This window comes from Battus philenor, unplaced genomic scaffold (genome assembly GCF_028537555.1).
Source record: "Battus philenor isolate CCGP_79_NKW_IND1 unplaced genomic scaffold, ilBatPhil1.0.hap1 SCAF_3, whole genome shotgun sequence".
Classification (NCBI taxonomy): Eukaryota; Metazoa; Arthropoda; class Insecta; order Lepidoptera; family Papilionidae; genus Battus; species Battus philenor.
In genome coordinates this window covers 14,943,679-15,232,036 of record NW_027181693.1, presented here as the reverse complement: position 1 = coordinate 15,232,036, position 288,358 = coordinate 14,943,679, and the positions used below count along the sequence as shown (strand labels likewise).

The window sequence follows — 288,358 nt, the reverse complement described above, 5'->3', positions numbered from 1 at the left end:
AAGTGCACCGCCCGCCAGCCCGCTGATAAATGCGTATGCGGCAAATAATGCGAATCACACAACCGCCAACGTCAAATCACTCAGTGTAACACTCAAAAGTGAAACATTCGGTGTTTGGCACTAATCGGTGTAACATAACCCCTGAAGATGCCCCGTGGAGAGGTGAAACACGTGTTGAGTGGTGATGACACTGCATGTGCGGAAGTAGCTAAATATTGGTCCTTTTTTTACACTTATGTAAGCACTGACCAGCGGTGTACTCGGATATTTAACTATATATGTGAGTTAAGAATTATGAAGTTATACTGTAATGTTTGATAAGGGCTTCTGTCTAACGTCATCAATAACAACATAATATCTGCTTACCAGAGAAGATATTGTACCTTTGTCCGTTGAGGAAGAAGTCAACTTTCTCTATCACTGATCGATGACGACCTAGTATCGAGTCTATTGACTTGAGTTACCCTTTTTCGTAAGATTGATTGTCATACGGACATTTCATTATGAATTCAATAACTTTTTACATATCTTACATTTAGTTAAGCAAAGATCAATACGTATCTTAATTTTTATTACTTGGACTAACTGTACTAAAGTTCCAACTGTAAAAAGTTTCTTATTCATTTGTAATAAACGGAATCAGATTTTATAATACATTTCCGAAAAAAATTACAAGACTACCTTTTATAAAATTCAAAACGGATTTCGAAAGAAAATTGACGGAAAGAAAAAGGTTTGTTATTCAATAAATGAATATTTATTTTAATGTCATTTAGGCCATATATGATAAAGTATGTAGGTATAAATTTTTATTGTTAAACCTTATTAAAACTATTAAATCCATTTGCAATCACCCCTAAAACTAAAGCTAAACTAAACCCTAAAGAATATATATATATATATATATATCGAATGATTTTTACATATGTCCAAACTGACTGTAAGTTTTGATTAAAATGACTTGAACAGATCATTCTTATTGTAATAGTTTTTCACTGTTCAAATACAAAGAAATATGTAAGATATTGGTATATTGAGATATCAGATATATAACATTACTTACCTATATTAAGAAAGTTTCAGTTTAAGAGATGTCCACTGATTATGACCATAGATTACTAAAGAGACCTGTTTAAAGTTTTATATATATATATATATATATATATATATATATATTCATTTATTTTTTCTCCTCAAATACCACAGGCCAATAAACTAACATACAAGAAAGCATACAAACATACAGGAAAGTGATAATAACAATAGTTGAATTTCATTACGTTATGTTACCTAAGACTTTGGACTTTTGGATAACGTGTACCACACATTAAATGACTGCAAATGAGATATATCCAACCTTTTAAAGTTACCTATAACCAACCATCCTGTATAAGTTGTAATCCTCGACTAATAGTTTACCACAATTCTCCCACGGTAAGCTGATCTAATTCAAGTCCCTCGACTCGTAATTAGCATAACAATTTACTGGCGCAACAGACAAATGGCTGCGGTTAAAACGGCCACTAAACAAAGGAATGAAAAATGTCCGAAACTTAACACAGTTGAGCTTTTTTCTACAGAGACAGTTATAAATAGATGATGGTATTACCATAGTAGTCGTAAAAACGTAGAAGTTTTAATTTAAAAAATTGTTTCATTAATTATGCTCATGTATGTCGCCTTCTACTGGATATAAGCCTCCATTATAATTTGTTTTATGGCTTACGTTTTTGAAAACCTCTTATTCACACCCACCGTTCGTAAAAGACATTAGACTTAAGAAGATGATGGAAGAAAGGCGAGGAAAGAAATAAGGTATAAGATAATATAAAGAGCAAAACGAAAGATATTGTGACGGACAAAAGTAAAGAATGAAAGATATTGTGACGCGTGAAAGAGTCCCTAATCCCAAAAAGTTGGGGGTATGAGAGGCCCCCAATAGCGGAGGTCATAAAAAAAGACGTTAGAATCATAAGTAATATATTTTTTAAATATGTCCTTTGTTTACAGTATTCTTCATTCTTTCTTCACAAGATCTTACATACTATTTCTTTATTTTCATTATCCAAAATATTTTTCATTGCTATTGTATTCATCTTTTCTTTTCACACAACGCCTATCAGTTCATATTTTTTATTTACCACAGTATGTTTTTTATTTACTAAATGTAACTATCTCTATCTCGCATTATTTATACTTCTACCTTTTCCATACAATGTTTGTCTGTAAGATATTTCCTCGTGTAATAAGACCGCCCGTTGTAATTTTTTGTTTATTACTATTAAACTATTTAAATATATCCTAGCTCGTACAACAAAGGATATTATATAACTATCACATTCCATCTCAATTGATGGATGGTATAATACCATACTGCGATCGCCAACCCGCCTACCAAACGTGGTGATTATGGTATATCCCATCATAGACATTTTTCAGGGAAACATTACTCAAAAACCAAGTCTCTGAAACAATAATACAGAAAGCATTACTACATACTATACTATATTACTATAGATATAGATAATCAAAATTAGAATTACTACATACTTAAATTAAATATTGTATATATCTTTTTTTTGGCAGAAGTTTTTGATCTGACGCATTCCAAGAATAATTAATTTACCACGCTTTAGAGTGATCTCTTTACACAAGGTATTAGAAAATACATATAAAAGATACATACATATATATATATATATATATATATACATCTATAGTAATATAGTATAGTATGTAGTAATGCTTTCTGTATTATTGTTTCAGAGACTTGGTTTTTGAGTAATGTTTCCCTGAAAAATGTCTATGATGGGATATACCATAATCACCACGTTTGGTAGGCGGGTTGGCGATCGCAGTATGGTATTATACCATCCATCAATTGAGATGGAATGTGATAGTTATATAATATCCTTTGTTGTACGAGCTAGGATATATTTAAATAGTTTAATAGTAATAAACAAAAAATTACAACGGGCGGTCTTATTACACGAGGAAATATCTTACAGACAAACATTGTATGGAAAAGGTAGAAGTATAAATAATGCGAGATAGAGATAGTTACATTTAGTAAATAAAAAACATACTGTGGTAAATAAAAAATATGAACTGATAGGCGTTGTGTGAAAAGAAAAGATGAATACAATAGCAATGAAAAATATTTTGGATAATGAAAATAAAGAAATAGTATGTAAGATCTTGTGAAGAAAGAATGAAGAATACTGTAAACAAAGGACATATTTAAAAAATATATTACTTATGATTCTAACGTCTTTTTTTATGACCTCCGCTATTGGGGGCCTCTCATACCCCCAACTTTTTGGGATTAGGGACTCTTTCACGCGTCACAATATCTTTCATTCTTTACTTTTGTCCGTCACAATATCTTTCGTTTTGCTCTTTATATTATCTTATACCTTATTTCTTTCCTCGCCTTTCTTCCATCATCTTCTTAAGTCTAATGTCTTTTACGAACGGTGGGTGTGAATAAGAGGTTTTCAAAAACGTAAGCCATAAAACAAATTATAATGGAGGCTTATATCCAGTAGAAGGCGACATACATGAGCATAATTAATGAAACAATTTTTTAAATTAAAACTTCTACGTTTTTACGACTACTATGGTAATACCATCATCTATTTATAACTGTCTCTGTAGAAAAAAGCTCAACTGTGTTAAGTTTCGGACATTTTTCATTCCTTTGTTTAGTGGCCGTTTTAACCGCAGCCATTTGTCTGTTGCGCCAGTAAATTGTTATGCTAATTACGAGTCGAGGGACTTGAATTAGATCAGCTTACCGTGGGAGAATTGTGGTAAACTATTAGTCGAGGATTACAACTTATACAGGATGGTTGGTTATAGGTAACTTTAAAAGGTTGGATATATCTCATTTGCAGTCATTTAATGTGTGGTACACGTTATCCAAAAGTCCAAAGTCTTAGGTAACATAACGTAATGAAATTCAACTATTGTTATTATCACTTTCCTGTATGTTTGTATGCTTTCTTGTATGTTAGTTTATTGGCCTGTGGTATTTGAGGAGAAAAAATAAATGAATATATATATATATATATATATATATATATATATAAAACTTTAAACAGGTCTCTTTAGTAATCTATGGTCATAATCAGTGGACATCTCTTAAACTGAAACTTTCTTAATATAGGTAAGTAATGTTATATATCTGATATCTCAATATACCAATATCTTACATATTTCTTTGTATTTGAACAGTGAAAAACTATTACAATAAGAATGATCTGTTCAAGTCATTTTAATCAAAACTTACAGTCAGTTTGGACATATGTAAAAATCATTCGATATATATATATATATATATATTCTTTAGGGTTTAGTTTAGCTTTAGTTTTAGGGGTGATTGCAAATGGATTTAATAGTTTTAATAAGGTTTAACAATAAAAATTTATACCTACATACTTTATCATATATGGCCTAAATGACATTAAAATAAATATTCATTTATTGAATAACAAACCTTTTTCTTTCCGTCAATTTTCTTTCGAAATCCGTTTTGAATTTTATAAAAGGTAGTCTTGTAATTTTTTTCGGAAATGTATTATAAAATCTGATTCCGTTTATTACAAATGAATAAGAAACTTTTTACAGTTGGAACTTTAGTACAGTTAGTCCAAGTAATAAAAATTAAGATACGTATTGATCTTTGCTTAACTAAATGTAAGATATGTAAAAAGTTATTGAATTCATAATGAAATGTCCGTATGACAATCAATCTTACGAAAAAGGGTAACTCAAGTCAATAGACTCGATACTAGGTCGTCATCGATCAGTGATAGAGAAAGTTGACTTCTTCCTCAACGGACAAAGGTACAATATCTTCTCTGGTAAGCAGATATTATGTTGTTATTGATGACGTTAGACAGAAGCCCTTATCAAACATTACAGTATAACTTCATAATTCTTAACTCACATATATAGTTAAATATCCGAGTACACCGCTGGTCAGTGCTTACATAAGTGTAAAAAAAGGACCAATATTTAGCTACTTCCGCACATGCAGTGTCATCACCACTCAACACGTGTTTCACCTCTCCACGGGGCATCTTCAGGGGTTATGTTACACCGATTAGTGCCAAACACCGAATGTTTCACTTTTGAGTGTTACACTGAGTGATTTGACGTTGGCGGTTGTGTGATTCGCATTATTTGCCGCATACGCATTTATCAGCGGGCTGGCGGGCGGTGCACTTTGTTGCACGACTACCACTGCATGTGCGGAAGTGGCTAAATATTGGTCCTTTTCTTACTTAACCCGATAGGCAGTATCAATAAGTTCTGCCAGTACAAAATCTACAGGAACATATAATAAACTTAGTTTTAATACATAGTAATGTGAATTAAAAAAAAAAAACACTTTTTAATATAATAATTACGCTATTTGTTATTTCTGGAATCATTGATTTTTGGATAGCGTGTACCATATATCAATTGATAGAAAATAATCTATACATTATACAGATTTCACAGTAATAACCAATCATGTATAGCTAACAGAAAATATTAATTAAGATTGTATTTGTGTTTTAATTGCAGCACTAATCGATAACATATTTATTTCTTTTCCTATTGTTTCACAAAAAGAGCAAACGTTTAGTTAATGAGAAAACGTCAACAAGGATGTACGGTGAATTGGAACCCGATGCCGGCAATGGTAGCTCAAGTCTCGTGGAGCGAACAAACATTCGTCTTTGTGTCGCTTTGTCTCGAACACCGGTGGTCTATTGACGAATAACTGCGCTCTAGAAATGCCTATTGTGAAAAAGAAATATTAATTACGCTATATATTTATGTTTATCTTCTACATAACAAAACGATCAAAAATTTTCAATTTTTTTTCGCAAGTTTTACACGTTCTTTCAAATTAAAATGTTCAGATAAATCGCATTTCTTCATAAGATTAATTAATTTTGAGAGAAATAAAAATAATTGTTAAATAAATCGCCATAAAATTTTACTAACTTGTTAATTTTTTAAATGTAACCTTTTTCATGTTAAAACCAGCAAGATACAAGTAGAACAACCAAAAAGATTTCATTATACATTTATATAAACTTTTTTAGGAAATATCTTTGATAAGATTTTATACGACCTGAATATAAAAATGAGAAATGCAAAAAGGAAATAAGAATTACGTTATATATTTACGTTTGCCTTCTATGTATCAAAACGATTAAGACTCTGCAAGAAATTTTTTGAATTTTTTGCACGTTGCATTGTTTCCTTGTTTTAAAATAAAATTTTCAAATGTGTCGCATTTCTTCATTACCATACCTAATTTTGAGAGAAATAAAAACTAATTTTAACCCTTAATAGCCTAGAGTTTCAATTTTGATACCAATCTTTTAAACCGAATGTTCACATTGCTATTAGTTTTTTTTATAGGTTGGCCGTACGTATCTTACTGTTGTATAATATTCTTTCCAAAAAAATTAAAAAAAAATCAATTTTCCCTTCATCTAGACACTCAAGCAAATACAGTAATATTAAAAAAAAACACTTTCGTAAATCAGGCTATTAAGGGTTAAATAAATCACAACAAAATTTAACTAACATGTTCCTTATTTGAAAATGTAACCTTTTTCATGTCAAAACCAGCCAGACGCAAATAGAACAACCAAAGAGATTTTATTACAAGTTGAAACAAACTTTTTTTTTCTAAAATAACTCTGAATATAAAAATGAGAAATACAAATACGAAATATGTATTTATGTTTACCTTTTATATTATGTCAAAATAATATAGACTCTTTAAAATTTTTGGAAACAAATAGATTAAAGATAGTATATAGTGCGGTTTTCCATTACGACAACTCTAGACTACGTATATCTTTTGCAATTCAAAAATTAAGGTTTCGCTGTAATGTGATACTTCGTCTGCCTTATTGGCCAAACCTTAAACCTTGAAATTTTCAATATTTAATGGAATCAGGCGTTACCTCGCGGAAGTCCATCCTAAGTAAGAAAAGGACCAATATTTAGTTACTCAGAGATCATTTGACTCTGTGTTTGGCACTAATCGGTGTAACATAACTCCTGAAGATGCCCCGTGGAGGGGTAAAACACGTGTTGAGTAATTTGGCGGTGGCGGTTGTGTGATTCACATTGTTTGCCGCATACGCATTTATCAGCGGGCTGACGGGCGGTGCACTTTATTGCACGACTACCACTGCATGTGCGGAAGTGGCTAAATATTGGTCCTTTTCTTACTTGACATTATCAGTAGTTTCAGTCCTATCTGAATTCTTTAGGCAATGTCAGGTTAATATCGAGAAGTATTGCCAAAGCTACGTATGACGACTTTTTCAATTGACAGAACGACGGCAAATAGTCCTCAAACAAAATCATCATAGTCACATCGGCCTTCCTCCCCCAATAATTTCCCGCGGCTTTATTTATGTCATCGACCCATCTAGTAGAGGTCGTACCCACATCGGCTTAGAAATAAATACGATCTATATAATATAGTTAAACGTAAATAAACTTTGAAAACATGTACTTAGCAAGAATTTTCAAATAAAACGCCAACAAAATTTTCTCACTACCTATTATAATATATCACTACACTTACACTTCTTATATCACTACAAGCTATATTTCATATATAGTAATAGCATAGCATAGAAGCTATATACAAGCACGGATTGCAACTTTCAAATCCATTAGTTTAACAAACACACGCCTCTTGTATCCAAATTGTGACCTGTTGCTGTATTGGATTCCAGCCAAAACATTTTGCACTTACATAGTTACGGAGATAATTATTCAAGTACCATACAAATTATTTATTTATTTTATTAAAAGATGTTTAAAAGAGTATTCTTAAGTAAGTTCTCAATTAATCGACACTTTTTAATGGTTCTATTCAAATATAATAATACTCGATAATAAAGCGACCCTAGTCATGGTATCTCCGACTAAGCCCCCTTCGCCTTGCTACCACAAACCCATGGAATCTTGGAAGATAACAGAAAGCACCAGGAATGTCTCTTCGACGAGAGAGGAGGAAAGCCGCATTTATATATATTTATATATATGCCGAAATAGTAAAGGAGGTCGTTCGAAAAACACAAAACATAGGAAGTAAGATCGGTACGAGGACACCGGATACGAAACATATTGTGATTAAAATTGTAATAAAATATTTTAAAATAGAGTTTCAGTTTTAAAGTTTTAAACATTTAATGGAATCAGGCGTTATTTTACGAAAGTTCATTCTAAGTAAGAAAAGGGCCAATATTTAGTCTCTTCCGCACATGCAGTGGTAGTCGTGTAACAAAGTGCATCGCCCGCCAGCCCGCTGGTAAATGACAATCTGCCAAACACAGAGGTCACTCTGTGTTTGGCACTAATCGGTGTAACATAACTCATTAAGATGCCCATTTATCAGCAGGCTACAGGGGTGCACTTTGTTGCACGACTACCTCTGCATGTGCGGTAGTGCCTAAATATTGGTCCATTTCTGACTATTTAAAAATTTGCTAAAGTGTCAAAAGATTGTAAAAATAAAGAAATAAAGATTAAACTGTGGCGAAAGATGTAAGGCGATGTATGGAAATAATGTATGACAATGCTACAACCTTGGAAGAAGGAGAGGAATGATAGAAATGGTGTGGAATGGGGTGAAAGGAGCATGAAAAAAAAAGAAGTGAACAAAATCATTGAAATAAAAGTCAAAATAAAAACACCCACGGAATCTCCAAGTTATATTTGGACAGCAGTGACAGTTCAAACCAAAAAAAAAAAAAATAACACAGAGAGACTTAAAAATATATAGACAGCATTGATTTACATCTTAGCCGTATTCAGTCGGCAGAATATTCGTGAATAATATGTAATAATCATTTTATGCCTTGTTACATTAATAATAATGGACTCCTTACATTTAACATATTATCGTTATCATCAGAATTTCAAACATAGATCGTCCACTGTTGGGGGTGAGCTTCCCTTATAAATACGTACATCGGAAATTATAGCATATAAAATTATTGATAAATATTACATTTTAACAATTTAATGGTTTAATCTATACTAATTGATTTTGGGTTACGTAATAAAGCCTTTTCTTAACAAAATTAGTGAGCATTATTCTCTTTTTAATGTCTTGATTTTCTTAAAGAGGAAAGCTGATTGCGAATTATTATGGGTGAATTTACAAACTCTATTTCATAGGAAGCTATTAAATAGAGCCCACGATGCCGAAGGCAATAAATTCCTGTACTTATGTCGTATTAAAAGACTGTAATCGAGCAGGATTTGGCAATGTTTTTAACGTCAAAGTTATCTATATGCCCCTTTTGACAGCTGACAACTATGACAGCCGTCAAAATATTGTAATCTGTCATAATCATTTAATGGCTTCAAAATCCACAGAAGTTGCGTTGCTTTACACCGAGCAAGGAGGTTTTATATAATTTTCTAAGCAAAACCGTGTCCTCATCACCGTGAGTGATGTACTTAGCAGTTATGAGAATTTTAAACGGTCGTTGACTTTTATAGAATAAATCACGTCATTGATATAAGCAATTAACAAGGTAACTTAACTTATAAATATTTATTGTATCCTTTCATACAATTGTTTCAAGATTAAAGTCTTTTCTCTGCGGGCTGGATTCGGTAATCAAGCGGTACTGCACTCATTTTGCGTCAGGTTTTTTTTTATTATTATTATGTTGCAGAGCTAATTAGCAAATGGGGAAAATCCTCCTGGACACCTGGGAATATTGCCCAAGTAGTGTCGGACTCTAACCGACGAAAAACCCCATTTGCCAATCTCCTCACTTTTCAAATTGATCCATCGACATGGTTTTTCTAGATCCTTCTGTGTCTCCTGGTCAAGGTGTCTTCTCAAATCTTTGCTTATTGGTTATATCTTACTTACTAGTATTAGTCGTGCTGGCCTTTTTTAAAATTAAGTTTTATGACTATGGTTATAATAGTCGTTTTCCTTGTCTTTTTTTATTATTTATCTTATACTTATTACATAGTTGCTTATCACTACTCTATTACCTGTATATATGTTAATATATACAATTTACATATCTTTCTTACTTAATTGGCGTCAGTATTAGCCTTATTTAAACCAACCCATCTCCTTAAGAAATCCCAACGGACTCTTGATGAGTCCTGCGATCTCGGAAAGGCACCTCGGTAATCCTAAATGGGTATCCTTGAAGAGTGCTACCTCCGTACACTGAAGTAGTACGCGGGAAGCAGTCTCTTCCTCGCTCAGGCATGTGCTTGTCAAAGGACTTTCCATAACAACTAAAGTAAATAGATGTTTGTATAAAAGAAATACTATGACTGGTTAAAATTCCTGCCACCAAGCACAGTCAGAGTCGCCACAGCGGGGGATAGATGATATAACAACCTACTTACTATGTTGCTACAAAAAAATCAATACTCCAAATTCTTCATACAACCAAAAAAAAAATGAAAGCAACGTAAATTTTGTAAAAACAAAATACTTTACGAGAAAGGGCTCGATCTAATTACTTCTCTTGAGAGATAAACAGTAACACAATCTCGGGCGAACTAATTAGCAATTTCTCGAGCAAACGAAATTTGTTGCTTAAAACGAGGGGATTTTTTTTTGGTATAATAACTTTTAACTTTTCATAAACAGTGTTGCCGCAGACATAAAGCTACAACAAAAAACGGTAAATGAGTATATCATTTGCGCATATACTCGTATATGTATTTACACAGATATAATATACGAGATAAATAATTTGAGTTATAGACATACATGTGCACTATACAGAATGGTTGGTTCAAGATGTACACTCTACGAGTATATTAAGCAATGGTAGATCAGCGTTAGAGGGTTGAGACTTGGTTTACTAGGTCGCGTGTTCGATTCATTGGATAGAATCTCTATGTAATTCACACTTTGAGAACTTATTATACGGAATTGACACTGCTCACGCACAAGTGTCCTCAGTGTACCACAATACCAGTGTGAAATTATGGTACACAGAAGACGCTACTGACCATGCTGCTATATAATTAATGCACAAAATGTAAACTATAAGATTGAATCCCGGAAAATGAACCCGCGGTCTAAAATCGCATGTCTTAATACTCTACCGCTGGGATACCACTGCTCTCTGTACACGTACTTTCTGTTTATACTATTTTGTATGTTCACTTTTAGGAGTAGAGAGCCTTAAAAGTTGAAAAAGATTCTTTAGGGGGAACCAATGTTATGAAGTGGGCGTCTAGCGACTGATACGATGATGGTATGATATGATGATGATAATGATGATGATTATGAAGACGATGATGATAATAATGATGATTATGAATACGATGATGATGACGATGATGATGACGATGATGATAATGATGAAGATTATGAAGACGATGATGATGACAATGATGATAATGCTGATGATTATGAAGACGATAATGATGACAATGATGTGTAAGATCAAATGCGGCAGCTACAGCATCAACAAGTCGTGCACAGTTTAAACGGTTATGACGTGACTGTGCTAAGGAACTTTTCCTAAACCTCTTTAAGAGACGAAGAAGTTGATACTCCATCGTAGCTTGTATCACGTCAGATGACCTTTTAGGAGAGATGTTCACTATCTTTACCGAAACGAAACACTGTTACGAAAATTAATGCGCATCAAATAGCTAATCGTTGAAAGTCAAAGTTTGTCAACGCAGTGTCCTGTTGGGTTACGTTCTTGTCAAACAAGACAGTTGTACAAAGGAAGTCGACTTCTTTAAAGCGTGCTATCAGTTTAGACTCGCAAGTGAACTGCTTTACAGTTGTATGAAAATACAGTATCTAAATCTACATCTTACCATGATTACCCGATCATACAAGATGAATGAACATCAATGTAAAAGGTTTTTAATGGTGAATGTATAGCTTATATTCTGTTAATTTCAATCAATGATTCCGTAAGTAATAAACAACGTAATGATAATATGGGAAGATAAAGCCTTTTCAAAATTCGAATTACCGTAAATTAAAATAATTTTTTGTTAATATCTATCTCTGTAGACTGTACTGCACAAAAATTATTGGCCTCTTTTATACCAATAAAAAATATTGTATAATATTTCAAAGCTGTAAAAATCAATAACTAATCTTCCTGTACAATGTATGACACATGTTTTGACTTGAGTTGAATCTCTAATTAGCTATGACCATAATTAGAATATTTTAAATATAAACAAAGTTGAAATCGTTAAAAAAGTAATTCAAAAATTCCATAACGTTGAATACAAAATTGACAGCCCATCTGGCGCTTTTATAAAAGGCAAATGACACGAATGAAGGACGCTATTAATTTTCGAAAGCAGATGCGACGTTGCTGTCAGTTCTGGGAGCTTGAATACCTTCAAAGCCTTAATAACAGATAATAACACTTTTAGTGCAGCACTTTTCACTTAACATCCATTAATTTGTATCATTTAACCCTCAATATGTATAAAAAAGACTATATATCGAATAATGGCTTCACTGAAGAAGAACTTAATAAGTTCATATTAGGTCTTTTTCGAAATTTCTGAATATTCTTTTTCTGAATTTCGTTATAAACTCAAGTGGTTGGTAATTCAACTTCACCGGAATGCCCGCATCATTTCTTTTTCTATGGTATCTTGATTTACCCGCTTACTCCCTCTTATATTATTTTCTTCTTGCTTCTTCGTTACAATTTTAACACCTTGCGAAGCAGAATAAAATCAAAATTTAAAAAATAAATATATAATAAGTTAATAATCAATGAGAAATATGTTAAAAGCTCCGATATTAAATAAACGAATTTTATGTCTTATCTTTATCTTTTAAACAATCAATACCCACCCTTGCAATTTATTTAAATACATTGCAAAACGCAAAACGAATTGTAATTTTTTCATAAAAACTTTTCGAAAAAGTGTTAGAAAAGTCATAAAAAAGATAAAAGAAATCGATAAAATGTTTTCCATATTGTATAGTGTCCAAAGGAAATAGAGATACAAGGTGATTCATAATAGGTGTAAATGCTTAAAAGATATGAATTTATAGGTCATTTATTAGTGACAAAAGGTGATTTCAAAATTCATAATGCTACATGCTAAAATTATTTTTTTTTTTTACTTTCTGTTCCTGCAAATTTTGTACCGCTAAAAATTATTGGTCTGTCGCACACCATTAGAGATAACTGATTAATGTTCCCTACTTCAGAGTGATCACTCTGAAACAGGGTGATTGGAAGTTGGTGATAAAGTTTTAAATCTTTACATTCACCCTTTAAATGTTTAAAACCTATATAATCGTGTAATATATATATATATATATAAGATAAAATCGTGTTACGAAATGTGATAAGATGGATGTTTAAATTTCGAAGCGAACGAAAATTGAATGTATTCGAGTTGTACCAGAGTATCACACTGTCGAGATCTACGCTCACATCAACCCCACCGCCTTTTGTTGAGGCTCCGCTTACACAAAACACAACAATAATGTCTCGCTTTTAATTTATTTTAAAAATTTAATATTACACAGACAGGGAGCGTTTCGCAGAAAATAAAAACAAAGGATGAAAGTCATTATTATTCAAATTACTTTTTGGGGATCTTTGATAAAAACTTTCACTTTGCTCCGTTTTATATTTTATTCAAATTAGTGAAGGCTTTACACTTTTAAATATATATTTCCAGTACTCGAAACTGTATCATCATCATTATTACTATCACATGATCACCCATAAATCCCTTCCTTAAAGGCTGCCATGATGAATATGTGTTATCGTACCACTTAGAGTGTGGCCATCCCACGCTGCGACTACCGGCTCCTGGTCTCCATTCTCTCGTCTCCAACTTTCATCCTCAACGATCTGAAGCAACAGAACTGATTATAGTGTCTGTTGTATTTTATGTTTTGTATTAATATCTAACACTTTTACATACTTGCCTATTTGCTAAATCTTCACCGATCACAGTTGACTTGCAGAAAATATCTATTTAAATTAGCATTTTCGACTACGTAATTTATAGATTAGTTTATTAGTGTTAAATTTTCATTTATTATTGATTTGTTAATCTTTAAAAAAAACATTACTGTTGACGTTTTGAATACGATCTTTCTTTATGAAAATCAAATTCCATTCACATTTCTAACTTAATTTTTTTAAATTTAAATATTTTGTTGCAATAAAAACCGATCGGGAGATGAAAAATCATCTTAATTAAAACATAAATTATTTTTATCTTCCATCCTGTCCGGCAAACAAATTAGTCATCTTTTGATGAATGGCTGCGTTTTACCAAGTTTTCTTTTGTAATTTCTCTTATTTTGTTTCATTTCAATAAAACGTTTAAAATGTAATACGCTGACAACAATCAATGGTTGATAACTGTGGCTTATGAATGTAAAAATAACTTTTTAGGTATTAAATCATATCTCTATAGCAACGCGTATCTTACGACTAGTCGAAACGGCTTCCCTTCCTTTCTGCGTACTAAGATTACCCAAAAACTTACTTCCAAGAAATTGTACACTTCTAACAATACAAAATTCGTTATGATTAATTTCCCGTAATTTTTATAATTACTAGAATTTTTATAACGCAAATTCATCCTCGTCATATCAACCGAAAAACTATTGTACTGTATTGTTTCTATGACGTTTTGTTGTTAGCCTTTTAAAGGCTTTTACAGCTTTAACGGGAATAACTTCACGGAACAAAAGGGTCTGTGAACTATAATAGAACTAGAGCATTCGGGTTTCCGCTCTTACATTAGACACTCATATGGAGGATAAGGCAGTAGAAGCGAGGCTTTCCTAGTCCAGTCAGTGTTGTTGTTTGTGTAATGAGTTTGGACGGCAGCGTGGACCACTCGGCCATATAAGGAAGGATATTGATCCTACCTCGGATCGCCCACGCTGTCCATGGCGACGGCGTTAGGAGTTCGACGCCATTTACATATCGGACGATGGATAGTATTATGTTTGGCTTTTGAGCATCGCACGCGTTTTTTGTGTGATGAGCAATCATCAGTGGAGTGGTTGATGTTGAGGGCTGATATACGCACATTTTAAAGCATTAACCTGGGCGCGGACCGAATGGACTTCCAATTTCGGTTGCATTATAGAATAGAGAAGGGAAACATTAATTCATTAACGGAATAAAAGAAAAGTCAACAGACATTCTGTTGATTTTGCTTTCCTGGAATATTGCAGAAAACTAATAGGTAAGCTAATTAAAGTTAACAAAACTAAACAATCTTTAGAATGGTAAAAGAAAACAAATACGTTTTATACAAAATAAAAGACACAAATTTGTGATACAGAAATAAGAAGTGAGAACAAAGGAAGAAAGCCTACCCACGCGGCATTAACTACCTCATAGTCGCCTCTAGAGAAGCCCAGACCAAAGTTACTTCAGACGAACAATTTTTATAGATACGTCAGAGATTTTCGAAGATATATTTCTAAATATTGTCATACTTTGTATAAAATAACTCTCACCTTATGATAGTTGAAATCCAAAAAGTTTCTAAAATCGGCTTGATTAGTTATTTTCTCTTCTCTTATCGAATATCTTTCTTTAATCGACGATTTCTTGGATACTTCCATAAGTCTCTCAAGCGCCTGTCTATCCACGTTAATAAAGCGCCCCTATAGAAGAATTTCCATGACATTTCCACCCAAGGAGAATAAACAGAAAAGTTCTTGATATGCACCGCCTAAACTACACCCCGTGATATATTCAATTGTTACTTTTATTGTAGACATTTGTTTATCTTTAACTTTAACAATCAAATCTTAAGTCATTTAAAGCTACTGTACAAGCATAAGGCTTCGTAATGCCAAGGCAATTGTTAAAATTTTTACTATCACTAAAATATAACTAAGCAATATGTGTAATTAATATCAGACATTATTTTTACTGTTGCGTATTGCGTGCCTTTGAATGAATATATAAATGACCTGTTATGTCATGCGATAATTTTGATTTCATTTAGGCTATATCTATTAAAATGTATATTAATATATCTGTAGTATTAAATTTTAATAAAGGGTGTGTTGTTATTGAATTTCTTTCTGCTTCTTCTCTACAACTTTAACACCTTGCGAAGCGAAGTAGAGTCAAAATTAAATAGGATTAAAAAAATAAAATGACAATAAATAAAAGTTCAGTTAAAAGTTGAATAAATCATTTTATTTTAGCTTTTTATATTTTGAACACCAACTCCCGTATGGGAAAGGGAAGATATGGTCGTGGATGATGAATGAGGGTCAGAACGTCTCACTTCAAAGTCAAAGTGAACAGGTACCTTCTTAGGAAATAATCCTCACAATGTTTTAAGCAAAAACGTAAAACGTTGTTTTGTTATTTAATTACTGTTAAGGTTTGTTACGGTTTGCACGGAAGTAACCGATATATCCCTGCGAAATAGAAAGTTGATGTGCACGACATGTCATGTCGGATAATTGATAGACGCCAGGGTCTAGACTGGAGACTGCGGTACACCGTGGTCTTATTGCAAATTTATAGGGAGGGTCCATATCTAGACCTAGATAAGTAAAACGTATTTTAAAGGAGATAAGTAAACGACGATGCAACAAATAATTCAAAGAAATTTTATTTTTGATAAACAAAAGCTGGTAGAAAAGATTTTTGTTTAGCAACATTCGTAGATATAACTCTTATTCGATCGAATATTCGATTATAGATATTCAGAATCGATTATTTATGTAACAAATATATGTAATTTTTTTTTTCTTATATTGTCTTTTTTCTTATATTGTTATCTTCTTATTTTCAGCCGATGGATCCTTACTGCAAGGCACAGGTTTTCCACCACGCCAAGATGACTGGTCCTATGCTGCCCACAAGCGACATCTCGTGACTGACTGACTATGTCATTAGTCCACCTCGTGGTCGCAAACAACCTTTGCATCTTCGTAAACCAAGAATAACAGCGATCTCTACACTAGTGAAATATTTCCACCATTTTCATTAGAACAAATCTCTGTGAGAAAATTCATTTCGAAATATTCGTTATTTCACTTAGAAAATTCTCAAAGACTTCAACTAACATAAATAAAGCATTTAACGGGACTAGAGTCGCAGGTGTGGCTGAGATTGCGTTTTACATTAAACGTTAAAAATATGTCACGATACATTTATTCTGTATCGAGTGTACTACATAGCCCAAGACACATTATAAAAATATTAAAAAATAAATAATTTACGGCGACTCTATATCTTTACAGAAAATTATGTATTGATAATATTATGAATTATTGAAAGCGTTCAAGAAAATAATAATAGCATTTAAATATCTTTTTAGGGACTAATAAAAACATAACGAATAGTTAAACATTTTATTCTAATATTATTCATATCGAGTAAATTGTTCATTTTATAGCTAATTAACGTTTTTTTTTATTATCTATATACAGACCTCAGCTCAATAATAAATAAATAAACTCAAAAATTTGAGATAAAATGTTACCGCGGTACATATACATCTGTATATATAATAATATATTCCAGTCCCCCAAGATGGGGCAGAGGGCGTCCACAGTATGTCGCCATCCCGAGCGGTCTTGAGCTTCGCGTTTTACTTCGCTCCACGTCATTCAAACTGCCTTCACTTCTACAGTGATCGTCCGCCGGCAGGTTTACCTTGGGCGGCCACATCTTCGCTTTCCTTGAAAATTCCATTCTAGGTCCAAACCAGTTTCACTTGCAGCGTTTGCTTATCGTAGCGTTTCCAGAAATCTACATTAAAGACTTTCTCAGGCCAGTATATACCGAGAATATGTATATATAAGACATCCCTATTTTCTTTGCTCACGCCACAACTCGAGAACTGCTTTACCGATTTTATTCACATCCCTTTATATGTTTTCTAATACTTTGTGAAAGTTCCTAACGAAATATATATGAAATTGTGTAGTTTTTGGGAAATATACTAAAATATAATGACTATTGAAACTTGGCATTTAACGGTTTGCTTTTAAAATCGATTATTTAACAGTTCAAGAGCTGGGAACTTTTATTTTTGTACAGCTGCATCGGTTACTTTTTATCGATCACATAATTAATACATATAATCATTATAAACAGAGTGATCACTCTGTAACGAAAATTCTTCTTCTGAAACACAATAACAATCGGGTAGCACAAAGTATAAAGTTTGATCGGTGTGTTGCCGGTGATAACTTAGGGATTTGAGATGTGGTGGCTTACGATAAAATTTATAAGAACGCTCAAGGTCACCCAAAAAGCGATCCTAAGAGGTATGCTTGTAATTTCGATGCGCTATCAATCATAAATGAGGAGTTCCGCAGAAAAAATAAGATAACCGACATAGTTCGAAGAATTGCACGTAAATTGGCAGTACAACCGATGGCCATTTGGACCGAAAGGTTCTCAAGTGGTGACCACGATCAGGTAAACGCGACATGAATAGGCGAGCCGACAACATAGTTAAGTTCGCAACAAGTTATCATGGCAATATTTGTGTGCAGCCTTGCAGCGTCTATAGGTTGAAAATAAGTAAAAGTACAAAGTCTATCGGAACGAAAAATATATATATATATATATATATATATATATATTGAAAGAATCAACGTAATAAGTCCGAGGACGTTTAATTCATTTAAAATATTTTCAATTTAGAAATTCTCAGAACACTTTTGTTGTCAAAGCGAATTCTCGTAAGAAAGACTTTTATCCCGGAGTTTAATATCGGGTGCCAGGTAACAAATAACGTCTCTAAGTTATTGCCAACGGCTCAAAATTTATACAGGGCTCTAACTTTCTTACAAATGTTAACTGCGTTTTGTCCAAAACAGCGTAGACACGGACAAGTTCGCGCCTTTGACTTCAGTCGCATTCATTTTTTTATTTATTTTAATTATTTTTTTTACATTCACATTTTGTTTTTGCTATCAAACTCTGTATAAATGTGTTGGTAAATTCAAATCCTTCACCGTACCGTCACTGTTTCTCAGTTTTACCATCCTACCATAGCTTCGTCTTCATTTTTGCTGCAATATGTCCACTACTGGACTTATTTCATAGATTTCTAATATTACAAATAAGAAGCAGTCTTTATCTATCATAGCTTAAATATAATATTTTATAATGCAGAAGCTAATGTATAATTAAATAAAACTCTTAAATTGTATTACTTATATGAATAAATTTTAGCCGTATTTACCTTTTAGAAATATTGTAAATAATAACAAAACGTTGTCGTGACTCGCAGCTGGGAGAAAAAAGATCCGTATCAAATAGCGCAAATGCTTCTCCCAGCTGTCTTCGCTCAGTAAACACATTCGCCATACATATTAGAATTAATAAAAATAGATATTTGAAGCTGCCAGTCTGCATGTCCTGACTAAAAACACAATTTAAGCAAAGATAAATCAATGGTATTGTTGGCAGGCCACGCACTTCGGATGACGCGTAAAGTGCAATAGTACACCGCGTTGAAATACGTCATTACGAGCGACTAAAACACAACGTTACTGAATAGGCCATTCATAAAAATTCTCGCACTTGTATAAATAGCTTTTGTATTCACACAGCAGTGGTTTGTTTAAATTAGGATGCCCACGTCCTGTTACCTTGACTTCATCGTCGGACTTTGTTACAATACCCGGCGATAAATATTGCACATCGACCTTTGGAAAGAGACAGTCGGCTAATTTTGGCTTCGTTGAGAGTTTTCTCTGTCGCACAACTGACAAAATATCGATATTTATCTTAATAAAATTAAAATTAAATAAATAATTTCGCGGCTATGTACAAAGCGCTACAGAGCTCGTATCTGGCAATACTATACATAATTTGAAAGGTCTTGACATAACCTACAAAACGACGCTATGCATGATTAGTTTGGATATTGCGTTCAACAGTTATAGACGTGTAAACATGGAGTTCACTAACGCCGAAATTCGCGCTATTTTAAAGTTTTCCTTCGTTAAAGGCAAATCCGCTAGAGAAACGTTCCGTGAGATTAATGGTGTTTTGGGGGATGGTACTCTATCACTTCGAACTGCAGAGGAATGGTTTCGACGATTCAGAGCCGGCGAAAACGACACCATGGATAAGCCAGCCGGCGGAAGACCTGTGACGACAAATACCGATCAAATCATGGACTACATCGAGTTAGACCGGCATGTGGCATCTCGTGACATCGCCCAGGAGATGGGAGTTAGTCACCAAACCATTTTAAACCATCTGCAGAAGGCTGGATACAAAAAAAAGCTTGATGTTTGGGTGCCGCATGATTTGACGCAAAAAACCTTCTGGACCGAATCAACGCCTGCGATATGCTGCTGAAACGGAACGAACTCGACCCATTCTTGAAGCGGATGGTGACTGGCGACGAAAAATGGATCACATACGACAATATCAAGCGAAAACGGTCGTGGTCGAAGGCCGGTGAATCGTCCCAAACAGTGGCCAAGCGGGGATTGACGGCCACGAAGGTTTTGCTGTGTGTTTGGTGGGATTGGAAGGGAATCATCCACTATGAGCTGCTCCCATATGGCCAGACGCTTAATTCTACCATCTACTTCGAACAACTGGACCGCTTGAAGCAGGCGATAGACCAGTAGCGTCCAGAATTTGCCAACAGGAAGGGTGTAGTGTTCCACCAGGACAACGCCAGACCACACACTTCGTTGATGACTCGTCAGAAGCTACGGGAGCTCGGATGGGAGGTTTTATAACTTCCACCATATAGCCCGGACATAGCGCCAAGTGATTACCACCTGTTCCTGTCCATGGCGAACGCCCTTGGTGGTGTAAAGTTGAACTCAAAAGAGGTTTGTGAAAAGTGGCTGTCCGAGTTCTTCGCAAATAAGGAGGGGGGCTTCTACGAGGGAGGTATTATGAAGTTGCCGTCTAGATGGAAACAGATTATCGAACAAAACGGCGCATATTTGAACTAAATCCGATCACTGTAACACTTTTTATAAAGCATTGAATAAAGAGCAAAAAAGCGGAAGGGAGATATTTGACAACCTTTTATAATAAAATAGACCTACGTAATAAAAATGATGATTTTTATAACGAAGATACTCATCAACTATCATATTATGAAGTAACTTCGTAACTATCTTTTGGAAACTCAAAGTGCATAATTAATTTTGGTCGATTTAACTAAAGAAAGTTAAAAGTATAAAGTTGGAGATCAAATGAACATGATCTTATTATTAATGAAAGTAGCCTTCGTTCGTTCTCATTTTTAATTTAACTTAAAAGTTAACAATTTTTCATCTGAATTAAAAACTTGAAATTTACATTAGCAAAAGTAAGATAATCACTTGATCATCTAAGGATCCCAGTCTATGATCACCATCATCTCTATTCTAGCTGTAAGACGTCCACTGTTCGATATTGGCCTATCTAGACTAGTTGATAGCGATCCACAACCACCACACAAATACTGGCATAAAACAAAAGGATAGCAATTTGGAGAGGAAAAATGATAAAGAGATGAGGAAGTGGTCGCACGAACCGTAATTTTAAAAAACTGGACATTCTTAGGAGGTAGTTAGAAGTAATCAAGACACAAATGATTACAAAAAAAGTAATTACTTGAATTCAACTCAATTTTAAATATTGTACGACTAGGTAAGCAAATAGTTTAAGAAGCTTTGTAGACACTAACATGCAAAAACTTGAACAACAAAAATACAATTTATTAAATTTAGTAGTAAAAACAAAGGCGCGGACGCTGATGTCTGCAGAATATCGATTCAACTTAAAAAGACCTGCATATAGCGTCTTCCAACATCCTCACCAAGATCATCTATCCCAATTGGTTTCACGTAATATTGCGCTTTCCGATGAGTGGTCATCACTTCCTGAATCTCAAAGCCATAGCTATCATCAGCTCTGGTTCAGCCACTGCCACTTCATCTCGTCAAACCGCTAAACTATCTCGGTTCCTTACGTTAAATTATAAGGTATATGTTTTTGAAACTTATCCAGAAAAACATTGGAGATCGTGTAATTAATTGCCAAATACTATTGCATACATTTTAATGGAAAGCCAAAATACTCATAGTACCAATGTTATTGTTTCTTGGCAGTTATTGCTTTAATCTACAGGTACACTGGAGCCTAACATTCCAATAAGGTATTATAGTATCTGATATACATTGCCTAGGACCGGTCCAGATAACGTAAAACATATGTCAACTTTCTAGAAAGAGTCGTGATCCTAGTGGGGAACAAGGAAGACGAACATCCTATCCACATTTTTCTCTCATTCTATTCCTAAAGTATAAGGTCTCATAAATTTTTCTCCGCAGTTATTTAATGAAGATTAATGTATCCAAAATTATGAATGCGAGGCGGAAGGCGCGGTAAATTAATTACAGCGTTTGATGTTACTGGACTAATAAGGCAAAAACCGCTTGTTGGCGCGGCTCTATCATAATATTAATGTGCAGATAACATAAAAAAATGTCAAGGACTGTTATAAATGTTAACTTAAAAAGACACTTTCACTATCACATAACATTAACACACTACTATTATTATCATTATCGTCGTCGTCGTCGTCGTCATCATCATCATCATCATTATTATTATTATTATTATTATTATCATCATCATCATCATCATCATCATCATCATCATCATCATCATCATTGTTGTTATTATTATTATCATTATTATTATGACTATCATCATTATCACCATCACCATCACCATCATTATTGTTGTTGTTGTTGTTGTTGTTGTTGTTGTTGTTGTTGTTGTTATTGTTGTTGTTGTTGTTATTGTTATTGCTGTTGGTGTTTTTGTTGTTGTTTTGCTGTTATAAATCTAGAATAAAATAAATATTTCAAAAGTTAAAAAATGTGTTAAAAATAGCATAAAAAGTTTAAAGAAAATAAGGTTTCAATAAACATTCTATTCGGAGAAATTGAAGCAGCCGTCAGCGACAACACTGCATCGTTGGAATAAACGGGCTTCGTCGAAACGTTGCCGATATTTTTCCTTCCATTTAAAAGCCGTCAAAGAGACGTCGATGTTGATTAATGAGGTAATACAAAGTAGCGAATGCAAAATTTTCGTTTTATTTATTGAAACTCCTTTGTTGTTTGCTAATACGATTTCGCTCGTCGACATTCGTTTACACAGGGTGTTTGTTAAAAATAAAAGCTTTGAAGGAGTGAATGTTTAGCTCATTTGACAGCGTGAAGCTTTAAAGTTTTTGTCAATTTCTAACTATCTTTTCTAAAGAAGTTACGTAAATGTGATACATTAACAGGTTAATTACATGTGTAAAAGTATTGAAATAGTTAGATAATTGTTTTTTTGTTTAACAAAAAAACTGACACTTACATGATTACTATGAAATATAAAAAAACATACCATAAATTTTTTTTTCTTTAGTAATGCGACATGCCTTTAACATCTGGCAGTACAGGGTATATACAGATTATAAATAATCATTTGTTTTAATATGAAAATATACGAATTTTTATTTTTTTTTATTACAATATTATCATTACTTTATTATTTCTGAAACTATTCATTTCTGTATAGAGTGTACTTTAGGTTAATTTTAATTATATTTCAGTTTATTAATTATTAAAAGCTTCCTGTGTAACAATAAAGTATATGCTTACGAATTGACGCAAATTGATTAAAATCACTAGAAATAAATTTAATACTGTTACACGTTGTAACATTAAATTTGTCAAAATTTATTAATAAAGCGCAATTCAGTGAAACCTTTTTAGAATATAAACTCATTGGTTATCCCAGCGTATCTGGTAATATTGAAGGATTAAAGCGGTTATTGATGCGTTCATTGAATTAGTTGTGGAAATTGGGGCAATTACATTACAGAGCTAACAATTTTACATGATGTTATCGTGTAGTTTATTGATGTATTAGTATCGCGTCTTGTTTTTATGTAAATGGATGAACGTGTACGTGTGCTCTCTTACCCTGCAGACATTGTAATGCCTGTAGTTAAAAGCCTATCGCATCCTATTAGAAAAAAAATAGTGTAACACATTTCAGTGATCAATTTGTACAGGGTGATTGCAAATACAGTATAAAAACTTAGTTCAGATAAATCGAACTATCAAAACGAACCATTACTTCTACATAAATTTGAATTACTTATTTATAAGTTTTCGAATATTGGTATTACTTGGTTTTTACACTATTCTACTTGAAAAAAGTGTTTCTATTTATATTTATGAAGGATTTATCATGTATTATTAAAATAATCTCTCGGCTTTTCTTAAAAGCAACTTTGATTCCCTACTGTGGGAACGACATGGTAATTTAAAAAAATATTTTGTCTGAATATAAAAATATTTCGAATAATGCAGCGAATATGTTCCAAAATTAAAAATGAAACAAATGAATTTTCCCTAAGGAATCTGACAGGGTTTTCCCGAGTTTTAAAACCTGATTAATAACTTCGGGGAACATTAGCTGAAAGCCTAATGTATGCTAATGTTTATTTAAACGGGTGAACTAATTACATCTGCAATTAGTTTTCATGTTTTTTTTATTTATTTTTTACTCAAATGAACCTATCATTGTGAAATCTTTTGCTTCCAATATTGTAGTTAAAGTATGGCTAATTTATGCTAACTTTTACAACATGAAGTTAATGATGCTATCATTAAAGTTCTTACCTAAAAATATCTATATTTAAATAGGTATTTACACGCAGTTTTGAATCATTATCATCGATTATTTTAATCTTATAAGTTCTAATCGCTCGGGAAGCTAATCTGTTCAGAAGATCCGAAAGAGCAAACAGTAAAACTCAACAGCTCTTTGGGATTAAAATTTACTATGTACATTATAAAATCATTCGTGTAAATAAATCGACAGACCAAGTTCCACATATATCGATGTAATAAAAATTCTTGAATACTTTAACAAAATTTATTCAATAATATAATTTTAATATTAGATTTATAAGAGGAATAACTATTATTATTAGCGCGTACATTCAGACACACAAAGAAAGTAATAAAAAAGTAAACGTCATTTGATTCTAACTTTATTGTCACCGGCAACAACAATTACTGCATTAACCAAATCGTCACCTTACCTTGATTGTCTTGTCTAAATGGTTTGACTTCAGGTGGTCACTGTGAACATGACTTTTTAATTAACAATTCGATAGGTACGTGAATAGGTTAGTAAATAGTAATGACTCACTGCATTGTCGCAAACGGACTGTTGTAAAAATTATAATAAATATCGATTCATCCCAGAGCACCGATAGTCCAACGGTTGAGGACTGAGACTTGTGAACGTAGGTCGCGGGTTCGATTCCTGGGATACAGAATAAATACTCAACACTGTACATTAATTCCAAAAAGTAACTTAACACGTTCACTGCGGGCCCAATTTTGAAGAACTTTCAGTTGGTGCGGCTGAGGTCGAATCAGCCTCAAGCTGAACTTCCTAGTAGTGCGGTTGAGGCCTTTTCTGCCTCATGTTATATTGAGTCAATGCTTCGCAGAGATAAAAAAGCTATATTTGTTTTTGTCATACCTCATACGGTTGAGTGTAAACAGCCGCCGCGAGTTTTACGCGCCGCACCAGTGCAAAGTTTACCATGAGGCTGAATCGACCTCAAGCCGCAGTGAACGTGTTAAGGATGGCTGCAGCGTTCTTTGCATACCATAATACTACACTGCGATCGCCAACCCGCCTGTCACGCGTGGCGATTATGGTATATCCCCCAATTGATAAGTTTCGTAGAGGACATTGCAGTGAGCGTCTGTGAACTGAAATGACGACGAAATATTGCATGTAAGACTTTTCCTTTTGTTGCATATTTATTAATAAATTTGAATAAATTTCACTACGCATTCTCAAGCACTATTCACTGTTCACCATCAATCAAACGGACTTATTACAGAGTCCTGCAATTGACACTTCTTGATTAAGGGTTCTGTAAGGACCTTTACAATTTAGGAGTTATTGACCTCGAATATCAATTGTGCTAGATCTTCAGCTGTGTTTGTGGAAGTTTTACTTGAATTATTTATTGTTTATAGACTCAAAAATTTGTTTCTCTTAAATATTCACATTGATAAGAATAAGTATTAAACACGATTATTCGTACAAATATATGCTGATGTTAAAGGCGCTGAATAAAAACATATTTATTTAAATATCATATGTTTACACTTGTATGATGATGATAATAAATACACCTCACATATAAAATTAAAAATTTATATATTTTGCTAGGTAAGACATAGAGTGCTTGATGTGGCGGAGTGCGCGTGCGCATAGCACGACGGTCACGCGACGTGATATCGGTTCTTTGTCACTGCCAGCAATCGCGGTCTCCATTGCATGAAATTAAATTTAGCCCCCATCAACCCCATTTTATAGAGAACGCCACCCACTCTCTAACGGAGTAGACAGACATTATCAAAACTGACACTAATAAGATAGGAAATTAATAATCTTACTCCGTCAAACACAGAGCTACATGTCAACGGTTAGTGAAAGCAGCAGGGTCACTAAAAACGACAGTGACATGACCACAATCACTCTGACAAGAGTACACAAATGGGCAAGAAAATCGTCAACATAATCATTTCACTGGTGGACAAGGGCCCCAAAGATCTTCCGTTTGGAAGTGGCTTTCACCTAGCATCTTCCGACAACCCTAAAAGGGTAGCCTATCCACCTTCTGGCAGGAAAATAAAATAACTCATTTAAAACAAATGACAGAAGAAGTACCAATGGCGGTTTTATCGCTAACGGCAATATATTTCAGACAGCTATTGGATGACTTGTAAACGAAGAAAAGGTGAATCGAGTGGTCTTCAAGGGATCAAAATATCAAATGTATAGTAATATTAAAATATATAGTTTATAATAATTCTTATAATACATAATAAATCACAGCTACTACATACATATTTTTTATCCTTTATAAGCTAAGCTAAAATGTATCCTTTAAAAGCTAAATGCAGTAGTAATCGTGCAATAAAGTGCACCGCCCGCCAGCCCGCTGATAAATGCGCATGCGGCAAACAATGCGAATTACCCAACTACCACCGTTAAATCGCTCAACACGTGTTTCACTCCTCCACGGGGCATCCTCAGGAGTAATGTTACACCGATTAGTACCTCTCTCAGTTACTCTGTGTTTGGCGCTAATATAATAAGAAAAAATATTTTGTAAACACTTTGTCTAAGTAAGGTAAAGTGACATAGGTAAAGGTTAAGCTAATGTATGTTAATTATTCTGATTTAAAATTAAAACCATTGTTCGTGGTTGTGAATATAAAAAAAAATACTTTTTTCTAAGACGTTGTCAAATTCATTTCTATGTATATATTGATATTAATGCTACTTGCTAGGAGACGCTTGTAGCTTTGTCGGAACTGAGTGCACGAGCTTAACTAAATGAAACTAGCTCTAATACGTTAGTTAAACAAAGAAGTTTTCACGAAAGTGGGTTGCACGCGTGTGGGTAAGTGTAGGTTGTGAGATAAAAGCGAGGGCTTCTTGGTAATCTAAAAGACGATACGAGTCCTGCCTCAGATCACTCACACTGTGAGCGGAAGCGGGGCGGGTGGCCATCTCCGAAAGCGAAGCGTTTTGCAAACTGTTTGCGGTTTGTCATGTGTCAAGGTTAAAGTTGTTGTTGTCGTTATATTAATAATTAAGAAAAGGACTAATTTTCAGCCACTTCCGCAGATGCAGTGGTAGTCGTGCAACAAAGTGCACCACCCGCCAGCCCGCTGATAAATGCGTATGCGGCAAACAATGCGAATCACACAACTGCTATCACCAAATCACTCAACACGTGTTTCACCCCTCCACGGGGCATCTTCAGGAGTTATGTTACACCGATTAGTGCCAAACACGGTCAAAAAAAAGTGATCCATGTGCGGAAGTGGCTAGATATCCTTTTCTTACTTAGGATGTACTTCCGCAAGGTAACGCCTGATTCCATTAAATAGTCATATTTATATTCGCAGTGTTCAGATACTCGACTTAGGAGGACTGAAAAGGTGTGATGAGTGGGTAGTTGGAACCCTGAGATAGTATAAGTAAGGATGTATCAGAATGCCTCTTTCTGATCTTAGAGAAGAAAGTACTCTTTGTATTGCATGGTGCATTCACTATTAAGGTAACATATTTGAGTGTGTCCAAGATTATTCATTGTATATATTGGTCTCTTTTTTAGTAAAAAAATACTTTTATTCTAACATTATTGCTTTTAGTTCTCGATTTGCCAGCGTTATATAAGAAGAGAAAATCTTTTTTGTTACTGTCACTTTATACTATTAATTATAAACGATCGTAAAGTAACCTAAAAAGAAGTACACTTAAGTGAGTTTGGGATTGTCTGTTTAATCTAAGTTTAACCGAAGTAACTTAAACAAGTGTCACTTTAATGAACAATTAATGACTTGATTAATGCTTGTTGATCTTCGGACTTCTTGTTTTTAGGTAATCACATCTCTCTACCGTTAAAAGGTAGCACATTATTAATTAAGTTGGTGTAATTACATTTTCGGGGATGCTTGACATCGACTTATTTGCCCGCAGTGGACTTTGAATCTTTTGTGTAATATTTTGGAGTTAAAATCTTTTGTATAAAATCAGACTCTTTTTTATGTACATTTTCGAAAATACGATCATTATAATATGATTCAATTCAATCTCAAAGTCATCTAAAAATCAATGAAGAGGGCTATGTACTGTGTCTATGTATTTGCTGTGAATTTTAATCATAAATGATTAAATCCTTAGGTCGTCGATATTTGTTTGTTATTATATTACTTAAATACTCGGTAATTTTCGTAACAATTTTAGTCGAAAAAATATTTTCGATTTGCTTAAAGATTTAATTAACGAAATTCGAAAAACCGTACTTTCACACATTTAAACTAGTTAAAAAGCCGACGTGCTCTGCGGTAGTCGGCAACCCAACCACAATTATTCTCTGAAGCCACTATGCGGGTACTTAGCGTTGACGGAACGCCCGTCGCCACCTGAGCTCCGAACAAACAGACAACAAAAACCATTACCCGCATGCAACAAGAAACTTTTGTAATTGTTCACAAGTTATTTACTCCTCTTGAAGGACGACATGCTCTTTATTTACTCAACAACATCACAACGTGCAAAAATAATTGAAAATGATAAAATTGTAAAACAGTAAAAGATGAAAGAAAGTAAATTTGTAAACAAAAGATTAGAAGAAATGAAATTAAATGCGATACCAACTATATAATATCTACAAATTTAATTATTAAAAATAACTTAAGCAGTTAATAAATTGTGACATAAATAGATAAGAAACCCAATACCAATGATATTTGAGAAGTGAGGTGAAGAATGAAAGGTAATGAAAAGGATGCAACCTAAAACGAATGACTATGTAAGATCATGTGAAGTATGTTACAAGACCGAATGAATGATCTTAATGAGACTGAAGCGATCGTTAACCCTTCTGCCGAGCGTGGCGATTATGGGATATCCCCCATTGATATATTTAGGGGAATCCTATGGAACAAGGGTAATAATTTTGTTAATATACATTAGTTTTGTGAATATAAATAAATACAAAATTAAATTAAATTAAATTAATGTCAATGTGACATATATTTTAAAATGTTTTTTATGTAAGATAGAATACAAAGTATATGTTGCAGTTAAAAGTTCGATCATTTTTTCGCGTCTCATTTTTAGTTTCAATAAAAATAATAAACGAAATGATATCTGATTATGTTATTTGTTAAGGTCGCAGAAAGACTTAGGATGCAGATGGCCTCTAAACGGTCTTATTAGACAACTATGGGGGAAGGCGTGTCTAGCTTGGACGTCTTACGGCTGAAATAATGGGAATTATGTTCTAATTTAATTAAAACTACGATATTAAGTTGTCAGGATAAGTCATATACAAGAGTAATGCTCATATGTACATTTATTACTCCCCATTGTACACGTTATTGGGGCCTATCAGTCTCCCTAGTTTTTGTATTTTTTTTTCATTCATTTTATTAATTTGTTGCCATACTCTACTTTTTATCTTCGCATTATCTCCCATTCTCATACATTTATTTACAACCTATCAAGATGGTCAAAACATCGCTTATATTCCTTCATATATTTGTATATTTCGCAATATTCCAATTCGCTTTAGTTACATTTTAATTCTTTTTTTTCTACTTTACCACATGCAAGTTTTATGTTATGATGATGATGGTGGTGGTGGTGATGATGATAGTACACGTAACATCACCTATACGTGTACGCTTGGTATACACACAGTTACTATACATTTCTAATTTCATTTTATTATCTACTAAAAATTAAACACAAGCCGTCAGCATAATTCACGACGTTTTCTCTGAGTTAATAATTTTATAAACTTAATGTATTATCTCTGCCGTTGTACGATGCTCTTTGTATGATTAACTTTGTCTAAGTTATGACTAAGTTACTTCATCACGTAACTTATTGTATCATGGGACTTAGAATACATTGGAAGCTACAATATTACTTCTCGCAAATGACAATTCGTAGACAGTAACAATTCGTCGTTTTAAGCACATAATCTTCGTACAAAAAAGAAATATTTTTTCACCAGAATTTTTCTGTAAGTATAATACAGTCAAATAAATATGATACATATCTAATACCTTTAAATGCTAATGTTCATCATCATTATCCTCGTTATATCAGCCGATGAACACCCAATACCGGACGTCGGCCTCCCCCAAAGATCATCACGAAAACAATATGGGTTCAGTAAATAAGAAAGAAATAAAATAGCTATGATTTTGTTGAAACAAAACTAGAAATAAAAATTACAACAAATAGATAAATGTAAATAAAATCCTGATTGTGTAATGAGTGATGGAATAAAGTGCATGGGAGATGATTTTAACGTGAATAAAGATATATATTATAAAGGATGAAAGGAGGAAGTGTAATAAATGAATAAAATGAAAAAATAGTTTACCCGAGTTGTAACCTACACATGGCACGTCACCAAAACGCGGGTCCATAAAAAAAAGTTTACTTTTTTTTTTTAATGTAAACTTTTTTTTAGATGCGGGCAGCATTCAGCTACTTTCCATGAGCTCAACTATGTCTTTAATCCACTTAGTGTGGGACCTGCCCACTTCGCGTCTGCTTCGTGGTCGCTTCTTCTATCGACCCCATCGACTGGGTTGCACGACCAATTTTCCTCGCCCACATTTCAGACAAGCAAGTACTCGATCTACGTTTTTTTTTTTTTTTTTTTTTTTTTTTTTTTTTTTTTTTTTTTTTTTTTTTTTTTTTTTTTTTTTTTTTTTTATGACCCCCGCTATTGGGGGCCTCTCGTACCCCTATTTATGTTGGGATAGGGACTTTACAAGCATTAAATTTATTCAATTCATTATTTTATTTTCATTCTCTTCTCTTTCATTCTTCACATAATCTTTCTTTCTGTTCTAATCTTTCATGCCACAATTCGTCTGTCTTTCTCTTTTGCTCTGATCATCTATCATTCTTCCCTTGCTTTTTACATTTTCAATAGCTTTTATTTTATTTTACATTTTTGTTTCTTATACAATAATTATTTTTCATCACAGATTTATATATTTTAATAGTTAATTATTATATTTTCTATTTTAATTTTTAATATATATTTATTTATTTATTTCCTATATTTACGTTTTGTTTCTTTTCATTGCACTTTCCGCTATTTCTCTGCAAAGGGATAGGAATGATTGTTTATATTCTCCGCCTATCAGGGAGGCTATTGTCTCCTCCCTGATTTGAACCCCAGACCGGCACTCGAAGCCGAACCGGAGTCCCCCGAATGCGGGACACCGGGCCACAAGGTGGATCACGGTCTGGTCCACGCCCGGTTCACAGAAGCACGAGGGGTCCTCCTTGAGCTTAAACCTATGAAGGTACTCAGAGAACCCCCCGTGCCCCGTGAAGAGCTGGGCCGAGACCGCGTCCACCTCGATGCTGCGGAGCACGCGGTAGGCTGAGACGGCGTCCGGGAAAAACATCCTCGTTACCGAAGCCGTCGTTCCTTCCACATACCTCCTGTTCCATTCGTCGAGCGACTCCAGTCTCAGTTGCCGCCTGACGAATGAAACAGGGCATCTCTCGTACTCTGGTCGTCTTTTACTCTTCAGGGCCGCTTCCTTGGCCAGCTGGTCCGCCCTCTCGTTCCCCTCCATCCCCACGTGCGCTTTCACCCAGAACAACCTTACATCCTTCCCTTTTTCTCTCGCTTTCATTACATTCTCCTTCACTCTTAACGCTAAGGGATGGAGGGTGTCCGATCTTGCGACAGTTTCGAGAGCGGACCGCGAGTCGCTCAGTACGGCGCAGACTTGCGCCGACTCGCCGGCCGCGTACCCTGTTGCCTCAGCTAGAGCCAGCAGCTCTGCCTGGTATACGGTGCAGAAGTTGCCCAACTTGAGTTTCTTTGTGTATGACTCTACGGCGCCCCGCTTGACGCAGAACGCCGCACCCACCTTATCCTCTATGCGGCTGCCGTCGGTATAAATTACCAGATCGGCAGCCGCGGTGGCAAGTCGGACTTCCTCCGCACTTTCCCCCAGACAGGAGAACTCCACACCAACTTGACCAGACGGGTGTGGTAGTCTCAGGTAGCTGACCGGTACCTCCAGGTCTCGGTCCTTTACCACCTGCCGGGAATGACCCTTTCTTATTTCAAATAAGCGGGCTGCTTCTTGGACCCGGAGGTCCAGGGGAAGCAACCCGGCAAGTATAAGGGCCGAGTGCAGGGACGCGGTCCTGTGGGTCCTCGCGATCTTCTGCACAAAGCCCCGCTGGACCGCGTCCAACTGCCTGCGGACCAGCAGCTTCCTAGCCGCCGGCGCCCATGCACTCGCTGCATACAAAATCGTCGGCTCCAGCACCGCCAGATACATCGCTCTGATCACCTCCGAGTTCAGACCCCAAGATACCTTCGCAGCCCTGCACAGCTGACGATAGAGGCCCTGTGCCTTCTTGCTCACGTTCTTCACGTGACTGTTGAACGTGAGCCTATCGTCAATTGTGAGGCCTAGTATCCGGACTTCCCCAGTCCGGCCAAGCGGCTCGCCCCCCATGCTCAGTAATGGGTAGTCGAACTTCTGCTTGTTGGTTAGCACCATCACCTTGGTTTTGTGTGGTGCGAACCTCAGCTTGTTCCTAACCCCCCATTCATGAACATGGGCGAGAACGGCATTGGCCCGACTCGAGATGTCCTGGGCCTTCTGCCCCGAGAAGACCAGCACGACGTCATCTGCGAACGCCTGGCAGTGTGTCCCGGTCTTTACCACCTCCTCCAAGAGAGGGTTGATGAGGAGGGTCCAGAAGGTTGGGCCGCCTACGGATCCCTACACGCACCCCTTGGTGGTCTCTCTGGCCCACTCTGCCCCCGCGTACCGTACGGACACCTTGCGATCGCTAAAATAGCTGTCGGCAAGGCGCCGCAGATTCACGGGGCAGCGAGTTTCTGCCAGTCTGCACCGTATAGCAGGCCACCAGGCGTTATCGAAGGCTCCCTCTATGTCCAATGATACCAGCACTGCGATCTCCTTCTCCTTCAACCGAGTTCGCAGATGCTGGATCAGGACATACAGGGAGACTCGATCTACGTTAGTGACCTTGGTACTTGCGGATTTCCTTATTTATAAACAAGACTGTAATATATTTCGATTTGAGAAACTAGGCGAAAGAAGGGAAACGATGAATGAACGGAAATTAGTATAGAAAAGAATGAAGGAAAATTGTAGAATGAAAGAAGAGGAAAGATAGATGTTGAGAGGAATGACAGAGCATAAAAAAGGATGCAAATAAATTCATAAAACAACCCTGTCAGAAAACAAGATACGAGTACAAAAGGTCCTCAATAACGTGGACCATTTAAAAATATATATTTCAAAGAAATACCTTTTTTTAAGAAATGCAGATATCACAAATCTATCCAGTATAACACAGTTTCAGAAAATCTTATGTTCGACTAGCAGATAAACGATGACTTTAACGGCCCGAACGCTCCGTTGGTTCTAGAGGCAATTGTTTGTCACGTAACTTTGGACTTGATTTAAACTACTGTGCTCTCTCAAACTACTACGCCTTTTTACAACACAGTTTACCCAACAGGTGTATCCTTAGTAAGAAAATGCGCATGCGGGTAACAATGCTCGCATTGCTGGCGGGCGGTGCACTTTGTTGCACGACTACCACTGCATAAGTGGCTAAATATTGGACCTTTTCTTATTTAAGATGGACTTCCGCAAGGTAACGCCTGATTCCATTAAATACAACAGGTATATCTTACAGTCTAATATACATATAATTTATATATTTTATTAAATGATTTTTCAATTAAAAAGATATCGTTTATGGTAGAGAAATGGTAAAGAAAAAATTATAAAATACTTCGTAACCACATACTTATCAGATCCAAAACTCCAAGTACATCTCACCCTCAACCTGCACCGTTACAAATGCAGACAAATCATTGTCCGCTGGCACGGAAGTGAAGTTGAACCCGGGCAATTTATACAACTCAGCGGTGTATCCCTGGGCGGATTGACTAATGACATGCGTTATTTCCACTCGTTTCTTGAAACTTTAAACATCTTAATATTTCTTATAATACTAATATTATATTTATGTATAACTTACAAGTTATACTGAAGTTAATTAATCTTTACAAATTTATTATTACGAATGGTAATTATACGTATTTCATCATCATCATTATTAGCCTGAACATGTCTCCTGGATGGACATAGGCCTATCTCTTTTTTATGGCCCCTGCTATTGGGAGCCTCTCGTACATATCTGGTGTGGGACAGGGACTTTTTTTACATATGTTTAATTTTTTCACAAGATTTTTTTATTTTCTCTCTCTTCATTTATGCATCTTATGATCTTCCATTCGGTAGTCATTCCACATTTCATCTTTCGTTCTCTTTCGCTCTATAACCTACCATTCCTCTCTCGTTACACATTAACATTTTCTTATTTTATGTGTGTTTATTTTACATTTACATAGGCCTATCTCAGTGGTTGTGGACTGAGACTTGAGACACACACTTTTTGCATAGTTATATAGGATTGCCGCAGCTTACAAAATAGTTTCTAGAAGTTGGGTGGCAGCGTCCTCTACGTATCATAATACCACACAGTGATGGCCAACCCGCCTGCCAAGCGTAGTGATTTTAGTACATCCCCCCATATATATCTTTGGAGAAAACCTTTGCCATGCTTAAGTAGTCACCATAATTAAATAAAACTTAAGTTTATGTCGTTGTATAAATCGAACTCGCGACCGATGATCGGAAGTCTCAGTCCTCTACCGCCGGGTTACCGCTGCTCATTCATATGAAATAAATTTTCTCACAAAATGACATATAACATAAAACAGGGAAAGACGATCATTTAAATGTTTGCTTACGCTATCATTTATTCGCACCACATACCGCACGCTTCAGACACTCACTACACTGCAAGCGATAACTCACCATCTACAGCAACCACTCCACAGGCGACCGCTCACCGAAAGAAAAAACGCGTGCAATACTGAAAGATCATTCACCACACTTCCTACCGTCCGTTACGTAAACGGCGTCTGCCTCCCGACGCCGCCGCCGCGAACAGCGTGGGCGATCCGAGGTAGGATCAGTATCCTTCCTTAGATTGCCGAGTGGTCCACGCTGCCCTTCACACTTAACTCCTCATTCAGTACACTTCAGTAACACTGACCAGACAGGCGCGCTAGCCGCGAGTTCTGCCGGCCGACTGGGTCGCGCTGGGTTTGTGTCCTCGAGGGCTGGCTGGGTGAGCCCCGCTGCTACTATCTCGCGGCCACTACCTTTAGTGACTTCCTCGTCTCCCCGCCGAGAACTGATACGGGTTCGGAAACTCGAATTCTGTAATTTTACATAATTCACGGACCCCTCCGTTCCGTGAACTCGTTTCCGATGAAGCTATAAAAGCCGCAAGGCTAAAAGCAAAAACTTCACATGAGACAATAGACAATAGACAAAAATCATTTGTTGAAGAAGTTTTCCGATAGAGGTCACTATTGTAAGCAAAGAGTATCTATTGCACGCCTTGTTCGAAAATTCTCATTACATTTCGAGATTGTTTATTGTATTAGGGAGCTTCCTTTAAAAACATCTTTCAAAGCTATAACATTGAAAGTATATTTAAAAAAAATAATTTCTTCGTACCTAAGTCGATTTATCTTACATTTTTTAATTTTTTGTTTATTTATTACTCTTATAAAAATAATAAAACGTTCATTTTGTTATGAAATTAATCCAAGTAATTCTAAGTTAGTATTTCTAGTCGGTAAGTATAGATGCAAAAACTTTAAAAAAGTGATTGTTTATCTCATTCGTTTTGAAATAATGTATGGTATACATTATCCGAAATTCAATTGTTTCAGAAATAATAAATACCGCAATGATAATATAATAAGAAAAAGCGAGTTCGAAATTTGAACTGCTTACCATCTGTCTCTGCAAATTTAGTACTGCCTGAAATAATTGGGTTGTCGTATTCTAAAAGAAAACAACACATATTTCAGAGTGATCAAATTGTACAAGGTGAGTGGAAATAGATGTACAATGTATAAAGCTTTTTGCTGATAAATCAGTTAAACAGGCGTTTAACAAATTACTTTATGAAATTTAAATCGAATTTAAAGGCATGCACCGATGTTGTTGGTGTTGGTGTTGGTCGATGGTATTGATGTTGATTGTACCGTTCTTGTTGCAAATCAATTGGAAATGCCAACGTCCAACAGTAGACATCTTACAACTGAAATAATGATGATATTTTTGACGCGGCTTTGTCAAATTCTGAGTGTCACGTATCGACGAATGATGACGAAGGGACCCGAAGTAATTAAAAAAGAAATAAAATGGTAGAAATAGAAAAATAGTGGAAGAAGCGTTGGGTAACTCAGCGCTATAAGCGGCCAAACGTAAGTGGTCCCTTTTTAAAGGTCCCAGCGCATCAGCGTAACTCAGAAACCTTCTTTTGGTGTTATTTGAAATTCAAGTATGTTTATATAAAACATGAAACCTTCTTTAATCCCAAACATTAACATTATAAATAATCTACTCAAAAGTTCCGTAAAAACAGAAAACGCCACAAAGGCTCCGTAATGTGCGTTATAAAACTGTTGTCAGAGTGTCGTTACGGGTTGAAACGCTTGAGGCAACTAAATGCGGAGACATATGCAGTGCTTACAAACTAAAAATCTTTGGTACGAAATTTAAATATGATTTTATTATTCGTTGTGAGGAATATGCCAGATGGCTCAAGTGATTGCCCATCATAACAGTGGTATATTTGTAGGCGTCATTCGTTCATCACACAAAAATTGCAAAAATATATGTAATTTCAACAAACTTCTTAGATGCTTTTTTTTCAAAGGCTTTCATTTTTATAAAAACATAAAAAATTGGGATTTATCTTGACTTAAAAGATAGAAGTCTCTTTGAAAAAAAAATATATTGTCAGACAGTGCAAAATGTGATTGGTGTCATTAGGTTAGGTGGTAATATACGCAGCAGATATCTTACTGGAAATCAATATGTAAACTAATTAGAAGATAATGACATTTTTTTTGGCCCCGTTATTTACCGGCTTCTTGTGTTCCTTATCGTGTTTGAGACAGAGATTGTAGCAATATTTTTTCATTGTTACTATTTTATTGTCATTCTCCTTTCACATCTTCACTACTCTTATTGCTACTTCCTCTCTCACTCATCACATTTTCTTTTGTTCCCTTTCTTTTATTCACACTCCGTACACGCATTGCCGTTTCACATTCTTTGATATCATTTAATTTACACGTTTCAATTTCCTTATACCGCTTTTTTTGTTTCTTTTAAAGATTTTCTGTCTTATTATATCCAAACTTATATTTTATAATCTAATTTTACGCCTTTTACTCCTTCACAACTTTCCTCCAATAATCTATGATGGTACCACTTTCAACCCGTTCCTTCAGCTTCACTTCACACTTATATCTTTCTATTGTGAATACGTGACAGCTCTTTATTGCGTGCACTACGGTCGGGTCGACCACTGGATCACAGTTGTACTAGGGACTCTCTCTGAGTTTGAACCTATATAGGCTCAGTGAATCCCTCGAGCTCTGTGAACATTTAAGCCAGAACTGTGTTCATCTCCACTGTACATAGTTCCCTAGACATTCGGTTTAACGAGTTTGCTGTCTTGAAAATTGTGTAAACATAAGTCATCTTCTTAGGATGGCAGTTTAAGAAGAAGGTGAAATAATTTTCGTTATAAATGATTCATGAAATTATTTAACCGATGTGTCGTACCCATTTCGTTATTTAAAAACTTTATTTGCCAGACTAAATTGTAAATAAAGGTAGACTTCATTCCCAGGGGCGATATCCTTTTGTCAACCTCGATACAGACGTCCTTAGAAAGAACATGTTTATAGTCGATATTTTGAGAATTGAATATATTTTTGTATATTATATATTACATAACTATCAGAATAGGCCGCTGGGACATTAAGGTTTGGAATCTTAGTCGCCGGCAGACAGGAATCAGACCGTATTCAACTAGTTTAATTGGATATTAGTAGATAGTGGAACGATGACGAAATGATGATGGTATTATTTGTGTAAAAAATTTTTACATGTTCCAATTTATTATTATATTATATAGTTACATCTATTACGCGACCGTAAAGTCGTTTCTGTCGACATATTTTATAGAAAAACCGACGGAATTTACCGCTCCGGTATTGAAAATTTATATACTAGCATATGTACTGCAAAATAGGTAGCAAATGGTTGTTGATAACGAAGGTGTATATATTGTTCATTAGAAATAAAAACTCGTTAAAAATGTAGTCGTGTGAATTTAAGGTAAATAATAGACATTACTTTTCGTTCCTCCGAATATTAAATCTGGCAATACAGCCCATGTAAAAATAAATATGTAAGAGTTTTAAAAACAATGTGAACGAATTTAATCAACGTTTTTATAAGATTTCTATATTGCACCTAAATTTTAAAAACATCAGAAAATATAGCGATTATTGAAACTGCTCGTTAGACAGTTCACGCGCTCCAGATTTATATTGTCGCTTAACAGCCGTTTCGTGAGTATTTATTACACACATTTAATCGATAAATAAAGTGATCTCTTTCAAATAGGTTTTCTTTTTTGTGTAGACCACGGACTGGCAAGTTTAGCGTATGATTTAGACAACAAGGTGAACAGATAAAGGCCTCGTTTAAGTTTAAGTTATCTGATAATACTAGATATATGCCGCGTCCAAACGGTCTGATATTAAATCTATGGAAGAGGCCCACGTCCAGCTGTGGACGTCTTACGGTTTAAATAATGATGCTAATGATGATTGTAGTGCGAAATGCCAATAAATTCTGGCAGCTTGTGAACAACTTTGTTCTCAGACAGGACGAACTCTGTGAGTCTAAAAAAGTAACTCTGGTGAACAGCGATTCTCCCGGAGCTTGATAGAGCTAAAAAATCATCACCAGATACCTCTCAAACTTTTCACTTTTTGTTCTCAAACGGGACGGCTGATGTTTACACAATTTTCAAGACAGCAAACTGGTTAAACCGAATGTCTAGGAAACTGCGTACAGTGAAGCTAGACAGCAGTTCTGGCTTAAATGTTCACGGGGCTCGAGGGATTCACTGAGCCTATATAAGTTCAAACTCAGAGAGAATCCCTAGTACAACTGTGATCCAGTGGTCGACCCGACCGTAGTGCACGCAATAAAGAGCTGTCACGTATTCACAATAGAAAGATATGAGTGTGAAGTGAAGCTGAAGGAACGTGTTGAAAATGACACCATCATAGATTATTGGAAAGTTTTGTAAGGAGGTTATAAAAAAACGACTTTGACTAACTACGACACAGGGTAATTATGAGTTTTTGTTTTATTTATTTAAATCCAACATTTTTGGGGATCTCTTGTTCTCTCATACATGTATCTTCTCCTGTATATGTTATTTGGGACGGGAAGTTTAATTTCACTTATTTTGTCAATTCAGTTTATATATTTTTTCTCATTCTTTCATCACAATATATGCCATTATATTTTCTTCTTTCCTTTACATTATCTCTCATTCTTATTGTGTTTACTTACATGCTTTTTATAGATCGCCTTCCATTCTTCGCCACATTTTTCACAATTTATTTTTTTTTTTGTTTATATCTTTTATTTTAAATCGTGCCATTTTCTTCCATCATTTGATTTTTCATTTATAAAATATTACAATTTTTGAAAAAATCTTCTTTTTACATATACCTGTTTATTTTTTGCCCCGCGTTAATTTTTATTTATTTTTATTAATTGCTTTATTATATTTTTTGCATATTGCAAGCAAGTGAGCCGGTATCCTTTGTCCCTCATCAGGGAGGCAATGCTGCCACTCTCTATTTTCACCTCCAATTCTATTTCCATATCTATTCTCAGGCCGCATCCACGGGAAAATTAATTATGAGCAATAACAATCTTATATATTTAATTCAAGAAGAAAGTGTAAATAATCTTAGATTTTATTAGGAATAGAACCCGCGACGTTAAATCGCAAGTCACGGTCCTCTACCGCTGGACTACAACTGCTTATAAACTATTTTACATTAATATAATATAACAAAAATTAAGCGATGTAGTGAATTGTATCAGCTTTCAAGCAAAGTTCTCTAGCGTATTACTCTCAATTTAACAAGGTAAGAATCGTTGTCGGGTGTGATATAATTCAACCGCCGCCTTGTGGATTATTTTACGCTCCAGATAAATCAGAAGCAACTCGGTTTTATTATAATTAACGTTCAAGAAAATGTTTAACGAAATCCTTGTTTCGTACATTTGAAGGAGTTAAATATTTTTAATTGCCTTGTACTTTATACGCGTAACAGTTATTTAATTTTATATTTTCACTTGGTTTTAAGTGAGATGTCAATGGACACCTTTAACTTTAACCTCAATACAATACCTGGTGGCTCTCAGAATCATCAACCCTAGCTGGTAGAAAGAATATGTTTATAGTCAATATTTATAGTATCGAATATATGTTTGTATATTATATATTACATAGCGATCAGAATAGGCCGCTGGGACATTAAGGTTTGGAATATTAGTCGCCGGTAGACAGAAATCAGACCGTATCCAAGTAGCTTAATTGGATATTAGTAGATATTGGAACGATGTCGAAATGATGATGGTATTGTTTATGTAAAAAAAATTGTATCTTCCAATTTATTATTATGTTATATAGTTACATCTATTACGCGACCGTAAAGTAAAGTCGTTCCTATCGACATATTTTAAAGAAAAACCGATGGATTTTTACCGCTCTGGTATTGAAACTTTATATACTAGTATATATACAGCAAAATACAGCTTTAACCTCAATAAAATACCCGGTGGCTCTTAGAAACATGAACCCTAGCTGGTACTATATCCTGTCACCAAATATACATTATAATTGGTTAAAGGTAAAGCTTTAAAATAGTGAACAAACTATAAAATATAACTTATGCGTTGCCATGTTTGGAACATCCTGTACAATGACACAAAATGTCGATGGTTCCGGAAATAATAAATAACGTATGTGATAAAGACAGGTTATAATTAATTATTGTTTACTTTATATAGCTGCAAGCTTGCTTACTATGAAATGGTCTGTCTTATATTAGAGATTATATCAGAGTTTCAAGTGATTACTTATACAGTGTGTTTGGAAATAGATGTAAATTCTTAATGGAATCAGGAGTTATTTTTTGGAAGTCCATCCTAATTTGGAAAGGACCAATATTTAACCACTTCCGCACATGCAGCGGTAGTCGTGCAACAAAGTGCACCGCCCGCTAGCCCGCTGATAATTGCGCATGCGGCAAATAATACTAATTACACAACTACTACCGTTAAATCACTCAACACGTGTTTCACCCCTCCACGAGGTATCTTCAGGAGTTATGTTACACCGATTAATGCCAAACACAGAGTGCCTCAGAGTACTTTGTTGCACGACTACCACTGCATGTACGGAAGTGGCTAAATATTGGTCTTTTCTTACTTAAATATAAATACTTCAAAACTTTTCGCTGGCGAATTAACTAAGCATTTACTTCATCCAATTTTTTACACTTACAATCAGTCCTTTATAGTACATGAAACGATAGTTTTCTTTTTAATTAAAAAACGATTTCTGTTATTTTTGGGATAAAGTTTAAATATCATTAATTTCTGATGCCGTATCTGTTGTCGTATTCTAATATCGATATAAAAACTATAACTATCAAAATACGATAATCTAAAAATGCTTTTATTGTAGCCTTACTAAAATTGTAAACCTTATCTAAACAATACAATCTTTGGGCTCTAATATTGCGTTTCAGGCCAATCTATTTGACTTAAATTTTACGTAAAATTTGAACCTCCTACAAAGGTTCACTTAATTGAATTGCTTTTTTATTATCATTTTATACATGAACATTTTAATACAAACAATTTAAATATAAATGAAACTGTATGATTTTTATTTTATTTTATTTTCTGTACTGCATTTAAATAATATTATAATCATGTATACAGGTTTGGAATAAAGTTCGTCCAGGAATTGAAGAGCCTGCAAGCGATTACGTGTTTTAAAATAACACTCGAAATCTATTAGCAAAAAAATACGTAAATTCTGTGTTATTACAAATAATAATGTATAAGCAAGAAAAGGACCAATATTTAGCCACTTCCGCAAATGCAGTGGTAGTCGTGCAACAAAGTGCACCGCTCGCCAATTTTGTTGCACGACTGCCACTGCATGTGCGGAAGTGGTGGTGGTAATATTCCATATTTAATTAAAGACTATCATTTACTAATTTTGAATCAATGTTTAATATGTACAAATGTGTTGTGAAAGTTTTATGTAAAAATTATTTCATCCTCATGACAGATAATTTATTACGGCGTTGGTGTGTCTGAAGTTGTAGGCGGATGACTTTTAAAATAAACTGTGGCTATTTTTGATCCAAGCGTTTTCCCTAACATTGCCTACCTGACCTGTTAAACTCCACCACGCATTCACTCGATTAGCTAAACAGACATAAGCTTTTTTTGATACTGCCTTTATATATTACTAAACTATCTCCGGCTTTTTAGTTTAGAAAATTCTAAAATTTTCCGTATCAAAAGTTTGATGAATTCAAAGCACGCAGTGCAGTGTTTCGTGGTCTGCGGCGTTCGGCACAGAGCCTGTATAATTAACCTCACAGCTGACGTCCTCGTGAAATTATACGCTAACCACGAGAATCTAAATTGTCTTTTCCCTTAACAAAATCATTTTAATTCGTTCGTGAATAATATTTTAGTTATTATTAAGTTGAATATTTATTACAAAATAACGAAACGGATTATATAATTTGAATTATATATTTGAAAACCAGTTATGGCTCAATTTTATGTTTGTAAATTACTAGTACGAGAGATTAATAAAAATATTTTTCGTACGTGAAAAATTACAACTCATACAAAAAAAAATTCAGAGAGAAATTTAAAAAAAAATTAAGGATTACCGGCAATTTGAATTATTATTGGGCCAAACACTACTCAAAGAACAGAAGCTAAGGTTTTAATATTCTGGAGAACCACGAACTTGCAGGTGCAGCGCAACAGACAATTTTGTTAACATATCCAGCTGGAATTGTTGATGGCAAAAAATCGACCTTACATTATTCTCTTCTTTATACTATTTGTCGGTATCTAAAACCCGATATCAACAGGACAAGGCTTTGAAATAGCTGTTTATAACTGTCTGGTTAAATTTTTCAGATTCCACTGCAATTATGTACATATAAACTTACAAAAAAAATATTTCTCTAGCAAAGAAATCAAATCTTAACGCAAGTTATTTTTTGTTACATCTGCTATATCTGGTTTACAGTTCGCTTAACATAATATATAATCAATTGTGTTACATTGGCCAATAAACGTCTATACCTGAAGAAACAAAACGGTCTTTGATCGGTGATACGGTAAAGAAAATATGGCCTTCACAAAAATATTGTCAGCACAAATATGTACTTTTATTAAAACTTTCTTTTCTTTACTTTTCGGCCTTCTGAGTTATTTACAGGATGTGATATGGTCCCAGGGTATTCTTTCTGCACTAAGAATCATGTTTTCAGGAAACGCGAGTCGCCACTATAAGATCGATATTTGTTACTTTGGCTTCTAAATCTCTTTTTTCTCTCTACGAGTCATTTAGAGTGAAACCCACTAGCTTCCTCCGTTTGTTGAAGGTGGCCTTCAGCTTATTTATAAATTCTTATATGATAACAAAACATTATTTTGGTATAGTACGAAAATAATGGTCAATCATTTCAGTTTGCTGTAAAGGTTTTAAAATTCATATTGAAGACGATGTCGATATTTAAGAATGCTACCCGATGTAGTCTTATTCTTTTACCGATTTCAATATTCCGGTTCGCTCTTCCTGATAATTTCAATTTTAATGCCTTTTTTTCTTTAGTTCTATATAATAATAATAATATATTATTTATTATACATGCTAGAAAATATATACATAATTGCAAAGTAGTATAGAAAAGAGTACAATTGGTCTTATCATAGAAGATAATTTCTTCCAGATAACCAGTATGAAAACATTAGAAATATAAATAACTGGAAGTTACCGTTTACATATAGGCAAAACATATATATACAAATATAAATACATATACATACATTTGTAAATAGCATATATGCTTATATGCTACGGTATAATACATAATTATAAATACAAAAATAAAGAAACACATCGTACGGCTTGTGTGGTTAAAGATTTGGCCATAAATTAGTATGTTCAGGCATTGAAAAAGATACGGTCAAACTAAATATTAAATACAAAATGGCTGTCCATCCAATATAGTTGATCTCTAGCGAGCGATCCAATTAAAAGTTTTATTTTAAATTTTATCAAAATAAAATTATAGTTCAGGTGATCTATTTAGTTTTATTGTATTTCTTTTAACTTAGTTTAATTTCATGTAATGTTTCTTTACACGCAACTGTGACAATAGATTACATTTTACGTTCAAATTCAGCACATTTTAAACAAATTACGCAACCTGAAAATGAGATACCGCATGCAATAGAGTTTACAACACTACTTAACGTATCTATGTGAAGTGGTACTAGCTTAATACTGATTTGTAAATAAATTTAAATTTAAACAAAGTGTTTTAAAAATATCGATAGTAAAATAGTGAAGAAAAATTTACAATGGCGTATAAAAAATGATAGACCACCATATTCTGGGATAGTTTTTTTTATTGTCAAAAGGTATCTGGCTTCAAGGATTAAAACATAGAAAACGATAAGCGTTCATTTTTCTACAGTGATTAAGTATGGAGACTTTCTAAGGAACCGCCACCACTAACTTGTGTTTACGTGAATTAAAAAAATACCAAATTTCACCATCATTTCAACCATAAGTCGACCATTGCTAGACATAGTCCTCTTCCATATATTTCAAAGAAGAAACGTTACAAGGATAACAATAAATAAAGGTATTTTCACATCACATGTTAAAGTTAATTTATGTTTCTCACGCCTAGTTTCTTATCTGACAGGCGTACAGTGAACACCTAACACGCGATGCTACTGCAGTAATTATGTTCGCGTTTAATTGACCCATTATCTACACTACCTTTTACTTATCTGTATTAATCGATGTAGAAAAAGATTACAATGTATGTACATCTAAATGGCATGCAGTTGATTTTTGTTTTTAAAACATTACGTGCTACTATTTTTAACAATTCTTCTAGATTTAAAAACTTTCAACAAAACGATGAACTATATTTACCAACTAAAGTAATAAAAAAGTAATTTTACGAATGAAAACGAGTCTAATTATTACCTTATTAAGAAAAGGACCAATAATTAGCCACTTTCGCACATGCAGTGGTAGTCGTGCAACAAAGTGCACCGACCGCTGATAATTGCGCATGCGGTAAACAATGCGAATTACACAACTACCACCGTTAAATCACTCAACACGTGTTTCACTCCTTCACAGTGCATCTTCAGGAGTTATGTTACACCGACTAGCGCCAAACACAGAGTGCTTGGCTCTAATCAGTGTAACCACATTTCGTTCTGCACGATCTCAAGACAAGGCTAAACAAGGCTAATTATGATCTACCAGTACGGATTTCTGCTTGTCATTATTTAGTCATATTGCTAAGAATGACAAAAACTTTGAACAACTAATAGTATCTATAAAAGTAGAATGGAAACATCAAAAAGTTCGTAGTACCATCATTTGGTATGACGAAATTTACCCAAGACCTGGCATCGACCTTCATTCCGCGACGCTGAATATAGTAACAGACAGCATAGAATAATAATGATGGAGAACTACTCCGTACATCGTATCAAGAGATCATGACCCTCAGCTATGAGGATAGCGTGGGGGTAAAATGATTTTAAATTATTATTAAAACCAAACAAATTAAGTACTTGTATGAAATTGTTGAAAATAAAGCTCTGGACAAAGAAAGTTAATACTGTATAAATGAAAACCTAACCGTCTTCCATAACTTTACATAATAAACGTATATTTTATACGTTACAATAAAATTTGATGTACGATGAAACTAGATTAGAATTTTTACTTTGTGTGACTTTGTAAAGAATATTTTTATCTAATTTAATACCTTTCAACTTAGTTTTACAATATCTTTAAGTTAAACTATAAGTACCTACGAGTCAAATTATGCTTAGACTATACCTTATTGAAAAGTAAACCAAAATTATACTGTTCAGGTTTTTTAAACATAAGATCGATCACTGTAGTACGGTTTTTAATCTAGAAATTATTATCATAATTAACAACAATAAAGATTAATTTCAAAATCAAGATTAAAAAAAAGTTATGTTTTCAAAGAATTTTTAGCAATACAGCATGTATCTATGTCTCTATGTAATGGCTTCATCATGCTTCATCATATCTGTTGAGAGACACTGCAATCCCCACGATGTCCGGTTTTATCCGGCCCGGATCCATCGAGGTTTCACGACCTTAACTACATCTTAGGTCCACATAGTGGGCGATCTATCCACGCTGAATCTACAAGTTCGTGGTCGCCGCTTCTAGAACCATTCAGCCCCAACGGCCATCTGTTTTATGAGAGAATGTTATAAATCCCACCCCAAACGCTTATATTTACTAGTTTATAGCTGGTAATACACCTCTGGGAGTAATAGCATAAAGGGTTCCGGTTATCGTGTGGATATATCAATAAAGCACGTTGTCCATTGCGGCGATGTTCCTTAAAGCGTTTCACATGACAAACAAGGCGCGACAATGGTTGTTCAAAAAGAATTGATTTCACTCAAGGAGCGTCGTTGGTAAGGGCCTGTGGTTTAACAGCTGCATATATATCAGATATATGTAAATGCTTTTAATCAATTGTGATTGATTATGACATAACATAGGCACTTAACAAAGGATTTATTAAAACATATATACAGTTACACCAAAAACTTTTAATTTTACAAGTTCATATCAAAAAGTATTAACTTTAAAAAATATTAAAACAGTCATTAATAAATTTTGTACTCTTTACAAAAGAAAATAATTTATAAAAGAGAATTTATCCGATCTCAACTAATAACCTTTTCTGAAAAATATTTAATGGAATCAGGCTTTACCTTGCGGAAGTCCATCCTAAGAGAAGGACCAATATTTAGCCACTTCCTCACATGCATGGTAGTCGTGCAACAAAGTGCACCGCCCGCCAGCTCGTTGATAAATGCGTATGCGGTTAACAATGCGAATTACACAACTGCCACCGTTAATTCACTCAACACGTGTTTCACCCCTCCATAGGGCATCTTCAGGAGTTATGTTACACCGATTAGTGCCACACCTGTGCTTGGCAACTCTGTGTTTGGCACTAATCGGTGAAAACTAATCATTGAAATATGTAGCTATGTTTAAATATGTGTCTCATAAATCAAGATCAGAACAAAAGAATAATAACAAATAATCACAGAGAATAAAATAAAAAAATGTGTCATACATTTTAATTTTTTTCATAATCGGATGTCGTTATAATTTTGTGTGTTTGCACGCGTTAATAAAAAGTGCTATTTCATTTCAAAATCCGGCCATTACAAGATTTTGTCTGTTACACGCAATTTATTTAAGATAATGTGTAATTAAATAAATACAAGAATCCCAAAATTCACAGATTACATAAAATTCAAATACTAAATTTACTATCAATTATATTAACATTCTGTGTAACAACAAACACACGTTTATATCTCTAATCATTATGATTATAGTTCTCAAAGCTTATACCAGTATATCCTTTATTAAATGGATAAATCCTCTTAAAGGTTACGTCAACGATTGCGCTAAAGACCGAGCTACATGGCGACGTTCAACGAGAGCAGCAGGGACACCAGAAACAACCGGAGCATGACCACAACCACACAGACAAGAATACACGAATAAGAAGGAAAAACGATGTTCGATTTTTAAAATCCATCTTAAGATCTTATCGGAAAATATGTCAGATTTAGAAAATATAAAGATATAAAAATGCGGCAACTAACGAATATAAATACATCCTTACAATATTATTTAAGGTTTTGAAATACAATATTCCGTTCGAAATCATGTATCATTAAACATGTCATTTAAATTGTAAATCTCATATTACCAGTTTTATAGCGGCTCCTACCTACCGAATCATAATAATAAAATTCAGTTTACATTCAAAAATATCACAGTATATACTATTTTGAAATAATCTTAAAAAATATAATAAAACCGTATCGGTTTAAGTTCAATGCAACAAATTTCTATTTCAATTTGAACGTAATTTTATTCGACGAAAATCTTTCCAGTCGTGTCACGTTCCTGCCCTGAAATAGTGTTTGCTTGAGGCTGAGCATGCTTTTACAAATCACGTGTGCGAGAAATTCCGATTTCAAATATTAGTGAATATTTCTTTTAATACTGATCGGTATATTCGTAGACAACAAAAATCGCTGCCAACGATAATTTTAAATTTAGAACCTTGATAATGATAAAGGAATTCTTTTATACACGAAAGTGAAAATTCAGAAAGGCGAGCTATACACGCCTCCAATCAATGACTAAAACTATTCTTCATTTCAGTGCTTTTATTACAGCCTCAGACTATTTCTTTCTCACTCTTTCGCATTATTATACCCTCAAATTCTATAAAATTTTGATAACGCTACGCAAAAGAAATACCATGCTAGTCCTAAAGACGTTGCGGAGACATTTGAATGGATCTCTGACAGAAAATGTTGAACTATCATGTTAAAAGCTGTTCTACTATGACCATACAACTTAAAACAAAGCTTATTACATGTATAAATTCCGGAGATGATTCCGTGGAAGATTTCCCTTCACAAAATGTCGTAGATATGTAAAGTATAAAGAAGAATAGAAATCTGGATGTAAAGAGGTTTGTACATCCTAAATGAAATGAAAGACTATCCTATTATGGAGGTTACTTGTGGTATGATTGTTCAATACCGAACCCTATTACGAAATTCTTACATTAGTCAAAACTATAAGGCTATTTATACACCTGCGAGAATACCATGAAGGTGATCCTTGACCATCATCTTTCAACAAGACGACCATTCTTGCAATATGACGTCAGCCTTTGTTGTATCGGTAACAATCATCTTCACCATGTCAGCTGATAGAAGCCCACTGTACAGCTTAGACCTCCCCAAGGATTGCCACTACAATCGATCTTACTACGCTGACGGTCCACCGATTGGAAGGCCTACCTGTGACGCATCAACCAACTCCTGCCACTCCAGGGAGGAGACAATAGTCTCCCTGATAGGCAAAAAGGAAACTAGGGCTCCTCTCATGCTGCAAGAAAATAATTAAAAAAATTCTACAAAAAAATAAAAATTTAAATAGACAATAAGAAAAAAAGGTGATATAATTTAACTCAAATGTGATATAAAGTGTGATAAAAATGTAAATGAAAGAAAAAAGATAAAATGTAACAAGTAATGAGGGAGTAATGAAAGGACACAGAACAAAAGTGAAAGAAAGCAGAATTGTGGCATAAAAGAATAGAATGAAAGATTATGTGAAGAATGAAAGTAGAGAATGAAAATAAAAAATTATGTGAAAAAAATTAAATTGCCAATAAAGACCCTGTCCCACCTAAGATAGGGGTACGAGAGGCCCCTAATAGCGGGGGCCATAAAAAAAAACTCTTGCCACTCGAGAAACTGTCAACCAAGGCGATGGCAATATAAATAAAGACTTTAAGCTTTATTTTAATTTTCATCAACTAAAATTGTTATTAAATAGGTTAGCATAAATGAACTTTAAAAACAAGCAAAGTTTGATAGCATCTAGTTGATCATATGGAATTTTCTAATGTTAAAGTGATTGTTTCGATAAAAAATAACATGTCAAATTTAACAATGAAGATACGCAATCTAAACAGCCATTTTAAAATTTTTACTGCTGTTAGCGACCTCTATAAATCGCATCGCTTTCGACAAAGTCGCCATTGGCAAAAATAAATGGTACACCCCCGACTTTTATTTTTCAAGCAATAAAAGAAACCACTTCGAGATATATTACTGTTTAGTATCTTGAATTGTTTGAAATCAATTTAAAAATTGAAGCATATGTTAAAGGTTTTTCTTCGACACTGTTCTTGCCGAAAGTGTTCAATGTTTGCTAAAATAATATTTTTTATTACAGTTCAAATCTTTATTAATTATATTCAATATATACGTTTGAGTTTGTAGCTGTTTCTTCGCGGATCAGGGCGCTTTTGTAATCTTCGTAACTTAAAGTCAAAGCTGCAGAACATAATTGTAAATACTATGCTCTTTGAAACAAGCTATGCTGCTAGCCGGCGAAGGCTTTGTGCAGCTTCATCGGAATTGAACTTGCGGAAAAAAAGATTATTACTAATCGTACTCCAGTTACAACGAAACCTTTTACACGAAGAGGGACTTTACCCGTGTAAGTGCATAGTGTCGCGAAGCGAGGACATACTCGGTAATCGGGAGCGATACGGGACGATCCTTAAGTAGATGATAATAGTCAAGGTCGCGAAATGCGGGATGCCCAAGACTTAATGGCAATCTGTGGCAGAGACCTTTACTTTTCAGAGCACCTATATCATCTGAGTTGTGATGATAAGACGACAACAATTTTGAAAGTAGCTTATAAATAGTATATCTTCTATTTTTGACATTGTACTTTAATTTCATTAACTTTATAAAAGGAAATTCTAATTAAATTATTTACTATAAAATACATTCTTACCTACATTGAAAATATAGAGCACAAAAGGTAAAGCCCTTTGAACTTGTTACAGCGAACTCAACTCGATCGGGGAAGTACAACTTCAAATTTCGAACGTGACCTGAATGGAAAATTCAAAATGGAATAGCGCCTGCAAATAGCATAGACAATTTAAAACCAACTTCAATCAACAGTGTGCACAGATTATAAAAGTTTATAATGTTTAGAAATTTTGAATCTATTTCAGTTTTGTCCTTGTAATACGAAAGGTTAGGTTGTTGTTCAAATGCTTAAGTCATAAATCGTTTCATGGTTTTTTTTTTAAAACTTTAAATTGTTTTTTAAACTACTTTATCATAGTAGCAGCTACATATATCATTACAATTAATATGCAAGGATTATTAGTTACGCATATATTTTTTCTTTATATATTCTTTTCCATTTATACAATCACTCCTTATATTTAAAATAAATTCTTACAGTAACATAAGTCTATGTTAAAATAAATGAAAAGAATCTTAATCTTACACTGTCTAGTAAATCCAGAGGTGGTCAATTCACTAAATGAAATCATTCTGTTACAGGCATTAAGGCGAAAATTGTGTCCAAAGTCTGGTCTAAAAGGTGACTAAGAGTAAAATACATATGAATATTTATAAACCGTGTTTTGGTTTCAGATGGTCACTATATTTTTTTCTACGAATTTATGTATTTCACACTCCCTCTTCGCTATTAAGTAATATCTATAACTTATGTAATTTACAGTAATTTTTCTCTTACTATTATACATTATTTAAAAACGCTGTCTATAAATATGATATCCAATCCACACTCCTTCCCCTTTGGGCAAAGTCTATGACATTATTTCATTTAAAGGTTTGACGGCTTCTGATCTAGACGAATAAAAATACTTTACCATTTAAAATATAGAGGGTGAATGGTCATAGATGTAAAATGTTTAAAGAGGAGAATGTATAGCTAACAAAGCTTTGCAAATATTTCCAATCAACTTGTATAAAGTGATCACTCTGATGTATGGTACATTAATTTATTTTTTCTATTAAAATAATAATGTACGATAAAGATAAAATACATTTATTCGACATAGAAATTTTCATCATAACTCTAATAAATCGTCAACTATTATTTTACATCACTCTACTCTGCTCCGCAAGATGGAGAGAAGTAGCAAGAAATAACTCCACAACAACACATCTTTTAATAGAGTTCGACACAGATTTACATTATACACTTTATCAGATATAGCCTAAATGAAATCAAAAGAATCAAGCGACATCATTGCCACTGGATTCTTGTCATTTAAATATTTGTTTATTTAATAATAACACTTTTTCTATCAATGTACTTTTAGACTGCGTTTTAAATTTTGTAAATGATAGACCAATGATTTTATGTAGCAATTAATAAAAAAATATAATTCCGTTTATTATAAATGAATTAGAGACTTTTTTCAGTCGAAACTTTGGTGCAGCCAATTTTTTATGGTGCTCTGTAAATACACTATGGACGTCTCCTATTTTTTTGAATCTATTATCATTATTGTTAACCTACGAAATATTATCCTAAACATTATTGTGAGGCCACTGTAAAAATATTTAGCTCTTTAAACCTTTTTCTTAAGATTTGCGACCCTAAGCCGAAAAAAACTTTCTACAGGCCTGTAATTTCAGGTAGTACAAAGTATACAGGGATAGATGATAATTAATAATTATCTTTGATTCCTAGAAATCCGAATTTATAAAGGCTTTTTTATAGAAGTTACTTATTATTTCTAAAACCATTGATTTTACACCAATTAACATATATAAATCGTACGAATATTGATGAAGTTACCAATTTTATATCTAATTCAATTCATATGTTAGCGATATTGATATATTCTCGTGCTCTCTCGTATCTTTTTTTAAAAAACAATTTCGTTCGAAATTATTGAGTACATACAATGCAATTTAAACCATAATATAAATATATAAACCATAGTCTTCGATCCCTGTTTAGTAATGTTTTTATTTTTATTTGTTTTTTCATTGTTTGACTATAAATCATTATATGTTCTCAGTGAGATAGTTATAAAGTAACAACTGTAACTAATTATATATTTGTAAGCTTCTAAGTTTGTACTTTCTTACTGCCTTTTGTTACTGTCTATCTGCAATAAAGTAAATAAATAAATTAGTAGATAACATAATGTTTATATCAATGTAGCCTTTTTAATTTTTAAAACATTTTACCATCATATGCATGTAATTGACACAACGGCCATTTATCAGCTGCAATGGACAGTCGTTGTGATTTATTTAAACATTTTAAAAGTGAATTGTAAAATTAACTTTTAATTTCAATTCAAATCTGTTTGTTTTATGGAATATGCCGTTTCATTTTCAAATTAACACAAAATTATATTGATTTAAAATGAAGAATTGCAGTTATTTATTTTAAAAAAAAGTGTTAAGAAAATATTTTTTATTTGTTTCGTTTCAATAGTGTTATCGGCTTCGCCATGTTCGTAGTTTTGAAGGCGTTTGCCCAACTAAACATCGGAACGTAAGTCCACTAAGCACTTTTGTTGCTTGAAACCATCTTGAAGTGTATATAAATAATAAGCGCAAGCAATCTCTGTATCTTTTAAGTTGGATTCTCCGATTCGACTTTTTTGTCGAAATTGTACCTTATTAGTTTGACTGTTCCATATAAACCACAGAGTAAATAGTTTTATTTACTGTTGGTTTCAACAACCACCCTTCAGACGTAACTTTGCGCATGTGACAGTTCGGATTGAACGAACGACACGAAAAATCATTCAATAGATGCATCGATCAGTATTCATTTCTCATAAAATTTATTTTTTTATTTCACATTTAATTGATTAAGGAACATCACATTAAGAAACATCATTCTGATATATCACATTTAAAAAAGAATGTGCGATTGAGACAAAGTGTAACTTCTGGAATAGCAAAGTCTTACGCGATAGCTAGTAAAATATATAAACAATTTAATAAAGGGTTGAGCAAATTCGTCATTTTGTCCAACTAAGAACAAGAGAGGCGAAATTGATAGAGGACCCGCTATTAGACCCGGCGTGTTACACATCTGAGCAATGTTTACTACCAATAAAAGCATCCCATTCCAGTTCTAACCCTTCTAATGTCTTCGTATCTGTATATACAAGATATATATCGTATTTACAAACATACACATTATATTGTACGTAATAAAATTTTAATTTTAATAGCATATTATTATTTTATTATTTTAATCAGCAGAATCATAATAATTGTCAAATTGATATATATAATAATAATGATAATAACAATAATAATTGCAATAATCAAAATAATAATGATAACAATAATAGACCTTTATTCAGATTTTGCCAAAGTAACATTTCTCGAGATTAATATCTGAAATATAAATCTGTTCTTACCTATGATTTCTTGTTTATTTATTATTTCTAGATGTATTCCCAAACACTATTTTAAGCCAATATATTACAGCTCACTCACAGCACTTGCTTAAAGTCTTTATCCTGCGATTTTAGTGGTCTACCTTTCTCCACTTCTTACCTTTTACCTTCCCTGAGGTACCATGTGGTAACTATTTTGTTTCATTTATAATTGCATATGATATGCCACGCCCATAACATGCAGAATAAGTCGAAAATTTAAAATATTTTTAAAATTACTAATAGCACCACCATTGTGTCCGAGGTACATTCGCAGACTACATTAGTTAAACAAATTCTTAATGATAGGTATGTCTATTATTAATTCAACTGTTTATTATACATAAAGACACTATAATAAATCATAGCAAAAGAAGAATTACAAACAGTTATTGCAAACGGTTATCTCTTTCAAATAATCCTTTTGAAATAAGATAACGATTTGGCCTTTCTTACCAACAGTGACCACTGCCTTGTTACTAAATCGCCAAATCTACAAAAGTGTTCATTTTACAAGCGTGCAGCACGAACAGTACATCCACAGTAAATACTGTAACGGAAATAGAAAACTTATTTTTAATTATTATGCATATACTGTTCAAACATACATGTTTCTTATCTAAAAGTCATTATTCACATCAGTGAAGCTATCTCAAATAAGCTTGTGTTTCTATTTCGTATACTATGCAAACATTTCCATCCCCTAATCCTAAATCTACCTAAGCAAATGAAAATCATCTCATTTAAAATAAATGAATCCATTTGTGCGATTGCGTAATATCTAACACACACGCCATCGCACTGATTGACCCTTAATTGAAACAATTCATTATTCAAAAGGCATTTATAGCCAATATGTATTTTACCATTCGCACTTTAACAATCATCGTGTTATTTACGAAATGTTTTTAAATAAATTTATTTAATCGGATTCGACGTTTCAAGAAATAGATGAATCTTTTTAAAACATCTGCTTTCGTCAGACTATATATGGTCGTTCACGTGATCTTTTACAGTCTATTACCCAATACAGATTAGTTTGTCAAGGTTTACGTACGCGAGCATGCGCTACTTGTCGTTCTTCTATTACATACTATAGTTGGTCTGGGTGAAATTGTCTCGTTTGATTAGACGCCAACTGTATTTCTTAACTATGTACATATTTTCTAACTTTTACGTCAAATTAAAGCAGGCTACGATAAAAGAGAAGGTATAAATCTTAGTGAGAAACTAATATAAACCCATCGTCTAAATTCAAGTAAATATTTTTACAGACCACAGAATAAAGATCCTTAACAAGTAAATAAACAAATTGTATATTATTAATGCATCTTTTCAGCCAATAGACGCCCACTGGAAGGCATATACCTCCTCCAAATAACAATTCAAACCTTGTATAAAGTAATATAACCAAAAATCAAATTAACTTGAATTTCACTGTGATATAATATACAGGTAAAATCTTTATGTATGTGTGTATGTGGAATAAAATGAAATAAAGTTAAAATTAAAATAACTTTATTACATAAAATCATTACAAACATCTATAATCTTCAGCATAAAATTAAGTTTACATTGGTTCGTAACGAGCCATTTACCAGGAAGAACTAACAATAAACTAAGTGAGGTTTGTAAAAGAAAACAACGTTGTATTTTTTAACATCTTTATCGTGAACATACTCTGAAATAGAGTAATATGCATTTTGGCAGAGATAGTCCTTAATTAATTTCTTGAATTTATTCAGAGACAAGTATATAAGTTAATAATTTACACTAGGAGCACTAGCGAGTACTGCAAATTTATTTCATAGATATAATATCACTTAGATTACATTGATGAAGATCATTGTTTGTTTTTTAAATATTACTAGAATTTCTATATAAAAAAATGTATGTATATAAATACATTTGGTTATCGTAAATGTATTGTGAGTAAAGTGTGAATATGTTAGTGTCTTTAAATTTATTTCTTAGTGACTCCCGCGGGTTTTTCCTGTAGCCTGTTTCTGGAGCACAAAAAAGTACTCTAAATTACTTTGAGAAAAATGTACATAAGTAATGATACAATTTGGTTAGAATACGCATTAAATTTAAACCTTTTGTCCCGTCTTATAAACTAGTTAAGCAATGGCATAAAACAAATTAGGCTCTTAATATAATATCAATAAAAAAAAATTCCCACAAACAATAAACAATTAGTTTAAGAAATAGAAATGTAATTGTAAACAGCATTCAACATTAAATTCCTTACCCCTACCTGTTTAAACTAGATCCAAACAATGCCAAACAATCTGACAGCGTTACACCATATTACAATGGGGACATTGTATTTAATTAATAAAGTTTAGTAAACTAATCACAATTGTTATGAAACAAGGTTATGCATACCGTATTGTTTTTAATTACATTTTTATGAGTAGAAGAGATGTTACTATGTCATTTAAAACTTCCGGACATTAGGAAGACACGTAAATTTTATCCGTAGGTTGTAGGACTGTCTATAACAATTGCCAATCCTCTCTTTGTCAAAGAGATTTAATGATATCCGAGTTACACGTACTTTTGCCAAATGTTTCAATTTCGTCAAAAGCGTTGTCTCGATTGGTGTCAAAATCACTTAAGTTTTTTAAAAAAAAACTGCAACTCACGTATTTCCCAGATTTGGCTCCATACAACTTCTGAATATTTAATATATAATGATTGAGGAGATAAAAACCGATTCGAAAAAAATCTTGGAGGCTGTACCCGAAAAAAGCTATTCACTCTGTTTAGTAAAAGCGTTGGCCAAAGTGGCTTTATTCGAACGGGGATTACTTTTAAGGGGATAATATTGTAGAATAAATAAATAAATTACAATTTATTAACAAAATCTCCTTACTTTTCGACCACAGTATTATGTCCTTAATAAAATAAAAAAGTGATATATCCATCACGTGACTGTTCAATACAGACCACGATACGTAATGCTTATATTTTTTGGATTTAACTTACACTGCTGTCTAAGTTGAATATGCAGATTTAATACGTTCGAAGTGGCAGAGCAGGGTGCCTTGCTTAAGACCTCTTTTAAAGTAACAAACCTTCCGGACTCCTAAGGAAGTATCATCTCGGGTCAATTGTACCATGTACTACTATTTCACCGGACTAGGACGCTGCTGAGCCTTTAGATTACTTCTGTGGAAAGTCCGTGTAGTGACTAAGTTCAAATCAAAAGATTTTTATTTTAATGGCCCCCGCTACTGGGGCCTCTCGTACCCCTATCTTGTGTGGGATAGGGACTTTATGGGCAAATTTATTTATTCACATTATTATTTATTATTTACATTCTCTCCTTTCATACTTCACATATTCTTTCAGTCTATTCTTTCATGCGACAATTCTGCTGTCTTTCCCTTTTGCTCTGTGACCTTTCATTCCTCCCTCGTTACACATTACATTTTATATCTTTATTTCTATTTGTTTACATTATTATCACATTTATTTCTTATTACTATTTTTACTTATTATTATCTGTTTACATTTCTAAATTTTCCATAAGTTTTATTTTTGTCTATTGCTATCATAATTATTTTTTTGCAATGTGCGAGGAAGTCTTTTTTAGTGTCTTTTCCGCTTATCAGGGAGGCTATTGACTCCTCCCTGATTTTTATGCCAGAAAATCAAAAGATATTGAAGGGGGAGGGGGGAATTCACGTGAATTCAAAAGGAGTAGATGAAAACAGTGATTTAATTTTGAATTGTTCTCTAAAATCAAGTAAGTATATAAGCTGCAAATGCACTGCGGCAACCTCGCGTGTTCAGTCCACATTCCACAACTGTCCGTTCAGGAAATGTGTTGTGTTGAACATAAAATAAGCTATAAATCTTTTCATTTATTTAATTTTTAAAGCGTATATTTTTTTCGTTACTTATCCTTTTTATTTTAAATTTCTAATTATATTATATCTACATGTGAATACTATCATTTCATATTCGCGACTTATGAATTAAATTTTATTTCGTACAATTAAAGAGAACGATTGTTGATAGTTTTAAAATGTTGAATATAGTTCATTTCCTGTCAATTAATATATGGGTATATCATATCGAAACATCAAAGATTTCAGAAATATTAAATAATCTAATGTGAATATGGTAAGTAATTTTCTAAAATCAGATTACTATGTATTAAAATTCATTTTTATTTACTATCTGTATCTGCAAACTTAGTACTGCCAAAAACTTTTGGCCTTTCGTAGTCTAATAAAAAAAATGATTAACATATTTCAGAGATATCCCTCTATACAGGATGTTTGGAATGTTTTGCTGACAAATAAGATGTATATACATTCACCCCTTTAAAGTTTTTACACCTTTAACCTTGTATTAGTATTACACACAAATATACTTTCGTCTTATAATTCATGTAATACGATGAAGTCTTATTTTTTTGTATACGTTCATTTCTGTTAAAAGTTTTTCTTTGGAAATACTTAGACAGTTCTCAAGTCGTTTTATTACTTAAGAAATTTCAGTCTTTATTATTGTAACTACAGATCGAAAGTCCACTGAAACATTTATCCGAGAGTTAGCAAATGAAAAGTTCGAATCCATACGTCGTAACATTTCAAACTGATTCAAACCAAAACCCAAAGTTATTGCCGTTAAACAATATTCTGAAGCAACGAAAGTTTCGAACATGATGAACATTCGAAAGTTTGAATATGGAACGCTGGTAACGGTTTCACAAACTTATATAACTGGCTGAATTATTCAAGTTGCGGCTTAAATGATCGGCCGAGGTCGCGAATACTGTTCAAATACCAAATCGATTGTGTTTGAACAAATGTTTTAGTTCACCGAGTACGGTTAGGAGAACCGCGCCTTCCTAGAATTCCTCAAAATATAATTTTTTACAACAAATGTGTTGTGTAAATGTGAATTTAGTAATATAAGACTAATAAACAATAAAGTCTTAGAGACGTTATTGTTTTTTACTTATGTAGAATGTTTGATTTAAAGTGTGAATGTACAAACTCGCTTTCTATCAACGAACATATGGTATTCACTATCCAAAAATCAATGATTTCAGAAATAATAAATAGCGTAATGATCATATTGTAAGAAATAGCATTTTCAAAATTACTACATATTAAAACTATTTATTATTTATTATCTGTTCCAACAGACATTGTACTTCCAAAGGTTATTGACCTTTATATTCTGCTTCTTTTTTTCAGTCGATTCAGGCCTCCAACAAAAGATCGCCACTATGACCGAACTTGCGCTGCCTGCTTCCTATCCGCGACCTTTTCTATATCGTCCGTTTACCTAAACCTCCACTAATCTACCTACGCCTGGTCTACTAGCTTGTAATTGCCACTCGAGAACCTGTCAACCCCAACAATCGGCTACACGAGCGATGTCCCTTGAAACTGCCACTCTATACGAGCAATTCTTCAAGCTACTGCGCTTAATTGTTTTATTGCTTTCAGTTTTTGTTACAATTGGTTTCAGAAATAAATATCGCAATGATAAAATAGTAAGAGAGTTTTTGAAAAACTGATTACGACATATTAAAACTAATTATCGTTTACTATCTAGTCCTGCAAACTTAACAAACAAACTGAAGTTATTGGCATGTCACATTCAAGCAGAAATAAATACATTGAAAAAACTTTTAAGTTAAACGGTTTTTTGATACCCATTTTGTGGTGGTTGTGGAAAAATATGTACCTAGTCCGCCATATTGGAACGGCGTACATCTTGAATTTTAAATTTTGACATAAACATCGTGTTTTACTAGTGTAGCCCTTTCATTTGATACCCATATTGAAGGGGTTAAGGAAAAATACGTAATCCGCCATTTTGTATCGGCGGCCATCTTAGATTTATAATGTTATAAATAATTATTATATTGTATTGTCATCTAAATTAAATGTGTGTACCAAATTTCAGATCAATCTGACAACGGGAAGGTGTTTAAATTTCAATTTCTAATTTTGATCCAAATAAATTCCGTACGGGTCGGACTAAATAAAACCGTTTAAAAATAAATAAATGTATTAGTTAAATAATGTAGGCTAAAAAGAAGAAGTTATTAATTCACCGCTAAACCTTTACGCCCATAATTATTATTATGTTTCCGGAAATACGGTTTGTTTAGAACAACTTAACTTTATAATTAATAGATCTTCTTAAAGTCATAATAATCGTTAGGAGTTTTACAATTAATCTCCGAGCGAAATTGAGTTTGAATCTTGAATAATTATTTGAATCGTATAGCCTTTGTCAATCAATTATTATAATATGTTGACATAATACGAGTAGTTATATTTAATATATATTTTTATTCTATATTTAACTAATGCATTCTCCTGTTTAGTCGATACTTAACATGTTAATCTCAACTATCATTTATTTCCATACCTATCTGTTCCATAAATATTTGATGGAGCCTTGCTTTAGTCGAGTAACTAGGTGATTATCCTCCATCCTTCTACATTGCCGAAAACTATAAAATCTTCCAGATTTTTTGGAGCTCCTTCGTGTAAAAGCTTAAAAAATAAGTCGAAATATTATCTTTAAAATATCAGTTAATTTAATAGTGAGTAGTCACATACATTTAAACACTGTGAATACCATATTTATAATGCATATTTTTTAAAACAGAAATTGCATTTATTTGTTCAATTTGGAATTAAAACAAATAGTGAAATTATTAAACAAACTAAAATTAACTATTTTAAATAAATATTACACTCCATTGTGCATTATCAAAAATTAAATAAATATTTTTAGTACAAGATTTCCGGTGGCAGATTTCGAATTTTAAATTCAAATGTAATAAAAACCACTGTAATAAAACATTTATTTCAAAAAAAATTATAAATAAGAATCGTACGGATTTTATTTGCTAAAATCATTTTGTCTGTATACTAATTATTACATCGAGCATACTAAAAATCTGGCCTTGGCATTTCATGCCACTATATATGTACACATTTATATATATATTACGATTCATAATAGGTCAAATTTTAAATATTTTTTTTTAGTTTATATGTACAGGGTTTCCGGTGTTGAAATTTGATTTTTGAAATCAAATAAAAAAATTCTATGAAACATTTACTTAGAGAAATGTTGTAGAGAAGAATTATGCGGATTTTATTCCTTAAAAATAGTGTCATTTATATAGTGACTACTATATCAGGTACAATCTTGGAATCTGGCCTCGGTATTTTACGCCATTCAACTGTTGCTTCTATAAAAATAACAAAATATATATCCATCTCACATTCAGCACTCTCGAACTCAGGAAACAGGCAGCAGCTTTCACCTTGCTCGCGAGGGTAGTCAGGACTTGCTCGTGTCGCTGCCGACCACCGAGTAGGCCTTGCTTCGCCCACCTACACTAAACTTTAACAACACTATACACCCACACGAGTATAGTTCCTTTTCATGCGAACAACGTCGATGTAACTTGAATACAACCTGCGAGCTCAATTTCCATGAAACTGCACAAAGCCTTAAGTAACTAGTAGCGTAACACAATACACATCATATAATTAAAAAAAAAATTGTTAAATACGATAGTTATTCCATACATTTTACAATCAATACGTTGTAACCATATCGACATCTGGCTCGTGTTCTATTACGCAAGCTATCATACTTTCAAATGCGGCCAAAGACAAAGTTTTAGAATAATTTGTTCAACATCTACAAACTTTCATCTGCCTTCCATCTCCTCTATCATATAACAACTTGACAACTCTCGTCTTTGTTCATTTACATACATTCTTTTCTATATTTTCTTACTAATTTTCTTGTTATTTACTTAGTTATTCCATATTTTTTCTCTTTTATATACATTATGATCCCATATTGATATAAAACCTTTTAAGTGATGAATATATAGTACACTCTTTCCAAAAATCGATAATCAAAATATCGATCGATAATAAAAACTGTTTTAAAAATTCAGATTACTGTATATTAAAATTAATTAATGTATATTATCTGCTATTCAGTAGAAAAAAATTATATAACATACTTCAAAAATTAATTGTTATGAAAGATGCTGTATGCTGGTCGCCTTCAACAGATCATATTGGAGAACCCTGGAATAGGTATGTATGGTAGTTGACATTTTATCACTGAAATTATGACGATAATTATTATAAATAGGTGTTAAACTATAAACTTAAACTGTAAACATAAAAAACTACATATTTTCGCTACGAGATCGAATCATAATTGAATAGATCTGAAAAAGAACCAGGATCAGCGATATGGCAAGAAGAATCAAAGAATCACTTGTCTGAAATGGCAGCAGACATATCAAATCATGCAACGATCATGCGACGGTGAGTAAACGTGACCGTCCACTAGGTGACTGACGATATACTTAAGGTTGCAAGAAATAGCTGAATGCAGACAGCACAGGACAGTCTTGCAATAGGCGTGGATCGGCGCAAAAATAAGGTGTAAAACTTTAAAGCTTCTTGCTGACAAATGAGCAATACATTCACTCCTTTAATTATTTTACACCAATCACCTTTTAGACCAGTGATTCCCAAAGTGGTCTATATCGACCCCTAGAGGTCTATGACAACCTGCAAGGGGTCTACGTCAGCGGAAAAAAAATTGGGGGTCCATGAAATGAAAATGGGGGTCCACGATAGTGGATCTCAACACATACACTGATAGTACCTATTTACTTACATCATACTATCTTATAATATCAAAACAGATACAAAATTTTATTTTGAGTAGTTTTAATTTAAATTCAATTAATAAATGTATAAATTAACATGTGTTTTTACTTTAAGTTTTTAACAATAAACTTCACTACAGTTAGAAATTTACAGGAAATCAGTATCAGGTAAATAGGGGATCTACCCAACACGGAAAAACATGGTAAGGGGTCTACGACACAAAAAAGTTTGGGGAACTCTGTTTTAGACAAACAAACAAAAGAAATAAAACATAAATAACACAAAATTGAAACAACCAAAGTATATTATATTACACAATAAGCCAACACGATCAGCTGCTGCGATGAATAGCATACCAATGGGAAATCACTGAGGTTGAAGCAATAAAGGGCTAAGTAATTCCCTTCGAAGTGTGCCCGCCTCCATATTTCGCCAACAATGAGTACGTAAAAGTATGAACAAGTCTTTTTAGCGACAAATTTCTCGTGTGTATAGCGGGTTTTATTTATTAAAATGAAGTTTCGTTACATTTTCAATACATTTTCCATAGCTATATTATATTATTTATACGGTAACGTATTTAAGTTTGACTTTACTTATAATTAGTAATAATTTTACGAAGTCATGCTTAAAGCTGACGTAAATATTTATTTAATATACATAGCATCTATATATTATTAAGTAACATAATTTTTACGTTGTAAGCAAATTTACAATTCACGGCCCAAAGGGAAGTTTTTTAATTAATTCCGGTCCCAAGGGAAATACGCCGTTGCGACAAATAAGGAAATAAACTTTCTTTTACAAGATGAAATTTCGTGTGTTCAAAAGTTTGAAGCGCGTAAGATTTATCTCTTACGGCCAGTTTTGTGGTTGTTATGAATTTTGACTTACATACATAGGTCGCAGTTTCGATATCAGACTGCAGACTTTGCAAATATCTTTTTCACGAATGGTTAGGGTAATGGCTTCTTCTTTTCGTCCAATGTACGCCCATTGCAAGACATAGGCCTCACACAAATAATGCCATGATGACCAGTCTTACACTGCCCGCATCAATTTTCCGCGACCTTATATCGACCACGAGTAAACACGACGTGGAAGGCCTGCCCACGACGTGTTTACTCGTGGTCGCCACTCTAGAACCTTTCGGTCCCAACGGCTATCGGACGAGCGAGATGCCCCGCCCACACGTTATATATTACATTTAAAGAAGTATTTACTGGCACATTAAACATATACTATCATATAAATAAAAAAAAATCTGAAATTATGCATCATCTATGGTAGTGTTTCTCAACGTGGGACCTTCGTTTCACGGGGGGGGGGGGGTGATTTTTAAAGTGGACAATTTAAAAATGGACTCGATACAAGTTTAATTATTTAAATTTATTAAAAAGATTATTTAAGTTACATGGGAATACGTAAGAGTTTTAGAACGTTATAGGTGAGGGATGCCATAATAAAGATTAGGAGACACTGCTCTGTGGTTTCACTTGAAAAGAAATTTATAAATTTTACAGCCCAATTTTATATATATCATTGCACCAAAGCAGAAGATGATATCTCATACGTCTGTTGATAATAAAATTACTGTTATTATTAGTACCATCGTATGGGCATATTGTATCAATAAATATCTGTAATAAAAAGCGCTGGTATGACGTTGATAATTATAGTGAGAGCGTAGACGTTAGGCCATCAGCATAAAGCAAAAAGAAAATTTATTATTAATTTTAAAGTTCTAAACTCAAATAAAATCTAAATTCAAATTTCAAACTGTTTGCGATTGGATCGCTGCGTGAGTATTCAATTTATTTTTATGGTGACTCGTTTTTTTAAAATAGCGTTACGTATAAAACAAAAATCAAAGCAAGCGAAAAAAGAGATTTCCCTAATAGCAGTTCTTGAAACTTTCTAAATTACTTTTCTTAGACATCGTTTAGAGTTGACATGGGAAATGCCATGAGGGCAAAAAGTTCTTAAGTTATGTCAGCGATTTTGCACCGAATTTACGGAATTTCTAAAAGGCCTCCCTTCTTAATTTAGTATAATGAGTGTAAACACTCATCGTTCAGTGTCTTCTAAATCTTCAGCCAAGTTACCTAATTTAATGACGTCATTACTGTATGCGTAAATATTTATTCGCAGATAACAAGCGAAGACTATATCAAAGCAATTAATCTGATCTATGTTTAAATTAAAATGCACATCATGATATTCTAATATAAGGACATAAATACACTATATTCGATTGGTGCTGGACGCTATTAGCCGTTTTGGCTTTTATAGCTTCTTCAGACTTAGGGCTCGCTAATAAATTAAATACATATCCACGTCAGATGCGACGCCTGACGTATTGTATTGAATAATTGTTATCTGCTCGATTTTCGGAGGAAGATATGATCCTTTCCTCCGAAGACATATTAGCTGAAGAGGATCGGATGGAGTCGCTGGTGCGTGCGGCACCATATAACGCACGTATACAAGGGTGGCGCGTCTTAAAACCGATTTGGTTGTAGTTCGCTCGCCGTGAGGCTTGAACAGGCAAGATGAGCACGTAACATGGTCGATATTTATTCGTGGTCGTAAAACAATTCACATGATAAATTTGCTTTCTGCTTAAATTCAAATGCACATTATGATATTCTAATATAAGAGCATAAGTATTACTAAAATCAAATACATTAAAGAAATATTTATTTGACCTTGCATCAAAATCTTATAATTTTATAATATCACAAACGCCATAGTTTGTCAATTCTAAAATCTTCCATATTTTTAAAATGGACATATCAATTTAAACAATCGCGTCACGTATTTTGGGTGTTTGAACTGCAATCGATTCTATTGATTCCTTCTGCCTTTGAAATCCAATTCCTCGAATATTTGTTCCCGTTACTAAGGATCGTTATCTCCATGACATGGAGAATTTACTGGCACCCGATTTTCTACGGTCAAACCTATAAAGGTGATTTAGACACAAGGAATACTGCATGTAATGGTTGGAGTGTGAACGTATATGTGTTGAATATTTAATGGAATCATACGTTACCTTACGGAAGTCCATCCTAAGTAAGAAAAGGACCAATATTTAGCCACTTTCGCACATGCAGTGGTAGTCGTGCAACAAAGTGCACCGCCCACCAGCCCGCTGATAAATGCGTATGCGGCAAACAATGCGAATCACACAAGTGCGACTCTGTGTTTGGCACTAATCGGTGTAACGTAACTCCTGAAGATGCCCCGTGGAGGGGTGAAACACGTGTTGAGTAATTTGGCGGTGGCGGTTGTGTGTTTCATTGATCCTTTTCTTACGTATATGTGTTGTACTTAACAAGTTCCTGATATTCAGCTTCTGGATTTTAGAGCTGAATTGTTCATCTTTAGATTACCTCCTTTTCAGTTGTGTTTAATGCTAAATTAATTGTTCTACTAGCGGAATCACACGTGGCATTGTTCTTTTGAAAATACATGATGTCGATAACTGTTTTTTATACCATAAGCCAAGTTGTCTTGATATATGTTGTTACCTTATAATTGTGTCATTCCATTGCATTTTATAATTAAAAATAATAAGAGTACCTACTACTATAATGTCTTTGCAAACATACTTAATAACATTCTAGTTTATCTAGTTATGACTTCGCAACTTGGTCCAGTGTTCATAATATCAGTGTCTAAATAGCCTATTCCAGGATGATGAACAGATATGTCAAAAAAAATGGACGACTGCATATTTTGAAATAAATAAAAAATTAAAATCTTGTTACAAAGCCTTTATATACCATATTTAATGGAATCAGGTGTTACCTTGCGGAAGTCCATCCTAAGTAAGAAAAGGACCAATATTTAGCCACTTCCGCACATGCAGTGGTAGTCGTGCAACAAAGTGCACTGCCCGCCAGCCTGCTGATAAATGCGTATGCGGCAAACAATGCGAATTACATAACCGCCACCGTCAAATCACTTTTGAGGAGTGATGTCTTAAAATTTAATTTACTATATTGCATTTTGTTGCGAACATTTTTCACAATTCACTACTACTAACAAGACATTGCGCGAGCAAGCTCTGAAATCTCAGACAATTCAAAAATTAACATGGCAGTGAACTGACAAGTCCGGAAATCACGATGCGCCGATACCAAGCGACGCGAATCCAGACAACATCTGCATCGAACAAGTTGCGGTTGTCGCAATCGCACTCACAAGACATACAATCAAAAAGTAAATCCTAGCGCAGTATATTTTCCGATAGAACGAAAGAACAACAAATCGTGTGAATTTGTTATGAGGTCTTAGCATATGAGAGCGCGTTTGAAAATCTCGTAGTGTTAATATAAAGGATTCCATTATATGGGACCTCAAATTGAGTCTTCTTCTCATTCGTGGGCTCTTGTCTGTGTGGTCGTGGTCATGCCCCGGTTTGTTTTGCCGCCCCTGCTGCTGTCGCTAAGCGTCACCATGTAGCTTAGTGTTTGGTGGAATTACTCTGACTGTTGATTCTGGTAATGTCCAAACAGATCTCTTCCGACATTCTTATGACGTGCACAAATGGATACTATGAATAATCTTCCGCTTCCTGGCGATGTATTTCACACAACTAAAGATCGTGACCATTTTTGGAAAGGTTGCAAGACACTACGTTAAACCATTTATGCAGGTCTTCGGTAATGTGTATTGCCTCGGCTATTGGGATATCGAGCGTGGTTCCGACTTGATCGACAAATGATTTAAGAATAAAGTATATAAGAACATGAATAAATGTATAAATATAGTATTAGACTCATAAAGCAAAGAACCACTATGAACAGAATTTTTGAATAGCATTGCTGTAGATATATCGTATCGCTTACCGCAAAAGCAACTTAACCTCAATTAACCTTCGCTTTTAATTAAGGCTTCGAACGCTACTTGAGTTTAATATAAATAAATCTCAAGCTTCACACCTCAGGAGAAATCTTTATTCTTGTGTAAAACTTTTTTACTATCATGCAAATTTGAAACGAATGTATCAGTTTTATTAGTACTCCCATCCCATTTTATATAAATCCCATTTTATATAAATATACATACTCGTATATATATACTACTAGGCGCAGGTAAAAGTTTTATCCATACTTTGTTGATATACCCAAACGTCGAACTAAAGGCTTTGACAGCTCGTTTTTGGTGAGAGTCGCCAAGATTTAGAACGACCTGCCTAGGTCTATTTTTCTTGATCAGTTGAACTCTGGAGCCTTTAAGAGTGAAGTGAACAGGTTGCTTTTGGATAGGCGTGTATCACCTTAGTCTTCATCTACACTTTCCATCAGGTGAGATGGATAACAAACGCCTATTCCATTACAACTTTAAAAAATTTATAGACAGTCCAGTTTCCTGGGTTGCTATGATAACCCAGGAAAAAATTGTACATGCCTTCCTAATGCCTAGGAGTCTTGTCTTCTTGTATGAATTGATGAACATTTATTCCGATTTTTGTGATCTATTGCGTATATCGCGAGGGGAATACCCCATTTGATAGAAACTATAATATATATGCTTGCATTAAAAAGCGCTAATTTTAATACTATAAACAGACAATCCAATTTTGTTTTTTTGTATAGATTAATCATCGTTGTAGCGTATGCGCAATCTGACTACGTCACTCGCACACCGATGATGACAGCGTGCGGGCGTGCTCGGTGTTCCGTCTGCACTATCATTTATTACAACAGTAAAACTGTGTTTCTTTGATACAAGGAGACGCGAAACATTTCAATCATCATCATTTCAATAGCATCACATCCACTTCTGGCAATAAACTTGCTCCATAGATTTAAGACTGAGTTCCCCAAACTTTTTTGTGTCGTAGACCACTAGCCATGTTTTCCGTGTTGGGTAGACCCCCTACTTACCTGATATTGATTTCCTGTAAATTTCTAACTGTAGTGAAGTTTAGTGTTAAAAACTTAAAAAAACACATGTTAATTTATACATATATTAATTGAATTAAAATTACTCTAAATAAAATTTGTATCTGTTATGTAAATTATACGTAACATTAAATAAACATAAAATAAACTATAAATAAAATAACATAAGCAATAAATCAATATTTTTAGTGAGAAGGAAGAAACTGATGCTTTAATAATAAATTATCAACTTTTGGCGTCAATTCAATCTGTTTTGATATTATAAGATAATATGATGCAAGTAAATAGGTACTTTTTTTTTTGGTTATGGAAGGTATAGAAGAAAAAATTAAAAAACCTCACAGAAGAAAACGAAGCTCTAAAAACTAAAGTAGCAACTTTGGAACAAAAACTTAACTGGATTGAAAAAGATAAGAGGAAGAACAATCTAGTTAAAACGTTAGTAAACTACATTAAAGAAATCATAATAAAAACCGGAACACATATGGATAGCCAAGAGATAAGCAATATATACAGAATAGGCCAAAAGGTCAAAAACAAAAACCACCCGGTTGTTGTCACCATCACAACTACTTGGAAAAAACACATAATATTGAAAAATAAGTCGAAATTTCCAGCAGGATTATATGTAAATGAGGACTTCCCCAAAGAGGTATTGGAAACGAGGAAGCAACTTCAGGGACAAGTTAAGGAAGAGAGACAGAAAGGAAATATCGCTTACATAAACTATGATAAACTTGTAGTGAGAAAAACATCAGACAAAAACAGAGAAAAAAGAAAGAGGGGTGAGTCGGGCTCCCCAAACACGCCAGCGCAAAAAAAAAGCGACCATAGAAAATGAATCTGTACTACCACAAGCAGGCAGCTCAACAAAAGAAATAATGAAACCAAGCATACTTAAATACGTTAACAGTGGGAGATCAGCCTCACCTGGTGAAACAACAAAAAACTAGCGACGGGCATAGGCACCTGGAACCAAAACACTAGAAAAACCACAACTCTGTCAAAACTAACTAACAAAAACAGCATCCCAATCCGGCCGGTCACCGTGGGAGAAGTAGACCGAAACCCTCCAAAAACAAATAACAACAACGACAATATATCATGCAGTTTACAGACACAAACGCAACTAAACACAAATCAAAATGGCCCTGTAGAGCCCCCGATTCTCCAAATCAAAAGATGTCAAATATTCAATATAGCTACCCTAAACGTGAGAACCCTCAGGACACATGAAAGCCTGATGGAATTAGAAAAAGCGCTGGAGGAGATAAAATTTGACATACTAGGTATAAGTGAAATGAGAAGGCTAGGAGAAAGAATTGAAGAGCATAAAAATTACATTCTATTTCAAAAGGGAGAAACGGCAGGCCAACGAGGAGTGGGCTTCATAATCAAGAAATTCCTGAAACAATATATACAGGAACTGATCGGGATCTCTGAAAGGCTGGCATTACTGATCATAAAATTCCCAGGTTACAAGAAGCAATGGGCAATAATGCAAGTATATGCGCCTACGGAACAAGCGGAACAATCAGTAGTAGACGCGTTTTACGAGGAAGTTTCACTAACAGTGAAAACTAACACAGATAAGCACATAATCTTGATGGGAGATTTTAACGCTCAGGTGGGTGGCAGGCAAAACAACGAAGAATATGTTCTTGGAAAGTACGGACAAGGAAAAAGAAGTAAAAACGGAGAGAAGTTAATCAGCTTTCTAATGGAACATAACTTAACCTTGATGAACTCAATTTTTAAGAAAAAGAACAAGAATGAGTGGACTTGGATCTCCCCAGATGGAGCATACAAAAACGAGATTGACTTTGTAATAAGTAGCTACCCTAAGGCATTTACAGACACGACAGTCATATCTACCCTCAATTTCAACACAAATCATCGTAAGGTAAGAAGCTCTCTCAGAAAATTCCCAAATAAAACTTCGCGGAAGCATATTAAAACTTGGTGACAGAACAGCTCAAATTAGACTATAGCAGCTGCAGCACAAATTATCTAGGAGACTTGGAAAACGTAGTAAACAGCGACAAGATTGATGTGAGAGAAAAGTATAGTCTCCTTGGAAAACAACTACAAAAATATATGACCACTAGTGAAAACCAAACCCACAACAAGTATCAACTTAGCAACCAAACTCTAGAACTAATAAATGAAAGAAAGAAATTAATATTCAACCAAATAGGGAAAGAAAACATAAAACTGATATCAGAATTAAGCAAGAAAATTAGAGAAAACATTAGGAAAGACCGTAAAATAAAAAGATTACAAACCCTAGAATTCCACATATCAAAAACAGGAGGAGTTAAAAAAGCATTAAATGAATTAAAAGAGAAAGGCAAAGAGTGGATACCAAGACTGAAAAAGAGATCGAAGACCACCGCGAAGAGAAAAACTATTAAAGACATAGCCACAGATTTCTACCGACAGTTATACGCACACCAAGGACCAGAAACACCCAAAAATCGCAACTGTAGTAATACAGACGACGAAGAAAACATCCCCAGTATTCTTCCAAAAGAAGTGGAGAAGGCCATTGCAAGCCAAAAGATGGGCAAGGCACCAGGGCCAGAAAAAATAACAAACGAATTAATGAAAGGAACAATGGAAGAGCTAGCACCAGTTTTAACCAAAATATTCTATGAGATCTTGACAAGCGGCTGTATCCCAGAACAATGGACAGAATCCCATATAATATTACTGTACAAAAAGGGAGATAAAGAAGACATTGGAAACTACAGGCCAATAAGCCTAATGTCAAACGTATACAAGGTGTTTGCTAAACTTATACTAAATAGAATCACCCCAATGCTAGATGAGCAGCAACCGATCGAACAGGCGGGCTTTAGAAAAGGGTTTTCGACGATAGACCACATCCACACAGTTAAACAGGTCCTGGAAAAATACAATGAATACAACAAAACCCTCTATACGCCCCTTATAGATTATGCCAAGGCCTTCGATAGTATAAAACACGAGTACATATGGGAGGCACTTAAACAACAAGGAGTACCGGCAGTATATATAAATATCATAGCAAATATCTATTCGAACAGTAAAGCTAGAATCCAATTAGAGTCCTTGGGCAGCGAATTTAACATTGAAAAAGGAGTTAGGCAGGGAGACCCACTCTCACCCAAACTGTTCTCCGCAGTTCTTGAGAATATTTTCAGGAAATTGGACTGGGAAAATTATGGTTTAAACATAAACAGGAAAAGATTGAACCACCTCAGGTTTGCAGACGACTTAGTCCTCTTCGAGGAAAAAGCCGATAATTTAGAGATCATGATCCAAGGTCTAAATAAGGAAAGTCAGAAAGTCGGATTAAAAATGAACGCCACAAAAACGAAAATTATGACTAATAATCAACAGAGGAACATAAAAATTGGACATGAATACCTCGAATATGTTAAAGAATACATATACCTAGGGCAGGTTATCTCTACCGAGGAACAAAATAGGATAGCTATGGGATGGAGAAAGTACTGGGCCCTAAAGGAAATAATGAAGCCTAAAGACCTTGGAATGGCAATAAAAAGAAAAACCTTTAACACATGCATACTACCTTGTCTAACTTATGGATGCGAAACTTGGTCACTAACTAAATCGTTAAGGGAAAAACTAGCCATATGTCAAAGAGCAATGGAGCGAAGTATGACAGGCATACGAAGACAAGATCGGATCAGAAATACCATTGTAAGATCGAAAACTAAACTGACGGATATATTAAAAAGAATAGACCAGCAAAAGTGGCGATGGACCGGTCACATGATTCGTGACAAGAATGGGAAATGGAGCAAGGCCATAACAGAATGGTACCCGAGAGACGGAAATAGAAAGCGAGGAAGACAAAAAATAAGATGGGAAGATGATTTAAAACTGACTGCGGGTGTAAAATGGAGAAGGGTTGCAAACGACAGAAGTCAATGGAAGTTTTTGGAGGAGGCCTATGCCAACAGGCACACTGAAATTAGAGACATACTTTAAAAATAAATTTAGTTTTAAAATGTGTAGCAATAGATTATTTTGTAAATACTAATTTCGGAATAAAGGGCTTTATTATTATTATATTATTATAAATAGGTACTATCATTGTATGTGTTGAGATCCACTATCGTGGACCCCCATTTTCATTTCATGGACCCCCAAATTTTTTTTCGCTGACGTAGACCCCTTGCAGGTTGTCATAGACCCCAAGGGGTCGATATAGACCACTTTGGGAATCACTGATTTAAAATAAGACTGGTAGGAATCGAGAAATATCAAACGTTTTCCGACAACCTTAAGAAGGTTGTCTCTCTACCTTGTGAGTACACGGTGGACGGTTACATCTCTGCTTTTGTTAGTCTTTGGTCTCAACTCCAAAACCCTGAGACCGCATTGGACATCTGTCCTGCACGCTATTTGTCCTGCTCACTCCCATTTCAAGTTGCTAATCTACTGTCTCTTATGATCGTTGACGGATCTCCTCATTTCTAATTCAATGAATGAAATGAATTACATGTCTGTATTTTTTTAAATTTATTCCTTGGTGCAATTACTAAATATTTTAGATGTAGAAAAGTAAAATTGCATTTTTAATATATATTAACATATATATGACAGTTGAAAGATATACTGATGTATTTTAAATATAAAATTCTTACTTCAGATCGTTAAAGTCTTTTCTCGTGTCTGTAATTGAAAATTTTCCGTTAACACACGGGCAGAGCTTTGCGGTGAAGATAAAAAAGTTTATTTGCTCCGAGATGAAATTGTGAGAACTTAAGTGAAAAGAAAAAATTAAAAACACGTGAAGCGTTTTCTTTAAGATTTCTTCAATGTTGTTTATTATATCGATATTGTACAACAAATATATTTCATTTACCACTAATATCAATAAAATTATGTCTTATTGTAGTATCCGGCATATGATTTGGCGCTCCAAAATTATCTTTCTCCGAAAATATGAATTTTTTATGGGAAACTCCAGTTTTTTACCCTCTTTACATACCAAGAGGTAAGCATTAAAGACAACAACTAACCTAGCTCCGCCTATCTATGCCTTCTTCGATGTGCCAAATCAAATTCCGCATACGGTACCAATAATAAAATCCTAGATAGGTTTTTTACATAAATTATAACAATTAAATTTTCGATAATTTTGTATTCATTATCACACACAGTCACACTCCTTGAATAGTTATATCATAATTATTTAGAAAACTATGTTCACGTTGACCAGTAGAGGTAAATCTTTCATAGAGTCCGCACGCTTATTTTGTCGTTTAATAAATGAAATGACTATTGTTCAAAGGATGCTAGTAAGTTGGGACAGCAATAAATTATTACTTGCTTTACTTATTTATTCTAGGGACTTCCACAGCTGATAATTCATACATATTTACTTTATTGGAGATAGACAGTAACAAAAGGCAGTAAGAAAGTACAAACTTAGAAGCTTAGAAATATAAAATTAGTTACAGTTGTTACCTTCTAACTATCTCACTGAGAACATATAATGATTTATATAGTCAAACAATGAAAAAACAAATAAAAATAAAAACATTACTAAACAGGGATCAATGACTATGGTTTAAATATTTATATTATGTCTGTATATATATTTATATTACATTTATGTTATCGTTTAAATTGTATTGTATGTACTCAATAATTTCGAACGAAATTGTTGTTTAAAAGATACGAGAGAGCACGAGAATATATCAATATCACTAACATATGAATTATGGAGGTCACACATTCTGTATAAGAGTGCACGTTTACCGATATCTGTCCTAGCCGTTGATAAAAAAAATGAATAGAGTTAATTAATAAATAAATAAATTAATTAATAGAACACTATTTAAATTATAATATACATATTAAACACTGACTGAATTTATATATCGTATTATAATAGTGTTTTTATTCTCTGTTAAAGTTCTTGCTGTTAGCCCGAAGGCTATTACATCTTCATCGGAGCGGGAGAGTCCGTGAATTTAAAAACTGAAAATAAGCTGATAATAAGTTGGTAGGGCGTATAACAGTTGCACGATAACGCTCGCACCGCGCAAAAGGATCTACCCGTGTAGAGCTGTGTAATTAATGTAGTCATGATGTGTGCAAGCGGCTTGGGACGGCAGCGTGGATCACAAGCGTGCCGAGGAGGGATCCGGATCCAACCACGGTTCGCCCACGCTGTTCGCGGTAAGGGAGCGGGCGGCCGCTCTCTAAAAACTGGTGTTGAGGCGTGGTGAGTAATGTTTAGTTCTGTTGTGTATAACAAGGTGACTTGTGTGGAGTATAGCAGGTGCAGTAGTTGCTGGTGGTACAACAGTGTGTACAGAGTTCATATGTGATTCCATTGTACGAGTAGTTATATATTAATATATAGTATACAGCATATAGAACATAATATAGATTAAAGGATATGTGTAAAAAATATTTTGTTTTGTGGGTTCATTTATTTTCCTTTTTTTTTTAACGTAAAAGACATTTCTATTACCTCTAAAAAAGAGTCTAACATTGACCCGGCAATCCTTTGAAACTTTGGCCATTTAAATTTATAAATTTATTCCTTTACATTTACAAAATATATTACGTACAAATCCCTCGCTATGTGCAATCATTATGTATACAATATATACTGTTGTTAAATAATTTCGTTCATAACACAACACGTATGAATATTAAGCAAATTGTACCGAAAAGTCTGACAGATGTACGTGAGCTCGTGCCGTGGCATATAACGGTCTTGTCACGTAGAAACGACGGTTGCTTACTTTTAAAACCAAATCTTATATAATATGCACGTATTTTAATGTATAATCTTTATTTAACCTTTGATCACACAAATACAACTTCAACAATTACGTATATAATGTAATTATGTGCAATAAAAACTAAAAAGACTCGGCGGACTGCGATGCGTGGTCAATACACGTCATTCGCGGTGCGCAGTTCGTGACGTACTGGCAATCGGCCGAGTACAACGAGGTACGGGAATTCCCCGTGACACGGTTGAACAAAGATTTAAAAGACATCGATTACATTAAATACAAAATTATATCCTTTATTTCATTCTCGTTAAGTATAAGCTGTTACCTCCTAGAGTATGTATAAAAGTTGTCATTTTATAACAAGGCATGTCCAGAAAATGATTATTCACTGGATTCTTAAGTCGAATAGAGTTTTACACTTATTTTCCAATTAATAGACGTCAGAGTCTACAGGTGAAAGTTAAATGTGTTACCATAGATGACTCGAGGAATTAAAACGTGTTCTTTAATTCTGGACATGATTAACAAGTTCATGACCACTCAACGAGCCATTGCAAGTATAGCACGTGGGATTTATCCACGAAATAGAATCAGGACTGAGAAGATCAGATATAGCCCTGCAGATTGGTAAGTTAACACGTTCCCTGCGGCTTGAGGTCGATTCAGCCTCATGGTAGACTTTGCACTGGTGCGGCGCGTAAAACTCGTGTTTTCTCTCTAGTGCGGCGGCTGTTTACACTCAACCGTATGAGGTATGACAAAGACAAATATAGCTTTCTTTATGTCTGCGAAACATTGACTCAATATTATAAAAAAAATGATTGAAACATGAGGCAGAAAAGGCCTCAACCGCACTACTAGGAAGTTCAGCTTGAGGCTGATTCGACCTCAGCCGCACCAGCTGAAAGTTCTTCAAAATTGGGCCCGCAGTGAACGTGTTAAAGAGTCAATAGGACCTGGAGGTTGATAGGCGACCTTGTTTTCTTCAGTGCAGTGCTATTGCAATTATTTATTTTAAAATATTGTGGACATCATTTACAGCATTTTTAAAATTTACTATAATCTTTATACTTTCTTTGCGTTAGTAGTATAGCAAAATAATTACAAAATCAAGCTAATTTAAAGTTAAATTACAAGATAAGTCGACTTAGTTCATAAAATTCTCAACGAATTATAATCTAAATCAAATAAACAGTCACTGACTGCAAAAGTTTCTATCGGCTCGACAGTTTCAACTATAAAAATCCCAGTTGCCCCACTCAGAAGAATTACGCCTGGCCCCGACTGACATAAATAAAGAAGTTAACGGCTCGTACTTGACGGCGTGTAGCAGGTGCTTGCAAGATTTCTCTCGGTAGCAATGCAAATGAAGAGTGGAGTAATTTACTTTCATAGCAGCTGTCAGCCGGGCGCCGTAGCGAGCCGGATCTGTATTAATGTTCGTTCGTACTTTTATTGTCTCTATCAAAAATCCTTTGTACAATCCTCTTGGCTAAATACTGTTTATACATACTTATGTATACTGTTTTTACATACTTAATCTGTGTACTTTATATATTTATATACAAACATACAAAATCTCATATAAAAATTCCATTCGACTTAAAAATCCAGTGAATAATCTTTTTCTGCCGGTCTGGACATGCCTTGTGATAAAATGAAAACTTACACCTATAAAATCTATTTATATTTTATAAGTGTAAAAGCTTTAAAATCGTGAATGGATAGTTCATTTTATTTCAATTATCACTTACATGTTACATTAATATATTTATTGCTATCTAATTACGACAGATCAATAATATCAGGCAGTAAAAAGCCTTTAAGGACCGTTTAAATAAAAATAATTAATTTTAATATGAAGTTATTCGAATTTTAAAAACACTTTTTATTTATTATCATTACGTTGTTTATTATTTCTTAGACCATTAATTTTTGGACAGGTTATACATAAATTGACAACAAATGAGCTGTACATTCACCGCTTTAAAGTTTTTATGAGAGTAACCAACACTCCCATACTTATTCCTTCTCTCTCATACACATACACAAACTGTATAAGTAAATTCATATTACTTTATCCTGTTTCCTTTTTTAGTTTTAAATTTACTATAGTAACTGAATTTAAATTCATAATAATCCGTAATCCGTTTTGTCCTTATTTTATTTAATTGTAACTTTATATTCTGTTATTAGTGAATGGTCAGCAAATAATACTTATTTACAAATAATACTTACTTACTTATTAAGTAAGTAAGTATTATTTGTTTTTGAATTCCAAGCAGAGTACTACCCCATTACAAATCATAAATAAAACTATATTAATAAATAAAAAAAATAATGCAGAAAATTATAACTTTTAGTATTTATATTTTACTCCATGTTTCATTAAAATTTGATAAAAGAAGTTTTAAATATTTTAAGTGAAAGTCATAATATTTAGCAGTTCTTAATAAATATTTATTTATGTATGCTATGTTTAGGTGTGTACTTATTTTACTGTGCTACGTACATTTACGTGACTTTGTAATTTGGGGAATTATATTTTCTGTTTAGCAAAGTATTCTTCATTTTCTTCTCAGTTGTGCACTCTTGTCAGGGTGTTCGTGGTCATGAGCAGGTCGGCTCTGATACCCCCACTGTTCTCCCTATGCGTCGCCATATAGCTGAGTGTTTGGCGGGGTGAGAGTATTCAATTACAAAGTTTTTTGTTACAGTTTTATATGTATCCGTCTTGTTGGACAGCGTCCACAAGATCACTTACCTCCCACTTTTACCACTTAATGTTCCATTGTGCCCTCATTACGAGTGACATCTTCTAAGAACTTGAGGAAGAAAAGTATTATGTGTAAAAAGTAGTATGTAAATGTGGTGTAGGAGAAGTGTAAACAACAAGACACACTAAAAAACCTTTTTTTCAACCAGCTCAAAGTTAATACCATGCTCTCAACAATATGCTTCCAACGATTCCTAAGTTATTTCGGCTATATTGGCCATAGATCACCAGATAACTTCGACAAACTACGTGAATGATCTCTGGCCCGCGGGTCGAATACTGGTGGCCCGCCGACAGCAAAAATAATACCGAGAGTATTATTTTTGCATTGGAAAAATATTGAATTCTATTCCAGAATAAAACCAAAAAAAATTAATTACCTATACTTCTGGAAGCGGTTTAGTATAGTATTGAAAGAGCTTCAATTTCTTTTTGTCATATTAACCAAAGACTTTCAAGACAGACATGAGATCCAGAAATGAAGAGACGATTGAGAAAAATAAATTTTCTCTAGTTTTCCCAAATAAAGAAAATTTCCATATACAATAGTATCAATTTTCTTCAACCTTATAACTTATTCCGGGTAAACAGTAACGTTAAAGATTTAAATGAAACCTAATTTGAATTGAAAACGAACCGCAAACGGTTCCTTCGTGCATTCCCAATGAAAAGATAAATTTATTTTAATTGAATACTTTCTTTACGTTTCAATTAATGTTTTTATTAGCAAAGAATGTTTACAAATTGCATATTTATTGTATTCCATCTATAAATATTTAAAATGGGAAAATACGATTTTTTTTTCTTTTAAATAACATTTTGCCCTTGTCATTGTCCTTCCAGCACAAAGAGACCTACTGCAGGCATACAGTCTTATATAATTTAGACTTTGTGCATTGATTACATCGGAATTAAATTAGAACATAGATGGCATTCCTATATATTTAATGCACAAAATGTGTACTATACAAGATTGTATACCGGGAATCGATTCAACGACATACTCATTTACCTTCCTCACAAATAGCAAGTTTTAATAAAATGCAAAGCACTGTCCTCTGCGTACCATATTACCATACTGTCAAAGCCAAGCCACCTGACTTTTATGACAATTATTGTACTCGTATATCGCCCATAGGTGTCTTCGAGGGAGACCTGTACCTTGCAGAATTAAAAAAATAATTTACACACTTTGGGCTTACAATCAAAATATTAGTATCGAATAAATCAATGACTAAATGACTACGTTATACAAGTAAGAAAAGGACCAATATTTAGCCACTTCCGCACATGCAGTGGTAGTCGTGCAACAAAGTGCACCGCCCGCCAGCCCGCTGATAAATGCGCATGCGGCAAACAATGCGAATTACGCAACTGCTATCGTTAAATCACTCAACACGTGCTTCACTCGTCCACGGGGCATCTTTAGGAGTTATGTTACACCGATTAGTGCCAAACGCAGAGTCCAATCACAACTGCATGTGTGGAAGTGGCTAAATATTGGTCCTTTTCTTACTTAGGATGGACTTCCGCAAGGTAACGCCTGATTCCATTAAATACGTTATACAAAACCATTTCGACTGTAATTGATTCTGTTGTGGTGTAAGTCATGATAAATATGCCAGAAATGGCTAATTTGATAGGAACGAGAATCACATTGAGCTACCATATAATGGCTCTCTTTAACTTAAAACTACGGGTTTCAATAGCGCTCTGATATTAAATGAATCCACAACAAACTAAGACAAGATAATATTTTATAAACTTTTACAATACCTGTCTATAGTAGTATAGTACACTTAAAAAATCCTTTATAATATGAATTTTTAAAGTGCAGAGCTGTTACATTTCAAATAAATGACTTTTTCAGGTTTAATATTTTTTTTATTTTCATACTCCTTCCTTTACAATATCTTTTATGCATTTCTTAGGTCCTTTGCATGTTTTATCTTTCCTCAATTGTAAATTTTCTTCCATATCCAATCTTTCTTCATTCATCTACATTCACCGATCATAATTTTATATTAAATATATTATGCTACATATTTATACGGGTAATAATGTAGCTTGTAGGTCGAGTGGTATTTTTAAATTTAACAGAAATGGAACTTGTTTACAGAACAGATGATGGTGTCGGTCGACCAAACTTTAAGCTGCATCTAAGTTTTGTATATATTTTAATGTTAATTAAATACAAAATACACGCTATTCCGTGTACATTGATTTATGTAAGATAAATTAGTGTAATGTTATCTTGAAAAGCTTTCATGATTCGAATAATCGTGAGCAACATGTAAAGATAAGCTTGAAGTATTAAATTGTAATAGAAGTTTACAATATGCGCCGATTATTACCATAACTGCTCTTTGATGGTTCAGTGTTCGCGGGAATTCATTGTGAAAAGACGTCGAGTGCTTTTAAATTGCTGCTTAAAGCGTACGCTTGTCAGACGCGAGGAGCTTTGGTACGAGTTTCATATAATAATTTCATGTTACGTACCATTCAACTATTATAATATTGTGAATATATTTACTTTAAATAAGACAGGTATCGTATTCCTTCTATATACAGATGATTGTTTTGAGGTGTAAAAGCAACTATTGATCCCGCAATCGTTGTTTTGCAAAAAAAAATTAAAGTTTTTATTTAAGAAATAAAAAATAAGGGTTAATCGTAGAGGGGTGAAAATTCAGGGTTGCATGTATTTTGGTATGCTGTATCATAATAAAATAAAAACCAAAAAATTTGTTTAAAAAATAAATAAAAAAATTAGAGGTGGACCACCCTTATCACTTAGGAGTATGGAAAATAAATAGTAGCCGATTCTAATACCTACTGAATACGCATATAAAATTTGGTAAAAATCGGTCGAGCCGTTTCAGAGGAGTTCAAGTTCGAATACCGTGACACGAGAATTTTATATATTAGATAATTATAGCTCATTTCCTTTCAGTCATATAGATTGGAAAAAAAATTCCGTCGTAATTTGTATGAAAATTCAAAACATATCTTTTAAATATTTGTTTATATTTAGCTGTAGCATATACGTGTCGTTTTGTTTGATGATTTTTCGCCATCTTGTAAATAGTGACATGATGCGATTGCTGTAGAAATTTCGGGAATTGTTATCACAAAACGAGAGGTGGTTTCAGTCCCCTTTCAATATTAAACTAACACTGCCTAAAGAACTCTGAAAAGACCGAAACACGTGGAAATCTGAAAATGCAGGGGGAGAACACATACGTCGAATGATTTATTTATTAATTTCGATTTTTCAAAGAAGACATTTTTTTCCTATTCCTAGAATCTTTCTATTTCTCTCATCTCTATAACAACTCGGAAAAAAAATTTTTTTGCAAATTATGTGTGTGACCAGAATCCTCATTCTCCCCTAGATGGATGACAGACCGAGTAATCTCTCTCTATGTTTCTCTTTCTCTCTATGCCTCTGTCTCTCTCTCTGTCTGAGCGAAGACTTGCTTTAGGGGCAGTATTATGTAAAATAAATATTTTTTTTTAAATCGTACATTACTACAGTACATCACTACTATTAGTACATTCACGTTAAAAATCATATCGTTATATGGCAGCCTTTGCCGACTTTTTGCAGACTTTCTTTTTCCCATCGATTTTATATAAAAAGTATTATAGTAAACCTGCTATTGTAATCTTCTTTTCATTGATTTCATACCGCAGTTAATTTAGATTAGGTGTAAAATATTAATAGTAAACTTGATAATATATAACGCTATAAGATTAAAATTTATGAGCGTAGAGCGAGATCCAGTTAGAAAAAATGTGGAAAATTCCCCGTTCACATTGTTATGCGCAAAGTTGCTAATTAGTTCAACGGAGATGATCTTCTTGTTTATCTCGGCCTGCCTCTAAGGTAATGTAATTAAATTGGCCCATTTCTCTCTACTTCATTAATTTATAATTATTATTTTTTAAGTAATTTATTAATATTAAGACATTATTATAGAAAATCAAAGTTATATTAGAACGTTCTAAGCGGAGACCTTTATTAATTCATTCATTTATTTCAGCTGATAAAAGCCTTTACTACACAACCTTAAGGCTTCAATGGTCATTTGATACGGACGCTATGTAGCCTACCACTGCCACTACAACTTGCTTCTAGGCTACATCGGTTAAGTTACTTTTGTTTGTCAACGGATGCCCTTACTTCTAATTTTGATCTAATTTTGATCTTATGGCGACTGTAAGCTAAAGTTCACTTTTAAGTGTCATAAGTGATCACAGCTAAACATATTGGTTGTAGATATTGGTCATAGATCTTTAAGCCTTGTGTGATTTTGTATAAGATAGCTCCTGAAAGTTGCCAAGCCGAGTGGATTCAACGATTGATCTCTTTCACAAAGTAAAACTAACCTATTTAGACTGTTATCATTAGATAGAAGTCAAGATTAGTCGTACTTAGACACGGCTTCAATAACCAGGAGATTTTACCCCTGCAGAGCGCTCCGGAAAATTCAGCTAAACTCAGTTCTGCCTAAAACGTATGGGTCACGACGAATTCTTCGAGTGCCTGCATATGTTTAAACTCAAAGAGAATCCCTCGTGCATCTGTGGATCTGGTGGATTAGACCATGGTGCATACAATAGCTTACTGTCCCGAAAATTGCGGCATGAGAATAAGGATTAAGAATTGGAAGTCAAAATAGACAGTGGCAGCATCGCCACCCTGATGAGAAACCCAGCACCACCACACATTTCTTGCAATTTGAAAAAATTATAATAAAGGAGGTCATTAAAATTAAGGCCTTGCAAAGAAATAATAAAAAAGTATATAAAAAAACTGTGATATAGAAAAAAAACATATTCAAAAATTATAATTAAAAATAATTACTTTCAAAAGAAAAATCAAAAGAAAATTGTGGAAGAAAAATTTATTTCCATTTATCCTGTATGAAGTAATCACTCTGAAATATCGCACATTCATTTATTTTATTAAAATGCAACAGGCATAGTTCTGGCAGTACGAAGTTTGTAAGGATAAATAAAAATAACAATAATTATAATGCTTAATTTCATCCATACAAATGACATAAAATTAGTAATTTTAAATAATGGTTTTGATAAGTTTGTACTTAGTTTGTATGGACTTCCTCAGGGTAAAAGCCTCCTCCAAAGCTTTCCATTTTTCTATATCTTTGGCAAATTGAAGCCACCCGTGATCTTCCGTAGCGACAATCTCGTTGCAGGGATAGATAGTAACCGATAATTAATTTTAATACATATCGATTCGAATTTTAAGAACAATTTTTTTACTGTTTGATCTTTATATTATTTATTGTTTCTGAAACCATTGACTTTTGGGTAGGATAAACTATGTATAAATTGTGAAGTAATAAGCTATATTCACACGTTCAAAGGTTTTAGATGTCACCAGTCATCTAGAAGTGTAATATATTACACGAATAACAATAATCGACACACCGGCCGTGACGTTTATTATACAACTAAAGTACCAGTCGTTAATTAGGCTTTCAACTCGATAGGTTGGGACGGCCATCGACGCCGGAGCCTTCCGTCCTGGAGATTAATAATCTCCTTCGTCGGAGCGCCGCGTTGTTATTTTGACTTTATTTGAAATCTGTCAAAGAAACGTCGAAGCTGATTAATGCTATTGCTTCTGGAAAGTTTGAAATTATTTTAAATTTTAATAACACGGTATATTTTAAGGTTGTCTCAAAATGAAGTGTATATGTCTGTGGGAGTGAATCACGCAGGCGAATAATAGATGTTTTTAGATATTTTTTAAACACTTTAATTTTTCACTTCTTACATAGTTGACACAAACCGGCCCATCGCCATCTTCCCAGAGAATGCCATAATTCATTCCTACTCTTCATTCATTCATCAATCAATCGCTCAGTTCCTTCACTCTTACGTTCCGTTCCCACATTTCTTTTATTTACTACTTGACTATAAGCCGGTAGACGCGGCATAGGTAAACCACTTGTAGGGACCCAAAAATTTTATGGAGTCAGTATATTTAGCGACGCGTGAACTGCCGATGGATTATGTCGCCAGTCTATTCCGCACTCTAGACACGTTTACCATAGTGTAACTTATATTTGCGTATAAATGAAAGGTAGTTTAGGTTAAGTTTAAGTTTTCCCATAGCCGTATGGAGTTAACATACCGAACTCTGTGTTTGGCACTAATCGGTGTAACATAGCTCCTGAAGATGCCCCGTGGAGGGGTGAAACACGTGTTGAGTGATTTGGTGGTGGCGGTTGTGTGATTCGCATTGTTTGCCGCATGCGCATTTATCAGCGGTCTGACGGGCGGTGCATTTCATTGCACGACTACCACTGCATGTGCGGAAGTGGCTAATATTGGTCCTTTTCTTACTTACGAACTCCTTTACACTACACCCCCATTAGGCGTACTTTCAACATAGTCAAGATCACTGGAAGTTACTGGTTTTAGGCAGCGCATGATCGGTCTTCGTGGCGAACTTTGGAAAGCGCCAATGCTTCGTATTAAATGTTTATGGGCTGATATTTAGGTACAAATAAGTACAAATAAGTTAAAATACAGAACATGTAGCATACATAGTGCTGTTATATATTCCTTTATAGGTGACACGATATTCATGATTTAATAATAAAAAGAAACAGTAAATACGAAGAAAAAAGAACGCGTGTAGGTGGGAACATCTGGCTTACCACTTTAGACCTAAAGAGCTCTTTATATCTAAATGTTTTCTTCAAATATAATAATGAAGGGAATAGTGGCCAGAACCTCTTCCTCGAGGTGTGTGTCAATTGAAAACTTAAGTTGCCGAAATTAAACTACATAAGTTTACGTACGCCTTTTACACTTACATATAAATTGACGAAAAAGCTAATTATTCAAAAAACGAATATTTAAATGACAAAAATCCTTAGCCGTGAAATCTCATGATTGTTTTGATTTAATTCAGGTTATATATAAATATTTATTTATAAAACTGTGTAAAAAAAAACTTGCTAAAAAGAAATATTACAAAACCCACCAACCTTTCCAATGCTAATATTGATATTTCAAAATTTAGCACGTATGTTTATACAAATAAATCACTATAAAACACGAGGCCGTATTGTCTCGAAATTAAACAATTGGAAACGGTAAGATAGAGTCATTGTCACGTACAGAACAGGTGCGGAATAAATTTCCTACTTCACGGGCGGGAACACCTGGGGGAAGATAAAAAACGGACGCCGAGAAATATCGCTTGCTAATGAAGACAAATTGAGATATCTTTTTTTAAACAGCAAAGTGACTAGACTATCAAAATGAGAAACATTTTGACTTATTTTATTTATTAGTCGTATTATATCTACATAGAATCATTTCACAACTTGAGATATAAGTAAGAAAAGGGCCAATATTTAGCCACTTCCGCACATGCAGTGGTAGTCGTGCAACAAAGTGCACGGCCCGCCAGCCCGCTGATAAATGCGTATGCGGCAAACAATGCGAATCACACAACTACCACCGCCAAATCACTCAACACGTGTTTCACCCCTTCACGGGGCATCTTCAGGAGTTATGTTACACCGATTAGTGCCAAACACAAAGTTCTGTGTGGATTTGGCACTTTGTTGCACGACTACTACTGCATGTGCGGAAGTGGCTTGGTCGGCTGGCGGATTGGTCCTTTTCTTACTTAGGATGGACTTCCGCAAGGTAGCGCCTGATTCCATTAAACTTGAGAAATCTAAAATACTGGCAGAACGAAATATTTTAAACCCAGTAATTGTACTAGATATATCTGACGAATATATTGATATTAGTTTTTTTAGTTCAGTTACTAATAAACGTGGATGCTTCTTACTCGTATTGACTTTTCTTTCTTCTTTTTTCAATTTTTTTTCTTTTAAACTTACTGTATAAATAATGATTATTTTATGTGTTTCTTTATGGATGACATAACTTTAAAATTTTACTATTATTAACATAGTAAAAAGAAAGATCGTACCACATGAAATCAAAAGGAAAAAATTGAAGAGAAAAGTGATCGCACGTGAGAGGAAACATCTGGTTGACTACTCTCGACACCTAAAAAGTTCTTAATTTAAAAATTTTCATTCCCGAGCAATATTCTTCACGGCTTAGTGTTTAAAAATACTAAGCTAAATATCAGGAATAAAGAGATCTATAGACGAAAAAAAATAGCCGACATAACCCAATTGTCAAGTTTGATTGAGCAGGCTAAAAAAGCGCTGGAGTGAAGATCATTAACCCACAAGTACATCGTAGTATTAAATAAATACATTTAAAAAATCTTTTAAGTTAAACGGTTTTTTGATACCCATATTGTGGTGGTTGTAGAAAAATATGTACCTAGTCCGCCATATTGGAACGGCGTCCATCTTGAATTTTAAATTTTGACATAATCATCGTGTTTTACTAGTATAGCCCTTTCATTTGATACCCATATTGAGAGGGTTGAGGAAAAATATGTAATCCGCCATTTTGTATCGGCGGCCATCTTAGATTTATAATGTTAATGATTTTATTATATTGTATTGTCATCTAAATTAAATGTGTGTACCAAATTTCAGATCAATCTGACAACGGGAAGGTGCTTAAATTTCAATTTCTAATTTTGACCCAAATAAATAAACAAATAAATTCCGTACGGGTCGAACTAAATAAAACCTTTAAATATAAGTAATTGTAATACATAAGCAATTCTTTTTCATTAATGTACTTTTAATATACCAAACTTTCATCTTCTTACGTAAAAAGAGTCCTTGGCTATTTTAATCACATTTTCAGCAAACACAGAGTGAACTTCGAGAAGTTCATCGTTATAGGCCAGAAGAAAGGCCACAAGATAGATGTCCAAAGTGCTGGACAGATCACCTTGTTACCTTTCTAGAATGTAAAGTTTACAATGATGATATATATAGCTGACAATCGCAAATAGAGTCATAAGTTTGTAAAGAAGACATTAAACCGTGGACAGATCAAAATCCTCAGCAATGAGGATTACGACACGAGGAGAAGATCATTGAGTTAAATAACTAAACTTATTAAGTATGCGTGTTGTTAGAGGGAGAATAAGACAAAGTAAAGTTTTGTGTGTGTTGAGAAAGACGGCATCAAATATACTTACTTATTTACTCCGCTGGCTCAGTGACCCAAAGTGGGTCTTGGCCTCCGAAGCAAGACTTCCACTTTCCTCTATCTTGCGCCATTTTCTGCCATTGGTTCACATTCAATTCGCGCAAGTCTGCCTCAACGCGATCGATCCAGCGATACCTGGGTCTACCCACTGGTCTTCGACCCCACGGTTTTTCCAGGTACGCTACCTTCACGCTCCGATCCGATCCCATTCGCTCCAAGTGACCAATCCAGCGGATTCGTTGAGCTTTATATTCGGCAATTCATCATCACGAAATACGACGTCTTTAATTTCGTTGTTTTACTTTATAAATGTACTGCGATTTTAACGACGAAAGTATTATTAAAACCACTTCCGAGAAATGCCCACTAGAGCTTGTAATCGCATTACAGTTTTATCGAATCAATAATCGTTTACCTCGGCGATGTGAATCTACACGGCAATGGAGAGGATAGTGAGGTCCATCTATGTATCGACATGAAGATATAGCAACAACTTTTAAATTTGTAGGAAGAATGATATCGTAAGAATACCAGATGCGTAATATACAGGTTTATTTATTTATTTACTTTATTGAAGATAAACAGTAACAAAAGGCAGTAAGAAAGTACAAACTTAGAAGCTTAGAAATATAAAATTAGTTACAATTATTACCTTATAACTATCTCAATGAGAACATATAATGATTTATAGTCAAACAATGAAAAAACAAATAAAAACATTACTAAACAGGGATCAAAGACTATGGTTTATATATTTATGTTATGGTTTAAATTGTATTGTATGTACTCAATAATTTCGAACGAAATTGTCTTTTAAAAGATGTAAATTTATGTAAATTTGATGGATTGAATCTGTAGCTATTTTTCTGTTAATGTATGTACCACCCTATGCAAAAACTAAATATTTACAGTAATAATAAATAACATGTAGATAACACAGTAAAATGAGTCTTTATATAATTCGATTTACTAGATATTTTAATGAATTATTATTTACTATGTTTCCCTGCAAACTTTTTTTAAATGACCCCTGCTGTAAGGGACCTTTCGACCCCTATCTTGTTAGAGACGGGGTTTTATTCCTCTTTTATAAATTTGTTTACACCCTTTTTTATGTTCCTCTGTCATTCCTCTTAACATCGATTTTTCTTCTTTCATTCTTCAATTTTCTTTCATTATTTTCTATACTAATTTCCGTTCATTTATCGTCTCACTTCTTTTACTACTATATATCAAATATCACCATTTTTTAATTTTATACTTTATTTTATTAACGTTTAATTCTAATTCTACCTGCTGTATACTCGGTGGTTTACCCGACCTGTATTTGTTTTATTTATTTTTGTAATATCCTTCATTATTCCCCTGCAGAACTCGAATAACGCTAGCCTGTCGTTATTATTAATAGGACGATGTGTTCCTGGCTTATTTTCTTACTTAACAGGCATTCGGAATCGTATCTAAGTCCTCCCTGCAGGCTTTGTACTGCTTAAAGTTAATAAGCTATATAGTAGTAAACGAAAAGAAATAAAGATAAAATGTAACATGTAATGAGGGAGGAATGAAAGGTCACAGAGTAAAAGGGAAAGATAGCAGAAATGTGGCATGAAAGAATAGATTGAAAGAATATGTGAAGAACGAAAGGAGAGAATGGAAATAAACTAATTATGTGAAAAAATAAATTGCCCGTAAAGTCGCTGTCCTACCAAAGATAGGGGTACGAGAAAAAAAAAGCTATATAGTAAAGTAAATTAATGCAACATTTCTTAGATTGATCACTTTATATAGAATGATGGGAAACAGTTGTGAAAACTTTAAAGATTTTTTCATTTAAAGGACCTATAAAGCCTTACTCTGTATAATGATTTACCTAAAGATAGTGAAATATATAATATCGGACATTAATTTTCGGAGAAATCCTAGTAACAGTTTCTCTAATAGTGATGTGGAAATCAGTATTTGGTTCGTTATTGAAGCCTCTACCAACCTTACGACTCTTATAAAAGAGTATGTCACCATACGGAATCTCGTCAATGATTGTTTTATTTGGTTTCTTTTCTATTTAATGGAATCAGGCGTTACTTCACGGAAGTCCATCCTAAGCAAGAAAAGGACCAATATTTAGCCACTTCCGCACATGCAGTGGTAGTCGCGCAACGAAATCATCGCCCGACTCAGACTCTCAGAGAGAGTCAGACTCTGTGTTTGGCACTAATTGGTGTAGCATGGCTCCTGAGGATGCCCCGTGGAGGGGTGAAACACGTGTTGAGTAACTTGGTGGCGGAGGTTGTGTGATTCGCATTGTTTGCCGCATACGCATTTATCAGCGGCGGTGCATTTCGTTGCGCGACTACCACTGCATGTGCGGAAGTGGCTAAATATTGGTCCTTTTCTTGTTTGGTTTCTTTTCAACCGAGAGAGCAATCACGTTTGACTAAAATAAAGTGTATTAAATTAATAAGTATAAACAGTGCTGTATGTAAATATAGTTTTTCTGTAGGAATACCTTTAACAATATTTACTCGTACAAAATAATTTAACTATCAATCAACTCAAATTATCTCAAATTAAGGTTTCAATTTCTTCATGATTCACGTGAGAGGTTTTTGAGATCATCAGAGAATCTGGATTTAAAAATACCGGCGCATTCTTCCTCGATTATAGCCAAATCTTTTACTACGCAGGCCGTTCGCTTGTGGAATGATTTACTGCTGAATATAAGACGTGCTAGCTCTCTACCTATTTTCAAGAAAATGGTTAATAACCATTTACTAGACCTATAATTATCTATCTTTTAATTCATTTCTTTTTCTTCTGTTTCTTTCTGAGGCAAGTGCGATCGAACCAATACTGATCGAAGTCAGTTAGATGTTTTTATTTATTATTGTATTATATTTATAATATGTATTAAACCTTATTTATTATAACTATATATGTTATATACGTATGTATGTATGTTTAAGTATGTATGTCTATGTTCGTTTGTTTGTAAATATGTATTTTTTGTACACGTAAACTACCAATTATTAGTACTTTTACCTTTTCCATACTATGGTTGTCTGGAAGAGATTGCCTTGTGTGATAAGACCGCCCATTGTAAATAAATACTTTTTAGTCTGCACTGAATATTGCTTGAAAGAGCCTAAAAATTAATAAATTATAAAACGCATATTTGTTTTTTTGTTCTTTTATTTATCGTATAATCGTATAAATAAGATTTAAAATTTTTGATAACAGTAGAACTATCACTCGAGTTTATATTTGTGCTCACAAAATGCAGATAAAAAAAAACGTTAAATAATATTATTAAAATTAAGTTAAACTATGACATTAGGTTCAGACGGCTCCATTATTCGTCAGAAGATTCTAGAATGATAAACATGAGCCGACAGAAGCGACGTAGGTAGACCGTCGATATAGTCAAAGAAAAGTAAATCGCTGTATGCGGGCAACGCAAGATTGGTCTTCAAAAGAAAATAATTCTATATACAGTAATACCCCGCTTTACGCGAGTGATACGTTCCAAAAAAAATCGCGTTAACTGAAATTCGCGTATAGCGAGGTTTATGATTAAACATAGTCAAAAATTATTACAAAAAAAAATACAAATCATTTTAATCAATCGCTTTAATTCTAGGAACACTTTATGCAATACATACTCTTATTTTTTACGGAAAAATACATCTATTGTCTTTTGGATAACGTTTTGTTTACGTTCTTGTAAAATACGTTCATAACACCCAACACTGTTTTTAATTGTTTGACAGATGGTCAAGACACCATAGAGAAGTTGATGACTACATTATATTTATACGCACTCTTTCGCGTAATTCGAGGCATTTGAACGCGAAATTTGCAATTAGCGTTATAGTGAAATCGCGTATAACGGGGTCGCGTAAAGCGGGGTATTACTGTATGCAGAAGCACCAGTATTATGAGTATACGTGGCTTGCAATTGTTTTACAACCATGATTTCAACGCATTAAAGTTAAATGAACTAAAGAAAATTAGTGGTTGTCTCTCTCGTGATTAAAGTGAGCAGTGACATCCTGGCCGCAGGACTTGCGCCATCTAAATCGCATTATCCTGTGCAACCGACACTCCATTACCTTTCTAAATTTACGACCCAAGCTATAAGATACAACGGCTTACTGTCCTTTGTTTGATAATACAAATCACGCGAGAGATTTTATGTTTGCTCCTTTTTCATCTATAGTTTTTAGTAACATTTATAGATTTATAATAACAGCCGCAAAGTTTATTTAAGATAAAAATTAAAATAATTAATAAAATTGACTGTCGCTTTTAAATACGTGTGTGAAAATGTATTGTATGCTCACAAAAACACTACCAATTTTCCCAGGAAATATGAGAAAAAAAATTTTGTGTTCCAAAGAATTGACTTCATCGAGTTAGCAGATCTTTTTGTGAGCAATATATATAATTTTAATAAAACTTTTATTTACACGTTTTAAAAATGTTAAAGATCCTTTGTGTGTTAATGATTATTAGACCATAAAGTAATAATAGCCGAGCGCTAGAGTACTGAAACTTGCGATCTTAGGTCGCGAGTTCAATTCCCGAGATACAATCTTGTATAATTCACACTTTGTGCGTTTTTTTTATTAATTCTAATTTGTATCGCTAGTGTTTTTTTTTACAATATTTTTTTTTTTTGCTTTTACTAAACGCAGACTGTTGGGAGAGGGTTGCCGCTATTTGATACGGATCTTTCTTCTCCCAGCTGCGAGGCACGACAGCGTTTTATAATTTTTTACAATTTTATTTACACAATTTTCTCTTATGGGTAAATACAATTTGGAATACTCAATTATATATTAGTTCGTACATTATTTTATTTCAAGTCGCTGCACAAGCGCTACAGACCGTTAAATGCTTTGAGATTTAGAACAATGTGCCGAGCCAACTCATCAAAAGCCTCTGCAGTAGATTTTTCTTGAGAAGGTTCGGTAAGTTGAACGGTGGTATATTAAGGTTTTGACATAAGGTCACGTGGTTACGTCTTTTGGTTGCGAATCGGGAGCAGTGTCTGAGTAAGTGATGAAAAGTCTGTACTGTGGAGTTGTCACATGGGCAAGTCTCATTATCAATTATTTTAAAACGGTGCAGGTACTGCTTGCAGTAACCGTGCCCGCTTGGTAGTTGTGTGAGGTGAAAAGATGTGCTTTCTTTTATTTTGTGCGTTAGTTATATGTTATTGTAACTGCTCACAAGAAAGTTTCCAGAGGACGACCCACCTGCCAAGCGGAGCAATTATGGTTTATTTCCCCATAGATATCTTTGGGGGCCTATATCTTTCAAGGAGCGTTTATAGGCTGAAACGAGTAGGCAATAAAATGAAATCAAAAATTATTTGTTGAACATAGATGTATTACTTCAAATCTTTTATTAAACCTGGCATTATTCTGTATATGTTCTATATGTATAGTATTGTGTTCCAAGGTGATTTATTTATCACTAAATCCACATAAAATTAAAAAACTTTAGCAATAACGCGACCGCAATATGTAATAATGTTTTCACTGCGCCATCTGTATATAACTGTTTACTGTGAATGTTTTCAACCGCGTAATGGAATACTAGAACGCGACATAATTCATTGCCCGTGAAGCGTCTCGCTTCCCAGGAGATAATAAGACAATAATATTTTATTCAGGCATAGAGATAAAAGTGTACTTTATTAAAAAAATATATTAAATAATGCAAACTTTATTATATAAATGATAAAATGTCGATTTATAGATATAATAATTGTTGCTTTTAAATAAATATCGTCTCTTGTTTCACTCTTTTCAAATAAAAACTCTTTATTTATTTTCATTGACGTTTGTCATAACCACAGATAAAACAAAAAAGTATGCATATATTTAAAAAAAAATTATTCTAAAGTAAATAATTGAATTTATATCTTTATACAGGACGTTTGGTACTAAAAGTTTAAAAGGCGTGAATATCTAGTTCATTTCCTGTATGGTACACCGTATCTACATATTAATAGTTTTAAAAATAATAAAGTAAGTACCTAAAAGATATTTAAAAATTCGGATTATAACACTTTAAAGTTATATATTGTTTACTATTTCCCTGCAGAAATTCGAATTCTAATAAATATAGAATAAATCAATATAACATGACATAGAGAGATAACTTTATACAGGGTGATTGGAAATAGGTGTAAAAGCTTTAAAGATTTTTGCTCAAAAATAGAGATCTACAATCAGCCTTTTAATCTCTTACTCCTATAACTAATCAACCATCCTGTATGTGTATAATATTCATCAATAAACAATCTCAATGGAATGATGCAAGCTGTCTATCTTAATATTATTGAAACAGTAAATTATACACGGAATTTCGAACAGAAACACGTTTGTAAACGTTTGAGACAATCGCCTTAGTGTTAGATATCTTCAATTTATAATCAAATACTATCAATTTGTGCGGTACAAGAGAATTATTCACGGGAAAATATCTAATTCCCTCTTTATAGGTTGATCTCATTTGACCCTACCTTTAGGAGAACTATTGTTTTTACGCTATTTGGTTGAGTATGACATAGGTCGCTTTTCATTTCGCATTTCGCATTCAATTTTTTAATGCAAGCATTTGTAATTAATATTTTATATTTTGTTGTTATAAGAAAGCTTGAGGTGACAGGAGTATAATACAGAGAATTATTATCAGAGCTTCGTTAAGAGTATTTTGAGAAATGAGGAGTTTTGCAGAACATCAACATAGGTTGAATAACCATACAACCGATGGCTTTTCAAGTTGAAAGGTTCTAGTCGCGGCCACAAGCCGGTAGAGGTAGCCGGTTACCACGGTATGAGTAGGCCCACAAGGTAGACAGACGACATCGATTAGATCGGAGGAAGTCGTTGTATATAGGCACCGCAAGACCGATAATCCTTGCGATCTTACGTAGAAGCCTTAGAATTGTGGTGATGTGTATGAGAGCTTCTCTCTGATTCCGAGTTAGAGATGGGAGTAAAAATAGAAGTAGATAACTTCTACCTAATGGGCGACGACCAACTGCGCCCATCGTTCTTAGGTTTTTGCAGGAAGACAGTGTACAAGTATTCAAGAGTATAATGGTCATACAAGACCATTACGCGAGTTAATTACGTAAAGTAGTAAATATTATAAGTAACAAAAAAAATGCTAGCCAAAAATTGTAATAATAGAAATCTGGTTCCAAAATTTACCTGTAATTCAAACTGTGATCTAAGCGGCGATGACGAGTGAAGGAAGGCTATGAAAGGCAGATACGTAAGCGACGGAAAAATAAATATTGTAAACTGTAGAATTTGTGAAGAATAAAAAGAGAATGAGAAATAAAAAAATAACTCAAATAGTTGTTTACCCGAATATGTAATGTCCTGCCCCACATATGGCAGGCAATAAAAATCATCATAGTGAGTATGATAATTAGTGTTAATCAGTATAAAGGGCCGTCGTAATGTTAGTAGTAGTAGTAGTAGTAGCCGTAGCCGTAGCCGTAGCAGTAGCCGTAGCAGTAGCCGTAGCGGTAGCAGTAGCAGTATCAGTAGTGGTAGTAGTAGCAGTAGCAGTAGTGGTGGTGTTGGTAGTAGTAGTAGTAGTGGTGGTGGTGATGGTGGTTGTGGTGGTGGTGGTGGTGGTGGTGGTGGTAGTAGTAGTAGTAGTAGTAATAGTAGTAGTAATTCTTATTGTTATTAATAAGTTGTTAATAATGGTAATGATGATAGTAATAATAATAAATCTTATTTCGGAATCAATGAGTTAATGTTAATGTTAATGAGTAAGTATAAGTAACTTAGTAACAAAATTTACTTAAAGGCTATATTAGTTATGGATTAGTATGTCATACAATTTATCTATACTAATAGCATTCTCTTCCAGTCCATTCACAGCCTTGGAACAATACAATGTCACGCGATAACGGTGAACGTGGCAATCGTGGTTTTTTTCAGCAGATTTCAGCATTTAATTACGCGACACATTATACAGGTTGATTGTTCATAGGTGGAAAAACTTTAAGGAGTAAATTTATATTGCCGCAAAAAGCTTTACAGTTTTTTTTACCTATAATTCCAATCAACCTGCGTAAAGTGTGCACTCTGAAAAATGTTACATTATTTTTTTTTATTATAATGCTATAGGTCAATGATATGTGAAAGAAATGTAACAAACTACCTGTGATAATGAATGTAAAAAAACTGTGATCTAGGAATGTAGATAAAGGAAGAAGATCTAAGAAAGAAGATTTGCAAACGAAGAACGACAAATCATGTGAAGCGTAAAAGAAATGAATAGAAGATAATTTGAAGCCGAAAGAGAATGTAGAATTAAAATTGATAAACTCATGTTAACCAGATTTTTAATTACACTGTCGCACACAAAGCAAAGGTAACGATAAATTCTCTATAACGGTGGTTATTAAACGAAAAAATAAACATCTTGAAGCATTACAAAATCTGTTGGAACAGATAGTAAACATTATTTTATTTTAACGTAATAATCCGAATCTTGAAAACGATTTTTCTTACTATATTATTATAAGTTATTTATTATATTGATAAGGTATGCTATAATTAATAGACAACAAATGATATATTCCTCACCTTTAAACTTTTATATCAGTAACCAATCACCCTATATTTTTTAAAGAAAGCAAGCAAGTTACATTGTCAAAATTTCAAAGCCTAATAATTGTGATTTACGTATGAGCGTTATTAATAATTCAGTAACGCATGACAACCTGCGCCCACGGCGCGTGTAATTAAGGCCCATAATTTACTGAAACCTTTTCAAGGGTATTAACTTGCGTAAGTGAGTCGGCTTAGCCCTTTTGGGATACTTTATGAAGATACCAGCCGGTTATGATGACTTAATTTTATTAATAATATACGCACAAGTTATTACTTATTATATTTAACGAAAATATATGTAAACAGAAAAAAGACCTGCCTTCTTCGCGTCACACATCCACCGACTTCCTGCATCCTTACTTACTCGTCAATCCACTTAGTGGTCGCCACTTGAGAATCTTTCGGCCCATCGATGGCACAAGCAATGTGCCTCGTCTACTGCCATTTCAAACAAGCTACACCTGTGTTATCATAAAAAGAAAGAAGAATGAACCTGTCCGAATTATAATATTTTAAATTGCCAATTTTTTATATCCAAAAATGTACTACAAAATTACTCTATAAACATTAATTATTATTATTCGATGAATCACTATGCCGAATCCATCGCGCTATAAAAGGGCGGGTAATATGATCGATTAAGAAAAGGACCAATATATAGCTACTTCTGCAGCAGCAGTAGTCGTGCAATAAAGTGCACCGCCTGCTAGTCCGCTGATAAATGCGTATGCGGCAAACAATGCGAATCACACAACTACCACCGTTAAATCACTCATCACGTGTTTCACCCCTCCACGGGGCATCCCCAGAAGTGATGTTACACCGATTAGTGCAAAACACAGAGTCCGTGCTGACCATCCGCGTATAAGATTCTCCCTCGTTATTTCAGCTCATGACGCCTATAGCAAGGCAAAAGCCTCCCCCAAAGATATCTATGGGGGATTTATCATTATCGCCGCACTCGATCTAAGTTGGCGATCGCTCTGTGATATTATGGTAAGCAGAGGAAGCTGCTGCCCATCCTCTGCAAACTTGACTATTATAAAATTGCTGCTAAATAAGCCTGTTTCAAAAATAAACTAAGTTACAAAAATGTTAATAAATGCTTCAAAAGATTAGGGATGGATTTTGGTATGGACCTCTTGTATAAACGTTCACCGCTTTAAAATTCACATCACTCTTGAAATCATTATTTTTAACTGTGATCATTCAAGAGTTCCACCTATTTAATTATAATATTTATTCCAAGTTACCCCAATCTACGTACGCAAGCGAGAATATCAAAGGTTATTTACATGAGCACACGCTGTAATAATATATTCCGGAATGGAGGAGAAACAAAAGGAGTAGGAATGTTTCTTTAGCACAGACAGCGCAAGCCGCCTGAGTGTTGTATAATTAGGCACTTCATTCCTTTGTGTATATATGCAAATAATGACTTCGTTTTTAATAAAGTTCTTAATGTTTCAATGTATACTAATGTACAGCTGTAAGGAGAAATATAACAAAAAACATCGTCATTGAGACACATAGGTTGATCTAATAGATTTATTTTAAGATTAGATGAATGAAGCCCATAACCAGCGTTATAATAACATCAGCAAGTTCAAGATCTTCTTATGAATGGACGTGATATCATGTACTTATATGCGAGGTTTCCACCTCACAATCTGAAGGCCTCAACAGCCATGACGCTATTCCCCGATCCCTACCATTTTAATTATGCAAATGCGCTGGACTATATCGGTACCTATAGTTCGTCTATGAATCTCCTCACGGTTTCAATCTCATGGAGAAATCTCTTACATAGCTATCTCCGTGTTTTATTATAGGAGTAGAATTACTTTAATTTTAAAGAATACAGTGTCGTATCTTTAAAATCTAAAATTTGAAATTCAAAATTTATTTATTCATGTAGACATTTACATGTATTTTTGAATTGAGTTTACTTTTTAGTCTGTGGTAGTAAGGTATTATCAGCTCGGAACGCGGATCTGTTTAGAAGAGCCGGCCAGAAACAGTTGCATTTTTAAATTAAATTTAACAATTTTTAATATATACGTTTTAATATCGACATGTAAATGAGTCAACTAAGCAAATTCCACATATTTAGATTAACTGCAAACTTTTGGATGCTATTATAAGATTTTTTTAGTATTTCGATTTTTTTGATTCAAATCCATTAGATTTTTATATGTAATTCAAAGGAATTACATTTAAAAATCTAATGGATTTAGGCGTTATTTTGCGGAAGTCAATCCTAAGTAAGAAAAGGTCCAATATATAGCTACTTCCACCAATGCTGTAGTGCCGACTTTTGACTCTGTGTTTGGCACTAATTGGTGTAACATTACTTCTGAAGATGCCCCGTGAAGGGGTGAAACACGTGTTGAGTGATTTAACGGTAGTAGTTGTGTAATTCGCATTGTTTACCGCATGCGCATTTATCAGCGGGCTGGCGGGCGGTGCACTTTATTGCACGACTACTACTGCATTGGCGGAAGTAGCTATATATTGGTCCTTTTCTTACTTACATTTAAAAGTAATAAAAGGAAGGTATAAGATATCTTGTGGAAATTTATTATATATATATGTACACAGATTCTTGAAGGATTTATTAACATTTGAAGACCTTTGCAAACAGTAAAAAAGAACATAGTAATTAAACCTAGCCTATAACGAAACATACTAAAGATATATTACAGTATATTTTGACGTAAATTCAAAACATCAGTTCATCTGCGTTCCGTGTGCATATTCTAGACCACACAGAATGTTTTGAAGTATTTAATACTAGATGTCTGACTTTGTACCAACAAGAATTATACAGGGTGGCCCATAAGTCCTTTGAAAAGTAAAATTTGAATAAAACGAACAGGGTGCGCGTGAGCGGTGCAGGGGAAGCGGGGGGAGTAACTTCGGTTTCTGGGAATTTAATCGCGATGGAGCGTTTTACCGGAGCAGACCGTGCGTTTTGTGTGCGCGAGTTTTATAAAAACGACAATTCGGCAACCGTTGGGCGGCGTAAATTTCGAGAACACAAAGGTTTACACAACTTTGACGACACTCCAACTCTTCAAACGATTAAGAACTGGGTTGCTAAGTTCGAGGAGACCGGTTCGACGTGAGATAAACCGCGGTTGGGTCGCCCAAGGACGTCACGTACGGATCAAAACATAGACACAGTGACACAGTCTATTCGCGAAAATCCGACACAGTCAACTCGTAAGCGCGCCAGAGCATTAAACGTATCCAGGACATCGTTACAACGGATTTTGAAGAAAGATTCACATATGCACCCTTACAAAATTCAGATGGTTTAAGAATTAAAGGAAACTGACGTTATTCAAAGACAAAATTATGCGAATGAAATATTGAATCGGTTTACTTCCTTCAATAACATAATGTTCTCTGACGAGGCTCATTTCCATCTTAACGGGCATGTTAGTAAACTAATTTGCCGCTATTGGAGCCCCATCAATCCAAAACTTAAGCATCAGAAGCCCTTACATAGTCCGAAAGTGACTGTTTGGGCCGCTATGTCAGCCCATGGTATCCTAGGGCCTTACTTCTTTGAGGATGGCAGAGGGCGCGCAGTTACTGTTACGTCGGAGCGATATGTGGCTATGATCGAAGAGTTTTTCATACCAGAATTGCAAAACTTTTCAGGCTTTAATGCCAGAACGCGGTTTCAACAGGATGGGGCCACTTCTCACACCTCTAACACTGCTATGCCCGTTATCTGTCAACTTTTTCCTGGCAAAGTGATCTCTAAGAGAGGAGACATTTCCTGGCCTCCACGTAGTCCAGATCTGACCTCGATGGAATTTTTTTGTGGGGCTACCTTAAGGCTAAAGTATACGACACAAACCCGCGGTCAATTGAGGCCCTAAAAGAAAACATCCGCAGAGAAATGACAAGCATTTCAGCAGTGACGTGCCGCGCAGTCATCGCCAATTTTAGACGTCGTTTGCAAGAGTGCCGTGATCGCAACGGATGACATTTAGAAGATGCTATTTTCAAAAAATAATTCCCGTTTTTTAAGCTTTTTTTGTAAATAAAAATTAAATTCATAATGTAATTAGTTTTATTTTAATAATTTTTTTTCATATCAAAGGACTTATGGGCCACCCTGTACCTGTTGCGTTCTAAAGGAAAAACATATTTAATTTAACATATTTACCGTGATCACTTTATTAATTTTATTTTTAATGTTGTGGAGTGAAGAACATTGTCGTACAAGTAACAAGGTGAACGTTTGATATTGTTAAAGTTGTCAGACGGTGCTAGATGATGATCGATTCCAACCAGTCCTGTTGGATGTCTTGGCAGGAGCTATTTGTCCAGTGGACGTCTTACGGCTAAACAGATGATGATGGTGATGATGAACTATCAGAACGTTTGGACTTGCCAAAACTATATTCTAAGTTAGTTGCAATCTCTAAAATTCTATTATTTATGCTTGCAAAGTTCACACACTCTTTTATAAAACACTATCGAGGTAATATCTCTGACAAAAATGTATTTATATCTTTATTTAACATGTTTTACATGTTTTATATTTTCACAACTATCCCAATCTCCTCTAATTAGATACAACTTGCATACTTCTATTTTATTATGACAGATTTTCAAGTTATTTCAGTATAAACCACAACGGATTTTACAATAATATTTGATATATTTTTTTTTAATCTAGGCCTTTAAACCTGTCAAGTTAGCTAATTAGAACATCGTGTACAGTACCCGGCGATAAATATTAGACATCGACCTTTAGAAAGAGACAATTGACTAATTTCGGCTTCGTAGATCACTATCTCTGTCCCACACTACATATGTGACGTTTTGTCAGTCGTGCGAGAAAGATAAAGTTCTACGAAGCTGTAATTAGCCGATTGTCTCTTTCCAAATGATCGATGTGGAATATTTATCGCCGGGTATTGTACATAGTCGTACATAATTTAAAGTGTATCATAAGTGTATGTATGTAATTATGAACAATGCGAGTTAAGCCAATTTTTAATGATCAAGTAATAACATTGAAACGTATCGAAATACGAATTTATAAAGGCTTCATATTAATGTTTTACGGTTGATATAATTTGCTTTTCGACGATACGTACCCAATTCAGATTCTGTTAATTGATGTATCGACAATTTGTTATCGACTTCATATTACGAACCGGACAATGTTTGCCATTCGGCAGCACATCAATTTGAAATTATTAAAAATGTTTTACGGTTTCCCTCGTAATAATGAAACGTTGGTTTATTTATTTTATTTATTCGCCCTATTTTCCCTTATTTGATATTTTAAATAAATCCTGATACGATTTAGGTATAAGTCGATATAACAACATTGTAAAATCCATATATTACTTATAATTAACGATTGAACATCGAATATTTGCAAATCATAATGGTGGAATAAATAAGACAATTGTCGCTTGAACCGCCGAAGCATTCAAAATAAGATTTTCTTTAATTTGCCTAACCGATATCTATGCTAGCACTAAAATATCTATTTTTTAAATTTTGAACATAAAACAATAACTTTTTACTGAGAATAGCAAGTTCTCAGATAATTACATTAACTAAACACTTTTGAAGTATGTATAATTCTCATAATACAAATTTTGAAAATGTGCTCCTTCACTAAATTACGTTTTTTAAAATATCGTTACATTAAAAAATTAAAACAAATTTTCAGGGATTATTTAACCCTTTCACGACCACGGGGACGCCGGTGTCCCAAGCAAAAATCATGGATTATTTTTATATTTACGTAACCATTGTAAATTATTTTTTTGTTTTAATATTTCGGAAAGTACCTTTTTATTATTTTTTACTGCCAATATAGGATAACTAACACCGTTTATTGTTTATCGTCATCGGAACGTTAGAGTTCTTTTGGCGCGAATGATCTGCTGTTTGGAATAAATAATTGATATTATAAAAGCGCTTCTCAAGTTTTTACAGTGTCAAATTATCATTACCTGGTAAGTAAATTGTTATTCTAAATATTCAGTAGTAATGAATTTATGTTGTATTCTGTCATAAATCGTTATAAAGATTATGGGACACGGATGTCCCTGTCGGCGTAAAGGGATACTTTTTACGGGATTTCTTAACTTTTGGACTGGTGATATACCAAAATGCTTTCAGTTTCTTATTCATATTTTTCTCAGAATATGTTTCGTAAGGGACGTGGAGTTTTTGAACTTCGAAAAAATAAAATTCTTCAAATTTTTGTGGGTGACAATAGCGATGAGGAAGATGACTTAGTGCTTGATGACGAAGACCAAAGACTTCTAGTACAGGATGATGACCAAGGGGTATTTGATGTCGAGGTTGAAGAAACAACGACTCTTCAACGGCAAGATCACCTGAACCTTCAACGTCTCAAAAAAACAATCCATCTAATCATCAACCAATCATCTAACAACAGGAATTGTTTTGCCGAGTATCACAAATAACTTGCCCTATTATATTTATATTATTCATAAACAAGTAAAAAAAAGTACACTAAGTAACAAATGTACATTATTTACAACAAAAAAGACTTACCAACAAGTAAACCAAAATTTAGATGTTTAAGTAGAAAGTAACCCTTAGCGACCATAGGGACATATTTGTCCCATAAATTTCCAAAAAAAATGTAAAACTTTTTTGAATTTTTAGTATAAATTATGTTTTTTGGATGCCTATTAATTCATTACATTTAGCTAAATTGATTAAATAAGGTACCGTAACCTTATGGTCCTGAAAGGGTTAACATGAGCTTTTAGTAGTTTTCAAGATAGTTTAGAAAAAATATGTTATGGGATTGTTTTCTTCAACGTCTCTACAAATTAAGGTCAATATTTCACTTAATTTTTTTTGAGAAGTGGCACTGGAAACGTTTTAGGTTAGAAAAATTGACACGTTAAATTTTATTGGACATATTGAAAACAGTATAAAAGTAATTTAATTTAAAAATAAAAAACTACCGTGATTCTAACCAATTTTAAAACGTATCAAAAGTACGTTGTCTTGTGTCCATTTATCAGCCGTATTCCGTTCATATCAATAACATATAATCCCATAGATTATAAAATATTTACACTATCTGTCACCGCATTACTATTTTATTTTAATGAAATTATTACTAGTGTGATATACCGGTTTGAAATGCGATATAGACATTTTTACCAAATTATGAAACTTAAACTAATCTAAAAATTTCTGACATAAAAACTGATTTCATATTTTGTATCTAGATACAAGGTCTAGTAAAGTCAAGTACTACTAAAGTCTTGATTATTTTTTTTTTGTCGATAATTAATAAATACTGTTTCCTTTAGATATTTTTATTTATAATATTTCAATAGAACGTAATAAAAATCTAGGCAAAAGATAGAGTATAATAAATAAGATTATATTCCTTTAAGAACAAAATAATATTGTTCATCTCTAAAATATAAAAATTATTTGTGATCTGGAATCATTGTTTAATTTTTTTTTTAGTAAATTTTTTTCATTGTGTAATTGGAATGTAAAATAGCTACAACGAATAGATGAAATTTAAAAATCGAATTTTTTTTTTAACATCTCCAATAGATTTCTATTTGGCGGAAACTTGCTATGTAAACGCAGCTGTTAAAAGAAGTGCAAAATTGAATTCAGAAATAGGAATCGAACGGCGATTCGAGGGTCCAATAATGGAAGACTCGGGGAGATCGTTGGATTATTCTGTATAAATTTTAAATCTGGAATAGAATTTTTATTTATTACAATTTAGAATACTTAAAAAGATTTTTAATTTTAATTTAAAAAGCAGTGGTAGGTTATTTGATAAGCAATTTAATAGGTAACGAGTTTGATCTAGAAAACACAACAATATGTGACAGTTCATTAAGCAAACTTATTGACGAAGAAAACTTTGTAAGATCACCACAATCCGCATTGGACGCGTTTATTGGAATACAGACCGAACATTTCAAATTTAAAATATCTTTATTCAAGGAGAAATTTGCATGCGCTATGAAACGTCGATTATTTTAACATTACAAGCAGCAAGCTACCACCAGCTTCAAACGCTAATCTGTTGAGAATACCCGACCAGAAACTAAACAATTGTTGTTTGAAATGAAATTTAAAAATTTTTCATGGGTACATTATAATATCAATAATCTAAATGAATCAACAAACCAAGTTCCATACATTTCGATGAACTAAAAACTCTTGAATGATATAATTAAATTTATGTAATAATATACTGTTAATTTTAGATTTAAAGCTAAGAAACGTAACGTCTAAGATATATCACGCAACTTTATTTTATATGAATAGTAGTAAAATAGTAATATATATAATAGTAATTTCAAAGACAAATTTAGTCCTAACGAGTTTTTTTTTACCTCTCTAACTTTCTCCCTCGCTCTTTATAAGAGGAAACTTATAGCAGTGAGAATATTATATTAAAATACAATATTATTGTAATTTTAAAACGAAGTTTTCTTTTGGTCGTCCGTCCAAAGATCGCGAAACAAATAAGTTATTATTCTTATAATGTATTTGCAATAAATGTACATCGTGCCTCCCATAAATCAACGGAAATGTTATAAAATAATTAAAAAACAATTAGGAACAGTTAGACAAACTTTAACATGGTACAAGATAGAGTACACGGTTTTGCTAAAAGTATTCTAATTTTAAAATCACACCATTGCAGTGCGATTTTTTGTCCGATGTTTACAGAATGGTTGTCATCACCATTTTAAAAGTAAGACGTCCATTACTGGACGTTGGCCTTTCTCACAGACTTCTAATAAAACCATCATCATTGCATCTGGCGCATTCCGACGACCTTATTAAGGTCGTAGATGATAAGAGAAGGAGTGTGTAGTCATAGTAATGGAATGAATATCACAGTTCCATAAAATTCTTTTTTTTTAATGGAAATTACTAAAAAAGAGATCATTTTTGAGATGAGCCACTACCAATTTCGACCTGACGTTTATTTATAGGACAACCTAAGTAAAACAATGAAGAATAAAATTTTAAAGTGTTTCAAGTATAAAAACTTTCCTTAATCTCTGCCAAGTTGCCTATTCCTGCTTATACTTCATCTTAAAAGCTCCGATACTTTTTAAATCGTAAAAATACGAAGTTCGACAGGGTAAGGGATTTAAAACGAACGTGTAGCCTGTAAGAGCCAATAAAATAAAAAATGCTATGTTTTTTTCTTTTTACTATAAGACTTCGAGGAAAAAGAAAACTGTAAGAAATAAACTCTACGCATAATCTCTATTTACTAACTTTGTAGCTATTTTACTTTTGTGATTTAAAAAGAAACTGATTCTATTCTATGTACTTAAATTATTTTATCCAGTTAACAGTAGACCATGTTAATTATAAAATAGAGGTACTTATTAAATGAAAATCTTTATCAACTTGAGCTTTTTAAAAAAAGGTTTGCCACAAATGTCTTAAGAATATTCATAAAAATACAGAATAGCAACGTTCCACAGATAAAACCGAAGTTCATTATAACTAAGGTGTAGATTATAAAATAAAATTGCATTTATAACAAGACAATTTTTTTTCATAATTATGAAAAAATAGTTAATGTATTTGTTATCATAATTTATTAATATTTAGGTATAGATTTGCAATTGTAAGTCCCGTATTCTATCCTCGGTATACAATCTTATGTAAATCACACTTTGTATATTAATTATATAGGGCTGCAACTGCTCACCAACAAGATTCCAGAAGATGGACAGCAGCGTCCTCTGCGTACCATGTTTTTTTTTACATAGTAATTTTACAAAATTTTCTCTAACATAGTCAGAGCCTTAATATCTATTTACAATTTCTAGACGGAGGGGGGAAATCCTCAATAGGACGCCTGGGAATGGAGGGCCCAGACAGTGTCAGACTCTTACTGACTAAACCCCCCCCCCCCCTGCATATCATGTTACCACACGACGATCGCCAACCGTACGGCCAAAGGTGGCGATTATGGTATATCACCCCATAGATATCTTTAGGGTAAGCTCAGGTCTAGCAGTGACCGTCTATGTGATAAATCCACGACATGCATGGCATTAGTAAAGTACTTGTCAAATCAATATACGTACAACTATATAATACGACTTACATTATTTCTGTAATTGTTAATAATAATAGTACTATTAACTGATGTGAAACATATACATTTACGGGTCAGCACTGCGGACATATTCGGAACATTGTTGAAGAGCCATGGAATCCGAACAACCCGTAGAATGCCGCAGTCCAATATCCGCTGTATTGTGTGGTCATTTGAGGAATCTTGCATACATCGATATGTGCCGTACACATCTGTACATATACAAACACGATATCATAATTACATTTGACGAAATAACATGTTAAATGAGGATATCGATATCTCATTTAGTGATGTTGACATTGCTAGCATGCGAACTAATTATTAAAATTTATTCTTTAAATGTTAGTTCTTCTAAAAATTCTAAAAAATACCGAATGAAAGTCATTTCTTAAATGAATACTTATACTACTACATGTATCTTTTTACGTTGTATAAATGAGCTATGCTAGCCTAGTGGTAGGGGATTGAGTCATGCGATCGTAGGTCGCGTGTTCGATTCCGGTAGTCTTATATATAATTCATACTTTGTTCATTAATTATATAGAATTTCCGGGAACCACAAACAAGTTTCTAGAGCAGAGTTCCCCAAACTTTTTTGTGTAGTAGACCCCTTGCCATGTTTTTTCGTGTTTGGTAGACCCCCTACTTACCTGATAGTGATTTCCTGTAAATTTCTAACTATAGTGAAGTTTACTGTTAAATACTTAAAGTAAAAACACATGTTAATTTATACATTTATTAATTGAATTTAAATTAAAACTACTCAAAATAAAATTTTGTATCTGTTATGTAAAATATACGTAACATTAAATAAAATAACATAAGCAATAAGTCAATATTTTTACTGAGAAGGATAGTATGATGTAAGTAAATAGGTATTATCAGTGTATGTGTTGAGATCCACTATCGTGGACACCCATTTTCATTTCATGGACCCCCAAATTTTTTTTCGCTGACGTAGACCCCTTGCAGGTTGTCATATACCCCTAGGGGTCGATATAGACCACTTTGGGAATCACTGTTCCAGAGGATAGGCAGCAGTATCCTATACGTACCATAATACCACACTGCGATCGCCAACCGGCCTGTCAAGCGTGGCAATTATGGTATATCCTTGCAATGGATGTCAATGGGCTGAAACAGTGACGTTTATATAAGTTGTAATATATTGTTTAAAATTTGTTTCAATAAGCTGACGAATCTAGTCAGTGAATACCAAATCATTTAAAGAAGGCCTCGCTAAACCGTTCCGGCCTTTCCTCCTACAACGCGATGGATCCTCAAGATGTATCCATAATGCTGAATAACGTTTCAATATGGGATAGATTTTTAAATTTCATTGTCAAATCGATAATCGTAAATAAATAAATTATAGACAATTTTTATTTCACTGTTTTATTATTAATGTCAAAAATCATGAATATTTAATGGAATCAGGCGTTACCTTGCGGAAGTCTATCCTAAGTAAAAAAGGACCAATATTTAGCCACTTCCGCACATGCAGTCGTAGTCGTGCAACAAATGCGCATGCGGCAAACAATGCGAATTACACAATTACCACCGTTAAATCACTCAACACGTGTTTCACCCCTCCACGGAGCATCTTCAGGAGTTATGTTACACCGATTAGTGACAAACAGAGTGTAAGAGAGTGACTCTGCGCATTCTCCGCATTTATCAGCGGGCTGGCGGGCGGTGCACTTTGTTGCACGACTACCACTGCATGTGCCGAAGTGGTTAAATATTGATCCTTTTCTTACTTAAAAATTTTAAAATACACGCATCACGCACTATCTTCAAACTGAATTAATATCGTTTTTTTGCGGTTTGGATATACACTGTTTTAAGAAACAGCGGATATAAGGCCACAGATCGCGGAAGGATTTCAACAGTTTACATATGTTAGCTCGAAGGCTGCCTTGAGAACCTCGGCTGTAACATCTTATGCAATATTACCGGGGAGGCTTTCTTGCTCTTACTTCGCTTGGGCAGACGCTCTAAAGAGTGACCCGGCAAGAGAGCCTCTGAGACAGAATCTCGGTTTAAGCTATCACTCACTTAAAAAGCATGGAAATATATCTTTACTCGGACTATGTCAAATTCAGATATTTATTGCAATTTTGCCGTAACCTAAATAAACTGTATGTATGTGATGAAATGTGACAAAATATGAATTGATTTAAGATTTAGTATAGTAAATAAAAAATAAAGTTCATATTGAAAAATCTCAATTGACTTTCACCATCAGCACTAACATGTCACCCGTAAAAAGTCAACTAAATATAAGCCTTCCTCCAGGTACATTCAAGAGGACCAGTGAACAGCAGCCTTGGCCTCTTTTGACGGCCTTAACAAGTTGAACACCTTATAAGTTGATCTTCTACCCTACGCTTACCTTTAAGTAATGACATTCATCGTTTCAACCTATAGATACCCACTGGAAGGTTTGGATATCCCTCAAATATTTCTATGGAAGGATATAGTCAGTCGGATTAGCGATCGTAATGTTGTATTATATTATATCCTCTGGAAATGGAATGCACAAAATGTCAACTATTGAAGAAGGTATCTCAGGATTCGAACTCGCGACCTTCGGATTGCAAGTCTCATATAAATCGCTTCGCTGTGACTGCTCTTACGACAGTATGATTTATTAATCTAATAGTTTTTCTAGCTTTTGCTAACTTCCCACTGGAACATAGTTCTGTTTACTTATCGATTAAAACACAGATATCGACTTTGCAATGATATCGATATCTATGGTAGATATATATTTCGCAATGAAATTCATTAATATTGTAGCGTAATTACAAAAACAGAACCAATAGTTTTAATTACAATCGAACAAAGTAATCAAAATCGTTTATAATTAAATTTAGTCCAAATAATTAACTCAATTCATTCATTATTAATGTATTGTACAAATTAATGATCTTATAAATCCATTACTCGATTTTAATACATATTTTATATTCAATCGTTGGTAAAGTTAATTAACTAGAAACGTGATTTTGTATTCTATAATTAACACGTAAAATATAAATCGACGTTATTTAACTATGTTACAGAATTATTTAAGTTTTATTTTTTAATTTAATATCTTCTTTAAGATCTGTTTTACATAATCTTTATTACGGTTTATGGCCCCAAGCAATGATCTTTGTCTTATCAAAAATAAGAAAAAATAATTTTAAATTGTGTTTTACGTGATTTAAAATTGGAACGAGCGTTTTCTTTTAACAAAGATAAGAATTAACATATTTCATTCGATATCTCCACTTATCCCGGTCATAAATTAACATTTAATCGGAATGTAATACTGTAATATCCCGCCATAAATAACATTAGATAATTTGAGATAAATTAACTCTTTTCGCTTTGTTATCCATATAGCACGATAAATCCGAAACAGAAGGATTAAATAACGATTAGGAAGGATTTCACGAAATTGAAAATATTATTCAAGAGATTGCGTACGCAGATTTTATTTATATGAAAATTGTACTTTTATAACATGGTAACTAGATGGCGTTGTACTGTAACTTATGATATAACATTTGTAATTAAAAAAAATGTATATCGAATCTTAATTAAGTTCATCGGGAAGGTTGATGACTGGTGTTGGGATAACTGGAGTCCCGATCTCAGCAGGAGCCGCCTCTACCACGATGACAGGTTCAGGTACAATTTCGCTCTCTACTGGCCCTGGTGCAACCACTTCTGGGATACCGACGATTTGACCTTGACTGTTAACATTAATAATGATCTGAACCATAGGCTTAGCTTGGGGGGTGGCAACTGCTTCAGGAACCACGTCTTCGTCGACAAAAGTGGGTCCGACGGCTATTGGTTCTTGGTCTATGATAGCGGGTCCGATCACGACGGTCTCACGGTCGGGCACCACGGGAGCTGGTCCGGATACATCCGGCATCACGAAGCGATGTGTAGGGCCGGCAACGGCCGCGGCAACCAACATCGAAAACACTAGAAGTTTCATTTTGATTCTGGAAATAAAAGAAAATTTATGTTAACTTCCGCTTATACATTATTTATGCAAAGCATAACCCTCCCCAAAGATGATACGATGACCGCTCTTGCCCACTTCCAGACACTTCCCACGAATTTAACTATGAAGTCAGTCTACCTAGTGGGAGACGCGTGGGATACCGCGTCTACCAGCTTGTAGCCGCCACTCGAGAACCTTCCGTGCCCAATGGCCGTGGCTATATTGGTCAAGTTTCCCACTAACTGTCACTTTGGACGGCAATTCTTTGAGCTACGTCGGTGATCTTTGTTCCTAGTTTTAGATTCTAAATGAAAAGTCAATTAAATATACTTAATATACTTTTATAAAATATCTTGCACTGTAATTAAAAAATTGTTTTAAAGTTATTCCCTGTTAACTTTATTCATCTTCACTAATTCATTATAGTGAACTTACTACAATCTCGTACGATTACTTCATTTATATACACGCTATTATTTTAAATTATTTTTTTATAAATAGCTCACTGAACAGACGTTAATCTTCGTGTTGTCGTCAACCGTGACGTAGTGTTTGACTTCTTATTTAAAATATAAATCAATTTAAAAACGAAACTAAAAATTGAAGGGGCTGTTATAAATTATAAAACATTAAAAATATATACTACGGTAAGGTATATACCTTACTCTATACTTTATAAAATTAGTAAATTTCTAAAAGATGTACAAAAAAATAGGTGTTTATTTAAATAAAAAAGTTTTTTAAAATAATGTTGTGAATACAAAAATTAGGTGAAAATTATTTGCTCTACTACTGTGGTTTTTTGGGGTCTTCCTCCTTTCTCTCCGTCCTCATTACAGAAGTTTATTGAGCTTCTCAAATCAAATAGCTTTAGGTTAAATAATGTCATTATAGGAGAGAAGAATTCGATTCTAGTTACTGTCAAATGGAATTCTTTTGGTATTACTTTCAAGAAGTACAACAGTTCATTGTAAATGTAAGCAGAATAATTATATCAAGGAATATAAATACTACATATTAACGATATAATTAAATTTCAATAAATAATATGCAGACTCATGAAAATTCAAAATAAAAGTACATGATCTCTTAACATCATTGACAAGCTCACAGTTGCTCAACAAGCCATAGATCGAATAGGGAATCAGATCAGATAATGCCCAGCAGATTAAAACAGCAGTGGGCAAACAATATAGCGTGGGCTACATTGCTACCACGGACCAGCACGCACATGGTATGCCGTCAGCTCATAAAGTGAACAGGTGACCCTGGCAAGGTCGTCGAAAGATGCCAGATATAGATCGCTTCCAACCGGTCCTATTGGAAATCTATTAATGAGACTTATGCCCAGCGGTGGACTTCCTATAGCTTAAATATAAGAAAACACTTTATAATATTCCTTCCTATATAATAAATATAAAAAAAACACTTTCACAAATAGAGAAACTAAATCTAGAATGTCAATCTAATAAAAAACGCACCTTTGTAAATACTCGTTCTACGAATAATTGTAAAAGGTGAGCCCTTTTATATTAAAACAATATCACAAAATTAGTTTAATACCATTAGATTATTATTTTATTGCGCTTTGTTAACAATAATGCGATAATGACATGGATTAGAACATGATCGATCATTAATTTCCTTATTGAAAATATTTTAGGATTAAATTTATCATTTAGAAAAAAAAATTGACCTTTAAGTTTTAAATAAGGTAAAAAATATATCAACTCTATAGTTTTTCTTGTTCATAATTGAGCCGCATTTTGAAAGTGGCAATCGTCACTTTATTAAAAAAAATCGAGTTATTGGCAATACGAAATACAATTGAACGGTGTCTTTTCATTTTTAAAAGATACCTTGACTTAGGAGCAAAGTCACTTATGCTACTTTCAAAGTAAATGGCTCTAAATATCGTCAAGATGAGGCAGAGGGCGTCCACAGTACGTCACCATCCCAAGCTGTCTTTGGCTTCGCGCTTTACTTCGTTCTACCTCATTTCAACTGCCTTCACTTCTGCAGCAATCGTCCGCCGCCAGGTTCGCTTTGGGCGACCACGTCTTCGCTTCTCTTGAGGATTCCATTCTAAAGCTTGCCTAGGTATGTGATCAGGGTCCCTTCTGAGCGTGTGACCTATCCAGCTCCACTTGCGGAATTTTATCCAAATATCGTACACTATTATTAATATATAAATTACAATAATTTACTTGAAATCAAAATAACCCTTAAATTGTATAGTTTGTGTTGAAATATTCAAATTTAGAAAAAAGTATTAGCATGGAGTATTTTGTCGGATCCGACTCCGGTCTGTTGTTCCGAATTTTTTTTTGAAAAAATATAAAGCACACTTGCGAGACCTTGCGCACATTGCTACGCCACTAACTAAAAGCATTTTTCGAATAGTTTAGTTGCAAGTTAAAATTCATTAAATAAACTCCTTTGTCGCCCACAACTTCGCTATTTTACGTTTCAATTCAAATAAGAAACAACCATCGCGGTCATTATATGAAATTCATTACAATGACAGTGGCGCCATCTATATAAAATTGGTCATACAAACTTAGAAACCTTTGTGGGCTTATGCACATTAACTTTGCTTAACATCATTACATGATCAAATGCATAGTTTACGATTCTATAAAGGACATACAGACAAACATTTATTTATATATATATGTATATAGAAGATTCTCGTAACTAATGTCTTTGTTTCTTGTTCGATGCATTAAGACGAAAGTCTACGACCAATGTGTGTTACAAGTGATTACTTAAGGCACTTAAAAGTTATCCCTCACTTTGTGCCTTTTGAGCTATAATCAGGATTTCTATAGGAAATCGAATCAACAATGCGGTCATTCGTAGACGTCCGAAAGTTACCGATATAGCTCTTCACGGATCTCGGGGGGTTCTCTGAGTACCTTTACAGGTTCAAGCTCAAGGAGGACCCCTCGTGCTTCTGTGAACCAGGCGTGGGCCAGACCGTGGTCCACCTTGTGGCCCACTGTCCGGCGTTCGGAAGACTGCGCGTAGATTCCGAATGCCGGATGGGCAAAAAGATAGAGGAAAGGAATGTCTCGGCCATCATGCAAGACGAAGGGGAGAGAGAGTGCTTCCTCAGCTACTGCAGGAAGGTGGTAATAAATGCAATAAGTAAAAATAAAACGAACACTTTGAACAATAAATAATGTTGCAAAATAAAATAAATTACCAGAATTAAAAAGTCCCTGTCCCACACGAGATAGGGGAACGAGAGGTCCCCAACAGCGGGGACCATTTAAAAAAAAAGTTACCGATATAGCTAGAGCATCAGCAACTTGAAGTGGCAATGGCAGGCTGCATAGCGCTCAGAACAGATGGCTGTATGCCTTAAGGTGTTAGAATGGAGACTGCGGGTGGATTTCAACCCATAGACGCCCAATTCAAGGCTTAGATCTCCCCCAAAGATACCTTTGGGGGATATGCTATAATCGCCACACTTGGCAGACAGATCGGCCATCCCTTCTGGGAGCTTGTTTGTGAGCAGTGGCAATGCTACATAAGACTGTATCCCGGGAATCGAACCCAAGTCCCAGCCTCTATCGCCCTGCTACCAATGTTCACGTTTACCCAACTTTAGTACGTCTACCCGTAGTGGTAGTCACTAAGGACTTTGTCCAGTAGTGAACGTTCTATTGCTGAAATGATGAAAAAGTCATTGATAGGTCGTCAATGGCGTCATTATGGAAAGTTGGTTTGATGTTCATGACTTTTAAAATCTCGAACGCTGTTTACATTTTATTTTGTATAGTAAAAGACGATGATACATTATGTAATAGAATCAGGCGTTACCTCTCGGAAATCCATCCTAAGTAAGAAAAGGACCAATATTTAGCCACTTCCGCACATGCAGTGGTAGTTATGCAATAAAGTGCACCGCCCGCCAGCCCGCTGATAAATGCATATGCGGCAAACAATGCGAATCCCACAACCGCCACCACCAAATTACTCGACACGTGTTTCACCCCTCCACGGGGCATCTTCAGGCGTTATGTTACACCGATTAGTGCCAAACACAGAGTCACAGAGAGAAATGATACATTATGCGGGCATGTGGATGACTCGGATTTTTTGGTTCCCGAAAAAAATGATTAGTTTCAGCAGTAGATAATAAAGAAGCTGAAGACAGGTACATAAGAAGAAGGAAGGTCAGGATATCAAGATATATATATATGTATATATATATATGACAGAAAAACCGTAAACTATCGTAGAGCGCCGGTCAGCACTAGTTATATTAAAACCGGCTTTCATTTCCGTCGCACGGTTCCCTAACGACTCCACGCTGATTGCGGCGCATTTCCCCATCGCAACAACCTTTGAAATTTTCTACCACTCTGAATGCGTGTAGCCTCCGAAATTACTAAAACTGTATCCGAAATACGAGTTCAAAATGAAGTCAGTGCCAATTTTTATTTAAAATATTAATTTTATTTACACATTATTGTACACATAGATAATAACTTAAAATAAAGATTCCTATAGAGGTCCAAGGGGCGGTCTTATCGCTCGAAGCGATCTCTACCAGACAACCTTTAGATGGTGGTGAGAGATATGAAGGAGAGGGCAGTCTAGGGTGTACATACATATTAATACATACATTTATTTTTATATACAGATTATTGTTATTCCAAGTAGAAAAATGTCCTTTTCACTCATTCCCATTTCTAACTTAATTTAAAATTATTTCATTTCATGTATTTTTTATTCAGTGTCAACTCTGTATAAACAAATATAAACTCGGGTGGTTTCTAACTACTGTTAAAAGTTGTAACTCTTGTTTATAATATAAATAGAGTGAGACAAAACAAGAAGAATGATGATAAATATATCAAATCTTCCTCCGGTAGTTCTCGAACTTTCTCTTTGAACGAATAAAGGTTTGCTGACTCATATTCCTAGGGGAATTTATTCGAAAGTACGTTTTGAACAGTAACAGAAGAATTAACGAAGTAGAATTTTTGAGAAGAACAAAATACTAAAATAGGAAACAATATTTAAACTATTTATTTTATTTATTTATTCAATGATGGAGCATTATTTTGTTTTTAGTTTTAACTAGATATAGCTATTTTTATTTGAATTATTTATAATTTAAATAATAATATGGATCACGATTGTACCACAAATATGTGGAGCTTCCTAAATTATAAAAAAAGAAAACAATTAATTTATTTTATTTATTTATTAAATAGGAACTATAATGTTAACATCCTTTTTATAGGCTTAAGCGGTGTGATTTATTAAAATAATATGAACGTACACTTTTTATTAAATTAAAATACACACCAAATGAACATAAACCTATTTCGTAAAGAAACGGCTTATTTATTATATTTAAATTATTTGACGATCGTAGATTTCTCTTGTAATTTTATATCAAGTATGGGTTTAAATTGAAAGGCGTAGTATTAGACATAGAGGAATAGATAGTGGTTATGGCTTTTAGTAAAATTTATTATAATTCCGGTAATAATACGTGATAAAGGTTACTCACGTAGTTCCGGGCTGTCCGCAATTAACGTCGCTTTTAGATCGCGGCCCTGTTTCGGAGGCGGCTGTAATAAATTTTAATGGATCGTTTCATGCCAACGCTAGAGGGTTCGGAATTAATAATTGTCGATGCCTTTTAAGATATACCTCGGTATATTTAAAAGGATTAATGGTGTGCTTGAAACAAATCATACGGAGCTTTTAAAAATATTGTTTTTCAATATAAATATTATTAACCTAAACTTGTGTTGTCTTAACGGGAGAGTTTATGCGACCAAGCAATTAATTGCCTTATTTGAGGACTTTTCTTTTAGCTATGACAAGGACTTTTACATTTCTATCTTCTTCTCTTATTATCTCTTGCATTCTCTTTCTTTTCATTTACATTCCTTACATACATCACATATCTTCCTTAACTACATTTTTTTTTATCACAGTTTTTGCTTACAATTTTGTTCCTAAACTTAATTTTCACAATTTTTTGGTACGATTCAATGTTTGTCAAGAAGACTATGACCAGAATAGACCCCTATCGCCTGTCGGGGTATTGAAAAGTCGTCAGCTGTGTGTTAGGCATTGCCTATTTAACTTCACAGCATTGTTCATAGTTTGTCCATTGTTCAATTTGTTGACACCTAGTGCGCTTCGATATAGATCCAACATTTAATCTAAACACTGCATCGCTTTTTTTACTTTAAACGACGATACAGATAAACATCGGTATTTATTAGGGAAACCGGAAAGTAATATCGTTTCTGTCGGCATATTTTACAAAAAAACCGATTGGTTTTTACCGCTCCGGCATTGAAAATTTGTATACTAGGTGGCAATAGGTTGTTGACAATGAAGGTAAATATATTTTAGATTAGAAATAAAAACTTGTTAAAATTTTAGTCGTGTGAATTAAACTTAAGAAAACGATATTACTTTCCAGTACCCCTAATGTTTAAATGCACAGGTTTTTGGCGTTTTTGGCGGCTTCTCGTTCTCCTCCTTTGTGTGGATCAGACACGTTACAAATTCCAGTAAAAAGAGTGTTAAAATTATTATTCTACATTCTCTTTCGTCCTTCACATTATCTTTTATTCCTTCCTTTTACGCTTTACCTGATCTGTCAACCATCATTTGCAGATCTGTCTTGCATCTCCTTCCTTCCTTCATCTACATTCCTAGATCACAGTTTTTAAATTAATTATCACAGATTATTTATTTATACTTTTTTTATCACAACTTTTTTCCATATGCCTTAAATAAAGTATACATTATTTCAATTTATTTTTTTGACTCTTTGAAAGTCTTATTTTTTTTCCGATTTTTGAATCTGGTTTTATTGCAGTCTTCACCACTTTTCTACCGAATTCTAAAAATGATTATCTTCTATATTTGTATAATAATTGTATTTGTTTTTTTTAATTGATTAATACTATTTGTACCTTGGCATTTATTGATTCACCATTTCAGCATGTACAATGAGGATATTCTTTGTTAAAGTTTATAATATATTCATTACGGAATTGTTGCTACACGGATAATATTTAGGTATTAATTTTTATTTACATAGATTTTCTTATCTAATATTTTATCTTCTAATCGGAACTATGTTAATCTTTTTTCTTATATAACTTAGTAAGGTTTTCTATTTCCATTAAGCTTACGTAATTTATTAAATTATACAAGATATTACTAGGTTGGCTTCAGAGCTATATATAAGATAAAATAGCTATAAAGATGATTATGGTTTTATTACCATCTAGGCTGTATACCTAGAAGCGAAAACATAATTTCCAAAGGCACACTATACTCTACCCTTATACAAATGTACTTAAATGACCCTTGCGATAATCTTTTGGAAACCTTTATATATTTGATGGTTTGTTTTGCCCATAAAAAGTTTACTCCAATGTTTTCCAACGTGAGTCCCACGCACCACAGATGGACAATTTGATTGTAAGTTGGCAATTTAAAAATTGGCTAAATACAAGTTCAACCTTTCTGCTTTAATATACAATTATATATGTTGTATAGAGGCATAAGAATTTTAAGGTGGGCTTGGTGCAAAAATGGTTGAGAAACACTGGTTTATTTTAGACTAAATGGATAAAGTCACATTTTTAGAACACATTCTTCGTTCTTGTTCAATATTCAAAAATATCGTTATCAAAATTGACGATAAAACTTCATCATAAAGGAGAGTATACATCTATACGCGATTAGCGGAAGTTATATAAGCGAGTAAAAGAGGAAGACGTAGTAAGCTAAGGGTGTAGAAGTTGTGTTTACATATACACAAAATTTATTTACAACTTACATGACCCTAATACAATGGCCGCAAGCACATCACTAATGGCGTTCAAATTGCTGTTCGAATTTCAATTCGAACACGCAAAAAGATTTAAAGTAAAAAACATTGTGGCCGTACTGGCTAGCAATACGGAACGGGAACACTACATATATCTATATACTCTTAAATATTTAAAAGGCTTGAAGGTACGTAAAGCAAGTGTTTTATCGTAACTTGTTTTGTAGTCACAAGTTCGTGTCTCAATGTTTACATCATCGAATATAAAGATATGAAAATGTAGAGCGTAACAATGATTTATTGTAAATTACAACTAGTAGTTTATACTTTAAGTTTATTCAAACGTAATCAGACGAATAAGTATAGAAAATATATTTACAATAATATAAAATAATTTTTAAAAGTTATAACATACCGAGGATACTTCAAGAAATATATTTCGAAGTTATTTGCGCGATAATCCGGGGAAAGTTCAGTTCGGTTCAAAGGAAGCCCGGTAGATAGAAATCTAAACTATGTACCTTGTATTACAGAAACAGATCCAGCGAAGCTTTAAATTCAATACAATGATGTTCTTGGAAATAAACTCGTAATATTTTATGTTTATTTTTATAAAAATACATAGCTTAGCAGTAGGCTATATTCCTTTGGAGCATACATCATTATTGTTTGTATAAACTATTATCCTATGGTATTTAGAGATCCTATCTGCAAAATCTTTTATAATTTGCTTGTCTTATTGTCGACGCACATTTCTCGTGCAACCGAAGGCCGTTGGAGCTGAAAGGTTCTCGAATGGTGACCCTGAACTGATACCGGACCAACATAATTAAGGTCGCGGGATAAATAAAAATAAATAAAATGTACCTAGCCACCTTAGAGTAAGATAATTAACACACCTTAAGAGCCTTACACCTTAGACACCTTAGAGAAAGATATTGTGAAGGACAAAAGTAAAGAATGAAAGTTATTGTGACGCGTGAAAGAGAGTGATAAATAAAGAAAAGACTGAAAAAAAGATATTATAAGGTCCCTGATCCCAAAAAGTTAGGGGTACGAGAGGCCCCCTATAGAGGGGTCATTAAAAAAAGATGCGGGCAGCGCAGGACCTGTCATCGTTGCTATCTTTTGTGGAGGCCTATATCTTGCAGTGGGCTAAAAAGAAGTAGAAGAAGATTGTAGACGCATCAAAACAATAAATTAGGAATTAAATGATCATTGCGAAATATGTGTTATTATTTATTTTTGGATTTTGACAGGCCAGTAAATTTTTACAATGCGTCGGACGAACGACAACTATCGTCGTCGTATTCAATGTCACGGGATCGTTGAACGCGGGCAGAGCACGATAGTTCTTTATGCTGATCTTTGAACATCTATGCCTTCTAAAGGAACAGATTATTGGATGACATGATGAAGAGATAATATTACAATTAAAATGACATATCTATAACTTGATATATGTAAAAAAATCTTAAGGAGTGAATGTTGATATTTGACAGCATTTCTTTTAAAATTTTACACTACATTTCAATATATCTTACTATGTTATTGTTATTTTATTTATTATTTATAATTGATTTATTGACAGCAAATTTGATTTTAAATACAATCGCGTGCACAACTGTCTACTACTGCATGAGAGATATTAATTTAATATTTTGTTAGTGAGTGTACACTATTGTAAAATTTTGGTAGACATGGAGGGGTTCAAGTTGGATTATTTCAGTTAAAACGTCCCTTTGTATCGCTAAAGCATTTGCCAAACCGTCGATTATGATTATTTATTAACGGTTTACCCATTCCGTTGCCTTAACGCATAATGGGTTGGGTTTGTTTTACACTATTTAGTCGGTTTTACTAACTATTTAGTCGGTTTTACTAACTATTTAGCATAAAGGCTAGCATTGTTATAACTATTAGCTGTTATGTGTTTATAATATTGTAGCTGAGTGGCTATGGATAATATAACTAAGTTCGCAAGTTCGATCCTTCATGTATGCACACAACTTTGTTTCGACAACTCAAAAACTACATACTGTCTCTGAAAAATTAGCTTATTGATTTATCTTTGATGAAGTTATGTTGTGAATCAAATGTTAATGTTTTAATTTATAGTATAAGTACATGTAATATCAATAAACACATGACAAAATATTAGTTGTACCTCCAATTTGAGAAACAATTTTTTTATCTGTGAACGTATAGAAAACATCATCACCATCACTATTTAAGCCGCAAGATGTCCACTACTGGACTTAGACATCCATAGACTACATACACCATCAGTCGACGATCTTAAATAATATAAAAATTTACTTAATACACATAGTTTCTACAAATTACGCAGTCGTGTAAATGGTTGGCGCAATGCAATATTACACAAAAATGTTACTTTTAATTAAAATATTTTATATAATTTACTTGAATATTGATGGAGAAAGGTAAAACAAAATATAATAAAGCAACAGACGTAAGCATAACTAGAATAAATTGATGCTCAGCCCTTTTTGTTTAAGTCGTTTTACTCAATCGATCGAGACAACATCTCAAAGGAATAGTTTTGTATCAAAGTTCAGAACGCGGCCACTAGAATGACAAACTGACAGGTGTCTAGAGAAACTTTTCATACGGTTTCTAGTTTAAAATATATACAGGATGATTTGTTGTGCATGTAAAAGCTTTAAAGTGAAGGTACAGTTCATTTGTGGTCAATTAATATACGATGCACTCTACCCAAAAATCAATGATTTTAGAAATAGCATTACGATAAATATAATAAGAAAAAACTTTTGCAAAATTAGAATTAGTGACGATCTCAAAAATAATAAATAGCACAACGATAATATAGTAAGAAAAAGCATTTCTTAAATTAAAATAATTGGTGATTTCAGAAATAATAAATAGTGTTATCGCATAGTGAGAAAAAAACGTTTCCAAAATTCTGATAACTGATTTTTTTCAGTAATAATAAATGGCATTATGATAATGTATTAAGAAAAAGCGTTTCCAAATTATTATTTATTATCTGTCCCAACAGACCTTGTACTACTAGTAATTATTGGCCTAAAACATTCTAATAGAGAAAATTAATAAATTCTACACATTTCAGAGTTATTATAAATATAAATAAAAGCTCTTAACCTTTATATATATATAGATGCATGATAGATATATAGATGCACCAGCAATACATATAAAATAATGGTTTTGTAATCCTATTTTATGTTATTTTATAGGTGACATAACTTTTAATGTTAGATTTAACATTATAAATATATAATCATATTTTTAAATTTAAGCCTTTTGTTGACAATTATTTATACATTTACCCCTTTAAATCTTTTATATTTATAACCAATCTCCATTTATATATATATTCGTACGCAAAAACTATATTTTACTAATATACTTTTTGACTTTGATTTTATTCATGTATTACATTATTTAATACTAATAATAATATATTAAGTATTTAAAGGAGACACAACTAACAACTCTGTTTATTTTTTTTTAAATAAACAGTTTAATACAAATACATCTAAATTCGAATTGAAGATTAGAGAGATGCGAAAATTCAATTAAGAAATACGACAAAGCCTGTAGTCAGCGAATGTACTCGCCCGGGTCCTGGGGGAGTCAACGTCGCTTAATTACTGAGCGAGCCTGTCTTTTTGTCTGCACGACTGTACAACATAGTCCGTTTTCAGTTCAAAGCTTCGATGCCGGTATTCTATGTTATCGACATATAGTACATGTGGTTTCAATTCTCCCAGGCGAATGATTATCTTTTTAATGTTAGAATGTGACGAATTTTTTTCTTTACAGTTTAATTTTTTGCTTAATTTAGATATTTAATAAAGTTTACTAAGTTGCTGGCATACGTGTTGTATCATTTAGATGGATGGACCGGTCAGCGTCTTTGGAGTAAGACTATCCCTTGCAGCGGGCGTCTATTAGCTTCCATGATAATGATGACACATAAGTAAGAAAAGGACCAATATTTAGCCACTTCTACAATGCGAATCACACAACCGCCACCGCCAAATTACTCAACACATGTTTCAAACACAAGAGTCTCACACTCTGTGTTTGGCACTAATCGGTGTAACATAACTCCTGAAGATGCCCCGTGGAGGGGTGAAACATGTGTTGAGTAATTTGGCGGTGGCGGTTGTGTGATTCGCATTGTTTGCCACATACGCATTTTTCACCGGGCTGGTGGGCGGTGCACTTTGTTACACGACTACCACTGCATGTTCAGAAGTGGCTAAATATTGGTCCTTTTCTTACTTAGGATGGACTTCCGCAAGGTAACGCCTGATTCCATTAAATAATGACGACACATGTCAAATGGTTTATTTCTAACGGTAGTTTAGATGTACCTGTAAAATATAATTTAGTTAAGTCGTTTTGAATCTTTCGTGTAATCGACTCTGTGCAAGCGTCGGAGGGAAAGCAAGGGAATGCGATGATCTATTTTAAATTTTGAAACGGAATTATTTCACGGAACGGAATAGTCCGTCAACTATTTATTACTATAATTATTCCTTCTCTTTCGTTCCGTGAACTCTGTTCCGATGAAATTGCAAAGCATAACAGCAATAACTTCATCCGAGATAATAGAGTTTTGTTTTTAATATGATAAATTAATAGGTAAATAAATATTTTATAGGAAATTAATTCAGTCGCTTTACTTCTTTGTTGAAACTTCATATCAGCATTAGGAGTGAATTATTTAACACCCTTATATTTTCTGTTATTATGAAGAGTTGGCAGTGTGAGCTCTTACAGAAGAAATGACAAGCAAAAATGCCAGTGAGGGATGGAAAAGAGTATGAATATATAAAATACAGATAAAACAATGAACAATGTGATGTCGTTACATTAAAAATAAGGAGATTGAAATAGAGACGGGCGGGGTATATAATACCAGGCAAACATAAATGTATCAAAATTACGAGATGGTACCCCAGGGAAGGTAAAAGAAAGAGAGACAGTCCACAAAAAAGGAGGGATGATGACATCAAGCAGGTAGCGGGAGTGACCTCAAAACAAGATTAAATGGAAGCAGTTGAAGGAGGCCGTTGTCGACTGGCAAACTGATCTATAAAATATTAATAAACCATAAATTATAAGTTACAATAGATTTTAATATTAGTTATTAAACACTTGTAATTATACTTTTAAAAGACCTGAATAAAGGGTTTGATTGTTATTAACTTCTTACATAGGTACTGAACTATACTACAGAAGTGAGTTTTTATCACATCGTTTTAAAAACAGATTTTTTTTTTCAGAAAACATGACAGTTTCTCGCCTTTCAGCTTCAACAAAATAGCTCATTCGCTGTCAATGTATAGTCCAGTCCACCCGTTTCAAAAACTAATATTTCAGAAATAATAAATAAAGTAATGATAATAAAGAAAGAAAAATAATTTTCTAAATTCGAATTACTATATGTTATAATTAGTTATTTTTTATTATGTGTCATTACACATACTTTATGTTGTCAATTATTTAGTCTCTCGCATTCCATTATATATATGTATATTTCAAAGCGATCACTTTATGCAGTATGATTGTGAATAGGCCAAAAAAGGCTTTAAGGCATGGTTGCACAGACTTATTAAGACTAGGGGCCACTCGGGCAAATCATGAACTGATGGCGGGCCGGCCGCCAGAAGTATAGGTAATTAATTTTTTTTTGGTTTTATTCTGGAAAAGAATTCAACATTTTTCGAATGTACGAGAGTATTATTTTTGCTGTCGGCGGGCCACCAGCATTCGACCGGCGAGCCGCGGTCTGTGCATCCATGCTTTAAGGTTTTTGTTGATAACTGAGCTAAATTTACCATTTTAAACCTTTTATTCTTATAAATTATTATCCTGAAATATTAATGCTCCTGGAATCGTATGTGATACGGAGAACAGATATCCGAGTAACAACTTCCCGAGTGGAAAAAAAAGTCAGACTACCCTCGGTCGATCATCAGTTCAGCTCATGCCAAATACCGCGAACGTTACACGGTGGAATTGCCACGAATCTTTCTTACTCTTTTATGCGTGCATATTCACTGGGCACCACCTCAACCATCAGGTGGTCCAAGCGGCCAATTACGTACCAGAAAAGAATCCGACTATAAAAAAGCGCAGGCCACACCACGCATTACCGTACCAAGATGCACCGATCTAGAAAGGAATCAAAATACGCCCCTCAAAAGCAGAGAGGCAACATAAACAAGTAAACAATGTGACTCGACCTGCCCAAGCAAGAAAAGCTACCAAAAAGAAGACACCGAGAAAAAGAGGAACATCGGGACAAGTAACAACGAGCGGTAGCTAGGACAACAGCAACGTACTGAGGACTATTAATTTAGGGTTAAAGATGAAGATTGTTAGCTGAGTTCGAAGAAATTGTAACAGCCTTGCAACGATAACAGTAGATTTAACGATTCAGAATGAAGAGCATAACGAGTGCGTGTATATTATAATTTATTATAAAAAGGTGCATCACAATATATATATAGAATTCCGTCAAATATATTCTTGCTGCACATTCAGAATCTCCATATACTTGTTAAAGAATAGATATAGCACATAAACCAGTTCTCGTCATAATCAAATTGCAATATATATCACTAACCAATCTCCAATCTATTCAAATACCGAAAATCCACTTGGACCGGATTAGAATGAGAATTCTAGCTCGGATTGTTGAAATAGTGCAGACGACGTCTAGTTAACGGGAGCCAGAAATATATTGTCAGGTCGCTCGTTTCAATTCCCAGTTAGTTCCATTTGTATTACCTCGCTTTAAATCGTTTGACTTCAGATAACAACTTGGATTGCTTCGTTGGTTTGCTACTTCGAATTCTTCATTGTCACAGATTAAATATATTTTTTATAATAATGTACATAAAGATCTATCAAACACCATTATTATGTCAGCCACTTTGACCGGTCTTGCGTCGCCTGCATCCAGCAACTTCTCGGTCGCCATTCGTGAACCATCACCTTCGCCCATTGCCATTTCAGACAAGCAATTATCAAAGACACGTCCGTAACTTTTGTTCTTACGCGGATCTCATTTCTCGTTCAATCTCGCAGCGAAACTCCAAGCATTTTAATACCTGAATCACCACAATATAATTATTTGTCATTTATATTCTCTGGCTATTATTATTTATATATCAAGTTTCGATCATTTTGATCATTTTAAAGCAGTGCTTCGAAACCGGTATGCCGTAGGTAGGATACAAGTGTGTCGCGGTAAAAATTAATAAATTGAAATTTTATAATTTTTCATTAGACATATTTTGTATTTGAAACACAGCGCGTCAGGTTCACTCGTCTCTAAAATTATATGTCGGCGTGCCGCAAAATTCTAGCAAAGATTTTAGTGTGCCGTAGACGAGAAAAGGTTGCGTAGCACTGATTTTAAGAGACCACTTGTGTAGATACTTCGTACTTGCGGAGAGACTACACTAACCTTTTTATAATTAACGATTTAAAAGTGTAATTATGTAAATCCCTACATAAATAACAATATTTAAAATTTAAAAACATTCCAAATACATGGTAAAAAATCTTCACATTTGAAAACGAAATTAAATTCTTTTTTCAAATCTGTAGAATCCGTATACAACGACCAATACTACCAATATAAAATTAAATTGGTAGCAATTAATACTTAACTTGTAATTAACTCATATTTAACATTTAATTGCGCTATTAATCAATATATTACTGACAATATAATGCTTTGCGGTTACCATTTGTCTTGATTACATTGATAATAAGCTAACCGATAAATTTCAGCCCGAGCCCAACACTATTATGTGGAATTTTTGGCGGGAAACCGCCATCACAGTGTGGCAATTTTTAATTGACGTAGTATTTTTTTATTCCTTGTGGCCTTAGCTCGCATCGAATACACTAGTGCCGTTGATCAAAGCATCTAAATCTACATGCAATAAAACTATGTCATGCTTTCAACTTTTGCCACGTTGGATGGAATTCGGACTAGAATTTAAAATGCTGTGTGCTGTTGGTGAAGTCTTCGTTTCTGGTAACTCCTCGTAACCACAGGCAAAATTCTCAATCAAAAATCAAGTTGATTTAATAAAATATACATATATTTTTAAGTAAGCAAAACATTATATGTAACTGTAATATACATATCTAACGAAATATTACCAAAGGTGATTGAAATTACTTTAAAATTAATTTAATATTTCATTGTTAAAAACACAATTGTTTAATTAAATTTTTCCTTTTTAAATTTGCAATTTAAAACTATAGACATAATAATAATATATGTAGAGTAGAAACCAACTAATTTAGTTGTTCATAATAATGGTAAATGTAAAACAAATTACAGAATATTTATAGCACTAATAGTCGATAGCCACCACACATTACGTCACAATACCATCAAGAAGAATCCTACAAATGGGAAACGCTTCACAAGAAGAATTCGACTCCCAAATAACACCAGGGTGCAACATTTCGTTGCGGTAGGAACAATGTAACGTTATGCAGTTCTCACTCTACAACGCAGATAACCAACATATCTTGCATTCGCCCGCGGCGAAACGTAAATTTCTATTTGATAGCATCGCCGAATAATTTACGCCGGTGTTCCGCCCCGCATGCCGTGTTCCTACTTAATTTATTCCTTTGCCTTCGCAACGGAAAACAATGCATTATTACCACACAGAAAGATTGAGTTTATTATATCTGTCTCACTGCAAAGATTGAATTTATTTTAAAATGTTTAAACATATTTTTCTGGACCTATTTTACGTGACATTAGAAACCTTTGAAACCGTAAATAAATTATAATTAAATCAATTTTAATATATACATATTTATATATATATATATATATATATATATATATATATATATATATATATATACATATATATATTTATATATATATATATAATTTTAACCTTATTTCTATCTGTTCGCAATAAAATAACGAGCGGTTATGGTATAATATTAAATAATGGGTTCTAGACTCTTGGTACAAATGAAGAGAGATATGAATAGATAACAACGGATAAAGTAGAGATGGAAATAAAATTAACCATTAAAAGCCATTATTAAAAGAACCTCGGGCCTATAGCGAGATAAAATCAATTTTTAAAAGTACCTTATTTGTGGAACTGTACAGCAGAACCCATATAGCCCAGGGGACATGCAAGTAGTAGTAGGCAGGCCACATAGCGTGGAGATCAGACCGGCTGTTAGAGCCTTAAGGTTCCAAATGGAAGAAACGTCTGACAATCTTGTTAAGGTTGTCGGAAAACGCTGAACGCAAATTCAAATTCAAAATATCTAATCAAGTAGGCATTTATATGCACTTTTGAATCGTCGATTATTTTAACATTTCAAGTAGTAAACTACCACAAACTCGCAATCTGAGAAGCGACGGCAAGAAACTGAACAATTGCTCTTTTCTAATGAAATTTAACTATTTTTATATGTACATTATATATATCGATCGTGTAAATGAGACAACAAACCAAGTCCACACATTTCGATCACCTTGAAACAATTTTACTTTTATTTCTTGAATTTATAGCGCGTTTGTCACTATTTTTAAAGATTTTAAATTTTAGCGCATTAATTATATACTATTAAAAAAGTTTTGAAATATTAATTCTCGGATATCTGGGAGGCTTTTGTCCAGTGATGGACATCCTATGATTCATGTAATGGTAATGATAATGAAATGTAAGAGAATAATTCTTAAAAATTATTAGCATTCGTGAAGTAAAGAACATTTTAGGTTGCGCGTCATCGAGAACTCGCCACCAGTGAAGAACGACTACTCGCTGACAGCCTTCGTTAATGCTATGAAGCAGAACGAGAGGTCATGAAGTGCTGGTAGGGCCCTCTATGAAAAAGTAATATTACAAGTCATCTTGTTGGTGAATATCTTACGCGTATTTGCGTTCTACACTTGGCTCTAATATAACTTTATCTCTACAAAAAAAAAATATTTAAAAAAAATTAGAATCGTTATAAACCTCATGGTTTCACTTACTTGACATTTTGATATTTATTGCCGGTATGGATACATATTATCGATATTAAAGTGCGTATAAAATATCCAACAACAACTCCAGGTTTGTTAAACTACATATGCCTGTTCAGATTATTTCGGAACACTCTTTATTTGTCGAGTCATTCCCAATCAAATCCACGACCCCCGTTAACGATGTACATTGTTTAAGATCCGGTAGTCTAAATTGATTGAATAAATGTTGATGCGAAATCAAATGCGTAATTCCGTGCTTATGTACACAAGAACTACAAATATGTCAGATTGTAAACAAAACATTCCATTTCACGGACAATCCTTTTATCATGATAAATTAGATTATCCGTTGAATTTAGGTGTCAAATCTTCTTACTATAGCTATTAATGTCGATTTTTTTTTAAATAGTATAAACACGAAATATGTATTACAAAAATAAATTAATAAGTTATAAGAAATAAACTTTTAATGGCTGAACGCATTACCCATTAGTCGGATATATGTTACATTAATTTATTATTTCTATAGGAATGCGACAGATCAATTGTAGGTACAATTGATCTGTCGTTTCTGCTGTGTGATAGGTAAAAAAAAATAGAGAACTCAGCAACAGAATAAAAATATATTTAAATTGAAAGGGTAGTGGGTAGAAGGCCTGGTCTGATTTTACACCGTAACTCGGTACTCCCCTGATGGTGATGGTAAGCAGCTGCACGATTTCCCAGGGCTGGTCAGGCGGCAGCAGGTCGAAACGAGGAGCGCAGGTAATAGATAGGTTTACGATTGATAGGTAGTGTTTGTGCCGGTGCGTGGTACGAACAGATTCAACCTCAATAACCGATGGTTATTTTAATTATAAAACTCGCACCTGCGAATAGATGCCACAATTAAAATATACATATTTTAATATATATATAATGTACTCCGCTGACAGTAAACCCTGAGGTGGCGGGCGATGAAGGATAGGACGAAGCCTACAGCAACGCTTCTATCTAGTATGATCGCTTGGCGTCCTCTGTGATAGACGATTGGGCCTCGTTTCCGATGAGATCGGTTGATTATTAAATGCCGACATCGACGGCTACTTGGTGTGCGTTGAAATTGGTGCTGTTAGCCCGGGGGCTTTTACAGCTTCATAGGAAATGAGTCCACGCAGCGGAAGGGTCCTCTGAACTTAAGATATTGACGGTGTGCAATATACATAGTTTGTCTTTTTGTTGTCGCGTCTTGAGTCAACATAGTCCTATTGTTCTTTAGGAATTATTTGAAATCCTTTATCTTTCAATGTTTTGATTAGGTGGTGATAATATTTGAAGATTAAAGTGTGTAGTGGCAGCTATATATTAAATAAATAATTAAAAGAAATATAGTAGAACAAATAAAACAGAATTTCAGACTAATGTACTTTATTTTCTCATCACATCCATATAATCGAGACGAATTGCCCTTGTTAAGCCTTTCGCAGTCCGTTCGGTATTGAGTTACAAGGCAATTAGACGTTAAGTACTTGTTCATTACAATTGGTCTGCACGCCTAATGTCGGAGAACCGTCACGATTGCTATCTATTCTATACAATAATAATACTTATTACCAAATAAATAGACATTAATTTTCCTTGATTAAACGTAATGATAAGAATAAATCTCTTTTGATTGCATGAGCTGACGTTAGTTTACCATTATTTTTATTTATTCTCGTTATGAAAGCTTTCGTTTTATTGCCATAAAACTTTCGACAAATATTCATTTGTGTTGTGTCAACATTTTTACTAACAAATCAAACTAATATTTTTATTTAGTTGTTTTATTATTACAGAACGGAACAAAGACAAATATGTACAGATAGAAAAGGTTAAAATATTACCAGTGTTTATGTGTGTGTATTATATTATATAATTTAGGGCAATTAATATGAAAATAATATAACTCTTGTGTTTTTAAGTCGACGCGGATTTCTATAATATTAGGTATTAAGAGGTTTACAAATCTAAATTTAATTTTCAAATTTTTGGCAGTAAACCACTTTAGGAATTGAGATAGGTTCATAATTAAAACGCAAAACTGTCGTGTGAACTACACCGTGAACGCACGAACCGCTAAAAACAACTATTTTTTATTAATTATTATTTTTTTTATATAATATATATTATTTTTTTTAATTTTACAGTATTGGAAGGCCGCGAACTCTTAGATCGCTTCAGTGCACGTTCCATGGATTGAATAAGTTCAAGGACTCCCACCAGTGGACCTCGACTTGAGCTGATACTCGTCGATATTGCCTAAGTATCATTGCGACATGAAAACGCCCTAGAGGCCTGAACCTCGACTTGGTCGGTTACCATAGCTTGGCTAATATCACTACTGCCACTTATGAAAAAGGTTTCACGGGGAGACACCCAATATCCTATTGTACTCAAGGCAGTAGAACACAGTGAGGCAGTAGGACTCACAAAATCCGTCTGTTAACAAGACGATTATTCGTTTTTTGGTTAATGTGTTATCATACGGACCTAGAGAGTTAGGGCACTCTGTAGAGGACATTCTGTAGAGTTTAATGCCTAACTTTAGGTTATTAAATAAAATCTATATAAGGTGTTTCTACAAAAAAAGTTTCAATAATACATGATTTGATAATAAGCGATTATTTACTTTCATATTCAAACTATTGTGGTTTAAATTCTTTATCAGTCGCTTATAAAAGTGTTACCCACTGTATATTAATTTTCTTAAAAATAAGGAAGATAAATATTTACGGTTGGGGTAGTCAATAAAATCAAACATAGTGCATAAATTTTGTTTTAAACGTTTATTTATTAGAACCTGATTACCCGATTTCGATATGACTTTATTTATAAAAAAAATATAAGAAAATTTTCACATTTACGTAATAAATAAAGTTGTTCATTCCCCGAAGATTTCAATTTGAATCAAATTTCCCCAGTTTCGAAAGGATCAAGCTATTGCTACTTCACCGACGTCATAGAGAAAATAAAAGGAAACTTGTGGAATAATTTTATGTTAATTTTATACAAGAATGCTTTTAGGGTAACATTTGGCGAATCATCGCAACACTTATTTTTTATTATTTCAGCCATAAAAAATAATAAAGGGTCTTATTGTAGCCCCGTAGATTTAATCATTTTTTTCCCAAATATCTCTGGGTCACTCTTTGCGGTAGAAGTTTTTACATTCACGTAAAGATAAAACTAACACGACAAATGACATCCATATAAAGCAGTGTATAAATTTTTAAAATAGAATTATTAAACCGTTTTAATATTAAAAATAAACAGAGAAAAACATAAAAAAACCTTTGTTCTGGTACGTTTACATTAGCCTTGTTAAATTTCAATTTAATTTTTCAATAAAAGGGAAGTACAATTTATAAATTAACTCGATTTTACATTACCAAACTAACCTGAACAACAAACAATCAGACGGTACGCGACCACATGGATGATCACTAACCTTCTGGTCTGATCAAGTGAAATCAATTAAGGAACTCTCTGTTACTACTGCCCTTAGAAAAAACATGGAAATAGCTCGTCATTGATTCCGTCAAAGAATTCCAAACCGAACACATTCGTTAATAATCAAGAAACGTTTCAGAAGAAGGAGAATTAATATCTGTTTATAGTTAACCGTTTCATTTTTTACTCCATCGCAAGTTTTATAATTCTAATCGTAACTAAAACAGTAATAGCAATTTTATACCAAAGTTTTCATTACAATATTGCGATTATAATTTAGCAGGCGCTTTACTAATATTGGAGATTTTTCACAAATGTTAAATAATAATATATCTTGTTGGGTAGATTGAATAATAAGTTTTCCATATAATTATTCCCTAGCAAGAATTAAAACAATATAACATTAACTTAATAACGACAATAACGTTGTGTAAAATGCGGAACACAAAGATCATATGGTAGCAATTAGTCTTTTTTATTCAGAGAGTTGATCTTAAGTAATTAACTCTTATTAAGCTCTCGGATGGAACTCTATTTAATCTTTTGATATAAATTTTATATCTATAAAGTAATCAAGATATTGAAGAGATTGTGTGGACTAAAAGACAAACATGGAACGTGTTTGCTCACGAAAATATGATGCACACAAAGAGTTTGCCATGAAAGCATTTTGTTAATTAAAGATCCATAAACAAAAAGCATTGTATATTTTGTATATTACCTAAAAAAATCTAATCACACCTTTATTGATTTACAAGAAATTTTCATTTTTTACTTATTTTTAATTTACGCATTTACCTCACAAACAAACATGATTTCTTGAGAGAACGAACCAAAAAAATTCTTTATAAACCAAAAGTCAATAAAAAAAGTTTTTGACAGATAACTAAAGATGATACCAATTAATGTATAATTTATCTTATTAGCAACATAGTAAGGAGATATGTAATTGAGAAAAAACTAACTTACTTGAGTGGGTTTCAAACGAAAGTTTTTATTTATCGTTTGCACAATGCAGACGCTTTCTTCCAATACTATACTGATTTTTCGGCTTTTCCTTACGACTTTGACGTATTTTTAGATTGATTTCTATTTAAATATTAAATCATGCATATTGTACAACCAAAAATCCTATGGACCATTTCATGGAAACAGTCGAAAAATGTTACAAAAAAGTTGAAAAATTTACTTAAGTCACAAAGAAATTGTCTGTGAAATAGATAATAACGAATATATGGATTATATTAAAAATATATTGTTACACAAATGTCTTTTGAAAATTACTCGTGTAAACGCATCTTATTTTTTTCTGTTGATGGCTATTACTATCTGTGCCTTGCATTTACATACAAAAATCCCATAAAAAAAGCGACGTGTTAACTTTAATCGGCGAACATAGTACTACATAAAACGTGGTTTTAGATTGATTAAAATATAATCTTATAAATATTATACGCATTCTTTAAAATAATATCCTAAACCTATATTTCAAACATAACAGATAATATTAAAATTTTATACTTCTAATTAGATATTATTTTCGATGATATGACTAAACATAGTAAAAATAGCCATTTCTCGAAGATATATTTACAACAACGCATTGCTAAATATTTTATTTAAATACTTTTAAAATATTATTATATTTAAATTATTTATTTAAAAATATGATCAATGTTTACTTGTTATTCTGTACTCTGGCAACTATACTCAGTACTGCCATAAATCCGTTAATGTCTACATGAAGTTAAAATGATAAACAAACTAGTGGTTGTGGTTGTGGGCGTTGCCACACATTGTGTTGATAATTCATTGATTTTATAACTGATAAACTTTACTTTGTGTGTGAAATAGTTTGAGATAAAAAAATAGGCCTCCTATGATTAAATTCGCCATTGTTGACGTTACTCATGAACTGAATTTTATATAAATAGGTGTTATTTTTTTTCGTATTTCGAGTGTAATAATTAAATTTTGAATTGAAAGTCGTATTATAAATGAAATGTAAGATTATTTAAACTAGTTGTAATTCATAGATTTTTTAAATTATTGAAATTACTACGCTACGGTTTATAAACATTTATGTGGCTTCATATTCATCGTGAGTTGTGCGTCTTCGAAAATGTTGAAAAAGGTTTTTGTTATTTTATTAATGTGCAGTAATATTATTTGTCAATCAAACAAAGATCTATACAATGGACAGTATAACACACGACCTGACGGATCAGATACACGATTACCAAAACCTGGTGATAACAACTACAGAACGTATGTTTACAACAACAGAAGATATGGCGCTGATCCTGGCAGATACAATCCATATAACCCAACTATCAATCAACCAGGAGGATTTCCTTACAATCCTCTGAACACAAATCCGTTAGATGATCAATTTAAATACAACACTGTAAGTAAATACATATAATGTTTTATGCATGTGATATGTATCTTTATTCATTAATACAATCATAGATAAATATGGATAATTTTAAATCAAATTTAAAATTTAGTTAATAGTAAAAAGTAGTAACGTTTATTTAATATTTTAAACAAAATTTAAGTTTTGCTTCATATATATCTATGTATTAACCTCGATATGTTACCAGTACATTGGGTTTTGAGGACACCAGTGAACAGTAGGGTGTCCAGTGATGGATATATGCCTTCCTCATACATTTCCAATAAGATTGGTAGCATCAAAAAGCATCCAGTGTATCCGATTGTGGGTGGATATCTGGTGCTTTGTTAGTTGATTGTGGTCTCTGCTGTAGAACCTTAAGGAATCTATTCTGTACACTAGCAGCCTATTCGCTGCTACTTCAACTTGACAATTTGCTGGGCTACATCAATTATTTGTTTGTCTAGGAACCTTCCATTCCTGATTAGATCTATTAAATTAATCCAAAGGATAGCCTTTTCAATAACTAATTTTATACTTACCAATGAGGTCCAAATTAAAAAAAGTTGTTTCTGTGTCATTTACTTAATATAATCTACATATTATTATATTGACTTTGGTTTGTTACTCCTATGGCAGATATATGCATTGTTTCCAAAAATCCTAATTTAGGCCATAATTTACTCTATGGACTGAAAAGAGATATAGGCAGATACACTTAAATCTTTTACCTTACTGTGCATAATTAGTTGTACTATTGTCATTTTCATTTGCCAGTTGGGAATTAAACATATCTAAGGAATAGTGATGGGATACTTGGCTAAATATTAATGAGATATTGGGTTATTTTGGAAAACCACTTTCTATCTTTTTCATCCTTGCAATAAGTCATAAAACAACATCAAGAACACTGTAGTCTTGTACGGAATTACCATTTACCGAGTGTGCTCTTATGGAATTGAAATTGTCCACAATTTAAATTCATATGCATGAAATGCATATGAATTTAAATTGTGCAAAATCACTCTTGGGGTCCATTAATTTTTTTTTATTTTAATGTAAGTAATTATGTAGTAGGCTTTCTACTAAGGGGACTTATGATATAAACAAAGTCACGAAAAGTTGCAGCAAGAACAGTAATTGCACTGATGGTGGGTTTATTGGCTTACATTATAATGGTGTCTACTGCACAACAACCTAGATAAGCCTGAACTACCATATCCTATATCCTTGCAGTCGTGTGTGACTAAACAGTTGTATAACCAAGGTGCCATACTAATTTATGTTCAAACTCATTTCATAATAAAATATAACTAGTTGTGATACAAGAAACTGCTGTATATATAAAATAAAGTTGCCTCCATAAATGATTACTCAAATAATAACCTAATTGTGCATTAAAATCTGATCTTTGCAAAAGATAAAAAAAAAAAATTACTTGCTTCATGTGTCTGCTTTACCATATCAGCCGATAGTGACCCATTACAAGGCCTCCTCCAAAAATCTCACCAATGACCAACCGTGCCCTGTCCACCAGGTCAGTTCTCCTAGTGGGGGACCTACCCAAGCCATGTGACCTTAAACCTTAATATTGTCAATTAAATTTTTCCATTATAAATGTAACACCCTGTATATGTATATAAAATAAATAGATACAATACAACACTTACAATGAAGCTCTGAGAGCTATTAAGATTATAATTTGTATTTAAGAATTTTACTTGCATGCCTTAATGAATCAGGCTTTTTAATATCGTCCATTTTATAGATGTAGTCACCCTCAGATTTTTTTATTTCTAGGATAATGCAGATTTCTCCAATTATTACATGTTTTTAATGTTGTATAATTTAATTCTTCTCCAATGCAGAATAGAGATCCAAATAATCCGGATGCTTTATTCCCTGGAGTTTTGGGAGGGTGGAGGGAGGACCTACAAGGCAGAGAAAGAAGAGACTCCAGGCAATTAAAACGAGATATTTTTGTGAACACAAACTTTGGTCAAGTACAAGGATTTAAGGTATGTATTTCTTGTTGATTGTTTTTCATTATTGAAGGTTGTGTCCATCTTGAAAGGGAAATATGATCAAAGACGAATTGTTTCCTTTATGCCATTCTATCCTCTGCATTCTTAGGCCAGTGGTAATAGTGGGTCCAGTAAGTTGACTGGGTCAAACCTGTGGATAAGACTCATGATCGTTCATATGGTGTTTAATGTTTATTTTTCCTTTAACCCGTAGTTTGTCAAGTTATCTAGTTGTGACCAAAATAACTAAAAAATTAACTAGGTTAAATATTATGAATTGCCTACACTTGATCTTAAGTTGGTTAAAGATGAATAGAGAACTTTGAACATAGTGAAGGAAGTTTAAAGTCACTTTAGACAACCCTTTACATTAATCCATTGTTGATCAGCAATTTTACTGAAAATTTATCACATGTCACCTGCTGGATACCATTTTTGCATAAATTTTATGTAACTCTTTCATTTGAGAATGGTATAAATTGGTCTGCGTAACAACTAAATCAAAAAATTTAGTTGTTACCTTGTACCCTACTGATAGCCGGAGTGCCACCAAGTTCAATAGTTGTAACACTGTAACATTGGTGAAATATCATGTTCGTTCCACATTTCAAGTTGTCGGTACTATCTGATAGTATAATATTTCTTTATTGATATTTTGATGACCTAATATCAGAGTTGCTCTCTTATGATACAGTATCATTATCACAGTTACCACAATTTGATTCATAATCACTCAGACATTCAGATATAGCATCTGCATATAATTCATTGAAAGAATCTTCATTATGTTCCATCACCGTTGTTTAATTTTTAAATATTTTTTAACAACCAAATATTTCGCAGCTTTTATAAGCGAGAGAAACAACTTGTATGATACTGACGAACAATTGCAATGCATGGTCGCCAACAGAGATAACAACAGTGATGCAGAAAAAACTCATCACAAGTTTATTCCGGACCATCAGTAACATTCGGCCTTAAAAAACATGAGTTATCTTTTGTCTGGTCAACAATGTGTTAATAAAAAGCATTTATGTAAATATAAGAAAATCAAAACAATTCCTACTAAAAACTTAAAATACAAAATTATTATCTTCCTAATGGAATCTTAGATAATAAGCCTAATAAACATATAAAAACTAAAAAATATTTACGAATATGTATATACTAATGTAATATATGTAAGTAGTAGTAGATGGCTGTTAACAAAATATCAAAACCATTTAATGTATTTGTCTAAATAATGATGAATGTTAACTACTCAAAAAAACATGTACTTCCTATGATTTCTTTAAGGAAATTGCTTTTATGCAATATCCTACTACCGCAAGGAAATACATGAAAAAATTACCAATGAAAATTTATGTTAAATTTTTTAACATAAATTTTCATTGTCTGTTCTATTAATGCATGAATACTTTTTTTTTCAAATTCTAAATATAATCCTGTCATGTACACGTATATGCAGCTATAAATCATCGACTATTTTAACTAGCTCGGAATGCTTATTTGATGAGAAGTGCCGGTCAGAAACCCAACAATTATTGTTTCTAAACAGGGGTGGACAAACTGCGGCCCGCAAGCCACATGCGGCGCTATGTACGATTATTTTTGGGTCCGATTGCTTGTCGAATTATTTCAATATTTAAATTTATATAACCTTAGTCAGCTACTGGGTAATTGAAACAAATTACTGGTTTGAATAATTTTTATTATAATTGTGGCATAAAATTAGCGAAATCCTAACACCAATTATAATTAACTAACCGGCATCTTAAGTTATTATTAGGAGTGCTGTCATATACATGTGCTTATATATTTAACTTCAATACACATATTTTGTACTTTTGTTTAAATAATTTCTAAAAATAATAAGAAAAATGACTCGCACTATCAAAGAGCTTGGCCACCGCTGCTATATAATATATACTTTTAATGTTAGATTTAAAACTAAGAAAATGGAGGTCTGAGATATCTTGTGAAAGTTTATTACATATATGTACAGTCATATCCATATAGGATTTGATAACTTCTGAAAGATGAAATTTAGATGTGTAGTGAGTTTTATGACTTATATGTGTCCATCACAATTGCTTTTTATAAACATTTAAATTTTGGCTAATAAATAAAAATATGTATGTAAACATTCTAATATGCTTCACAGGTATATTTATATGACAATCCAGATCCTAATTCTGGGTACCGACCATGGTTGACTCCAGTGGAGAGGATACAGGGTGAAGTGTCGGTGTTCTTGGGTATACCGTATGCCAGACCACCATTATTAGAAGGTAGATTTAAGGTAAATTAATATTTATATATAATTACGTACCTAGTCATCACGACGCTGAACGCAGGTCACAGATTTGATATTGAATTGCAAATTAAATTAAAAAAAAAAAAACTTTAGATCCATGAAATTTTACTTTGGCACTTCTAGAGAGCTTATAGCTGTCTACAATATAACTTGAATACACATATTTTGTACTTTTGTTTAGATCATTTCAATAAATATGACTTTAATAAAAAAAAAACATTTATTTGCGTGTTTTAAATGCGAAATCAATTGAAATAAAAAAAATACTAAAATTATGCTAACATCGTCTTCTGACAATAGACATGGCCCAATATATCTTGTTTATGTTTCCTCAGATCTCTTTTCTTGGTCTTCATCTTCTTTATAGCTGATAGACGTCCACTTCAAGGCTATCACACACACACACACATATATATATATATATATATATATATATATATATATATATATATATTTATATATATATATATACTTAGTCTTGCCATAAATATTGTTATAAAGAAAAGCACGATTTTTTTTTTATACGTAACATTTATTCCTTTCATAGTGAGTTAGTTTAATACATCAATATATAACTATTAAAAATATACAATGTTTATTCGAAGTGGTCTCCATTGGCTGCAATACAGTCTTTTAAACGTTGAGGCCAGTTATCAATAGCAGCACGAACTCTTTCTAGAGGAAAATTCTTCACTGCCAACCGAATGGATCGTTTTAGGGACTCCAAATTATCATGGCGTTTAGAGCAAGCCTTACTCTCTAAAACTGACCATAAATCATAATCCAATGGATTTAGGTCAGGACTTGACGACGGCCAGTTTTCAGTGCTGATAAAGTCCGGAACGTTAGTTTTCAACCAAGATTGGGTGGATCGAGCTCTATGACCCGGTGCCGAGTCTTGTTGAAAGCACCATTCTTTGTTATTGAACATGGTGTTAGTTAAAGGCTTAACTACCGTCTCAAGAATGGTATTTTGATAAACTTGTGCCGACGTTTTAATACCTTTTTCACAAAAATATGGCTCAGTCACCCCTTCATAGCTAACACCCCACCAAACCATCACTGAAGTGGGATAATGCCCACGTTGTACTCTGTTTACTAATTGCGAAGCTTCTTTAGAGCTTCCAGCATAAATACGGTCATTTTGTTTATTAAAATACTGCTCAATTGTAAAAATTTTCTCATCCGTAAACAAAATTTTTTTGTGACCTCCCTTTGCGTACCGCTTAAGTAGTTGTTTGGATTTTACCACCCTATTCTTCTTTAAATTATCAGTTAAGAAGTGACCAGTACGTCTCTTATAGGCTGCAAGTCCTAAGTCATCTTTTAATATACGCGACATGGTTCTAGGAGCTATCTTCATCTCCCGAGATAAAATCTTTTGCTTACGGACAGGATTTCTTCGAATTCTTTCCCTAACTGCTTTAATCACCTTTTTCACACGAACGGTACGTGGACGGCCAGATCTTTTTCTGTCACAAACAGAGGAGGTATCATTGTACCTATCAATAGCCCGGTAAACAAACATTTGACTAATACCAAGCGGGTGGAGGGTTTTAAAAATTGCACTTTTCTCCATACCTACTTTATGTAAGGCAATCACAGCGATTCGGTTCTCTTTATCACCCCACTCCATTTTAATATAACAAAATATTTAACAATATAATGGCGCGAAAATAAGAAAACACATCAAGCAATCATATAAAAATGACAGATTAAAAATTCAAACGTAATATTTTCTTTTTTTGAATAGTAACAGTATTTATGGCCAGACTAAGTATATATATGCTTTCCCCAAAGATCGCCACGATGACCGTTCTAGCACTGCCTGCCTATTCACTCCACGTCTACAGGCACGTAATCGCAACTCGAAAACATTTCAGCCCAAACAACCATGAGTTGCACGAGCGATGTGCATCGTCTGTTGCCACTTAAGACGAATTCTTCGAGCTATGTCGGTGACCTTGGTTTTTCTGAGAATCTCCTTATTCTTGATTCGATCTAGATCCTTATAACGCCCATCGTGGGTAACCACGTCATAAGTCCGTATGTCATCACTAGCAACTAACATTGGTCAAAGACTTCCATCTTCCGAGTCTTCACAGTTGGTTTCGACGTAATATTTCCTTCTATAGTTATGCTTACAAAACAGATTGTTTTGTCCCAGGTATACAGATCTCTTTTACTATGTATTAATCAGTGCATTGTTTTATTTAGCCTCCTAGACAGCATCCCGGTTGGCAGCTAATGCAAGCGGTGGACTGGGGCCCCGCTTGCCCGCAACCTGTTAGGTTCACTGGTGCCACCAAGGGCATCCGGGATATGGATGAAGATTGTCTCTATCTCAACATTTTCTCTCCTAATGTAAGTGTAAAATTGATATAATTGACTATATACACCTATCCCCCGATTTACACCTTAGATACGTTCCTGAGAAAAACGTGGAAATCGAAAATTTAAATTTTTAAGTCAAATCCGTGTAAATCGAAAACCTTGCGGAAAATGCATAATTTTGCTATTTAACAGTTGTGATTTTTTTTCAATATTTAAGATGTACACAGAAATAAAAATAAAATGCATTGACACATTAAAATATTCAATATATTACGGAAACACTGTTTTTTTATTTAATTACAATACGTTAAACAGAAGAACAAAAAATAAAACCAAAGGTGTTTTATTATGCTTTATCACTGTCAGAAATTACTCACAATCTTTTTTTCGGAATCGAAGGTTCGATTTCACTTTCATCACTCGAAGTTATTTGTGCCGATTCGATGTTTGAAGCAGAAATATTTACATCATGAGAAATGGTAATAAAATCGGTTATTAATAATTGCTTCAAATTTTTTGCGAAAACCGTGTAAAAGCGAAAACGTGTAAAACAAGTACCGTGTAAATCGGGGGATAGGTGTATTTATATACTCTTATACGTTGTGTGATGGCGGATTATAGTTTGGTTATTCGGAGACTTTACTCTAAAGTTAAAGTGTTGATTTATAATAAATTTTGTCAGCTCTAGCTAGTTTGTCATATCAGCTACCATGAACACAGTGAGAATTGGTAGCCCGGCGGTTGAGAACATACTTGAGATCATCGGTCACGGTTTCGATTTCTGGGATACAGTCTTATATATAAATCACGCTTTGTGTATTGATTATATGGGATTGCCATAGCTCACTATCAAATTACCTGAGGATGGGCAGTAGCGCCGTGTTCGTACTGTAATATCACACTGCAATCGTATACTCTCCTGTCAAGCGTGACAATTCGATCTTCGATGGAGGTATTTCCATTGTAGTAAGCGTCTTTTGGCTGAAAGGACGACGCTTGAAGCGATATGGTATCCAAGGTCTATACTCCAAATATTGAGATAAGCTGCTACTACTGTATTTAATGGAATCAGGCGTTATTTTGCGGAAGTCCATCCTAAGTAAGAAAAGGACCAATATTTAGCCACTTCCGCACATGCAGTCGTAGTCTTGCAACAAAGTGCACCGCCCACCGACCCGCTGATAAATGCGTATGCGGCAAACAATGCGAATTACACAACTACTACCGCTAAATCACTCAACACGTTTTTTACCTCTTCACGGGGCATCTTCAGGAGTTATGTTACACCGATTAGTGCCAAACACAGAGAGAATTCACTCTGTGTTTGGCACTAATCGACACGACTACGACTGCATGTGCGAAAGTGGCTAAATATTGGTCCTTTTCTTACTTGTTACTACTGATTAGCATCTTGACTAGACCTCCAAATCCTTCCCAAAAATAATACTTTTATATCAATTTATACTATATACTATGTCCATGGACTATGACGAAACGTGAGACAATTGCAAGGCATTTACTGACAGCTATCCTTGTTTTATATCTCAATCTATTTCATGTATCAATTTCGTAACTGCGGTTGCGGTTTCCTTATATTAAGACGTGTATTGTAATATCACTTTATTGCAATATCAAATATGACAAAACCCACATCTAATATTATCTGAAATAGTAAGGGAGTGTTTACAATATACATGAACGAGCTATTTTTTGCTGATTATTTTATTGATGTATAATAAAGTATACACACATTAGACCAGTATTTTTGGACCTTTTAGATGCCATGCCCCAACATTATATATATATATATATGTCGCGTCAAGTCCACTTCCTAATGGCCCCCCTTAACCTGACCACCTGTGGGGCGTGGAACTTACTTCGGGAAACACTGCTTTAGACTAACCGTTCGACGGTCTTGTATTATCTGTATCTTTACCTTACGCGTGCGCAAGTAAGATATAGAAGAGACGGTAGACGCAAGTCACGGTGTCTGTTCTTGAATATCTCGTGTGCGTCTCGTCGAATGGCTTCTAAGGTCGCTAGTTGCAGGCGACTTCCAAGCGGTCCAATTGTAAATATACCAAAGAGGCTTATTTCCAGCATTGGATTTTCTAAAGTTGGAATGATGAAATCTGTAAGTTATAGAAAGACTTCGCTGTTATACCTCTCGCACCGTTCTTCCTTTCAGCTGATGAATGCCCACTGCAATGCATTTACCTTCAACTACCCAAAGATAGCCACGATGCCCGGTTCTGCCTGCATCCACCGACTCCTCGTGACCTTAACTATATCGTCTGACCTAGTGGAGGTCCTACTCAGGTCGCGTCTACCTGCTCGTGGTCAAATTCCTAGTCATTTTGTTGACCCGCTGCAGTACTTATTCATCCTGGCTCTTTTGTCTTTATCTATATTTGTTTCACTGGGAAAAGACATTTCAATTAAAACATAATATTTAAAAATAAACTCTTTTCGGCCTTTTGTCCGTTGCTAAAATCTCACTACGGTTCAGTGACTATCGATTGAACGCTTTTGGATATTTTTTCGAGCGCAATGGGACGATCTATATTTATACCCTGTATAATATCGTAACAAAATAAACATAATAATAACCTGCGGATTCTATTGGATTTCTATGAGAGAGGAGTACTGTGAGTTAGTAAGATGAAATTGGTATTTAAAACTCACGGGCGTTAGGAAGGCAGGTAATTTTTTTTTTTTTTGGTAGTTTGGTAGGACTGTCTAGAACATGGATGCACAGACCGCGGCACGCCGGTCGAATTCTGGTGGCCCGCCGACAGCAAAAATAATACTCTCGTACATTCGAAAAATATTGAATTCTATTCCAGAATAAAACCAAAAAAAAATAATTTATCTATACTTCTGGCAGCCGGCCCGCCATCAGATCATGATTTGCCCGAGTGGCCCCTAGTCTTAATAAGTCTGTGCAACCATGGTCTAGAACATGCAAATCATGAATCGGCCGCCAGAAGTATAGGTTATTAAAGACGATAATAATTAGAATTCAATATTTTTCGAATGTACGAGAGTATTATTTTTGCTGTCGGCGGGCCACCAGTATTCGACCGGCGGGCCGCGATCTGTGCATCCATGTTCTAGACAGTCCTACCAAATCACAAAAAAAAATTGATACCAAAATCGCTTTTATTTTCGATTCTTCGCGACTTTTTGAACAAAAATTCCTGCGTATTCTGGCTATTCAGCAAACTCAGGCCAATTTGGGAACGCCGTTTAGACGCGATTGAGGAGATAAAAACCGAATCTAAGGTCATGAAGGCTGTACTGGAAAAAAGACTATTCCGACTGTTTCGATATCTGGAAAAAAGCATTAGCAAACGTGAGTTTTATCGGACGGTGATTATTATGATGGTGATGAAATTGATTTGGAAGAATAAATAAAGAGTTTACATTATATAAATAAATTTATCTTACTTTTTGATCACAGTATTATGTGTCTGTCACCTGTTCTATCATCGGATTTCGGCTTGACGTTCTTTTATGAGACTCTTTGTACACTCACGTAATGTAAGATGTCTCAGACAAATTGAATTATAACTCGACCATTAAACTACCACTGCTATGTTTATAAATATATTCCTTTTGTTTAGATACAGTATTATGCCCAGCAGTGGACATATAGTTGAAATTGTGATGATCATTACAGCGTATAGCTGGAATTGATTTACAAATGAATCTCTTTTGATTTATTGCTCAAACAAAATCCGTAGCAATGAAAATTAGTGTTCGGTTCGTCGACCCGTCGATGATCCGTCACCTCGGTACGTTAATTGATTCAATTTATAGCGCCTGCTAAGAATGTTAATCGCTCTTTACCTTTTCAAACCGACAATCAACTCTAGTCCTTGGTAATAAGATTTACTTTCTATTAACAAGCGGTTATCCTTTGATTATAAGCAATTATTGTATCAAGCACGGTACCGGTCATGTGGATTACAGCTGCCACCTTTAGGATAGCTCGGTTAAAGCCAGCTTGAAGCTCTCAACTCGGTAGGCATGTTGTTCGACTTATGGGTGACAATAAATTAGTTTCTAAGAATCTTCTTAGCTTTGACCACCGCCCACAAGTAGAGTCTGTTAATTTTCTACAGGATTCATTTCGGGGATTGCACTGTAGAACTCTTCGATCTTATCCCACCATCCCCGTTTCTCTACAGTACGAGTAGGAGGTCAAGCCACTACCACCTTGACACGGTCGAGTTCCCTTAGAAGCATATTAAGCCTTTCGATTTTGTGTTTATAATCGACACATCGTGAGTAAAGAACAATCTGCCGGCTCTCTTATTTCCTGAGAAATATAACCCAGGTCTCTTCAATGCCATAGTGAACAGGTACTTACTGAATCTCCGAGATTCATTTTCGACGTCATCGTCCAACAGGCGAGTTGGCAGACAAAGGCGGAATAGTAACTGATAAAAAATATGAAAGACACTTGTCCGAAACAGCTCGAAGAATGACCTACCCAGCTGAACTGACCACCAGAACACTTCGTGTTGCTGCCATTCACGAGTCTGCATGGAGTGTAGAAGGGAGGATCTCCCTTCAAAGTCCGCAAACTCTCCTATTCTAGTCAACCTGGACTAAAGGGAGGAACTATACCTAATATGTTTTTTTTATTCTAGACTGAAGCTGGTGCCACTGCGCAGAAATATCCTGTAATGGTCTACATTCACGGAGGACAGTTCTCATCTGGTGCATCGAATCTCTTCCCTGGGCATATGCTTGCGGCATTCTATAACGTGGTTGTCGTTTCTTTCAATTATAGGCTCGGTGCTTTAGGTAATTTGAACTCTATTATCATTCTATACTTCATATGTAATATCTAGACGAAAAAAGAAAGGTAGACTAGTGGCGACCACGAGCGTGGGTAGGTTCTCCACTAGTGGTCCGACGACATAGTTAAGATCGCGGGAAGTCGCTGGACGCGGGCAGCGCGAGACTAGTCATCTTAAATATTTAATAGAATCAGGCGTTACTTTGCAGAAGTCCATCCTAAGTAAGAAAAGGACCAATATTTAGCCACTTCCGCACATGCAGTGGTAGTCGTGCAACAAAGTGCACCGCCCGCCAGCCCGCTAATAAATGCGTATGCGGCAAACAATGCGAATTACACAATCGCCACCGCTAAACCACTCAACACGTGTTTCACCCCTCCACGGGGCATCTTCAGGAGCTATGTTACACCGATTAGTGCACACAGAAGAACACAGAGTGAGCTCAGTCCGTCGCCACTTTGTTATTTATATGCCACCTCCTTTCCCACTACCACTCAAAGTATACGATACAATAGCCCACGCGATCGGTCACGTGACTTTATTGGTCCTTTTCTTACTTAGACCGGTCATCATTGCGATCTTTGGGTGAGCCCTGTGCCTTGAAGTGGACAACTATCGGCTGACACAATGATGATATTTCGATGCAACCACTTTATTTCTTCTGGTTACTTATATATCGTTCGTATCGTTGTCTTAAAAACAAACGAGTTAAAAGATCAGGTCATATTAAATTGGAATTACTCCAAAAACACGCCAAATTATGAGTTAAATTAAGATAATCAACAGAAGAGTACAAGGAGGCGTGTGCAAATGTCAAATCATGTGAACGCATCTTTACTTTATCACTAACCTATAACATTAGTTGTCAATTTTTTGCAGTATTTTTTCCCGGCGAGTGTAGTATATATTTTGGCATGTAGTTTTAAACATATGTTATACAGGTGATTGGAAATAGGTAGTAAAACCTTTAATGTGGTGAATGTACAGTTCATTTGTCAGAAAAAATGTATCATCACTTTGAAACTATATTTTAGCCTGTAACTACTGTTAATGAATGATAATTAATTTTTATATGTAATAAATCTAAATTATGACAATGCCTTTCCTCGATATATTATCAATATGTTATTATTGCTGAAAGTATGTTTTAGTTAAGGTACGTATATGGTACATATATTAAATTATATCAAATGAGTTATGCATTCACCCCTTTTAATCTTTAAACTTTTATACTTTTTAATGGCATTTTTACACTATACATACGTGAAAATAATTTATATTATCTTCACCCAGGTTTTCTCTCCACCGCGGACGATAACTCCCCTGGCAATTACGGGATTTTGGACCAGGTGATGGCTTTGCGATGGATCCGGGATAACATCGAGCCTTTCAACGGCGACTCCAACTCTATAACGCTGTTCGGACCTGGTGCCGGTGCGGCGTCTGCTGGTCTACTGGCGTTGGCACCTCAGACCAGTCAGATCGTATCCAGGGTCATCGCTCAGGTATTTATTTTAAAAAATATGGCCTTTGTGATGGTAAAAGTTGGGGTAAGTCGCTGAATGCAAGAGCAAGACGGGTCATAGTGGTGATCTTTGGTGGAGGCATTGTTTTGCAGTAGGCGTCTATCAGCTGATATGATTAGTGTTATAAAAATTAAAAATTCTGATGCACGTGCTTATTTAAAATTTCTACAACATACATAATATATATGATGTACAGACACATAAGAAAAGTTATTTAAAATCTGATTATATGTGTCATGTCATCGTTGATTGTATAAGTTAACTAATAACATCAGTATATATGTATGTATGACCTCACGCTGCTAGCCATTTTGGAAATGGAAATTTCATAGAAAAAGAGGTCCGTAAGTTGAAACCTGAATGCAGAGCTTTAGATCGCACACTATCCTCACTTATTCAAGACATACGGAGTCCTTTTATAGGACTACCCGCGTCAAACGATAATATACGGCGTCGTCCGAACATATATGTACATTAAATAAATAAACTATTTATTATTTAATACATAACATATGACATTGATAATAGTCTTTTTTATAATTATGTCGTCCACAAAATGTGCTTCAAGACGATATGATGATGAATATATGAGTAATTCATATGATAAAATTTTATTGGATATCATCATTATAATTTCAAGGAAGAAACGAGGGTATATATATATATATATATATATATATATATATATATATATATATAAATAAGATGAGCTGGAAGAGGCCTGCATCCAGCATGCTTAGAGTAATCTGTCTTGCAGGTGGACCTGTGATCACGAGAAATATCTCTAAAATTGTTGGTTCTTTTCAGCTGATAGATGGTCACGGCAAGGAGTAAACCTCTCCGAAAGACCGTCACGATGGCCGATCTTGCGCTACCCGCTACCCAAGACTCATTTCTGATTTCAGTTTTATTAAATTGGACTCTTCTAGTATTACTCTTGTAGCGAAATAATCACAACTAACAAAATGCTTTCGCTTATCTGTCAATCCATCGGTCTACGCATGCGCAAAATGTTAGGGCGCGCGGCGTATGATTTGTAGGCGGTTGTCAAAACCGCGTCTCACGCCGATAAATATTATGAAACATAATAATAGCGACGGCGTCATGTGTTGTTGTTTGTGAATTTGTATTAAATTTTTAGTGCCGTGATGGAATATGAAATTAAAAACTATCTCATATCAATTTTAAATCAATGTTTAATATTTACAAACGAGTGGTGAAAGTTTTATATAAAAATTATTTCATTCGTACGACAAATAATTTATTACGCGCGTTAGTGTATTTGAAGTTATAAGCGGGATGACTTTTAAAATAAACTGTGTCTATCTTTCATTGAAGTCTTTTAATTTTTGTGCTCCAGCTCGGTAGGTGTTGTCTCTAACATTGCCTACCGAACCTGTTAAACTCCACAACACTGTACAATAAGATCTATCCTATCTACCCACGCTTCAAACCAGTCCTATTGTAATTATCTAGAACACCTATATCCAACACTAAATATCTTACGGCTGAACCAGTCATCACGAGATGCTATGATTGTTCCTACATTACCATTTAGTATTTCTTTTTCTTTTTTAAGCCCATAGATGGCCACATGGGTCTTCTCAAAGATCGCAAGTGACTTTTTGCGACCTTGACTATATAGCCTCGGTCCACCCCTCGTGGTCGCCACTTGAGAATCATGTCATGTATATTAAAACGTAAAATATATTTAATTACAGAGTGGATCGGCGTTAGCGGACTGGGCGCTTATTGAAGACAAGTACAGGGTCCAGAACACCTCGTTGGTTTTCGGCAGACTGCTCGGTTGTCCTATCGACTCCTCTTGGAAGCTGGTCAACTGCTTACGGCAGGGCAGGAGTTTCTACGAGTTAGGCAATGCAGAGTTTCAGGTAGTAATTATGAAATTATTAATGGTTGATAACTAAAGTATACTTGTTATTTGGCAACACTAATGTTATGTACCGCATCACGCTATGGATATCTAAGATTTAATCACTTGAATAAAAGACTTTAAAAAAGTTTAAATAGAAAAAAGAATTGTTTCATGCACAAATAAATATATATATATATATATATATATATATATATATATATATATACATGTGTGTGTGTGTACTAAATATAATAAAATATTTGAAGACGTAATCTTACACTCCCATGTAATGTTTTTAAATTACCTTATGAAAAGTTTAAGAAGTTCATTGTGTCAATGCAATGCAAATAACAAAATGCCGCAAATCATTATTGAACTACTATTAACAAAATTCAAAATGCATGCAGTGTCGCTTAGGATGTGGAAATAACAAAACTTTTTTCGATCAAATTACGCAGTATAGCACCAAACAAATAATTTTGCGGTATAAGTTGTAGAGAAGTAAAACTATACCGCTCTATATACATAATATCTTTATATACTTATGTTAGACTAGTGGCGCCATCTGTTATCGTCTCGCTGAACTGATTTATAAAATATCGACCAAATTTAAACTACTGAAAATATATTATTCAAAAACGAATATTTAAATGATAAAAATCCTCGGCAGTGATGTCGCCTGATTATTTTGATTTCATTTAGGCTATATCTGATAATGTAGTATATTTCTGTGTTAAATATTATTAAAATATTTGTTGTTGAGTTTCTTCCTTCTTCTCCATAACTATAACACTGCGAAGCAGAGTAGAGTCAAAAAAATAAAATAGATTAAAAATAAATAGATAATACGTTAACGATTATTAAGAATTCTGTTAAAAATTCCAATATTGAATAAATATATTTTTTGTTTATATTTATCATAACTAATACTGTTATTAAGGATATTAAACATATTGTAAAAATGACCACAAAAAACCGTCTTAGTTTATTGTGAGATCAGGGTGTGCTGGAACCCTCGTAGTTACAAGTTTACTGTCGGAAGGGAGTTCAGACCGATTTTAGTTTAAATCAAATTCGGCTCTTCTAGTATTCTTCTTGTCTATATGGTTAATATAATGGAAAAACATTTACTGCATTTTATTTTTTAAATCTAACAGGTGTGGGGTTATGTCGGAATTCTATTGTTTAAGGAACAAATTTTAATGTCCCCAGAGGCAGCACTCATTTGAGAGTTGGACTTGGTCCCGTGTGCACAATATAGTTTATGATAATTTTAAAATTATTATCTCCTTTTATACTTTTATCTACATGGCGATGATTTTATATTTAACCGTTTGGAACTAAAATATTGAATGTCATTTCAGCCTCAAGTGGGCTTCATCCCATGGGGTCCAGTGCTGGAGAACAACTTCACGTTTCCCGGTGACGAGTGGTATGAGGGTTGGCGAGAGCGCGACTGGCATTTCCTGAGCAAGCGACCCGAGGATCTGATCACGGGTAGAAGATTCAATCCTGCGCTGAGATACATGACAGGCGTCACCACGCAAGAAGCTGCATATGTCTTATGTGAGCAATTTTTTTATACGGTTACCCAGAGAGCAATGTAGAGGGTTATACCAGCTTAGCTGTAAGGTAGAAATGGGAAGATCCTAAGAAGTAAGTACCAAAGTCACCGAACTGGTTATAAACAGAGTATGTATATTGCATGTGCAACCAATGGGCGAAGGCTGAAAGGTTCTTGAGTCGCGAACATGAGCCCGTAGATGTGGCCTGAGTAGATGTCTAGATGGACCAACGATATAGTCAAAGTCGTAGGAAGTTGTTGGATATAGGCAGCGCAAGACCAATTATTGTGGCTAACATAGAGAAAGGTCTGTGCCTTGCAGCGAGAGAAATAAAATAATGACATCCTAAAACCTTAACTAACAAGCCAGCTTAGTAACTAGTAATATCAAATTGTCTTCAACATCCATTCGTGGTGGCCATTTTTTTGGCCCTAAAGACTCTCTAGCTTTAGAAGGCAAAGAGAATGAAGGATTGACGTGGTCTCCAACCATCGTCATGCAACACGAGGGTTTCACAGGTAGCGTGAACAGCACATACCCTGAGACAGGCTATTCAACGTATCACAGGGTAAGGGACTGTGGAAATATTAAATAGAATTACTAACGTGATAAGAGATACTAGAGTTTCTCTCACTGCACAGATGGCGAACACCATGATGGTTTTAGTGTGTATAGCAATACTCTGTTCTCCTTCCCGTGAAAATCTTTACTATTCAGAATGTTTCCCCATTGAAACCAAGAAGTATTTTAGACGACATTTGCGTAGAAGAAAAAGGTAATGTAAATATATCAAGTCATTTTATTATATAACAATTGCTCTTTCGAACTATTTCAGACACAAACGAATCCCTGGCACCAACATACGAGATAAGTGAGCAGTGGTTCGAACAGAAGGTCCAGGAGCTGGTACTCCGGTACAACTACACCCTCAATCCCCGGGGAGTGTATGAAGCTATCCGCTACATGTACACATACCACCCTGATCCCCACAATGTTAGCGCTGTAAGAGACCAATATGTTCATGTAAGTATTATCTTTTTTTCTCTTTATTTTAAGTTCTTGATTTGTTGAAAGAGAGTGATTATTCTGAAAAGATTATACAGGATGATTGGTTATGAATATAAAAGCTTTAAAAGGAAGTGATTGTATAACTTATTAATTGTCAATTAATGGATAGTCCAAAAATCGACTGTTTCTGAAATAAAAAATAACATGATAATATTAAAAAAAAACAGTTTTCAATATTTGAATAACTACATATTAAGATAAACTGTTGTTAACTACTTGTCTCTGCTGACAAAAGTTATATACCAGCAGAAGTGATATTCCAATAGAAAGTATAAATTAATGTAACATATTTCAGCGTGATCAATTTATAGTGTAATAAGAAATAATTGTAAAAGTTTCAAAGCTTTTACACCAATAATCAATCATTCTGTATAGATAAAGATATTATAAAAGCTCGTAATTTTTTGTTATAAAATTTATTGTGGGTGTGTATTATGTCTCTCATTACTCTCTCTGTCATTTCCTTAACTCCTAAAAAAATAGGGGATGGAGCATGTTTGTTATAGATTATTATAATCGAAATTCAATAACTTTTTATTCAACATGTAATGGTATATACATATCTTGTTGCTGTTTTCACCTGGGAAAAGAGGAAAGAAAATCGGAGAGAATCCATAAATATTTTTTATAAACGAATTAACTCTGCAGAAAAAAATCGTGTTTATTGCAGCAGCCTTATCATGTAGAAGTATGATATAAGACATAATAGTTAAAATAATCAAGCAACAGCTAATTAAGAAAAAAAATATATATTTGAATCAATAATATTTTATTCCCAGCTTCTTTCCGACTTCCTGTACCGAGCGCCTACAGACAAAATGGTGAAGCTGCTGTTGGAACAAAATGTTCCAGTTTACATGTACGTGCTTAACACAACAGTGGAATCGTACAAGTGGCCTGAGTGGAGGCAGTATTCTCACGGAATCGAAGGTATCTTTCTCTCCGGCGCGCCATTCATGGACCAGGAGTTCTTCCCGCGGAGGCTAAGGATCGATCGACAGGCGTGGACGCCCAACGACAGGAACATGAGTCACTTCTTCATGAAGGCTTACTCCGACTTTGCTAGATTTGGGTAATTGTATTATAAATATATTTGTTATAATTTAGATATTATTTAGATGTTGTAATTTTTCTTATAATAATGGTAGTAGTAGATGACTGAGATTTGCGATCGAAGCCTGCAAGCTTATATATAGTTCACATTAAATGCATTAATTATATATGATTGAAACTATTCACAAAAAAGTTTTTATAGTATATCCCCCCATAGATATCTTTGAGGGAGGGCTTTGTCTTGCAGCGGGTATCTGGGCTGAAACAATGATTTTTTTATCTTCTATGGTTTTCTATTTCTTATCTTTATAGTTATAAACCGATAACATATTTCTGAACGCAGGAAAACACAAGAAAGAAATTAAATTGATTAATTAATTGTATTGTATGTACAAAAAGATACTGTATACAAACCATCGCAATATATATTCCCTCGAAATACATTTTTAATATCCAATTAAAAATTATGGACCTAATGTGTACCACACAATCCACAATTTTGGGAAAAAAATAATATTTAAAAATTATTTAATTGTTGTTAAGGTTTTTTTTAAGATTACAATCCACATGAAAAAAAATTTCATGAATCGTCGATATCATTATAAGTATTAAGCCACCCCCTGCTTATAATGCTGATATGCAGAGAAGAGTCGGCCAGAAACTCAACCGCTGCTCTTTTAAATGATATTCAACAATTTTTTCAAGTGTACATTATAATATAAACCATGTAAATGAATCAACAAACCAGGTATCACACATATCAGTCTACTAAAAACTCCTGAATGCTATAATATGAATAATTTAATTAAATGCTTTTAATTTTAGATTTTAAACTAAAAAACGGAATGTTTCAGATATCTTGTGGAACTTTATTATATATGTGTAAACCCAGACCCCCGAAGGTTTTATTAACTTCTTGAAGAAGAAATTTAGGCATTACAAGCTTGTTTTTTTCTTGTATTTATTATATGTCAATAATAAAGCAGTTATCAAGTTTTATAATTCTAAAAAAAATATTTAAATTGTGAACAAATAGATGAAGTTCTAAAATTAATTATTCTGACATTAAAAACTTTTTCTTCAAACTTTCCGAGTGGCCAGGTAATAAATGGAAAAATCATACTTTGTTGTTTTAAATACAAATCTTCTAGCTAACTTATTCTGCTTATTATTTTTTTCTTAATAGAGGATTTTAGGAGACTTCAGGCCAATTACTTCTGGCAGTACCAAGTCTGTAACGACTAATGGTGAACAATAATTGATTTTAATATCTAGTAATTCTGTAAACCATATATTTTTAGATAGGGTGTACATTATAACATTACATGCATTATTATTGACAGCAAATGAGCTGATATTTTTTTTTAATTTCCAGTAACCCCACCCGGTCACGAATCCTGGGCGTGCACTTCGAGATGGCGCAAGCAGGACAGCTGCGCTACCTCAACCTCAACACAACCTTCAACTCTAGCATCCAGCTTAACTACCGACAGACAGAGCTGGCCTTCTGGACCGTGTACTTGCCCACTGTCATTGGTCGATTAGTGCCAACGTACCCGCCCATTACCGAGGTATGTTCGAATATACATATGTCCCATTAAATATATTTAAAATACCATGAGTTTAATTGTTATTCTTATATTTATTTATTCATTTATAAATACAATCTGTTACATCAACATCATCATTTCAGCCGCAAGACGTCCACTGCTGGGCATAGAGCTCTCCCATAGACGTGTCGGCAATCAATACTAGCTACTCTATATATATGCCAAGGTGTAAGACGAAAACAATGCTCTGAAAAATCGACCTAGTTGATCTTTCCCCAATCCAGTGGCGTAGGTAGCACCTGGCACCAAAGTTGAATTTTTTTTTTGAATGATGATGATGAAAAATGAAAACCATAAATTAAAGTAAATAACATAAAAAGAATATCGAATTTTACGTTTTTGTGCTAAAAAAGTTGTTAAATAATATGAACATTAAAAAAAATAAACGGTTACAAATTATAATATACACAGTGTTTAAGCCTTTCATTCGCAAAACACACAGTGTTTTTTAAAAGGGCCCTAAATGACAAAATAATAAATTATTATTTTATTACATTTATCATTATTGCAAGATTATTTAATGATAAATAGATTAAATAATCTTGCAATAATGTCAATAGAACATGAACTAGTCGACACTATTGATTTTGAAAATGCGATTAATTACTTTGCAGGCCAAAAAGCGAGGAATGTTCGTTTTTAAATTTTCCCAATAAATTTTATTAAGATCTTATGTTATTTTATATATTTGTTATTATTTTGAACCAAAAAATATATATTAACTACATTCTGAATTTTGAAATTATTTAGACTCTTTAGGGGGGCACCAAGCCCCAATCTGCCCCAGGCCCCAAATACCATAGCTACGCCACTGCTCCAATCTTTAGTGTCGATGTGCCAAATCATATGCCGTGAGGTACACCACTTTATTTATTGTCTAATGTAAATGTATACCTATCAATAACTTAACGACCTTTGATTTTAATTATATAATAATTAAAAAATAAAAATACTAATTCCAGTATTGGTGGGAGCCGAAGCAGCCATTGCAAATTGCCTTTTGGTCGGTATCAAGCGCTTGTCTCTTACTCCTTGTGTTGTTGGTTGTATGCTGTATGCTGTGGAGGAACGCGAAAAGGTATACAATATTCTAAGTAGGACTCTTACCAAAAGCTTATATACTACAAACTGCCTCTTTCTTTTTCTCACCATTCCTCTCCTCTTTTTCTCTCTCTCTTTCCCTCCCTATTTCTACTCTTTCTCCTCTCTTATTTCACCTCTTTAATATCTTTCGCAGATCGCAGTTTATCGAATTGAGCGTCTTAATTTTAATAATCTCTTTCAAAATGCACCTAACTCTGTAAATGTATCAAAACTGTAGTAATTCTATATCTATACTAAATACACTAACAAACACAACTGACTATTTTCGTTTTACTAACCAACTAACATTTCAGGTCTGCACCTCCAAAGTGGAAAATGGTTCCGGCAACGTATGTAATTCGATTATTTGATATTATATATGTTCGCTTATGTGCCGTATTAAATACAACCTTAATATATATAAAAATAATATATTTATTGCACACACAAAGTATACAATATTAGAATAAAAATACAAATAAAAGTAAAACTATCTATCTTTATCAATCTCTAGTAAGCGTAAACGTGCACCCTTATACAGGATGTGTGACCTCCACAATTCATATGTTAGTGATATTGATATATTCTTGTGCTCTCTTGTATCTTTTAAAAGACAATTTCGCTCTAAATCATTAGGTACAAACAATACAATTTAAACCATAATATAAATATATTATATAGATATATAAACAAACATAATATAAGCTTATAAACCATAATCTTTGACCCCTGTTTATTAATGTTTTTAATTGTTCTGTCATTGTTTGACCATAAATCATTAAATGTTTTCAATGAGATAGTTATAACGTAGTAATTGTAACTAATTTTATATGTCTATGCTTCTAGTTTGTACTTTCTTACTACTTTTTGTTACTTTTTATCTCCAATAAAGTAAAGTAAATAAAGTAAAACATCAAATTAGAGTACTAATTAACTAATATTACATAAACGCTAAAAATGTATGAATTAAACATTTTTTTGATTGTCGCGAACAGAATAGAATGTGTGTGTGTACCTCAGTAGATTTGTTGAACATAGGACCGCGGACACGGCACGTTGTTTTTCGACGCCTTGCCTTCGACTACAAGGCAGATAGTGCAAGATAATAAAAATCAAATAAAAAAATGTTAAAAAATAAATTGGTTAAAAACTAATTGAGACTGACTTTACCAATTATCTGTATATACGTATATATCCTTTTTTAAAGTTTCATAATATTTTGTAATAGGTTATTATGGAGTGAAAAGTAAAATAATTGCACGTTTTGACATCTCGCTATGAACTTCGCGCATATGACAGCTCTCTATGAACTTCGCGCATATGACAGTTCGCTGTAAATTTCGCGCGTTGTGCACGCACTGCAGATGTATACTATCTTTTAACCGCTGCTCCGGTGGTATTTATCGATAAAAGTTTTTTTTTCAAACATTTATTCAATAAATTAAGTGATCATTCTAAAATACGTTACATTAATTTATTTTAACGCGACAGACAGGCCAATTACTTCTGACAGTACTTTTGTACTAGACTTTCTTTACGGTAAGCGATAAAATTTATTGATAATAATGGGTGCAATATTTGATCCTCATCTGGATTTTTCGTAGACACGCATATGATACGATTTTTTTTTAATTTTTATAAAAAAAGTGACACTGCTACACATATTGTTGTGATTGTGTAACCAATGTTACATCACCACTTAATAATTAAGTGTTGATGTAACTATTATTTCAGCCGTACAACCTCCACTGCTGGACATATGCCTGCTTCATAGATGACAAAATAAACATTTAGCAATAATTTTCAGGGAATCGGATCGTTACTTCAACGGCGATATATTCATGGTGCCGGAGCTGGAAGAGACGGGCATAGATAATACGACGCGTTCTAGAGACAACATCTACGAGTATCGTGACGTTCCCATAAAACGGCCACACACGCCGCAGACTTTAACTCGAACGGTAGTACATTTTATTTATTTCTTGCCTTAGCCGATAGACGCCCACTGCAAGGAACAGGCCTCCCACAAATATCGCCACCATGACCGGTCTTTCCACAAACAGCGTCTTAACTAAGTCATCGGTCTACCTAATATGAGTCCTACCCACGTCGCGTCTACCGGTCGTGGTCGCCACTTAAGAACCTTTTTACCCCAAAGGAGCGATGTGCCTCAGCCACTTCAGACGTGCAAATCTTCGAGCTACGTCGGCGACAGTTTTCCATTTCTCTCTTTTCCTTCTCTTCCAAGAAAAAGTGCAATGGCCGGTCTCACTCCAGGATTAGTTTCAGACAACCTTAGTAACAGATTACATGTACATACAATCATACACAGACATATACATATATATGTATATATATATATACATAGATATATTTATTCATATGTAGTTATAATAAATATATTACAAAACAATTGATATACATCGAATTAACTTTGATCGCACTAGCCACAGAGAGAAAAAACAAACAGAAAAACAAAAAAAAATACTGTACTAATGGTTTGATTATCCATTTCGATTTTGTCGAGTAAATATTTCTTAACCATTTGCTTAAAAATAGGTAGTGACTTATCACCTACCTTGATGACCTTTTAAATTTTGTAAACACTTTTTCTTACTATATTACTATTACGTTGTATATTATTTCTGAAATCATTAATTTTTGGATAGGGTCTACCACATCATAATTAACAGCAAATAAGCTAAATGTTCACTCCTTTAAAGCTTTTATACAATAATCAATTACCATATATCAAATGCGCACTGTATTGTATTCTCAGATAAGCCAGCCGCAAACGTTACAGTCAACACGTCCTCCGTCAGAAGCCTCCACCGGCTCGGCGCTGTCCCTCAAGGAGAGCGTGGTCTCCAGAGCCCCGGAGCCCGTGCCCAGGGCGCGATCCCGGACTCAAATGGTGCACGGAGTACCTCAAACGACCGTCTGACGAACGATTTTGAACTTTATTTTTTCACTGATAAGTTATTATTTATATCTACACTGCCAGTTTTCGATTCATATATGATTCATGTGTTTTTGATATAAAACATAGATGTATTAGCACAATTATGAGATTAAATTACATTTTGTAATCAAGCTTTGAAGGCGTCCAGCTAGAAAAATATGGAGGGGGCTTTTTCACGGTCTACCTATATAAGTATATCGTATAAGCCGTTATCTGTTTCCTTTGATATTTACAACAAAAGTGGTTTCTATAACAAGCTACCGCATACTTTTAGTGAACATACGTCTGAAAATCGTCTGTACGTGAGTCATAAAAAAAAACTTTGAAAGTAAATGTAAAAAAATCATATTATAATCTTAAAGTCCTCGTTCTTAACGTAAGACAATGACAGCTTTACTAAATTTAATAATATATTAGGTTTAGTTTATGTTATCTGTATGCTTTTTTATTGACAACACATTTTACACAAAAATATCTTAAAACTTTTTTATAAACGTTATCTTCTAACTTTAATTTTTAACTTTTGTCTTATAAAATCACCATTATGAATTTCAATTCATTTATTTATTTTCAAACCTGCGTCTTTTGGAAATTAACTAAAAAGGTGCTATCTGCAAACAATTATAGAATTTATAGTTTTAGATATAAGATCTATTATTCTTATACACTTAGAAATATGTTAGTAAAATAATTTTTAAGATTATTAATTTTATTAAATTTTATAGATTCATAATGCCTGTGACATAAGTTTTTTTTATTTTAAAAATGACAGTTGTTTAGTAAACTTAAAAAATAAGATTCAAAATTAGAATATTTTTGTTCTATTTAATTTAAATGGTTAAATTATATTTTAGGTATACTTAAATATCCACCGCTGCATGCATTATTTTTAAATATGGAATACGTTACTATTTTTTTTATTTGACATTCCGTTGATGGAACAAAGTTGCCATTACCAGTTTAATTTTAGACTGATTTAATTTTTAGGTTTATAGTATCTGTTGTAATAGTTATACGTTTTGAAGTTTTCAAAATAACTATTTACTTCTACATATATCTTGGTGTCTTAAAATGTTGTATTATTTTTATACAATTGTCTATGTGGGCACTCTATTTTTGTTAAACTGCTAAGGAATCAAAAGGTAGATTGATTAAAGAAAGGCACACGTATTTCTATCATAAATTAAATTCGAATTAAACTGTTGTATCATAGATAATAAATTATTAAATGTTTGTGATCGTTTGTCCGTCCATTTATGTGAAACAATCACGCGTATTAACGTGTTTTTATTTTAAAATGTACCAGTATGTAATTATAAATAAAATTATTTTTAATGATTTTTATTTAGTATTTCATTTTATTACAGATTTCCGTCTTAAAATTTTTTGATAGTGTAAGAATGTTTAAAGATTTAAAAGGAAAAAATCTTATTTGTAAGCAAAAAACATTTTTCAATCACCTTGTATAAAGTGATTACTCTGAAAGATGTGATATTAATTATTTTGTATTCGAACACGACACGCTTTAAATTTTCGACTTTTAACATAAAGTAGTATCAATTTGGTGAACATTTTTTTTTACTATATTATGATTACGTTATTGTTATTGAAACTATTGATTTTGAGAGTGATATATCATGCGAATGCCGGGTCCAATGTTGTAAGGTGATGAGCTGGATACCATGCTTGGTGCTGATGACAAGAGTTACAGCTTTAAAGAGGTCATTGCAATGGATTGGCGTTCACCTTCACCGACCAGACTTCTCTCCACCCAACCAAATTTTATAAGATGCTACCAATGTTCCTTCGGAACCCCATTCCACAACTACCCTGGTGTTCGCTCTTGACAGCCTTAAATCTTTCGAGTTACATAGTAATTTGTCCATTATACCTCATACATATGTCGCGGTATTGTTATTCGCACAGGTAGCAAAATAGGAAAATCGGAATATCTATTATGTCAACTTTCACCTTATGGTATGAGCGTCCTGCGCTGCTTGAACCATTGGTCTCAAATAGTGGTACATACCTGCCACTTCAACTTGTCATTTTGTGGAACGATATCGTTTTTACTTTCGTTCGTTTACAAATCTAGTCATTTCAGATTCCATCACCACACAATATTTATAGCAGATGCTAAAGAATTATTTGATGCCCCTCATTGAAACAACGATAGTAGTATCATTTAAAATCGAAATTATTAAATAAAATATATTCAGTTTTTATAGTGCGCTACCTAAAAAAATCATAGAAAGTATTAATTAAGATACATTGCCGCTTCTATCGCACGCATTTACAAATCTCAGGTGGGGAACGAGCAGTGTACAGCGAATCGCAAGTGGGACCGCAAACGCGTTTCGCTTCAAAACTGCCGCACGGTAGAAGGCGCCCAGGACAATCCATCAGATCCACAACGTAGTTCGCCCGTAATAAGCCGGCGGGGAATTTCTCCTCTTGGTCGGGTTCATCCTTAAAGAAAACAAACCATCAGTGCCATTCACAATAGTCTATAGATGTCTATCATAACCTTTGGAGAGCTATCAGAAGAGACTTAAGATTCTTATCATAATTGTCGATGACATCCTAATAGTCAATAAACTTCAGTCACAATAGACTATGAACTATGGTCACTATAGTCTATGCAGTATGGTCACAGCAGTCTTTAAACTATGGTCACAACAGTCAATGAACTATAGCCATAATAGTCTATGAACTATGGTCAGAACAGTTTATGAACTATGATCACAACAATCTATGAACTGTGGTCACAATAGTATGAATTATGGCCACAATGGTCTATGAACTATGGCCACAATGGTCTATGAATTATGGTCACAATAGTCTATGAACTCTGATCACAACAGTCTGGGAAACTCATATAAAAATAGTCTGTCGACCCCTGCTACAATAGTGTTTGAACATCTACCAGCATAGCCAATGGACACTATTCACAACAGTCTATCGACTCAACTCAATGGTCTATAGTTAAGACTTCAAATTCTGCGACATATGTGGAAGCTTTATTAAACATTCAAACAAAAATGATTGTGGATGAAAAAAGTTGAAAAAGGACAGCAATAATCTCTGTCAAAGTTTATATTAAATTCTATTGAAATGAAAGCTACTGTCAATGGTATACCGGATCAGGCTCTGGCACCGCTACTTCGCACCACGCGTGCGCGCTGGTGGCGCGGTGCAGAGAGCACGGCAGACCCACGTGGTCCGCGAGCACCTTGTACAGCAACGCCCTCTCCAACGCACCGCCACACTTCACGAAACCCAAACCCACCAAGTTCGAACGTAACTCATTCTGAGAACCAAAATAAACGAATATAATAATAATATAATGCTGTAGTCTTTTCACGGTTGAATTTATATTAATCTATATAAAAAAACAATAACGTAACAAACTTAGATATGAATGTAGCTATTAACTAACACTAACTGTATTGTTATGCGTGGTCATTATAATTACGTAATTTTCGCGGTGTGCAACTTAGAATCGCCCTGACCATCCAGTGCAGGTACAGCCGTCCTCCTCTAGCTACACGACACGCCCACTTCTGTACCACAGACAATAGGTTCACTATAATGCCCATATCTGTCAGCTGTAAAACATCATGGGGGCACTGTGCATTTTTTAAATAAAACACTTTATCATTATCATCATTACAATCAAGACTTAAAACCTTGACTTTAGTATTTAATGGAATGAGGCGTTACATTGCGGAAGTCCATCCTAAATAAGAAAGGACCAATATCTAGCCACTTCCGCACATGCAGTGGTTGTCGTGCATGAGACTCGGTGTTTAGCACTAATCGGTGTAACAACTCCTGAAGATGCCCCGTGGAGGGGTGAAACACGTGTTCGGTAAATTTACGGTGGCGGTTGTGTAGTTGGCATTGTCTGTCGCTTGCGCATTTACGAGCGGGCTGGCGGGCGGTGCACTTTCATGCACGACAACCACTGCGTGTGCGGAAGTGGCTAGATATTGGTCCTTCCTTGACTTTAGGTTATATACCTTCCACAGAGGTTTACAATGGATAGCATAAAAGACGATGAACACCATGATATTTTTTATAAAATGATTATTTCTTCACAAACATAATTTAAATATTTAATGGAATCAGGCGTTACCTTGCAGAAGTCCATCCTAAGTAAGAAAGGGACCAATATTTAGCCAGAGACTGTGTTTGACACTAAGCGGTGTAACATAACTCCTGAAGATGCCCCGTGGAGGGGTTAAGCACGTGTTGAGTGATTTGACGGTGGCAGTTGTGTGATACGCATTGTTTGCCGCATGCGCATTTATTAGCGGGCTGGCGGGCTGTGCACTTTGTTCCACGACTACCACGGCATGTGCAGAAGTGGCTAAATATTGGTCCCTTTCTTACTTAAAATAGTATAAATACGATCATAAAGACTGCATAGAGATACACACACGGCACAAAACTAAAGAACGGTCGTTGTAGTAGCAGAGATTACGCATTATTAATAACATTACTGTGGAAATTTATAATAATTTGACTCTGAGAAAAAAATTATATCCTAACAGTGTGAACATGACAATCAAAGCAAAGATATTTACCATTATATCAATCAAATGCAAGTCCACGCTCGGCATAGTGCAGTCCCTTTCTTGAGTGAGGCCGCTCATAGCCTCTGCTACGTACTCCGCCAACAGCACCGCCTTCTGCTTCAACGTAGACGAAACCTCTTCACATTTATCTCGATACCTGAGATATGGTTAAGGAAAAGTAGTAACTTTTTTTTGTTAATCTGTAACATGAGTAATTCTGACACTTCTCATCATTGAGTTTATTAAGAAATAATGTTAGATTTAGAACCTCTAGTATTAGAAACCAATCGAGTTCAGATTCAGCCCAAACAGAGGTACACTTATGACCTTTGCGTCAGAAAGAGATCTTCCGGTAAGATGTGTAGCTAAAAAACTTAAAAACAATGAATAAAATGTCTTACCGAACTTCATAATGTGCATCCTCGATCTCAATGTAATGCAAAGACTTCGATCTGTTGAAAAAAAATCTTTATTTTAACAATGAAATACTTAGTGAAAAGCATCCCAGCATCAGACCTAATTGAGTCGTCTCGATTTAGAAAGTAATACTAGAGAGAGGTAGAAAGCTGTGTTCACAATGACCAGATGAATAAACCTTTTCGCTACCGTAGTGTAGCTAGGTGGACTGACACTGCTTAATGGTGATTACTGCATTACTATTGAAGTAAAGTCCACTTTTGTTTTTAATAAACTCTCGCAATCACAGCATCAAGAACTCAATGAGTACAAAACCATGATTGGTTCCATGACCAGAATGCAAGCATGAGGGTTTTACTATAAATATTTCCAAGATTGGCCACCACGATGTCCAAATTTGACATCCTGTGATATTTTTAAGCGAATCCAAAAGCAATCTTATGTAATTATCCAAAGACACTTGCAAGATTATGGCAGAATATTCGAGAAAAAATTGCAGCGGATTCAATAACCTAACTCGTACAGTGTTTTTGAAAACATTCAATGTCGCCTAACGATGTCCTTCCTTAATTTAATAAAACCTTAGCTGCGCCTCTCAGGCCGGTATGTCCACCTGCTGTCCATACCCCCACACTCCTAACTGGGGCTCATTGTTGCAGCCTTAAACAATTAAATCTGAACTAATGGAGGAAGATTTTATAAAGGATCGAACTAGCGGATTCTAATCTTTAGGCTTCCACCGTCATCCTCAAGTAAAGATTCCAATGGCAACTCACCGTGCAGTGTAGGTAGCGCCAGTGAGCCGATATCTTTCTTGGGATCCATGTCATTTAAAGCCAAAGTAAACCTCGGTGTGCATTTAGGTTATTTTCAAAACAGAATATCTTATAACCTTCTCATACCGTCCGGCTTCGAAGTATCTCGTCGGGGTCACCAATTTAGTGGTTTCTGGTATTACAGACGGCAAAAAATAAAGTCTGAATTTAATTGCCTTATAAAAGTTAATTAACCAAAAATAGAGGCTATAAGCGTGGCGCTCCAGAGTGACGTTGGATGGCGCTGAAGTCCGTGAGACTACGCTGTCCGGCTTCGCAGCTGCGCAACCGTCTCTAGCGTCCTAGTGTAGTGAGTTTAGCAGAGAGCAATGCTGGTGGTAACAAACAGTAAATTTAATTACAGCTAATAGTATATGATATAGAAAAAAAGTATAACCGACTTACGGATCGCCGAACCATATACGCAGGCGTATCAGATAGTAACGAAGGTGGGGATCATCGCGGAGGGCGGGCGGGGTGAGAGTTGATGTGGACCTCGGTACACTTGGCAGAAACTCTAGAAATAAATAAGTGAAATGTGATGAAGCCTTTCATAGTTGGTACAATTATTTATTTAAAATACTTTCTACACATTTTATGTATAACGGCGTACTTAATGCCGATGGCATTCTCTACCAGTTAACCGTTAAGCGATGAATAGATAAATAAATGAAGATAGGTGAAACAAGTTAATATCAAAACAAAACATAAAACAAAGTAAAATCAAAATGAGAGGAAAAATAATAACGTAATATAAATATACTAATGGGTACTGCTTACAATAATTATATACAAATATACCATAGTATGTATATTTAAATATCGACATATATATTACACACATATATATATATATATATATATATATATATATATATATATATATATATATATATATATATATATATATATATATATAAATATATACATATATTATATTATATTTTTAAGATCTTTTGAGTATAAAGGTATACAGTGATATTAACTTCACTGTTACAATTGTAATTGCATTTTTAAAATAAAACGCATATTAATTACAAAGTATTAATGTCAAGTATACACACAACCTTTATATACGTATATAAAAGAGATTTCCACTTATGTAAAAATTCATCACAATATCTCTGAAACCAAAAGGTTTAGAGATATGAAACTTTGAATGAATAATTCTTTTGCTGAGTAAAAATCAGCTAAGAACGATTTTCATGACCTTTTATCTCCAAGTGTATAAAGTGGAATTGTCATGATGATTCCATCAGTTCGTCAAGCAACACCTTTCGAACCTTCGCTTTAAATGCGCAACGATTCCTGTTTATCCTAATAGCAAGGGGGAGCGCTTTCCAGAGAAGGTTATATTTTATTGCAAAGGAGGAGTGAGTAAAGTCAGTACTATGAGGGACATCTAAGTAGACAATAAAAGTTAAATAGGAAGACTGATTACTTATTTACCCATAAAAGACAATTTTACGGGTAAATTTGGACTACGATAACGTAGACCAACTAAGTGGTTATCAATACGTGTTAGGAATAAATATTTCTAATTAAAGAAGATTTCAAAGTGATCATAAAAACAAATCGTATAGCAAAAAATAATTGACTTCTGCGACTGATTGGGCATACCCTAAGCCCTACGTATATAAACATTAAATTAAATATATAATTATTATATTTAAGGAGCTTTCAGGCAATTATGTATCATTGATTTGTCTAAAAATTACGTTACAGAATCATAGGTACAATGATAAAATCTGAACAAATAACATGTCATATAAATACATGTAAAGTAACTTTGATACATTTATAAACAGTCTAAAGTAAGATCATTAGTTGTTTACTTGGTCCTTGCAAGTCCACGCCTGATAAGGTGTCGTTACTGGGTATTTGAAAGGAACACACAAACACAGGGTCCTGATGCGGATCAGCGACCTCAGCCAATGAGCGCAGCGTTCGAAATGGACTCGACAGACGTTTCTGAACGTAAAACCCGTCCTGTAAAAAAGTTAAAAATGCAATCCCTGATACACTACAACACTTCTTGAAACATTTAAAATTGTAATAAGTTAATTAAAATCAACAAATCCTAGTGTGGTAAATAAAGACTAGACTGGAAAAATAAATTGTTATAGTAGAATTAAAAATAGCGAAAAGAAAAACAAAAAGTATATGAAAGGAAAATAAAAGATGTAACAGTAGTGCTCCGGAGGTAAAGGCGAAGTTAGAAAGATGACGTAAGAAAGGAAAATAAAGTTTCAAAAGAAACGGAAGAGAATGTGACGAATAAAAGATGAGAATGAAAATAAAAAAGTCAATAAAATTTATTGTTAACATATTGTCACTGCGTACCTAAAACAGGGGAATGTACGATAGGTAAAAAATACATTACAACAATAGTTCTTGTTGCTGCGATGTAGTATGAAAATGGGTCTTGGACACAGCTCACAGTGGTTCATCCGGACATAGTGAGAACTATGTTCGGAATTTCTTTTCTAGATCGAATCAGAAATTAAATCCTTAAACTAACGATAATAACCGACATAGATTATGAAGTTGAAGTAATATTGGGCAGGCTACATAGCGTGCAGAATAGAAAGTTCTAGAGTAAAGTAGAACGTCCACGCACAAGGTGAATAGATGATCTTATCAAGGTAGTCGTAAAACTGAATTTCGGTCGCTTGCAATCGGTACTCTTAGAAATTTGAGATGGAAACTTATGTCCAACAGTGGACACATGTTCCTTTTTAAAGGAGGAGAGCCGGCACACTTTCTTGCGGTTTCATTGTAGGGTGGTAGGTGATGTAAGTAAGAGTAAAAAAACCGTGTAACAAGAAATGTGGCAAGGGATGGGAGGCGATGCGTGAATGTAGTAAGGAAGGCTGTGATAATGATAGAAAATGTGAAGGATGAAAGAGGGAAGAAACAGAGATATTGTGATGGATGAGAGAGAGAGAGAGAGAGGGTAAAAATAAGTGGGTTTATATCCCTGTGCCAAAAATATGATAGGGAAAGAGTACAAATAAAAAAAAAATGAACGCGTCGAGGTCGAAGTAGGGAAAAAGATAGAGGGAGCAAGCATCGCGTCCCCGATGGGTGACGACAATCTGCGACCTACATTCCTTAACTAATGTTACAAAGTGGTGCAGATCACAATAAAATTAAGACTTTTGGCCCTATATACTAAAGGCCGATAAGAGTCGTAGAAAATAATTAAAATTGTTGATAAAAATCTTATAAAAAGCTATACAGGTAAAATAATACATAAAAACAATGATTTTAACTCTAAATGTAAAACTAGAAATATAGTGTATTATATAAAAATGCGTCGAAAAAATCTGTAGATATTTGTAATGTAAACTTGTGACCAGGGAATGTGGACGTAGGAAGAAAGGTGATCTATGGAAGAAGATTTGTAAATGAGGAAAGATAAAATGTGAAGGAGAGAGGAAGGCGTAAAAGGTATTGTGAAGGAATGAATTAGTATGTGAATAAAAATTTAAAAACCGAAAAAGTCATTTACCCGAGATATAATATCAACATTACACATGACAGCAGGAACGAGAGATACCCAAAAAAGGGAACTAAAAAAAACTAACGGAAGTGCTACAAATTACAAGATGATGACAATGCCGGTGTTTGTAACTAAGAGACCATTACAGACCTTTGTTTTATCATTGATGTCCAGTTGTCCTGTGTAAGCCAATTTCGCTGACAAATGCTGATTGAAGATTGCTTCTAGTGCAGGTTCCCAGGCACCGACAGCATACCTAGCCAGCTTGTTCTCCACCATGCTGTAAAGTTACATTTATTTTTGCGGTTATTCTTATACAACTCATTGCATTATTAAAGTTGCATATGCTTTAGTAGTGGGTGTAGTACAAAGTCTACATCCACCATCTTTTTTTTGGGTTCGGGAGGGAAACCTTCCGGAAGTTCTATGTGCCCCGCCTCTGGGGGGCGAACAGAGGTATGTGGGATTCCTACCCACCAAAACCCCCCCGGTGATAGCCGTCTGCGCTATACGGCGGACCGCGATATCTTCCGGTCAGGGCTTGTCACGTGGTCTTCCCTCGCGCCGTGCTATTTTCGATAGCCCGTCCCTGGGTATGGTTGTATGGTTCACGCTACCCCCGAAACCCTCGTGATGCTATCACGATGGTACGAGACCACGTCGAACCATCGTCCGCCTCACATTTACCACCTATACCAACATTATATTAGGCCGGTGAAAGTCATTTCCCGAACAGCATGTATAAGCTTGTAATGGAATCTCTTTGTCTCCTCAGAACGCTTAAAGCAATATCAGGTTAACCGCAAAAAACGGTTGACAAAACTATAATACTTACCGCCTTTTTTATCACAAATCCCAAAATATATCCAGCAAAATATCATTACCTACAAGATTATTTCATCAAAAACAATGACATATATAACGTAAATACAATAATTTAATTTAAAAGAACTCTGAAGAAATATGTTATGAATTTTCGTGTAAAACACGAAAGAACTTTTTTAACCCCACCCTATGTGTGGGTACGGTTTCACAATGCAATCCCGTGTTTGAATTATAATATTGAGTCATCACACACCATATGCATCTGTATGTAAGGTTAATACAACGAGACGGTTATATTTTCAGTCCCCTTGTAAATTACAAATAATCCTTTTCGCGTCTCTTATTGTACACTTCAACATTATAAATTCTAGCTACAGAGCTTCATGTATCTATATTCACAAAGTTACTGTTTGTCGGTAAAATATTGTACTTTTTTAATTTTAAGATCTTCATTCTACAGACATTTGCGTCCATGCCTTTTACAATTACGTTTAATATTTCCGATTGTGTTATTTTACTCACGTTTTTGCATGTTAGTGTTTAAATCTCTTAATCTATTTACTAACTTAAATCGTAAACTATTTGAAACTAAGTTGAAGTTAACTAATTATTATAATTATTTTAACGTCGCCCCTTATAATGTCCAGTTTTTAAAATTAAGGTTCGTTCGACCAGTTCCTCATTCCCACTCCATATTGCCATCCTCAAGTTGTACGCCATTATCTGTGCTTATTTTGTATTTAAGTAAATAAATCACGTACTAATGAATGGTTCCAAGTTCCAGGTAGACATCGGCTCCCTCGTCGGTGACACTGGCCATTATGAGTGTGCACAGAGCGGTACGGAGACCCACGTGGTCGATCCGAAGGTTCTCTGAAACTACCTAAAATACCACCACAAATTACATAGTGTTCTCTTATTTCAACCATAGATACATAGAATTTGTAATAGCATAGCTAATTTGTATAGCTTCAGTGGCATACCTAGGGGGGGGCGGTGGGTGCGGTCCGCACCGGGCGGCACTTACCTTGGGGCGGCATTTTTTAAATTTACTTATAGTTGTAAAAAACAACATATTCATTTCATATTTATTTTCTTTCTTGAATAATAAATTAAAATTCTGTTCCCAACATTGTAATTTTGTTAAGAATTTTTTAACAATTTCAATCAGTGTCGGTAGTTGCGAAAGAAGCTTCTCAAAATTGAAGTTGATAAAAATTTATCTTCGTTCTACAATGAGTCAATTAAGACCAAAAACTCTTGCAATATTGCCAATAGAACAAGAAATTACAAATAATTTTAATTTTGAGAGCATTATACACGATTATTCTAGTATGAAAGCTAGAAAGAACAGTAGATATTATATAAATTTGTTTACGAGTGCATACACATATGTCTAAAAAAAATTTACTCTGTGTATTAATTAGTATTGATTAAATAACTTAATAATTTATTTATGTGTATTAATTTATAAAAAACCACTATTTGATTGACTTATAATAGAAGGGGCGGCAAACTGGAGATCGCCCCGGGCGGCAAAAGTTCTTGGTACACCACTGCATAGCTTCATTAACTTTGAGACACCAATCAGAGGAAATTGTAGCAAGTAGCGGCCTGAGCCAAGTTTCACCAGGGAGCTCTTGATCTTAGCTATCTTAAAAAGCATTTTAGGTGCTCTTTGCTGTACTGCCTCATACTCTAGGCATCTGCAAATGCCACTAAGGCTAAGGCTTTCACTGCTGCTAAACCACTGAAGGCGTTAAAGGGATTTATCCTACACCTATTTACAATAACTGATCTCGGAAGAACCGTCACGAACTCAATTGAAAGTCGCTAAGTTCTGCGGTCACTTAGGCAGGAATAGCTGGTTCTAGAACCCCTAGAAGGGATATCACCTGGGCTATCACTTGAAAAGCAATTTAGCATTCCAAGTTTAGAGTTGCAGCAGGAGAACTTATTAAACTAAAATAACTATATTATAAAAGTTTCATTGAATAACAAACATAAATTAATTAATGAATTTATTTTCGTAATCATCACCTATTCACATATTTATTCAAGCAAAGTTACTCATTCTTTAAACTCGCCTATCAATATCCTACTATTTTTTCTACACAAAAGTGCTTTCAGAACTAAGCCAACACTTTAGGCCATAATAAACATTTTGATACTTCTCTGATCACAAATGAGTAGTTATATCTCGCTTACTTACCTGTTCCCCGTTCCGCGAAGTAAATAAATCTTTACTAATTTCTTCCACCATCAGACCACTGATTGCGGAACAAACCAATATTTTCAATTTAATGTCGGTTCGCTGAAAAATATTACATTATTTAAATATACAGAATGATTGGTTTTATGTGCAAAACTTTAATAGTATGAAAATTTAGTATATTGGCCGTCAATTAAATACTACAAAACAATCTATGGTTTCAGAAATAACAAACAACGCAATGATAATATAATAAGAAAATGCGTTTTCAAAATTCAGATTACGACCTATTAAAATTTATTTATTTTATGTGTGCACTGTGATTGGAAATAGGTGTAAAAACTTTAAATCTTCTTGGTGATCAATCAGCTATGCATGCACTGCTTTAAAACTTACATCTATAACCTACGTAAGAAAAGGACCAATATTTAGCCACTTCCGCATATGCAGTGGTAGTCGTGCAATAAAGTGCATCGCCCGCCAGCCCGCTGATAAATGAGTCTCTGTGTTTGGCACTAATCGATGTAACATAACTCCTGAAGATGCCCCGTGGAGGGGTGAAACACGTGTTGAGTAATTTGGCGGTGGCGGTTGTGTGATTCGCATTGTTTGCCGCATACGCATTTATCAGCTTACTTAGAATGGACTTCCGCGAGGTAACGCCTGATTCCATTAAATATCTATAACCTATCACTATACACAGTGGTACAATACATCCGCTTACATTAGATCGCATGTTTATATCTACTAATTAGTATACATGAAATGTACATCCGTTTGAAAGTTAGTAAAATTGTCCAAAGTTCACAATTCATTGTACAGCCGCCAACCATTCTATTTCAAATATACTATGGTCAAATCTTATCACACAGACCATTCAATTATGGAATAATTTACCAATACAAGACATGCTAAATCACTGTCTATTTCTAGAAAATGGTTACGAAATATATACTATGATTATTTATCCCTTAATTTATTTATTTTTCTTCCTTTGTTTCTTTATTCTTTCTGAGGCAAGCGCGATCCAAATCAGTTTGATGTTTTTATTTATTATTTTATTATATTTTGAACATTACACTTTATATATTATAAGTATATATGTTATATCCTAATATATGTTTTGTACACGTTAACTACCCATTATTTGTACTTCTACCTTTTCTATAGTATGATTGTATGTAAGAGATTGCCTTTTGTGATAAGACCGCCCATTGTACTTTTTTGTATATTATTATGCAACTATTTAAATGTATTCTAGTATGTACAATAAAGAATATTAAATTAGAAATATAAATATATACTCTTTATTATAGTTCAGTTTTAAAGAGAGTAGTCGTACTTGCAGAATATTGAGAAGTTCCTGCATGAAGTCCGCATTGAGCATGGCATTCATGCTGACGTAATAGCTCTGCAGGTTGATGTAACACTGCACCGCCACCCGCTGGGCTTCGATAGGTGTGTCGTTGACTGTCACAGAACGTACATTACTTAACCCCTAAATGCATGACTCTTACTTATACTTTAAAAAATATTTATCTTGCAAATAAGTACACTAAAATTCAGAAAAAAAAAATAAAAAAAAGAGTAGAAGTATATATCATTATATGCACTTTTTAAAATAAATTGCAGAATTTACTGAAAATTATGTTGCAGATAAACAACATTATGAATTTACTTTCAAGTGTAGAACTCATTTTACGTTTAGGTGGTATGTTGCAGTTTTACATCATTATGCATTTAAGGGTTAAGGCTTATATCGAATGTTCGGAACAAACGCGGACAGAATGAACATGTGGTGATTGCTATTACTAGTAATTGTGGTGAAAGTGATGTGGTTGCATGGGTTGTGGAACTCCCAAAGGAGGAGTAGTTAGCGTATTTCTAGGACGATGCTAAAAAGGAGTTTAAAAGAGTGTAGCAAACATTGCTCGCTATGTACGGATTCATAAAATGTTATTTTTTTAAATGCAATGGCTCTTCATACCTCCATCATTTTCACAATGGAACCCAAAGGGCGCGTACGTATTCTTAAAGCGCGACGACTTCAATGATATAATGGTACTTAAAGATCGCAGATCTCCGACTCTCTAGCCCTATGACTGACATAGATGTGACAGTCCCACAAAGTCAATAAAAGTCAATCAAAATAAAAGAGCTTCTAAATATTGAATCAATTAGTTGGTCGCGTTCGTGACTACAACAGTTTTGTGGTACGTAACTTCTTCTGTGACAGTTTTTAGAGTATACGGCTGAGAAACGAATGTGTATTAAGCTATGTCTACACAGAAAGAGTTGCAATGCACCACGCTTTCGAAGTTTTGATCCTAAAATTCGTCGGTTCATTTACGAAAATTTTTGTTTTAGCTCATAGACGCCTACTGTAAGGCGTAGACCATCCTCAAAAATATCTATAAAGAGCATATACCATCATATATAATCGCCAAACTTTGCAGTAACCTGGTTTGCGATCGCAGTGTGATATGATACTCAGAGGACACCGCTGCCCATCCTCTGGACACTTGTTTATGAGCAGTGGCAATCTTATATAATTAATTTACAAAGTGTGAATTATACAAGATTGTATCCCAAGAAATGAACCCGCGACCTACAAGTACAAGGTCCCAGTTCTCTACCATTGGGCTACCACTGCTCACGTAGCGCAATCCGCCTCTCGGGAATTGAACCTTTATGGTCCGAAAACACTTCTTTACATACCTATATCCCAGGTTCCGTTACTTTTTCATACAAACATAAGAGAAACCATACCGATTTGGACAGCAAATTGACAGCATACGCTATCTTAAAATCAAGATATCTATAAAACATAACATTTTTTTCAGTACTAAAGCGTCCTACAAACTTACATTTCTTGTTTATGTTCCTCAGCGTCGTGAAGGTGCTTGGCTCCACGAGTCTGTAGGCAGCCTTAGGTATGATTCTGCACAGCTTTACCAACGCCAGCAGCGCGTTGATTCGCACGTTAAACCACGCGGCCGAATCGTCACTCAAAACACCTGGAAAATAACAAATTTAAGCACATCTGATAAATTCATAAAATAATAAACAAAAAAAAGATGTAAATTTTGTGTCTAGAAACAACAATTATGACTTGCCATATACGTTCGACTTGTATAAATGTAGGTTTGTAGAATATTTTTAAGATATTTATTTGTGGTAAATACAAAAAACTGTTTAATCGTACATTCTCTAAAAAGTTACTAGATGGCGCTAGTCAACCAGCATAGACGTACTGTTTTACCGACGCTTTATTCTCTTAAAACTACTCTGTATGCGTGTAATACGTGATCCAAAAAATAAATAAATATATATCGCAAAAATTATTGTGTTTTTGTCTTCCTGGACCTTGAAGGCCAGCCTACACTATTATGGAATCTATTATTGCTTGGATTATTTAATTCAGTAGTTTAAGTTTTTCTTAAAATTTACACTTTCGCGTAATCATTTATATTATTGACAGTTTTCTACCAGTCAACCAACCATTTCCTACCGTTTTCTTCAGGTAAACTATCCATCTTTTACCAGCCAATCTGTATGCTATCAATAATATTTTATACGTTTGAAGTTATGCTGCTAGCCATTTTAGCTGTCTGCAGCTTCATCGGATTAAAGATTTTATTCTGGCAGATCGAATCCCAATTAAAACAATGACGTTTACATGAAGAGGTAAGATACCCGTGTATAGTGTGATAACTGCAGTGTTATTCTATCAATCAATCAAATTTACTTATATTAGCGTCTTCCTTTTCTTCTTCCTAGAAACTTCTTCCTTACTTATAGAATTACAACTAATATCAATAAACATAGATCATACCGCAGAGAGCTTCTATGATATTTGTGTCTGACATTCTAACGGCAGCTGGAAGAAGAAGGGTCATGTTGGCAACACCCATTGCGGCGTCTGCCAATAAATCCACGTTGGTGCTCATCAACTGATTGCAGAACACCAGGTCTGTTCCAGTTTGATACAGCGCCTAAAGATAGTTCATAATCATTACTATTTTAGTCATAGTACATTCACTGATATACATAGTCCTCCTCCAATGATTTCCAATAAGACTGTGATATTAAAAATGTAAATTAAGTGATAAGAAAATAAACAGAAATTAGGCATTAATAAATTGTTAAACAAATGACTAAAATAATTATCGTAAAATTTGTAGAACTCTGAAAAGCGAAGGAAGTGAGGCGATTTATGGAGCGAAAGAATGGAAAGGAATGAAGTATATTTTGAAGGAAATTAGAGGAAAGAATGAAAGACATTGAGAAGAATGAAAGATGAGTTTGGATGTTATTTAAAATTATTAGGAAAAATGTAATGTAAAGAAAGAACTTTTCCACCCATGATAAGAGTTGAACGAGATGTCCAAAAAACAGAGTCATTAAAAAAAAGAAAAATTGGATCTGATGGATGAGACTTTCATTCAGCGTATTTCGATGAGCCTAAAATTGTCTGTCCATTTTGGAGACGGATGTCCTAAGCTACGCTTGCCGGTCTATGTTCTCCGTTTCAGAACTTTACTTGCCCACTGCCTTTTCAACTTACAAATCTGCACTAATATATGAAAACCTTATCAATGGCATGACAGTAGTCATAGTAACAATACATCTTGGGAATGAAGTGCTCTAACTAAAGGATATTTATGATACCATAGATACCACGATTAGTTCTTGTCCAATGCAAACTTCATACCAATATCAGCAATACTACTTCATGTAAAAACTGGCAACATATAATGCAAAAACAATTGAAATAAAAAAATAAATGTCATACATCTCGTCCGTTAGACGTAAAGGACATTTTAGTCAAGACAGCCAGGCAGTGCGGCTTCATCGCAGGCAAGGCCATGTCCAGATAAGCCAGTAGACGCAGGATGCACCCTGATTGATACAAATGCGCCGCGTTCTCTTCTGTCTCCGCATAATCCTTCAGTACACCCAATACCACGGTGTGAACGTCCCTGAACTCGTAGGACTGCCAAAATAAAACAATTACAATACAACTAAAAGTCGCTTATTTACAAAATGCGTTGTTTTATAATCCATATGTCGACAAGACCACGTCTGATACATTAATATCATTTCAACCGTAGATCATCCATAAATTTCCAGTAGAAACTTTTTACTGGTATCGGGGGCAAATTTTCAGAGTGGACACAGGATACTCCGCCTTATGAAAAAGGAGAGGGGGCTATGTGGGATTTCTACCCACTGATATCCGCCGCATCTCCTACGGAATTCGCAGCTGCCCCTCAGTACTGTGCCAAGAAACATTCCGGGAGGAAGCTGTGCCTCCCCCGGCATCCTCGTTGTACTGCAGCAAGACGACACCACTTCGCGTTGTTGCCCTTCTTGGGTTCGCATTGACCAGTACTTTCTAATAGTACCTGTCGGAAACGGCCTGGATCCAGCTTCTTCCGTCGACCTTAACATGACGAGCACGTCAGCCCACCTTATACTGAGACATCCTACTTTACCCTAGCCGGTTTGTGTTCTCATCTGATCACATTATCGAGGGTGATGAGTAAAAGTTCCTTGTTGTCTTACCGTGAAGTCGGTGAAATAAAGGCAAAATAAAAAGAGACGTCTTTTGATCTCTGAACACATTGATACTCTGTTAGTCGAATATAAGAAATTCGCCGAAAACCCATATTATAATATTATATTGTAATAAGAACCGAAATCATATTAGGATTATTTTATGATGTGACGTTGATCATCTCATATGAGACTCAGGACTTCAGAAAGCTGGAGAATCTATTCGGCAAATTTTATTGAGTAGATATTATCTGGAAACTTAAAAGGTTTCAATAAATATAGTAATGATACGTATATAAAACAGCTTTTTTGTTTTTATGATTGAAATTTTCCCAAAACACGTAGATAGGATACTTTCTCCAGGGAGGAACTCGGTCCTGTTCTATTTGGATTACTACCCACTAAATTCCACACAGCAATCTTCTGTCGTGCGACAGATCACGGTGTTCTATTTTTAACATATATAAAAACAATTTACTGACCTCTAAAATATCACACAAATCCAGTACACCAGTGGAGGCTCTGAAAGTCTTTTGTACTGCGAGGTCGTTATAACGGCAGATTAGCTGGTCAACAGTGCGCAGCGCAGCGTGCTGGATGGCCAGGTACTTGCTCTGCATCAGCGCCAGGAGAGAGGCCCAGCTGAACTGGTTGCTCTTAGTTACTTCCGAAGCACAAACAGGTTCCGCCAAAAGATTACTAAGTGTCTGTTAGACAAATCCAATCACAAAATACTATTTTACATTATGAATTCTTAAATTTTACTGTAATGTGATCTTTAATCAGGCATGGTCTGACAAATATACCTGAAGACAATTGTTCTGAACATCTGGATCGGTACTATTCTTCATCCTGTTGAATAAAGTATTTAGAATGTTTGCAGAGACTAGCTGATCGCAGCCAAGTGGCTCCTTGGTCAATTCCGATAGCACTAATGACGCAAACTCTAAAACGAACGTGTCTTCGATCTGAAAAAAATAATACATTTATTTTTTTAATTTTTCATTCGCCTGCAAATCTGGAACAAAGAAGTTGGTTTTGACAAAGCGTTTGCGGCAAAATACCTTTAAGAAAGAGTCAAATGCGTTATGCAAACCAGATCTACATTCAAGACAACATGAACATGGCAGATAAATGATGCACGGGACCAAGGAAATTATTCGGTGGCGGGGACGGTAAGGTAGGCAACGATAGAAGAATGTTGAAGAGCGACTGAAGCTTCTTTCTCCACTTTTTTCAGCGTTTACATATCTTGAGTTGGTAGCAGTAAGATATCAAGGAGTCATGATTCACGCTTTATAGTATCAGCAAAAGCCGAGGATCTCTTTTGGAAGCCCATTGTCTCTGGACGCTGCATGCAATGTCAGCGTAAGCTACCCAAAAGCTTGATGATCTCCAAATCTGATGAAATATACAATGTTATGCGCCTGGGCTAAGGTTTCCGTTTAAATGAAGTCAAGTCTAAGAGATCTACCGGGCTAAAACTAGGTAAAGGTAAAAGGCAAATGACATTTGTCCATCGTTTAATTGAGTCCTTTATGATGAAATCACGTCGTTGAAAGAGTACCTTAGAGATAACAAGGATTGCAAGGGCTGCACTGTTCACGCGTGTCGTTATAATAAAGTCACAAATGACCAAAAACTTACTTTCACCAGCATTGTGGCTACGTTCCTCAGATTCTGTGGATTGTCCAGAACTTGTTCAGGTCCTAGCGGCAGTTGACACAGCTGCGCCAGGGCCTTTAACCCGAACCGTTTGATATTCAACTCCTTGTGCTCGATGTGAGGCAGAATAAATCGTATGGCATCTAGGTTAAATAATATCTGACGGTTCAAAATATCTTGTGCCGAGAACTTTGTTATTGCTCGCAGAGTCTGAAACATTGACTTGTGATTTTAAAATACGGTTTTGCACTATTGTAATGACATTATCTTTCTTTTGTTGGTCCGAAATCTTAATACGAGATCAGGGAAATCCACAGAAATATAATTCTTCATTTACGTGGACATACATAAATAAACACATTTCTACTTCGGATTTCGTATTGTTAATACCTCAAGACCTATTGGCTTCAGGAAGATTGTCTCTTGCCATTTTAGTCCTCACTTTCGACATATTAAAGGCTACATATAATTCTAGTAATAGATGCATGGTATAAGCAATATTATTGATGACATTATAAAATCTTGTAAATTCAAAACATCAGTCCATGAAACCAAGTTAGGGCTTGTAGGGTAAAGATGTTCGGTATGTTCATGGGGTTGATACGGCTATGGGAGATGAGAGGAAAGTTGTTAGAAACATTTTGAGCTGCCTTTAATAACACTGGTAGACGCGTATTCACTAAATACAACTCCATAAAATAAGTATCCTTACACGAAGCATTTTGGTAATCTATTAAATTTGCCAATGTCAAGCAGAATGCGTCCTACGAATGAAGTGATGATAATGGTGATGAATACATATAATTATATTAATTATGAACTTTCCACCTTTCTCCTCCTCGTCCTTTTGTTATTTGAAATTTCAATGAGTACTGAAAACGGCGCACTTCGAACAACGCCGCCGCAACAGGACACCGCGCTGACATTTATTACACCACGCGATTGTCAGAATCTTTTATGATATTTCAACGGATGTGTAAATAGATATTTAATCTTGTCAAAACGTGTATTCTTTCTTAATAGTCATTTAGCTTTTTAGCTAGAGAACCTCACTACTTCTAAACTACCATAACTTCTTTAGTGAAAGTGTAACCGAGCGCCGACCGATGCCACACTTCAAGCAAAGAAGAAGATCATACTAGATAGATGCGTTGCAGGATATTCTTCCGCCACTTCTTCCAACTGACGCTTTCAGAAGTGATTTTAGCTAGGCAATAGCAATCGGCCAAGCAGAAATTCGGCTCTCTCGGGCACTCTAGTGTTGGAACGCTAAGCGTGTATTATCGACGAGTGACTGCCATAGTCGAGGAACCCTAGTGGGATCCCTTAGCCCGATCTAAGAGCTCGGTGGCCTCTCAATTCAGTAAAATAGTAGTATGAAATGGCCCGGGCCGAGTCTCCCACAGGATCCCACGAGCTTCACTACTTAGAAGTATTGTGGTAGGCGCACTCTTCGCCCTGCCACCTCAAACTCGTGGAACCGGCAAATGCCATTTGATTAGCAGTGACAGCCCGGTCCATAAAAATAGAGAAAAATTGTATTATTGACCGACGAAGGACTCAGGTTACAGGTAAAGTTCGAAAATATTATACTCCGCGCGACTGCAAGAACTCTTCGTACTATTTCAGTAAAAGCATTCCGTAATAGCGTTTTGTATGAAACAGATGCTTTATTTTGTTTTAGACATGTTTAATTTACATTATAATATTTTACTACGGTTTTCTATTTCTAAAATAGGTAGTACAATAATTATTAAAACAAACCTGACACAGTATCTCCGGCTCTGGAGATTCCAGGAGCAAAACAGCAGTGCGCGCCGTTTCCGGCGTTATATTGTATGGATGGAAAGTTAGATCCTTTTTATCAGCGGATCTGTTTTCTCTTTCTTTTTGCAGTGGTTTCGCCATATTTTCTCGAAAACGAATACAAAATTATATCATTTGCGATTGCCTTCACTTTTGACATTTCAACTGTCAAACTTTTTTTTTTAATTTGGTTTATTTATTATTATGTCGCCAACGCAATTAAGTTTTTTTTTTATAAAATTTTATATACACTGGCAGTAAACTTATGAAAATTAAAAAAAAAAGTGTATGATGTATTGATGTGTCATTTTAACGTATTATTTTGAATGGTGATTTACATTTGGGACTATATGCGAAGTAAAGGCGTTATATTCCGTTACATAGGAACATTCGCGAGAAAGTTCAGGGCGTTCCAGGAGACATGGCTGCTGCCGTGGTGGGGCAGTGGTGGAATGACGACGGCTCCGTTGTGGGCGCTCGATACATTAGTTCTGATCGTCAAACTGTGCTCGACATGTGCCATTGCTATTGCCAGGGTTCTGATACCACCGACCATGAAAAGTTTATACGGAGAAACTGTTTTGGTTTGTAGATTTTGGTTATTTTTAGTGGAATTTAGTATTACATCAACAATTTAATTACCTTTTAGAAGTGTAAAATATTAAAAACGCGGGTATAAGCGCAGCGCTCGAGAGCGATGTCGGATAGCTCTAAAGAAAGTCAGAACACTCTCCGACTCGGCGGCAAACTGGCTCGGGGCCGTTGAGCTCGCCCCGCGCGCCCTGGCTTTCGTCTCGCGCGTCTAAGTGTTGTGCGTTTAACAGAAGGCAATGCCACAACTTAAAAAAGATATCTCAATGCCATAAAAATTTATCGTAAATAGAACAGTAATATGGATTACTCATGAATTAATTTTCTAAAAGGTAATTGGTGCCCCGCATTCTCTTTATTGCCTAAACAGTTTCCTTCCGATCACCACGATGATGCTCGTACAGTCCCTTATCCTTCACATCATCAATTATGATAATGTCAGCCGTTACGACCTGAATGCATATTTTTGTAACAAACTATCATATTATCAATAATTGCGTTCGATTTTTTTTAACCTTCAAAAATACGACCGTTCGTCGATCTGTTTTCAAATGGTTGTGTCTAACACTTCGCCTTCCTATTTAAATCTTATTTCAATTCCTTGACTCAAACCATGAGAGAAATCTACGTTTGTAAAATTATATTTTACTGCTTTATTATTCTCACACGTGACTTCGTTCATTCTTCTTTGCCAGGCTCGATATCTATCAGCGGAAGAATAATCGTAACTTCTTTCTAATTACGAAGTATATAGTAGGTATTCATATGTATATTTTATATAAATATTATATTCTCCTATTTAAGTATTATTTATATGTATAAATAGCATATATTATACTATTGTATAATTAAATATTTATTCTATAAAATTTACAAACCTGTCTATTTGATATCTGTGCATCGCCTTGGCTTGAATGGTAAAAAAGCATTACTTTCGCTATTATTTAATGTGTAAAATTATTGAATAAATAAGTAAAATTAAAAACAAAAATTGAGCAATTTTTGGATTTTTGCGCAAGGAGCTTGTGATACTTATCTTCGAAAACTTGCAAACTTCAACCAGTTCAAGAAATTATTCATCAAGTCAATAACTGTAGTAGGTAATGTCATCACAAGACATTTGAAATTCATTCAATTTGCGGTAGATGGCGCTAGTTGTTTTTTACATCGCGCTATAGTTTATATGCTGCCATTAATATAAAGAGTTTGGACACACATTGATCAACATGTAATCTTTGGGCTTAGTTATATATTTTTGCAATTGTGGGTGGAAACTACCCACATTCTTAACCCTTTGCACTCAAGCGGCGCTGTTGCCGCGGCCGAGTTTTTTAAAACTTTAAATCGAACTACGCTCCTACGACGCTATGGTATTTTGTAACTGGATCTTCTTATTTACAATATGCGATAAGATAGTTTTCTCGGAAGTACTTTCGTGAACTAGCCTCCGTTTACATTGTAGCCTAATTAGAAGTTCAATATAGTTAGTCTCAGCGTAGCATTCGCTTGAAACAGTCTTGGCAGTATATATAGTATCTAAAAAGTATTTGAACCCTAAAAATATGGAGGAAGATCAGATCAGCTTGAGTTTGGAGGAATTGGATTTGCCGCTTTGAATGATGAACGGACTACGCCGCGAAACGAAAGAATCCAGTGGTGAAGACAGTGATACAATATGAGGTGTGAGACGACGGAAAACCAACGAAGAGTTCTGAGCGTTTCTGTCGTAATCAATATGGGGACGATGCCGTTGGCCAATTTGCAAGAATATTGGTCGAGGAATGTAGTCAATTATATTCCTTTCTATTCGGATACATTTACTAGAGATAGATTTAGTCAAATCTTCTGGATGCTTCACCTGGAAACTATTCCAACACGTAACACCAATCCACGAACGCGCCTACAACGCGTAGGTTGCTTTTTGTACTATGTCACCTCGAAATTTTTGGATTATTTTATCCCGGGCGAGCACATATGTGTGGATGAGTCGACTATAAAATTCAAGGGTCGAATTTCGTTCATAACTTACAATCCGAAGTAACCCACAAAAAGGAGTATCAGAGTTTATGCTTTAGCTGCCTCAAAGACTGGCTACATTTGCTGCATTTTGCCATATTACGGGACATTCACCACAGAGCTCTTGGTCAGACCCGATTTACCAATGTCAGTGTTCGCCGAATTTGGCCAAAATCGTCTCTAGTTGCTGGTTCGCGCAATCGAAAAAGGCCTTGAGTGCAAAGGGTTAACTTGAGATTGTCAACGTTATCACTGAGTTCTCGATACTGACTCGTATCGACCTCTTTGGTAAAATTTTAAACAAATTTAATTAAAAGTAGGTATATAAGTTTTTGTGATACCCACCCCAGCAGTATTAACTTCTCTATGAATTTACCAGTTCCGGATGCAGTCTCTGCTGCGGCTCGCTTTGTAAAATAGCCTTTACTGAGATGCAATGTTAAGATTTTTTCATACACATAGTGCTCAGAATACTAAACTAAAACTAGGACCAGGATGCGTTCAAAATACGATATAAAATCGAACACAATACCCGGCGATAAATATTGCACACCGACCTTTGGAAAGAGACAATCGGCTAATTTCGGCTACCTACAGCATTATCTCTGTCGCACATCCGACAAAACTTCACATAGGCAGTGTGGGATAGCGATGATGCTCTACAAAGCCGAAATTAGCCGATTGTCTCTTTTCAAAGTTCGATGTGCACAATTTATCGCCGGGTATTGCAGGTATCAGTCAAAAGTATAACCACTCTTTTAAACTATACGAGAACTTTTTACCGAATTCATTTCAAAGTATCGATAATTAATGTACTTGGTATCGAATGGAAAGTATCGAGTCAGTACTTTTATTTACTAGTGTCGAAAGTGAACTAAACACGTGTTTAATCTTTCGCTTTAATATAAAAAAAAATATGTTATATACGTAAAGTGAGGCTTGGCACATAGAAGGTTATAATGTACAGCTTTACAGACTTAAATTACCTAAAAATTTCCCGCAAATGGCAGCCACTTTTATGTGACTAACTGCGTATCTCTTCACGTCGTCACCTATCTTGAAAGGTTATATAAAATCAATATGCGTCACAGATAACTGGCGCTGGTCAAGGATTAGGACGCGAGCTGGCCATCCAGTTCGCGGAGCTGGGCGCCACCGTCATCTGCTGGGACCAGGATGCACCAAGGAACAACGCTGTGGTTAGCGAGATACGGAGCAAGGATGGGGAGGTTTGAATTTCCAGATAATGTCATAACAACAAACGGTTCTATAAATGGTCTTCGAACGGTTGGTAGTTTCAATTGATGCTTATGGCAACACTGGTATTCCATCAGTTTGCTTATGATTATAAAGAGTGATTAGTTATAGGTATAAAAGCTTTAAAGGAGTGAATATACGTATTTACTGTCAATTAATGCATAGTACATCCTGCAAACATCAATAGTTTCAAAAAATAATAACGTAACACCCCTTTCCATGCCTATAACTAATCACCTGTATAAGATGCCGTTGCCAGATCATCTGGATACTTTCTGATGAATGACTAAAGTAAATAACTACAGGCAGTGTGTATGTTTTAACAGTGCTTCGGATTTACGATAGACGTGACGGTGAGAGAACAGGTGGCGGCGCTAGCAGCGCGTATGCGCCGTCAGCTGGCCGATGTTTCAATGGTGGTGAGCAACGCGGGTGCCTTTTCATGCGCCCCCATCGCCCACCTCAAGCCGGAAGCTATTTCCAGGCTAATAGAGGTCAACCTCCTGGCACATTTCTGGGTAAATATTTTTAGGGACATCTATATCTACATTTCAGAAAAATGAATGTTTTAATTTGATAAAAACCAGAATCAAACTTAACTCCTTTGTGTAATGACATCAGTCATGGTTGTTGGCGAACGTGAAGACTGTATAAACGGAATAAATAAATTCAAATGACGATGCTGGTAATTATAATGTAATTTCACAAAACTAGGTAAGAGTACATTGACGCGTAACAATAGATTGTCCGAAACAAAAGCACATGTAGGACGCTTAGCGACACGAGCTGTCAAATATAACAAGTATAAATAAAAACAATAATATATAGTGGTTTTAAGCGGCCCAGTCAGTCGTTAACGATGGTGTTTCGATCGAGTCACGAAGAGCCAAAAACAATCTCGAGCAATTTCATTTCACTATTTTTAGAACTGGTAACACAGTAATTTGATATACAAAAATATAAAAAGGTTTTAAGCGGCCCAGTCAGTCGCTAACAATGGTGTACGGAACGAGTCACGAAGAACCAAAAACAACGTCGACCAATTTCATTTCAGTATCTATAATATTTTTAGAACTGGTAACACAGTAATTCGTGGCGACATTAATATACGCATCATATACTAGATCGAATCAAAAATATGGAGATCTTCAGAAGTGGTTCTTCTGAATGGTTGGTTGATGTTGGTTGATGGTTCTTCTGAGAACACCGACGTAACTCGAAGAACTGCTCGACTAAAGTGACAGTGGGCGGGGCATATCGCTTGTGCAATCTATGTGTTTTGTGACCGAAAGGTTCACAAAGTGAAGAGTTTAGAAAAGTGGCGACTACGATCCTACCCAAGTAGGTCCATTTAGGCGTAACGATGACACAGTAAAGGCAGCGGATTGTCACTGGATGCAGGAAGCGCAGAACCGGCCATCGAGACGGTGTTTGTGAAATGCCTGTATATTGCAGTGGGCATCCATCGGTTAAAAAGTAAAAGAAGATACGAGTAGTTTGAGTAGATTTAGATTATGTCCACGATAGTGAATCCCAACACATACACTGATAGTACCTATTGACTTACATCATACTATCTTATAATATCAAAACATTTACATTATTTATAAAAGTACCTATGAAGTAAAAAATTTATTAGATATGTTTATAAAATTGTGTAAGTTGTAGGATGTTGGTATTCGCTTTGTGGTCGCAATACATTTTGAACTTGTAAAAACCTGAGAGTCGCAGTCTCAGAGCTTCGCTACCTTGCACTGACAAGTGCTAAGAAAATATTTTAAAAAATATAAACAGATAGTATATCACACAAATTATAGTGAGTCAGTGTTATTTTGTTTGAGAGTGCTGGGGAAGTTAGAAATTTACAGGAAATCAATATCAGGTAAATAGGGGGTCTACCCAACACGGAAAAACATGGCAAGGGGTCTACGACACAAAAAAGTTTGGGGAACTCTGATATAAACATTTTGTTGGCAGATTATACAAGCGTTCCTACCCAGTATGATTGAGCGAAGACACGGTCACATCGTGGCAATAAACTCAAGCGCAGGCCTGTTACCCTGCGCCGATATGGTGCCGTATTGTGCTGCGAAATTTGGTTTAAGAGGTAATGAACAAAATGGTTTATTTAATGCATTAGTTACCTTAACGGCACAGGCGGATCCCTTGAGGTCCATGTGGATCCCCCGGGAGATCTACGTTAATAATAGTATTCGTCTATGATAAAAATAATAATTTAGATTTATTAATTATATATTTAAATAAAAACAAAACAAATATGTACTGCTTTTCTTTTTAATTTTACCACTCCGAATGAGAAGTTTACTAAATGATAATTTATAATTGATAGATTCCTTGTGTTGTCAGTAGAATAAAAAGTAAAGTTGAATGGAATAATTTTTTGATTGGCCCACTTTATTTTGACATCCACTCTCAGACCAACCAATTAATTCGAAATGAATTCGAAAGGGGGAATAAGAGAGGGGTCTATGAAAACAGTCTGGGAACCTGCAATTTAATAAGTAATGTCATTTTGTTACACAAAATAAGATACAGAAATTAAAACATTTAACATTAATATCACCTGCAATAACACAGTACCCGGCGATAAATATTGCACAACGACCTTTGGAAAGAGACAATCGGTTAATTTCGGCTTCGTAAAGCGTTATCTCTGTCGCACGAAATACAACGACTGACAAAGCGGCACATAAGTAGTTTGGAACATATACAGTGATCTAGGAAGCCGAAATTAGCCAATTGTCTCTTCCCAAAGGTCAATGTTCAATATTTATCGCCGGGTACTGTACATATTTTATAGGTCTTATGGACTCTATAACGGAGGAGTTGAGGCTTGATACATGGACAAAGAATATTTATACGACATCCGTATATTTGGCGACGCTGTCAACGGGCCTCTACCCTCCTCCCGCGCACCGCTTCACTTCCTGGTACTCTGAGATCACGGCGAAGGAAGCTGCCACCATTATTATTGACGGTGAGACAAAATTAAAAAAAGAACCTTTATCATTTTTTTAAATTATAAAGGCATTTGACATTTGACGTCATTCATCATTAGGCATTTAACGTTCACAGCTGAACATAGGCTTCTCCTAAAGATTTTCAATAGGATCGAGTGAAAGTAGCCTGCATTCAGCGTTTACCATCTTAACGAGGTCTGTCTGTCCACCTTGTGGGCGGACACTGCGCTTGTCGGTCTGTGGTTTCCACTTCAGAACTTTAAGGTCCTAGCTGCTAACTATCTTGCGAACTACATGACCTGCCCAATGCGACTCACTTGCTAATCCGCTGGATGAGATCACCTCGTTGTAGTTTCTATGGTTTAGCGATTGAGAACTTGGTAGTGCAGCGTAAGACTATGGTGTGAATCATCGCCGGCAACACATTGGTCGAAGACTTCCGTCGTAAAGCACTGACAGATATTGAACGAAATGTTTCGTAGAGTTTCGAACGGTTCCTAGCCAAGTTGTAATCAACGATTGAGCTCTTTATTAAATAATACAAAAATTTAAAAAAAAAAATACTAATTTTAAAAGCAATGCCTTATTAATTTCAGGTATTCGAAAAAACCACAAAGATATCAGCATACCTTCGTTCATGAAGCCATTAATAGCTCTAAACAATGTACTGCCTTACCGCATTAGAATAATATTTATGGATTTTTTTAATTTTCGCCACAGAGGATGGTTCAGTTACTGCTGAGCGAAACTTATTTTTAGTCTGTAATTTTAATTTACTTTCTTGCGTTTAAGAATATTTATATTGACAATAATTTTCTTATAGTTTATACAATGTTTTATTTTAACAGAAATATTCATAAAAATTAATTGTAATGTTTTGGCTACATTTTTATATGAAATTATCTCCAACAAATTTATATAACCATTTTAAATGCTTATCTTTAGTAAGTAATGACATTTGGCGCCAATTTTTCACGAAATTATGTTTTATTTTGTTAATGTGTTATACAAATTCTAAATATGTGTATTTTTAATGCTTCTAGTTGTGTTTTGTGAAATAATTTCGGATTTGTGATCAATAAAAATACTTTATTTAATCTTAATGATTGTAAACTTTATTATATATAAATATTACACTGTTATTATATGGTGGGTATATCTTTTATTATTCCTGTATTAAATCACATCCTTACAAACAGCTATTGTTTTTATACACAGGTATGAGAATCCAATTTGTACTTGTTGAGTTTTTGGCCACACTTATCACACATCACAACCTCTCTGTGCTCGGAGAGATGTTCAACTCTGCTTTTAGCATCTTTGAACTTTTTACAACAAAATGAGCATTGTTGCTCTTTAGGTTGCGTGTGTAAAACGGAATGACGTAGAAGAGTTGCTTTTGAAGCAAAGCTGCGGCCACATGATTCACAAAGGTGGCGAATTAGCACTTGTTTTGTTGTGTGCTTTTGTACATGCATATACATCTCTTTATGACTTGGTGAGGTTTCATTGCAGATCTTACACCTAAAAAGGAGACAGATGATTTTTAAAAAAGAAAATCTAGCTTTGGTTCTTACTCGAATGGAATATAAAAGATAAAGTATAATTAATGCAGAAATAGAAAGGATGTTTATATGTGAAAAAACTTAACTAAGGAGATGAATATATGGCTTAATTGACAGCAAGGAATTCTAAAGCTTTTACACCTAAAATAATTTAACCTGTATATATTATAGGGAATGTATAGAGACATTGAGCCTAGCCTTTCTCACAAACTAATGTAGGCATTATTTTTGTATGTAGCTAGATTTTAAGTAATAAAAACTTAATAATCAAATAGTCTTCTTACCTATATAATAAATTATCTGATTTTTCATGTTCCTCCTTCTTATGTTTGGTTAATGCATCACTGCCGATAAATGTGTGTCCACAGATATCACAAACTCTTTCTGCAGACTTAATTAAATGATCTTTTGCATGCTTGTACAGTTGCAACCTATCTTTGAATGTCATACCACATTGTTTACAACGGTGAATGAATCCCATAGTGATTGATTGGTCCACATGGCAGTTATTGTAATGTTGCAGAAGTAATTCTTTTGTAGTGAACTGTTTACCACAGCTGCAGCTCATATGGGTAAGTATACCATGACTTAATGAATGTTCCTTCATTTTCTTCTTAGAGTCAAACAATAAGTTGCAATGTATGCATGTTCTCAAAGCAATGTCACAGACAATTAAGTGTTGTGATAATCTTTGGATATTATCAAATTTAGATTTACATGCAAAACATGTTGTTTTCTCTGTATTTTTTAAACTACTTGCTTTATTTTTTGGTTCTGTTTCTTTAAAAAGTAATTCTTTGACAATTTCAAAATCAGAGTCTAAAACATCAATGTCCATTTTGATGCATTTTTTTGATTTTGGCGAATCTCTTTTCTTTGGACTGGTTTGTTTATTAGCTTTAATATTTGTTTTAGCAATTTCTACACTATGTTCCGTTGTCTTGTCCAGCATGTTGACTATTGAAGGGATGTCTTCTTTTCCTAAGTTATTTAAATATTCTTCTATGTTAGCTGTGTTATTTAAGAACTCTAAAAGCGAATCGGAGTTATATTCTGAGTCAGGTAAAGGTTGTATGTATGTTTTGGTCTCTAACGATTTCTTCACTTTTTCCTGCAAAGAGGATTCTAACCAATCTTGAGAACATCTTGCGTTCTGTTGAAAATTATAGAATTCGCACAACTGTGACACGCAGTTCACACATATATCCTTCGTGAGGTCATCATTAAATGAAATGTTAATAGGCAGACATGATTTTATATGTACAAGCACTGTGGGATCGTCCGTAACAGAAACATGTTTCGAATCTACATCTAAACATATTCTACAACAGTTTCTAATGTTTTCCTCCATTTGTAATATTTTGGTACAAAAGTAAGATCTTTTTATAAATATATTATTGTATGCAAACAAGGAAATAAAATTTACTGTCAGTAGAGTTTGTTGTGAACAAGTATAATGTTTATTGTTATACCAGCTGTTCTTGTTTACCTGTCAGATTTCTACAGATATTTTATAGTTAGATTTTATTAAGCTAAAAAGACAGAAGCTACTAAACTCAATTTTAAATTAAAATAAGATTATCGAAAATGGTATTAAAATGGTAAATTAATTTACAATAACTTCTAATGAAAAAGCATTTTATTAATTTTCGTCGATCCTCCTAAAGCGTTTTGTAATTGTTATTTATTGGAAATACAATAAAAAGGAGGTCTAATACAGGAGCTATTTTTTTATAATATATCAACTTTTATGGCTTTTCTTTTAACGTTGTATATATTCCTGTCCATAACAATCTGGGTTTGGGTGACCTTCGTATATGGAAACACCGAGTTAAGTGTCAGGGAGTAATATTTATTTTGTACAATATTAAAATTACACATTTTGAAATAGTTTTGTCGCCTTGAGTGTTTGTGTATAATCCGTTCTATGTTACTTCTTATTTAAATCGTATATTCTAACAACCTCGGCTAATTGAATACAAAAATATAGTTATTTTAGGGAAACAACCCCAAGAGACACTAAGCGGACATAAATATTTATGAATAAGAATTATTATGACTTCAAATACGGGAAATGAAGCTGAGGAATCGCTGTTATATTCAGCAAGGCATGGAGAAACGGCAGTTGTTAAAGCATTACTCGATGCGAAAAAAGAGAAAAAATTAACATTAGATATTAACTGCAAAGGTATGGTTCTAACTTTTATTTATTACGAATAATTAAGACATTAATTACTATTTATATAAAATACAATAAGTTATTATATATACAGACATTTCAGTTATGGGTTTATTCAATTAATTACAAATAAAAAGAGATTCCTCATAAACATGTTAAAAATAATCAAAAAAATATATTCTTGTGTTCATTTGTATAAATATAGTTTCAATGGCTATCAGAAATAAAAATGTTTATATAACACTTTTTAAACTGATCATTTTAAGTATTCCCAATATCCAATATACAAATGCTTACAATGTTCCATTTAAATATTGTTATACTCATTATGCAATATTATAATTTTTAGTATGAATAAGATCATTCTACACACACACACACACACATATATACATATATTTATATATATATATATATATGTATGTATACATATATATATTTATATATATATATGTATGTATGTATGTTGATAGTATGATGAGTTAAAACTTGACCCAATATACCTCAGTGCCTTAAGACAAAAGTATACAACTTATTTGTATCAACAATGATGATTTATTGCACAGAAATTTGGTCCCTCACTCTGAGCTTTATTAACAAGTGCACAGTTGCTTAATGGGGAAAGAAGAAGGCTATACTGGGGATTTGTCTATGAAATTTAAACAAAAATGAGGTGATCAATAGATGAATGAAATTAGAGCTAGATATTGGATAACCAAACATATATTTTCTTAAAGTTATTTTTAAATAAAGACACATGAAGATGTCTACAATGACATATACAGAAATGACAATAGATCCACTGAAGTAATTTCCATGATCATATGTCTTATGTAGTCTGACAGTTAACTGATCCAAGCAGGTATTATAATTTGCCTTGCTTATCAATTCGCTACCTAAGATTTTATTGTTACAAAAACGTTTTCTATAATCATTTATTATATCTGTTGTTTTATCCAAACTATTAACTGATATAATGGAATTCATTACCTGTGTTCACAATGTTTATAAAAACATTGTTTAAAGTAACAAACTGAAATGAGTCAATCATAACCTGGTTATTTTTTATTGCCTCAATTTAATCAATGGTTATTAGTATTATCAGTGTGTAATATATGAGGTGGACATTAGTATAAATTTACTTTTTGTATGCCTGCTAATACATCATATATATTTATATTAACAATGCATAGGTAGACATAATATATTTGTACATGTATTTATTATGTAATAATACATTACTATGTTATATGTAACTTTGAATTTTAAGGCTTTATATGAATCTACAAAAGGCAGACTAGTACAATGAAATATTTTTTAGTCTGCATTTTATTCATTTACAGTACAGCCATAAAATCTAAAATTAGTTTTACTAAAACATGCCATAAAAATGTGAATTTTTGTTTGCCCTTTATAGAAGAATGACTTAATTGTAATAAAAAAGGTTTAAATCATATCATCAATAAATTATGACAAATCAATAAATAATTATTATTTTCATGGCAATAATTTTAAATAAATTCAGGCTACCTGTTGATTTGTGAGACAAGTTACAATGATCAATATATTCTCAAACATAATTATATAAATAGATTAATAAACATAAGAGCTCAGTATAACATTACTTGTTATAAAAATGTAATCTAATACCCTTTGGCAGTGACTCAGCTACTCTTGAGTATCAAGTCTATATCCATAAGGGTATTTAAATCTCATGTAACACATAAGTTGCTAACTGCACACCAAATTATACCTTACTTTTATGACATACAGCACAGTTTAACTCGGCTATTGAATGCCTAAGCAAACAAATATATTTTAAGGTAACTTGTTTCTAAAACAAGTTTGTTAATTCAATTTGCATAAGTAACTTATGCAATTTATTTGGTTAGATGACAGTTAAAATATTTTCTGTTGTGCAATGATTATTACTTGATGATAATAAGCATAATTAGGTAATAAAAATGTAATTGATTGCTAAACTGGTTTCACTATGAATAGATTGGCAGAGTTGATTTAAGATATACAATGAATTGATTTATTTTGAATGTATAGAGATTCAAAGACATCTTCAATGAATTAGTTTAATTATTATGTATAGATAAATTTACATAAACTTGTGCATAAGCTAGTGATGTTATTTGTCACTCACACAATCAAACCTCAAGATTTCGTAAATACACCAGAGTTTCACATAATGACTTTATATTTTTAATATTTCTTATTGTCATCAATAAGGACTGACGAAACAAAAATAAAAATATATTGATATATGTATATATGTGTTTAGTACCATGTGTGGTATATTCAACTATTTTTCCTCTATTCTCTGCATCCTAAATTGCCTTTTTTGTTAAGTTTAAGAGACGATTCTTCTCTTCAAAGGTTGTCGCCTCGTGTGATTAGGCCACTTGAAGTTACATTGAATTTAATTAAGTTACATTGGTTACAGTTTGAGTTAGTTAAAAATTTCATATTTATATCCAAAGGTAGCAAGCATCATAAAATGTTCACTTTCGCACACTACAAGCCACTGTTGTATGTGTCATAATGAAATTGAGTCTTAAAATTTATTAAACTTCAAACTAATACTTCTATGAAACCAGTTCACGCAATATTTATTATATATCATCAGCTTACCAGTGAGTAATAAGGAAAGTCGCCAAACTTTCCCAGGCTTCTGTAGGAAGGTTATATGACCTATGAAAAGAGCCAACAAATAAAGGGTCTGATTGAAAAAATTAAAAAGAAACAGTAAAGGGTATAATTTTAAAAGTTGCCTAAAAATAAATGAAAACAAATAAGATAAAGATTTAGAGTTAAATTAGGCAAGTAGATGTGAAAAGCAAAAATAAAAGAAGATATAAATAAGATGATGGAAGTGAGGCGATGTATGAAAAAAAAGGAAAAAAAGTAACGCAAGATATTGTGAAGGGAAAAAAAGAGAAATGAATAGAAGATATTAAAAAGGATGACAGAGGTGCATGATAATAATAATATTCAACAAAAATTAACGATTGTATAAAAAGTCAGCTTTACTGTTGTAGGGGTGAATGAGAGGTGTGAAAGGTCTCTTAAAACAGGTGTCATATAGGACAAAAAATATAGACTTAATGAATGGTTTGTCTTAAGTTTTAAATTTATCAAAAGCAATAAACGGCCTTACCATTTTTTAGTTTATATTGTCGACTTGTTTCTATTTATTACATAGCTTTGAAAAAAAAAAGGAAATTTTTGAATGCTAGTAATATTAGACTTTGAATTAATAGTAAACCCGTGTGTGTGATTCATATTAACACCACTTTCAAAATTAGACAATTGTAAAAATCGTTTAATTTCAATTTTGAAAAATCAATTATCGCTTAAAATATACTTCATTTTAATATAATTTTGTTTACAAATTCGGACAACAACACATAAAATTTTATTTTAGACGCCAATTATTTGCAAGTTACTGATTACAAGAATTTACTTATTCTCTACATATGGTAGTGTTTCAAAATAAGCATAATGCACCAGAGGTATATAGGTTAGTAGCTGCTTCATGTCTTTATATTTTTCGTTCGTAATAGTTCTGGCATTTTGGTACAAAGGCACCAGGGCGATTTTTTTAAATTTTAACGGTCTTCCAGTACATAGAGGTAATAAATTGATAATTTTAAATTCTGCATCCGTCATTGTTGTTTTATAAAAAATGGTATATGTTGCACTTTTGAGGAACTTTGACCAACATATTTGCAACCAATTGACCTGTTCCCCATTAGCATTTTTTTATCTGTTTTTTAATTGCATTTTGGAGATTTTTTTTAAATGAAATTCAGCCGTTCTTCTTTAATTTAATTTAATTCTTACCTATATCACTATCTGATGTTAATAAGAAGTTAGCCATTGTAACAAAAAAATAGAGTAACTAACCTAAACAAATGAAAAATAACAAATCACTGATCAGCATCAATCTGCTATGTCACCTACCTATGTCAATTGGATTTACACCACTTTCATAGTCGATGATTATACAATTTCATTTACCGACCGATTTTAAGTTGTACAAACCATGGGATTTTTTTGAGAAATTAATCACGGACTAGTTATATACAAAAAAATTACATTAAATAAAGCATGAATTATATGATAGCTCATTTTTCTCAAGAAAGAACTTACACCACTTTGAAAATAAACGGTCCATTTATTTACACTTTTTTGCAAACCATAGATAATAACTAAAATAAAAAAAGCAATTGATATAGAGGTACAAGAGGCTGTCTTATTACTTGAGGTGATATTTACCGGACAACCTTATCATCAAGTCAGCTGCATGACGTCTACTGCTGGACAAATGCAACTCCTATATTTCAAATAAAATCGTTAAGAATTTCATTGCCTATAGCGTTTTCAAAATCTCTTATCAAGTTCATTTAATCATCCTGCGGGTGAACATCTCTAAAAATAAATTTTGTAATATATCACATTGGTTTTAGGTAAAAACAAAACTAATTTAGGATGGACACCGCTTCATTTAGCCACGTATTTTGCGCACAAGGATGTTGTGGAGGTGCTGTTGGAGGCGGGGGTGAGCGTGGATGAAGTTAATGAAAATGGAGACACGGCACTGCACAAGGCTTCGTTTATTGGAAATGAGGTACTTTCTTAATTTTGGCCTTTGAGGAAAATTCTAATACTACTCAATTTGTAATGTAATTTTGAGTCGCTCGCCACCTCGCAAGGAGTTTATTGCCCGGCACATGATTTGGCACGTCCGAACTACTTTTATCTCGATTAATAAGTTTTGATTTAAACAAAAAAATCAATATAAACTTCTGAACTCAAAATTAATCATATACGATTAATTTTATTAACAACATTTAAATTTTTATTTACATATCTGTTGTAATGACATGTAACATAAGTTTTAAAGTTGCTGCACATTGTAAGCGCATCGTATTATTGATATTAAATTAATGTTACCATATAGGCATCACGCTGACGAAGTACTGGGCAAGAAAGACAACGCTCACTTAGCTCAGTCCTATTTATTAGTACGTCGAATTGTAATGTTATTATTTATGAATATTTTTTTAATCTTTATTTCGACATTATTATTTTTCATACACTTATAGAAATATAAACTTTTCATGTATATTGTCGTTGAATTATTTTTATATAGTATTAACTACATCACCTTAATACATACAAATGATTAATGCATAGATACAAGACTGAACGGATCAAAAACTTAAAAAACTGTGTTCACAATTACCAGTTGAAATAAGTCCTTTATTTATTACACTTAGATAAGATTATTACATACATATCTATGTTATATGAATTGTCATAATTTTCTTTCTTAAAAAATTTAAGATTCGATGAAAAAAAGTATCTATTGGAGTTATGTAAGCATATTTGAATGTTTCAGGAGCTAGTCATTCTTCTGTTAAACTATAAAGCAGATGTAAATATTATGAATGGTGAGGGTCGGACTGCCTCTGATGTATGCAAGACTCGTGATGTCCAGAGGTTGCTGGAGGCTGCGCAGAAGGCGGAGAGGCTGGATAGGGAGCGAAAGTTACTAACAGCTGCTAAAGAAGGACGTGTCGATGATATTCAAGCATTGGTAAAGTTTTTTTTTATATTTAATTCTAGATCGGGAGTGTTATATCTGAGTCAACCCTTTTGTGACGTCATAAATATTCGCCATGACAACATTGGTGTGTAGTGTAACATATATGTACTATTTTTTATAACGAGAAATTAATCCCCAGTATTTTGACTTTAAATGAAGACTTTAAAGAAAGCAGTTAGATTTCAGAATTCTTCTTTCTGTTTGAAATAAAAATTGTTGTTGATATTATCTATTTAATCTTGCTTATTCCTATTGCTTTATGGTTTAGTTAAGCCGATTTTTAGTACATATGTACATGTATATGTGTGTGTGTGTGTATATATATATATATATATATATATGCGTGTGTGTGTCTGTGTGTATATATATATATTCACGACTAAAACGAACGGTGCCCTTTTTTACGACTACCTGCGACAACCGATAGAGCAAGACAATCGACTACCAGCGCCATCTATCAGCACCGTTTGAACTTTAAACATTCTGAAAAAACCTGGGAAATTGGTTGTAGGCTTTGAAGGCATGAAAAATATTATTGTAATACAATAAGAAAAAAACTTTTACAAGATTCAGATTACTACATATTAATATTAATTAATTACTGCAAGAAGTTCAAAATTTTGTATATATTTGGTAAAGTAATAGATTTGTGTGACATATTTCAAAGTGATCAATTTATACAGGGTGATTCAAAATAGGATTAAAAGCTTTTTGTAGACTTGTGAAACATACTTTTTTTTAAATGTTTATATCTTTGCAGCTAAGTGGTTCGAGTCCGCCCAATATAAACTGCGTGGATTCTCAAGGCAACACTTGTTTACACTGCGCCGCGTACCGTGGTCACGCAAGAGTCGCTGTCCTACTGCTGCAGAACGGCATCGACACGTCTCTCAGAAACCAAAATGGTAATGATTATTTTTCATGCATGCAAGAACGCGACATTACTTTCCGGGCCTCCAAAATATTATGATCATGTTTCCCGAACAGGTCAGTTAGCGATAGATCTAGCAAAGGACAATGAGATGCGGGAAGTGCTGAGCGTGAGGCCGGTGCAGAAGCTACAGAGGACCGCGGCCAGGTTCGAGGGACCCCTGCTCAAGAAGTCACGTTTTCTCGGCTGGAGACCTGTTTGGGTTAGTAGCTTTATCTATAATAATGTATAATTTTTTTTTATAATATGTGCCCTGCTGTTGGCGACCTCTCGTTCCCCTATCTCGTGTGGGACAGGGACTTTTTATTTCTAGTAATTTATTCATATTTTTTATTATTATCATTCTTCTCTTTCATGTATCATCTTATCTGTCGTACTGTTTCTTTCATTCTATAAATTTCCCAGTCTTTCTCTTTTATTCCATTAGCCATACATCCATCCTCAACCGCTACATTCTAGGTTTCCTTACTATTTTATTTTGCAACATTACATTTATTGTTCAAATATTTAACACGTATTTTCTTTATAATTATCATCTTATATTATACTGTTTATTGCACTATTTTTGGTACTACTATAATTCTTTTATTTCTATATTTTAGTGTTCGTTTTATTTTTACCTATTGCATTTATCACTATCTTCCTGCAGTAGCTGAGGAAGCATTCTCTCTCCCCTTCGTCTTGCATGATGGCCGAGATACTCCTTTCCTCTATCTTTTTGCCCATCCGGCATTCGGAATCTGCGCGCAGTCTTCCGAACGCCGGACAGTGGGTCACAAGGTGGACCACGATCTTGCCCACGCCCGGTTCACAGAAGCACGAGGGGTCCTTCTTGAGCTTGAACCTGTGAAGGTACTCAGAGAACCCCCTGTGACCCGTGAAGAGCTGGGCCAAGACCGTATCCATCTCGACGCTGCAATGCATCACTTCAGCCCTAGAACGTCCACCGATGTACTCCCTATCTTAAAAAAGAGTTTCCACCTTGTGAATGGACATTCCACGTTGCGCTTGAAAACATATATTTATTAAATAAAACCTAAAAGTGGTTTCAGAATTTAGGCCTCCCCCAAATATATCTATGACGGGATATACAATCATCTACACGTTTGGCAGGCGGGTTGGCGATCGCTGGTATTATGGTACGCAAAGAACACTGTCTATCTTGTGAAAACTTATTTTTGAACAGTGGCAATTCTGTATAATTAATACACGAAATGATTATTATTTGAGATTATATATGGGGAATAAAACCCATCAGCTGTGATCCTCTTCTACTGCTGGTCTACCACAGCTGCATTCGGTGACTTCCCGCGATCTTTATTATGTCGTCCGTCCGCTAGTATTCGACTTTCAAGAACCATTCGACCTCAACGGTCATTGGTCGCACCATCGATGTGCCCCGCCCACCGTCACTTGAAACGAGCAATTCTCGAGGAATTGCTCGTTTCAAGTGACGGTGAAACGAGCAATTCCTCGAATCACATCGGTGATCTCGGTTTTTCTGCGGATATTTTATTTATCATTCGATCTCATTGTGAAACTAAGTACAGCCCTCCATTGCTCTGTTGGTGACATTAAGTCTTCTTATGAGGACCGTCGTATGTGACCACATCTCGGATCCCTATGTCATCACCGGCAACTCACATTGGTCAAAGATCTTCATCTTCAAACAATTAATTTTATAGGAATTTTCTTCATACGTCACCATGCAAGACTTATATTTTATTAAACGAATTTTTTATACTTTTTTATTTTGTTAAATACAGATATGCTATTAGAGCATGTTCAAATAAAAATTAGTTATTTCCATTAGGCGGTGTTACAACGTGGCGTGCTTATATACTACGGGTCTAGGGCAGAGGCGGCTCGTGGGGGGAGCCGGGGACGGACCAAGAAGTATCTGGACGGCGCGCAGCTGAATGCTCCGGCTAGCGAACCGGCCTTAATCCTACTGTCCTTCAGCGATGGTGACAGCCACCGTCTGGCTGTGGACAGCTCTGAGCCCAACACCCTGGCTTGCAGACAGGTAATATGCTCAATTGAGATAATAACCTAATTATAGTTTTGTTTTTTGACTATGAGGGTCCAAAAATCTACCATGAGTACTCAAATTAAAAAATAAAATAATGAAACTAAAATAATAAATAATAAAACTTCCAACCACGAATTGTTATTTAATGGCCCGCACACAAAAGTCTGTGCCTTCATTCGTCAAAGGTTCCCAGACTTTTATCATAAACCGATTTTAAAATTTATCTTGTTTCCATGGACCCAATGCATATCAAATATATATAATACATTTCAACCATAAACCGAAAATTAAAGTCAAAATTTCGTCTATTTTCACATCCGAATAAGCAGGAGTGTACAAAAGCGTCGCTTTGCATGTCTCAACACGTTGTATCGAAAATGTTATATCCATTTCTTTACAAGTAACAGTTGTTGAGCTTTTGAGTTGTTGAGCGAAGAATTAAAATTGTTCTTCGCTATCGAAAGCAGATTTGACGACGCCTCTTTACTTTTGCAACCACATTAGTGGTATCCAACCTCCATGGTGGCATGGAGTCTCCCTTGAATCTCTGGCATCCTTCTGTACTATTTTAAAAACTAAATATCCTCAACAGTAGGAATCAGGAGTTAATGTTTAATAATAATTTCGTTGCCGTCGTTTCAGCGAATAGTATAGATATCTTAATCGCCTGGCAGGTGGATTGGCGATCGCTGTTGTCAATTCTTTAGAAACTTGTTTGTTAGCAGTGGCAATCCTATATAATTGATACAAAAAGTGTTTTTTATATATTAGACTGTATTATGGCAATCGAACCCGCGACCTGCGATCGCAAATTATTGCCTTTGTATTACTATGTTGTAATTTATAATTTTTTATATATAAATATATATATATATATATATAAAATGATTATATTCATTAATGTATTCAAAATTATTTCTAAGAGACGCGGTTAAAAATTAATAATTAACTTTCAGTCGTGGATAACGGCTCTGAACGAGCACATCGCCTACTCGGGCCACTATTTATGGGCAGGCGCTGGTCCTGACACTGCGAAGGAGGCCACCGAGGACCTGGACGACGACTGCAAACCACTAGGTATCAAGCTACTTCAGCCTTCAGCAAAGGCCGTTTCTTGGTCTCCACTACAGAACCTTGACGCATCAGCAGCCATCTGTTTATCGTTGATCCAAAAATAACTTTCGACAGGTTCCATGCAAGATGCTCTAACAGCTGCGAGCAATAATATGGCGCTCCTAACCAATCAGCTCCGCGAGTGTGGCGCCATCGTGGCGGCCCTGGACAACAGTGTTCACGTGGGGAACTCCCTTCATCACTCCGCCTATATGGTAAGATATTAATAATTCTGGGGCTATTTTTGACACTCGATAAATATTCCGTTCCATTTTTGTGCTATTTTACACACCATATCTACTCTAAATTACTGTCACCAATAACTCACAAAAATTTAAAGAATTATCTAAAAAAAAAACTCATATTTTGTACTTTTATTTATATGCATGAATAATATAATTTCTATAATCTTCTTTATAGTATATGCTATACTTTTAGTCGTGGTTCCCAAACAATAATAAACTTTGGAAAATTACTAGTACTGTCGAGTTTTTTTACTTGGCAAAAAGCCTGTTATTCTCGCTGGTTCGCGATTAAAAAAAAGTTTATTTGTCGCAGCGTTTCCAGCACGCATGTGGTACGGGGGAGGAGGCTCTGAATGCGTTACGTCACTGCGCGGCGCTAGTGGCGCAGGCGCGTGACCGAGACCAAGCACGACTGGCCAGAGAGGTAACATCAACTTTTTGAACCACAGACTAAATAAAATATTCATTTACAGACTATAAAAATTACATATATATTAATATGTGTATGTTTGTAAAATCTACGATATGGTTAGTGCAACAGCTAAGACAAAATAGTTTTATTGTAAAAGGAAACAATAATTTTAATGTGTTATTAGGTTGTAGAAAAAGTGTTTTTGCAAATAGTATATATAAAATTGTAATAAAATCTCCTTGGCTGTAATACTTGTACCTAGCTGGTTTTAATAAATGATAAATATGTGGTCTTACATCATGATAGCTATAGATCAGTTACAACTACTTGACAAAAATTAAGAAAATCAGGCTGAAAGATAATAAAACGTCGATCATATAGATCTGGTCAGGTTTTCTCCACTCATTTCGGTTTCTTCAGAATACTTTACGCAGTGTCAAGTTAACACCAAGAGAGAACTGTTTAATCTACTTGTCGCGATTTTTTTGCTCTAAAGTCCCGAAATTTCGAGAGCAGTGGTATCATATAAACACGTACAAGATGGCAAAACATACAAGATGGCATAAATAAAATAAAAAAAAAGTTTCAAATTTTCATATAAAATGCGAAAGTATTTTTTCCTTGATTTATTATAACTACCATCATTGGTAATAATCATTTGACCACAGAGGGAGCGAAACAGAGTCCTGGAAGAGGCACTGGCAGCTCTGGCTCGGACCCATCACGCATTGGAGATGTCCGTGGCAGAAGAAATGACAAAGGTTAAACAAGTATATTTTTTATCTGTGACACACATAGCCCCTCTATACTAGAGATTTCAAAACTATTTCCCTTTAAATCAAATTACTTCAATAATCCTATCTCTTGTTGAAATAAATTCCTCTTGACATAAAATACTTAGTAATTTAAAACTGCGCTTGGTTTGTGTAAAAATTCACATTATTTCTATTTTAAAATTAACAAAAATAGAAAATTCAGTGTTTTATTATGGTATCTGTACAGTGTAATTGATATAATAATTTATTGACGAACAGTGTTAGCTCAGCAGTGAGGACTAAGCCTTGTTATCATAGGTTGTGGGTTTGATTCCCGGAATACAATCATATGTAATTCACACTTTATGCATTAGTTATATAGGATTGCTTTCACACTTTGTGAATTTCAATCGTTAATAGGATTGCTACTGCTTACAAACAAGTTTCTAAATGGGCAGCAACATTCTCTGCATACCATAATATTACACTGCGATAAGTGGCGATTTTGGTATATCTCCCCCTAGACATCTTTGGGGGAGACCTTATTCCTGCAGTGGGTGTCTATGAGCTGAAATGACTAATTATCGATACTAATTACATAAAAATAATTTTATAATGTTAATTGTAATTACTAAGTCGCTCAACAAGCCATAACAATATACGGAGTTTCTCTGACAGATCAAATCAGAAATGAAGATCTGTACACGAATGAAAGTAACAGACATAGTCCAGAAGATTGCCAAGTTGTAGTGGCAGTGGGCTTCAAGGTTCAATCTAACACAACAAAGCTTCATCGTAAGAGGTCAAAGGGAAGCAGCTGGAAACATTCCAGATCATGGAATTAGCTGTTCTCTGCACTATGAGATCTGTCCACGGTTACTTGCCAATCAGCTGGACTTAATCTGCTACGTTACTAGATTGCATAAATGTAATAATAGATATTTATGTCTTCCAGAGTAAGAGAAAGAAGAAGTCTTCGCAGAACGAGTCGAAGGAGAACTTTTTTGACGTGTATGAAGGTAATATATGTTTGATACTTTCATTTCCACTAGCTGATTGTGAGGTTTTCTACCTAACATTAAAAATCAATCAGATAAAATGAAAAACATGTTTTTTTTTTCCAAAATAGCTTTAAAATTGCACAAATTTTAGGTATAATGACAATGTGTCAGTGGTGGGAAAAAGGTGATTATTCAGGTTCTTAAAGAAAAGTGCCTTAATTCTCACCTCTGAGTTCTAATCTACAGGTTGATTAAATATACGTGTACAATCTTTTGAGGGTTGAATACGATAGCTCATTTGTCAGAAAAATGCTTTTACACCTTCTAAATTTGAGTTTTGAAAATTTAATCTTTTTTTTGGTGAAACATTTTTTTATATCTTCACTAACCCATTTACATCTTTAGCGTATCATATCACCGGAGCGTATATATACGCGAATGCCTTGGGCAATGAGATATTTTGGGTAATAAACTCCCTGAAAGATAACACAGACAAGCACAGCAACTGTATTTTTTGTTGCTAATTAATTGTATTAATAAATTTTAAGGTGTTTTTAATGATATGGATTAAATAGATTCTGGAGACGACGACGACACGCTGGTGACGGCGGGTTTGTCCAGCCCGCTGGGGGCCCTGAGTCCGTGGGGCAGCAGTCCTGACCTCACGCGACACACGCCCATAGGCAGCGTCGATAGCGAAGCCTGTAGTGAAGGTACGTGAATGAATGAAAGAATGAAACAACTTAAGACTAATGAATGTTAATGGTTCACTGAATTAATTGAAGTTTTTTTAATAACTGCTGCACAAAAGGCATTTGATGGTTTCCCGAGGTTGACGGTGTTGGACACAGAGGGCACCTAGCCTAAGACCTTTATAAAGGTAGTGAAGGCTACTAAGAGATCAAGTTTCAATGACGTGTTATGCTTTTTTTAAAAGAGAATAATAAATTTATATAAATTTCAACGTGTTGTTTCTGGTTAAAAAAAAGGCAAATATTATTCCAATTTATTTATTGGCAGATTTACATTATTTTGTTTTTTAAATGTTTATTTAGTTCAATTTTCTTTTTAAAAATTAGTATTTTCGTTACCCTGGAACCTATCTTCGATCTGTACATAGTTTGCTTTAGAAAATCTTAATTCACTTGCGGCGTTTCAATTTGCGTCGTGTTTTTTTGGAACGTAACCACGATGCAAAGTGAGGTATTGGTGTATTATCATCATGATTTCAGCCGTAGTACATCCACTGTTGGACATAGGCCACAACGATCTCCTAATAGTACCGGTTGTAATCCGCTTGCATTCGGCGTTTTCCAGCGACCTTAATTAGGTAGACTGTCAGCCTCGAGGCTCCAGCAGCTATCTGTTCTGAGCATTATCTGGTCTGCTCAATGCTCAATGAATGTATAATCGATCGCTTCGTCAGTAATAAACTTTAAAGCTTTAATATCTATTTCCAATCGCGCTATATAGCTCATTTCCCCCCCCCCCTCTCTCTCTTTAAGAGGAGTTTTTCGTCCCATCAGGGTTAAAGTTATGAGCATATTCATGTGTAGATGAGAGGACGGCGCGGAACGGGGAAGAGGAAGAAGAGGCGGGCGGCGTGCGCGCATCGGGTTCGACGTGGTCGTGCCGCAGCTGGTCGTCGGCGCGCTGCAGCTCGCAGGGCACGCTCGTGTCGCAAGACGGGCACGTGTACCGCAACGCGCGCCCCTACCGTCGCACCGGCTCGCCCAGGTTACTACACGCATACCCCCCCTCCCCTCTCTTCCTTTCCACATACTCCTCGTCTCTCATCAACACTTAACTTTTGTTTCCACTTGATGCATACTTGAACCAGGTGGATCAATATACTCACGGTCTCTGGATGTCACTGGACTCGGGCAGCGTAAGACAGTTCATTGTGGCGTGTTTTGAGGCATATGCTTTGCAATGGGCGTCTATCGGCTGATATAATGATGATGTATAATTGACTTAAGTCAATCGACGAAATCCAACTCATCTGGTCAGCTCTCCGGAAACTAAAAAAACATCTAGTATCCTTAAGGCGAAGTTCTACGACCCATGTTTGTTACCAGCAATATACCTGAGGCATGCATCTCTCGTGGTCTTGGTAGATACTAATAAAACCTTCAAGATGAAAAACCGTTTGGCTCAGTTACTTCCGTTCGTCTGTGCTCGTTCCTGATTCGATTTTGCCGGTGAGGCTAGAAAAAAGAATTCATGTTTCTATACTGTATGTCATCACTGGTGACACTCATTGGGGCATAGAGGGTCATTACTTTTACTCGTCCAAGATGACAACATTACAAAAGTCGACTCATATCGACGCACAACCACCGTATTCGCCTCATTTGGCTTCGTGCGACTTCTGGATATTCAAAAAACTCAAAAGGCCAATGCGGGGACGCCGTTTTGAGACTTATTGGGGAGATGAAAACCGAATCAAAGAAGTTCTTTTGTCCTCTCTTTCGTGGACTGGGAAAAGTGTCGGCAAAAGTTATCAGACCGCGGGTTTACTTGAATGAAATTTATTTGGAAGTATAAATAAAAAATTTGCATTTAAAAAAAATCACCATACGTTTTGATCACAGATTGATTTATATACATACATACACCGTATATAACAAAACAAAAAATATAATGAACTTAAGAATATGTGGCAATGTTTCTTATCAGAACTTGCATAGCGATATACCATATCTGATCAGAACAGGCGTGGAGATCGTTGTACGTTTTGCGCATTCTAATAGAATCTCTTTGTTGGTACAGACAGATGGTATATGAAAGATTTATTGAATAAGATATATAAACAATCCGTAAGGAACATATACAAGAACGGCTTATTTGCTAAGCATATTCAACCCATAGAGTAACACAAACACAAGAAACTGTATGGGTTAGTGATAGAACAAAACATTACAATTCTACTTACTGAAAAAATTCATTAAGTATGCTTTTTTATTATTTGAAATTGCCTGTTACTACGTCAAAATATAAAAATCAAGTTCGATCAGATCTCACGAAATTATAATATATACCAAATTATTTATAAATTTTAAAATTATCATGATATTTACCAATTTACATAAAAATGTCATGATGTTCACCAAATTATTTTAAAAATATGATACAAAACATATAACATTAAAATGTGAAATTTCAATCAATCTTCTGTCTGTGTACCAGAAATGTATAAGGTGTAACAAGTTTTTTTTTTCGATTTTGTTTATAACTATTTTTAAAACATGAAAATATCATGATTTGTACCAAACTGTTTGGAAATATTATGTTAACTTTCAATCTGCATATCTGACTCAAAATGTGTCATGTTTTTTTGTTCCGGTTTTGGTTAATAATATTTTAAAAGATGAAAATATGATTTGTGTCAAATTTCAGCTTCAAGAGGCTATTTGTTATAGAAAGAAACACGATTTAAACCAAACCACCTTAAAGGCCGATGTAATTTTATGGCATTCATTCGAATGTTATTGATAAGTTTTTTTTTTTAAAAAACGTGAAATTATCATGTTTTGTTTTTTCAATTTTCATATGTTTTATTTAATAATAAAAATATTTACAACAATAAATTTTTATCCGCTGTCAATTTTCATAATTATTTTATTTACTTTAATAATTTGATTTACACCTTTTTATTATTACTTTTTTTAAATTGTATTTTGTTTTGTTTCAGTTCCCAATAGAGAATAGATTCACTGACGATACCATAAGCACAAATAAGGATTCGGCATTTAATTTTACTAAACAATTAAGCACAAAAACAATGAATTTCGCTTCAATATTTCTATCAAATGACTAATTTATTTTCGTATGAATTTTTACAAATAGCGTTTTTGATAAACTTTTACTTGCAACATAACATTCCATTAAAATTATATTATAAAATAAATATTAAGGGTTGACAAATTATTTTAGTAAGAAGTAGAGTACTCGAAGTGAAAAAAGTGCAAATGCTTTTAATGTAATTATCATGAACAGTAATCGGAATTGTTGAAGCTGATTGTCAATTTTAAATATCGAAAACCAGAAGGAATATCCATATTAATATATATGTCGTGTTATTGATTTTTTGGTAATTTCGATTCTACTGCGCGGGGTCCCTTTTATACGTTTGTGGTGGAACTACTAGCGCCATCTGTCTTCGCCTACCGAAACTATAGAGTCCCGACATACGTTAAAATAACTTGAAAAATCTTTCCACATATTTCGATCACTGCTCATGACTTAAAAGTTGTGTATTGTTGTTCTATGTCAATCCTTAAAATTTATATATATTTAAGTTTTGATTTCAATTAATAATAATTTATTTATGCACTTAATTTCGCAAAACAGATAAAAAAATATTTACCCCTTACAAATTTTAAGTAGCGTTTTTTCTCGAAAACGTACGTCTATGTGGAAAGAGGAAATAGATAACATAGACACCCTATGTCATAAGACAATTCACTTGGTAAAGAAATATTAAAAAACTTTAGGATTTTGACGTATATATATTAAACAAAAAAATGTATGTAATTTATTTTTTTAAATAATATCTTCAAGGTGTTCTCCAAATCTTCGAGAACATTATTCCAAAAGAAATTGAAGACTTTTCAGAGTTACAGAAGTTATGTATAACAAAAATCTTTAGACCAGAAATCTGGACTGAGGATCACTCAATATCACCTTTCTTCGATATCAGTTTTTTTGGGAATATTTCTCGTACAGTTCACGCTGGCATTAGATGTATAACAAATGGCTCCGTCCTGCCAGAATTAATTAAAAGAAGAAATTATTGTTTGCTTCTGTCTATAGATCTGAAAAAAGATATTATTTTAATACAATTAATAATTGATATTTAATATACTATGTTTCATCTCTTTGGTTATTTTAATGGTTGATGCATTTTTTTAGGTATTTTTTAAAACCATGAAAATGCTAAAATTTGGAGAATACTCAAATAGAAAATAGAACGTCCTAGATTTTTAAAAAAATAGCGGGTTTCCGGGGCTATTTAATTATAACAAGCCATTCTTTGTTTTTAGCTCTGTGTAAATAGTTAAAAAATTCTGGTAAAAAAAATATATAAAATAACAAGGCTTCGTCCAGGCATATTTTAAATAACTCCATATAGTTCGTTCGCATTATCATTGTAGTGAATAGTCGGTGGACACGACCGTAGCGTTCAAAAGTCAAACTTCAAATGGTTACTTTTAAATTAAGAACAGTAAATAGTGATGCACTACGTTCTTAACACGAATGAATTGTAATGAAATTGCTGGCCAGGGATTTTGTATCTCAAAATTTTGTGTCGAATGCCGCTTTTAAGTGGAGGTTTGACTTATCAAAAAGTGCCTTACTTGTTTTGACACTTTCGAAAATTAAAATTAAATATTAGTGTATTTAGGTACATTAATTCATTGTAAATATAAGGACTTAAAAATAGGCTTATTGAAAAATAATGATAACCAAAAAGTCTTTTAATTATTAGGATAGCGTAACATTGGCGCGGGAATTTCTAGTAAGTACTGTCATATTTTATCTGTACACGTGTCATGTGCAAAATTGTGATTAAATGAATCGATCTTATGAACTAATTGTGCCTTTAATTATGTAAGTACAAATTTATTTGCGTTTTAATAATGATGTAGTTTTATCTACCTACTTATTTTTTAGTTTAGAAGTGATATATTAGTTTTTAATTTCTTTTACACTAACAAATACTCGTATATTGATAACGTTAGTTGAACTCAACACGAAGATTTTAATCTGTGTTTTTTTTAATAAAACTGTATTTTACACCGAAAATCATATATGTATACATTTTAAGTCCGTTTTTATCAATACAGAAATTAAACGTTGACACTTAAATGTTTAAAAAAAGAAATAGATCATTTGAATATAGAATATGGATCAATACTACAATTTATGTTAATATTGTGTTGCCTTTATATATGTTTGTCGTTTTTTACTAAAAACTTTTTTAGTTACTTTAAAAATTGTTGCATATTTTCAATAAAAAGTTTTTCTTACTTCTGATTGTTTTTAATGACAATAGTAAAGAAGCCATTTTAAAAATTAATTATGCAAAACTAGCCAGACTTACGTCATTAAAAGTGAAATATTGCGCCGTGTTGCCATATAACCTCTGCTGTGAATCATTGTGATATATATACATAATCTGTTATATTTTAAGCGTATTGTTTTGTCTTATTTTTAATTGATGACAATGATTTTAATTAATAAATGGGTATTTTCATTAATTTTGTTTTATTTCAATTTTTTACTTTGACTTATTTTTATTTATTAATTTGTCAGTATCCTTTTTTATATTGAATTATGTTGAATCAAGTTTAGCATCCTTAATCGAATGTTTATTATAGTTTTTTTTTTATTTCAATAGAATATCCGAAATTAAGTTGTTTAATAGTATTGTATCGGAAAAAGATGTCTAGAAACATACAATATCACATATTTTACAGTGATCATATTATTTATTTACTAAACTTGAAATAGACAAATTATTATTACAACGATAATATAAAACTGTCAATCGCGAGAAGTTCACGACGAAGTGTTAAATGCGCGAATTTCATAGCGAACTGTCAAATGCGCAAAATTTCAATAAACATTATATTTTAAGAAGTAGTAGTAGCGTAATTTTTCAATTTCATTTCCATTAGAAACTTCTGCAAGATATTACAAAACTTATTAAAAATGATTAATCGATAGAGTCATTCCCAACTTGTGGCGTGACTAAAGGAAATCAGCATTGATTTGTAGTTCAAAATTATAGGTATTCATTTTTAACTTACTTTCTGAACTTATTTTGTATACATTAGATCCATAAAACCTGAGCTCAAAGCTGTAAAGCTATATAGGTTAACAGCAATGAATATGAAGAAGTTAATTCAGTGATTAAAAATTTGTTTGCAGCGCTTCTAAAGAAATTTTTTCTAATCACGCAATGGAATTTTAGACCAGATTCTTAAATTCGAGCTACTACTTAATATAATATTTAATATACTTTCTAATAAAATTTACTGGTAAAAATAAATAAGTAGCTGTAGACGACCAAGAACCAATGGGCATGCAGGTTAAATAAATAATCAGACTAGACAAATAGTTATTTTAGAAAAATACATACAGAATTTTTTTTTAATGTAAAGATACGTACAAATAGTTTACTTAACTGAGTAAGAAATAAATAAATATCTAAGAATAAACAAAACTAACTCATACATAAATAGATTATAAGATATAAACATCTGCGTAAAACAAAAGATTTATTTATTTCATTTATGTATTTATAAATATATAAGTGTATTTATATACGCATATATTAGTGTATATATATAAAATTAAAATACTTTTAAATGAAATTTAACTATTTTTTTCATGTCTTCGTTATATATATTTATATGACATAAACATATATATGACATAAAATAAAAGCTTACAATTACATTTCTGCAATCATAAAACACGAATTGAAATTATAAATTGGTTTCCTTCGTCTCCTTGATTGGCGTTATTCGGTATCCAATTCCCAAAAATAAAGATACGGGCCAACCGTTTTATAGGTCACGAGATTTTTGTCACATAACGCGTCTACTCTAAGCACCGAAATAGGACACCTTTGTCGATCGTTAAACCTGTCTGGTCTTTCTCGTTACCTTTATATTAATGATCAATTAATATGCGACTGGTTTTATTCTCTTTTTCTTTGACCTTTCATATGTAATATGAAAGTTTTGAATGTTTCATTAATCCTGCGTCCTTTTCCACCGAAATTAAAGGCAGTCTGTTGACGTACAAAAAAGTGTTTGCTTTTATTCCTACATGATTTTAATAAGAAAAAATACTACGTCGATTTGTCAGGGTCCCATATTTATCGTACAAAAATAAAATCAATTCTATGTGAATTTTTTCAACAGAACTTGTTTTTTTCGCTGTGAGTCTACTAAAAACATATTCATTTGTTGCTTGTGACATTCTCAAGATCAACTTTATTTAAAAAAAAACTATAATATCAATTAAAGCGTTTTAATATTTGACCTCATAGATTACCCTGTCTTGTTTTTTTTTGACAAAACAACTCCTTGGCTACATATAACAAAAAGCCTGTCATATAAAATAAGAAGAAAAAAAATGAAAATGCTTGGTCTTTATTGAATATTATACTGAAGTTTACAACAAATACATTATGACTCCAATATTTAGTCGTATAATATTCTATTTTTGTTACGATTAAGTTGATACAATAGGAATAGCAGCGTTGTAAATTATAACATAATGTAGCGGCAAGAGTCGCTTCTATGGAATGCTACATTTAAATGCGAAGGACAAAGTTTTGAAGTAATAAATGCATTTAAAATACTACTGTAGCCGTCTTCGGGGCCCCAACTTGGGCGCCAGTAAGGTTTTGTCGGTCGGTGGTGGAGCGAATAGGGGGAATTGGGGTGGGGAGGGGAAGGCGACACCCTGTCTCGCGATTCTAGCTCGAACATCAGTCAGTTGCGCCGCAGAGGCTATCGCATTCGTGCCTGTTGTCGGTAATGTGGCATTTCACATATGATATAAAAATCGTGAGTGGACAACGTGGTTACATAATCGATTTTCGCCTGATCTGTTCTCTAAACTTTTGAAGGTTATATTTCAGATACAAAATTATTTTTTGAATAATTTTATCGTTCATATTTAGCTGAACAGAATACGGAATGTGTTATTATTACTCCATAGTTGAAAACACTTCAATATAAAGTTTTAAGACTTAAATAACGTTTTTGTTAGAATCTTAGTTTTATATTGCAAAAGTGATTATGAATTTTAATTTACGATATACTACTTATAGACTTTATATATAAAGTATATTTTACGTTAACTATAAATAGTTTTGCATTCTAAATTTTTTTACACATAAGATTATAAAGGGTATATGTATGTGTATGTATATTAACATACATAAACATTTATTTCCTAATAAAGATTTAAATATATGTTATACTGTTCATTCCAATTTTGAAATTAGTGTTCTACCGTCGTTCTCGTATGGACAATCCACTTCAACCGGATTCTATTTGTTGCAATTTTAATAATAATAGTGTTGAGGTTGGTAGGTAGTTTTGAGGTTATCCGGTACAGAATAAAAAATAAAACATTATTTTACCTTCATAAATAAATAATTTATTGCAAAGAAATATTATTTCAGTTTTCATTTGCACTGTATGTTTATCAAGCGCATATAAATATTTAACTCTAATTTTTACTGTAGAATGTAGAACGGTAGAACGGTAGAAAATGGAACTTTATAGGTATTCTAGATTGATGCTGCAAGTAATTAGCTCGAGTCGCTTTTACTCCGCCATTTTAAATGATCCATTCCATGGAACAAGTTAATTTGAATTGATGTCTTCATTTATATGAAATATTTAATACATTTATTTGTATATTGCGTAATAATTATATAATCGATATTTAAATTATGTTCCATTAAAAAGTATTATTAATACGTAAAATAAAAAAGAATTTATTTAAACTACAGTGATATATGTTATAGATTAAATAATACATAGTTATAATATTAATAACGGTAAATGTCCGAATTTACTGAATCCACCAGAAAGTGTTGAAATTAAAAGAAAATCTATTTAAGGTTAGTAAAAATGAGATATATAATTTAAATTTATTTTTTATATAATTGTACATAAGTATCAGTGATTTTTGAAATCATTTTTCTCATACTTCATGCGTCATGTTTAAGAATCAAGTTATTTTGAAATGTATATTCCAAAAGACAATACGGGTTTCACATGACAGTATTATTAATATACAATCTTGTGTTTAAATAGATAAAATCTTACACGTTTGTGATTTGTTCTTCAAGAGGAAAGGTACCTTAAGCGCACATTTGGTCAATATATGTTAAATAGTACATCTAGGCGGTAGAGGACTGAGACTTGCGATCATATGCCACAGATTCGACTTCCGGAATGCAATCTTATATAATTCACAGTTCGTGCATGCATTATAATAAGTTTGCCACAGTTTACAAACAAGTTCGAGGGAGCAGGTACAAGCAGGTATGCAAAGGAGGCAGCGGCGTTCTCTGCGTACCAGCTATGTAATATAACATACTGCGATCACATTTTCCCCCACTGAATGCGCGGTACAAATATATGTATATATATATATATATATATATATATATATATATATATATAGGTAGATCGGTAGATAGATGGATGTAGCATTAATTGTAATATTATAGTATTAATTTAATTTTTTGAACTTCGAAAATTTATTACGTATTCTCGTCGGAGGGACTATCTCGCAAAAAGATGCCTTCCCTCCGCATGCCCCTCCATTGCGAGTTGGCGATTTACGTATGTCTATCTAAATTTTGGTAGCATCATAATGTCGGATTTTTGTTATTTTCATTTACTCTGTTTGCGATCTTTCTTATTTACAACCAATTAGAAATTTAATCTTATTATTTATTGACATTCTTCTGAATAGATAACCAACCTTGCTGTCTTGGTATGAATATACCTAACCTATACAGGGTATAGTTTTATTGCTGTCAATTAATATACGGTATATTCTATTCAAAAATCTATGGTTTCAGAAATAATATTTATTTTAATCTTAATATAGAAAAAAAGCGTTTCATTTTATTGTTATTACGATATATTTATTATTATATATCCCTGCTGACTTTGTACCGATAGAAATTATTAGCCCATAGCATTCCAATAGAGTTTTAAAGTCGTCACTTTTTACAGGGTAATTAGAAATGAGTGTAATAGGTTTTAGCTCTCAAATGAGTTGTAAAATTCATCCCATTAGAGCTTTTACACCTACAACCAAACACCCTGTGTAAACTATTTCATGTTTGCATTAAACATGACGCCGCAAAAAGCTTCGTTCGCGTGAAAGGAATGTCCACAACAAGGGGATGATTCATTCTTGTTCAAAGTTGTCTGTTTGCCGTCGTTCGTTTCGCCTTGAACTAAGTGGCTCTTTAAATAAGTGATTCGTCGTGATACAGGATGATCGCTGCTGTCTATGGTTCTTGAACGTCGAGTGTCTTTTAAGATTTTGTCACCATCAAGTAATTTCAAAATTTATCGATTCGTAATAAATATTTAGATATATCTATTCATTATTTTCATCGTTTTAAAATCACTAGCAAAGATAAGAGTTCTAATATCACAGATCGAAAATTATTACATGATTTGAACCACAAACCTAACTGGAATTATTTATTATTAAGGCATGTCAACAATATAAAAAATTCAATTAACAATTAATATATTTACTTATTAAAACGTAGGTTATATATTAAATAGTCAAGCAAAAAGTTTGTGGAACTAGATTAATAATTTAAATTTTTTTATATGTAATTTTATATACAATTTAACATTAGTATAAAATCTAAGGAGTTTTAAATTATTTTGGCTTAGAGATAAACTACTGAAATACTGTAAAAGTACTATATCAGGTTTGGTCAAGTATTCCTAAACGAAAGAAGAAGGTTTGGTTAGGTTAGGTTAGGTTAGTATGTTTATATCTCGTAATCGATTCCGTCAAGATGTTTCAAGACGGACAAGACCTTCATTAAAACGATAGTATTTTTTATGTATTGTCTTCTTTTTTTAATTACAAAACTATGCCGAAGTTTATAAACATTATTAAATGTTAATGAATTTAAATGTAAAGATGGCCTAAAAATGTTCATTGTTTATATATAAAACAGGAGGTAGGTAAATTAAAAATACGGCAACCTTCTTAGCTAGAGCAATATAAAAATGAAAATTTTAATTTGCGAAAAATTGGATTAAAAATAATTCCAAAATTTTACGTAAGGGAACACGTCAACAAGTTGTTACTTTTCGGTTTGACTTTTGGCACGCCTCCAGTGAAGGCAGCATTAGCTTCGCCACGAAACTGACCTAATTTTTGCCCACGCTTTGTTTTTCCGCAGTAACGCTTTCCGTTATGAAAACTATGCACTTCTTACCACTTCAACTTTAAATATAGAGGATGACATGCGGAAATTAAATGCTCACTTTTATGGTCGGCCATTTTGAATTCAATTTACGTCAGAATATTACATAGGATTGGGAATTAAACTGAAATATCTAAATGTATTGAACGTTATACTCAATCTGACTTCTTTTTTGTAATACATAACAATTTACGTAACACAGAGAAGATTTCTCTAAGAAAATCACTAGAGAACGTGACAAAATCAAGTATCATGACATATTCATACTGGAAAATTCAGGTCGCCAATTGTTTCCATATTTTCACCATTTTTTTACATTGTAACGTATTTCGTTCAATTTTCTTTTTATTGTAACCTCAAACGTTTTTATTTATTTATTTTGTACGTAATTTTTGTTATTTGACTTGGTAATAATTACGATATGTCATGATTTATTTTAACAACTTTACGAACCGAGTCAGTTCGTTCATTTATTTTCCATAATTGAGATACATCCTCCTTTCACGAATAATGTTTTTATATGTCATCTTTTACGAACGAAATGCAACTCTCAAAAATTAAAAAAAAATTAAAGCAAATATAACGTGCGCTTAAAAATTAAAAGACAACTAAAACAAATATAAACTAATATTTAACCAGCTATAGGATGTCCATAGCTGGAATTAGGCCTCCTCTAGATTTAGGATAGCACAGTTTGAACGACTTGCTTGAAGCGTGTTCCGACGACTTTGACAAGGACTTTAATAATATGTTTAAAATCGATTAATATGTCAAGTTTGACATTTAGATCTTGTTTACATGTAGTTCCTTAATCTATTCAATATAATGTCAGTAATAATGAGCGCTTTTTCTATTTGTTATATGAATTAATAATTTTATCCTTAACATAATATCGAGAAATTTCATATTATTATATAGCCTTATTAGAGATATTCATATTATGTAATAAATGTTGTATGTTTATCTACCGAGTGATTACAGTTTGAAATCGGTTTAGATTTAAGTGAAGAACTTAAATCATTTGTACCGTTATAAATTATGCTACGTCACGATAAGCGGCTTGAAAGATGTCTTTATTGAAGATAAATTGCAAAGCCGCGAGGATTGGACATCGTAATATATATCAAGCTTTTGAAATTGTTTTATTAATTACGGTAACAATGTAGTAAACTAAAATATCTTTAGTCAGTACAATCGTCACAGGTATAAAAGTTTTATAGGAGTGAATGTATAGTTTTATTTCTGTCAATTAACATATGGCAAACTATGCAAAAATCAAAGTTTTCAGGAATAATTAAGAAAAAGTGTTTTTAAAGTTTGAATTACTACATATTTAAATTAATTATTGTTTACTATCTGTCATATATATATTGAGACTTTAGTAGCACAGCCAAATATCATTGGCGAATATAAAGCTCAACGAATCCGTTGGCTTGGTCACTTGGAGCGAATGGGATCGGATCGGAGTGTGAAGGTAGCGTACCTGGAAAAACCGAGGGGTCGAAGACCAGTGGGTAGACCCAGGTATCGCTGGATCGATCGTGTTGAGGCAGACTTGCGCGAATTGAATGTCAGCCAATGGCAGACGATGGCGCAAGATAGAGGAAAGTGGAAGTCTCTCGCTTCGGAGGCCAAGACCCACTTTGGGTCACTGAGCTAGCGGAGTAGTAGTAGTAGTATCTGTCACTACAAATTTTGCATTACTAGTTATTCGCTTGTCTTATTCCAATAGAAAAAAATAAATGATGCAACATATTTCAAAGTGATCACTTTATTTCAGGTGTTTGAAAATATGTGTAAAAGCTTCAAATCTTTATGCTGACTACGTTTACAATTTTTTTACGCCTATAACCAAACATCCTATAATACTGTGTTAAACAAGTAACGAGAATTTGTTTATAAAATGTAAATTATTTATTTATCCTTTCAAATCAATATCATCCATTTCAAAGTAATCTTTGTCCAATAAAACGCACTTTTGCCAACGCTTTCGCCAGTTCGCGAAACAGTCGGAATAGTCTTTTTTACGGTAAAGCCTTCCAGATCCTTTTTGATTCGGTTTTTATTTCCTCAATTGTGTTAAAACGGCGTCTTTACATTGATCTTTTTGTGTTTTCTGAATAGCCGGAAGTCGCACGGAGCCAAATCATGTGAGCGATCATTAATTACGAAAAATTAAATGATCTTAACACTTATCGAGACTTGACGAGACACAAAACATTCTTCAAAATGGTTGGGACTGAGCCAAAATGATATTCCAACTTTATAACAAACAGACGTTTGGCAAATATATAGTACTACCAACCTAGGGCAAAAATTCCCTGTCTTCATAATGATTAGGGGTTTTAAATAACAATTTTACTGTACTTTTTGATCACAGTAGTATGTTTTTTAATGTAAATTTAATACAGTAGAAATATTGAATACGTCGAAAAGAAAACAGATAATATAAGGGTTAAGTTTAGTAATTTGCTATAGAATATTGCGGTTTCGAGTACCGAGATAATGTATAATTCCGAATTTCGGCTGATAAACACTATGCAGTATTAACATGTGTCTACTTTTGATAACGGAATGTATTTATTTTAATACAATTTAATAAAAATTATTGGTAATTATTAGTGTTAAAAAATTAACGTAACTTATATAAAAATTTTCTTTAAATAAGTTATTTAAGTTTAAAGGCTTTTCGCGAAAATGTAAATTCAACAGTTAAATATCTTTTGATATTCTTTCCAAATGACATTATGGAAAGGCCCTTGGGGAAAACGTCACAGGGGAAGATGCTTAGGAGATGGGCAGACGATATTAGCAAGACGGCAGGTCCGAGCTGAAGGCAAATAGCACAAGACAGAGAAATCTGCTCTTCTTCGGAGAAGGCCTCCTAGATCAAGATTCTTGTAGATTAAAGAAACAAGTCAGTAAAACACGAAAGTCATAACTCTGTAACTTTCCTTTATACAAGAAATTAGAGGCGTTATTATAATTATTATTCTTTTCAAATACAACGGTTTCAACTTTTATTATAAAACGAATTTAACACTTCATACACTGATCGTTCATAGCTTGTTTAGATGAATCCAGAAAATTCTAGAAATAAAAATGTATATCCGACTAATCACCAGAACAGATTTAAGTAAATACTGCATTCCCTCGAAAATATGTTTATTGTCTAGCTATAAAAATCAGAACGTATAAAAATATATTACATTCATAGTTTTTCATATATTCATAGGTTTTGGAATATTCTCGTGTAAACTTCGTCATCAAATAGCGGCGTATCGATCAGTCTGTAGCGCTGGCAGTGTGCCAATTATCTCGTCTACCTGTTGGTAGAACATTTTTAATCTGTATTTTTTGTGTAAATATTTTGTTTTATCTATATATAACATAAATCCAAGCTTATACCACGTCAGAAGACTTTTTTAATTAACAAGGCTTTGGAACTTTCATAGTTTCGAACGCAAATCATAGAAAATTTTAATGTATCATAAAAGTTTAGTTAATTAAATTTTTATGTTATATAAGAAAAAAAATTAAAACTTTTATTAGTAATTATTTGTTACATACGGAAATGTCATGCACTGAGCTCAATCAAGATTTATATATATTTATATTTTAAAAAAAGTGGAACATATCTAAAAGAATTTAATTATTAATTACTAATTTTCTATAAATAACCCAACAAATTATCCATTTTAATATGTTTTTGAATGTATTAATAAGTTTCATTTTGTATTTCAGAATTTATTTATAATATGTAATTGTATAGTTTATTTGTAAACTTTAATTTTTTACATATATTTCCAATCATCGTGTAAAGTAATTAGTCTGAAATATGTTACATTATTTTACTTTCTTCTAATGAAATTCGACAGGCGTACATAGTAAACGATAATTAATTTTAACAAGTAGTAATCCGAATTTTGTTAATGATTTTTCATCTTGTATTATCATTATGCTATTTATTATTTCTGAAACCATTGATATTATAATGAGATGAACCACATATTTATTGACAGGAAACGAGATACACATTTAATTCTTTAAAGTTTTTACATCTAACCAATAATCTGTATATGCCATATTTTCTCTTTATGCGTGTGCCTTCTCTATTTTTACAATAAGAGTTTAAATTTGATAATAAAAAATAACACATTTAATTTTTTTTCTTCTTTTAAATACTTTATTACCTAAAATATTTTTAAACTTCCTAGTGAGACATGGATATAAAATAGCCAAAGTAAAATCATATAAGCGAAGCTGAGACGTTTAAGAATTCCGTGGTTAAAAAATTTAAAGTGAATTCTGACAATTGGTGATAGAAGAACATAAACAAGTGAAAGTGAAAAGAGGGACTAAGAAGGAGGCGCTTGTTGTAAGATGGAAGATAATGCTGACGGGCTGTACAAATATAGGTAAGTGATACCAAGCAATTATGTTAAATTCACGAAGAAATATAATTTAATAACATCTAATATTTAATGAAATCAGGCGTTACCTTGCGAAAGTAAATCCTAAGTAAGAAAAGGATCAATATTTAGCCACTTCCGCACATGCAGTGGTAGTCGTGCAACAAAATGCACCGCCCGCAAGCACGTTGAAAAATGCGTGCCTCTGAGTTTGGCACTAATAAACTCCTGAAGATGCCTCGTGGAGGGGTGAAACACGTGTTGAGTGATGTAACGGTGGCAGTTGTGTAATTCGCATTGTTTGCCGCATACGCATTTGTTAGCGGGCTGGCGTGCAGTGCAATTTGTTGCACGACTACCACTGCATGTGCGGAAGTGGCTAAATATTGGTCCTTTTCTTAATTAAAAACATCATTATCATCAAAATTCGTTATAGAAGCCATAGAAGAAGTTCCACCTCCTGTACAGATACTCTGTATATGGTACTTAGAAACATTCATGTTAAGAATGGTGCGTATTTGGTCAGAACAACGCATAGAAATACGCTCCCTTGGCCACTTACCCAGCTGTTGCTGGTGACAATCAGTGTTTGCAGTGTTGCCAGGTATTCAAGCGATGTATCCGAAGGACTCGAAGAACCTATGAATGCAAATGTTTAAGAACGTTGAACTGAGTTTCCCGAGGAAGCTTGAGCTTGTTACTATAAAAAAAACTCAGAGTTAAGTATTTTTAACGTCCTACCTTTTTAAACCCGTATATGTAAGGTGTCTTAGACAAGAAAAATCTAAAAGAGATATAGATATGATTAATTAACTGCAGGAGTAATATTAATTTTTGATATATGAATACGGGCCTCATTTTTGTTTTAATTTTTAATAATATAACTTGGCGAGCGACAATATCTTTTAACTTAAAACAGGTTTGGGACTCCCTAAAGCTTTTACTAAAGCAAGCAGATCGCATTAAGGGGGCGGGGAAATAGGTGAGAAGAGGAAAATTGCTAGGAAAATAAACCCGACACCTTTACCGGGGCGGAGGAGGAAAAATAAAAATAAATCACCCTCCGTTCCCCGGATCGATACTGTGTCCGTTTCCTAAGCTCGTCGTAAATTACACAATGGAAAACTCATTCACGTCGTAAGTTGGATCGGTTTTTCATTCAAAACTAGATGAGATTGGAACTGAGAGGGAGAGAGATAGAAATATAAAAACACATTGCTGTCTTGTATTGACATATTAATTCTTTCGCTTTCAGGATATGTCCATGTCTACAGGGTGATTGATTATACGTATAAAAGATGTGTTACTCAATTGTCAGTAGAAAAAAACTTTCAATTTTATACTTATTTTCAATCACCGTGTATAAATGGCATGTTATTTAATTTTTTTCTATTAAAATGTCACAGGCGAATAACATCTGCCAGTATAAAGTCTGCAAGGGCAGATAGTGAACAATAATTAATTTTAATAATAAGTGAGGTAAAAGTAAAAGTTTTTCGCAGATAGACTTGTAATAAAAGTTCTTCACCTGTGCTATTTGTATCTGGCTGGTATTGATGACATTAAAAATGTTACATTTTTAATAAAGTAGATAGTAAAATTTCGTTCGGAGCTATTTCTTAAATGTTTTTTTTTTTTAAAAAAAAATTTATTAACCTTTAAAATTTTATATAATAATTTTAAAAAAAGTTTTTACTATAATTAATTGTGTTAGATATCGTGTATATTTACCAGTATTGATGTTCCTTAAAAATTATATAACGCGAACGAGATATAGTTCTATCGAAGTACAGTTATATGGCCGTGTATCTATTGTCCATAAACCTTGCAATCAATATTGAAGGCACAATATTGAGGTCAGTCAACTTTGTCACCGTCTGAACACCAATAGGGAGACATATTTTAGTTACTCTATTTTTTTTTACATTTTTATATTTTTTTCATTGATTTTATGTTTATTTTCGTCTTTTCATTATAATCTGTAATAAATCTGTTGCATCTTTGTTCCATCGTTTAAGCCCTGGATTTATAATCTGTATCGATTTTCTTTTGTGTTTACCTTAACATTGTCAGTGTGCCGCTGTTTAAAAAATGTAGTTAAAATAACGAACGTACGTTTTTATTGTTTGATTATTAAGACAATAATAATTAAATTGAATCATATTTAACCAATTTGACATTAAAAAAGTAATTAAAACGTTTTATTTCTGGCTACAGAAATATTATCAATCTATTAAATTAAGAGTAAATATAGTGGACTTTATTCTAAGAAGGTGTAATATATCACTGAACAGTGGCAGCCAAGCGGTAGAGAACTGTACGCAGGTTTGATTTTGGTAATGCAAACTCATTTCACACTTTATGCATTAATTATAAAGGATTGCCACTGTTCACAAACAAGGTGCCAGAAGATTGGCAGTAGCGTCCTCTGCGTAACATAACACAACGCCAACCTTCCTGTCAAGCATGGCGATTATGCTATATCCCTTCATAATCATCGGGCTGAAACGGTGTGGTATAGACATATCTTCAAGTTAAGAATGTTATTTTTATGTTATTCGATCAACTAAATTTACTCTGTAATAAGCATAATTTTTGCTGAACCTTTTTTGATGCGGAAAACCTAAACTTCTTTGCTTAATTTTAATTTGTTTCCAACAGGTTAATTCTAGAAAGTAGGCTTTTACTAATAATATAAAAATTATCTGTATTATTTTTTTATGGCCTCCGCTTTTGGGGACCTCTCCTTCCACCCCTATTTAATTGTGAACAGGGTTTTGTATTTCTTAATAATTATTTCACTTGAATATTTATTTTCGTTCTTGTCTTCCATAGTACACAATATCTTTTTTTCTTCCTTCTATCATTCTACAATTCCATCTTCCTTTATCAATCATTCCATTCCTTTTGTACATCCTCAAACACTTCAGTTATCCATTTCTCAAACAGTATCACAGTTTTAATTAGTTTAATTATTTTCTTTACATCAATTTTATAACGGATTTATTTTACATTTTTTTTTTAGTATCAACGAATCTATTTTAATAGCTCTGTATTACATTAATGTTACAAGGTAACTCGTAAAATATATTCTGTGCCAACAAAGACACAAAATATATATATATATGTAAAAGTAAAATATATAGGTCAAGGTAAATTTAGGGCAACGTCAAACAAGGCCAACCTTGTCCCTTCTCACGTCTTCGTTGCTTGAATAATGGACCTCTTTGTCTTGGTGTTTGCTCGGAGAAAACGTTACTTCATTTCTCCTAATGTATTACTTGCGACGTGTGTTTTTCTCACGTAACAATGTTTTTGTAAGGTTTTACAAATTCATTATTTTTATTAACAAAACATAATTTATAATGGTTTAAATTTCACTTAGATATGTAATTATATAATTTACAGTATTCGGATTTTGAAGAATACTTTTTTTAATGGCGTAACCTTGCGGAAGTCCATCCTAAGTAAGAAAAGGACCAATATTTAGCCACTTCCGCACATGCAGTGGTAGTCGTGCAACAAAGCCAGTGCACTCTGTATTTGGCACTAATCGGTGTAACATAACTCCTGAAGATGCCCCGTGGAGGGGTGAAACACATGTTGAGTGATTTGACGGTGGCAGTTGTGTGATTCGCATTGTTTGCCGCATACGCATTTTTTAGCGGGCTGGCAGCCGGTGCACTTTATTGCACGATTACCACTGCATGTGCGGAAATGGCTAAATATTCGTCCTTTTATTACTTTAAAGAATATATCATTTAATGATTAAAGAAACTTTGAAATAACTTGAAAAATATAAATATGTAACTATATTATTACTAATATTTACCAAAGTTCATATGCTTCGAAACACAGTTAATTCGCGCAGAAGACAGAAAAAAGTATAAGCTTTGGGAATATTTATTTAGAATTATTTTTAAAACGGACAGCCAGACTAACCAACAAGTGTTTAGGCATGGATCTAAAGGAAAGTCAGAAGTATGCTACTGCTTATTTTAGCCACATCACCTGCATATATCTAGACAATTTCCTCAAATTACTAATTGTAGGAATAATAGACGGTAAAATACAACGTCGATGATCAGATTGAACAACCCACAGGTCTAATCAAGTATATAACAGAACTTTCTATTACTACACCCCTGTGGAGAACAGAGGATGGAATGGCATGGAAACAGGTCATCATGTACTTCATCAAGGAGTTTCAAAACGAACATTACGAAAAAAAATCTAGAAAATTATTAAAGAAAAAGAGTTTTGAATAATTTAAATTTCGAACTATTATTTTCTGAAAATAAACATTGATTTTATAAATTGTAATATGTACTCCAATAGTTGTTAAAATGTGTAACTAACTAGGATTGTATGTATTTATAAGTAAATGATATTTAATATAGTAAATGTTCACAGATAATAAAATCCTAACACAGTTTTGTTCAATGAGCGCAGTTTTGTATGGGTGTGACATGAAAAGACGATATATAAAAAGTAGATATAATTTGAAAATGGAAAAAAACAAAAAAAAATCAGTAATTGTAGGGCTTGAAGACCGTCATATAAGTGAACTAACAGATCGGGAAGAGTCGAAACGCAATCGTAAAACCGTTACCGTGGACCTTCGTGTAATGGTAGTAACACGATATGAGCTCTGCGCACTTAAACTCCCAAGGCGATCCCCCCAAATGGAAGCACTAACATTAAAGGTTATCGCATAAATTGTTGCAATAAAAACTCTTTGTGTTCCAGTTTAATACGAACAAGTAAACAAGTTACGATTGTCATAATCGCCTTGCACGTATAACCCTAGTTAATTGACAGTAAACCCTTAGTAAATACGATTATATTGCCTTTGCTTTATGACATCGTAAAAAATAAATGCTGACGACATTATACTCCTTGCAACGAGTAAAAATTTAATTACAACATCGTCATCAGATCAGACGATAGACGCCCACTGCAAGGCATAGGAGATAGAAAGATCGCCACGTTGCAAACACTCGCGACTGCGCGCGACTTTAACTATTGCGTCGTGTAAAATACAGTAATTATTAATGAGATTATAAAAATGATGAATAAGATCAAATAAAAACTGAACGTTAAACACGCTGTTAATATTTTAATAAACACTCGCTGACAACAGAATATTGTAGCTGTATATTTAATGGAATCAGGCGTTATTTTGCGGAAGTTCATACTAAATAAGAAAAGGACCAATATTTAGCCACTACCGCACATGCAGTCGTAGTCGTGCAACAAATGCGCATGCGGCGAACAATGCGAATTACACAACTACCACCGTTAAATCACTCAACACGTGTTTCATCACTCCAAGGGGCATCTTCAGGAGTTATGTTACACCGATTAATGCCAAACACAAAGTCTATGTGAGTGGTAGTTGCGCATTTATCAGCGGGCTGGCGGGCGGTGCACTTTGTTGCACGACTACGACTGCATGTGCGAAAGTGGCTAAATATAGGTCCTTTTCTTATTGTAGCTGTAGCGTGCGCGCAACCCGACTACGACACTCGCGCAACGACCGTGATCGCGTGCGGACGTGCCCGGTGTTCCATCTGCACTATCATTTATTACAATAGTAAAATTGTGTTTCATTGATACAAGGAAACGCGAAATATTACAGTAGCCTATATTAATGTATAAAAAAAGCCATTGTTAATTACCAAATAGAAGTAGGAGCTTGAGCATACGATAATCTTCTACATTTCAGCAGTTGCACGCCCACTGAAAGCTACAGGCCTCTCCCAAAGATCGCTATGCGACGCATCAACTTCCCGTGACCTTAATTCTGTTGACGGTCCACCTGGAGGGCTTACCCACGCCGCGTCTACCGGCTTGTGAATAATCCTAACTATTAATATGATACAGGTTTAAATTCAAAGAAAATTCCTCGTGTACCTGTTACCCTGCGGTGGAACAGATCGTGGTGCACGAAAATGTTTGATGTCTCGTATTTAGTTGACAAGAGAGCAGAGTGTGAGATGTAGTTGGGTAGAAGGAGAAAGAGCGGCAGCATTGCCTCCCTGATGGGAGATGGCGATAACCGCCTCTTATTTTTACACATGCTGCAAAACTGTTACATAGTAATTCAATATACATACAACACTGCATTATATATATATATATATATACATATATATATAGTGAGGGACGTGATGAACAAAAGAGGAGACAATTTTGCAAAAATTTTAAAAACTTTTTTAATTTTTTTTCATAATTTTAAATTTAAAATCGTAATTCATATTTTTATTAACTATGATAGGAGGAACATTCATCTCTTACGTCCGTTACATATACAGGTTACATACTCTCTAAGTATAGGCTTATATCACAATAACACTAAAAGCAAACAGAAAACTAAACTAGAAATAACAAGCGAAGCGTACATAACGTAGTTATGCTACGTAACGTAATAATAGAGAGCCTTAGACAAATTTCCCTTATAGATATTAGATGTGTAAACAACGACCTTTCTTATACTTAATTAAAACAACAAATTTCGTGAGCTTAATACTAAGTAAACCGGGCGAAAGTTATCTTAATTAAGAAAGCTTGCCCTCTGGAGTTTCTGAGAGATGTTTATCCAGACCGTTCTCGAGGAAAACTTTGAAGGACTTAATTGCCAAAATAAATAATTGATTACAATGAATATATATTTACGTTCATTAAACATTTATCCGTACTTCTTATTCTTTTCAACCTATTAATATATTATACAATTTACAGTGCAATATTTAAGTAGAAACTAATTATGACGACTTAGACCAGAGTTCCCCAAACTTTTTTGTGTCGTAGACTCCTTGCCATGTTTTTCCGTGTTGGGGAGACCCCCTACTTACCTGATCTTGATTTCCTGTAAATTTCTAACTGTAGTGAAGTTTAGTGTTAACAACTTAAAGTAAAAACACATGTTAATTTATACATCTTTTAATTGAATTTATATTAAAACTACTCAAAATAAAATTTTGTATCTGTTATGTAAAATATACGTAACATTAAATAAACTATAAATAAAATAACATAAACAGTAAGTCAATTTTTAGTGAGAAGGATGACCCTGATGCTTTAATAATAAATTATCAACATTTGGCGTCAATTTTGTAAAGGTTAATCTTAAATCTCCTCGGCTAATGATGTCCAGTATGTTTCTTTTTTTCGTTAGGAGATTGCACTATCGTGGACCCCTATTTTCATTTCATGGACCCCCAAATTTTTTTTCGCTGACGTAGACCCCTTGCAGGTTGTCATAGACCCCTAGGGGTCGATATAGACCACTTTGGGAATCACTGACTTAGACTATGTCGTAGGCCCCCAGACATACAAATGACATAGTTTAAGGTAGCGTAAGACTGGTCATAGTGGCGGTCTTAGGAGTCTTATCCCTTGCAGCGGGCGTCTGTACCTTCGGAGTGCATTTAGAATTCTTGATGTTGTGTTTGGTCAACTGAAGATTTATTGTTAAAACTCCATAGCCTGGAATAATTTATCGAAAAGAAAAAATATCACATAGCTAAGTAATACTAAAAATTGTCAATGAACTTTAAGTGCTTTCAAATACCTCGCTATAATTTAAAAAAGATCAGGGTACAACGCAAATACAAACGGCCAAGGGTTTGTAGCAGTTATATGACGTCATCATCAGTGTCGCATCGAAAAGGGGAATTACATAGAAATATATTTCGGGCGAAAGAGAGCGATCTATCTAATCCTTTTCGGCTTATTGAACATTGTTTTCGTAGCATTAAATCAGTATAAATATAGTCTAAGCTCGATGATTAAAGAAATTTCTCCTTCGGATTTAGTGTTGTTACTACCTCCAAGACAAAAATAGTCCTAAATAGAAATAAATAAATTGTTATAAGTTAAAAAATCGTCGTGTACACAAGGATAACATAGACAATAAGCTTGTCTACCTTTATGCATTAAAAATTAGAAAGGTCAACTGAGCATTTACAATAAATTCCCTTAAAACGACGCAATAACCAAGTAATTGACGGTGGTGGTCAGTACAGGCCCCTCATCCGGTAATAGATAATTCGACGTAAAGAAAACACTTGCCGGATGGTTCAACTTATAATATAATATCACAGAACAAGAAATCTCAATCTGAGTTACAAGTATTTCCTTTGTTGAACAGCGGTTGAAGCCACACGTCCGCTCGGTAGCGCGGCGCGTCAGAGAGAGAGCGAGATGTATCGAGTGTGAGAAGGGCATACAAAAACAGATGCGTTCATAGATAATAAATTTGGATGCCTTCTCAGGAATGCCACATAATATAAACAGTACAGTAATCAAAAGTGGTAAAAGCTCAGGAATGATCTATAACTATTGTATCATTGACACAGTGATTACACAAAGACTGACTAAGTATGTTCTTTTCTGATTCAGATGCGTTTGAAAGCCGGTATAGCTGCATATATTTCAAGTTCAGGTATTTGATTATGTGAGAGTTCAATTTGATTCTAATTTCAATCAAGTTCAGCTCTTCAGACATGATTCGTCGTGATTGGTTACAGGTATAAAAGCATTTAAGAAGTAAAATTTACACACACAGACAGATAGTACACGATAATTTTTAATTTTATTGTCATTTTGGTATATTTTAAAGTGTAAATAAATAAGTGACAAACACACACACACATATATATATACACACATGTGTGTGTGTGTATTCACACTTCTTAATATGTTATCATTACTTTTTATTTATAATTTCTGAAATCATAGATTTTTGGATAGAGTTTAGGATACATTAGGGATATTTGGGAGCAAATGAGCTATACATTCACACCTTTTAGGCTTTTATTGAAAATAATCTTTAAAAATAAATAATTAAAGTACGGCGAATAAACATTTCCCAGACGTAACTTTTATATTTTCTTTTTCTACCCGCCTTCCCGAGTCAAGTTCGAAGAGCAAACAGCATTCGGGTTGCGGCGGAGTATTGATCGTCGGGCCCGACCTTGAACGCATAGCTTTCCCATCTCGCTTCTCTCGGAGGTTGTGTATAGCGGGCACTGGAGAACATTACTTATTTACTACGATTGCAAGTTACTAGTCCATGCTTTGCTTCATTGAACTTGTGGGATAATATCAAGTGACACTGACGAAATTATACTATCGGGATGAAGATATTCAAGTATAATTGCGGTAAGCTTTTTTATAATATTTATATATATATACATATATTATGCAAGCTGATCCCGCAAACGTTGTTTTGCTAAAAAAATTAAAGTTTTTAATTAACAAATGTAAGATAAGGGTTGATCGTAGAGGGGTAAAAATTTAGGTTTGTATGTATTTTTGTATGCTGTATCATAAAAAAAAACATAAAATTTTGTCAAAAAAATAAAAAAAAATTTTTAAGGGTGAACAACCCTTATCACTTAGGGGTATGAAAAATAGATAGTAGCCGATTCTCAGACCTACTTAATACGCATATAAAATTTGGTAAAAACCCGTCAAGCCGTTTCAGAGGAGTTCAAGTTCGAACACCGTGACACGAGAATTTTATATATTAGATATATTATTATTTTTAAAACAATTTTTAGGTTATTACGTAATATTAAAAATTTTCAGTTTTTTTTTCGACATAAACAGTTTTATTTATAAATCCAATTTAATTCAGAACCGGGATATATAAAAGCGGAATATCTTTATAACCTGTTGAAGTATTTACGGGCGGTTAAGAGCGAGCAGCGGCTTATTCCAAATCAGCGTTAGTAGGATCATTTGAAATTCGGGTTGGTCGGTCAAGGTGAACGTCAATGCTAGCCCTGGGCGCCGTACCCTGGCCTTCTTACAACGCGATGGATCAGACAACCGCATGGTGAAACCATGTAATGCTGCTTTTTTTTTTCAAATAAAAAGTTCTTCAACATTTTACTAAAATATTTTTGTTTGCTATTGAACTTGCAATATACTACTAACTAACTACTAACTTTGCAAAGCTACATTGAAATTAGTTTGAACTTTACCGAAATTAATCAAAATAAAATAACAATTATTCATGTGTCATTTTCTTGAAGCTGGTGGCTAGCAAAGGAGTAGGAGCTTCTTCTTCTTTTCAGCAGATAGATATCCACTGAAAGGCATGGGAGAGGTTCAAAAGATCGCTACAATGACCGGTCTTCTGCATCCAGCAACATCGAACTTAATTTTATCGTCGGCCCATCTAGTTGGGGTCCTTCCCCGAAATGTGTACCGGCTCGTCGCTACTAGGGAACCTTTTCGCCGCAACTTAGCAAGGGACTTTTCTTTGGTAAATAATATCGGGACTTCCCCACTTCGATTCCGTTCCCGTTCCCTTCTGCAACATATCCATTAAGTGCCTTCTAATGTAAAGTCTAAGTGCCTTCCCGATTAAGTTATTCCCCGCTCTCCTCCTTTCATATCCGGGCTACGAACTAGAAACAAGCTAAATTATGCCTTTATGTATAAAATGAGCAGTTAATAGGCAAATTCAATCTTTACTGAGCCCGCGTGGAGAAATCTCTATTGGCTAGTATACCAGCAGTTGGAACATTATATTAGGATAATTAACATTATATTATTAGTATGCACTATGAGAGAGTTTTGGCATGAGGGTAATGTAGCTGATAAACAGACAAGTTAATCTAAAGTGCTATTTATTACACAATGTACTAATTACACATCGACTTTATACGACACGATTATGGGAGAATCTAATAACTTACAAATAACAGGTATTCTTGTCTCATCACGTTCTGGCAATGCATTATAATCATATATATAGAAGATGAGAAACGAAAATACTATTTAGAAATTTGTGCAAATCCCTCGGAATTAAATTTGCGCCGATCCGCATTTGTTTCTCCATCTTGCGTTTCGCGTGCAAAGAATTTTATTACTTGTATACATTTTAAGTGCCTTATTACTTTTAACAATCTTTTAAGACTGCTCCAAAAATAAAATTCTTTATTATACGTAAGATTTATTGGTATTATTGTATTAGTTTATTACATTATATACCATTAATTATATATAAAGTTTATTAGTAGTTTTTAACAGGCACACTTTTTCAACAGACTATTGACATGTTACAATATAAATTAGTAAAGGAGATACTGGTATATTCAGTATATTTACTTAAACCAAGAGCAACCTTTTTAATCAAAGACCAATTTAAATTTTAAAATTTATGTGCGAGCCGCACAAAAAGTAAAATTTATTATTTACCTATGAAACTCTATTTATAATAAACATTGAAATTTGTTTTTTTTTTTTAAATTTATGATTTGAAAAGTTTTTTTTATATGAATTCGATACAAAAATGCGCAGACCCGTCGCATTAATACGAGTATTGCAAATTCAACACAAACAGTTTTTTCGCTTTAGTATGAACTACCATTTTATTATAATTATTTAATAACAATGTAGTGATGGGAGAAAGTAGATAAAATAAACTAATTTATCTCAATGCTTGGCGAGCCGCATGTTGATTTAAACTATGTTTTAAAGTAGCTATCATTTTAAAAATATTATCATGTACTAGATATACTTTAAACTTTAGAAAATAACTTTGTGATTATATCTAACATAGAGCTGGCGGTATACGTGGAAATTATTCATACAGTCTAATATTATTCTGTTTTACAACAGTATCTCTGAAATTGCACACTCGGTACGCTTTTGTGAAATAAATGAGCTTTTGATTAAAACCGGCTACCTATTGTAGATATGAAACATACATACATCTTGTATGAATGTGTATTCATACGAAATACATGTATGTATTCATACACGCGTATTATATTTGCAATACAGTTTGTGTAGGTTTGGTGTATGTACCTTTTGCTAAATATTATGTTCAGTGTTGCATGTAAACAGGAAATATTTAAAATGAAATGAAAAGTTCTGTTTGAGATCATTGCATAAAATTATTTATAAAATATTTACTTACATTAAATGTAAATTATTGTTAACAATATTAAAAACTTATATAATATATTATTTATACTTCTACCTTCACCATACTACAGTTGTCTGTAAGAGATTACCTTGTGTGATCAGACCGCCATTTGTACTTTTTTTAACGGTTTTATTTAGTTCGACCCGTACGGAATTTGTTTATTTATTTGGGTCAAAATTAGAAATTGAAATTTAAGCACCTTCCCGTTGTCAGATTGATCTGAAATTTGGTACACACATTTAATTTAGATGACAATACAGTATAATAAAATATATAACATTATAAATCTAAGATGGCCGCCGATACAAAATGGCGGATTATATATTTTTCCTTAACCCCCTCAATATGGGTATCAAATGAAAGGGCTACACTAGTAAAATACGATGATTATGTCAAAATTTAAAATTCAAGATGGACGCCGTTCCAATATGGCGGACTAGGTACATATTTTTCCACAACCACCACAATATGGGTATCAAAAAACCATTTTACTTAAAAGTTTTTTAAATGTATTTATTGTATATTATTATGAAAATATTTCAATATATCCTAGCGTGTTCTTTATCGTACACGCTAGGATATATTTAAATATAATATATTAAATCAAAAAATAAATTATATTAAATATTATAACTTCTTTATCATAACTGACCTTAACCGTCAGATGATGCTGGTCACCAAATCCAACCAATCCTTGGATTGAGTCTTCGAAGCATGAAGTAATGATGAAAATGTTACGAATTTTTGTTAATAATAATCGTAAGTACAGTAGAAGAAGCAGAAGAATAAAAATAGAAATGGAAGTAGAAGAAGAATAGAAATGGAGTCATAAATAAGAACATCCGCATAAGAACAAAGTTCACCGAAGTAGCTTGAAGAATTGTTTGTATGAAGTGGCAGTGAACATGGCACATCGCTAGTGCAACTAATGGCCGTTGGAGACGAAAGGTGGCGAAGACAAGCCGCGACGTCTCTGGATGCGAGCATCGCAAGACCGATTATCGTGACGATCTTTGGGAGAAACCTACCTCTTGAAGAAAAAAAACAAGAATGAACAACGATGTTGGTTTACGTGAAAAATGTTGTAGTATCACATAACAAAACTGCTTATTCATACAATGAAATTGATTATAAATGACATTTTTTTACATTGACAATATTTTAAGTAAGAAAAAGACCAATATAGCCACTACCGCACATTCAGTGGTAGTCGTGCAACAAAGTGCACCGCCCGCCAGCCCGCTGATAAATGCGTATGCGGCAAACAATGCGAATTACAAAACTGCCACCGTCAAACGACTCAACTCGTGTTTCACCCCTCCACGGGGCATCTTCAGGAGTTATGTTACACCGTTTAGTGCCAAACACAGAGTACCTACGGAGAAGTAAAAAAAGATTGGTAAAAGTAATAAGGCACTTAAAATGTATAGAAGTAATAAAATTCTTTGCACGCGAGACGCAGGATGGAGAAACAAATGCGGATCGGCGCAAATTTAATTTCGAGTGATTTGCACAAATTTCTAAATAATATTTTCGTTTCTCATCTTCTGTATATATGATTATATTGCATAGTCAGAACGTAATGAGACAAGAATACCAGTTATATATTGGCATGTTATAAGATTCTTCCATAATCGTGACATGAAAAGTCGTAATAACACATTGTGTAATAAATAGCACTTTAGATTAACTTGTCTGTTTATCAGCTACATTGCCCTCATGCCAAAACTCTGTCATAGTGCCTAATAATGTTTGGATTTAATATACATAGAATTTGTAGGTCACGGGAATACTCCAACTGTTGATATATTAACCTATAGATTGCTATACGCGGACTCATTGCGGATGAAATTGCCTATTAACTGACTTATTTAACACACATAGGCAAATTTTGACTGGCCTAGATTCGCCTATGTCTATGTAATGGGCGTCTATCGGTGAAAAATAAAGAAGAAAAACCGTAATTTTAACTTTAATTGTAAATCAATGTGATTTCTTCCATTTTTGTCGTACTATATTTAAATTTGCAATTTATGGTCTTTTATAATTGAAGAAAACTTCGCAGTGTGAATTGTAAAAATGTTTTTTTGTTGTAGTTATTATGTGGTACAACAACTACAACAAAATAACATTTTATATAATGTATCCTTGATTGAATATCCTTAACTACTTATTGTACTATATTTCATATAATTTTTAATACGTGATAAAGAAATTTTTAACATCTTGAAATAATTGATTTTAATTTGTACATTATTCTATAATTGCGATGTTTATTTTTATGCTACGTAATTAATAATTAATATTTTCTTATAATTACACCCCAAACTATCCTCTCCTTCATATCTCTCATCTCCATCAAAAGGTTGTCTGGTAGAGATCGCTTCGAACAATAAGACGTCTCTTGTACCTATATAAAAATTGTTTCTTTTTTTAGTAATTATCTTTGCTATTTTATTGCATTTTCTTTTTGTTTTATAAAAAGGGTTTTGGTGTATAATAAAGTGTAAATAAATAAATGAAAGCAGTAGGTGTGAAATGCCTATTTCCGTAAAACATGATCCTATTAGGTAAGGCAAACTTGAATGGTTTCTATATTGATTACTTTAATTACCCGATTAGCAAGGAAACCTAAGCATGAGAGCTATATACAATTCATTTAGGAATTCCTCATTTACCTTAAAATCACTGAAGGTCAAGACTTCTCCACAGATTATTTTCTTCTTGACATACCCGCGCCATCGGTTGCGATTTTCGGCTATCTGCCAATGCCTACCAATTGTGAACTGTGCAACTGTGAACTTTACTGGTCAGATTTTTGTGGTTTTGTTCTGATCAGCGCGTTGAGCTGCAACCCTATGGTTCTTAGCGTCGATCTTAATCCTGTAAATATAAGCTTTTGTAGGTGACCTTCGTCTTAAAGGACATTGTGACCAAAATACTCAAGGGCTCTTTGAGACTTTGGACTCCCTGAGTATACTTCCTTTCGCCATCGACGAGATGTGCATCCTTTTGCACCAGATGTCAAAAGCGTCGACTCATCTATGGTCATTAGAGAAAAACTTTTTCACAAGTGTCAAAGGAGAATTTTGCTATTAATATATTTCCCTTCGATAGATTTTGTATATAAATTCTTTTATATAATTTGCAAAGAATTACACTGGAAAAACATAATTGAGAGATAAAATAATAGATTAATTAAAAAGTTTAATTGTTAGAAAAAATCTTTTGTTATTTCAATATGTTGCATTAAAATAATTTAGTAAAGCATAAAAACATTTCTGTAAATCAATAAGTTTGCTAATAACGTTTTAATAAAGTAATGAAAACAAGTATATAGCATTTTTATTACATTTACTCGGTGCTCTGATTTGTGTAATCAGGAACATTGTTGCAATTAATATTTGTCTCTCTTCTTACGAATGTTATGTCATAGTATGTGCATGTTATAGTATTAGTTTTAGTATAATAAGTCGGTCGAAGGCATATCGTACTAGCATTGTATCGAAATTTCTAGATAAAGAAAACTTTTGTGCAGGTATAATAATGAGTTTGAGGAAAGTTACGAGATATGGACTAGGTACTATCTTCATCTCCCGAGATGAATATTTTCCTTTCGGACAGGATTTATTCGAAATCTTTTCCTTACTGCTTTGATTGCTATTTTAATAAGAACACTACGTGGGCGGCCAGATCTTTTTTTGACACAAACAAAGGAGGTTTCATTGTAGCTATCAATAATCCGATACACAAACATTTGACTAATACTGAGCGTGTGAAAGATTTTAAAAATTGTATTTGGCATAATATCTACTACGAGTACATTGTTATTGTTCCACTCTATTTTAATATCGCAAAATAAATTACAATATTTCGGAGCGAAGATAAAAAAACACAATGAACAATTATATAAAAATCACAGATTCCAAATTCAAAAGTAATATTTTTAATTACAACAGTATTTATTGCCTGACTATATACGAAATTGTGTCAATGTACCCTGTGATCAAAAAGTTAGGTTAATTTGTTTATAAACTGTAAAATTCTTTATTTATTCTTCTAATCAATTTTATCCCCTTCAAAGTAATCCCTATCTGATTGAACGCACTTTTGTCAAAGCTTTTCCAGTTCTCGAAACAGTTGTAATTGTCTTTTTCCGGTATAGCCTTCAAGGCTTTTTATTCGGTCACAATAATATTAGTTTTAGTATAATAAGCATCGAAGGTGTATTTTCTAGCTAGCATTGTATCGAAACATCTAGAAGAATAAAACTTCTGTGTTAATATATTCATGGATTTGAGCAAATTATTTTATTATATTGGCACCGTGTCAATTCCAATATATGGAACTTAAACATTATTGACTTATCTTGGAATTATCCAACAGGAAGAAATATACGAAGTTTAATATTGCTGTTAGTGTATTAAAAGTCATAACTTTGGTGTACCGCAAGATGGTTAGTTGGGTCATACGCACAGGACACGGGAAAAGCAAATCAAATCACCCTTATTTATCCAATAGATTGATAACCGTGCAACGTTATCAAAGAATATCGATTGCCTCGTTTGACCTTGGCGGCATAGCGTTCATCTTGTAAGCTAAGTCCAAAGCTTTAACTTAGTTTCACGAGAACTAACATAACATTAACGATTGCCTACATTTGATTTGAAGTTTTGATACATCTCTCAGCCTTTATTACTTTGTCACTGTTGTCAGTAACATAAAAGTGACTTTGTAATATAAATTATCAAAATCAAAAAAGGGGAAAGAACACATCCACTATATAAGCTTAAGGCAAAAATTTAAATGTCATTTGACTTGTATATTATATCTTAGGCGTATTGAGCCCAAACTGCGAAGCTTCTGCTCTTGTTCGTCTGCCCAAGAGACATATGAACTCAGTCATCTCCCCTTCCCTGAACAGGTTAAATTTCTATAGTCTTTTAAAAAGTCAGAAAAGAACCAATATTTAGCCACTTCCGCACATGCAGTGGTATGCAACAAAAAAAAAGTCTTTCTTTTAAAAAGTCCTAAAATTTTCCTTTTGCTGGGACAATAGGAAAATTATAAGGTCTGTAACAATAAATCTATGAATATAGTTTATTGAGACACGTGTAACGTTGTCCGCAGAACCACGCTACCAGTGGCACAGTTCAGTCGCGGCGACTTCTCCCTGTGGTCTGTGTTGAAGAACTGCGTCGGTAAGGAACTGTCGAAAATCACGATGCCGGTGGTGTTCAACGAGCCGCTGTCCTTCCTGCAGCGCATGCTGGAGTACCTGGAGTACGCGCACCTGCTGCGCATGGCTTCCGAGCAAGCCGATCCTGTTGCCAGAATGGAATACATTGCAGGTGAGCAATAGCAACAACCTACTCCACCGGAAATCTACTGGCCTATTTATGTCTCTACTTCTTCTAATTTCTGATAAGACCTAGTTGGATATCCTTCGCTATGCTAACGATTCCCTGGTCTCCACCTCAGATCGTTATAATTCATATAATAAATTTTATGACTTCATACTTTGTATTAGATTACAGTGGAAATAAAATTTTAAAGTGATGATAAATGTTGGGAATAAATTGTTCTAATGCTGCGGTAAGTGGTATGAAAATTACCGCAAAAAATCAGAGTTTATTGTGAATGTTTTCAGATCATCAGCGCGTTTGGATTTCTCGTAGCTTTAGGATAACGAATACCATTATTGGAGAGGTCATTTTGATTATATTTAAATGGTCTCTTCTGGCATTTTGCTCATGACGTGAACAAGTGGTCAATGTTAATAATGCAAAATATTATAGATATAAGTGATGACTTGTACGTCAAGAAAAAAGTAGCAGAAGAGGCCATTTTGCGATCTGATTTTGTAAAGTCGTTAGAGCAACACATACTGTGCACTGATTTTCTCATTGGGTTTTTTTACATTTTTGTTACTGATGGTTTTTTTTTCGCTCCCCTATCATTTATTTTTTTAGGATAGAAACCTTGGTTTCACTAGGTTTTTCAGTATAAATTTATTTATTTTTCTTCTTTATTCGTTCACATTTTCTTTTATTCTTATTGCTTTTATTTACACACCTTCTGTGTCGCCTTCCATCCTTCGCTATATCTTTATGCATTTTTATTTTATATCCTTCTTAACATTTTCTTTTACAGTTCCTATTTAATTTTTCTTTATAAGCATTGATTTAGATTTCTTATTTTTAACGTCTTATTTCTATATTACAGTTATTTTTTAAGTTGATTAAATAATAAACAATTTAATTTACAGCATTCGCAGTGAGCGCTCTGGCCTCTAATTGGGAGCGTCTGGGCAAGCCGTTCAACCCACTGTTGGGCGAGACATACGAGCTGGAGCGGCCCGAGTTTAGAGCAGTTTGCGAGCAGGTAGAGAGTTCATCAGACAAAGCTTGAAGAAAAGCTAATAATAACTCTAAAAATATTTTTTTTTGACGTTCATTAGCGTTTTCTACATTTGAAACGGTAATTTACATTATGGTTTTTATCGCGTTGAGTAAGCAGTGATCAATATTGTTAGAAAGCTGTGTTCACAAAAATTTACGAACGCGTCTCTATAATTTACTATGATCTCAACTGTCACGCAAAGTGATAAAAAATAAGACACTTTTTATAATAACCATGTATCTCTCTAAAAAAATTAAAACACTTTTTTCAAATTTTACTAAAGACTTATTTAAGAAGCGCCTGTTAAAAATTTTATAGCAAAAGTGTAAAAAATACATTGGGCTATTAAATTTATTGCAGTGTGGTCTTTAATTGCGTCAATAATTTTCACTTTACTTCGTTAAAGGTTCGGTAACTTTTCCGCTTACATGTTATATTTCATTCATTATAAATTTAAAATTTCATGACATTTCATTGATTGAAAAAGTCTAATCGCGCTATTGATATTTTAAAAAGAGTTTTTGAAATTTTACTGTTTTCTAAATATTTATGGAAGTCAACTGTGGGATGACCATTGCTTAGGTGTACCCATAGATTTATAATAAGACTAGCACGAAGCAGCCTACACTTTGTTCTTTGCTGCGCTTGCCGATACGTTTTTTCCACTCTAGAACCTTATGGCACCAGCGGACATCAGTTCGGCATCAGTTCTGCGTTGTATGCTCTACCTACTGCCACTTCAACTTGCCAAACCGCTGAACTATGACGGTTACTTTCGTTGTTCCACGGATTCCCTCGTCCCTGATTCAAACTCGTAGAGAAATCCCGACCATAACTCTCTCCATAACTCTAAATTCATATTTCAATTAAACTTTTATAAGAGTATCATTAAAAACGGTCATTTTAAGTGCACATTTTCAGTAAAAAATAGATAAAGTAATTCATATTTCAATAAACTTTTGGAAGAGTATCATTAAAAACGGTCGTTTTAAGTGTAAATTTTCAACAAAAAATATATAAAGTCGAAAACGTATAAAAACTGCAATGCATCCCTTATAAGGAGATCCGCAGAGCCATAAAGGTCACTGACGCTGCTCGAATAATTGCTTGTTTGAAATCTTGGGTCTGAAAGGTTGGTGAACACGATTTGGTAGACACTGCATAGGCAGGCCTTCTATCAGGTAAACTAATGACGTAGTTCAGGTCGTGAGAAGTTGCTTGATGCGAACAGCGAAGGTCAGTCATGATAGCGATCTTTGGAAGAGGCCTATACCTCGCAGTGGACATCTATCAGATCATATTGTATTATCGATTGTGTACTGTTAAAAATTGCGTTACAATATAATACGCAATTCTGTACACTGTCGCCTTGCCAGGTTTTAATATTAATTCTACAAAAAAGAACAAAGAAGGATTGAGAGAAGGAAAAAGAAGAACTCTACGATAACCTATAACCAACGACTAGTATTTCGTGCAGTTTTTAATCCATGTTTATATTTATTTCAAGTTCTTATTTAACTCTTGTTGAATAGGTTTCGCATCATCCACCGGTGTCAGCGTTCCATGCAGACAGCCCACACTTCGTTTTCCACGGTTCTGTTCACCCAAAACTGAAGTTTTGCGGAAAGAGCGTCGAGATACAACCTAAAGGCCACGTAACAGTGGAATTGCCAAGGCTAGTAAAAGAAATAATTTTTTTTCTGCACTAAATCATCAACTGCTTATTTCACATTTATGAGATATTTTAATATCAACTTATATACATGGTGATTGGTTATTGATCTAAATGTTTTATAAGAGTGAAGGCATAGTTCATTTGTAATTAATTAATATACGTATGTACTAAATAATGTAATAATAATTTAGTAACAAAAAGCGTTCCCAAAATTCGGGTTATTCCCTAATTAAATAAATTATTTCTTACTATCTATTCCTGCAATTATAAGCTACCAGAAGCTATTGGCCTGTCGCATTCCAATAAAGTCTCAAAATGATCACTTTCATAGAGCGAGATTGCAAGTAGGTTTAAAGGCTTTAAAAGTTTTGGCTGATATATGAGCTGAACATTCACCGCTTTAAAAAAATCCTCTATATAAAAAGGCATAGGATAGACGCATTCGAGATGCGTATTGACGCCAAATGATCTATACATTAACCTTTTTAAATCACTAATAACCAAGCAGCCTGTGTATTAAAAAATAGTTTGTTATATTCATCGATAAATAAACAGATGGGGCGAAGCTTACACTTGGAGCAACGTGAACTGCTGTGTTCACAACGTGATCGTAGGCAAGCTGTGGATCGAGCAGTACGGCGCCATGGAGGTGACCTGCCACGGAGGCGCCGGTCTCACCGCCAACCTGGTCTTCAAGCCGGCCGGCTTCAACAACCGCGACCTTCATCGTGTCGATGGCTTCATCACCGACTCCAAGTAAGTTCTGATCATTTTTATCTAGCAAGTGACTACAACAGATCTATATAAATCAATGGAGATGAACATCGCTATATCAGGGCATCTGGTAATTTATGAAACTCACCATAAAATAAGTTGTTCAATGTAACTTTACTATATTTTTAACTGCTATCGAGAGTTCTTTTTCTAACCATTGGGATATTTGATTTACTTTTATGTTTGGATAATTTTCTTTCTTTTTCTTCTACTTTTTTCGCCGTTAGACGCCCACTGCAAAAAAATAGGCCTGCACCAAACATCGCAACTATGACCGCATTATTCGACTTCTTGCGACTTTAACTATGTCTAATTTTTTTTACTAAAAATTATTTTTTCTAACAATTGTCTGTTACTCGATTCAAGCGTTTATAATTTTCATCTTCATTTCGTGTTTGGTTATGAAGTAAACTATTTCATCTGCTATTCATATTTCATATATAATTTATGAAATTTAACATCTAAGAAAAAAATATCACATTAATTATTTTCAGAGGCAGAGTTCAGCTTTGGTGACGCTATATTTGCAGAAACTTTCACAGAAACTCAATCCGGTGAACATGTGTTATTTAACGGCTGTCGAACTTTGCTATCTTAAAAGAATTTTTGCGCCTTGCTCCTTCGAATCTAGTTTTAGTCACAAAAGTGTAACAACGAGAGGTGAGGGAACCCCTCACATCTCTTTTATCATCCTCATGTCCAAAGATCACCACGGTGACCGGACTTGAGCTGTTTGCATCCATCGACTTTACGTAATGTTATCTATATCGATGACTCATTATGTGCTTGTGCCATTTAATACGAGCAATTCTTCGAGCAACATCAATGACTTTGTTCTGCTTAGAGGTTTAAAAAAGTATGAATTCAAGTGACGTTTTCAATAAATGACCACTTGCAGTAAGAAGAAGCTGCGGTTCCTGTACGGAAAGTGGACGGAGTTCATCAAGTGCTGCACCGCGGCGGCGCACGAGCAGTGGGCGCGTGAGCGCGGGGAAGAACCTGCACCTACGCAAACACCAAAGAAAGTCCTCGCAAAACTCAATAGCTTCAAAGTCGGTGCACTGCGCTCCATGTCTATACAAGACGTGAGTTTTTTAGATCTATTGTTTTTAATCCTCATCCAACAGCTTATATTTATTTAACTCCCGATATAGGTCTCTTATGTCCACCCATATCCAGCTGTTGTACGAAGATCGCAGGCCCATTTGGACACTATTACATAGTAAAAGCTAGTTATGGATCAATATATTTCTAATAGTGACGTCTTCTACTCGAGCTTACTTGCTTATTCTCGGTTGAAGTTGATGCTGTCAGTCCGAAGGCTTTTACAGCTTCATCGGAACTGAGTTCACGCAGCGGAAGGGTCTGTGAACTTAGAATTATACCGGTGGTTGGCTTTTACTGATGCTATTTTGATCCAGCTTTCTTCGATACTATCAACATCATCATTTTACCTGGATACAGGGTATTTCAAAATAGAGACAAAAAGGTTATTTTTATATTGCATCCGCTTTTGGGGCGTATATTGTTCCCTTATACTTTCTATAATATTTTTATCAGTTTATTATTTATTAATATCTTCTGTCTCTTTCTTCACAATTTCTTTCATTTTCTTTTCTTTCTTCGTTCTTCACGTTATTTTTCATCATTCGCCACACTTTTCACAATTTGTCATTTTACTTCATAAATTTTTAGTTTTTATAACTATCTTTATTCAAGTTTTAGCATAACAAGGTTGTCTATGTGTTTACTCCAGTACTTTAAAGCGAAAGGGTCCATCTGTTCCGCGTATTATTTGACTGGTGTACTGTTCCAATCAAATTCAATCTGCTGGTCTATTTCGGTTGCTTTCGTTCTTCGTCTTCGGATCCCCTTACCTCCGATTTCATCCGCATGGCTGGTTGGGTGAATGTGACCTTGTTAAGAAAGCCTAAAGTGACCCACGATGCAGTTTCGTAAATCATCTCTAGTAATACAAATTGGTCGTTGACTTTCGTCTTTAGCACAGACTATTATTGAATAAGAACGAATTTCGCATTTTCTAGAACGCTGCTCCTTCGTAAGATTTATCGTAAATAAATATTAATAAAAAAAATCTACGTAAACAGACTGACGAGGCAGAAAATTCTGAAGACGTTCCCAAGCCGGACGAAACCTACAACATCGATATACCGGGCTCCACAACGCTGTGGGAAGCGAGGCCAAGGCCCAGCAATAGCGCACAGGTAACATACATCAATGTACTATAATTACATTTAAAAATGATGAAAATAACATAATGTTTATGCGGTAACAGAGTATTTGTAATTGTAAGTTCTTTCACTGTAAATCCAACATTAAATAAGCATTTTGAACTTATTTCATGAATATCCACTCACATATTATTTTTAGAACTACTATACTATATATTATGAGATGTGCTATGGTCGCCTATAGTGTATTAAAGTTAAATAGTGACATTGTCATTGTCGCTTAAACAAACTGCATGTTTAAAAATGTTAAATGGTAAATTAGAAAACCGTGTTCACATTAACCGTTTGTAAGTTTTTCTGAGGTTTTCTTTTTCGATCTGTACGGGTGCGTATGTCAATTTAAAAACAAATACGTCATATATAAATTAATTATTATACATACTTAGGCTTGTTGAGTTTTTACTTTAGTTCGTTAAATTTTATTTATAATACTTGCGCTGTGTGTGTGCAATAAATATATTCTTACATGACAACGACCATACTCTATTTTTTAAAGCAAATATACTATAGTCAATTATTTAATGGTAATTAAATAATATAAATCAAAAATTTATATCAAAGTATTAAAAAAATATATTGCTTTTAGGTAACTTATTTATACCTACATAATGATTTACAAAAAATTTGTACGAAGTTATATATGGATCCGCCATCTGATGTCACTTATGTTAAAGAAATAGCAGAGTCATTTCCACTTCAATTTGCTGATTTTAGATATCAGAAACTTAAGCTCTCTCTCGTTTAAAATCATTGTTTTTACCCAGACACTGGCCGGTTCTAGGGTTTCGAGTGCTCTGATCAAAACAAAATTAGATGCCTTTTATAAATTTACTGCAAATAAAAAAAATATACACTATTAAGAAGTGTGTAAATAAATTAATTAGTAACAAAATATAATTAACAATATGCGAATTTAAAATTCGAGCGACGGAAGAACAAGTAATTTTAAAAATTAGTTGTACGTATGCAAAGTGTAGTGAGATATAAGACAGTGTATTTTTATATCGTCGCCCCAAAAAATTGATGCCCTGGAGAGTTCAGACGAACTTTAGTAGAAATCTATCATAAACCAATTTGATGTTAACTCCAGTACTACCAGTTCACCGAGTTCGCAATGTCGCTCAACGAGCTCGAGCGGGATATGAAGGGCCAGCTCTGCCCCACGGACAGCCGGCTGAGACCTGACGTGCGTCTCCTGGAGCAGGGAGACATCGACGCGGCGGCAGCTGAGAAAACGCGCTTGGAAGAGAAGCAGAGAACCGCTAGGAAGCTGCTAAAGAAGAGCGCTGACGGATGGCAGCCAAGGTACGTACTCTGTTTGTTAACCCTTTACTTGATAATCAATCGAAATCGCAGTTTGCAATAAGCCAGATGTAATTCTTGTTTGTTTAATGGAATCAGGCGTTACTTCGCGGAAGTCCATACTAAGTAAGAAAAGGACCAATATTTAGCCACTTCCGCACATGCAGTGGTAGTCGTGCAATGAAATGCACCGCCCGATAGCCCGCCGATAATTAGTGCCAAACACAGAGTGCTAATCGGTGTAACATAACTCCTGAAGATGCCCCGTGGAGGGGTGAAACACGTGTTGAGTGATTTGGTGGTGGCGGTTGTGTGATTCGCATTGTTTGCCGCATACGCATTTATCGGCGGGCTGGCGGGCGGTGCATTTCATTGCACTACTACCACTGCATGTGCGGAAGTGGCTAAATATTGGTACTTTTCTTACTTAATTCTTGTTTGGTTTGAACATTGGCAGGCTAGCGGTAGAGGATTGAAGCTTGCAATCGTAGGTCGCGGGATCGATTTCCGGGATACAATTTAATATAATTCATTCTCTGTACATTAATTATATTAGATTACCGATGCTCACAACCAAGTGTGCAGCAGATGGGCAGCAGCCTCCTCTGCGTATCATAATAGCATACTGAGATCACCAATACCAAGCGTGACGAATACATAATATCTCCCATAGATATCTTTGGGAGACGCTTAAATCATTTTTTTTTTCTTTTTTCACGGAGGCCACCCTTATTGAGAACCAGTCATACACCCCTATTTGGTTTTGGACAGAACAATTTGACCTATGTCTTGCAGCGGGCGTCTGTAGACTGAATTAACGACAATTTTGACAATTAAGAGTACAAATAAACAAGCTGACGACGTGGATTGTTTTCTTTTGTAAAGATTATACCACTTCGTGGAAGAAAACGTTTAATAATAAAACGGAACTCCGATAAATTCTGATTTATCTGTATTGAATGTGTATATATATATATTTATATATGTATCTATATATATACACTTATTTCATATTCTAGGAATCAAAAGGATCACGTATAAGCTTCTTAGGGGAAAAATAGATAGTTCGAAATTATTGCAAAAGATTGAAAAATTGCACTCGTCTTTGCTCTCCTTGTAAAAGATCTAAGGTTTAATAAAAACAGCCAACTGTATATTGCAGCCAACAACATGACAGTAGTAACATTGATTATTCGCTATTCTTTGACTGTACTTCATCGTAATCTTTGACATACGAATAAAATGATTACTTTGATTTATTTTGTGACGTTTCATTTTTTTTACTTTTACCTTTTTTATTTTCTGTTTGCAAATTAGTGTGTAAGCTTATTATAATTGTAAATTGTGACAATTGTAAGCAGAATTAATAAATAGAACGCTATACATTTATAAAAGTCGTATAATTTCGAATGATTAATAGTGTTGATATATTAAATGTCCACAGATGGTTCAGCCAAGGCACGAATCCGTACACGAAACAGGAGGACTGGCTGTACAACGGCGGGTACTGGGACCGCAATTACCAGCACCTGAAGGACGTGGATATATTCTAAACATCATCACCGCACGTGTGTCGGTCGCTTAATTCAGCATTTCCCGAAAGACGTAAAATATTATCAATAATATATTTCTATGAAAATCATTTTCGAAGTACTTTGAAAGCCTCAACTGACAGCATTCATTGACAAAGATGAAATATCATGATTTAATTTATTTCATATTGTTTCTGAGGAACTTTACGCTGTTATCCCTGAGACTTTTACAGATTTATCTGCCATGAGTTCGCGGAACAGAAGGGTCCGTTAACTATAAATTTATTTTATAAACGAAAAACCGCTTAAGGTATGCAAAAATACATAGAAATTATGATATTTTTAGTGGTTCTCAATAAAATCTTTAAACAGATATTAAACAAGCAAACATATAGATATATAAAGAAAAAAATTATAAATCAGAAGAAATAAATTAATATCTTAAACGCACTTACTTGAATCAACAAAATGTAATACATTATTAACATTCCTTGATTATTATTTTTTGTAGTAATCTTTTTATTTTATTTTTAAACGAAATCTATTATCTGAATTTGCATTGAGTGCATCGATGTTTTTGACTCTTAATTACGTTCATAAAGGATATCATCGTCATCTAGCAACTACCGAATCCATTTGACCGACACGTGCTCGATAGTAAATCTTTGTCCCGCTAATAAGTTTTAGGTGTATTAGTGAAAACTGTTACGTATCAGTTCAAAGTAAACGCTATAGCATATTAGCAGTTAGTAGTAAAGTTTAAATTCGCATGCGCGTTTTGCATGTCACGCTTAGACGTGGTATGATATAGACAGTAAGAAGGCGAGCAATTATGTACCTTGAATGGTTATGAAGCATTTCTGGCCAACATTCCGGAATATTCTCGAAGAGTTATTTTAGAAATAATCATTTGTTATTAGATAATGCATGTTAGTTATTTTATATTATTATTATGAGACGAATGGGTGGTAAGGCTATGATTGTAGAACCGTGTTATATTATTATATTGAGCTTAAATAAATATACAAAACTAAATGAATACACCAATAATATTGTAATTTTTTATATCGCCTCAAATTGACATTTCTTCTGTAGTTAATTCTGTAATGTATGTATAAATTAATATTATTTTCATTTCAAACAGAAAATTTATTTTCGTACACATTTTTATATAACGCTATATTTATTTACAATAAAACTCATTCCATAGTTCATTTGCGATAAAAAAAAACTGACTCATTGTTGTTATTCATATAAGCCCGTGTTCACAATGACCAGTTGCAGTAAGTTCTACAGAAAGTACGGACGTGTCTCTGCGATCCAACTGTCAAGGGACGTAACAAATTGACAATGAGTCTCTTAGTTTTTTACACCAATGAACTAAAGGGTTAAATATTATCAAAATCATTTTTTTATCGCTGTGATAAAGACAAATTTTTATCAACCAAATAAAATGTTAAGTTATGATTATTTAGCCGCGTTACTGCATATTGATTTTTTAACTTCCGTTCGTGTATTACATCTAAAATAAAACATTAAAACCTCTTTTTTGAACTAATATTCAAGCTATTACATAAAAACCGTGTTCGTTTTTCAAGTATTAATACTTTTTTTGAGAGTGCTTCCCGCAAGGGTACGTTTTAAATATCTTATTAATTAAATTATTTTGAACGAATATACGTACCGACCTACATCAACCAAATCCACCCTAACTCAAACCAATGCGACATTTGGTTTGCTACAAACTTCTTACAATTTACCTCCTTAGTTATAAATGTTTTCTATCCACTATAATGTATAGTTGTCTCATATGAAGCACCATTACAAAGATTCGGCTCGAATTCTATTAGTGTTCCAAAAGGGTGAGAGATAGAAGTTTTGGAATATTTTCTGGCTTTAAATCGAAGTGCTTCGAGTATATTCCTGTAATTTTTTTAGTACATAGCTGAAAATAAATTTCAAGTTTAAACCAAATATTTAAAATCCTTAATTGCGATCAGATTATATATCTGAAACATTATCATCGAACATTTAGACATTATTTCCACCAACAATAATATAAAGATGTGTCAAAATGACAAAAATATCTATTGATTATATTATCTGTGTATATATGAATACATATTTTTCCGCAATATATTAAGGATTATTATAAGTTATTGCAAATTGCTATGTTATTGTGATATATAGCTTGTAAAATAAAGGATGATTTTAAAATAGGTTGAGCGATTTTTTTTAATTCCACTGTGACGTCAAAATATGAATGTTTTTTTTTAAATCTAATGAGACCGTCATGGCGTAGTCTTCCGGTTCCGATATTGATTTTGTTTACAGTTTATGGCTCAATTTATTCAGCATCATATTAACAATTATGTATTTAACTAATCATTCTTTAAGTAATTCCATCTTTAGTCAACTTAGTTCGGCTCGATTGAATTGATTTACCTCGTGACACTAGCACTGGTATCTTATGTATTTTTCAAACTAAGCGTTGACAAAGACAAGAAGCTGTCACCTCTAATCCGTTTCCGGTATTCTATTTTTAAAATTCCAGAAGAACATTCTCGATAAACAAAAAATATAATTATATAAACAAAAATTATAATTTTAGTAGATCGCTCCACTTATTACAATCATTGCACATAATGCACTTTAGATTAGATAAATAATCACAATAGTGGATTTAATAGGTTCAATAAACTAAGTGTAAGTAGCAGTTTATTATAGTTTAAACATAAAAATATTTTTTCATTTTTTAAATACGATCTATACGTCCGCCTTGAATTGCAATATATTTAAACTTTGTTGGTCATATGCCACGCCTTTATTACTGCAATTACTGCTTTATTACTGCAAAAACATAACACAGCATTTTTACAATAATTAAGTTTTTTATGCTGTTTTTTTGTAAATTCCATTATATCGTTGCTCAATTTACATACAATAATATTATGCAAATATTATTTTGGATTACTTAATTTTATATTTGATTACAATATTTAGTTTTTAGAAAAATGTCTTCGTACAAAATTTTAGTTTAAATTTAATATGTTAAATAATTATTACCATAATTTAATTACACAGGATGTAAAATATTTAAATGTGTTAATGAATAGTTCATTTGTCCGTTAAAAGTTTTTAAAAGCTTATACACCTATTTGCAATAACCTTATATAAAGTTGTAAGTTGGAAATTTGTTATATTAACTTGGTTTTGTTTTTTTTTTTTTTAATTGGAATGCTACTGGCCAATAACTTTTGGAAAAAAAAAATTTAAAACAAAGTCTGCAGTGTCAGATAGAAAGCATTAACTAATTTAATTATGTATTAATCTCAATTTTTTCCTTACGTTATTTTTTTTTTATATTAAAACCTTATCGAAGTTTTTGGAAAGGATATACTATAGATACTTTATAGATTTGACACTTCTTACCAATTACCTGTATACGTATGGACTTGTAGTAAATTTCATTTTCAAAAATATTGATTTTGAAGTTATAAGAACAAGAAGGTATGGAATGAAGTATGCAGTGTTGTAAGCGATAATTTAGAACAATTTGTATCGGATTTTAATTTATAACAAACTCTTTCGTCGGAATTCTTATTATTAATTAGGACGATTTGCGATATATTTTTTATTTAGAATGAATAATTTAATAATAAATGAATGTTTAATTAATTTTTATTGCAAAAATATTTTCTACTAATGTTACTGTAGAGATTAGATTGAAAAAATTTATATGAAAATATTCAATGTGGTCAAGCGTAGATTATGTGAATAAATATGTATTTAATGCTTGATATATTTAATTATATATATTTTAAATGAAAATTGTATAATCAATAATAAACATTACAAATTAAATAAATTTCTTATTTTTTAGAATAATTTATACCGTAGATGTAACTTCATTTTCGGTGAGTTCACCGAGGAGCTTGGTATGTTCGGTATTTGGGGTTGACAACCTTCGGAGCAGGTTAAGTTTTAGGAAGAATCTTTGTAATGCATTGGCGTGCATTTTTACGAACCAGACTTTTCTCCTTAGCTAATCAAATTTTAAATCACCCTAGTAATGATACTTTTGAAGTCTGTTCCAGAAGACCTTAGATATCCCTCAGTAGGATATCGAGATTTTACCATTATACTCCTTAACACATTTATATAAGTCCTAAATTAGCTGCCATATAACTTGGATATTTCAGGGTTAAAGGTTCGGTAGAACTTTACAAGACAGATCCTGTGGGCTGTTTGTAGCAGAAGTCCGGACATGTGTTGAATACTGTTGCCATCAGTAAGATGGATTGACGAAGTACCAGCTCGAAGTTCCTTGGTTAAACGCTTCAGAGCTTAGAGCATCGGCAGAAAGTTTTCAGTTTATCAGTGTTCTACACACTGCATTTTTGAGTGTGCAACGGAATTATACCAAATAATTCCCTTAACTCCTTGCTTGCACGAAATTTATGCATAAAAAAAATCTCTTCAACCCGTACTAAGAGTTTTTATACTACTGTTGTAGTACAAACAGCTAAAGTATGGAACATCCAACTATTACTTGGGAGTCTAAGTCACAATATGTTACTTCTAGACAAGCATGTAGCATATTAGACCTCGTCGTAACTGCATCAGGCGAGACAAAGTTCAAATGCTTTGTCTACAGTCGATAAGAACAAAACTGAATGCAGAGGAGTGAAAAAAATTCGCGGAAAGGTAAATTGGAATAAAAATACAGTCTATGAATATTTTTCTTTTTTTATCAAAACACATCACACTACCTTAAACTATAAGTTCACCAAACATCACATGATATATTTTTTTTAAATAATAATAATGGCACTTTCACACATATATTAAACATACAAAATAATTTTAACGTATTCCTGTGTTTTACATTTCGAATTCCCTTTAAAATATTTAAAAATATACGTTATATATTATCAAATATTTAATCTGTATACATTCGTTTTCTGCTTGATTTTTCTTTACTGTACAAACTGTAGTAAAAAAACATTGTTAAGTTATTAATAAAATAATAATAAATGCTTAAAATAAAAATAATAAACTAACATTTTTAATCGCATTCAATGCTACCATATATGTATATATATCGTCATAGACACACCTCAAGTAAACAACTATGCGATGAAAATAATGTAAATGTATTTTTATAATATAAATCGATGATTGTACCTAAATTATTCGATATTCTTCCAAGATTTAATTTTATAATTCTTCTTTCAGTCGATAGACACTCAATGCAAGGAAGAGGACTCCAGCAAAATCGCCCCAATGGCCGGTCCTGCGCTGCCTGCATCCAGGGACTTCCCGTGACCTCAAATATGTGGTAGTTCCACATAAGTAAGAAAAGAACCAATATTTAGCCACTTCCGCACATGCAGTGGTAGCCGTGCAATGAAATGCACCGACCGCCAGCCCGCTGACTCTGTGTTTGGCACTAATCGGTGTAACATAACTCCTGAAGATGCCCCGTGGAGGGGTGAAACACGTGTTGAGTGATTTGGTGGTGGCGGTTGTGTGATTCGCATTGTTTGCCGCATACGCATTTATCAGCGGGCTGGCGGTCGGTGCATTTCATTGCACGGCTACCACTGCATGTGCGGAAGTGGCTAAATATTGGTCCTTTTCATACTTAGGATGGACTTCCGCGAGGTAACGCCTGATTCCATTAAATAGTAGTTCCACACAGTAAGGAGCCTATCCACACAGAGTTCATCGGCTCGTGGTCATCACTTAAGAATCTTTAGATCCCAACGACCTTAGGATAATGAGCGAGGTGCCACGCTCTCTGCCACTCCGCCACTTCAGATGAGCAATTCTTCGAGCTGTCAGTGATCTTGGTTCCTCTGCGGATTTTCTCATTTCTAATTCCATAATTATTTAATATTCTCATTTCAGTAGAACTTTATTACTATTTTCTGTACATATACATATATCAAAAATATATTCGACAACTTCCCAACCCTGCATTTTTCTCACATATAGATATAACTTACTTAAACACATTCACTTTTATCTGTAAACATATCAATTAAATCTTTCAATAAATCAGAATGATAATGATATATTAACTTTAAAAAAACGGCAATTAATGGCATTTAAACGAGACAGTAATGTTTTCAATGTTATTACACAGTATTCGCAGGATACAGTTAATATCAAAAAACTTTTAATATGGAAAAATATATCATTTACGTGCTTCTTAAAAAGATGCTCCAAATAAACCCATCTTTATATATTTTTACTATAGACGACGCCCACTACATTCATCCATCTTTTTCATAGGCTAAAAGTGCGAATGAAAGAGCGCCATATTAACTTTGTCCCGCGAATATACAACTGTTGATGAAATTTCGTGTATATATAACTCCTATAACTTTCAAGATATTTAAAATCAATCTGTTATTGTGCAAATTTCTATAACATTTTTATGTCCAGAGCAGTAGGTAATATCGATTTTTTTTTATCTTACAGCAAGGCGTTACAAGTTCCTTATAACAATACTACAAGCGTTATTTCAAATACAAAAATATGTCGATTTAATTAACAATTTAAAAAATCCTATTACCATTTTTAATCAGTTAAACATAAAACATTTCCATAACAGTTAAGATTATAGACTTGATCCCTTTTATACAAAATATACAAGACTTAAATCTCATGCGATGGTAGATGGTTACAAACTACTGCGCTTCGAGGCCAGAGTCCAGAAAATCTTTAAGATGCAATGGAACAGCCCGGGGCATAGTGCGGCAAATCTGAAAACAGATCCGTTCTCCAATCAAACTGACAATTAACATTACACACTAATAATCAGTGATAAAAGATAGAAATGTACAAAATGTATGACAAGAAAAGAGTGATTTATATATTTTAGATCTTGGGATATATATCACTCTTCTATATCTTTAACTTATTTAGCTCAGTACGGCTCAGAGAGGAAATAAGGCAGCTAAGACTAAAAACTATCCTTTATATCTTCGACTCTTTTACCTCAGACTCATTAAGGCGAAATTAAACTTGAAATCTTGTAAATTATAGCGAATAATTGAACTTTTTTATTAAGCATTTTAGGTGTTTGTCATAAAACACAAAAAAGCTAAACGCACGCGCGCGTCATGTTGTCGTTCTGAAAATTTTTAATACAAACATGCAATAGCTATCAGTCTCTCTGTTTTACGTGTAAATTAATATATAAGCCCATCTCTTTCTCTCTATTTCTGAACGAGCCGTAACTCGTCACGAAAATTGACGATTGATAAAGATGTAAAGATACAATTGAAACACGCAAGCTGGAGAGTGATTATATCTTTTGTAAATTACATATCTCATGGCTTTAGCTGGCAAGCTACCCATCTCTAATAAACGATGATCTATCTGAAAGCCAGTGATTAAAATAAACAAAATCTCTATAGACATTTCTTTTGGTAGTTCTACTAACATATTTCTCGATTAAATGAACATATTTTTAAAATAAAAAACATGGACGTTAACATTATTATATTCATTTTAATAGACATCTACCTAGATACGGTTTAAATAGCACGAGAGACCTTGACTTCAGATTTTATACACGATTATTATATTTAAGTAGATGTAATCGAAAGCTAGTTTTTGTTTGAATTAATTTAACATTTAAATATTCCTTTATTCATTTAGAATAAAAAAAGTTTTAAATTTAATTAAACTGTGTATCAAAAGATTTTATAAGCTATTTGGGAGGTTAAAAATAAAGCTAAATTTTTTTACGTCTAAAAACGAATGGAAAGTTAGATTTTTTTTAAAACCGAATGAAATTCTTTTATCATTCCAGCCATGGCACGTCCACAGCTAGACCTGCATTTATATGACGTTATCGTCCTGGACTACGCTTGCCGGTCTGTGGTCTCGCAGCTCGTTGAGTAGTTAAAGACCAGGTTTCGGTACCACAGATATAGATTATCCAGGATGTTTACAGCGTGTTGGTTGAAAACAAAATTCTTTAGAAATCAAACCATGATTTTGTTCGACATATTTTTAACACATTCGTTAAAAGAATTTTTAAAATTGTTTTTTTTTTAGGTGCAAACTAGTTTTTAGTTGCTACTTAATAAATGTTAACATTCAATACTGCGCAATTATTTTTTATCTGTGGTATTAATTTAAATTTGTAAGAATTTTTTTAAACTGTTAATTTAATATAATATACGTTTTAAATATTTCCTCGTGTTGTTTCGTTTATTTTTTGTCTAATTCTTTTGGTTTTTGTCTTAATATTTTTAACTATTAATTTAAAATTTTAAAACAGTTAGTTATATATCACCTAAACATGTATAGATCGCAATTTTTGGCATGTTTGAAGAAACATATATGTGGTTAAATATTCACGGATTTGACACTAATTTTATTGTGGTAATATATAATATTTTTAGATCTGCAAACACTAAAAGTTTGCATAGAGATATAACGCTTTTATTAATCTCTAACAATTATTCAGGAAACTGACGTCGCTTTCCTAATAAACTCAAACATGACGTAATTTATTACCTGATTGACGTAATAAAGAGAGCTGGGGATGGTGATCTCATTATAGTTTCGTCTGACCGCGTCCACGATGTCGTCAGCGGCATCCTGTGCCGACAGTATCTTCATCAGCGATGGGAATTTGATCTTTGGATTCTTGCATAGCCCCGTATCCACTATAAACGGACATATCACCGTTTGCTTGATCTGCACAAAAAGTTATTTTCACAATGAGTTAAAGTAAGATGGACGTAGACAAAGTTTTGTCGGGACTTACCCCGCTGAAGTCACGTGGGTCCTCTCGCAGTTCCTCGTGCAAGGCTTCCATGAGGCCACGAACGGCGAATTTGGTGCCACAGTACGGTACGAGGTTGCGAAGACCCACCACACCAGCCATGGACGACATCGCTACGATGTGTCCGTGGTTGGTCTCCATCATGTGAGGCAGGAATGTTTGGATCAACTAAAGGAACAAAACATTAGCTTATTACAAGTAATCTTTTAAGTCCTCGTCGTCTATCACAACGAACTCATGAAAGATAGTAATACGGAATGGTCTCGAATTCTGGCACAGCGAGGATGTCGAGGGAAATCAAAGCCTTTTATTTGTAAATCCTAGTAGGAATGAAGGAATGGGAATCGGCACATTCCGTGAAAGATCCCACTGTTTTAAAATTACAACCAAAATTAAATTACACATAACCCTGTCTTCGGTCTCGAAGACGTGTTATGTTTTTTTCCCTCCGAGACAAAAGAAACCTCCTCAGAGAAACATATTAAGTTAGTAAAACTTGATAATGATCATGATCATATGTATTAGTTTTTTCTTGGCTTGTCGCTTATTGTACCAAGCAAAAAGTTTTAATCTAGTTGAAAATGAGATGTTTTTCGTTTTGAAGTTTCAAAATATTCTATCTACCATATTTATTATAGTCAAGTTATATAGGCATAAATTGTGTTCCGGATTACCTCTTATTTGTGACAAAGTGACCTTGTGTGTGATAGTGTTATGGTGAAGACATTTATTGATGGAGAAAGAGCTCTACTTTCATTTTATACTAACTTCTATTCAACTAAGTAAGAAAAGGACCAATATTTAGTCACTTCCGCACATGCAGTGGTAGTCGTGCAACAAAGTGCATGCGTATGCGTTACACTCTAATCTAAATGTAGTGTTTGGCACTAATCGGTGTAATATAACTCCTGAAGATGTCCCGTGGAAGGGTGAAACACGTGTTGAGTGAATTAACGGTGGCAGTTGTATGATTCGCACTGTTTGCCGCATGCGCATTTATCAGCGGGCTGGCGGGTGGTGCACTTTGTTGCACGACTACCATTGCATGTGCGGGAGTGGCTAAATATTGGTCCTTTTCTTACTTAGGGTGTACTTCCGCAAGGTAACGCCTGATTCCATTAAATATGCTATTCAACTTTTAAACCTATAAGCAGTCATCCTGTAGACAGTTGATAGAATAAATTAACTTGATAGACAAGTGTATTTTGTAAATTGTATGAGTGCTATTATCCTTCCTTGTTGTATGTTTAAATGCTTCAGGTGTGATTTAGCGACAATCATTGTTTAAATGAATGTTGACACTGCTCACAAACAAGTTTCCAGAGGATGGGCAGCAGCGTCCTCTGCTTATCATAATACCACACTGTGATTATCGTCAACCCGCTTGCCATAAAGATAAATATTGGAAAATAAACATGTACCTAGCCACCTAAGAGTAAAAAGATGAGGAAAGGAAGGCGATGAAAGGAATGAAAGAACAAAAATTGCGATATTTTGAAGGATAAAAGGAAAGGATAAAAGGAAAGAATAAAAGAAATTGAGAAGTATGAAAGTGAGTGTCGAATATAGATAAAACTCTAAAAAAAATATGTGTAAATAAAGTCCCTGTCCCAAACTAGATAGGGGGGGATACGAGAGGTTCCCAATAGCGGGGGCCATAAAAAAACCCGCATGCCAAGCGTGGGGATTATGGTATATTCCCCATAGATATATCGGGCCTTGCAGTGGGCTTCTATGAGCTATAACGACAACTAGAATGCGATTAGACAATAACTTTTGGCGACTTTGTACGGCAGGGGTAGATAGTGTAATTTATATAATTATTACAAATATAAGTATTTACATAAATACAATGTTTATAACTAATTAACGTTTTTATATATGGTAACCTGCCCACTGTCTCTGAACCACCTTGGGTTGACTTGTATAGAATGCCTAAAGGCCGCCTTTACATAATTTTGTCAAAAGCGTAAATAAATAAATAGTAAATAATGATTAACAACAATACTTTACAAGATTAAGTTTTCCCTTTCTTATACTTCAACACTAGTATTAAAGTATTTAGTTTTCTATAGTTTATATGGAAAAAGAAATGTATATGTATGTAATAAAATGTATTTTCTATACATAAAAAGCTTTTTTGTGCTTTGACTATAATCTGAAAAAAATGTCCATAAAGGTCCGTAGTTTAGTTGTGCACTTAGCAAGTTAATTGTCAATTAACTTTTATTTATATCGACATAGTACGATTAAAGTTTATGCGCATCTGTAGAAGTGAAAACTTAAGTCATTACTTGTCTGTTGATGCTATCAAAGACCTGAACGGGCAAATCTTAAAAATATGAGTAAACAAGTTTTATTTATAGAACTAAATTATTGGACTTGATCATTTATATGCAAATTAAATTATATGAACTTTATTTGATTTATTTGAATTCTTTATGTATCCATTTATGTATTCTCATGTAATTTTTTTTAAAAAAAACTTAATATTATTTGTATATGTCGCATTTAGTCTGAAACGCGGAGAATGCTCTTTACATCGTCCCACTTCTAAATAAACACATAAACAATTTATAAATTAAAATATTGATAGGTTTGGCTTGCTAATAAAACCTTTGCATACGGTTAATTTTAACTGCGATATAAAGAAGCGTGTAATTTGCGCTATTTGTATCATTATTCGTAATTAGTTTTAATTAACAAATACTTTGAATAAAACGCACATGAACAAACAAACATGCACGCATATACAGAATGATTTGTGATAGGTGTAAATCTTAATTACTGTCATTTAATGGGTGATACAGCTAACCTAAAATTAATGGTTTAAAAAATAATAAATAGCGATTTCAATTATGATAACCACATATTGTTATTAATGTTTATTATCTATCCCTGTAGACTTTGTACGGCCAGAATTTATCGGTCTGTATCATTCCAATAGAAACAAAAAATCATTTAACATATTTCAAAGATTACTTTATACAAAGAGATTGGATATAGGTGTAGATCAAACATAATAATATATTCTGCATCCCGACAGACAATTTATTTATATATTTTTTATTGAACTACCGCAAATATTCACTAGAATATAATTGTACGGCGTAAATAATTATAATAAAAAACAGTTGATTTTGGCATTATAATTTCAGCGAATCTAGAAATAAGTTTAATTTATATGACAAGGAAAAATAATTAAAATTAAAGTATATATATATTTCCATTATTTTTTTTTTTGCTAAATGGTATCTATTTATTATTGAATTTGTATCTTCGTGTGTGTTTTTGTATGCGTGTGCGCGTGACTATATACAATACTAGCTGATCCCGCAAACGTTGTTTTGCAAAAAAAATTAAAGTTTTTAATTAACAAATGTAAGATAAGGGTTGATCGTAGAGGGGTGAAAATTTAGGTTTGTATGTATTTTTGTATGCTGTATCATAATAAAATAAAAACCAAAAAAATGGTCTAAAAAATTAAAAATAAAATTTAGGGGTGGACCACCCTTATAACTTAGGGGTATGGAAAATAGATAGTAGCCGATTCTCAGACATACTGAATACGCATGTAAAATTTGGTAAAAATCGGTCAAGCCGTTTCGGAGGAGTTCAAGTTCGAACACCGTGACACGAGAATTTTATATATTAGATATTCCTACAAATAGTGTATAGCATTCAATTTATTTATTAATTTGTGTGTGATGAAAAAAAGTACTCACCCAAAGCTGAGCTAACACGTTGACTTCGAATACGGTACGGATTTCCTTCTCGCTTGTATCCAACAGCGGCTTGCAGGGCATAATGCCGGCGTTGTTAACGAGCATTGTTACCTCCCCGATCTCCCGACGGATCTTCTCCGCCATTGCTTTGATTGCGTCGCGGTCCGTGACGTCACATCTGCGCACGAATTATCTAATAAGACTCAATACCATCTTTGATAACATTAAAGGAAACTGCAGACTACGAGTGAAACTGACTTAATATTAAGATCAGGCTCTATAACATGCTTCCAACGAGTCCTTAATAGAAGAGGTCTATAAGTCTGAGGTCGATACCACAATAGCGGCGGTGGTACACCGCCGAAAACCGATAAAAATGGCGTAATAAATTGCGGGAGAAACTTGAAAAGTTGTCAGGATAGTAGCAGGCAGTGAGAGATAAGACAAAGAGGAGAAATCGTTCAAGAGGGGCTATGATAAACATTTGATCACAAATTTCTTAACACTAATACACTATAAATTTCTTAACCCTTAATAACCTAAAGTTTCAATTTTGATACCAATCTTTTAAACCGAATAATGTTCACATTACTATTAGTTTTTTATATAGGTTGGCTGTACGTATTTTACTGTTGCATAATATTCTTTCCAACGAAATTTAAAAAAAAATTCTATTTTTCTCTTCATCTAAACACTCAAGCAAACACAGTAATATTTAAAAAAAATCACTTTCGTAAATCAGGCCACTAAAGGTTAACACTAATACACTATAAATTTCAGATTACTTACTGATACGCGTGAGCCTTTCCATCTTCAGACTTAATCATATCAACGGTTTCCTTGTTGCCCGCTGGATTGATGTCAACGCACACAATCACGCCGCCGAGTTTTCCGAATCTCAGTGCAACTTCACGCCCCATCCCGTGACCTGCGCCCGTGATCTGAAATTCTTAAACAGTTTGTACACGATTCCAACTAAATCTTTTAGCGGATTGCCAGTTTCGGTTGCTGAAAGGGATAGAGAAAAATAACGCCTAACTAGTTAGCCAAGAGGGACGCAAAATCCTTCTGGAATATTGTAGGAGGATAATCGGAACAGTAATAAAAATAAAAAGACGTAAATCAATAGAATAGGGATAATTATTGTGAGCAAACAGATAAACCTAAATAAAATTGTAATAAAAAATGTATAATGGTAAAGGATAATAAAATAGAGATCAAAAATAAAAAAATCGATACAGTATTCTAGAGGGAAGACTAAGAAAGAGAGGCGATGTATGAAAGGTAACAAGATATAGAAAGGAACGAAAGAGAATAAGAGAGGCTACAGAGGAATAAATGATAGATCTTAGGAAGGACAAAAGAAGAGCGTGAAAAAAATATTGTAGGCAATGTCCCTGCTTACATATGGTAGGGGAGCACGAGGTCCTCAAAAACGACAGCCGTATTTAAAGAAAAAACTTAAACGGCAACTGATTATTTCCCTTTTTAGTAATGTTTTATTTGTTTTGTCATTGTTTGACTATAAATCATTAAATGTTTTAGTGAGATAGTTATAAGGTAACAATGTAACTTATTTTATATTTTTAAGCTTCTAGGTTTGTACTTTCTTACTGACTTTTGTTACTGTTTATCTCCAATAAAGTAAATAAATATAAGTATAAAAACGAAGCCCTGTTTCTCTTGGTGACGACATAACTTGAAACACGACTTTACAGACTTCAAAAATAAAACAGTTTTCCAAATATTTTGTAGAAACTTCATATGAGCCAAAATTAGAAAACTATGATGATACTTGAAATTTTTCGGAAATTTTTATAACTTTTTTTTGGACCCGTCTGTCTCCGCATTTGTAGATTCCGCAGGTTTGAGATGTCCGGACGTAGAAGGCGCCTAGCATATAAGACCTTTTTTGAGCCGCCACAATAACTCTTTTGACAGTTTACTATGATGGACTTCGCGCCTTTGACATTCCACACGCCAATTTTTTTTATTAATCAGCTTCCTTGGTCATTATTTATCAATTATAAATTTAATTTATTTACTTTACATTTAATAAATACATAAAGTGATCCATAGTACATTTAATTAGTCAGTGTAATTTGTATGTACAGAGTTTTAAAAGAAATAGCTTACAAGTATTATCTCTCCTTTGACGCTCTTCGGTTCTGGTGGGAAAAAGAACTGATAGATGGAGAGTGTCCATGTGATGTTCATTTTGACGGCGAGCACGATGATTTCCAGAGCCAGCATGATGCCCTGGTACACCTTCATGGCGATGCCTTGCTCGTCCGTCCTGCAACGAGAAGATTATTGAAAGTAACTTGTAATTAAGTGAATGAAGAAAAAATAACTTAAAATAAGGCCACCTTTATCAGGGGTATAATTTGTTTGTAAAATAAAAAAGCCTTTTTGATTTTTTTACTAGTCTTACACTGCTGCCCAAGTCACATTTGTAGGTTTCACGGTTTCGAAGGTGCAAGGCAGAAGGCGCTTACCCTCAAACCTCTTTTATGTTAGAGAAGCAGGAAGGCTCTTGAAGAGATTTATATAAGATAAAAATGAAATCAGTTTATTCAACAATGGCACTTTAAACAGAACTCTTACTGATTGTTAACTTATTATTTATTTATTTTCTTAAATATTTTAGTTTTTACACTATTCTGTTTTGCAAGGTGTTATAATTGTGGAGAAGAAGCAGCTCGGTTCGAGCCGTGCCTATACATACAACAATATAACCGGTTTGTGTGGCCGCCAGCTCTTAGATTAATTAGGCGGATGCTCCATGTAGTTATAAGAGCCGAGGCCCCCCCCCCCAAGAAGGTACTCTGGTTTGGACTGTTACTCTTCGACGGCGCCCGTTTAGCATCAAGGGCACCCGAGAGGAACGAACATTAACTTGGTCGGTTGCTATTACCTGGCTTACACTATTACAACTTCGCAAAGTCTTAACGCTTGTAAAAGTGACGGAATAAACTCCAGTAAAGCTTCTGTCTATGCTAGTTAAAGAATAATTATTATAAGAATCGTCACGATAGTTGGATTTTATTATTATATAAGAGTGATTTGGCGGTGGCGGTTGTGTGATTCGCATTGTTTGCCGCATACGCATTTATCAGCGGGCTGGCGGGCGGTGCATTTTATTGCACGACTACTACTGCATGTGCGGAAGTGGCTAAATATTGGTCCTTTTCTTATTTTATTACTTATTATATTTATATAGATTGAGGAGTGGTAGTCCAGCGGTAGAGGACTGTGACTTGTAGGTCGCGTGTTCGATACCCGGAATACAATCATATATAATTCACACGTTGTCCATTGTATATATATATATATGATTGCTACTACTTACGAATAAGTTTCTAGAGGGTATATACCGTAATACTGATCATCTTTGACCATGCCGTGGATCAGATCGTGGTACTCGTGATTACTTGCTGTCCCGTTTTTGCAAGTGAAAGAGCAGACAGAGCAGAATAAGGAAGAAGGGTAGAGAGTGGCATTATCGCCTCTCTAATATGAGATAAGAAGTGTCGTCACATGTTTTTGAGGTGTTGCCGAAAAATTCTAAAGAAGGTAATAAGTAAAAATGCAACATAGGCCAGCATAGAATAAGGACAATATAAATTGTTAAATAGAATAACGAAAATATATAAATAATATAACAAAAGTGTATAAGTGATGAAATAAAACAAAATTGTATAACCTTGAAATGTGATAAAATGTACTGTGATATACAAAAAGGATGTGGCGAAGGAACAGAAGCGAGATGTAAATAGAATGTAAATAAATGAAAGAAAATACGAAGAACGGATAAGAAAAGTCGAAATGAAAAAAAATTGTTAAAAGGAAAGTCCCTGTCCTCAAACATATGAGAAATACAAGAGGCCCAAAAAAACTCGGCCATAAAAATGTAAAAGAAATATGACCTCATATAAAACTAGTTGATTTGTAAAACTAATTTTAGTATATGACCTCCATTTTATATTCAATTCAATGACATTTGAATTTACATTAAAAACTAACATACAAAACAAAAAATTGTTATAACTCCTATATACATGGTGATTGGTTAAATGTATGTGTGTATGTTGAAGGCTTTAAAGCGGTGAATCTATAGCTCATTTGCTGTTAATGATATAAATAAAAGTATAAATATATGGTGCACCCAATCCATAGCAATGGTTCCAGAAATAATAAATAGCGTAATGATAATAAAGTAAAAAAAAAATTAGAATAACTATATAATTAAATTTATTATTGTTTATTATGTGTTCTTGCAGACTTTATACTGCTAGAAGTTATATGTCTGTTGCGTTCCAATACAAAAAAATTAATTAATGTCACATATTTTAGATATAGCTTCATACAGTTTGGAAATAGGTGTAAAATACGCGGCGATAAATATTGCACATCGACCTTTGGAAAGAGGCAATCGGCTAATTTCGGCTTCGTAGAGCGTTATCTCTATCGCACGACTGACAAAACGTCACATAGATTGCCTCTTTCCAAAGGTCGATATGCAATATTTATCGCCGGGTACTGTAAACGCTTAAAAGTTTCTTGCTTATGAATGTTTTATATATATCACCACTGCGAAGCTTTTATACATATAACCAATCATACTGTATATTTCGATCAGAACGAATATTAACAAAACAACCTTGTGTATTATTTATAATAGAATTTTGTTATAAAAAGTGGATATGAATATATTGCAGAGCACTATGTATTCATCAATTTTTTTTGTTTTCAGGAAATATCATAGTCTTATGAGGACAAGTAGTTATGTTAAATTGACGCAAACTAAAACCTTTATAATGCTCCGTCATTGTAAGGCTGTGTTTACATTATTTCTTATTTTAATTGTATAAAATAATTTTGTGTAGTCGCCACTGCGAGGTTAAAGTACAGGTTATGTCGAATAAAACATCTATGATGAACCCACTCCATAACGGTAAAGAAGCGTTTACACTGTTTCTTGTTTATGTAGAAGGAAAAATCTTAGCATTTTCGCCTCTATGAGGACAAGAACAGGTTATGTCGAACTTACGCCGACTAAAATGTCTATGGTGTTCCTACTTCATCACTGTAAGGAAGTGTTTATACTATTTTTTGTTTCAGCAAATGCCTTTATGTAGTTTATGCGAGGGTTAATTTGTGTTATGTAGAACTTAGATTGAATACAACGCTTACGATATTTCATTCTTGTAGCTTTCTCATCATCTCGAGCCAGGGAAGAAGTAACCAGTCAAGGAGAAACAATTTACGATCAATCGGAAAAATTCCAATCCGTACGAATTTTACGACTGGCGTCAAATAATGGCCGTTCGATACTAAAACTGTACGACACAACGTGCCCGAGCATCAATTTTGGTTTGGAAAAATACTTAAATATATTTATTAATGCATATTGCGTACAGCAAGCGCTTGCTTCATTGGATTCGCTATTATATTAGTTTTATTACTGTTTACTCGGATCGTCAAGTATTGGCAAGGAGCTGTTGCTAGTGCAAGTAAAGATTGGTAATCATAACCATAGGTTGACTGGACTATTCAGCTGTTCACAAACTGTGAAGAAATGAAAATATATTAATATTATCATCATAATCTCCGCCATATGACGTCCCCTACTGGAAATAGGCCCTATAGATTTCCATCAGGGTCGGACTTTAATATCACCTGAAACATTTTGGAACATAATTCGCACTGATCTCTGGTACCAGTAAGTACACTATACCTACGTATCTGTCCATGTTAGAAGCTAACTTCAGAAAATTAATAATAATAAATCTTTCAGGTCAATGTAGCATCATGTTTATTTATGTAAAAGGCATAATTGGTGCCTTTTATATTGACAAGATAAATGAACTTCTAATCACTAACACCATTCGTCTCCAGTATTTTGTAGACGCTCGAAATCTAAGAAACTCACTAGTACTGCTCACACTCAATAACAAGGAACCTTTTTTTTTGTTTTGGGACAAGGAATCTTCCGTTTCACCCTGCCCTCAGGGGGTAGGACAAGTTTAGGTGGGTTACCTACCCTCCAATACCCCGTGGCGGTCGTGATCGCCCTCTGTGCGATATGAATGACTGCGGTATGTCCGCATGGGAGATCAGCAAGCAATCTTCCTTCGCGCTTTGCTATTTTAGATAGCACATCCCGGGGTATGTGTAGTACACGCTACTCCCGAAATCCTCGTGGTACTATCGTGGTGAATTCGAGACCATATCGATCCATTATCAGAATCGCTGAAGCTAGTCGGAGTTTAGGGCCCCCACCCTTAACAGCCGCAACTCCGAAGTATCAGTTTCTGGTAGGGGAACACCATTCTCCTTAAGGCCGTCATTAAACGCGTTCCTGCGCTGTCGGCGTCGTGTCAGCCGCCTCCTTTTGAACCATCACTGTCTCACAGAGGGAGGCCACGGCCCTCCAGCCGATGAACCGCCCAGCATCGCCGACATGACTGCTGACAAGGAAAGGTCATGTCCGATCTGGTTCACCAGAATCAGCCGCTCCGACTGTCAGCCCAGGCGTTCCGCGAGCGTGAGCAAGGCGGAATGACCGGAATAACAAAGCTACCTAACCGTGAAACGCAAGACGACATTCTATTAAATGTCATCGTATGAAAATAATACACAATTTTAAATATCAAATTAACAACTATCAACAGGGTATTTTGACCGTATTACATTGCGTATATATCTTATTTTTATTTATGTATCTTTATTTAAACCAGAAGATACAAAGACACGGTGACAGATGGTGAAGAATGTGTTATCTCCTGCTAAATTGCTCTTTAAACATGACCAAGAAAAAGGTAAAATCTGTATATAATCTGAGACTGATTGCAGATAAACACGAAGAAAAAATAACCCGAGCAGAAGAGTACGTTAGGTAATATGAAACATAAAGACGAATAAATGTATATGAATATACAAAAACTGTTATCCTGATTCTTAGTAGAAATGAGCAACACATGACAACGAATGACATTCAGGATATTTTACCCATGAACATTGTAAAATAACCATATTTGACTAAAGAAAGATACTTTTTTGAAGGTTCTGTACGGCTTCGAAAATATCAACAAGGGTATTTAAGACGCCTAAAGTTTACAAAGATTCGATCATGGAGAAGATGTTTAGCTAAAAAAAAACTGTCATTATAATCATCGAAGTAAACAATACGTGGGTCTGTGCCTATTTTTTAACATGATAATATGTCAAATGTTTAAATTAAGAATACCGTAAACTACGAAACAGCGGAAATGTTAAATATGAAAATTCTCTTAAAATGATCAAAATCTTTTAAATAAAACTTTCCATATTGAACCGGTACGAAAAATAAATTTAAAATGGTAATCATTATATATATGCAAATCCAAGAAACTTCTCGCATTATTATTCTATAAAATTTTCTTATATACATTTATTCATTTTAAAGGTCAAGGTAAAGAAAGATCCAATCTGTGTGTAAACCACAAAAATATTTATATATTGGTAGTTAATTCTTAAAAATGATTTCGTTATGTGTATACGTCACATTAAAGTACGACCATGCATATTACAAATATCTCAAAAAAATTAACATAACTTTTTTTAATGATCATTAAATTAGAATTGAAAGGAAATATAAATGAATAAAATATTCTTACTACAGTGCAAATTTTGAAAGAGATACAATATAGATAAGAAATAGATAAAAAAAATTGGGAATTATTATCATCATATTAGCTGATAGTAAATTATAAATAAATAATAATAGACAATTAATTCACATGTTTGATGAACGTACATGTATATTTATTTACTTACTTATTCTGACAATTAAGTCCTTCAAAGTATTCCTCGAGGATGGTCGAGATAAAAATCTCTTAGAAACTCTCTCGAGGATTAATAATTAAGATAACATAATTAATAATAATAGATAATCAATAATAGATAACATATTAGTATTTTTACCTTTTCCATACTATGGTTATCTGTAAGAGATTGCCTTGTGTGATAAGACCGCCCATTGTACTTTTTTGTATATTATTGTAAAACTTATTAAATGTATCTTAACGTGCACAATAAAGAATATTAAATAAATAAATAACTTTTACCCGATTAATACTAAGTAAGTATATACAGCGCACGAAATTTGTTGGTTTAATGAAAGCTCTTTATGTCTACCGTCTAGTGGCTATTGGCTATTAGAGTCGTTGATGCTTATGAAAAAAAAATCATAAAAAAACACTCGACAAAAATTTATTGCGTATTCTTCTAACGTTAGAATGTGTTTGGAACTCTTATAGATTCCTATAAGCTATGGGAAAGCATTATATTGGAACTAAAAAGAACCAAGGACACTGACGTAGCTCGAAGGATTTCTCGTGCTAGTGGCAATAGGCAAGTCGCATCACTCGTACAATTTGGTGGTCGAACACAAATCGCTCGAAAACTTGCACAAGTGGCGACTACGAGTTAGTTAACGTGGCGCGGGTAAGCCTTCGATATATTCAAGGTCGCGAGAAGTTATTCAAGGTCGCGACCGGTCTATGAGACGAACTTTGGAACAGGCCTATGCCTTTTATCGGCATACATGAAAATGATGATATCAGAGCTCAATTTGATTCTTGTTTTTATAAAATTCTGCTCTTATGTCGTTTTTCTTTTGACGTACACGAGTGTTCACTATAAATGTTTTCAAGTGTACTGTCACTTTATTAAAAAAAATTATTATTTTTAATATATTTTTCTTATTACATAGTAATCTATACAAATAAATAAAATCAGAGGGTCTGTTTGTAATACAAAAATAACCGCTTTTTACTACATTCATATGAATATACATATACCAAATTTACATTTTTGAAACTTTTCCTTGTCTGTCTGTTTGTTCCGGTTAATCTCTATAATGGCTGGTCGGATTCTGACGGGTCTTATACAAGCAGGTAGCGATTAAGCGAAAAATTATTGAACGAAAAAAAAACCTAGATATTTTTTTGTTAAATTTCACGTGGATAGTCGCCGGCACAGCTTGTACATAATAATTACACTTACAATTAGTGCACTTACCTAACGGCCTCGTGGTTTGAGTGTTTAATGATATCAAGCTTGCCCTTGGTCCTTATTTTTAAGGCAACATTAAAAATTAAAAAATGAATTATTAATTATTTTACAATATTAAATATATATCGGAACGCTGCTACTTCGAACGACCCCGATAGATGGCGCTGGTAGTAGTTTGCCACGCGCTAACGGACGACGTGAGTAATCGCTTATAAATGCACCGCACGGATGTCACGGGATTGATTAATTATATTTTAATTGAGATAATATGCTATTCTGTAATAAGAATTATGCTAATAACAATGGTTAAAGACTTAGTAATCACACAATCAGTACTATTATCCTCTAAATAGAAAAAAAAGGATAAAAAAGCGGTACCAAAATTATTGGAAACAGAGTATTTTTACTAGTATTTGAAGACAAAGTTTTTTAATCCGAGGATAACTTACGTAAAACTACTTTTTAAAATTTATTTAAGGGCAACAAACAGGTCATGTCAGAGAATGCTTGGTTTGGATACGTATTATAAATGCATTTCGACCTACTTGTAATACGTTGGTATATAAGAATTTTGAACACATTTTTTTTTATCTATAGCCCCAAAAAGAAATCTCATTACGTATTCTATAGCAACTAACTGCACAACTTTTTTGCGAAACACCGCAACTTCAAGGCTTCCTCCAAAAATGTTTATGAGTGGATATACCATTATAGCCACGCTTGGAAGGCGGGTTGGCAATCACAGTGTGGTAATATGGTATACAGAGAACACTGCTGCCCATTCTCTGAAAACTCGTTTGTGAGCAGTGACAATCCCATATGATTAATGTACAAAGCATGAACTATATTACATGCCAGGAATCGAACTCACGTACTATTTAATGCTCTACCGTTGAGCTACCACTACTCTATTTTATTTTTATTATATGTATATATTAACGATTCAATTTGCATCGACAATTACATTGATTTCCATACGTTTATTGAATATTCAAGGCGCTGGCACATTACCAATTATTGTTTTCGGTTACTAGGAAGCGAAACCTTTTGTTTAGATGCTGACTCAGCATGTCATAATATAGAAAACATAACAAAGAGGTTTTACGTGATTTGTTTCAACCAGGGATTTTTAAAGTAGACAATATTGACCCTTGAGAGTTCTAAATTTGTTTCCAAGGAGTTAATATAAACAAAAAGTTCTTTAGTATGTTGAAGAGGTCTAAAAATGGAATTCTATTAATTAACACAAGTTCTTATTTTAAATTTTCTAGTTACTATGCAGCTTGTATTGTGTCGTCTTTTCATTCCATAGAAGCCCACCGTAAGTCATTGGCCTCCCAAAAGATCTGACCGTCCAAAGTCTTTCCGCGGTGCGTCTAGCGACCCGTGGTCGCCAGAAAATCTTCCGGGCCCACCGAGTTGCACGAGCGATGTGCCCTGTCCACTGCAAGTTACATCCGTGATCTTAGTACATCTGCCAACCTCCTCAGTTGATTCGATCTCGCAGCGAAATGCTGAGCATAGCCCTCTTATTTGCTCTCGGAACGACTGAGTCCCATCGTAAGCGGCCACGTGTTATCATTAGGGGTACGGAAATTTCGTATTTACGAAATAGATGCGAATAAATGCGAAAATTTCTTATAAATGCGAATAAATGCGAAATGTATGTAATTTTTCTGTTTTTCAAGATCATTTTTAAATGAGTTAATTGATGAATATACACACTTTCATAGGTAAATTCAGTGATGTCAACTCCGTATCATAAACGCCTAAGGCCTACGGGATATATTTCTTGGCTTACTTATCAGTTAAGAAGCTCTTTGTTTTGTGTAAAAGACCTCTGGTCAGTTGAAAATCCCTAATTTTTAGAAAAACGCCTTATCTTTTTTTAGAACTCTGCCATCAATGGGCTAATCCATGAACTTATTAATAAAAATATAAATCATAATATGCATGATAATTTGTTGGCCGTCAAATGCAACTTTTCGTCCTTTGATGGAGCAGAATCTAATACAGAGTATTTGACATCCAACTTTACATAGTGGACGCTTAACTCATCTTTAAAATATACAACGTCGTCGTAACAAACTAAAAAAGAAGAACGCTTAAGGTTGCGAATATTAATTTTTTTACGATTTTTTAATTAACTAAACTTGTCAAATGTTAAGGCATGCACCTTTAATTTTGAAAAATTTTTGTCGAAAAATGCCTATTACCCCAAATTTAATAAGTTTTAAAGTATAAATGCGAAATTTGCAATGTTTGAAAAATTTAAATGCGAAATTGGTGATTTTTTTTTGCGAAAATTCCGTACCTCTAGTTATCATGTGTGTTTAGACGAGAAGATGTTGAATGCTTCCAGAACTATAGTATTTTAATTTAGTTAATATTTAAAGTTACATTTGTAGAAAACCTTACTTGTTCTCTACATTTATAGAGTAAAAATTCTATGATTTTTTTTTGAATAAAAGTTTTAGAACTTGTGTTTTAATAAACAAAGTCTAAGTATTAAAACGTCAGTCTTAGTATTGCACGATATACACCTGTGACTTGCAAATGCGATCATAAAAGTCTCCCCATGCATAAACATTGGCCGGTAACAATTAAAAAAACACGCATTATTTAATTTTATTACACATAGTTGATCGATGCATAATGATTAATGAATGGAAATTTTATATTATTGTAAACATAGACCAGAATAGATAATATATTAGGGGGACCGGAAAGTAATGTCGTTTTGCTTAATACACGCAACTACATTTTAATTACAAGTTTTTATTTCTAATCAACAATTTATTCACCTTCGTCATCAATAACCTTTTGCAATCTAGAATACAAATTTTGAATACCGTAGTGGTAAAAACCAATTGGTCTGTATATGTCAACAGAAATCAGATTACTTCCCGGTCTCCCTAACAATATAGAAATGCAATTGAACGTTCTTTTTGGGATCGCCAACCCACAATCGGTCGTATTTTCTTCCGAAACAAATATAAAACGCGAACTCGCGTGTAAATTTATTGAGAGTGAAACAAGTTAACTGTCCTTGTCTCATTTTGACATTTCGTCCGTGTAAAACGAACAAAAATCATAGGAAAATTCCATATGACTTATAGTTCTTTGATACGATAATTATCTAGATATATATACATAATGTGTACATTTACATCTTGTACCTTTTTTAACACGTTGAACGCCAGACTAAAAACCATGTTTAGTTCAGTGGGCCGCGACGGACACCATGTGACTGCCATCATGTTGGGTCCAAGAGGCCGCGTCGGACACCATGTGTCCGCATGCCCTCGATCACTTCAGAAGCCTCTAGGGAGCCAACGGACAGTGTTTCGACTGTTTTTACCAAGGCATGTGACCCGCGCAGCCCCACAGAAAAATAATGGGTAAATCGCTGTTTCCGTAAGTCACCCATTATTTTTAAGGGTTTTACTGACAATATTTACAAAAAAAAACACCTTAGCGATTTTTTGACGATTTTCGATTTAATGGTGTGGTTCCAGGGGACAGTATGCTGTCAGACACATGGTGTCCGCCATGGCGTTCAACGTGTTAACACGAGTCCCTATAAATAAAGAAGTAAATCTTATATATTGTTAATAGCATATATGTATATATTGTTTACTTGCGATTGTAGGTCGCGGGTTTGATTCCCGTGATGCAATCATATATAACTCACACCTTGAATTAATATGATTACCACTGCACACAAGTAACTTTCTAGAGGATTTGCATTTGCATCCTCTGCGTACCATAATACCATACGATCGTCAACCTACCCAACGTAATGATTATGGTTTATCCTCTTTGAGATATAAGAGGCTTTTGGCTTTGATTAATTATGCATATCTGAATGTTTAATAGCACAATGTCAGCCATGTATTTTTTTAAATGTCATATATAAACCGGTACATAGTTATAAACACGCACCTGCAAATGCCGTGCAAGGTAAAAAAAAATACAAACCATCGTATGATACGTAGTTCCCCATATAAAAATATGCAAAGGCCCTAAGTATAATCAAGACGGATGACATTTAACTTGGAATGCAGGATATTTACCAAACTTTAGTCGTTAAATGCTCGATCAATATTTAAAGTAAAGCCGGGTAGCATTTGAATAGATGTCTCATTGATTGCATACTTATTTAGCTTGTGATTATAGACATAATGCTTCGTCGCCTCGCTTTGATCTATTTTAACGTGTAATCTTTAAGCAAACATTATTATAATATCTTCTTCTTTCGAACTGATGGACGCTCGCTGCAAATCATAGGCTGCCCACAAAGATCGTCATGATGACCGGTCTTGCGCGCTGGTCATCCAGCGACTTCCCGCTACCTTCGCCTCACGACCCAATTTTTCGGCTCCATCGGCCATTGGTTGTAATTGTTGCAACAATGTGCTCATGATACTGCTACTTCATATAAGCAATTCTTCGAACTACATCGGTGATTTCTTATTCAATGTTAACTATTCGGAACTGTTGTCCGAGGTAACCTTTCGAATTCCTGCAGCAAGAACGCGTTCTACATCTCACTTTTTTTTTCAACGGCTAAGACAAATATCGGTAAACGTGCAACCTTATACAGGATGTATGACCTCCACAATTCATATATTAATGATATTGATATATTCTCGTGCTATCTCGTATATTTTAAAAGACAATTTCGTTCGAAATTATCGAGTACACAATACAATTTAAACCTCATTGGAACGCGACGTCTTGCTGTGACTCGTAATTATTGCGGTGCGATATGCAGAATGCGCTGGATCTTTGATGCCTGTTTAGTAATGTTTTTAATTGTTTTGTCATTGTTTGTATATAAATCATTAAAGGTTCTTAGTGAGATAGTTATAAGGTAACAATTGTAATTAATTTTATATTTCTAAGTTTCTCAGTTTGTACTTTCTTACTGCCTTTTGTTACTGTTTATCTCCAATGAAGTAAATCTCGCTGCAAAACTCCAAGCAAAGCCAAAGGGTGACTTTGAGCCTTCTCATGTGGCCAGTCGTAGGTGATAATGTCTCAGTCGCGTGTCATCACCCGTAACACACATAGGTCAAAGACCTTCATCTTCAAAGAAATGTAATAAACATAAAACAACAAACTCCGAGCGTGTAATGTGTAATCTGAATTGATCTTTTAAAACCACGCGCCGCCACCGCCTTTTAATACACATGTGTTAGTTTTAAGAGCATAGGCAACTTTATAATTTTTTGGACGTGTTGGAAGCGGTCCGATTCCACCGACTTCCAATGATTATAACAAGATTGTCTGTTCACCTAGTAGTTCTAAGTTTTACGCTGCGCTTGCGCTTGCTAGATTGTAGACTTCACGCCAGGATCATACAGCTTTAGCAATCATTTGTTCTGCGCGCTATGAGGTAAAGGCCACTGTTACTACAACTAGTGAAGTGTCTTAATATAATATGGTTGTAAACATATTTTAATGAAAAGTAGTAAATTTGGTTATGGCATTCCGTTTGTATTCAGTATCCGGACAAACCTGTCATACTCCAATGATATATAATATATTTATATAAGAAAATATAACCACCGTAGTGAGGCGCAGGCCATTTTTAAGACGTTCATAAACGATCTAAAAATACATGATTGCATTAGGTTGAACGAAATCATCTATTTTTACCCTAGAAGTATTAAAACATTTTTATGTTCTGTTATATCGGTCCTTATCACTACATCACGACTTATCCGTATAATGTTTTCTTTATATTTCCCTCAAATAACAACTACCATCATTCGATTTAATTCTATTGAATAATAAGGGAACCGGAAAGTAATGTCCGTATCACTTTCTTAAATTAAATTCACACGACTACATTTTTAACAAGTTTTTATATCCAATTAACAATATATTCACCTTCGTTAACAACAACCTTTTCCCATCTAATATTCAATTTTTTAATGCCCGAGCAGTAAAAGTCAATCTTCTGTATTAAATGTCGACAGAAACGACATTACTTTCCGGTCCCCTAAATAGGTTGAAAGTTATAAAATCAGACTATGAGAAAATCGCTCTACAAATAGAATCGATTTGATCTTAATTTACTCTATTGGAGCAGTAGAATCTTATACGTAGAATAATTTTAATACAACGCTAATCGAGAAGATTCCGATTGAATCGATTGGAACAGTAGAATGTAGTGTCTAGTGTGAATTATATAAGATTGTGTGGAACCGAACCTGCGACCTACAATCGTAAGTCTGAGTCCTCTAACGCTGGGCGACTATTGCTTATATTTAATTAATCAATAAATAAAAAAACTAACAGGTGTTTAGGAACACTGAATTCTGCCAATACACGCCACAAGACATTCTAACAAGGCTATAAACTATAAACTTTGTGTTTAAAAACTAAGTATACATACATACATATATATAAATTGTATTGTTTAATTTCACTCTACATAATAAACAGTACTTAATATACATACAATTAAAAATATAAAATTAAATTTTAACAAAAGACAAAAATAACGTACACTACTACACACTAACAAACACTGCGTTAATAATAATAAAAAAATGTAAAATAAAAATCAGACCAACAATAAATCTATATTATTTATATCTATATTATTATATAATTTATAGTATTTTACTTTATTATTTTATGGTTTAAGTTTTTAGTTTATAATTTGATATGCACAAGAACCGCTCAGCTGAGTCGTTTCCACTATTGCGACGAAGATTAAGGCAATATAAACGGAGTAATTACACTAGTTCTTTACAAAAGCATGCCTTTGTACTCATCCTCGTATATCTGTCGCATTGTGCCCGATCACGTCACACCTGGCCGACCACAGCCGTTAAGGAATAAAAATTTACAGTATTGCATTAATTATACGTGAAAAACAGAGTTGAAAATAATAAAAAAATAGTAATTATAATTTTTTTTTCACTTAACTGAAGTTCACGCTAACTTTTTGTCGAATTGTTCGTAATTAATAACATTCATAATGAACACTAACTCGTAATTATGATGGCGGATCAAAACAAAACCGGTATCAATATAATATTGTGTATTTAATTATTATCATTAAAACCACTTTTGTTTCATCCGAATGACACATATTTCCGGCTATGAGCCTCCCCCATAGAGATCCAAAAAGACAGGTTACTAGCAGCGTGCGTTCACAGTTTTCCGACTACCCACGCTGCCAATTCATCATAGAGATCATGAGTCCGGAAGATTCCAGAAGAGTCCAGAATCTTAAAGTACCATATTTGAGACAATGTGTATTTGATCAAGTCTCCAACCTAGATACTTCGACGACTTCATATTTGAGTATCCCTCTTCAATCACGGCAGGAGAGTGATCCAGAATGTAATTGGAAGGAATGAAACATAAAATTGAAAATCAAATAAGGACCGGGTACGCAATTTAAATAATATTAAAACATACATCAATAAAAGAAACAAAGTAAGGTTACAAAATAAAAATGTATATTAAAAATATTGAGATGAAGAAAAACAAAAAATCTTTATATTGTAATACATATATATCTGTCTTATAAATACTAGGCTATATTCGATTGGTGCTAGACGCTGTTAGCCGTTCTGGCTTTTACAGCGTTCAAAAAACGGCAAGCTAATAAATTAAAAATAATAATAAAAACACCTAAAAGTAAACATGATACATATAAATAACTTAAGGTTTTATAAAATAAGAATAGACTGTGACATGTTGTTACAGTAATACTTAGACTGTGATAATTGAGGAGAGGATGAGAGGCGATACAAAGAAGGAAAATTTAGAATGAATGAAAATGTTAGATTATGTTATTTATGTTAAACGAATGAATGAACAACTATGTGAAGACTGAAAATAAAAACACACGTGAAAAATTTATAAAAAATGTAATAGTCCCTTTCCACAATAATGGTATACGAGAGGACCCCAAAAACGGAGACGATAAAAAAACCTCAGCATTAAAATTCATAACAACTTACTCAAAGAACAGCACTTTCTTTTTGCCTGAAGAGTCCAAAGACACATTGAACCACATGATAAGAGAACCACACAACGGCGCGCAAGCGTACGATTCACAGAAGCAGGTGTGGGCGCGAAACTCGGCGCTAGACTTTCACTGGCGCAGTAGCGATTCGCGCGCGCGTATTTCAGTTACGAAATAACCGGGAACGTGTCGAAAACGCACTGTGTATCCTTTTTGGCCGCATCCTTCCCGTCCTTCCGGCGTTTAGGCGCTAAGTCTTCGGCAATTCGGTATAACATCAGCACAATTAGAAATAGTTTGATTATAATTTGTAAACAATTACATATAGATTCGCAAAAGAATTTCTTGTCTTGTTTTAACGGATCGGTTTTCGCAAATAAGCGAAATATTGTGCTCATATTGCGTCGGTACAATAAACCATAAAATAATAAAATAAAAGTACTATAAATTATATTAAGTTAAATAGATTTATTGTTGGTCTGATTTTAAGTACTGTTAATTTTGTAGAGTGAAATTAAACAAAATGTATATATATTTTATATATATATATATATATTTTATATATATATATATATATATATGTATATATATATAATAAATCTGATCAAACTAAATATTACACTAATCCATATCCATCATCTTTCATCATTTGTATGGATCAAATTAAAAAAAAATAATATAGCTATTTATTAGACTGCGATAGGTCATGACCTTTTGACAGTACCTCTGTCGAGACAATTTCTTTCTAAAAAGTGTCATCTCAATCCACACAAGGATATGTATAATAATATTTTTAAAATTCAACCAAATGGTGAATTTTGTCACCATTAGTGTTCTCCTCTGATAGCGCCGCAATAGCCTTTGGTCCGGAGATATGATAAACCCATTGCTAACATTAAAGCCAAACGTTCACCACAAACTCGCTTATATATGGTCAGAACTCATTAATAATCGAGCATTTGACAAACAAGTCTTGTTTCAACAAGATGAAAAATTACGGAATGTTTTGAATATCGTGTCGCGGTTTTTATAATAGATGCAAACACAACCTGTTGCGCGGATGATTCAATAGGTTTGCAGACTGACGACGTGAGGAAGGACTCTTTCTTTTCGACCATTAGAAAAACGGTTACTTTTTTTTTCCAAATTAAAAATATCTTTATTCAAGTAGGTAATTTATGCGCTTTTGAATCGTCGATTATTGTAAGCTATATAATGTAAGTAGGTCACCACTAATAATAAGAAATAGAAAAAGAAATGTGTAATAAAGAATTAAGAAAGTGAAATAAATGTGCAAATAAAGATAAAATTAAAGAATAAAAATAAATAAAATGTACCTAGCCATCTTAGAGTAAGAAGATGATGGAAGAAAGGCGAGGAAAGAAAGAAGGTATAAAAGAGCAAAACGAAAGATATTGTGAAGGACAAAAGTAAAGAATGAAAGATTGTAACGCGTGAAAGAGAGTGATAAATAAAGAAAAGACTGAAAGAAAAATTATTATAAAGTCCCTAATCCCAAAAAGTTAAGGGTACGAGAGGCCCCCAATAGCGGGGGCCATTATAAAAAGAAAAAAAAAAGTAGGTCACCGGCCAGAAACTTAACAGTTGTTCTATTTGATGATTTTTAACAAATTTTTATGTGTACATTATAATATCAATCATATATTAGAGATTCCGAGAATTAATATCGTTTCTGTCGACATATTTTACAGAAAAAAACCGATTGATTTTTTCCGCTCCAGCATTGAAAATTTGTATACTAGATGGCAAATGGTTGTTGATAACGAAGGTGAATAAATTGTTGACCAGAAATAAAAACTTGTTAACAATGTAGTCGTGTGAATTTAACTAAAGAAAGCGATATTACTTTCCGATCCCCCTAATATATGTCAAAAACCAAATTGCAAACATTTCGATTGACTAAAAAATCTTGAATGATATAATAAGTTTTATTTAATTACACGAACATATTGTAACCTTACAATCAAGATTTTAGAACAGGAACGATCCCTGTGTACCCAAGACACTTTTACAAAAAAAAAATATTATTCGCGTTCTCATCTGTTCTCTTCTCAACATCTTTTATTCCTTATAAATTCTTTCATACCATTCATTTTTTTCCTAATCCTTTCAATGATTACCTCACTTTCGTCACCTTTCCGCCAGAATAATACAGATTTACATTTTGTTCAGTTTTGCTGTATTTTTATTTCTTTCTTTGCCTTTTTTTTACATTTACATTACTTTATAATTCCCTTAAATTATTCATTACGAGATCATCTGTTATTATGTAAATACATTGTACAGTTTGGCGGTTTATGTATATCCGTATGTTGATTATTAAAATAAAATAAAATCGTTTGTAAATAAAAAAAATATCTTTATATTCAAAGATAAATACAATTGTAAAATTATCAAGTATTTAAATATGGAAATAAATAAATGTTGTTCAGTGCAAAGGTCACACATGAGCAGATGCTAGTCAGATGTTAAGGCACGTCCCGCGAAAGGTCAATCACAGCCGTCGTGCGTTGGCTTGGGCAATTAGGCATGCCGGAGCAGATAAATTGTCATAAAGGACTCTAATGTAGATTCTTGACCGCACACAAACAGACTTATTTCGGGCGACCATGAAACCATACAATGAAAGTATTTCGTGTGTTAACATACACGGTGATATGTTACACTTTTAAAAGATTTATAGTGTTAATGTATTACTCATTTAATGGAGTTTAATGTATTGTACATAGAAATAATTGATAACGTAATGATAAATACTACATATTAAAATTAATTATTATTTACTATCTGTCCCTGCAGATTTTGTTCTGCTAAAATTTTTGGTCTGTGCCATTCTAATAAAAAAATGAATTAATATTTCAGAGTGATGATTTCATACAGGTTGTTTATATAAGTGTAAAATCTTTACATTTTTTTTCTAACAAATGAGCTTTGTAGCATGGATGCACAGAACACAGCCCGCCGGTCGAATACTGGTGGCCCGCCGACAGCAAAAATAATACTCTCGTACATTCGAAAAATATTAAATAAAACCAAAAAAATTTAATTACTTCTGGCGGTCGGCCCGCCATCAGTTCATGATTTGCCCGAGTGGCCCCTAGTCTTAATAAGTCTGTGCAACCATGCTCTATAGCTTTTAAACCTATAATCAATCAACCTGTATATTATCTGTTTTCCTGATATCACAGTATGCACAATACTAGTTTTATTTATTTGTCATTGAGCATGAATCAGTGCATATAGATGAAAAAAGGTATGCGATTTAAATATGATTTCTTGGTAATGCACATAAAATGCCGGATGTTTATTTACGATTTTTAAGGTAATTTAAATGTCAATCGTTTATACTACACCAACCCGTAGACCAATACCAGACCAAATACCAATCTTAATAAAATTTTATGGCCCTCGTTATTGGAGACCTCTCGTACTGCCCTATCTGATTTTAGGACAGAGCATTTTTCTTTATAATTCTTTTCACATAATTTCATGTTTTTACTCTTTTTTTTATTTGACATATGATCTAACTTTCCTCTTCTTTCATTCTATATTTATCTAGCATTCTCATACATACTAATTTCCTTTCATGCATCGCCTCTCTTCCTTCACCTCTATCCTCAAATGTCACAGGTTTAGGAAATCACCACGTGTTTTCTTATTTAATACAGATTATCATATTTTATCACAGATACAATTTTCAATTCATTTAGGTTACTTCTTTTTTATATACCCCATTTTCCAATTTTATTATTAAACTTAAAAGGTATACTTGTGAAAAAATTAAACGAATATGACTAATGCATGCAAAAATGCAGGGCATTTATTTACGAGGTATTCCGCTTTGGCCAAGGAAATCATGGCCCCGTGTTTCCTTATCGGGCATGGACACCAACGTCTAAGGCATAAATACTTGATATAGCGTGAATTGTTCCACAAACAGAGGTGTGCGTATTATCGTAAGCATTATATTCGCTCTATGTATAAAATCTTTATAAATATCAACGAGTCGTCAAATGTCGCTAAACACTAAATCAATTCACCAGTTCCAATAATTCTTATATATTTGTTAAATCACTAAGGAGGTTGTTATGGGCAGAAAAATAAGCAAATTAAAAAAAATGTATTTTTATACAAACCACAGATTATATTAAATAATGTGTCCCTACTGTCAAACACTTCGTGTCAACAAGTGAAAAAAAAACATGATTTTAAGCAGATATCTACACAGATCGACGCCATTAGTTTGTGTCTTGCAGAGCTTATCTATCTGATGATATAATCATGATGATGAGCTGTATGAATATTAAAGTTCGAAATTCGAAAAATAGAATAATAGTTTTTGTCTCAACTCTCACACTTCATCTAGATATGATATAATGTAATATCCTATGTATTGTATTTTGCGATCACTCTTAAAAAAAATTGTTTATTTTACATATTGTATTGTTTTTTTTTAATATATGAACAGGCGTTATTGTAACACTATATATGATATTGTTTATTAAAAAATGCGCGCCCTAAATCAAACTTACAACGTCTGATCGTATACATTGTGAATCCACTTTGTTATAGATATAAAAACTTTTAAATGCGTGAACGATTAGGTTATTCACTGTCAATAAAATTAGTCAAACCTGTTCAAAAACTATTTCAGAAATAATAAATAATGTAATAAAATAAGATAAGCGTTTTCAATATTCGTATTAGTACATATTAAAATTAAACAGTTTATTATCTATCCTTACAACTTAATGCTGCAAGTAGTTATTGATCTGTTGAATTCCAAAAGAAGTATTTTTATTTTAAGGAAATCACACTTCAAAGGATGTTTGGAAGTAGGTGTAAAAGTTATAAAACTCCTTGGCCAACGAGCTACATATTAACTCTTTTAAAGCTTTTACAGCGATAAGTAATCACCCTAGGCCGTCTAGGTAGTGATATTTATAATGTATTAATTAATAATGCGGCATACAATAATTTTTTTTCTAACTTTAAAATATTTAAATTCGTTTCCTGTCGGATGCTCTATATCTAGCTCATGTTTCATTACGTGTAACTAATAGCAAGGCTTTTTTTGGTTTCGGGGGGGGGGGATCTTCCGGACGTTCAAGATGCCTCGCCTCTGGGGGGAGGACAGGGGTATGTGGGATTCCTACCCACAACCCCCCCCCCCCGTGATCGCCCTCTGCGCTATACGGGGGACCGCGGCATTTCCCGGTCAGGGATCGCCACGCGGTCTTCCCTCGCGCCGTGCTATTATCGATAGCCCGTCCCGGGGTATGCGTGTATACGCTACCTCCGAAACCCTATTGGTGCCATCACAATGGTTCGAGACCACGTCGAACGATCGTCCGCCTCAAAGTCGCCGAAGCTAGTGGGAGTTTAGGGCCCCCACCCTAAACTCCCGCGGCTCAATGCCAAGGCTTCCTTAACCTTTAGTACGCCAAAGGCTTGCCAGGCGCACACTCTACGGTGCACCCTCTTTACGATAACAGCGGTTCGGCTTTGGTGTTTGGATACACTGTATTTTTCGTTCGGAAACAAATTAATGGAATTTCTTAACTCCAAGTTATTGTCTGTAATCTGCGGTACATCCAGATTAAAACTCAAAGTATTTTGAACTGTATTTTAAGAGATATTCGATAAAATATCGCTCGTGTCGATTCCGGACATATCTTTCCTAGGGCAGAAGGGCAGCCTGGGCAGATCTAGGCTAAGACAAACGAAGGGTTTACTATTCCGACATTAAAATCTCTCGTCTCTTGCATGCAAATGACAATGACAGCACATAGTTATTACACGAACGCGTGTGGACTGAATCGTGCATTGATAATTTTGTTTGTTATGATTGTTGTTTGTTTATTGATAGTTTGCTAATGTTATTAACATAGCCCCCATTGGTACGCACATGGTTTGCTCGAGATTTCTCTAAGAGATCTATAGGAATGAGAAGATCTGTACACTGATGAATGTAACCGACATGGTCCAGTGGATTACCAAGGTGAGGTACCAGAGCTCAGGCCTTACTGTGCGTAAACAGATGGCAGCTAGGGTTAGAGTTGGGTTTTAGATTGGAGACCACTGGCCGGCAAGCACAGCGTATGACGTCCACTTGTGTGGGTGAACAGATGACCTTGTTAAAGTCGACAAAAATGTTGAATGATGTTCGCTTTCAATCGGTCCTGGAAACCTTGGAAATCTATGGAAGAGGATTAGCATTGGATATTCTACAGCTGAAATAATAATGAACATTAATAACAACACAAGAAACTAATCGGTGTAACATAACTCCTGAAGATGCCCCGTGGAGGGGTGAAACACGTGTTGAGTAATTTGGCGGTGGCGGTTGTGTGAAAATATTACTCCTTTTCTTGAACATTACTAAATAAATAATACTTAAGTCTCTCCCTAGTCGTTTCACTAACAGAAAACAACTTCAAAATTCTTATATACGTTTCAATATAAGCTCGACCAGTTGGTAATCGACCTCTAGGTCCCTTAATACGTGGGTAGTTGTAAAAAAATTCGAAAGATATATAACCTCCACCAACTCGTTATTGGCTCGCCATTACGTACCCGTAGAGTATTTCAAAGTGAAAAGAAATATATTACAAGGCTAATGAATAATATATTGCCAGGAATATAGTTCACACTTTAATTTAATAAATTTTAGTGTACACGAAAAAATATATACTAAGTTACATAATAATTAAGAAAAAAGTACAATGGGCGGTATTATCACACGATGCAATTTCTACCAGACAACCATTTACTTTAAATATATATATAAAATGTCGCATATATCTAACGAAAGCAGAATATTACATTTTGTTATTAAAATCTTTAAATTTCATCTATGTCATATATTTAGATAAATATGAAACTTCACCGCAAATTATTTAAAATGTCGTCGCATTAATCGGTGCTGTGAAAAGAATAAAGTATTGAAGTTCAACGACGGTGCTCTTACATTTTATTTAACAATGTCACAGGTAACAAATTTTGGATCTATTTATGGTTAGTTATGGTACTGACACCAAGAGACAATTTTATTATTCATTTATTTACACTTTAAAAAAACCTCAATACATATAGACGTACAATAGGCGGTCTTATCGCTTGAAGCGATCTCTACCAGATAATCTTTGGATGGAGATGAGAGAAATAAAGGAGTTTATATATATATATATATATATATATATTTTATTGGTAAAGGGTATTACATAAACACGATTAAATAAATGCTACACACAATATTTTATATAATAATAAAAAAACAATTTTCATAATTGACTTCCGCCTATACTACGTCCACGCAGAAAAACACGTTGCACGACTACCACTGCATATGCAGAAGTGACTAAATATTGGTCTTTTTCTTACAAAGCCCTTCTTTATCAGGACATCGTCAGCGCACTCAAACAAATAAACAACAGATTATCTGGACATGTCAAGTGCGGAATTATTTCGACACTGTACATACAAACCGAAAAATTTCGTGGTAAACGTTTTCAAGATGCCGAAAAATCGGTTTCGAAACCGTGGAAACGATTCCCAAAAGGGAGTGCATCCATCACTTTTTACAATCATTTTACACGATGCAATGTATAGATAGTCAAAGGTTATTCTATTTAAAAAAAATTGTTAATAAGTTGATATATGGTTTAATGAACATGAAACATTAGTATTGCACCAAATAATTTTACGTAATAAAAAAATGTCACCTTACTTATAGGTGACACTGAAAATTCACAAGTTAAAAAAACTACTTGTTTTGAAGCTACGATCATCATTATCATTATTATTTCAGTCTTAAAATGTCCACTTTTAGGGATATAAGTGTCCACCATAGATTTCCAATAGGAGGAACGGTCGAAAGTGCCTTTCATCCTGCGTGTTCCAATTTAACTATACGACATACGTAAGATTATTAATATTTTTAAACCTACTTAAAGGAAAGATAAAGTCTTTGAGTGCAATAATATTTAAAACTAATATTAATCAAAATTTCCGTATCTTAAAATTATTTTAATTTCTCCTATAGTTTTCATTCGCGTGTTAACCTTGCATGCAATTCGCGTCGGTCGTAGCGTTCGATCGGTGTGCAACCTGTTGCGGTTTTTATGAATAGCTCACGCAGTCAATTTTTATGCACAAACCGTGGTACGTTTTAAGCGAATTATAAATAAATGCTACATATGAACGTCTAAATACGGTAGACGCGGCGTGGGTATACCACCCACTAGATGCACCGACGACAGATCGATGCCTTGCATTGAGCGTTCATCAGCTAAATAGTAGTATTAACATTTTTTGATATGAGCAAATGCTTTTTAATCAACATTTACAGCTCTGGTGAAAGAGTCTAGGTCAGTAATTTCCAAAGTGGTCTATATCGACACCTTGGGGTCTATGACAACCTGCAAGGGGTCAACGTCAGCAAAAAAAAATTTGGAGGTCTATGAAATGAAAATGGGGGTCCACGATAATGGATCTCAACACATACACTGATAGTACCTATTTACTTACATCACACTGTCTTATAATATTAAAACATTTACATTATTTATAAAAGTACCTATGAAGTAAAAAAATTATTATTATATGTTTATAAAATTGTGTAAGTTGTAGGATGTTGGTATAATAGATTGGTTTAGTTGGTATAGTAGATACAAAATTATGTTTTGAGTAGTTTTAATTTAAATTCAATTAATAAATGTGTAAATTAACATTTGTTTTTACTTTAAGTTTTTAACACTAAACTTCACTACAGTTAGAAATTTACAGGAAATTAATATCAGGTAAGTAGGGGGTCTACCCAATATGGAAAAACATGGCAAGGGGTCTACGATACAAAAAAGTATGGTGAACTCTGGTCTAGGTAGTAACCAACTTCAAGAGGTCAAGAACCTCTCTCTTAGTTTTATTTCATCACATTAGGAAGCGTTCATGTATATTTTTGAGTGACGATCACGAGTCGGTAGACGCGGCTTGGGTATTCCCCCCACTAGGTGGTGGTAGGTTTCGACGAAATAGTCGAAGAAGCGGGACGAAGCGGGCTTAACCGAAAGTTTCATAGCCTTAAGGTTCCCAAAGTGAGACGTCGTCTTAGGTCTCAGGTACGATCCCCAGCGTAAAATTTTTAGTCCGTGAACCTCTGTTTCCATGCGCTCAATTTCGATGAAGCTGTACAAAGCCTGACTGGCTAGCAGCACAACTTCTAATACATCAAATATCAATAGCTTCGTCTTAGGATAACATAAGAATAGGTGTATGAATTGTCATTAAATGGAGTCGAACGAATCCGTTGCTATTGACAAAAGAACTTCTAATCTTTATATTTCTAGAAGAATTCGACAACTACCTAATGAGCATATTATTATCAAATTATCTGATTTTAATGACACCACACAAAGCCTGCGAAAATTCCTGCGACTTCTTTTGTAATTAAACTTGGAAATTTATTAAATTTATTCACAAAATTATGTCAAATATTTAGATTTGAAAACAATTGAAAAATCGCCGAGAACCATACGAACAGTGTAAACAAAGAGGTTTTATTAAGTTATTTCATATAAAATACGAAAACATTCGTTCGATAAGCGATAACTGAATGTTGAAACGTTTATAATTTGAACGATTATTTACATTCAATGTAATAGGTCGTATGTAGGGTCAAGTTACGGTAACTTGGAGTAATAGGACGAAGGTTCCGCATTTCACTTGCTTGTGACCTTCTTAACATGTTAAGCCTTTTCTCTGCGTGAATGTGAAGAACCAATTACTACAAGAAGAATTAATGATATCAATCCAGACAGGCGATCCACCGACGGGGAACTGTTTCATAAAGGTAAGAATTAGACTTCAATAACTTCTTTGTTGAATGCACGTTATCTAATTTCACGAAACTGCTTTTTATAACAAGCACAATGTGGTTTCAATTTAGATTTTTTGACATTCGACAAATTCTGTTTACTTATTGCAAATAAGTAAACAGAATTTTTCAGGAAAATTTGTCAGGAAATAGTTATAAAATTTTAAAAATGCAATTGTATCAAGTGCACAATTCTTAGTTTTAATATTAATGAACAAACAACTTATTTTTTTCTTTTTAATTCAAGAATTCAAACAACAAGTTTCTGAAAGAACACAAGAAATTACTCGTTTTTTGAAGTAAAGAAAAAAACTTTATAAGTATCCGACGATAAATATTGCACATAGACCTTTGGAAAGAGACAATCGGCTAATTTCAGCTTCGTAGTGTTATCTGTCGCACGATATGTCGACAAACTATATAAACTACTATAATACAACCGACAAAACGTCACATAGGTAGTGGGGGACAGAGATAGTGCTCTACGAAGCCGAAATTAGCCGATTGTCTCTTTCCAAAAGCCGATGTGCAATGTTTATCGCAGTGCACTGTAAAAAAGTATCAAAATAATGACAATAGATATTACCTTATATTAATTCACGACAATCTTTTTTCGACATATTTTTTCAAACTTTTTTCAACCTTTGAAACTTTAAATTTCAGTTTTATAGTTGACAATAAAGTTAATTAAAACCGCCGGCCTTGTGTTTTTATAAAAATACATTTTCTCGATCAACTTTTTTCAAGGTTCTTGCAATCTTTATGAATCAATAGCTTGAATGAATGATTTGACTCATTGTTCCCATTTCTCAAATACGTCCCATACTTTAATTACATGTGCAGATAGTATTATTATGTGTTAAAAATGTCGTTTAAACCATTTTTAAACGTAATAAAGATATTAAGTTGTCAATATTTTCTTGCCTGTCACGTTTTATAGCTCAATAAAACTAATAAATTTGTTGCAATACAAGAACGGTACTTATTATTTATTTACGGCAATATCTTTATACTCATTACTTAAAAGAAAGAAAAGAAAAATTTATGATTAAAATCAATCATCTTACGATAAACAGGAATAAGCGTTTCCCTCCTATTACGCGGCAATTTCTAAGTTACATATTAAAGTTACATATTTAAAATTTGATTTACATAGATCACTGTTTAATTACCGTGTACTACATATGAGAAATAATTTTTTTAACAAAAAAAAAAATATTCCAGTGGCCATTTTGTTCGTTTAAGGTCTACTACAAACACGTTTTCTTGAATAATAGTAAGTAAGAAACCTAAATTTACTTAAATGTTACACATAGATAAACAGATACACTTGCTTATTTATAGTTATACATATATAATGAACACCTTGCCGCAATTATATGCGGAAAAGGAAATAATACTTAATTATCCTATAATTATAATAAAATTACGGTCATTTCTGCTACTGCTATTGTACAGGATAATTAGATTTATTACACATAAAGACTGCACAAAAAAATCAGAGTGTACAACGTAGTGATTGCTACCAGAATCTTCTTCGTGACCTTCATTGCTGAAGGTAGTGACCTTCCTGGAAGTCCTTGGTTGAGGACTCCACGCCTTGCCTCCACAAATCTCTGTGATCTGTTTTTATGAGTGCTCCCGTCACCAGACACAAAATCCGCTCATCTCTTTCTCTCTACTTCTCCTATAACAACCAGCTTATCGAGAATCTCTGGTTGCCTCCAAGCTAAGTGGCTTAAGATGCCCAGAATCCGCTTTGTTAAATGATAGAGAGCATTGTCTCTACATGGAATTAAACAAGAACTGTTCCGTTAATTCCCGTGCGTAGAATTTTTCGCTAGTACTACATTTCAAAATCATCTCATTATCAAAATAATCCATACCGTTTAAGAGATATTTAGTTACAATAATTGGTGTAAAATGAATATGATTGTCTAAGTTAACACCACGCGGGATATTTCTGCTACCGTTCAGTACTATATGAACATGACGGAGTACAGTTGAAAAGCTAGTAAAACGTACAGAGTACAGCAAGAAAGTACGGAGGACATTCGGAGGACAGTTTGGAAGTACTCAGTAAAATTGGTTTATAAATGAATATGAACGAAATTAATGTCACTGCACTATCGGACATTCAAGTCATTATCATTGCGGCCATAGGTCAGCACTGTTGTACAAAGTCCTATGTAGATTTCCCATAGGACCGGATGGAACAATCATGCAGATCTTTCGAGGACCTTAAAAATATTTTCATCTTGAGGGTGGACATTCGATTAATCAAGAAAAATTATATAGTACTTATTTGATACGTTTTAAATTTTATTGCAGTAATGAATTATTTATTTTAAATAACAAGACTTTCGGTGTTCTTTACGGAACGATAAAAGTAACAAAACCCATAAATAAAACAGGTCAAGTAGGTAATTAAACAAATAGGAGGTAAGCGAAACAAAAATAAAATATGAATCATAAACTAAATAAGGAGATATAAATAAAACAGAAATAATGTAAATAAATTGATAATCGCATCTGATTACATACAAAATACTATTTTAGTATAAAAATAAAGCTAAAAGAGACAAAACGAGGTGAAAGAAAACAGGCGACGCATGAAAGGAAATAATTATATAGGAATGCTTGAGAATTATAGAATGAAAGAAGAGAAAAGTTAGATCATATGACGAATAAAAGATTAAAAAGTATGTCAAAAGAATTATAAAGAAAATTTAAAAGCACTGTCCTAAAATCAGATACGGCAGTACGAGAAAACCATAAAAAAAAGTCTATAAACAGCGTAATGTACATGAATACATTCACTAAAAGAAATGATCATAATTTATATATTTCGAAATAAACTTTTTAAATATATTTAAAAATAGCTGTTGTGTACATTGTTACATTTAATAAATTAAAAAAAAACTTACCATGGTGCTTTCGACATGATGGTTGGAGAGGCGCCATTTTTCCTCGTCTCGATCGACGCCATCTTGATGTCTAAAAGTAATTAATTAAAAAGTTACTATAAAAAAGTTAATACCGCATATGAGGCAAGCAGAAACTAAAGCGTTTTGCAAAAACTGTGGGAACCTTTTTTGCAAAATGATTATGTAAACACTGGAGGCAGAATAGTTGATGTAATTAATTAGTAATTGATTTATTATCACCATCATGTAAGCCGATGAACACCCAGCGACAAAGCATAGGCTTCTGCCAAAGATCTTCACGTTTACAATTATATAAGGTAAGCTCCGGTTGTTTCTTTTATTATCTTTTAACAAAAATTGTAACTCCTTTAAAATCATCATCATTTTGTGAGGCAAGTTGAAAGCGCCATGCATCCAGCGTGCACCTTAAATGGTTTATTAATTCAATTAAATGGTTTGTGGGCTAACATCCTAAGCTGCGTTCCTATAATGTGTATTATAATGTTAAATGTAAACAAATCAATGTAGTTATATGTAACTACAGTCTTTTGAAGTCTAAATGCCTTTACATATATATATTATAACGTATCTTTTCTTAAA

General features: G+C 33.9%; 8 protein-coding genes and 1 pseudogene across 9 annotated transcripts; 6 read left to right on the top strand and 3 right to left on the bottom strand.

The window, feature by feature from the left end:
* The first annotated feature begins 63,809 nt into the window (after positions 1 to 63,809).
* On the top strand, positions 63,810 to 70,569 carry LOC137926745 (uncharacterized; annotated as a pseudogene).
* A 212-nt stretch (positions 70,570 to 70,781) lies between these two features.
* On the top strand, positions 70,782 to 71,447 carry LOC137926743 (craniofacial development protein 2-like). Its single transcript, XM_068770432.1, has one exon. The coding sequence runs from the start codon at positions 70,782 to 70,784 to the stop codon at positions 71,445 to 71,447; it is 666 nt and encodes a 221-aa protein (XP_068626533.1).
* A 62,946-nt stretch (positions 71,448 to 134,393) lies between these two features.
* Positions 134,394 to 159,121, top strand: Gli (carboxyl ester lipase-like protein Gli). Its single transcript, XM_068770121.1, has 14 exons — positions 134,394 to 134,732; positions 136,592 to 136,741; positions 138,912 to 139,049; positions 141,282 to 141,428; positions 146,057 to 146,213; positions 147,503 to 147,714; positions 149,457 to 149,627; positions 150,976 to 151,177; positions 152,012 to 152,199; positions 153,024 to 153,316; positions 154,673 to 154,868; positions 155,870 to 155,985; positions 157,798 to 157,951; positions 158,770 to 159,121. Exons 1-14 carry the CDS (start codon positions 134,448 to 134,450, stop codon positions 158,932 to 158,934), a joined length of 2,574 nt encoding a protein of 857 aa, XP_068626222.1. The 5' UTR covers positions 134,394 to 134,447; the 3' UTR covers positions 158,935 to 159,121.
* A 2,111-nt stretch (positions 159,122 to 161,232) lies between these two features.
* Positions 161,233 to 180,438, bottom strand: LOC137926739 (armadillo repeat-containing protein 3). Its single transcript, XM_068770427.1, has 17 exons — positions 180,295 to 180,438; positions 178,513 to 178,740; positions 177,672 to 177,833; positions 177,348 to 177,572; positions 176,102 to 176,302; positions 175,142 to 175,301; positions 174,174 to 174,323; positions 172,649 to 172,776; positions 171,307 to 171,408; positions 169,856 to 169,977; positions 168,420 to 168,549; positions 166,600 to 166,753; positions 165,170 to 165,281; positions 163,934 to 163,984; positions 163,542 to 163,689; positions 162,092 to 162,262; positions 161,233 to 161,421 (listed from the first exon to the last, which is right to left on the bottom strand). The coding sequence occupies exons 1-17, from the start codon at positions 180,436 to 180,438 to the stop codon at positions 161,233 to 161,235; spliced, it is 2,577 nt and encodes an 858-aa protein (XP_068626528.1).
* A 248-nt stretch (positions 180,439 to 180,686) lies between these two features.
* LOC137927002 (17-beta-hydroxysteroid dehydrogenase 13-like) lies at positions 180,687 to 188,078 on the top strand. Of its 2 annotated transcripts, none has more exons than XM_068770771.1 (6): positions 180,687 to 180,920; positions 184,035 to 184,172; positions 184,527 to 184,718; positions 186,178 to 186,307; positions 187,022 to 187,198; positions 187,778 to 188,078. In XM_068770771.1, the coding sequence occupies exons 1-6, from the start codon at positions 180,687 to 180,689 to the stop codon at positions 187,921 to 187,923; spliced, it is 1,017 nt and encodes a 338-aa protein (XP_068626872.1). In that variant the 3' UTR covers positions 187,924 to 188,078. The 2 variants fall into 2 exon arrangements, with proteins under 2 accessions (XP_068626872.1, XP_068626871.1); XM_068770770.1 differs by lacking the exon at positions 180,687 to 180,920 and adding an exon at positions 182,557 to 182,836.
* A 244-nt stretch (positions 188,079 to 188,322) lies between these two features.
* On the bottom strand, positions 188,323 to 190,189 carry LOC137926968 (gastrula zinc finger protein XlCGF26.1-like). The gene is made up of 2 exons (XM_068770728.1): positions 189,031 to 190,189; positions 188,323 to 188,705 (listed from the first exon to the last, which is right to left on the bottom strand). Exons 1-2 carry the CDS (start codon positions 190,095 to 190,097, stop codon positions 188,390 to 188,392), a joined length of 1,383 nt encoding a protein of 460 aa, XP_068626829.1. The 5' UTR covers positions 190,098 to 190,189; the 3' UTR covers positions 188,323 to 188,389.
* A 453-nt stretch (positions 190,190 to 190,642) lies between these two features.
* On the top strand, positions 190,643 to 207,422 carry LOC137926869 (oxysterol-binding protein-related protein 1-like). Its single transcript, XM_068770596.1, has 14 exons — positions 190,643 to 190,934; positions 195,404 to 195,564; positions 196,339 to 196,536; positions 197,306 to 197,450; positions 197,533 to 197,678; positions 199,290 to 199,502; positions 200,465 to 200,585; positions 200,697 to 200,836; positions 201,180 to 201,290; positions 201,947 to 202,039; positions 202,989 to 203,052; positions 203,610 to 203,747; positions 204,591 to 204,771; positions 206,729 to 207,422. The coding sequence occupies exons 1-14, from the start codon at positions 190,802 to 190,804 to the stop codon at positions 206,736 to 206,738; spliced, it is 1,854 nt and encodes a 617-aa protein (XP_068626697.1). The 5' UTR covers positions 190,643 to 190,801; the 3' UTR covers positions 206,739 to 207,422.
* Positions 207,423 to 211,594: 4,172 nt separating this feature from the next.
* Positions 211,595 to 246,378, top strand: LOC137926925 (oxysterol-binding protein-related protein 1). Its single transcript, XM_068770665.1, has 10 exons — positions 211,595 to 211,684; positions 219,262 to 219,462; positions 236,537 to 236,757; positions 237,675 to 237,790; positions 239,341 to 239,483; positions 240,039 to 240,239; positions 241,156 to 241,342; positions 242,366 to 242,482; positions 243,600 to 243,814; positions 245,256 to 246,378. Exons 2-10 carry the CDS (start codon positions 219,428 to 219,430, stop codon positions 245,362 to 245,364), a joined length of 1,344 nt encoding a protein of 447 aa, XP_068626766.1. The 5' UTR covers positions 211,595 to 211,684; positions 219,262 to 219,427; the 3' UTR covers positions 245,365 to 246,378.
* Positions 246,379 to 250,939: 4,561 nt separating this feature from the next.
* LOC137926644 (17-beta-hydroxysteroid dehydrogenase 13-like) lies at positions 250,940 to 287,823 on the bottom strand. Its single transcript, XM_068770312.1, has 7 exons — positions 287,759 to 287,823; positions 260,017 to 260,176; positions 258,670 to 258,821; positions 257,881 to 258,058; positions 254,138 to 254,323; positions 253,885 to 254,067; positions 250,940 to 252,116 (listed from the first exon to the last, which is right to left on the bottom strand). Exons 1-7 carry the CDS (start codon positions 287,818 to 287,820, stop codon positions 252,042 to 252,044), a joined length of 996 nt encoding a protein of 331 aa, XP_068626413.1. The 5' UTR covers positions 287,821 to 287,823; the 3' UTR covers positions 250,940 to 252,041.
* Between the last annotated feature and the right edge of the window lie 535 nt (positions 287,824 to 288,358).

Excerpts from the sequence above, each read along its gene's own strand:
- LOC137926743 (XM_068770432.1), top strand. The coding sequence starts at position 70,782 with ATGAGAAGGCTAGGAGAAAGAATTGAAGAGCATAAAAATTACATTCTA.
- Gli (XM_068770121.1), top strand. The coding sequence starts at position 134,448 with ATGTTGAAAAAGGTTTTTGTTATTTTATTAATGTGCAGTAATATTATT. Across the intron at positions 141,429-146,056 it reads TCAACATTTTCTCTCCTAAT|ACTGAAGCTGGTGCCACTGC; the intron begins GTAAGTGTAAAA and ends TTTTTATTCTAG. Across the intron at positions 155,986-157,797 it reads CTGTGGAGGAACGCGAAAAG|GGAATCGGATCGTTACTTCA; the intron begins GTATACAATATT and ends AATAATTTTCAG.
- LOC137926739 (XM_068770427.1), bottom strand. The coding sequence starts at position 180,438 with ATGGCGAAACCACTGCAAAAAGAAAGAGAAAACAGATCCGCTGATAAA. Across the intron at positions 169,978-171,306 it reads CTTCGCGGAACGGGGAACAG|GTAGTTTCAGAGAACCTTCG; the intron begins GTAAGTAAGCGA and ends GTGGTATTTTAG. Across the intron at positions 166,754-168,419 it reads ACATCAATGATAAAACAAAG|GACGGGTTTTACGTTCAGAA; the intron begins GTCTGTAATGGT and ends ACTTTTTTACAG.
- LOC137927002 (XM_068770771.1), top strand. The coding sequence starts at position 180,687 with ATGCGAAGTAAAGGCGTTATATTCCGTTACATAGGAACATTCGCGAGA. Across the intron at positions 180,921-184,034 it reads TATACGGAGAAACTGTTTTG|ATAACTGGCGCTGGTCAAGG; the intron begins GTTTGTAGATTT and ends TATGCGTCACAG. Across the intron at positions 187,199-187,777 it reads TGCCACCATTATTATTGACG|GTATTCGAAAAAACCACAAA; the intron begins GTGAGACAAAAT and ends TATTAATTTCAG.
- LOC137926968 (XM_068770728.1), bottom strand. The coding sequence starts at position 190,097 with ATGGAGGAAAACATTAGAAACTGTTGTAGAATATGTTTAGATGTAGAT. Across the intron at positions 188,706-189,030 it reads TCAGATAATTTATTATATAG|GTGTAAGATCTGCAATGAAA; the intron begins GTAAGAAGACTA and ends TCTCCTTTTTAG.
- LOC137926869 (XM_068770596.1), top strand. The coding sequence starts at position 190,802 with ATGACTTCAAATACGGGAAATGAAGCTGAGGAATCGCTGTTATATTCA. Across the intron at positions 190,935-195,403 it reads ATTAGATATTAACTGCAAAG|GTAAAAACAAAACTAATTTA; the intron begins GTATGGTTCTAA and ends CATTGGTTTTAG. Across the intron at positions 203,748-204,590 it reads TAGCGAAGCCTGTAGTGAAG|ATGAGAGGACGGCGCGGAAC; the intron begins GTACGTGAATGA and ends ATTCATGTGTAG.
- LOC137926925 (XM_068770665.1), top strand. The coding sequence starts at position 219,428 with ATGGAAGATAATGCTGACGGGCTGTACAAATATAG. Across the intron at positions 236,758-237,674 it reads CAGAATGGAATACATTGCAG|CATTCGCAGTGAGCGCTCTG; the intron begins GTGAGCAATAGC and ends TTTAATTTACAG. Across the intron at positions 242,483-243,599 it reads GGCCCAGCAATAGCGCACAG|TACTACCAGTTCACCGAGTT; the intron begins GTAACATACATC and ends TGTTAACTCCAG.
- LOC137926644 (XM_068770312.1), bottom strand. The coding sequence starts at position 287,820 with ATGGCGTCGATCGAGACGAGGAAAAATGGCGCCTCTCCAACCATCATG. Across the intron at positions 260,177-287,758 it reads ATCATGTCGAAAGCACCATG|GACGGACGAGCAAGGCATCG; the intron begins GTAAGTTTTTTT and ends TTCTCGTTGCAG. Across the intron at positions 254,068-254,137 it reads ACCCACGTGACTTCAGCGGG|ATCAAGCAAACGGTGATATG; the intron begins GTAAGTCCCGAC and ends CTTTTTGTGCAG.